Below are 287,805 nucleotides of genomic sequence, written 5' to 3'. Positions count from 1 at the left end.
GGGCTGAAGTAAGTTGTTTTACGAGTTGCAAGATGTGTTTTTTCCAGTTTAGATTATCATCAATGTGGACACCCAAGAATTTTAAAGTTTCCATGAAATTTATTATTCGCTCGCCAACTCTTACACTTACCACTGAGTATGCAGGACTGCATATGTTGTCTTTTTAAAAATGAGGCTAAGACTATTCGCAGAAAAACGATCGGTGGCGGTATTAAGAATAATGTTTACCATTTCTTTTGTTTCTGTATCTATGCCTCGATTGATTACAATACTAATGTCATCTACAAAAAGAAATAATTATGTTTTTCTATATATTTAACTTAAGATCGTTAAATCCATATGTGATTGCTCCCCAGACAGAATAACGTCCCTAGATCACACAAGTTGTATTACTAAGTACAGATGTGTGCATTATCTTGGTTACATATGACATTATCCATTGGTTAGCTGTACCATCAATCCCATAAAACCAAAATTTGTATTTATGAGCGCTGTGATAAACGCAGCCCAGTGCCTTAGATAACGCCTTAGAAAATACTAACTGGCGCTATTTATTATTAAATGTTTGTAAAGTTTGGTGACGCATTCTCAGTAAAACAATCCCTCAGAAATCCAAACCGTGATTTGCCAAAGATATTATTGTTGCTTAGGTGAGATACTAATCTAGAACACATCACCTCAGAAATTTTACAAAATGTCAGTGGTGACACAGGTCGGTAGTTATTCACTTCTTTCTCATAACTTTTGTTAATTAGGGGTTTGACAAGGGGACATTTCAGTACCTCTTGAAAAATGCTTTAAGTTAGTGATACATTGCATATTTAAGATAAGACAGGGTTTATTGTACGGGAACAAATGTTTAGTACCCTAATGAAAACACCACCAAACCCAGATGAGACTTCATTGTTGAGCGTATATACAACGTTCTTAAATGCAGAAGGAGAAGTTGGTGATAGATTCACATTACTGAATTTTGTGAGAGTTGCTTTTACCACCCAGTGATTTTTCTCTTGAACTGTGTTTCCCTATACTTTCTAATATATTTACGAAATGATAATTAGTTACATTTCCTACCTGTGACTCATCATTTATAGCCCTTCCATTCAGTTTGGTAGTGATGTTACACCATTCTGTGGCTGGTTCTCCTGTTAGTCATTTCCTTACATTCCATACAGCCTTAACTCTGTTGTCACATTAATGATTCCTGACATTATGTGTGTATTCCTTGATTTCTTAATGACTTATCTTAGTAATTTTGTTTTGTTTTCGTAGTTTGCAACTACCATAGGATCTCTACCTGTTATTGCCATCACATACATTTCCCGTTTCCTTTCATAAGCTGCTTTAATCGCTTTAATGATCCACAGTTTTTTTATGTGGTTGTATAATGTATTTCCTGATCATCTTATGTGGAAAGCTGATTTCAAACTATACGTAGTTATCATTAAATAGGTGAAATTTTATTATTATTTGGTTAATTATAAAGATAATCTCTTGTAAAGTATTTTCAAGGACATTTGTCCTAGGGTCATTAATTATTCTGATTTCAACTGAGGAGTATCTATACTTCAAGGGACTATCTTACTTATACTAAGTGTGAATCATAATCAGAGAGAGTGTTTATTACTGAATAAACAATAATTTTCTTACTTTGAGCTTTAATGAAGAAAACATAACACTTAAAGCCCTATTGTCTTTATCCATCTGTTGGAAAGTTATTACTGAGATTAATTTTTAGGACGCAAATAAGGTTTCCTTATCACTTTTCCTATGAGGGCCCTTTAGAAGATCTACACTGAAGTCACCACAGACTATTAACTTCTCGCTGTTGTCTGACAGACAGCATAGTAAAGAATCTGTATTCCTCATAAACTGTTTAAAATTTCCCAGTGGGGATCTACATGCAGTTACAATCGAAAGAGAATTATTTTTCAGTATTATTTCACAAGTATACACTTATATGTGCTGATCACCACAAAATCTACTTTTCTCTACATTTCTGAACTTGTGTCCTATGTAAATATGTAACTACTCTCCCTTCTCCCATATTAGTTCTGCGTGAGTACACCGCTACAGTGTAATCTTTTACGTGTAAACCCATGATTGTGTGTTGCTCAGATAGGCATAGGATGTCTATTTTTCAGAGCTCTCTAAATTTTCCTAGTAGACAAAAAGCTCTTCTTACCCAATCTTCTAATATTTTGACGAAATAAGCTAACCTTACTTCTCTGTACATTCTTAAGCATTTTTGGAGCTCTCCTGCTATTTTGAATTCTTTTAAAACATAATGCCTAAATATTGATTCTAACCTAAAAGGTAGCTCTCTGACACCAGTCATTTTAGATTCACGTCGCAAATTAATTCGTAAATATTGCTATTACCTGAAAATTTGAGTTTTTTAATATACAGATTTGAGTTAGTAATAGTCTCCCATATTAAATTTAACGCAACACTAAAGTAGAAAGTCTTTTACAAAATAGCAGTTCTCAAGGAGAAACTTGACTCCAAGTGTACCTTACTATTTAGGCACTGAAACAGTAACTTATGTGTAACATATCGTCATAAGATTGGATTATTTTCATTGATGTCCCGCTTTGTCAGATAGAAAGTCAAATAATTTGAAACTTACTGGATTAAAAGGTTCCATTATTAAACTCAAAAGTAATACAAGTTTCCTTCCAGCAAGTTTAATAGACAGCACATTTTTATTGAACAGGTCTGCTTCTATCTGGTTCGACTAAAAGCTTTTAGAGCACTCAGATATTATGGTGGAGGGGAATAAATTGCTTCTTCTTACACTATTTTGCACTAGAATAAGTTTTAGAAAATTATTTTCGTTATGAATTAATGTCTGTATAGGACTTATTATACATTACTTTTCCCTGTACTACAAAAAAAAGTTAACTTGTTTCCATTCTGCACAAAAACAACTCGAACCTCACTGAGGTTGAAGGACAAGCATCTATGGATCTATTGTTGGCTCTTGGTTGAAATCTGTACATATAAACACATATACAGGGTGATCAAAAAGTCAGTATAAATTTGAAAACTGAATAAATCACAGAATAATGTAGATAGACAGGTATAAATTGACACACATGCTTGGAATGGCATGGGGGTTTTATCAGAACCAAAAAAATACAAAAGTCACAAAATGTCTGACAGATGGCGCTTCATCTGATAAGAATAGCAATAATTAACATAACAAAGTAAGACAAAGCAAAGATGATGTTATATCCTTTCTTTCAGGAGTGCTAGGTCTGCAAGGTTCGCAGGAGAGCGTCTGTAAAGTTTGGAAGGTAGGAGACGAGGTACTGGCAGAAGTAGAGCTGTGAGTACCGGGCGTGAGTCGTGCTTCGGTAGCTCAGTTGGTAGAGCACTTGCCCGCGGAAGGCAAAGGTCCCGAGTTCGAGTCTCAGTCGGGCACACAGTTTTAATCTGCCAGGAAGTTTCGTATCAGCGCACACTCCGCTGCAGAGTGAAAATCTCATTCTGAAAGATGATGTTCTTTACAGGAAATGCTCAATATGTCCACCTTCATTCCTCAACAATAGCTGTAGTCGAGGAATAACGTTGTGAACAGCACTGTAAAGCATGTTCGGATTTATGGTGAGGCATTGGCGTCAGATGTCTTTCAGCATACCTAGAGATGTCGGTCGATAACGTTACACTTACGACTTCAGGTAACCCCTAAGCCAATAATCGCACGGACTGAGGTCTGCGGACCTGGGAGGCCAAGCATGACGAAAGTGGCGGCTGAGCGCACGATCATCGCCACACGATGCGCGCAAGAGATCTTTCACACGTCTAGCAATACTTTTTTTGTTCTAATAAAACCCCATGGCATTCCAAACACGTGTGTAAATTTTTACCTCTCTGTCTACATTATTCCGTGGTTTATTAAGTTTTCAAATGTACACAGACTTTTTGATCACCCAGTATATCCACTGAGGTGACAAAAGTCATGAGACAGCTATTGCACGGATACAGATGGCAGTAGTATCGCGAACACAAGGTATAAAATGGCAGTGCATTGGCGGAGCTGTCATGTGGACTTGGGTGATTCATGTGAAAAGATGTCCCACGTAGTTAAAGGCCACACAGCGGGAATTAACAGACTTTGAATGCTGAATGGTGGTTGGAGCTAGACCCATGGGAATTCTAGTTCGGTAATCGTTAGGGAATTCAGTACCCCAAATTTCAGGCATTACCTCTCACCACGGAAAAGGCAGCGGCCGGCGGCCTTCCCTTAACGACCGAGAGCAGCGCCATTTGCGAAGAGCTGTCAGTGCTAACAGACAAGCAACACTGTGTGAAATAACAGCAGTAATCAATTTGGTTGTTACGACGACGGTATTCGCTAGGACAGTGCGGCGAAATTTCAGTTGGTAACAGCTGATAGGAGGGATCGAGTATCGCGCAGACCTCTCGAATCCATGGGCCCAAGTTTGTCAAGAAGACACTGTGGTCGCTCCGAAATGCTGTGGGTTGCATGGACTGAACAGGAAAGTACTTGGGCTCGAACAAACAGATCTGAATGGATGTTTGGTTACAGGACCATTATGTATCTCTGAATGTGCTGGTGGGTGTCGTTTTTCTGCAAAACTCTGCAGTCATGCTCTAGATATCACTCTAGATGTAATTGTAGACGATATACGCAATGCAGCAATCTTAACTATAAATGTAATTACATGAGTATGTGCCAAGCAAGATCGTAAGAGATGGAAAAGAGCCACCGTGGTACAACAACCGAGTTAGAAAACTGCTGCGGAAGCAAAGGGAACTTCACAGCAAACATAAACATAGCCAAAGCCTTGCAGACAAACAAAAATTACGCGAAGCGAAATGTAGTGTGAGGAGGGCTATACGAGAGGCGTTCAATGAATTGGAAAGTAAAGTTCTATGTACTACAGAAAATCCTAAGAATTTTTGGTCTTATGTCATAGCGGTAGGTGGATCAAAACAAAATGTCCAGACACTCTGTGACCAAAATGGTACTGAAACAGAGGATGACAGACTAAAGGCCGAAATACTAAATGTCTTTTTCCAAAGCTGTTTCACAGAGGAAGACTGCACTGTAGTTCCTCCTCTAGATTGTCGTACAGATGACAAAAAGGTAGATATCGAAATAGACGACAGAGGGATAGAGAAACAATTAAAATCGCTCAAAAGAGGAAAGGCCGCTGGACCTTATGGGATACTAGTTCGATTTTACACAGAGTACGCGAAGGAACTTGCCCTCTTCTTGCAGCGGTGTACCGTAGGTCTATAGAAGAGCGTAGCGTTCCAAAGGATTGGAAAAGGGCACACGTCATCCCCGTTTTCAAGAAGGGACGTCGAACAGATCTGCAGAACTATAGACCTATATCTCTAACGTCGATCAGTTGTAGAATTTTGGAACACGTATTATGTTCGAGTATAATGACTTTTCTGGAGACTAGAAATCTACTCTGTAGAAATCAGCATTGGTATAGAAAAATACGGTCATGTCAAACCCAGCTCGCGCTATTCGTCCACGAGACTCAGAGGGCCATAGACACGAGTTCACAGGTAGATGCCGTGTTTCTTGACTTCCGCAAGCCGTTCGATACAGTTCCTCACAGTCGTTTAATCAAGAAAGTAAGAGCATATGGACTATCAAACCAATTGTGTGATTGGATTGAAGAGTTCCTAGATAACAGAACGCAGCATGTCATACTCAATGGAGACAAGTCTTCAGAAGTAAGAGTGATTTCAGGTGTGCCGCAGGGGAGTGTCGTAGGACCGTTGCTATTCACAATATACATAAATGATCTTGTGGATGACATCGGAAGTTCACTGAGGCTTTTTGCAGATGATGATGCGGTGTACCGAGAGGTTGTAACAATAGAAAATTGTACTGAAATGCAGGAGGATCTACAGCGAATTGACGCATGGTGCAGGGAATGGCAATTGAATCTCAATGTAGACAAGTGTAATGTGCTGCGAATACATAGGAAGATAGATCCCTTATCACTTAGCTACACAATAGCAGGTCAGCAACTGGAAGCAGTTAATTCCATAATTTATCTGGGAGTACGCATTAGGAGTGATTTAAAATGAAATGATCATATAAAGTTGATCGTCGGTAAAGCAGATGCCAGACTGAGATTCATTGGAAGAATCCTAAGGAAATCCAATCCGAAAACATAGGAAGTAGGTTACAGTATGCCTGTTCGCCCACTGCTTGAATACTGCTCAGCAGTGTGGGATCCTTACCAGATAGGGTTGACAGAAGAAATAGAGAAGATCCAACGGAGAGCAGCGCGCTTCGTTACAGGATCATTTAGTAATCGCGAAAGTGTTACGGAGATGATAGATAAACTCCAGTGGAAGACTCTGCAGGAGAGACGCTCAATAGCTCGGTATGGGCTTTTGTTAAAGTGTCGAGAACGTATCTTCACTGAAGAGTCAAGCAGTATATTGCTCCCTCCTACGTATATCTCGCGAAGAGACCATGAGGATAAAATCAGAGAGATCAGAGCCCACACAGAAGCATACCGACAATCCTTCTTTCCACGAACAATACGAGACTGGAATAGAAGGGAGAACCGATAGAGGTACTCAATGTACCCTCCGCCACACACCGTCAGGTGGCTTTCGGAGTATGGATGTAGATGTAGATGTCCATGTAAATGCGGAATGTCAATAAAATGCTCCGAGCAATACGAATGACTGCAAAATGCACAGTGAAGAAATGCAAGTTGATCGCATGGCGTATTTGCACATTCTATAATAGCACGCCACGTCAATGACACTTTCGAAGTTGCTCACTGGTTCACCAATATCGTAGCCAGCGTTCTGCCAAGCGTAACGAGGCATTGGTCTGTATACTCCCGCAGTTAACTCATTGTAAATGACAGAATGCATATTCGTGATAAAAAATCTGTCGTGCAATTTCGGCTGAATATTACTGGAACGTACGTATATTGTGAAGTGGTGTTTTGGAGCGAGTTACGTGATATTGTAACAAAAGTAATAAAAAAAGAAGTGTAACTTAAGTCCGAAGTGCTGATTACTTTTTACATCACCATTGTCCTAACTTGCAAAAGTTTAATCTTCAAGAATGCTTTATGAAACACATCTATAAAACTTTTGAATATCGCAGAATAGCACCTAGGCCTCTTTGCACCCGAGCTTGGAATCATGACTACCTAGATTTTCGACGATTGAGCCATGAGTTCACAACGAGACCAGCGTGGGAAACACGAAAAGATGAGTGCCTAGTTTATCCATTATTTCAGGAAATGACTTTATTAACTGTGCTCTTATGACACCTGCCACATAATATAACTTTGTTGTTGCCCGAAAATGCAATATTTAGCAGCGTGAGCAACACTACAATCATAATTAATTTTTGACCTTAGTTATGGTAGGGTTGTTAGAAGTTGTAACGTAAAGTTAAAGCAATAAACATACCTCGGTCGCAAAATAAAGTCTTTTTAACCTAGGTTTCGGCCACTTCTAAGAATGCCTTCATTAGAAATAAAACATTGAAACTGGCCTGAACCCCACCCTGTGTGATGCCTGTGGCGTACGAATCACTGTACGCCACATTTTAGTTGAGTGTGATTTATATCGTTCTATCAGGGCGGAAGTTAATATTAGTGGGGATCTGCCCTCGATTCTAGCAGATGACGAGGCGAGTGTCAAGAAAGTTTTAAGGTACTGTGATGTTTCTGGGCTTCAGCCAAAAATATTAGGTTGGAATTTTTAGTGGGTTGCCGAGTGGCTTACCACTTCTTTTTATACTTGTAATAAGCCCGTTCCAAACATGTGCTATGTGCTTCATTTTAACAATTTCACCTACGTTCTCTTGCAGTTATCCTCTTTATGTGCTGCATTCCACTTTGCAACTGTTGACGTGCAAACTGCCTTTGTAGCCTTTCAATTTTAATTTTAGTCCTTCTTTAGCACTTGCTGCATTTTAGTGGCACTCGTCCGTTGTTTCCGTTCGGGCGCTAAAGACTACACTGTTGAGCGCCCATATCCACCATATCCTATCCTATCATGTAACATAAGTAAAAAGTTCTAGGGGAAAAAATGTTTTATACAAGTGTAAATACTGACTAGCAGTATAAAAAGAAAAGGCATAGTACTTACATGTCATGTATAACTATCAAGCGATAAAACTTTAGTCACCGAATTTTAAAGTAGAAAACATAAAAGGCAACCAACTGTGCGCTGCTGTCGAGCTGCGGTAGTATCATACTTAGGCGCCCGCCAGGTGAACATTACACCAAAAGTGCCATTAGGAGTCGCAAATACAAACAGGCTATTTAACAGTCAAAATATAGACAGGCGAATATTGTGATGAACATTATCTGATAGATGAAGTAAGAGGCAATAGTTTATCTGTCAGCAGCAGACATGGTAACAATTTGTCTACATAAGAGCTTACAAGTACTGTTCAAAGGCTGAAATCGCCATGACAGAATTACAAAGGGAGCTGAATAACTCAGGGAGTAGAAATAACGATATAATATAAACTATTTAATGAACAAGAAATTATGAATCGACTTAGAAAAAATATTTCGGAAACTGTACGAACGAACACGAAATCAAATATCAAGCAACGGCTTCATACCGTTGAAGAAACTTCTATTACGTAATTGCAGCTGCTCATTAAGAAGGAGGCCATCATTTCGAGACAGATGTTTAAAAATTTTCATTAACTCTCCAAAAGTAAAGTTCTTCAACCGTTTCTCAGCTACAGCCATAGGCATTCTCTCTTATTTCAGGTATGTCGATGATATTTTAGTCATCTACAAAGGAGTTTTTGATGGCATTAACCGTATTTTCAATCTCTTCAAAGAACTTGTACGAGAAAATGTCCTTCACCAGCGAATTCGAAAACGAGGCCCTTCAATTGAATTTTCTTGACTTGACGCTTACGGCAGAAGAAAATAAAATCTCAGTTAATATTTTTCGTAAAGAAACATAAACCGATCGCATCGTACCTTTGTCTTCTGTGCACCCACAATCTCATAAGAACGTTTTCTTTGACTCGGCTATTCACGGAGCTGCTTCTGTTCTATTGTCGAAAGAAAAATTCGAGGAAGAAATTAATTTAATCAAAACGATAGCAGTTAATAACGAATCTGCCATAGTGAATTTCATTCTTAAAAAGAAAACAGTTAAAAGAGTTGCTACACTCGGCACCTCTATCATTGAGTCCAGTCTAAAGAAGAAGTTTTTCTCTATTCCTTTCTTGGGGGTCCATCTTCTGTCAGATACAACGCCTTCTTCGTAATAAATACAACTGTAATGTTGCCTTTTTCAACCAATAATAGGTTGAAAAAAATGTGTTCATAATTTAAAATCGACCTGTTCCCCTTTGAAAGACTTTGGTGTCTATAAAATTCTTTGCGACACCTGCTCTTCTTACTACGTAGGACAAACAAGACGTGCTTTCATAGTCAGATACAAATATCTTTAAAGAAAAAATGGTACTAGCAGTCAGTCTTTTGCCGACCACCTTCTGATTACAGGTCACTCGCCTAAGCTGTTCACGATATCAACATTCTGCACACTGAGAAGAAGACTTTGGTGTCTATAAAATTCTTTGCGACACCTGCTCTTCTTACTACGTAGGACAAACAAGACGTGCTTTCATAGTCAGATACAAATATCTTTAAAGAAAAAATGGTACTAGCAGTCAGTCTTTTGCCGACCACCTTCTGATTACAGGTCACTCGCCTAAGCTGTTCACGATATCAACATTCTGCACACTGAGAAGAAAGGCGTAGATTAAATGTTCTCGAAAATTAGAAAGTTTTTAAACATCTTTCTCGAAATGGCTTCCTTCTTAATGAGCAGCTACAGCTACGTAATAGAAGCTTCTTCAACGGTATAAAGCCGTTGCTTGATATTTGATTTCGTGTCCCTTCGTGCAATTACCGAAATATTTTGTCTTAGTCGATTTATAATTTCTTGTTCATTAAATGGTTTACGTTATCTTCATTCTATATTACATCGTTATTTCTAATCGCTGAGTTGTTCAGCTCCCTTTGTAATTCTTTAATGGCGTTTTCAGCCTTTAAACTGTACTTCTAAGCTCTTATGTAGACAAATTGTTACCATGTCTGCTGCTGACAGATAAAATATTGCCTCTTACTTCATATATTAAATAACGTTCATCTCAATATTCGCCTGTCTATGTTTCGAATGTTAAGAAGCCTGTTTGTATTTGCGACTACTAGATGGCACTTTTGGCGTAAGTTCACCTGGCGGGCGCCTAACAAGGGAACCTCCTCATCGCACCCCCCTCAGATTTAGTTATAAGTTGGCACAGTGGATAGGCTTTGAAAAACTGAACACAGATCAATCGAGAAAACAGGAAGAAGTTATGTGGAACTATGAAAAAAATAATCAAAATATACAAACTGAGTAGTCCATGCGAAAGATAAGCAACATTAAGGAGACTCTAGGCTTAGTAGCGTCGTGGTCCCGTAGTTAGCGTGACCAGCTGCGAAACGAAAAGTTCTCCGTTCAAGTCTGCCCTCGAGTGAAAAGTTTAATTTTTTATTTTCAGACAATTATCAAAGTTCAAACACTCACACATAATCAACTTCGCTCTCCAAAATTCCAGGACATGCTCAGATTTGCTTGGACTTCCAGGATTTGACAAACTAAACACGGAATTATTTGAAAACGTTAAAAACATGTTTTGACAGAGCACAGGGGAAAACTGTGAGACTGTGTAACTGTTTATGTGACAAACTGTTATGTTTTCATCACTTCTTGGGAGTGATTATGACATTCACAAGAAAATCTAAATCGGGCAAGGCAGAAGAATCTTTTTACCCATTCGCGAATTGTACAGTTAGGTTCTTAAAATGGCTCTGAGCACTATGGGACTTGACATCTATGGTCATCAGTCCCCTAGAACTTAGAACTACTTAAACCTATCCAACCTAAGGACATCACACACATCCATGCCCGAGGCAGGATTCGAACCTGCGACCGTAGCAGTACCGCGGCTCCGGACTGAGCGCCTAGAACCGCTAGACCACCGCGGCCGGCATAGGTTAGGTGGGTCGACAACATATTCCTGTCATGTGACTCACATGGCGTCACCAGTATCGTATAGAATATATCAGACGTGTTTTCCTGTGGAGGAAGCGGTTGACTATGACCTTGCGATCAAATGTTTTCGGTTCCCATTGGTGAGGCACGTCCTTTTGTGTACTAACCACACGGTTTTGCGGTGCGTCCGCGAAACAGACAGCAAACTTATTACAGTGAACAGAGACGTCAATGAACGAAAGGACAGATCATAACTTTGCGAAAATAAAGAAAGTAAAAAGTTTCACTCGAGGGAAGACTTGAACGAAGGACCTCTCATTCCGCAGTTGCTCACGCTAACCACGGGACCACGGCGCTCCTGCGTTCATAATAATCTTGAGGTTGCCTATCCTGCGCATGGACTAATCAGTTTGTATAATTGCTTATTTTTTCACAGTTCCACGCAACTTCTTCCTGTTTTCTCAATTGATCTGTGTTCAGTTTCTCAAAGACTATCCACTGTGCAAACTTATAACTAAATCTGAGGGGGGTGCGAAGGGGAGGTTCCCTTGTAAGTATGATGCTACTGCACCACGATAGGTGTGAGTAGCCTACAGTGGTTTGCCTTCTATATTTTCCATTTTAGAATTCTGTGACTAAAGCTTTGTCGCTTAATATTTACTTTATACGTGGCATGTAAGAACTGTGTCTTTTCTTTTTATACCGCTACTCAGTAGTTAAACTTACAAAAACATTTTTCCTCTAAGATTTTGCACTCATGTTATAAGCCAATTTCAGTGTTTTATTTCTGATGAAGGCACTCTTAGAAGTGGCCGGAACCTAGGTCAAATAATTTTGCGACCGAGCGCTGTTTATTGGTTTAATTTTAAGGAGAGGGTTTTTTGGCACCGCCGGCCGGTGTGGCCGTGCGTTTCTAGGCGCTTCAGTCTGGAACCGCGCGACCGCTACGGTCGCAGGTTCGAATCCTGCCTTGGGCATGGATGTGTGTGATGTCATTAGGTTAGTTTGGTTTAAGTAGTTCTAAGTTCTAGGGGACTGATGACCTCAGATGTTAAGGCCCATAGTGCTCAGAGCCATTTGAAACTTTTTTTTTTTTTTGGCACCGTTGATTGTAAAATGTAATGATACGATGACGTCACTGAGTAATGCATTTTCCTCGTCTGGTACTGATATCTTGTTTCTTTGTTTCTCTCTGTTAAGATGTCACCCGTGGCAGAATGCAAACTTTTCTATGGAAGTGTCTTTTTATGATCGAGTGTTATTCTGTGGTTTTTGCGAGCTTCCGTTCTGGCTTGCCTAAAGGACGGTGCGGTCTCTGATCGCGTGAGTCTGCCAGTTATCCGCTCCGCAGTGGAATAAGTCTGCTGACCTCTGCAGCGGGGTGTGTTATCGCCTCGCGAGAGATTACAGGCCTTCCTGCTTGACACGGAGTCACCTCGTCGCAGCTGCGAGTCTCGGGTCACGGTCTGCACCCCCGTTACTACGCAACACCCGTCGCTGAGGTTTTGTTTACTTTCCGACGCACACCACCGGGGGCAGCGTATAAATGGACAGAGCTGCCGTTCCCTGGACTGTCGCCGCAACCACACCGCCAAGATGTTTCTGCCACGGGGTGTTCTCTCTGCGTTCGGTCTCGCCATCTTGTTTCACACACAAGTAAGTACCTCCCAATGTCTTCCTTCGTTCCTTAGCAGAAAATTTGACGATCACTCTAAAAGTGATGAGCGCTTGTTTCTCCATACAATTTTATCAAGACAATGGAAAAAATTTACAAGATACTTGATGCCTAACAAACGGGTCCTCATGGAATCGCATAATCAAATTTACTTCCTATAAAATTAGATTAGTGCCCATACATCTATTTTTTAATGCAGTATGCAGCAGATCTCAAATGAATAAATACACTACTGGCCATTAAAATTTCTACACCAAGAAGAAATGCAGATGATAAATGGGTATTCACTGGACAAAAATATTATACTAGAACTGACATGTGATTACATTTTCACACAATTTGGGTGCGTAGATCCTGAGAAATCAGCACCCAGAACAACCACCTCTGCCCGTAATAACGGCCTTGATACCCTGGGCATTGAGTCAAACACAGCTTGGATGGCGTCTACAGGTACAGCTGCCCATGCAGCTGCAACACGATACCACAGTTCATCAAGAGTAGTGACTGGCGTATTGTGACGAGCCAGTTGCTCGGCCACCGTTGACCAAACGTTTTCAGTTGGTGAGAGATCTGGAGAATGTGCTGGCCAGGGCAGCAGTCGAACATTTTCTGTATCCAGAAAGGCCGGCACAGGACCTTCAACATGAGGTCGTGCATTATCCTGTCGAAATGTAGGGTTTCGCAGGGATCGAATGAAGGGTAGAGCCGTGGGTCGTAACACATCTGAAATCTGACGAACACTGTTCAAAGGGCCGTCACTGTGAACAAGAGGTGACCGAGACGTGTAACCAATGGCACCTCATACCATCACGCCGGGTGTTACGCCAGTATGGCGATGACGAATACACGATTCCAATGTGCGTTCACTGTGATGTCGCCAAACACGGATGCGACCATCGTAAAGCTGTAAACAGAACCTGGATTCATTTAAAAAAATGACGTTTTGCCATTCGTGCACCCTGGTTAACGTTGAGTACACCACCGCAGGCGCTCCTGTCTGTGATGCGGCGTCAAGGGTAACCGTAGCCACTGTCTCCGAGCTGATAGTCGATGGTGCTGCAAACGTTGTGGAACTGTTCGTGCAGATAGCTGTTGTCTTGCAAACGTCCCCATCTGTTGACTCATGGATCGAGACGTGGCTGCACGATCCGTTACAGCCATGTGGATAAGATGCCCATCATCTCGACTGCTAGTGATACGAGGCCGTTGGGATCCAGCACGGCGTTCTGTATTACCCTGCTGAACCCACTGATTCCATATTCTGCTAACAGTCATTGGATCCCGACCAACGCGAGCACCAATATCAGGGTACGATAAACCGCAATCGCGATAGGCTGCAATCCGACCTTTATCAAAGTCGGAAACGTGATGGTACACATTTCTCCTCCTTACCCCAGGCATCACAACAACATTTCACCAGGCAACGCCGGTCAACTGGTGTTTGTGTATGAGAAATCGGTTGGAAACTTTCCTCATGTCAGCACGTTGTAGGTGTCGCCACCGGCTCCAACCTTGTGTGAATGCACTGAAAAGCTAATCATCTGCATATCACAGCATCTTCTTCCTGTCGGTTAAATTTCGCGTCTGCAGCACGTCATCTTCGTGGTGTAGCAACTTTAATGGCCAGTAGTGTAAATAAAATGAAGTAAAATGGAAGTATAGAAAAGTCAGAATTGAAGATTAAAAGATTTCCTATCACTGCTAAGTATCCAGCAACCAAAATTGGCGATTGGATTCTTGATCAGAAATAAAGAAACACGTGTTTTAGCAATTGTGGAAATTTAACTCCTATGGAGGTAAATGGAACCGTCGTGTTGCTAGGGCCTCCCATGGGATAGACAGGTTGCCTAGTGCAAGTCTTTTGAGTTGAGGCCAGTTCGGCGATTTGCGCGTCGATGGGGATTAGATGACGATGATAGAGCCAACACAACACCCAGTCCCTGAGCGGACAAAATCTCCGACCCAGGCAGAATTAGAACCCAGGCCCCTTGGTATGACAGTCCGTTGTGCAGACCACCCAGCCACGAGACGCGTTTCGGGTGGAGGTCTAACAGTGAATGAAAGCTTTCTTGAAAATAAATCATTATTAAAGAAGTACTAGAGCAATTGAAATCATTGAAAATTGGAGTTTGACTTGTAAGTTAGAACTAAAAAATAAGTGTTTCTGTCTCATACCTAATGTCACTATGGCTATGTGCAGGAATATGGTAATCTTATTAGGTGCAGACTTAAACTTGACTATAGACTGGTACAGACAAATGTAGAACTCGTACAGACTGGTACAGACTAATGCAGACTGGTACAGACCAATGCAGACTGACTAATCAGAGGTCTGTACACTCGTTATAATACCTCGCGTGTTAATGTATCACTGCGCGAGTGTGATCCGCGAGGAGAAAAGGTTCTACATTAGCAGCAATCTCAATGGCTGCGTTACATATTAATACGCAGATCGGCGGAAGCAGAATTTGGTCCGTCTCTATGGCAGCGCCATATCTCAGTGCGGGGACGGACGAGCCCTGAGCCTGTGCTGTTGTCCTTAGCGGGGCGCGCTCTAGTGGGAGAGTTGTGTACGCGCTGACTACGTGGAACTATGTACACAAGAGCTACGTTCGCAGGTTCGTATCCTGCTCAGAGCCATTTGAACTATTTTGGAGAGGTTGCTGACACACAATGTTACGGCTCTCTGTGGGGCAGTACCTCGTGTCCTGTGAATTCACATCACTGGAAAGATGAAACAACGATTTGTCGCTGATGAGGTAATGAAATGATATGAGCGTTTGTCCGGGAGGCCCCTTTTGGGTCAGGTCCAGCCGCCTTGGCGCAGGTCTTACTACATTCGACGCCACATTGGGTGACAGGAGAGCAGGATGGGGATGAAATGATGAGAGACAGAACAACACCCAGTCCCTGAGTGGAGAAAATCCCCGATCCAGCCGGGAATCGGGCCCGGACCCATAGGATGGCAATCCGTCACGCTGACCACTCAGCTATCGGAGCAAATACTGATGATGACAAACCATCATTGATGTTGCTCAAAAGCCACGTGCGGTAATCTACACGTTTCTGACTTGTCCTCCCGCAACTGCTGCAGAAGCGTCACAGGAGCTGACTTCAGATTAAGACTTCAGCATCTGCTGGCAAACGATCCTAGTTACATGCGTCAGTTGGGCCAATTTACGTGTCGACTGCTTTGGACTCTGAACAATTCTTCTGCGAGTATCTCCAATAACTTCTGGTGTGAAAACTGAAGGAATTTCTTTGTCGTTTTACATTTTGCACAGATCTGTAGGTGCACCAGTTTTTACACAGACTCTGTATTGCGCTCTTTGCTGGTGGTCCTTCATCCGGATAGCATACCATGAACATTTCGCGAGTTTCCTTAATCGAATTTGTTTTCGCACATGCTTCGACAGTTTCAATTCTTCATTCTATTGAGAAAGTCATTTTGCAGACCGCAAAGAGAAATTTCCATTGTCGTCAATGAAAAAGCTGAAATGCTGACAGAAGAATAGTAACAGTCGATTATTGCATAAAACAGTCCATTGTTGTAGCTCTTCGCTCTTTTTCAGAATTCGAAGTGCTGCATTCGCGTCTCATACTTAATGTCGCTAATGAAAAAGCTGAAACGCTGACAGAAGAATGGTATCAGTTGATTATAGCATAACACTGTCCATTGTTGTAGCTCTTTGCTCTGTTTCAGACGTCGAAATGCTGCATTGACATTCAAACGCGAGGAGGACCGCTTTTAACTGCACTGCCCTGTAAATTGGGTGGCGTGTCTTCGGTGACACACCCGGCATGTAATATCACGAAAAATATAAGCCTCTCATCAACACTCCCTTAAGCTAGGCGCAAATTGAGACGCGTATAGCGCGTGTGGCGCGACACAGCGCAGCGCGTGTTTTTGTAAAATCACAGGTTCAAATAGGACCGCGCAAATTGCGACGCGACGCGACTGGGACGCGACACGCGCCTGCGCCAGGTCGCGCGGCGTTGTGGTTGAGGCACAGTTTCCCGTGCCTCGCTAGCACCGTGGGAAATTTGAGGTGGGGAGCGGAAAAGTAGCCCGGCCATATACTCACATCGTAACGGCGCATATGAGCAGTGGTAATCTTGCCCATACGATAAATTTTGCCTTACTGTGTACTGAATTTTCTTGCCTATGGGTAGTGTTTCGTTTCTGGCCAGCTCCAGCTTTCTTCGATAGCACGTTATACTTTTCTGTTATTTATATCTGCATAGTTTTGTTTTGTTTTTCTTCTGTCAAGAAAAATGTATACTTCAGTAACTGATGAGCCGCTGGAATATCACCATATGCCTCCGCCACGTTTACAGATCGCAAGAAGGGACAGACGGTAGTGAATAAGGAAGCAATAAATATTATAAAATCATGTGATTAAGAATCAAGGCAGGTAAGTAAGGCAAGGTTATATTCTCACTGCCTAGTAAGCTAGCGTATCTGTACGGTCTGTTACAAAAATTTAGAAAGGGATAATCTTCACAGGTGTGATCCCTTTGCGCTTGTGGTAAAAAGCGTCCAAGATCTGAAGTATATGGATGTAATAATGTAATACGACACAGTGTACTACATGCATATGAACAACATATTTCCACTGCAAGCTAGAAACAGTCGAAAAGCAGTCACAAATAACAATGTTTTAATTGGTTTGTCTTGATGAGAAAAAGCATTTCAATTGTTGCATGGACATTATCAGCATTAATAAACTAATTATACAACAACAGGTTACACAAATGAAGAAAATGGTCGGTGTTATTACGAAAGTAGGAATATCCTAAAAGAGTGTTATGAAATGTGCTGCTGACAAATGCAGATCTACTTTCATGACAATGTTTTTCGAACTCCATCTCACAAGGCACACATGGCTAGCTTGTACATTCCTGTCGCGCGCATTATCCTTCGCTGCTGACAATACACTGACCATTGTGTTGTCCGACAGACCAATTGTTTATTTTTCTCAATAACAACTATTTTATTCGCGATCACGCGTCAGTATGGCAAGCCCTAGGTGAGTAAACAGTATCTGGCATGTGCCTATCATTCCGCCTGAAGGAACGCTCGTCATTATTTTAATACTGCTCAGATCAATAGAAGGAATAAAATCCTTTGGTAAATTTCCATTCCAGTCGCTCAGTGTTAAAAATACGATGGGTTACGGGGATTCCACCAAAATTCCAAGAGAATTGCCAATCGGTTTTTGTGTGAGTTGTTAACCTTTTGTCATTCTAAGAAACATCACCATTTATGAGTAAAGGCCACATTTCTCTTGGTGACTGGTTTAATTGTACTTCCTTTGTCACAATGTAATTTGCCCAACTCATCTCACAGCAGCTATTGAGACAAAATTCCGAAACGGAGGGCCTCATTAAACAAGTAATTGGCAAATCACAGAGTTCAATAGCTTACGAAAAATCTCATAGTATCGGTTTGCAGTAACATAAAAGAAGAAATTTCATGTTTATTTTCATACTGGGAAGCTCTTGTTTCGCTAGCTGTCGATAACTCCGGAGTGAAATAAATAAAAAAAGTATAAGTAGTGATATATCACCATAGATAAGAAAGTCCCGTGTGGTTAAGAATTGGCAAAACACTCTCCTTCTTGTGTGCTATCATTCGTCAGACTTTCGTTTCGATGTCTCGAGCGGTTTAGGAGGTATGAGAGATGTTGCGAGTGAGCGCGCTACATGGGATCCATTTTCTCGAGATCGGAGGCAGACAGAGATCTCCTCCCGAGTCTGAACAAAAATTCAGAATGTTAGCTAAATTTCATACGCAGCAACATATGGTGTAATACGCACCAAACGCAAAATCATAGCGACCCCTAATTTTCGTTGCAAACTTTTTGAGTGTTGCGTAGTGTCTTACTAAAACGTGTACATCTCAATAAGAATTGTGATTAGCGATGTGATGGGCACTTCGCCACGAAGCTGACATATAACGCTACAAGTGAGGCAAAAATCATATATTTTCAGAGAATAGTTTCTGTAAAATCGATTGAGAAAGATGAGAGGTTGCGCGCTTCGGTTCAGTCAGCGCAGAGTCGCCAGTCGGCGCGTGCGAAGTACGGTGGGTGTCGTCGCAGTATGCGCTGCACCCGCGCGACCCGTCCGGCACGTGCGTGTCGCGCTCTAGTGTCGTGCCACGTCACACGTGCTATACGCTTCTCAATTTGCGCCTAGCCTTAGTGTGTGCGCTCGCGCGCGCGCGCGCGTGTGTGTGTGTGTGTACTGCGCCGCGCGGTATTAGCCGAGCGGTCTGGGGCGCTGCAGTCATGGACTGTGCGGCTGGTCCTGGCGGAGGTTCGAGTCCTCCCTCGGACATGGGTGTGTGTGTGTGTGTGTGTGTCCTTAGGATAATTTAGGTTAAGTAGTGTGTAAGCTTAGGGACTGATGACCTTAGCAGTTAAGTCCCATAAAAGTTTACAGACATTTGAACATTTATGTGTATTGTGTCTGTTGAACAGGGAACTAGAAACAACAGAGAGGCTCCCTCCCACCGTAACCCACAGTGGTCCACAACCCCACAACAGTCAACCCACCCTACTGCCCCTCCCCCCCCCCCCCCTACACCGAACCGAGGGTTATTGTGTGGTTCCGCCTTCGGCCCCCAGTGGACACCCCACTCCCGGGAACGTTTCATACCGCACGAGTGTAACCCCAAATGTTTGGTTGGTAGTGTACTTATGGTGTGCGCATACGTGGAGACAGCGTTTGCGCAACAATCGCCGACATAGTTTAACTGCGGCGGAATAACGGGAACCAGCCCGCATTCGCTGCGAATGGAAAACCGCCTTAAAAACCATCCACAGGCTGGCCGGCACACCAGACCTCGACACAAATCCGCCGGGCGGATTCGTACCGAGGATCGGCATGCCTTCCCGCTCGGTAAGCAAAGCAATAGACGCTTGGCTAGCCGGGTGGGCTCCCTTAGGGTACTTCCACATCTAATTATTTGCTCCGTTCAGAGAGCCGTGCAAAGTTGTATCCGCTAATAAGTCCTGAATCCATCACAAATCTGGCCGACATTCTTGTTTTGTTCACTAAGCGACTGCCGTACACGGCTTTTACCTACGCCAGGGAATTCACAAGCAGCCCTTTGCCTTTGTCCGTCTTCAGTGCGTTTTATCGTGTAACGCAGCTTCATCATGTATGTGTAGTGCCAGTTGTTACGAAAGATATTATGTTACAGGTATTTGCTGATAACACAGCGACAGTTGGCGTCTACTATGAAACGCTAAGCCCAGGCTGCAGAGAATTCTTCATAAACCAGCTGCTTCCGGCGTATAGAAATGCTCCAGATCGCATCACCGTTATACTGGTGCCATTTGGCAACACTGTGGTAAGTAACACTTTCTCTCTACTTTCTACTGTTTAAGACGATTGAAACACAGTAAACTACACATAAAGCTTTATTTTACACCACTCATCAGTGTTACATTACACACACACACACACACACACACACACACACACACACACACACCTGCTGCAGAGGACAGCACATTCTACTCTATACATCTACATCCACATTTACATCTACATACATAGCCCGCCAACCACCCTACGGTGCATGGCTGAAGGTATCTTCTTCCACCCGCAGACAGAGCGCTAGAAAAACGACTGCCTATATGCCTTATAGTATTCTCAAAATGAAAAAATTCGACACATTTCAGTCTTAGCATCATACAAAGAGCTCATTCCTTATCAAGATCAAGCTTACGCCAGAAACAGACGTCTTAAATAACACTTGCTAGGAAATCAGCAGGAACGTTTTGTATTTCCTTTTCTTTTCTTAAAAAAATGAAGGTAACATATATCTTCAGATCACAGCTTAAAAGGCACTTCCTAAAATACACATCGAACAGCGCCACAAGTAAAAGCAGAAGGAACTGCAAAGCATGAAAATGGGTATTACCCACATAATCAGCCATCTTCCCAATTCCCAAAAAACACCTGACTAGTCAAGAAATAAATTACTGTCCACGACAAAAGTGGACCCAAACCATTTTCCACAGCATAGCGACGCTAAAGGAGGCTCTACAGTGTGACGACCACTAGCCTAGACACATCACACTACAGCCCGGCAAATGCCAAATCCATCTGCCAGGCTGTACGAAGAAGCACTCCCTGTGACTATCCATTCAGCGGCGAATGGCGTTGCCATAGTGGTAACATCGGTTCCCGATGCTTAGCGCTGTCGGACTTGGCTACCACTCGGGTGGGTGACCGTTTGGGGTCTGCCAAACACTGTTGGCAAACTGCGTGCAATCAGCCTGTGAGGCTAGTGTGGTGTGCGTACTGTAAGACCTTCGGTACACACACCATCAGATTATTTGACTCGTCGCTCTAACGAAGTAGGCGAGTGTCAGCAATATGTCTCGTAGTCTTATCGTGGTGTGTTTATCTTCTGCCGTTAGGTCAGACAATAGAAATGCCACTTGCACGCTTAGAGTAGCAGATTGACGGTGACCAACTTTAAACAGAACTTGATTAATTTTCACACACATTTATTAAAATAATAACAAGCATAGACATTACGTAACTTGATTCTGGATGCTGTTTACAATTGGCAATCTGAAGTTCCTTTGGTCTTGGTACGTTAATTTTATTCTCACATATATCTCTGATACAAGTGTCTATTCATTTATCCTCACAGCTATGTACAGGAATATGGTAATCTTATTAGGCGCAGACTGAAACTTGACTGTAGACTGGTACAGACTGGTGCAGATAAATGCAGACTGGTACAGACTGACTAATCGGAGGTCTGTACACTTGTTATAATACCTCGCACATTCGTGTATCACTGCGCGAGTGTGATCTGCGAGGAGAAAAGGTTGTACGTTAGCGGCAATCTCATTGGCTGCGTTACATATTAATACATGGATCGGCGGAAGCAGAATTTGGTCCATCTCTAAGGCAACGCCATCTCGTAGTGCGGAGACGGACGAGCGCTGTGCCTGCGCTGTTGTGCTTAGCGGGGCGCGCTCAAGTGGAAAAGTTGTGTTCGCGCTGACTACACGGAACTATGTGCACAACACCCAGTTTAAGAGCTGCTTGACTGAGAAGTAGCGGCTCTAGTCACGAAAGCTCACAACGGCCGGGAGAGCGGTGTGCTCACCAAATGCCGCTCCACATCTGCTTCCAGTAACGTCTAACGGCTGAGGATGACACGGCGGTCGGTCGGTGCCGCTGTGCCTTGAGAGGCATGTTCGTACGGAGTTAGAGGCTATTCGCACCTGCCACCCATACTCACCATCTTCCTGTACATCAGCAAACAGCTGTTAATTGCTGCTCACCCTGTTCGTCGGGACGTTTTTGTTTGTGGAGAATAAGAGTGGTCCAACTACTCTTCCATGGGGTACTCCTGACCAGACCCTCGTCTCTGACGATTCGATAAGCTGGACGTTCCTTCTGCGATATTTCAGCCACTGTACATAATTACTGACAGCGCTAATCACGAGAATGAACGACCACACTCTGGACAGCACTACCGAGAGGAAAGTCCATCGTGTTTGGAGTATGGCTATGGCGCATTGCATGTGCAGCAGAAATGTGAGCAGCAGTTGGCACAACAGTGGCAAAACTGTTACAGATCGGTTACTCGAAGGACATCTCTGACCCGCACGGGCTGGAGCGTGCTTTCCAATGACCCCGAACCACCACCATTTGCGACTTCAGTGGTGCCAAGTGAGTACTCATTCGAGGGCAGGGTGGAGGTCTGTTGTGTTTTTCGATGAAAGCTGGTTCTCTCTCTCGGTGCTAGCGATGGCCATTCGTTCGTTAGGAGGAGGCCAATGGAAGACTTTCAACCAGATTCTCTGCGAGCTAGCCTTGTCTTACCCCTGAAACTACTCTGAACCATGAACTCAATTTACTGTCAACACTAACTGGTGCCTGACTATCCATGTAAAGACCTTTAATTGCTTGCAAATACTGTATTTCTTTAGTTTTAATTTTTTTCGCCAATGTATCGTCGTGGACAATGGTAGATAAAACTTCAAAATCGGTGGAGGTTTCTTCTGTCTTTAAAGTCAACTTCACCAAAGATATCCGTGCATATTGATATCCGCACAGGCATGAAATCACTTGTTTGTGACCTGGTGTCTGCTGTTAAGCAAATGACATACAGGAAACAGTTACGTAACGGCCTTGCCGCAGTGGATACACCGGTTCCCGTGAGATCACCGAAGTTAAGCGCTGCTGGGAGTGGCCAGCACTTAAATGGGTGACCATCCCGGCCGCCATACGCTGTTGCCATTTTTGGGATGCACTCAGCCTCGTGATGCCAATTGAGGAGCTACTCGGCCGAATAGTAGCGACTCCGGCCAAGAATACCATCATAACGACCCGGAGAGCGGTGTGCTGACCACACGCCCCTCCTATCCGCGTCCTCAGGTGAGGATGACACGGCGGTCAGTTGGTCCCGATGGGCCACTTGTGGCCTGAAGATGTAGTGCTATGCTATAACAGTTACGACAGGCGAAAACTGTTTTTAGTGCATACATTTACCAATTAATCTTATTAACTTTATAATTAATTAAACCGTGGGCCTGTAACTACATAACTAAGATCGTGACTATGTATACAGTAAGAATCTGCGATTTATTTTCTTAAACTCTCTTTCTTTTTCAAGTGTCCCGAGTGGAGAGAAGCTGAGGCCTTTCCACGCGGTTTATACGCATGAGGTATGTCTGCGCTTCACACGCCGACTTCGTTTACTGCATGTAATTCATTACCACATGTGTGGACAAACGCTCTTCCTCTTTTAAAGACAAGAAAGTGGGAAATCAGCTGTCTCAGTCCTCATCCCATCTTTCTGCCCAAAATTACTGACAGATGAATGCATTCTCACTCTTTTAACAAGAACATTGTAAATCATTTAACCCAGTCTCTCTTTGTAGTTAAGCGTTCGTACGAAGCATCTCCCTCAAACTGCCACTATCCACATATGTCTACATTTACATCTACATTTATACTCCGCAAGCCACCCACCGGTGTGTGGCGGAGGGCACTTCAAGTGCCACTGTCATTACCTCCCTTTTCTGTTCAAGTTGCGTATGGTTCGCGGGAAGAACGACTGTCTGAAAGCCTCCGTGCGCGCTCGAATCTCCCTAATTTTACATTCGTGATCTCCTCGGGAGGTATTAGTAGGGGGAAGCAATATATTCGATACCTCTCTTGCAGAGTCTGGCACTTGAGTTTGCTAAACATCTCCGTAACGCTATCACGGTTACCAAATAACCCTGTGACGAAACGCGCCGCTCTTCTTTGGATCTTCTCTATCTCCTCCGTAAACCCGACCTGGTACGGATCCCACACTGATGAGCAATACTCAAGTATAGGTCGAACGAGTGTTGATTTGATCGACTAATTTTCTAAGGAGTACCCCAATGAATTTCAACCTGGCACCCGCCTTACCAACAGTTAATTTTATATGATCATTCCACTTCAAATCGTTCCGCACACATACTCCCAGATATTTTACAGAAGTAACTGCTACCAGTGTTTGTTTCGCTATCATATAATCATAGAATAAAGGATACTTCTTTCTACACTCCTGGAAATTGAAATAAGAACACCGTGAATTCATTGTCCCAGGAAGGGGAAACTTTATTGACACATTCCTGGGGTCAGATACATCACATGATCACACTGACAGAACCACAGGCACATAGACACAGGCAACAGAGCATGCACAATGTCGGCACTAGTACAGTGTATATCTACCTTTCGCAGCAATGCAGGCTGCTATTCTCCCATGGAGACGATCGTAGAGATTCTGGATGTAGTCCTGTGGAACGGCTTGCCATGCCATTTCCACCTGGCGCCTCAGTTGGACCAGCGTTCGTGCTGGACGTGCAGACCGCGTGAGACGACGCTTCATCCAGTCCCAAACATTCTCAATGGGGGACAGATCCGGAGATTTTGTGGCCAGGGTAGTTGACTTACACCTTCTAGAGCACGTTGGGTGGCACGGGATACATGCGGACGTGCATTGTCCTGTTGGAACAGCAAGTTCCCTAGCCGGTCTAGGAATGGTAGAACGATGGGTTCGATGACGGTTTGGATGTACCGTGCACTATTCAGTGTCCCCTCGACGATCACCAGAGGTGTACGGCCAGTGTAGGAAATCGCTCCCCACACCATGATGCCGGGTGTTGGCCCTGTGTGCCTCGGTCGTATGCAGTCCTGATTGTGGCGCTCACCTGCACGGCGCCAATCACGCATACGACCATCATTGGCACCAAGGCAGAAGCGACTCTCATCGCTGAAGACGACACGTCTCCATTCGTCCCTCCATTCACGCCTGTCGCGACACCACTGGAGGCGGGCTGCACGATGTTGGGGCGTGAGCGGAAGACGGCCTAACGGTGTGCGGGACCGTAGCCCAGCTTCATGGAGACGGTTGCGAATGGTCCTCGCCGATACCCCAGGAGCAACAGTGTCCCTAATTTGCTGGGAAGTGGCGGTGCGGTCCCCTACGGCACTGCGTAGGATCCTACGGTCTTGGCGTGCATCCGTGCGTCGCTGCGGTCCGGTCCCAGGTCGACGGGCACGTGCACCTTCCGCCGACCACTGGCGACAACATCGATGTACTGTGGAGACCTCACGCCCCACGTGTTGAGGAATTCGGCGGTACGTCCACCCGGCCTCCCGCATGCCCACTATACGCCCTCGCTCAAAGTCCGTCAACTGCACATACGGTTCACGTCCACGCTGTCGCGGCATGCTACCACTGTTAAAGACTGCGATGGAGCTCCGTATGCCACGGCAAACTGGCTGACACTGACGGCGGCGGTGCACAAATGCTGCGCAGCTAGCGCCATTCGACGGCCAACACCGCGGTTCCTGGTGTGTCCGCTGTGCCGTGCGTGTGATCATTGCTTGTACAGCCCTCTCGCAGTGTCCGGAGCAAGTATGGTGGGTCTGACACACCGGTGTCAATGTGTTCTTTTTTCCATTTCCAGGAGTGTATTTATTCGCAATACATTACATTTGTCTATGTTAAGGGTCAGTTGCCACTCCCTGCACCAAGTGCCTATCCGCTGCAGATCTTACTGCAATTTTCTAATGCTGCAACTTCTCTGTATACTACAGCATCATCCGCGAAAAGCCGCATGGAACTTCCGACACTATCTACTAGGTCATTTATATATATTGTGAAAAGCAATGGTCCCATAACACTCCCCTGTAGCACGCCAGAGGTTACTTTAACGTCTGTAGACGTCTCTCCATTTAGAACAACATGCTGTTTTCTGTTTGCTAAAAACTCTTCAATCCAGCCACACAGCTGGTCTGATATTCCGTAGGCTCTTACTTTGTTTATCAGGTGACAGTGCGGTACTGTATCGAACGCCTTCCGGAAGTCAAGGAAAATGGCATCTACCTGGGAGCCTGTATCTAATATTTTCTGGTTCTCATGAACAAATAAAGCGAGTTGGGTCTCACACGATCGCTGTTTCCGGAATCCATGTTGATTCCTACAGAGTAGATTCTGGGTTTCCAGAAATGACATGATACGCGAGCAAAAAACATGTTCTAAAATTCTACAACAGATCGACGTCAGAGATATAGGTCTATAGTTTTGCGCATCTGCTCGACGACCCTTCTTGAAGACTGGGACTACCTGTGCTCTTTTCCAATCATTTGGAACCTTCCGTTCCTCTAGAGACTTGCGGTACACGGCTGTTAGAAGGGGGCAAGTTCTTTCGCGTACTCTGTGTAGAATCGAATTGGTATCCCGTCAGGTGCAGTGGACTTCCCCTCTATTGAGTGATTTCAGTTGCTATTCTATTCCTTGGACATTTATTTCGATGTGAGCCATTTTTTCGCTTGTGCGAGGATTTAGGGAAGGAACTGCAGTGCGGTCTTCCTCTGTGAAACACCTTTGGAAAAATGTGTTTAGTATTTCAGCTTTACGCGTGTCATCTTCTTTTTCAATGCCATCATCATCCCAGAGTGTCTGGATATGCAGTTTCGAGACACTTACTGATTAAACGTAAGACCAGAACTTCCTAGGATTTTCTGTCAAGTCGGAACACAGAATTTTACTTTCGAATTCACTGAACGCTTCACGCATAGCCCTCCTTACGCTAACTTCGACATCGTTTAGCTTCTGTTTGTCTGAGAGGTTTTGGCTGCTTTTAAACTTGGACTTAAGCTCTCTTTGCTTTCCCAGTAGTTTCCTTTTCCCACTGTCTGCTTTACCTCCCACTGATTTACTGTATATCCCACTATCATTCCTATCTCTCTTCCTCTCCCTCCCTCTTACAATGTCTCCTTCTGTCTTTCTTTCCCACTACGATTGTCTCCACCATATGTTGGTAGCTTAATAATTCTGAGTAGTCCAGCTCCTGCACAAGCATCTTTAAATTTTCGGTCCAAAATGCGCCATCCCTTATTTTGCTGCCCAATTTGCCGGTCCAGACCCCCAAGACTATGTATCATCTCCACCAATCTGTATTTTTAAGTTCCACTGTCTGTTGTCTCTTTCGGTCCCAGTGGTCCGATCTCCATCTATTTCTCGTTCTCTTTCACTGACGTCTTTTTCTCCTCCACCACCACCGTCTCCTCTCCCTTTCTCTCACACTTCCACTGCCTCATCTCCCTGCCGCCGCCACCGTCTCTTTGCTACTGTGTTGTGGGAGGAAGACGGAATGGGACTTTCCTGTCAGACTTTCCGAGAGGAACATATCCGCCATATTTGTGCTCTGACAGGAGTATTTTTCCGCTACTCCCTTTCCTTTCCTTGCTATAGTAGTGTGCGCTGCTTATTTAAAACGAATTATGTACGTCACCATTCTGAGTGTTTGCTTATGTGCTTGAAAATACTGTATACTTTGATACATACAAATAACAAATAAGTTCGCATCGTAAGAGATTAAGACAAAATAGTTTGCTTTATATTCCTTCTGAATACTTTGCTCGCCGATCGCATTTCATCGAAAATTCGCAGTTAATGATTTGTAAAAATGTTATTAGAAATTTTTCACTGAATTTTCAGTCATGCCAATTTTATACAATCTCTGACATTGATTTTAAGTTCAGTTTGGTATGTTAAGACCTTTTTCAGCACATTTTTTTTCCAGCACTACTCTCGGCATATTTGTGAAGGCATGAAGTGTCCACCTTAGAGAAAGCAAGTCACAAGGTTTTATTCGTGAGAAAAAAACTTAGTTTGGTGACGTCCGAACTATTTCGATGAGCCTATAGTCCTTGCCATGTGTTCACTACGTCAGTTAAAATTACATTTACGCCTAAGACCGAATATCAGGCGCATTTTTTATGTGCGTAAAGTTTGTAACATAGAACATCCGGGCCTCGGTAACGGATAATGATTTCGAAAAAAGTTTCAAGGTTCTCAGAACATTGTCTTAAGGATTTATGGTACAAATTTCGACGATCTGCTGTGAATATAAATCATAAAAGTTGCGATTCCCTCAATTGGTACTTTTCGTACTAGAAAATCATGGTTTTTCTAGTGGTTTTCTCACGGACCGCTGATGAACAAATAGCGCCTAAGGTCGGTCTTAGACCGCTCCTAACGCAGAAGAATCAACCGATCTGCCCAATTTCTCTCGACTGGAGGACGTATGTAATGTTTAAATTTTGACACTGTAAATTCAGAACACCTACAGTACGCCCGTATTTCCGATATACATACAATCGGTCGTTAGGTTAAGGGTTCTCTAAAACCGCTTACCTCTGTTATGAATAGGAGCCAAGGTATGAGCCCCTGAAAAGTCGCATCTTCACGCGCAGACCGATATGTACACTAGCGGGAGAAAAAATTAGCACACACTTGCAGAGATTTGCAATTCACTCAAGATTTATTGTTGCAACACTGTATGTGGAGTACACATTTACACATCAATAGCACAGGCGGTTCTGAGGTGTGAGGTATCGAGCCATGCTGAAATACCCATATTAGTACGTGGTGCAGTCTACACAGGCGGCAGTGCAGGTGCTGAATCTGGCATCCAGTCGATCGTACAAAGGGAAACGTTATGCCACGACTGCTCGGCGTGTTCACGTACTTCTGTAATAGTTGTTGGTTGATGAGCCGCACCAGTCACTCATCGTCCCATCTTAGCCCACACGTGCTCGTTTGGAGACAAGTTCGCAGATCGTAGTCGCCAGGGAAGCTGGCACAACACGGGCGGCGTGTGGGCGGGCATTATATTGTTGGAGCAATACATTACATTTCTTTTTCAAAGAAGGCAGAAGAATGGGTATAACAACATACTGCAAGTACCGAGCGCTCATTAACGTCCCCTCCAAAAACACCACATGTGAACAACAGTTATAGCATAGTGCACGCCACACCATAAGGCCTGGTTTGGGTCAGTGTATGTTGGACGAATGCACAGTATGAGACAGCACTGACCAGGTCTACGTCGTACGCGCAAGCGGCCATCGCTTGCGTGCAGGTAGAATCTCTACATCTACGTATATACTCCGCTAGCCACCAAGCGGTGTGTAGCGGAAGGCACTATTGGCGCCAAAGTCATATCCCCCCTCCCTCTGCCACACTCGCAGATCGCGCGAGGGAAAAACGACTGTCTGAACGCCTCAGTACGAGCTCTAGTTTCCCTTATCTTTGAATGGTGATCATTGCGCGATTTGAAAGTTGGTGGATTTCGGAATTTAGTGGGCAGTCCCTTCCGTTTAGCGCGTCTGCTATCTGCAAGTGTGTCCTACTTCACATTTTCTATGAGATTTGTAACGTTCTCGCGATGGATAAATATACCAGTCCCGAATCTTGTCGCTCTTCTTTGGACCCTCTCAATCTCTTGAATCAGATCCCACTGGTAAGGGTCCCATACAAACAAATAATACTCTAAGACTGGACGAACTAACGTATTGTCCTTGTTGAAGGACTTGGTCGCTTCAAGATTTTACCAATACAACGCAATCTAGAGTTCGCCTTACCCATTAATTCTGTAGTCTGATCATTTCATTTGAGATTATTTCGAATAGTCACACCCAGATACTTGACGAATGTTACGGCTCCCAAAGACTGGGCATTTATTTTGTGCCCGTACATTAATGGGGATTTTCACCTTGTTATACGCAGTAGGTTACACGTACTAATATTGAGAGATAACTGCCAGTCATTACACCACACATTTATTTTCTGCAAATCCTCATTGATATGTTCACAACTTTCATTTGATACTAATTTCCTTTAGACTACCGCATCGTCGGCAAACAGTCAATACTATCAACCAGATCGTTTATGTAAATCGCAAAAAGCAGCGAACCTATTACGCTGCCCTGGGGCACACTTGAAGTTACCCTTGTTGAAGTCTCCCCGATCAGGACGATATACTGCTCCCTGTCTGTTATAAAACGTTCTATCCAATCCCATATCTCATCGGATAAACCGTAAGCGAGCACTTTTTGGAGCAAGCGACAGTGCGGAACTGAGTCGAACGCCTTTCGAAAGTCGAGAAATATGGAATCAACCTAGGAGTTGGTATCTAGAGCCTGCTGTATATCATGCACAAAGAGGGCCAGCTGTGTCTAGCATGAGCGCTGTTTCCTAAAACAGTGCTGGTTTCTGCAGATCAGCTTCTCAGAGTCTAGAAAAGTCATTATGTCTGAACACAAAACATGTTCCACGATTCTGCAACAAATCGATGTCAGTGAAAGTGGCCGGTAATTATGTGCATCCGATTTTCTACCCTTTCTTACAGATTGCTATGACTGGGCCTTCTTCCGGGCCCGTGGAACTTTCATTGCTCAAGACCACGGCGCACAATTTCCTTTCCCGAGCGATCTTCTGACGACACCACGCGAATCGTGTACCTGTCCCCACTGCTAATAAACAGTTCGCAACAGTTCTTGTTGACAGGTCTGGGCTCACAAGCTTTCTCATGAGCCACTTGGTAGCTGTACCATTTGCCTCTGCTGCCCTTGCAATACCACGATCCTGGTGGGCATCTGTGCTGCGTCAACGTCCAGAACGTCACCTACGGTTTATGAGAACGTTTACGTGACTGAAACATCCTGGCAGATTAAAACTGTGTGCCCGACCGAGACTCGAAATCGGGACCTTTGCCTTTCGCGGGCAAGTGCTCTACCATCTGAGCTACCGAAGCACGACTCACGCTCCTTACTCACAGCTTTACTTCTGCCAGTATCTCGTCTCCCACCTTCCAAACATTACAAAGCTCTCCTGCGAACCTTGCAAAACTAACACTCCTGAATGAATGGCTACTGCGGAGACATAGCTTAGCCACAGCCTGATTTCCAGAATGAGATTTTCACTCCGCAGCGGAGTGTGCGCTGACATGAAACTTCCTGGTAGATTAAAACTGTGTGCCCGGCCGAGACTCGAACTCGGGACCTTTGCCTTTTGCGGGCAAGTGCTCTACCATCTTTTTTTTATTATTATCAGATTGACTTGGTATATTTCACGAAAATTCAGACAACCATAGTCAAATCATCATTTAATATTAGCTGCAAAAAGAAAATCAACAAATTAGTTGAAACACAAATAAAACATTTCTTCTGAAGGGGAAGACCAACCCGTTATCCCACCCGTATGAATTTTGGGTGTATATATATACATGCAAAAGAGAAGAAAAAAAAATTACGAAAAAATACAACAAGGGAGGGGACTCAGGCTCAGGGAAGAAACAGGAATCACAGGGGAACTTAACCAACACCTTGACGGTTAAACACAAGAAAAAGCATATTCGCAAAAAGCGTTCGGTACTGTGGTAACCGCTGCCATTTCCAATGCGCAGTTGACAAATAATGGTGAAAAACGCGGGGATCTGGGTCATTACCGCCTTCAATGACGTAGTGGACATAGTAACCCAAGAGCCAGACAATCGTGTTCGTTTTCGTCTGAGGAAAATAAGAGATGTCCGGATGTAAGAAGATGTCGTCTGGGAATGCGGTTTCAGGCCCTCTAGTAAGAAAAGCTAATTGACGGCGGACCCAGAGCCAATGATCCCGTCCGCAAGCAGCTAGCCTGTGAAGTAAGGTGTCAGTTTGATGACATTCCTCACACTGATCAGTCGGACGAAGACCAATACGAAAAAGACGATCACCAGTAGGTATCAGACGGTAAATGACCTTATACCACGTTGAAACAATCTCCATCGGCAAAATGGGAAGACTAAGATGAGACCAGACCGTTTTCCATGACGTTGACGGGGAAGCAAGTTCAACAGAAGAAGGGAAACATGCTGTACCCCAACGGATTTGTAGCATGTTGGTAGTAATATGCGTCATAGAAAGTATATCAGCACCCAGAATACCGACAAGTACAAAGTATTCACGAATGTGCCGCAATTTAGGATTAATCCGTCCAACATCAACAGGAGGGGTCAGACTGGCCGGCCGGAGGCGGGAAAGTAAACGAGAGGTGACTGAATGCGGAGCCCGCGTACAGGTTAAAACATTGCGGCGGGCAAATAAGATGGACGTCTTCACTTTGATATCTGAAAGACCCAATCCTCCAAGCTTCCGAGGCCTGGCCACAACTTCATACCGGACACGGAAGACATGGCGGCGCCACAGAAATCGACTAGACAGCTGTTTCAGCCTGCGGGCCATCATCGCGGGAAGCGGGAAGACCTGCGCAACGTAGTATATTTTACTGAAGACATAGGTCTCTAAAACCCGTGCCTTGTGAAGGAGGCTAAGGGAACGGCGGTCATGTTCAAGGATCGCCCCGTGAACACGACTCGTAACCTCACGCCAATTTAGTGCCGCCATTTTGATCGGATTACGATCCACTATGATCCCCAAGGTCTTATGGCGATCGACAACCGTCGCCCAAGGAATGACGACATGATCAAAGCCTCTCAACGGCAGGAACATGCATTTGCGATCATTAATGCGAGCACCAGCAAGACCACAAAATGAATCCAAGGTATCCTTAAGCCGCGGTATGTCCTCGGCATGTCGTACTAAAACCATGACGTCATCGGCGTATGCACGGACTGCAAAAATTTCCCCCAATATATTCCAGCCACGTAATTGCATGGTGAGATGGCGAAGTAAGGTCTCTAAGGATAGGACAAAAAGTGACATGGATAAGGGGCTTCCCTGGGGTAACCCCCGTCTGATCGATATCCGGGGGGTAGGGTGACCGTTCACAATCACCGAGACACTGATACCGGTAAAAAGATTAGTTAAGACTTGTCGAGCATCATTATTAAAGCCGACAGCGGTGAGCACTCTCGATAAAAAATCATGGCTGACGCGATCGAACGATTTTTGGAAATCAAGAAAAAGCAAAGCCCCTGGGATATTAGCGGCAGCCGCCACCGAGATTACATCGCGACATTCGAGAACGGAAGTCAGTATCGTGCGTCCAGGCACACAGCTTTGGTGGGCGGCAATAATGGTATCGAGCAGCTTAGAGAAACGGATATTAATTGCTCGAGCGACAAGTTTATAATCAAAGTTAAGGAGAGTAATAGGACGGAGGGAATCAGTTGCAGGTCGACCTGTGGATTTCCGGAGGAGGACCATTCTGCCTTCCTGAAAAGGAGCAGGAAGTGAGACTCCCCGCATCACTTCATTTACCATTGACGTTAAGGTGTCACCAATGAGCGGCCAAAATTGAACATAGAACTCCTTAGGAATACCATCTAATCCAGGCGACTTGCGGGACTGCGATCCTGCAACAACATCATATATGTCATCCTTCTGAAAGGGACGCAGAAAGGCGTCGTTTAATTTAGGAGTGACGACGCGAGGCAGCAAGGAGGTAAAGTCGTCAAGAGAGGTTTCCGCCGGGACATGAGTATCGTACAGATCAGTAAAATAGGTGTAAACGAAGTCAGAAATGTCACGGTGAGAGGTGAACACGCGGCCGTCAGCGGTTGTGAGGGAGGCAAGGCACCCACGTTTCCGGCGCGACCGTAAACGGACTAGATGGTAGAGTGACGTCAGTTCCTCTTGTAGAAGGGAACGTGGTTGAGACCTCGTCCGCAGGCCCTCCATTTGAATGCGTTTGAGCTGCAGCAATTTGGCTTTGATGCGCTGTATATCAGTAACCCGTAGGGGAGCATGTGTAGCAATATCGTACAGTTGACGTAAGACAGAATAGTAAAATTCTTGCGTTCGTCGATCTTCTGCCACCTTCGCAGCTCCAAAACGCATGAGAGCCCTACGGATGTGTGGTTTTGCATACAGTGTCCACCATGCCACGATAGACGGGTACCGGTCCATAGTACGAGAACAACGAGTCCAAATGTCCTCCAGGACGATACCAAGGGAGGTATCTTGCAAATACGCGATATTGAGCATCCAAGGAGGACGAAACAATTTTACCGGTTGTCGCTCGTAATTAAACGTAACGGCTACAGCGCAATGATCAGTAAAACAGGCTGGTATCACATCAACAGCCAGAAGTTGCCCACACAAGGAATCGGAAAGGTAAAAGCGATCGAGGCGACTGCTAGACGTGGGAGTAAAGTAGGTATGTCGCAGAAGTGTAGGATAGCGAGAAACCCACACGTCACGCAGGTGCAAGGAGCACACAAGGTCGTCGAGTTCTTTACTGAAATTAAAATTAGGAGACTGATCTACCGGCCGTAGAACACAATTGAAGTCCCCACCTAAAATTATCTTTGTCGGGGATTTACGAAGCAGGTAAATGACTTTTTCTTTATAGAAACTCGAACGTGCGGTAGTACAACCCGAACCAGAAGGGGCATAAAGAAGGAGTAAACTGAGATCATAAAACGTGCACCCGATCCCCCTTCCACTGTCGAGTACTTCGAAATTCCTCAACGGAATGCCTTCTCTATAAAACAAGGCAGTGCCCGTAGAAAGTTCGGAAGCGACATTAAAAAACGTCGAGAACCTAGGAATGGAAAACTGGTCGAATAGGACTTCCTGTAAAAAAACAACATCTGCCCCAGACTGATAGATAAACTGTCGCAAAGCGGCGAGCCGAAGCTCAGAACATATTCTGTTAATATTCAGAGTAAGAAATGTATATGCTTGCATGGAACTTCAACCCAGAAAGAAGAACAAAGATCGGTAGAGAGCTGTCAGCTGACGGAGCAACATACAAGTAATCATACCAGAAACAAGCGCTGAACCACAGAGAGAAAAACTACGAAACAGAACCCTCATCTTCCCACTGCTTTTTCTTCGGCCGTGACGCGGCTCTCTGTGGCTGTTTACGGATTCGACTGCGGCTCCGCGGTGCCGACGCAGAAGCGTTCGGCTGCGTGGGAGCATCATGTAGACATTCCGTGTCAGATTGCGGGAGAGAGGCCTCTACATCCCACTCGTCCGCAGACATGGGTTCACGGTGGGACAGTTGGTGAATAACAACGGGATCCACTGGCTCTGGAGAATCAATCAGTTGTTTGATGGGAGGAGGCTGTGACCCAGAGGGGGCGACAGAAATTCCAGAAGGGGGATGCGAAACAGAGTCAATAGGAGAAGTGTCAGAGAGAACCGGAGAAGACACGTGGCAACCAGAAGCAGGTTCCGTCAAGGGCGTCTCCGAAGAGGCTGCCGCGGCAGCAGGAACAACGTCAGATAAGGTGTCAGGGAGATTCTGCAAAGGCGTGATAGCACCTGTGGCGTCCTCATCCACGATTTCCGACTGAGAAAGAGAGTCCTTTACCGGAGGCCCATCGGAAGGGCGAGCCAATAAGGAAGATTCATCAGCCGCATCATCCTGTGTTCGCCGACGCTTGTTGTGAGAAATCAGCGCGGGCACATCGGATTTAAGGGCAGCAACATCCCTACGCAAGGACAACGGGGGAAAATCACGGCCGTTGTCGGGCAACGGATCACTGCGTCCCTCAGTAACAGTGAGCGATTCAGTCCGAGATCCTTGCGGGAGAAGATCAGCTAAAGTCAATTTTTTACGCTGTTCGTATGTAGGTTTTAATACCACCACACGCCGCGGACAATTAGTACGGAAATGACCAGTTTCATTACAATAATAACATGTTCCTTCCTGGCCACTGTACGTGATATGGACCCTATAACCACATACCTGTAGGTGAGAAGGAATAGGTTTTTTGACCACCATTTCCACCGACCGAATACCACTATATACCTGTAAGCGGTGCTGAGCAGACCAGCGTTCCTTTCGAATATGGCGTACGTCCCCATAAGGAAGCAAAACGGACTTCAGAAAACAGTCGTCAACCTCGGTCGGAAGGTTAAATACCCGAACATTCGTATATATCACTTCTGCATTTGCCAAGAGAACCATACTAGTGGAACCATCACGGTGCGTAAAGGGTACCTGAGAACCATGACGAGAAAGTAGCCTATCAACCTGGAGCGGGTCAAGAAACTTAACAAAAAACGCATATAATTCGCTGTCGAAATATGCGGTATGCACCTGATCAGTAGTGACCTTAACTGTATCGACTAACCAGCCATGTATCTCCAAAGAACCGGGCTGGACGTGACGCGTGGATTTGTCAAAGGTAAAACTGACTGTACCTGTACGCGGAACTTTCGTGGGAACCATGGTGGACATCACGGCGAGAGACGACGCCGCGACAGGAAAGGCCGCACGAACACCAAACACCAGCCGACAACCAGCGATGCGACGCGCACGGAGACCAACACGGCACTAAACTGACAGGAGGAAAACACGCTGCGCTACGGTAGAGGCGGAACTAAGAGCACAACCTAGTCGCCCGACGCGCGAAGCGAGAATTACCATCTGAGCTACCGAAGTACAACTCACGCTCCGTACTCACAGCTTTACTTCTGCCAGGATCACTGGAAGAGCAGTTGAACGGAATGGACAGTGTCTTGAAAAGAGGATATAAGATGAACATCAACAAAAACAAAACGAAGATAATGGAATGTAGTCAAATTAAATCTCATGATGCAGAGGGAATTATTTAGGAAATGAGACACTTAGAGTAGTAAAGGAGTTTTGCTATTTAGGAAGTAAAATAACTGACGATGATCGAAGTAGAGAGGATATAAAATGTAGACTGGCAATGGCAAAGAAAGAGTTTCTGAAGAAGAGAAATTTGTTAACATCGAATATAGATTTATGTATCAGGAAGTCGTTTCTGAAAGTATTTGTTTGGAGTGTAGCCATGTATGGAAGTGAAACATGGACGATAACTAGTTTGGACAAGAAGAGAATAGAAGCTTTCGAAATGTGGTGCTACAGAAGAATGCTGAAGATTAGACGGGTAGATCACGTATCTAATGAGGAGGTATTGAATAGGATTGGGGAGAAGAGAAGTTTGTGGCACAACTTGACTAGAAGAAGGGATCGGTTGGTAGGACATGTTTTGAGGCATCAAGGGATCACAAATTTAGCATTGGAGAGCAGCGTGGAGGGTAAAAATTGTAGAGGGAGACCAAGAGATGAATGCACTAAGCAGATTCAGAAGGTTGCAGGTTGCAGTAGGTACTAGGAGATAAAAAGGAGCTTGCACAGGATAGAGTAGCATGGAGAGCTGCATCAAACCAGGACTGAAGACAACAACAACACCAGCAGTATCTCGTCTCCTACTTTCCAAACTTTACAGAAGCTCTCCTGCGAAGGTGCAGAACTTGCACTCCTGAAAGAAAGGATACTGCGGAGACATAGCTTGGCCACAGCCTGATTTCAAGAATGAGATTTTCACTCTGCAGCGGAGTGTGCGCTGACATGAAAGTTCCTGGCAGATTAAAACTGTGTGCCCGGCTGAGATTTGAACTCGAGACCATAACCATTCGCGGGCAAGTGCTCTACCATCTGAGCAACCGGAGCACGACTCACGCTCCTTACTCACAGCTTTACTTCTGCCAGTATCTCGTCTTCTGCCTTCCAAACCTTGCAGAACTTGCACTCCTGAAAGAAAGGATACCGCGGAGAATTAGCTTAGCCACAGCCTAATTTCCAGAATGAGATTTTCACTCTGCAGCGTAGTGTGCACTGACATGAAGCTTCCTGGCAGATTACAACAATGTGCCCGACCGAGACTCGAACTCGGGACCTTTGCCTTTCGCGGGCAAGTGCTCTACCATCTGAGCTACTGAAGCACGACTCACGCTCCTTACTCACAGCTTCTGCCAGTATCTCGTCTCCCACCTTCCAAACCTTGCAGAACTTGCACTTCTGAAAGAAAGGATACTGCAGAGAATTATCTTAGCCACAGCCTAATTTCCAGAATGAGATTTTCACTCTGCAGCGGAGTGTGCGCTGACATGAAACTTCCTGGCAGATTACAACTGTGTGCCCGACCGACACTTGAACTCGGGACCTTGGCCATTCGCGGGCAAGTGCTCTACCATCTGAGCAACCGAAGCACGACTCACGCTCCTTACTCACAGCTTTACTTCTGCCAGTATCTCGTATCCTACCTTACAAACTTTACAGAAGCTCTCTTGCGAACCTTGCAGAACTACCACTCCTGAAAGAAAGGATACTGCGGAGACATGGCCTAGCCACAGCCTGGGGGGATGTTGCCAGAATGAGATTTTCACTCTGCAGCGGAGTGTGCGCTGACATGAACCTTCCTGGCGGATTAAAAGTGTGTGCCCGACCGAGACTCGAACTCGGGACCTTTGCCTTTCGTCGGCAAGTGCTCTACCATCTGAGCTACCGAAGCACGACACACGCTCCTTGCTCACAGCTTTACTTCTGCCAGTATCTCGTCTCCTACCTTCCAAACTTTACAGAAGCTCTCCTGCGAATCTTGCAGAACTAGCACTCCTGAAACAAAGGATACTGCGGAGACATGGCTTAGCCACAGCCTGGGGGGATGTTTCCAGAATGATATTTTCACTCTGCAGCGGAGTGTACGCTGACATGAAACTTCCTGGCAGATTACAACTGTGTGCAAATCCGAGACTTGAACTCGGGACCTTTGCCTTTCCCAGGCAAGTGCTCTACCATATGAGCTACCTAAGCACGACTCACGCTCCTTACTCACAGCTTTACTTCTGCCAGTTTCTCGTCTCCTGCCTTCCAAACTTTATAGTAGCTCTCCCTCGAATCTTGCAGAACTAGCACTCCTGAAAGAAAGGATACTGCGGAGACATGGCTTAGCCACAGCCTGGGGGGATGTTTCCAGAATGAGATTTTCACTCTGCAGCGGAGTGTGCGCTGACATGAAACTTCCTGGCAAATTTAAACTGTGTGCCCGGCCGAGACTCGAACTCGGGACCTTTGCCTTTGCTCTACCATCTGTGCCACCGAAGCACGACACATGCTCCTTACTCACAACATTACTTCTACCAGTATCTCGTCTCCTACCTTCCAAACTTTACAGTATCTCTCCTGCGAACCTTGCAGAACTAGCACTCCTGAAAGAGGGGATACCGCGGAGACATGGCTTAGCCACAGCCAGGGGGGATGTATCCAAAATTAGATTTTCACTCTGCAGCGGAGTGTGCACTGACATGAAGCTTCCTGGCAGATTACAACTGTGTGCCCGACCGAGACTCGAACTCGGGACCTTTGCCTTTCACGGGCAAGTGCTCTACCATCTGAGCTACCGAAGCACGACTCACGCTCCTTACTCACAGCTTTACTTCTGCCAGTATCTCGTCTCACACCTTCCAAACCTTGCAGAAATTGCACTTCTGAAAATAAGGATAGCGCATAGAATTATCTTAGCCACAGCCTAAATTTCCAGAATGAGATTTTCACTCTGCAGCGGAGTGTGCGCTGACATGAAACTTCCTGGCAGATTACAACTGTGTGCCCGACCGACACTTGAACGCGGGACCTTGGCCATTCGCGGGCAAGTGCTCTACCATCTGAACTACCGAAGCACGACTCACGCTCCTTACTCACAGCTTTACTTCTGCCAGTTTCACGTCTCCTACCTTCCAAACTTTACAGAAGCTCTCCTGCGAACCTTGCAGAACTACCACTCCTGAAAGAAAGGATACTGCGGAGACATGGCATAGCCACAGCCTAGGGCTGATGTTTCCAGAGTGAGATTTTCACTCTGCAGCGGAGTGTGCGCTGACATGAAACTTCCTTTCACTTAAAAACTGAGTGTCCGACCGAGACTCGAACTCGGGACCTTTGCCTTTCGCGGGCAAGTGCTCTACCATCTGAGCTACCGAAGCACGACTCACGCTCCTTACTCACAGCTTTACTTCTGCCAGTATCTCGTCTCACACCTTCCAAACCTTGCAGAACTTGCACTTCTGAAAGAAAGGATACCGCATAGAATTATCTTAGCCACAGCCTAATTTCCAGAATGAGATTTTCACTCTGCAGCGGAGTGTGCGCTGATATGAAACTTCCTGGCAGATTTCAACTGAGTGCCCGACAGAGACTCGAGCTCGCGACCTTTGCCTTTCACGGGCAAGTGCTCTACCATCTGAGCTACCGAAGCACGACTCACGCCCGTAGTGAAAATCTTATTATGTTCAAGTGGCTGCTGATCTCAGCATCGTTACACAACTGACGCAGCACGTCCAACGTGTGTGGTAATTCTCCAAAAGAACCATCCCGCCACAATCTGATCCCTGTCACTCACGCTCATTTGGATGTAGGTGGCACGAGTGCCTGTCCGTGGCATGGTTGCCAGCCTGCTTCACACTTTTGCACCATACTGAGTCTTCTGGGTGGGAGCATTCCCGATTGAAGTGTAGACACAGACGGCGGTCTTGTAGCTACGCCACTTGCTGTGGGATAACTTTCAGTGTCAGTACATCTACACTCATGCTCATAAATTAAGGATAACTGAAGAATGTGGTGCCACACAACGGGGCACTACATAAAACTGGCGCTGATAGTATAGACACATAGGGAATACTCACGACACAGTATTGGTGATAAGTTGAGATAACTGTCCAGAAACACATGTGCTACAAAACGCCACTGTTTCCTAAGCGTGTTCCCCGACATCAATATAGGATATGATCACCATGCACACGTACATAGGCCGCACAACGGGTTGGCATATTGTGGATCAGGTGGTCGAGCAGCAGCTGGGGTATAGCCGCCCATTCTTGCACCAGTGCCTGCCGGGACTCCTGAAGTGTCGTACGGGTTTGAAGACGTGCAGCGATACGTCGACCGAGTGCATCCTAGACGTGCTCGATGGGGTTTAGAACAGGCAGGCCACTCCATTCGCCTGATATCTTCTGTTTCAAGGTATTCTTCCACGATGGCAGCTCCGTGGGGCCGTGCGTTATCATCCATCAGGAGGAAGGTGGGACCCACTGCACTCCTGAAAAGGCGGACATACTGGTGCAAAATGACGTCCCCATATACCTGACCTGTCACAGCTCCTCTGTCGAAGACATGCAGGAGTGTACGTGCACCAATCATAATCCCACCCACATTATCAAACCACGACCTCCATAAAGGTCCCTTTCAAGGACATTAAGGAGTTGGTATTTAGTTCCTGGTTCACGCCAGATGAAAAGCCAGCGAGAATCACTGTTCAGACTATACCTGGACTTGTCCGTGGACATAACCTGGGACCACTGTTCCAGTGACCTTGTACTGTGTTCTTGACACCAGGGGTCAGTGGAATGCACCTTGCAAGTCTCTGGGCGAATAAATTATGTCTGTTCAGTCTCCTGTAGACTGTGAGCCTGGAGACAACTGTTCCAGTGGCTGCGGTAAGGTCCAGAGCAAGGCTACCTGCAGTTCTCCGTGGCCGTCTGCGTGCACTGATGCTGAGATATTGGTATTCTTGTACACTGTGGACGTCCCGTACTGTAGCGCCTGGACACGTTTCCTGTCTGCTGGAATCGTTGCCATAATCTTGAGATCACACTTTGTGGCACACGGACGGCCTGTCTACGACCTGCTGTGTTTGACCCCTCGTAACGTCATCAATATGTGCTCTTTGAGCCATTTTCAGCACACAGTCACCATTGGCCCGTCTGAAAACGTCTGCACACTTATTCGCTGCACCGTACTCTGACATGCTTCTGCATATGAGGACTTCTGCCAGCGCTATCGTGCGACGACCGCAGGTCAAATGCACCGCATGGTCTTATCCGGAGGTGATTTAAACCCGCAAAGCGCCCCCCAGAACGTTGTTTCATCATGTATCAGCATTATCTCCAATTTATGAGCATGAGTGTAACCCAGGTCTCATATGCCGTCATGGATGGAAATCAACGTCGTCTTTGCAGGTGTGTGATTTTTTTTTTCCTTTTTGTTTTTTTTTTTTCAGCATTGTGCAAAAACTCATCTACAGATTCGATGACTTGTTACTAATTAATGAAAAGCACCAAGAACTGATGGAAGATTCTCTTAACTTAGTTACTAACTTATGCAGTTTTTAATTGCTTGTGTTTATTACAGAATGTGTGTGTCAATTGCTTTTACTTTCACAGGTCAATAGCACGAATCCTCTCACTTTCATATGCGACCACGGCCAAACTGAGTGTGAAGGACTCAAAATCCACTCGTGTGCCATAGTCCTCGTCCAAGACCAGACCTCGCAGCTAAAGCTGGCTGACTGCACGATCCGCAACCAGACGGACCCAGAAGCGACTCTGACTGAGGTAAGCCAGCCGCGAATTCGCATCGATTACCGTTCAGTCGACTCAGACTAGCTGAGCTCGGGCGGTGAGAAAGATTTAACCAAGCGCTCCCCGCCTTTGTAGCGTGACCGATATTGCTTCTTATTTTTATAGTTTTTTTTTATCTTCTTATTAACCAGCTGTGGGCACGTAATAAATTCAGACGCTCTCCTTTCCTTGTATTCTGTTACTGCAGTACTCCTTCATCTTCTCCCTATGTTGCCCTGAGGAGGCAGGAAAATGAGGTTAGAGTTGGTAGGAAGGGCAGATGTCAGGGCGAAGTTCATCATCGGGGAGGACGGTGGAAGTTGCGTTGGGAAAGGAGACGAAGGGTGTGGAGATGGAGAGAGGGTGGGACACAACGGGAAAGGTGCGGCAACTGGTTGCGGGTGGAGAGGAAGGGAGACACCAGGGGTGAGGGGATCAAGGTGGAGGACAGCATATAGTGTGGGGGAAGGAGAAGGTGGGGGAAAGGAGAAGGTGGGGGAAGGGGATGAGGTCGTAGAGGAGGCGTGTGGGGGACGGAAGGCGGATGCGGAAGGCGAGGCGGAGCGCATGGCGTTCGAGGATTTGGAGGGCTTCATAGAACCGGGGAGGGGCGGAAATCCAAGCGAAGCTGGCATAACAGAGGATGGGGCGGATCAAGGATTTGTAGGTGAGAAGGATGGCGGAAGGATGCAGACCCCACGTCCGGCTGGACAGGAGTTTCAGGAGGTGGAAGCGGTTGTGAGCTTTGTTTTGGATGGTAAGGAGATGGGGAGTCCAGGTGAGGTGACGGTCAAGTGTGAGGCCAAGGTATTTGAGGGTAGGAGTGATGTGGATAGGACGGCCATAAATGGTGAGGTAGAAATCATGGAGGCAGAAGGAGCGGGTGGTGCAGCCTATGATGATCGCCTGGGTCTTGGAGGGATTAAGACGGAGGAACCACTGGTTGCACCAAGTGGTGAATTGGTCAAGGTGGGTTTGGAGGGTACGTTGGGACCGTTGAAGGGTAGGATAAAGGGCTAGGAAGGAGGTGTCAACACCGAACTGGAGAAGATGAACAGGAGGGGGAGGTTTGGGCATATCAGCAGTGTACAGGAGAAAGAGGACAGGGGAAAGGACAGAACCTTGGGGCACGCCGGCAGAGGGAAAGAAAGTACAGGAGTTGGAATTGTGGATAGTCACATAGGAAGGACGATGTTAGAGGAAGGAAGCAACGAGACGGACGAAGTTGATGGGGAGAGCATAGGTCTGGAGTTTGAAGAGGAGCCCGGGATGCCAGACACGGTCATAGGCGTTCTGGAGATCAGGGGAAACAAAGATAGCGGAGCGACGGGAGTTAAGTTGGAGGGAAAGACATGTCGTCGTCAAAATGCAGCCTTTTGACTGTGAGAGATGAGTACGACACTTATTGCATCGTAATATGTTGTTAAATATATACTGAACAGTCGATGATACCATCGTTCTAATAATCTATCACTCATACAAGTTCAGGTACACTGACAACATGTGGAGCTAAGTCAGTTGGCGCGAAAATAAATTTACTAAAGATAACGCCTGTGCACTTAGAAAAGATAGTGCACACATAGGATACAACTTATAAGCTTTATATCGTAAAGTCATCTGTCGACATCATACAGCTTACTAAATAGTGCTATGATTGTAATGGGCAGTAGGATAGGATGGGAATATTTATTTATAACATAATAGAGGATAATACATGTGTTATCTGTTAATACGCTCTCACATTGACTTAAGTGCCCGTAAATGAGATGAAGACAGAGCTCTGATATGTAATACTTTCTATGCGTATACTTTGTAAATCCACGGGGATTTGTACGTAAACGCTTTTATCCCTCAAGGAAATTTATTGTTGTTTATTGTTGGGTTTGTTTTCAGTGTGCCACGAAGCTGGGGATCGAATGGAATCCGATAGCGGACTGCGCCAAGGCGGAAAGGGGCAGCCAGCTGCTTAAACTCAACGGAGACAAAACTAAAGAGCTGGATCCGGGAGTTGAGGTCTTACCCACCATCACGCTGAATGGGGTGAGTGGGTGACCGAACACGACGGAAATTATCCTTTTTATTCGTCTGTTTGAACGAGGTTTTATTTTTTGGTGAAATTGCTTGGTTACGATGATTACAACGATCATGTGTTATGCTAATTAGGCATATCTATCACTGCACAACACAGCGTTCTTTAAGGTTGAAACACCTGTTTGGGGTGATAATGCTGTGGAAAGAGATTTCCGCCGAGAATGGGGCTCTTGTCCCACAAGCGGCTTTTCGCAGATGGCACGTTATTGTCAGGATCTGCAGTCCCAAGAATGATTTGATGCAGTTCTCCAAGCTTCTCCATCCTATGCAAGCATCTTCATTTCCAAATAACTGCTGCAACCTACAACCTTCTGAATCTGCTTACTGCATTCACCTTTTGTCTCCCTCTACGATATTTACGCCCCCACAATCCCCCCCCCCCACCCCACACACACACACACTCCCCTCAAGTACAAAATTCGTAATCGATTAATGTCTCACAATGTTCCCTATCAATTTTTCCCTTCTTCCAGTCAAGCTGTGCCAAAAATTTCTTGACTCCCCAATTCTAGTCAATACCTCCACATTAGTTACATGATGTCCGCCCCGATAGCTGATTGGTCAGCGTGACGGATTGCCGTCCTACGGGCCAGGGCTCGATTCCCGGCTGGGTAGGAGATTTTCTCCGCTCAGGGACTGGGTTTTGTGTTGTCTCATCGTCATTTCATCCCCATGTGAACATGTTTACTGATTCTGCTGCAACACCAAATTCTATTGTGATTTTATCTGTTGTTTCTCTATCTTTGAAATGAAATGCTTTCTAGAAGTTATTAATTATAAAGTCATTTCTCATGCAGTGGCCTAGCCAATTTCTGTTGGTCCTCTAAACTGTTTCCAGTATTTGTCTTTTCTCGTTCAGCTTTTGTAACACAATAACACACTTTGCTACATCTGCCCATTCCACACTGCCCATTCATCTCCACTTCTACATCTCAAAAGCTTCTATGTATTTCTACTCTCTTCACCGTATTGTTCATTTTTCGTCACAATAGACGACAGCACTCCATCTAAACCACATATCTTTTCTTTAAATGTTTATTTAAAGGACCATGGAAAATACACTACTTGTGTAAGACGCAAATCTGTAATAGCAATCCCTAATTTTATTTATTGATTAAACATCATGTTTCTAGCAATTTTGCAACCTATTTACCGAAGTTATCAACTTGTTCCACTTCCTCATCACTAATTTTTACTTTTAATTTTCGTTGATTGCCTTATAAAAATGGTTCAAATGGCTCTGAGCACTATGGGACTCAACTGCTGTGGTCATTAGTCCCCTATAACTTAGAACTACTTAAACCTAACTAACCTAAGGACATCACACACATCCATGCCCGAGGCAGGATTCGAACCTGCGACCGTAGCAGTCGCACGGTTCCGGACTGCGCGCCTAGAACCGCGAGACCACCGCGGCCGGCGGCCTTATAAAAATCATTGCCTTAGTCATCTTCACATTAATCTTCATCCATAGTCCACACAGCTGGTGTCTAGTCTTTTTACTGCTCCAGAGCTGGCGCTGGCTGTTGTGGACACCCTGCACATTAAAAACCGGTCATATTACTGATTTTCATAACTGTCTTAAACTCCTGTTATCTTTCTATCCACCAGCTGTGTAAATAATTAAAGTGGAATGCATTAATTTTCATATATCATCCAGTGGAGCGGTGCCTTCATTGGAAATACGGAAGCGTCCGATCCCGCCCGTCTGCTTTGACCCATAAACCAGGAGTCCAATATGGTGCATATAAAGTAGTTACGTACACATCATGAGGACGAAAATACATCGCAAACCAAACACACACACGTTCCACTAAACGCCTAATGATACTAACGGTACAAGCGCGGGAAATAGGGGGTTTTAGGGTGGGGACATACTAAATATAAACAAACTTAGACACCCACTTCCATGCAAAACGACAAAAGAAAACCGACATCAAAAAACTCCCCAAATACCACTAAACACATCATCATCTGGAATCGGACACTTCCCTTGACCTACATAGGTCAACAGCAGCTCCCGATCCCATAAATTAGGACCTAACACATCCCTTGGCCTATATAGCACAAAAATATCTTCCGATACCAATACCAACATTCGCAGCCACACATTGGCATCGAACACTTCCCTTGACCTGTTATCCTTACGACATCTCCACATACCGTCGCCCCTTGTCCAAGACGCCGGAACTTTAAGTAAGCCCCATTTCTTCACGACATACTGAACACTTCAAGGCTTCACCCAAAAATTCGAATGGTTGAAGAAATTTTATTAAAGACAACGCACTGTCCCCCATCATAGCCGACAACCGAAAACTGTTGACCCTGTCAGTCACATCCATACCTACCAAAAACATAAAAAAATGCAATTTACTAAAATTCACACACAACACCAGATTCGCAAACTAAACCAAAAACATCACCTAACGCACCACCAGAGAGCACCACCGATCATGTCAAAACGACACCTACAAACACGCCACTCTCACAAACTAAATTCCGCGCCGTCGTGACTTCACAGACCACAACAGCCTTACGTTACTGCTCAAAGCCGACGGGTGGGATCGGACGCTTCGGTCGATCCCCTTCATTTTACAGCGTCTTTGAAGAGCGATGTAACATACCTTCTTACATGCATGCATTTCTGGAGGAGCAGCCATATTAAACTATGAAATGCATTCGCCAATGGAGAACACGATTGTACAATTACTAGTAACATATGAAATTTTGTACCAGACAGAGACATGAACCCCGATCTCCCACTACACGCAAGGGGTCACCTTAACCACCTACGCTGTCTGAGGACGTATCCAGGATCGAAATAACTTCCATGTTTCTTGGTGTCTACGTCCCTTGGTGCTCGCAACAAATCGTATGATTCACACACAGGGAGAGAATCTGTTTTTCGTCGGGCTGCTTGCTTTGCCATGAAATACCGTAGGTCAGTTTCTGTATTTTACATTGTCTGTATTTTTTGACGCAATTTTACCAGTTCCATAGTAATATTACGAAATACAAAAATAACTTTGTGTTTTGAAACTTAGTGGCAGATTAAAACTCGAACTCGGGACCTCATTCTGCAAACATCCCCCAGGCTGTGGCTAAGCCATGTCTCCGCAGTATCCTTTGTTTCAGGAGTGGTAGTTCTGCAAGTTTCGCAGGAGAGCTTCTGTAAAGATTGGAAGGTAGGAGACGAGATACTAGCAGAAGTGAAGCTGTGAGTACCGGGCGTGAGTCGTGCTTCGGTAGCTCAGATGGTAGAGCACTTGCCCGCGAAAGGCAAAGGTCCCGAGTTCGAGTCTCGGTCGGGCACACAGTTTTAAACTGCCAGGAAGTTTCATATCAGCGCACACTCCGCTGCAGAGTGATAATCTCATTCTGGAAACTCTGTGTTTTGTTTTCACGACTAAACTGCCGATCCAGTTCGATGAAATTTGATATCGTGGTAGCATACAACAGTCTAATCCTAAGAGAGTGAAGTAGGCAATGGAATATCTTTCTTATATTTGTGAAGGTAAACCATGTTAAAAAGTTATTAAATTTGTTGTATAGTGTAAGCGCTGTGTAGCTACTTCAATAGCGCAATGCATAGACGTGCATTCCTGCCCCTACCCCCGTGCACACACTGCTCGGGAGCGACGACGTACGTGCTACCATTCCACGTGTTAGATCAGTTGAGTGGGTGGTGGTGGGGGTGGGTGAGGGGAGGGCGGAATGCACAGGACAAGCCATGCTCACCTGAGCAGGGATACACTTGAGGACAGCTGACGTCATTGAATGTACAACTGCTCACTTACTCACCATCACTCGCCATAACGAAACTACTAATGTGGGAGTGCAGCTATAGGCGACAGCTGGTTCCAAATTTGTTTCATTGCAGACAGCTTATGGTGTTTTATATGAATAAAACGAAATGCAAATTTCGTTTTAATTACACACACAGAATATAAACGATTTTAGTAAGGTTGTATCCCCCCCCCCCCCCCCCCCATGAACCACAGACCTTGCCGTTGGTGGGGAGGCTTGCGTGCCTCTTCGATACAGATAGTCGCACCGTAGGTGCAACCACAACGGAGGGGTATCTGTTGAGAGGCCAGACAAACGTGTGGTTCCTGAAGAGGGCAGCAGCCTTTACAGTAGTTGCAGGGGCAACAGTCTGGATGATTGACTGATCTGGCCTTGTAACACTAACCAAAACGGTACTGCGAAGGGCTGAAAACAAGGGGAAACTACAGCCGTAATTTTTCCCGAGGGCATGCAGCTTTACTGTATGGTTAAATGATGATAGTGTCCTCTTGGGTAAAATATTCCGGAGGTAAAATAGTCCCCCATTCGGATCTCCGGGCGGTTATCAGGAGGAGGAAAACTGGCATTCTACGGATCGGAGCGTGTAATGTCATATCCCTTAATCGGGCAGGTAGGTTAGAAAATTTAAAAAGGGAAATAGATATGTTCAAGATAAATATAGTGGGAATTAGCAAAGTTCGGTGGCAGGAGGAACAAGACTTTTGGTCAGGTGAGTACAGGGTTACAAATACAAAATCAAATAGGGGCAATGCAGTAGTAGGTTTAATAATGAATAAAAAAACAGGAGCGCGGGAAAGCTACTACAAACAGCATAGTGGACGCATTATTGTGGCCAAGATAGACACGAAGCCCACGCCTACTACAGTAGTACAAGTTTATATGCCAACTAGGTCTACAGATGACGAAGAAGTTATATACGATGAGATAAAAGAAATTATTCGGACGTTGAAGGGAGACGAAAATTTAATAGTCATGGGTGATTGGAATTCGATAGCAGGAAAAGGAAGAGAAGGAAATGTAGTGAGTGAATATGGATTGGGGGTAAGAAACGAAAGAGGAAGCCGCCTGGTAGAACTTTGCACAGAGCATAACTGAATCATAGCCAACACTTGCTTCACGAATCATAAAAGAAGGTTGTATACATGGAAGAAGCTTGGAGATACTGACACGTTTCGGATAGATTACATAATTGTAAGAAAGACAGAGATTTAGGAACCAGGTTTTAAATTGTAAGACATTTCCAGGGGCAGATGTCGACTCTCACCACAATCTATTGGTTATGAACTGTAGATTAAAATTGCAGAAACTGCAAAAAGGTGGGAATTTGAGGAGATTGGACATGGTTAAACGGAAAGAACCAGATGTTGTAGAGAGCTTCAGTGAGAGCATTAAGGAACGATTGACAGGAATGTGGGAAAGAAATACAGTAGAAGAAGAATGGTTAGCTTTAAGAGATGACATAGTGAAGGTAGCAGAGGAACAAGTAGGTAAAAAGACAAGGGCTAACAGCAATCCTTGGGTAACAGAAGAGATGTTGAATTTAACTGACGAAAGGTGAAATATAAAAATGCAGTAAATGAAGCAGGCAAAAAGGAATACAAAAGTCTCAAATATGAGATCGACAGGAAGTGCAAAATAGCTAAACAGGGATGGCTAGAGGACAAATGTAAGGATGTAGAGGCGCAAATCACTAGGGGTAAGATAGATACTGCCTACAGCAAAATTAAACAGAACTTTGGAGAAAAGAGAACCACTTGCATAAATATGAAGAGCTCATATGGAAACCCAGTTCTAAGCAAAGAAGGGATAGTAGAAAGGCGGAAGGAGTGTATAGGGGGTCTATACAAGGGCAATGTGCTTGAGGACAATATTATAGAAGTGGATGAGAATGTAGATGAAGATGAAATAGGAGATATGATACAGCGTGAAGAATTCGACAGAGCACTGAAAGACCTAAGTCAAAACAAGGCCCCGGGAGTAGACAACATTCCATTAGAACTATTGAAAGCCTTGGGAGAGCCAGGCCTAACAAAACTCTGCCATCTAGTGAGCAAGATGTATGAGACAGGCGAAATACCCTCAGACTTCCAGAAGAATATAATAATTCCAATCCCAAAGAAAGCAGGTGTTGACAGATGTGAAAATTACTGAACTATCAGTCTAATAAGACACGGCTGCAAAATACTAACGCGAATTATTTACAGACGAATGGAAAAACTGGTAAAAGCCGACCTCGGGGACGATCAGTTTGGATTCCGTAGAAATACTGAAACACGTGAGGCAATACTGACCTTACGACTTATCTTAGAAGAAAGATTAAGGAAAGGCAAACCTATGTTCCTAGCATTTGTAGACTTATAGAAAGCTTTTTACAATGTTGACTGGAATACTCTCAAATTCTGAAGGTGGCAGGGGTACAATACAGGGAGGGAAAGGCTATTTACAATTTGTACAGAAAGGAGATGGCAGCTATAAGAGTCGAGTGGTACGAAAGGGAAGCAGTGGTTGGGAAAGGAGTGAGGGTTGTTGCCTACCCCCGGTGTTATTCAGTCTGTATATTGAGCAAGCAGTGAAGGAAACAAAAGAAATAAAAACTTTAAGGTTCACCGATTACATTTTAGTTCTGTCAGAGACAGCAAAGGACTTGGAAGAGCAGTTGGACGGAATGGACAGTGTCTTGAAAGGAGGATATAAGATGAACATCAACAAAAGCAAAACAAGGATAACGGAATGTTGACGAATTAAGTCGGTTGATGCTGAGGGAATTAGATTAGGAAATGAGACACTTAAAGCAGTAAAGGAGTTTTGCTATTTGGGGAGCAAAATAACTGATGATGGTCGAAGTATAGAGGATATAAAATGTAGACTGGCAATGGTAAGGAAAGCGTTGCTGAAGAAGAGAAATCTGTTAACATCGAGTATAGATTTAAGTGTAAGGAAGTCGTTTCTGAGAGTATTTGTATGGAGTGTAGCCGTGTATGGAAGTGAAACATGGACGATAAATAGTTTGGACAAGACGAGAATAGAAGCATTCGATATGTAGTGTTACAGAAGAATGCTGAAAATTAGATGGGTAGATCACATAACGAATGAGGAGGTACTGAATAGAATTGGGGAGAAGAGGAATTTGTGGCACAACTTGACTAGAAGAAGTGATCGGTTGATAGGACATGTTTTGAGGCATCAAGGGATTACCAGTTTAGCATTGGAGGGCAGCTTGGAGGGTAAAATCGAAGAGGGGGACCAAGAGATGAATATACTGAGCAGATTGAGAAAGATGTAGGCTGCAGTACGAAGTGGGAGATGAAGTAGCTTGCACAGGATAGAGTAGCATGGAGAGCTGCATCAAACCTGCCTCAGGACTGAAGACCATAACAACAGTAAGGTTGCTCCACACAGCTCATTCTACTGGTCTGTGAAATGTCATTTCTAATATCGTGGTCGGCCGTTGTGGAAGAGCGGTTCTAGGCGTTTCAGTCCGGACGCGCGCTGCTGCTACGGTCGCAGGTTCGAATCCTGTCCCGGGATGTCCTTAGGTTAGTTAGCTTTAAGTAGTTCTTAGTTGTGGGGGACTGATGACCTCAGATATTGTCCCATACTGCTTGGAGCCATTTGAACCATCTAATATCGTATTTGAAGTTTCCCCTTCTTCAGTATTTGTCATTCTTTCGATTTCAGCCCGACACTATACTTTCGTGGCCAAAACCCTGTTTCACTCTTGTGAAAAATATACAGCAGATATTTTCACATTATGAAAATTATTCATTCTTTTTCTTTCAATTTATTCTTTTTTAAATTAGAAATTGCTGATTTTTGACGGTTGTATAAATTTAAATGTACATTATTAGCTCGACACTAGCGGTGTTTGTAATCATCTTCAATTGACTTCCTGTTTATCTGCTTTCAGAGGCAGCAGGAACAAACACAATTACGCACAAACCTCTGGAAAGAGATTTGTAAGGTGTTGGTGAGTACTACATAAGAAACAATATCAGTGAACACTTGTTTCATAATCAAGGTAGATTTCATTTGCTTAAGTTTATATTAGACTTACGTTATATTGCTGAGAATATTTAACTGAAATAGACAAATAACTGTAATAAGTCGATTTTATTGATATTCCCATTATGAAGTGGACTTATTTCGATCAAAATACCCGTACACACACGCACGCACGCACGCACGCACACACACACACACACACACACACTTACACACACACACACACACACATCCTCTTCTTATCCTCTTCTTATCTGCATTAGGGACCAGAAGGCTGTCCTCCAGCGTCAGTGTCAACAAACAGGGAGGACATTCGAATCTGGCTAGTGCAATTGGTGTCATGTAAAGTGGGGTAGGTGGGGGCTGCCACAGAGCTCTGTTCTCGGTAGCGTTTAATGTCAGCACATGGCTTTCGGAGAAAGGATCAAGTCTTAACAGCCACAAAATGCACTGCACACATTTTCTGGCACATAGCTCTTGTATAAGAAAAAAAAAAATTGTTCCAAGGTGACCAAAGTCAGTGAAATCTACCATTTTAAATTCTTAGGACTGTGAATAGATCAAAAAATTACTTGGGAGCTTAGGTTCAAGACCTTGCGCAGGATGTCCAATGATGCAATATCCACTACGTCTCACACTGAAGCACTCGAGCTCCTTTGCTTAATTTTATTACCATACTATTATTTTCTGTGGTATCAAATGTTCGAGCAACTCTGTGCACCCATCAAGACTATTCTTCGGGCAAAAAAATGATATTCAGATGGGTCTAGTGCGTCAGTTCACGAACTTCATGTAAGACATCGTTCGGGTGCCTCTGAATTATAACTCTACCATCTCTGTACACCTATACCATCACGGGGTTTGTTGTTCACAGTACTCACTTAACTGGGTGAAACTGCAACACGCATTCAGTGAACTCTAGGCACTCAGACAACACTTGCATTTAGATACTTCTTTATGTACTGTACAGAATGCTTTCAGTTTCAATAGTCTTGCAACACAACTGAAAAAATTGAAAAATTTAATAATACAACCTAAGCCTTCAGACATAAGCTTTAAAACTTCCTTGTGAATAACTTCTTCTATTCTGTACAGGAGTTCCTTCTGGTACATATGAACTTTCCTTTGTAATGTCTTGTTTATTTCTCTACTCTCACAATTTTTCTCTGTTTTACTAATTCTTTAATTTTATGAATATTGATATTTGTAAATTTTCAAATCAGTATTCTGTCGTATACATACTGTTTCATTCCATAACGGTGTGTCATGGCTCACATTGTCCAAGCCACTTTTAAAAAAAGGTTCACAAAATAAGTACAAAATGTAATATAACTAACAGACCCAGTAACGCAGTTGCTAAAGATGTAGGATAATTCGATACACGTCCTATTCTCCTTCTTCTCCTCTTTCTGTACACCTCCTGCTCCCTGTCTCTCTTTACATTTCCGACTTCCTCCTATTTATGTCCATTTCCTCCCCCTGCCCTCTCTGTCCACCTCCTATTAACACCTCTCCTAGACTCTGAGTCTTGTTTATTGTTATTGAAAGTTCAGATTCCGTAGTAGTATTCTAATTATATGCCGATAAGACATCAATATAAGTTTCCTGTTCCTTGTGAAAACCGAATGTCAGGAGGAAAACAGAACAACAAGTTGTTATGGGCACAATTTTTGCTTCAAATATGTATGACGAGAAAATATATGTACGGGAGAAACATTTTGTTTGATGGTTGAAGCGCCTGCTTTTGTAGTTAAAACTGACTGCTAAAAATAAAACAAAACCACACGTTTTCACAGCAGAGCAGAACTTTGCACAACATTCTCTTTCTTGCAGTCGCTTTTAATAGAGTGCCTGTACACTGTTATTTCAAAAAATGTAGTCTATGTTCGACTGAATGATTATTATAGTATCGTGTCAAAATTTTCAGTAAATCGGTCAAGAACTTCTCGAGAATTTCGGTAGCAACACCTCTGCATAGTTGTATATATTTCATATATATTTTTGTATGCCATATACATTAAAAAATATTTAGCTTATGTCTACCTGAACACTTATTAGACTGTTGCGTTAAAATTTGAAGGAAATCGGTCAAGAACTTTTCGAAATTTTTCAAAAAGCATTTCCCCTTTGTGTAGTGCATTTAACTTTATACACCACATATATTTAAAAATGTGTGAGTTATGTCCGTCCGAACATTTATTAAAATATCATGAAAAATTTGATGTATATCAATCAAGAACTTTTCCAGATACTTTCTAACAACATTAAACAACAACTTGTCTTTACATGGTATTATACATAACAATAATAAGAAACGATTAAAAGTGTTTCATATATTTATCAGATTTCTGCCATTGTTACAGAATTGAAAGGTAGATTAGTCTGTTAACTCATTAGACTGAATGAATATGTTAATTCCATCAGAATCAGGCAAAGAATCTTTATGTATACACCAAATTTCATTATGTATTGTTATTGTTTGAGAGAACTCTAATGCGTGAAGTACGACTAATTGACAATGTGCAAATTGTTCCAGCAACCGAAGCCTTCAACTTGTCCATGACTTGAATCACGCTCCAGCAGCTAACACTAAGGAACAGAAGTCGATGGCAGAGCACGGATTCTGATTGTCAGCCCACATTATATTACTGTATAAAATAAAATTTTATTATGAACATATATAGTCACTGTTTCATTCGTTGCTAAATACAGAATTATTCGTAAGACCCAAAAACATTATGTGACCATTCAAATTTTAAATATGATACTAGTAACTGCTTACAATGATCTTAACCAGGACTGAGGAAATATACCAAACTAAAAAAGAACACACAGAGTATGACAAGTGAGCAGTACACCATACAATCCTTTGAAAATGTTACACTGAAATCATTATTAAGAGACTAGTTCGAGTCAGTGGAGCTAAGCCTGAAGTCTCCCTTCACAATTATTACCATCTCCAGTTGCCCAGTGGCACCCACTACCAAACTATCACATTTTAAAACGCTCCTTCACACCTCAGTATGTGCCCTATCTCTTTGTTCGAGGAGGGTAAAACGGAACGCCGTACTGGATCCCAACAGCCTCGTATCACTACCAGTCGAGATGACAGGCATCTTATCCGCATGGCTTTAACGGATTGTGCAGCCACGTCTCGATCCCTGAGTCTACAGATCGGGACGTTGGCAAGACAACAACCATTTGCACGAACAGTTTGACGACGTTTGCAGCAGCATGGTCTATCAGCTCGGACACCACGGCTGCGGTTACCCGTTACGCTGCATCACAGACAGGAGCGTCTGTGATGGTGTACTCAGCGACGAACCTGGGTGTACAAATGGCAAAACGTCATTTTTTCGGATGAATCCAGGTTCTGTTTACAGTATCATGATGGTCGCGTCCGTGTTTGGCGACATCGCGGGGAACGCACATTGGAAGACTGTATTCGTCAGCGCCATACTGCCATATCACCCGGCGTGATGATATGGGGTGCCATTACACGTTTCGGTCACCTCTTATTCTCATTGACGGCACTTTGAACAGTGGACGTTACATTGCAGATGTGTTACGACCTGTAGCTCTATCCTTCATTCGATCCCTGCGAAACTCTACATTTCAGCAGGATAATGCACGACCGCATGTTGCAGATCCTGTACGGGACTTTCGGGATACAGAAAATGTTCGACTGCTGCCCTGGCCAGCACATTCTCCAGATCTGTCACCAACTGAAAACGTCTGGTCAATGGTGGCCGACCAACTGTCTCGTCACAATACGCCAGTCACAACTCTTGATGAACTGTGGTATCGTGTTGAAGCTGCATGGGCAGCTGTACCTTCACACGCCATCCAAGCTCTGTTTGACTCAATGCTCAGGCGTATCAAGGCCGTTATTACGGCCAGAGGTGGTTGTTCTGGGTACTGATTTCTCAGGATCTATGCACCCAAATTGCTTGAAAATGTAATCACATGTCAGTTCTAGTATAATATATTCGTCCAACGAATACCCGTTTATCGTCTGCATTTCTTCTTATATATATATATATATATATATATATATATATATATATATATATATATATATTTGTGTGTGTGTGTGTGTGTGTGTGTGTGTGTGTGCGAGAGAGAGAGAGAGAGAGAGAGAGAGAAAGAGAGAGTGTGTTCTCTGTGTGATGAATATGATTGGATGTACCTTTTAAAATCTAACATATTTAAATTGTAACATATAATAAATATTTGAGACTGGCTAAATGAATAATGTCTGAAAACAACAATAAACAAAAAATGGGGATGAGTTGTAAGTAGGCTGTTTAGGTTTTCTTATTGGTAACGCCAAATAGCGCTCTGTATGAAAAATCACTGGCTGTGCTGTGCACAGTCTGTGGCTAGTTTGCATTGTTGTCTGCCATTGTAGTGTCGGGCAGCGGCAGCTGGATGCTAACAGCGCGTAGCGTTGTGCAGTTGGAGGTGAGCCGCCAGCAGTGGTGGACGTGGGGAGAGAGATGGCGGAGTTTTGAAATTTGTGAGAATTGGCGTCATGAACTGATATATATATTATGACTATTAAGGTAAATACATTGTTTGTACTCTATTAAAATCTTTCATTCGCTAACTTTGCCTATCAGTAGTTAGTACCTTCAGTAGTTTGAATCTTTTATTTAGCTGGCAGTAGTGGTGCTCGCTGTATTGCAGTAGTTCGAGTAACAAAGATTTTTTTGTGAGGTAAGTGATTTGTGAAAGGTATAGGTTAATGTTAGTTAGGGCCATTCCTTTGTAGGGATTTTTGAAAGTCAGATTGCGTTGCGCTAAAACTATTGTGTGTCAGTTTAAGCACAGTCATGTACAATTTTTCTAAGGGGACGTTTCTTATGGCGACCCTGCCAGGATACCTCACTGGAATCTTCTGATTTTTTCTTGTAGTTTGTGTAATTAATGTAGATTTTGTTTATTGCTAGCGCATAATTGTAGAGAGAATCTCCTTTGTAGTTGTAGTCTTTCATTGTTGTACAGTACAACAGTTGTAGCATGCATGTAGAGTTGCACCAAGTATTTCGCAGCTGCGCTTTTAATTAACTAGATATTATTTTCTATGTTAATGTATTCTCTTATTTTTGCTCTTCAAATTGTTTTTTATCTATGTTGTCGTGTGAAATATTGTGACAATAATGGCGTGTGAAAAACGTAATACTAGGCTCCAAAGTAAACTGAGAAATGACAGTGAAGTGTGTTAGCGCCACCGAGTAATGAATTAACTAATGTTCAAAGTAGTAATTTGGTAATTGTACATAGGGAAATGGAGCGAGCTGCAAACAATGGTGTAGACAGTGAAATAAGTAGTGAATAGGGAACAATTATCGATCGATCAGTCGGCAACAGCTCGCCTCAGGATTCCGAAATGACAGGACACATTCTTGCAAATACTGTAGATTCAGGTTTTGCGTCCTCACCGCTTTCTCAAATAAGTCAAGACATATTTTCCGTTTTTCAAACTGCGAATATTGCCGGTTCAAATGCATTGACGAATAGCACTAAGGGACATGTTTCAGACACCAGTGCATTGTTATTACAATTAATGCAACAAATCAGACAAAAGCTTCAAAAGTTAGACACAATGGAACAAAATCAGAGACAAACACAGCAAAAGTTAGACGCAATGGAGCAAAAGCTTCAAAAGTTAGACTCAGTGGAACACACGCTTGAACAAACACTTGAAGATTTCACTACTGAATTACATAAAATCGAATCGAAATGTCAAAAAGTCTGTAATGACGAAAAAACACAGATTTGTGAGCATTTCTAACCTATTTTTTCGCGGCATGAAAATGCATTACAGAATCACGAAGCAGGCATAAAAGAACTGCAAACAATTGTTCATGAAAATCATGAGACCTTGCAAGCTAAAACTCAGTTGCATCTACCGATTCGGTTACGCAACTTGCAAAAACTCAAGAAAACTTAAAGGACACAGTAAATTGGATTTCAACACAAATAGACACTCTGAAACTTGGTTCAGAAAAGCACACTGAGGAAATGTGTTCACTATTGGAGAAAGTAGCCGAACTTTCGGATCAGTTCATTAATTTATCTACGAATGTAGATGATAATTTGAATGACACAAAACCGGTAGTCTTTAATGACACAGAAGAGTGCGAACAAATTAGGAAATTCAAACAAAGTCTGAATCAAATTAGTACGCAACACCAAAGAGAAATCCGGGAAGTACAAGATCAGCTGACACAGGTAATACAACAATTACGTATTTCAGAGGACACTCGCGCTCCAATACTGGAAGAGGGACATAGAAATACGGAACAGCCACAAAATAATAACACAGGGCACTTCGGAAATTATGAAAGAAATTGGCAAAGTACACCGAATTTTGAGATGGAACTGCCGAAACGACGTAACAATGACCGATATGCGACCCGCCGACACGATGATTTTGACTATAAGCTGTTCATTACTACACGTAAATTTAAAACATTTAAGAATTCTGGCAACGACATTCATCCACAAGCGTGTCTCCATCAATTCTCTCATTGTTTTCCTCCCAACTGGTCACTAGAGCACAGATTAGAATTTATGTATGGCTACTTAGAGAATGAACCAGCTGTAAGAATGCGATCGGTCATTCACGATTGTCACAGTGAAGGAGAATTTTATCATGCTTTCCTCTCAGCATATTGGTCTCAAGCTACACAAGACCGAGTAAAACATAGCATAGTGATGATGAAACACTTTGAACAATCTGAATTTTCCAGTCTTGTCAAATATTTTGAAGACATGTTGCATAAGAATCAATATCTTTCAAACCCATACAGCCCTTCAGAACTCATCCGCATTTGCTTAATGAAATTGCCGGAACATTTAAGGAATATTATTTTGGCAGGGTGTTGCAAAGACGACATTGAAGCTTTTCAGGGACTGTTACAAGAACTGGAAATTCACACTGAGAATCGCGGAACGCGAAAACAGGTACACAACAATTACAGGTCACGTCCGTCACAATTCCGCGGTGAAAGAAATAATAACTGGACACGACAAGGCTATTCTCACAATACAAATCGTGACCAAAACAGACACCACCCGTATGACAACCGTTGGCAGAGTAGTAATAATTACAGGGAAAAGTCACCGCTCCGCGGTAGTAACTATCACAGAGACAATCAGAGAAACAGACAATATGGGAACCAAAATAATTACTATCAAGGGAGACAGAATAACTTAAGACGCAACGGTCCAGCGCGCAGTTACGATTCAGAGAGAAATTCTCCACCACGTGACCGACAAGAAAGAAACTATGGAATCTACCGACATGACGACAGACGATATGATCGTAACGACAGACCTGAATTGCAGCAGAACTGGCGGGAATCAAACAGAACAGGGCCCTTTCGACAAGGTGAATTTGTAGAAGTTAGGTCTCCAAATCCCAATAACGACGCGCGCCAACAAAGAGACAGACAATGACTCTCACCGCAGGCAGCCGCGTGCTCCGGCTGGCGCAGAGAAAAATAACATAAGACGCTAACCTTGAGAAAAATTTTAGCATTCCTCACCGACATACACAACATTATAATTGCTTTGAAGTTAAAACTCTGCGAACTAGAAAGGGTAAATGATGGCACCACATTTCACATGTAAAACCGTTTATTGAAAGACAATCTGCTTTTTAACTTTGTCTTTGCCATAAAATATTTCACTTCACATTTCTAGTATGCTTTGTCACACTGAGAAACTGTTAACATGTAACAATGTTTTGAAGTTAACTATCCAGTCTAGAACCTAGGGAACATTTTTAAACAGAAATTACGAATGCATTGTTATAGTCGTTACAATGTTATTGTGTGTGTACATTCTTGCTTGTTCGTTGCACGATTACGTAACAACTATAAGGCTCACATACTTAGAACATTTACCAGTATTGCTAATGAGATTTTAATGCAACATTTTGGTTTACTTGAAAATACATTCTGGATTTAAAGTACTTTCTGTGAGATACCAGATGACACAGTCGTTAGTTTATGTGACAGCTACACGGTTTTATCACGACGCTACTAATGAGTGACAGTTTACAATGTTGCTTTTGCAGTTTATCTGTTTTATATCTGCACAGCTATGTGATTGAAACTGCGAAATAAATTAGTGTTCTACCAGTGAATGAAGTGTGTAAAATCCCTACTGGTTCATCCGTTACCGGTTTTCCTTCCTGGCTGAATTAAGAGGCCGTAATTATCACCGCTCCAACCCGTTCTTCATCGCCAGTGTCAATTGTCCAAGTTATCTCTTCAAAACAATAGTTAAAGAAAACTATGTACTTTGCCCGATACATTTTGTATTTACGGACAGCTATGAGATTGTTCACCAAATTAAAGGTTTTCATATACCTCCCAACACTACAATGGATCCGTTACGTCTTAAAAATTTATATGTACCAATGAGGCAAACTATCGTGGTAATTAAAAATATCTTATCACAGTATAAAAAAGACAGCATAGGTGAAATTACAGAACTAGTAGAGTTTCTCGAGTTGGCACTTTTCTATATCCTTTTCATGTGTCATGACAGCACATACCAACGAGTTGACAATTTTGCTATTCGTAACTGTTTGTGTTTCACCATTGCTTTGAAATTAACTATTTCCAGAACAAACTGTTAGTTAAAAAGATGGCTCTCTACTACAACAGATACACAGATGAAGCAATAACGGGGTTGAGGAAGACATCATGTTACTCGGTTCACCACGCACCAAAAATGCAGAATACCTGAAAAATTGAAAAAAAAAAGCATCCTCAGTTATCTTGGTTAAACCATTTCAAAATCTAGTGGTATACACAAATTCAGTGCATTCCGGTTACCATCATGAACCGATAGTGCAAAACTAAACTCCTCCCGAACAGGCCATAAAGGCCCAACGATACCGACCGGCCGCCGTGTCATCCTCAGCCCATAGCCGTCACTGGATGCGGATATGAAGGGCACGAGGTCAGCACAGCGTTCTCCCGGCCGTATGTCAGTTTCCGGGACCGGAGCCGCTACTTCTCAAGCCTGTAGCTCCTCATGTTGCCTCACAAGGGCTGAGTGCACCCCGCTTGCCCACACCGCTCGGCAGACCGGATGGTCACCCATCCAAGTGCTAGCCCAGCCCGGCAGCGCTTAACTTCGGTGATCTGACGGGAACCGCTGTTACCACTGCCGCAAAGCAGTTGGCCACAGATAGCGTAATCCACATGCAATCATACCATTGAAAACGGTACAATGAACTAAGTTTCATTTCTAGTCGTCTAGGGTGTTACGTATGCGTTCATCACAGGACGGGATTGGTAACGACATTGAGATCTGGAAGTACAGGATGACCTAAGTGTTCGTTAACTTTTGGAAATGCACTACTTCGCGCGGAATAGCCGCGCGGTCTTAGGCGTCTTGTAACGGTCCGCTCGGCTCGCTCCGTCGGAGGTTCGAGTCCTGCCTCGGGCGTACGTGTGTGTGTCGTCCTTAGCGTAAGTTAGTTTAGGTAGTGTGTGAGCTTAGGGACCGATTATCTCAGCAGTTTCGTCCCATCAGACCTTACAACAAATTTCCAAATTTTGCACTACTTGAAGGAATAATGTAGATAGAGGTAACACCGGACACTCACGCCCTCAGTGATACGGGGTTCTATTGAAACCCAAGACGAGTGCAAAAAATCAGCCAGCAGATGGCGCTGGACAGCGGCACGTCAGTAAGGCCCCATGAGAATCGTGTACGAGATGTGTTCAGAAATTTCATAAATTTTGTCCACAAAATTTTTCTGCTCTTACCTTTTACTTATTGTGCATGATAATACTCTCCCCCACAATTGATACACTGCTGCTAACGCTGTTTCCACTCCCGGAAGCAGTCTTCGTACGCCTATTTCTGCATCGCGCGAAACTCCGTCTGCGAATCTTCTTTTATCTCGTCTGTCGTTGCAAATCTTCGTCCTCTCGACGGGGTTTACAACTTTGGAAACTAAAAAAGAAGTCCGCAGGAACCAGGTCTCGAGAATCCCGATGATAAGGGAGCTTGGTGATTTCGATTTTTGTGCCACAGTCACTCATCAACAGGCATGAATGTGCGCGTTGTGATGCAAGAGCCATGAAGTGACTTGCCATAGTCTGCCTGCTTAGCTGGGCGGTAACGTGCTCGCCTCCCCTGCAAACGGGCCCGGGTTCGAGTCCCACCCGGGTAGGAGGTTTTTCTCCTCTCGCGAACGCTGTGCTGTGTTGTCCTCATCATCATTTCATCCTCATCATCGTCGAGGACAACATACTGTGTTCTGTTGTTTAAGATGTCTTCGATCCACTCACATATCTACGAAACTTACTTCTTATGCTCGTTTCCATGCCCATGTCCACGAGTTCATCCAGAACTCATCATCCCTTGATTGTAGGTAGTGTTTGAAGGGTTTCGCTGGCTTCAAAAATAGTGTAGGCGGTCTCTCTGATACAAATGGTTCAAATGGCTCTGAGCACTATGGGACTTAACGTCAGAGGTCATCAGTCCTCTAGAACTTAGAACTACTTAAACCTAACTAACCTAAGAACATCACACACATCCATGGGGATTAATCGAGCGGTCTAAGGCGATGCAGTCATGGACTGTGCGGCTTGTCCCGGCGGAGGTTCGAGTCCTCCCTCGGGCATGGGTGTCTGTGTTTGTCCTTAGGATAATTTAGGTTAAGCAGTGTGCAAGCTTAGGGACTGATGACCTTAGCAGTTAAGTCCCACAAGATTTCACACACATTTGAACATTTCAACACATCCATGCCCGATGCAGGATTCGAACCTGCGATCGTAGCAGTCGCGAGGTTCCAGACTGTAGCGCCTAGAATCGCTCGGCCACTACGGCCGGCCTCTCTGAAACGTGTTGCCACCATGAAATTACTGCTCTCCGTCAACCTAGGGTGTTCTTCATATCCGTTGCTGAAATTACGTTTAGTCTCATCTATATAAAACCTCTTGCATTCGCTATAGTTAATTTTGTAGATCCAGACCTCGAGAAGGCATTCCCTTCTTTGTTTGTGTGGCGCGTCAACTTACCCAGTGTGTGCTCAGAATGGAAGCAATTGTTTGAATCCACTAATAATACCGAGCGTGGTGGCGCATTGGTTAGCACACTGGACTCTCATTCGGGAGGACGACGGTCAATCCCGCGTCCGGCCATCCTAATTTAGGTTTTACGTGATTTCCCTAAATCTCTCCAGGCGAATGCTGGGATGGTTCCTTTGAAAGGGCACGGCCGACTTTCTTCCCTAATCCGATGAGACCGATTAACTCGCTGTTTGGTTTCTTTCCCCAAACAACCCAACCCAACCACTAATAATAAATGGAATTTACACAGATAAATTTAAAAAAAAGTAGAGCGAGAGCTCATACTGACATTACCTTGGCTGTAGAAGATGCAGTAGTGGAGAAAGCTAAACGTGCCTCGGTACCTTATACTTGTTAACATCCCGGATAGAACCACTCGGGTTTTCAAAAGAAGATCAAAAGTAAATATCAGCTACCGTGCCTCTCATCCAAACTCAATACCACTTGAGTTCCAGCCCGATTAGCGCCAGTGTTGGTGTCACAGGTGCATCCCTGTCTACTGAATTTAGCAAGCTGTACACCCGCAACTCAAATGGAAATTTATTAATGTGTTAATGCGTTTTCCAGGCATGTATTGATTGCAATTTTCCTCCCACCGTTCTTTGTCCATTTCCTTCCCCTTCTCTCTCTGTTCATATCCTCCTCCTTCTCTCCCGTTCATCTCTAGCTCCCGCCTCTCTCCTTTCATATCCTCCTCCTTCTCTCCCTCTCTCTCTGTCCTTCTCCACCTTCCGCCTCTATGTGCCCATCTTCTCTCCCCTCCCACTCTGTCTGTCTGCCTCCTGTTTCTCCTTCTCTCGCCACGCTACCACCCTCACCCCAATAGGAGAGTGGTGGTTCTTACGCCCACAATATTTCCTCCCAGATGGGAAGTAATTTTTGTACTGCATTTGGTTGAAATCGCTTTGAGAATGGGTGACCTTCTAGCCAATGACTTTGCCCGCATACGCACAGATCAAAGACAAACATCAAAAACATTTTTGCGTCACCTCGGTTCCGAGAGTTCCGGAATCTGTATAGAAAGTTGGAATAGAGATCAACATAAACATCATTTCCGCCCTTTCTATTGCTCATGGAAACCACACATTCCATTTGTACCAGCATACAGCGGAACCTTCAGAGGTGGTGGTCCAGATTGCTGTACACATTTTATTGCGTTGATGCATGGCTGTATTCGTCGTGGCGTAGTATCAACAAGTTCATCAAGACACAGTTGGTCCAGATTGTCCCACTCCTCAACGGCGATTTGACCTAGATCCCTAAGAGTGGTTAGTAGGTCACGGCGTACATAAACAGCCCTTTTCAATCTATCCCAGGCATGTTGGATAGGATTCGTGTATTGAGAACATGCTGGCCACTATGGTCGAGCGGCGTCGTTATCCCGAAGGAAGTCATTCACAAGATGTGCACAATGGGGGCGCGAAATGCCGTCCATGAAGACGAATGCCTCGCCAGTATGCTGCCGATATGGTTGCACTATCGGTCGGAGGATGCCATTTATGTATCGTGCAGCCGTTAGGGCGCCTTCCATGACCACCAGCGGCGTACGTCGTCCCCACATTATGCCACCCCAAAACAGCAGGGAACCTCCACCTTACTGAACTATCTGGACAGTGTGTCTAAGGCGGTCAACCTGACCGGGTTGCCTCCAAACACGTCTGCGATGATGGTCTGTTTGAAGGTATATGCGACACTCGTCGGTGATGAGAACGTGTCGCCAATCCTGAGCGGTCCATTCGGCGTATTATTGGGCCCATCTCTACTGCGCTATATGGTGTCGTGGTTGCAAAGATGGACCTCGCCATGGCCGTCGGAAGTGAAGTTGCACATCATGCAGCCTACTGTGCACAGTTTTAGTCGTAACACGACGTCCTGTGGCTGCACGAAAAGCATTATTCAACATGGTGGCGTTGCTGTCAGGGTTCCTCAGAGCCATAATCCGTAGGTAGCCGTCATCCGCTGCAGTAGTAGCCCTTGGGTGGCCTGAGCATGCCATCGACCGTTTCTGTCTCTCTGTATCTCCTCCATGTCCGAACAACATCGCTTTCGTTCATTGCGAGAGCCCTGGAAACTTCCCTTGTTGAGAGCCCTTCCTGGCACAAGGGAACAATGCCGACGCGATCGAACCGCGGTATTGACCGTCTAGTCACGGTTGAACTACAGACAACAGGAGCCGTGTACCTCTTTCCTGGTGGAAAGACTGGAACTGATCGGATGTTGGAGCCTCCTGCGCTCATGCATGGTTGTTTTTATCTTTGGGCGGGTTTAGTAACATATCTGAACTATCAAAGGGACAGTCATTCTCTATCTTCAGGTGTCCTGGAAACCAGGGTGATGCAAAACGTTTCCTAATGTGGGTATATGTCACACATATTAACATATTTTACATGTTTTAGTACACACATATGGAGGGAAAAAATCGCAGTACCAAAAACTAATTACTGTAAAGAGATGAAATTTCGAGAACGCATTTGTCTAGGTACTGCAAGATCACAGGTTAATGTAAGAGAAAAGATAGGCCAGCCGGCCTGTGTGGGCGTGCGGTTCTAGGCGCTTCAGTCTGGAACGGCGTGACCGCTATGGTCGCAGGTTCGAATCCTGCCTCGGGCATGGATGTGTGTGATGTCCTTCGGTAAGTTAGGTTTAAGTAGTTCTAGGGGACTGATGACCACAGATGTTAAGTCCCATAGTGCTCAGAGCCATTTGAACCATTTTTGAGACAGGCCGTCCTGGTACATTAATAACCAGTGTGACCTCCAGAATGTTAAATGCAAGAATGCAAACGTGCATACATTGTGCTGAACAGGTGCAGGATGTCAGTGTGTGCTGTAGAGTTCCGTGCATGTTGCACTTGGTCGGTCAACACAGGGACAGTTAATGCTGTTAGTGGATGAGGCTGAAGTTGTCATCCGACGATGACCCATACGTGCTGGATTGGAGACGGATCTGGTGATCGAGCAGGCCAAGGCAACACGTCGTCACTCTGTAGAGCATGCTGGGTTATAACAGCGGTATGTGGGCGAGCGTTATCCTGTTAGAAAGTGCTGCTAGTAACGCTGTTCTCGAATGGCAACACAACAGGTCGAATCACCAGTTTTGCTGTCAGGGTGCTTAGGATAACCACGAGACTGCTCCCGCTGTCATACGAAATCGAACCCCAGATCCTAAGTCCATATGTACGTCCAATACGCCTAGCATGCATACGGGTTGGTTGCAGGCCTTCAACTGACCTTCTTGTAATAAACTCACGGCAATCACTGGCGCCGAGGCAGAATCAGCTTCCATCGGAAGCTCTCGCTTGACAACTCTGAACGCCCAAATGGCGGTGGTTTCACATCAGTGGAATGCACGCTACAGGGCGCCTGGCTGTCCTTGAAGTAACCGCTTTGTAACAGTTCGTTGTGTCACTGTGGTGCCAACTATTGCTCACATTACTGCTGCTGATGCGCCAGAGTCATACCCCAAACACTATGGTCTTCCATCTAACAAGGGAACCTCCCCGTCGCACACCCCTCAGATTTAGTTATAAGTTGGCCTTGAAAAACTGTACACACATCAACCGAGAAAACAGGAAGAAGTTCTGTGGAACTATGAAAAAAATAAGCAAAATATAGAAATTGAATAGTCCACGTGCAACATACGCAACAACAAGGTTAGTACGAGCTGAGGAGCACCGTTGTCCCCTGGTTAGCGTGAGCAACTGCGGACGGAGAGGTCCTTGGTTCGAGTCATCACTCGAGTGTAAATTTCACTTTCTTTATTTTCGCAAAGGTATGATCTGTCGTTCGTTCATTGACGTCTCTGTTCACTGTAATAAGTTTAGTGTCTGTGTTTTGCGACCGCACCGCAGAACCGTGCGATTAGTAAACGAAAGGGAACCGAAAACATTTGATCGCAAGGTCATAGGTCAACCGAATCCTGCGCAGGAAAACACGTCTGATATATTCTATACGACACTGGTGACGGCATGTGCGTCACATGACAGGAATATGTTGTCGACCCACCTACCTTGTACACTTGGCGGATGGGTAAAAAGTGTAAGTAGGCTGTTTAGGTTTTTTTTATTGGTAACGCCACATAGCGCTCTGTATGAAAAATCACTGGCTGTGCTGTGCGCAGTCTGTGGCTAGATTGCATTGTTGTCTGCCATTGTAGTGTTGGGCAGCGGCAGCTGGATGCTAACAGCGCGTAGCGTTGCGCAGTTGGAGGTGAGCCGCCAGCAGTGGTGGACGTGGGGAGAGAGATGGCGGAGTTTTGTAATTTGTAAGACTGGATGTCATGAACTGATATATATATTATGACTATTAAGGTAAATACATTGTTTGTTCTCTGTTAAAATCTTTCATTTGCTAACTATACCTATCAGTAGTTAGTGCCTTCCGTAGTTTGAATCTTTTATCTAGCTGGCAGTAGTGGCGCTCGCTGTATTGCAGTAGTTCGAGTAACGAAGATTTTTGTGATGTAAGTGATTTGTGTAACGTATAGGTTAATGTTAGTCAGGGCCATTCTTTTGTAGGGATTTTAGGAAGTCAGATTGCGTTGCGCTAAAGATATTATGTGTCAGTTTCAGCACATTCGTGTATAATTGTTCAAAGAGGACGTTTCACATAGACCAGTCTTGTATAATTTTTCTAAGGGGACGTTACATATGTCGACCCTTAGCCAAGGATACCTCACTGGAATCTTCTGATTTTTTCTTGTAGTTTGTGTAGTTAGTGTAGCCTTTGTTTATTGCTAGCGCGTTATCATAGAGAGAATTTCCTATGTAGTTGCAGTCTTTCATTGTTGTACAGTAAAACAGTTGTTCCATGCATGTAGATTTGCACCAAGTATTTCCCAGCTTCGCTTGCAATTAACTAGATATTATTTTCAGTGCTATGTTAATTTGTTCTCTTATTTTTGCTCTTCAAATTGTGCTTTTATGTGTTATCGTGTGAAATATTGTTACAATAATGGCGTGTGAAAAACGTAACACTAGGCTCCAAAGTAAACTGAGAAATAATAGTGACGACGAGCGTCGCTTATCAGCACCACTGTGTAGTGAATTAACAGACATTCGAAGTAGTAATTTGGTAATTGTGCATAGTGAAATGGAGCGGGCGTCAAATAATGGTGTAGACAATGAAACAAGTAGTGAACAGGGAACAATTATCGATCGATCAGTCGGCAACAGCTCGCCTCAGGAATCCGAAATGACAGAACACAATATTGCAAATACTGTAGACTTAGGTTATGGGTCCTCACCGTTTTCTCAAATGAGTCAAGACACATTTTCTGCCTGTCAAAATGTAAATGTTGCCGGTGAAAATGCACTGCCAAAAAGCATAGAAAAACAGATTCCAGACACTAATACACTATTATTGCAATTAATGCAACAAATGGAACAAAATCAGAGACAAACACAGCAAAAGCTTCAAACGTTAGACACAATGGAACAAAATCAGAGACAAACACAGCAAAAGCTTCAAAAGTTAGACACAGTGGAACATATGCTTGAACAAACACTTGAAGATTTAACTACTGAATTACATAAAATCGAATCGAAATGTCAAAAAGTCTGTACTGACGTAAAAACACAAATTTGTGAGCATTTCCAACTTATTTTTTCGTGGCATGAAAATGCATTACAGAATCACGAAGCAGCCATAAAAGAACTGCAAACAATTGTTCATGAAAATCATGAGACCTTGCAAGCTAAAATTGACTCAGTTGCATCTACCGATTCGGTTAAGCAACTTGCAAAAACTCAAGAAAACTTAAAGGAGACAGTAGATACTCTGAAAATTGGTTCAGAAAGACACATGGAGGACATTAGTTCATTATCAGAGAAAGTAGTTGAACTTTCGGATCAGCTAAATAATTTATCTACGAAGGTAGATGATAATCTGAATGACACAAAACCGGTAGTCTTTAATGACACAGAAGAGTTCGAACAAATTAGGAAATTCAAACAAAATCAAAATCAAATTAATGCGCAACACCAAAGAGAAATCCGGGAAGTACAAGATCAGCTGACACAGGTAATACAAGAATTACGTATTTCAGAGGACTCTCGCACACCAATACGGGAAGAGGGACATAAAAATACAGAACCGCCACAAAATAATAACACAGGGCACTTTGGAGATTATGAAAGAAATTGGCAAGGTACACCGAATTTTGAGATGGAACCGCCGAAACGACGTAACAGTGACCGACATGCGACCCGCCGACACGATGATTTTGACTATAAGCTGTTCATTACTACACGCAAATTCAAAACATTTAAGAATTCTGGCAACGACATTCATCCACAAGCGTGGCTCCATCAATTCTCTCATTGTTTTACTCCCAACTGGTCATTAGAACACAGATTAGAATTTATGTGTGGCTACTTGGAGAACGAACCAGCTGTAAGAATGCGATCGGTCATTCATGATTGCCACAGTGAAGGAGAATTTTATCATGCCTTCCTCTCAGCATATTGGTCTCAAGCTACACAAGACCGAGTAAAACATAGCATCATGATGATGAAACACTTTGAACAATCTGAATTTTCCAGTCTTGTCAAATATTTTGAAGACATGTTGCATAAGAATCAATATCTTTCAAACCCATACAGCCCGTCAGAACTCATCCGCATTTGCTTAATCAAATTGCCTGAACATTTACGGCATATTATTTTGGCAGACCGTTGCAAAGACGACATTGAAGCTTTTCAGGCACTCTTACAAGAATTAGAAATTGACACTGACATTCGCGGAACGTGAAAACAGGAACACAACAATTACAGGTCACATCCGTCGCAATTCCGCGATGAAAGAAATAACAACTGGACACGACAATGCTATTCTCAGAACACAAATCGTGACCAAAACAGACACCACCCGTATGACAACCGTTGGCAGAGTAGTAATAATTACAGGGAAAGATCACCTCTCCGCAGTAGTGACTATCACAGAGACAATCAGAGAAACAGACAATATAGGAACCAAAATAATTATTATCAAGGGAGACAGAATAACTTAAGACGCAACGGTCCAGCGCGCAGTTACAATTCAAGGAGAAATTCTCCACCACGTGACCGACAAAAAAGAAACTATGGAATCTACCGACATGACGACAAACGATATGATCGTAACGACAGTCCTGAATTGCAGCAGAACTGGCGGGATTCAAACAGAGCAGGGCCCTCTCGACAAGGTGAATTTGTAGAAGTTAGGTCCCCAAATCCCAATAACGACGCGCGCCAACAAAGAAACAGACAATGACTCGCACCGCAGGCAGCCGCGTGCGCCGGCGTTCTCAGAGAAAAATAACATAAGCTAACCTTGAGCAAAATTCCAGTGTTCCTTACCGACGTAACCACATGATAATTGCTTTTCAGTTGACAGTCTGCGTACTAGGAAGAGTAAAGGTTTACACCACATTTTACATGTAAAACCGTTTATTAAGAGATAATCTGCTTTTTAAGTTTGTCTTTGCCATAAAACATTTCACTTCACATTTGTAGTATGTTTTGTCACACTGAGAAACTGTTAACATGCAACATTGTTTTGAAGTTAACTATCCAGTCTAGAACCTAGGGAACATTTTTAAACAGAAATTACAAATGCATTGTTATAGTGAACAGACGATACATTCTTGTTATTTGTACATTCTTGCTTGTTTTTTGCACGATTACGTAACGACTATAAGGCTTACATACTTAGAACATATACTGTTAATGAGATTTTAATGCAACATTTTGGTGTAGTTGAAAAGACATTCTGGATTTAAAGTACTTTCTGTGAGATACCAGATGACACAGTGGTTAGTTTATGTGGCAACTGCACGATTTTATCACGACGCTACTAATGAGTGACAATTTACAATGTTGCTTTTGCACTGTATCTGTTTTATATCTGCACAGTTTTTCTGAATTCTTCTGGAAAGGAAAACATGTTTTAGTAGTAACTTAGTGGTATAGCTACAATGAGACAGCCTTTATCGTAGCACAACAATACGTTACATTATAGCACTTTCTTGATCACGGTAAGGTACGTAATAACTACGATATCTATACGGAAAGCATTTCACTTTCGTTTATGATGAGGTAAGTACATTGACTTCAGCAGAACTTTGCTTACAGAGGACGATAGCTATGACAGTTCCACAGAATTATCTTACAGCAAAACGCACATTTAGCACTACAGGGCACGCATTTGAGTGATTAATTTGGTAGTTAAACCATTTATTTTTCAAGATTGTTGAATTACAAAGAAAGTTTTTCGTGATACATTTCATTCTATTGCTGTAATCTGTAACACCTGAGGATATAATTACATTAATCCTCAGGGGGGTACACGCTTACTTTGTGTACCATGTGTATGGCAAGCACAAGGAGCCCTAGCTAATATGGTATTTACTTATACAACTTTACACATCGGTACCATATTTCTATAACACATAAATTACACAGCTATCTGATAATTTAACTGAGAGACAAACTTTTTTTTACTACATCAGTGACAGATGTTTACGTAATTACACAGTCGGATAACTTCACACTTATGAAATTGTATTTGTCTGTACTTTGTGAACTGTTCATATTTTTTCAGAACCATTGTGATACTATGAGAGCTATGAATGATGTATTTGGTGTGGGATCACGATTTTTAGAGTATGTTTGAGGCTGATGACACTTTTGACATGAGCAGATAATTTTTTTTTAGGTTTTGAAATTATTGCAGAAAGCTATGACGTTTTTGAGATTTGACGGAGGTGTTATGATGTTATTATTACGACGACGATGTGAATTATGGTGCTGAGGTATGTTTAAGCTGATGCTATATGAGTTATTTGGTTATGCTACGTATCTGTTATGATGAAATATTGAAGACGTGTCGACGAATATGTATATGTGTAATAAGGTAAGGAATAATGAGTAGTGGTTAGGGACTCTGGTTTGTAAAAAAGGATGTTGGAAACCGAGAATCGTACTTTAGGAGTTATGAAATGTGTTTATATACGTGAATGTATAACTATGCTGGTGAAAATTTTTTGGACAGTATTATATTTAAAGGATTTTGTTTCTACAGATTTGTAACGCAAATTCTCAACCTGTGAAAATATATTTATATGAGACTGTCACTGTAGCGGAAACTGCTGTCGTAAATTTTTCAGTAAGAAAGGTAAGTGACCACCTGCACATAATGCGTCGTGGGCACCCAGCTGTGCGACAGTCGCCTGGGAGAAAAGCCATTAGTGTGTGCCTTTCAGAGGCACAGGTAAAAAAAAAAAAAAAGGGAAGCATTATCCTCGCTATTGACATTCCTTTGTAGAAAGCATCATAAATACGACACCCTCAAACTTGAAAACATGATTACACTGTAGAGTTCTTAATTTATGATATTTACTGAAATGAAATGATGAGAAACATTTTATATCTATTGTCTTTCTAGCTGAGAGATTGCTCATTTTGTTTAATATTCAGTTTCTATCTGCACTGCAGCATTGGTTAAAATAAAATTTAATAGATGTACTAATATCACTATGTTCTGTCTACAGACCCAGTAAAGAATCATTTTATGATGTACTTTCTTGGAAAAGAGAGCACAAATAGACATTTCCCTTCACAGGAATTGCAAAAATAATTTTTTTACGATTTGGTAACTTATCTGCTAGCGTATGTTCTCGTGATGCATCACTCTAGTGTTAAGATGTGACATAGGTATTAAACATTTTTACTGTAATATTTTTTCTGCTTGAGCTTTGTCATGTTTAGTTATAAGCTGTTGCATTTGCTTCTACTGTGTGCCAGGCATAGTGCTACTGAATTTCACTTTGTATTACTCTGTTAAGCCAGTTTTACTACGGATTTATTTTTCTTGTTTGCTGTGCATTGCCTTATATTAGTTTTAATATTGCTGCTTCTTTGACAACTTCCATTTTATTTCGTTGTTATTTGTATAAATTGTTTTGCGCTGCTGCATTGCCTCATCCCTTAGTTAAGCATCTGAGCTCAGTAGATTTAAGTTAGCTTAAGAGGGGGTAGACTATATAAAAAACTAACTATGAAGAAATGGAAGAAATGCATTGAGAAGTTATAAGAAAATGGTTTGGCCAAAAAAGTAGGGTACAGTGGAGAAAAACTATTTTTGAAAGAGTATGTGAAGAATACAGAAAGCATGCTTGGATAGGATTTTTTTGGAGGAAACAAATGTTGAGATACTACGAAAGATCTACAGAATGAAGTTTTGGGTTGAACTGCAGTTCCAAATGTTACAGTGAAAACAAACCCTGTCCTTTCCTTTTGTGTTATCCCACTATGTGTTTGTGTACCATTGTGTATTTGCTTTCTTCCTGTCTCTGTGTACTGTTTCATAGAATTTTTTTTCTTCTAATACTAAGCTACATTCACTATGATGTGGAATACTGTTATCCTCAAATATAATTTGCATTAATAACATGTTATTTACTTTGTAAAGATGTTTACACATTATTTATTCTGTTTTGTTCTAATGCTCATGTGTGAAGTTGATGTTTCAAAAGTTATTCTGATCTTTTATGTATGTACTTATGTCGTAATTTTTGTAACACTGATGTATTTGCTATTTCGATTCTTTTGTAAAGCCTGTGCTACTACAAATGTTATCTGTATTGTTATGTTCTTTAATGATATAATTTCTACCTTTGTTATTGTATTCTCATGTTATAAAATTGTAATTGACACCAGTTCATCAAATTAAGTAACTTGTAAATTACATTTCACTGCACACGTTTCTGTTGGTCACAGTATATGGACAATATGTGAGAAGTAGGGACTGATAGTGTTTGCACGTGTGTTAATAATTCAGCAAGGGACTGGATAACAGCCTTGCTGGTTCTAAGGACATTTCAAACAAATTCTTTGTGATTGGACAAGTGGTGGTTTATGGACTTGCTATATTCTCCGCAAGACTCTTCGAGGGTGATTGTGCACCTGCACAGTTGCAACAGATGGCTGTTGGCCATCTCTACAAGGACTACAGTGGGTCTACACCTTTAATGACCCACCAATACCATTATTTCTACAAGGACTGCAGTGGGTCTGCACCTCTGGTGGCCCACCACTAGTAATCTCTACCAGGACTACAGTGGGTCTGCTCTGTGATGACCTATCTACAGATAGTCTTCAATGTTGACTGACTCTGCTGCTATGGCCCATTACCTGTCTGCATGTCAAGAGTCAGCACTGTCTTTTCGTTGGAAGGACAACACTACTTCTTCAAGAATGCTTAGAAATCCACTACTTCCAAGTGCAATTTCTTTTATTGCTCAGAATTTGAGAAAAACACTGCAATTTTACTGTGATGAACGATCAGGACTGTCTTTATGGACTGTGGAAAAATTTTAGCTTTTGACCAACATTGTATCAATAAGTGTGTGCATTTGATATCTTTGTTATTGTAATTATGAAAAATTTTATCAAATCATTATTGGCCAGTGCCCAAAACAATTTGTAAAATTTTTTGTGGGGAGCATGGGGGCTATGTAAGTAGGCTGTTTAGGTTTTTTTATTGGTAACGCCACATAGCGCTCTGTATGAAAAATCACTGGCTGTGCTGTGCCCAGTCTGTGGCTAGTTTTCATTGTTAACTGCCATTGTAGTGTTGAGCAGCGGCAGCTGGATGCTAACAGCGCGTAGCGTTGTGCAGTTGGAGGTGAGCCGCCAGCAGTGGTGGACGTGGGGAGAGAGATGGCGGAGTTTTGAAATTTGTAAGAATTGGTGTCATGAACTGATATATATATTATGACTACTAAGGTAAATACATTGTTTGTTCTCTATTAAAATCTTTCATTTGCTAACTATACCTATCAGTAGTTATTGCCTTCCGTAGTTTGAATCTTTTATCTAGCTGGCAGTAGTGGCGCTCGCTGTATTGTAGTAGCTTGAGTAACGAAGATTTTTGTGAGGTAAGTGATTTGTGTAACGTATAGGTTAATGTTAGTCAGAGCCATTCTTTTGTAGGGATTTTAGGAAGTCAGATTGCGTTGCGCTAAAGATATTATGTGTCAGTTTAAGCACATTCGTGTATAATTGTTCAAAGAGGACGTTTCACATAGACCAGTCTTGTATAATTTTTCTAAGGGGACGTTACAAAAGATTCTTCTACCTTGCCCGATTTAGGTTTCCTTGTGGATGTGATAATCACTCCCAAAAACATAACAGTTTGTCACATAAACTGCAACAAATGAATGCGACAGTTTCACAGTCGCACAGTTTTCTCTGTGCTCTGTCAAAACATGTTTTTAACACTTCGAAATTTTTTAGTGTGTAGACCGTCAAATCCTGCATATGTCCAAGCAAATCTGAACATTTCCTGGAATTTTGGAGAGCGAAGTTGATTATGTGTAAGTGCTTGTCTGAAAATAAAAAAAAATAAACTTTTCACTCGAGGGAAGACTTGAACCACAGATCTCTCGTTGCACAGTTGCTCATCCTTACCAGGGGACTACGGTGCTCCTCAGCTCGAACTAACCTTGATGTTGCCTATGTCGCACGTGTACTACTCAGTTTGTATATTTTGCTTATTTTTTTCATAGTTCCACTCAACTTCTTCCTGTTTTCTCGGTTGATGTGTGTTCAGTTTTTCAAGGCCTATCCACTGTGCCAACTTATAACTAAATATGAGGGGGGTGCGATGGGGAGGTTCCCTTGTAAGCAGTGCCACGTCGCCGTCTGGAGACCGGTGTTCTAGTGACCGTACATTCTCGTGATTACCGCTGCCAGCAGTCATGTACAGTGGCTACATTCCTGCCAAGTCTTTCTGCACTATCGCAGAAGATACATCCAGCTTCTCGTAGCCCCATTACACGGCGTCGTTCAAACTCAGTGATATGTTGATAATGGCCGCACTGTCTCCTTCAAGGCAATCTTCACTAACATCAACTCTTGACGTCCGTTCTCAAACTACCGCTCACGACCGTTATAGCGTGCATTTAAAGCAAACGTCATTTCCATCCTCACAGCGCCACTCTCATGCGACTGACACGAAATTTGAGTAGACATCAGCTTTCAGATCCAGAAACACGCCTACCAACTTTCCTTCATGTCGCGCAACTCGTTTGATACAGTCATTTTTTTCCGTCAGTGTATTTCACCTGTCTCTCTAGCGACTGTAGCCCTCGAGTTTCATTTTTTTTTTTTTGTGTGTGTTAGCAGAAGAGCCAACACCGTGTTACGAGTGGAGGCCGAAATGCACGCGTTTTAGCTCAAGCAGGCTAGTGTGAGGAGGGAAGAACTATACTGGCGTGAGGTCTGGAACATGACAAGGAATAATAATTAACAAAGTGGACGTAATTAGTTTGATCCTTAACTTTAATCCATTAATGATGGGAGTCTCTCTAGACTAGACCTGCCGTGTGGCGGCGCTCGGTCTGCAATCACTGATAGTGGCGACACGCGGGTTCGACGTATACTAACGGACCGCGGCCGATTTAAAGGCTACCACCTAGCAAGTGTAGTGTCTGGAGGTGACACAATAATTTTCATGCAGCTCAATGCCTATGACGTTGTCTGTCCTGAACTATACAAGCACATAATTTTGAAAATATCTCCAGTTATTTATGTACACTATGTGATCAAAAATATCCGGACACCTGCCTGAGAAGGACTTCCAAGTTCGTGGCGACCTGCATCCGTAATGCTGGAATTCAGTATGTTGTTGGCCCATCCTTAGTCTTGACACCTTCCACTCTCGCAGGCATACGTTCAATCAGGTGCTGCAAGGTTCCTTGGGGAATGGCAGCCCATTCTTCACGGAGTGCTCCACTGGGGAGATGTATAGTTGTTGGTAAGTGCGACCCGGCACGAACTCGGCGTTCCAAAACATCCCAAAGGTGTTCTATAGGATTCAGGTCAGGACTCTGTGCAGGACAGTCCATTACAGGGGTGTTATTGTCGTGTAGCCACTTCGCCACAGGCCGTGCATTATGAACAGGTGCTCGATCGCGTTCAAAGATGCAAGCGCCATCCCAGAATTGTTCTACAACAGTGGGAAGCAAGAAGGTGCTTAAAACATCAATGTAGACCTGTGCTATGATAGTGCCAAGCCCCCTCCATGAAAAACACGACCAAACCATAACACCACCGCCTCAGAATTTTACTGTTGGAACTAGGCACGCTGGCAGATGACGTTCACCGGGCATTCGCAATACACACATCATGCCATCGGATCGCCACATTGTGTGCCGTGATTCGCCATTCCACACATCGTTTTTCCATTGTTCAATCGTCCAATGTTTACCCTCCTTACACCAAGCGAGGCGACTTTTGACATTTGCCGGCGTGATGTGTGGCTTATCAGCAGCCGCTCGAACATGAAAGTTTTCCCATCTCGCCCCCCCCCCCCTAACTGTCATCTCACTTGCAGGGGATCCTGATGCAATTTGGAATTCCTGTGTGATGGTCTGGATAGATGTCTGCCTATTACACATTGCGACCCTCTTCAACTGTTGGCGGTCTCTGTTATTGAACAGACGAGGTCGGCTTGTAGGCTTTCGTGCTGTACCTATCCTTTCACGTTTCCACTTCACTATGACATCTGGAACAGTGGACCTAGGGATGTTTCTGAATGTGGAAACCTCGCGTACAGACGTATGACACAAGCGACACCCAATCACCTGACCACATTCGAAGTCCGTGAGTTTCGCGCAGCGCCCGATTCTGCTCTCTCACGATGTCTAATGACTGCTGAGGTCTCTGATATGGAGTGCCTGGCAGTAGGTGGCAGCCCAATGCACCCAATATGAAAAACGTATGTTTTTGGGAGTGTCCGGATACTTTTGATCACGTAATGTAGATACTGTCTGCGAAACGTGTTGTGAATAGTGTTGGTATCGAACAAGTAATAAAATTGAACGTTACGCTTCATGCCGCAGTTCTGATTCATGAACAGCGAAAATGTATCAAGCGATAAACTTTTAATCCATTCATCATTTGTGGGGGTTGTCAGAGAAAAATCGAAAAGTCTTGATATTATGTGTAATGCTTGTCGCAAGTCACAACGTATTCTCGTTCTCAAATACTGGATAAATAAAGTGTGGGTATTTGCGCATAGTGGGCTACACTGTCTTTTCATCCCACTCCCATGTCTTTCATAGGCAGGTGGTTTTTGCCCCTCCAGCAGTTCTTTCGAGATGGTACCTGATATATGTACCAAGTTAGTTAAAAATGGTCATTTAGCTTCGGTGAAGATGTGGAATTTATATACATTTGTACATGCATGCATTCATTATTGTAATATGTGTGTATTCTTCCTAGCTTACGGTGTAGACACAATAACAAAAATTTAATTATTTCCGTTCGTTTCTAGAGTTGCAGTTCGAATGGCCAACAGAGCAGGTAAATCTGAATACTATTCTCTTGTCGCTTGTATTGGAGCTCCTGCACGAGAGGGATTGAACAAGAACAGCAGTGAGTGATGACAAGTCCGTACCAACCTGTCTGTGTACTACCGCTCAGAAGATTGATGCTAATTGGACTGGTTTTCACGTAAGGATAGAGATCAAGCTCAAGAAACCAGTCGCGCCACAGATATGCAAAGACAAAAAAGCGCTTTAGTAGCGCGAGAAGTCTCGATTTTTGTTGTGTGTGTGTGTGCGTGTGTGTGTTTCAGGCTAGTACTATTGTTCAGAACCAAGTCAGTCAAATTCTTTTATATACAAATGAAATTCCGAGCGAACCAAAAATTGTCTGTTACCAACTTCCAACTAAAGTAGGAACGTTTCTCTATTACATCAAAATATAGCAATGTGGTGGTGACTAGGTAGTTGTGGGGGCTTTACCACCGCTTGGGATTGTCTTGCAAATCCTCGAAATGGTTTATGAAGCTTTGTCTTGCTTACATAGACGTGAAAAGCTGAAAAATAAGTTTAGACATGAAAAATATAGAAAATTAGAGGTTTGCAGACAACTATGTGTTATTTTCCACATCTTTACTACAGAAGACAAATACGATAATAAATTAAATTTGGAGCAGTGTTGTAGCTTACGAGTATGCATGTATACTGGAAACACAGTCACATACACATTTTTCACGATGATAGTTCCAGTATTTCCATATCTTAAGTCCAGCTCAAACACACAGCTTGGCACTTCTTCGTCCTGAAAACGTGTGTTGAAGTGGCTCTCAGGATACGATTTCAGTAACTTCCTTATCAACGAAGACATTTGTTTGGTGTCACGGCGTGGAGTGGATGCATCATCACGACTAGATAGCCACTGTGTAGTAACTGCTGTCACAGGAACAATCTGTGTCCTGCGTGAGGCGTCAGGACAGATTGTGTCGTGGTATTACCATCATCCTGACAAGGTACTAGCTACTCCCTTCAGAGAAATTGGGGGGGGGGGGGGGGGGGAGGGAGCGGCGAAGGAGTGGGGATCATGTCAATGTAACACAGCGACGTCATCACATTCACTTCATCCCCAATGATCGCCAAATGTGGTGATGTCTTTAGAGCCACTATTCTGCCTGGGCACCTGCAGAGATGGAGTGCAGATGAGTCCGGACTGGTGAAACTTTTGAAAAGCAACCAAAATTGCCAAGTGGGTGCTTGTCACGGTAATAGCCAGCTGTGTCCATTACGGTGATAGCTTTTTAGCAGAATCACTATCTGTACTGAGCGGTTTTTATTGTGGGGACCAAAAGCAGCTGGAATTTCCATGTCTTTTGAGGAGAGCAGCCACAAGCACTACCTATTTTTAATGAGGCAAGTCTAGCACGGTGATAACTTTTGTATGGAGCTATAGACCTTTCTAGGTGCCAACTATGACACAGCAAGGTAAGTTGAGTGAGCTGATACCTGCAGAGTACAACCACTGTCCTCTGCAGGGGTGTCTGAACCTGGGGACTAGCTTTGCCAAGTGTGGGGATGCTTACTCAACAGAGTCAACGTGTCCAATAGGTGGCTAGTGTAGCTGGCACCTGCTAAGTCCATCCTGGGCTATCCACACTAGACAGCTTCTGTCATGGGGACCATCTGCATCTGAACTGTCAAGTTAATCACCGACCTTAGGCGCCTGCACAGATGGATGTCAGTAAACTGCAACATGATAATTAGAGTGGAGCTTCCGCCCTTACTATGTGTCTGCTATTACTGGGACAAGCTACATAAAGTGTTGTGATATCTTTAATATACAGCCACAATTACAGGCAGCCACTATGATAGTGGCCATGTCTGGTTTGCAATGCCTTCCGAACAGTCATGAACATGCTAGACATAATTTGTGATAGAACACAGCTCAGCCTATTCATAGTGTTCATAGAGTCAAGTAATAATCACGAATGCGTGGCTACCATGACTGACGTTGATTGACTTTGAGGGTGTAATGTCTGTGGAGTAGAGCCACTTTCCCTCACTAGCAAATACAACAATGGAGAAGTTGACAGTCCCAGTCATGAAGATGTACGTAGATGCTGCTTCGTAGGTGTGGTGATACAGGGCAGTTGAGACCACCTAGTGATATGTGGACAAGACCTGTCATCCATGTAGCCAGTTGCCTAATACTAGCATCATTATATTAGTGAAGTGGAGGACCATTCCTTCTATGAAACTACTATGAGAGACGATAGCGAAGACTGGTGTCATGATGCCTTTGTTGTGGTTCTATTATTCCCTCTACGGGACTGTGGTTGCTGATTTTGGGTGAGAGTAACTTATTGAGACAGAAAACCAGTTGGATGCTAATATGGAAGCGTGCAGCTTTGCCCACTTTCAAAACTCATGTAGAGTAGTTTACCACAAACTCTACTGGCCAGTTGCAATGTCTTGATAGGCTAACTGAGTTTTGTCAACGACTTAAAGTCATATGAAGTGGATGGACACCTTTTCTGCTGACTAATTACAATGCCTGAGGTAGGTTCAGTGAACATTGTTGTCATCTCCCCTGTAGTGAGGTCAGATGGTTATCGTGATCTTTTGTGTCAAGTAGAGGTCCTCCAGACAGCTATGGTGGCAGGTAGTCATTTAAGCCCATTATGGAACCATCTTGCGTGTAGAGGCACCATTACCAGTCTATAGCCGTCACGACAGAGGCTAGCTGGACCTGGTGTGGTGTCTTGCGAGGGGCAGAGCTAGGCGGCTACTATGGCGGGCGCATGTCGGGTGTGGCGTGGTGAAGTCCGCGGCGAAGTGGTGGCGTCCCCACTCAGTCGCCGGATGCTCGTGAGTACGATCTTGGGCAGATCGCGACGGTACAGATCCCGTCCCCACGCAGCCATCGCCAGGTTGATCACCAGCAGCGCCATGTCCACCACAACTGAAACAGCAAAGTCATCACCTACACTGATAGAAATGGAAAGCGTTACGCTGTGAACGCCATTACCGAACACTACCAACCGAAACTCCAATATTTATATGCTTTTTGGACATGTTCATTAAGGATTCACGCTTATGTGAACTTCAGTAAAACAGTACAGACAGAAAGGCCATCCTACATCAACATGCATAGTGCAGTGCATGTCAGACGGCATGACATATCATTACTAGTCATTTCATTTCCTGTTGCCTCGCAAATGGAGTTTGGGAAAAGTGACTAAACAACTGTTTGAAGCACCCGCAAGTGCCCTAATTTCTCGCAGCTTATCCTCGTCATCCCTACAGGAAACGTGCGTTGGCGGCACTAGAAACGTTCTGCAGACGGCTTCAAATGCTGTTTATGTCAATTTCCACAGAAGTTCCTTGCGAGAAGAGCGTCATCTTCCCTTGTTCCTTTCTTACCATTTGAGTTCAAGAAGCACCTCTGTAATCTATGTATGTATGTAGAATGAAATTTTCACTCTACAGCGGAATGTGCACTGATATGAAACTTCCTGGCAGATTAAAACTGTGTGCCGGACCGAGACTCGAACTCGGGACCTTTGCCTTTCGCGGGCAAGTGCTCTACCAACTGAGCTACCCAAGCATGACTCACGCCCCGTCCTCACAGGTTTACTTCTGCCAGTACCTCGTCTCCTACCTTCCAAACTTTACAGAAGCTCTCCTGCGAATCTTGCAGAACTAGCACTCCTGAAAGAAAGGATGTCGCGGAGACATGGTTTAGCCACAGCCTAGGAGATGTTTACAGAATGAGATTTTCACTCTACAGCGGAGTGTGCGCTGATATGGAACTTCCTGGCAGATTAAAACTGTGTGCTGGACCGAGACTCGAACTCGGGACCTTTGCCTTTCGCGGGCAAGTGCTCTACCAACTGAGCTACCCAAGGATGACTCATGCCCCGTCCTCACAAGTTTACTTCTTCCAGTACCTCGTCTCCTACCTTCCAAACTTTACAGAAGCTCTCCTGCGAACCTTGCAGAACTCGCTCTCCTGAAGGAAAGGATATTGCGGAGACATGGCTTAGCCACAGCCTGGGGGACGTTTCTAGAATGAAATTTTCACTCTACAGCGTAGTGTGCGCTGATATGGTAGAGCACTTGCCCGCGAAAGGCAAAGGTCCCGAGTTCGAGTCTCGATCCGGCACACAGTTTTAATATGCCAGGAAGTTATGTATGTATGTATTAAACTGGGGACCTAGAAACGATGGAGAGGCTTCGTCCCACCGTAGCCCTCAGTGGTTCACAACCTCACAACAGGCCACAGCAATCTACCTCCCGCCTCCCCCCTCCCTCTCCCCCTCCCCCTTTCCCCCCCCCTCCCCCCCCCCACCACCACCCCACACCGATCCAAGGGTTACTGTGTTGCTTGGCCCCCAGTGGACTCCCTGACGAACGTCCCATACCAGACGAGTGCAACCCCAAATGTTTGCGTGGGAGAGTAAGTGTGGTGTACGCGTATGTGGAAATAGTTTTTGCGCAGCAATCGCCGACACAGTGTAACTGAGGCGGAATAAGGGAAACCAACCCGCATTTGGCGAGGCAGATGGAAAACCGCCTTAAGAACCATCCACACGCTGTCCGGCACACTGGACCTCGACACTAATCCACCGGGTGGTTTCCTGCCGGAGACCAGCACGCCTTTCCACTCGGTGAGCAGCTCGTTAGACTGCACGGTTAGCCAGGAGGGCTATCTCCATGATACTTACGTGCTGGTCGAATCTACTGGCAACGAACCTAGCTGCGCGCTCCTGAATTTTTTCGATGTGTTCCCTAAATTCACCCTGGTGAGATCCCAAACACTCGAGCAGTACTCAACAATTGGTGGCACTAGTATTCCACATGCGGTTTCCTTTGTAGATGAGGTGTACTTTCCCAACAATCTTGAAGTAAACTGAAGTCGAACTTTCACCTTCCGTCCTACAATTTTTACATGCTCTTTCCGTTACATATTCCTCTGCAACGTTACGGCAATGCATCTAATCGGCGTGACTGTGCAAAGCAGCACGCCTCTAATGCTCTATTCGAACACTGCAGGTCTCTTCCTATTCATTCGCATTAACTTTCATTTCTCTACATTTAGAACAAGTAAATCACACCAACTAGAATTTTTTTCTAATTCATCTTGCATATTCCTACAATCCCTCAACGAAGACACATTTCCGTACATCAGAGCGTCTTGAGACACAGCTGCAGATTGCTGTCCACCTTGTCCATCACATCATATATATATATATATATATATATATATATATATATATATATATAGAGAGAGAGAGAGAGAGAGAGAGAGAGAGAGAGAGAGAGAGAGAGAGAGAGAGAGAGAGAGAGGGAGAGGGAGAGAGAGAATTATTATTCTCGTATCAGGAAGGTCATCTCCTGTGCAGGTGGCTGGACACCGTCGATATTGAAACATATGTTGAACAGTCTGTTCTTCCCCACAGTCACATTGGGTTTTGTTTTCTTCAATGTATCCCCATTTTGTCGGGTTAACCCGTATTCTGCCCACTCCTGGCCTCAGACTATTGAAGGACTTCCACATTGGCCAATTCTCACCTTGACCAGGCGGTAAATATCCTGAAAATCTTTTATAACCAGGAGGGCTGAATGTCTCGGTCCTTCACAGTTGCAGCCTGGCTCTTTCATCAGTGGTTGTTGGTTTCTCCGATGCATTGAAGAAACTTTACCTTGATCTTAGTCATTGTGGGTAGTTGCCCATTCATAGGGTGCGTTTTTCCTGCTCCAGTTTTGTCCTTTCTCTATTTGCTGCTGTTTCTCTTTGAACAGGTGGTGCAGTTCCTGCAAGGTGGTAGAGCCATTCGACAGGAGTTGACTTCAAGCAGCCTGTTATAATCCTGCAACTGTCGTTTACTGCGATGTCCACCTGTTTGCCATGTGCTGACTTATAGCAAACAGGACATGCATACTCCGCAGCGGAGTAGCATAATGCCACTGCAGAAGTTCGCATGGTTTCAACTTGACTGCCCCACTGTGATCCGGGCAGTTTTCTCTGTAGGTTGTTCCTGGTGGAGAGTTTTGGTTTGAAATTCATGCAGTGTTTTTGAACGTTAGAGACCTGTGAAGTGTATTCCTTTCTATTCTGAAGTGTCACAGTCTTCCAATTTAAGCCCAGACCATTCTACCTTTAACTTGCAAAAAAAAAAAAAAAAAAAAAAAAAAAATGTATAGAGTGTAAGAGTAGTCTTATCACATTTCCCTAGGTCACTCCAAATGATACCCTTGTTTCTGATGATATTCACCATTGACAACGACGTACTGGGTTCTGTTACTTAAGAAGTCTTCGAGCCACTCACAAACCATATGCTCGGATCTTCGTCAACAGTCTGCAGTGGGATGCCGTCTCAAATGCTTTCCGGAAATCTAGAAATATGGAATCTGCCTGTTGATATCCACTATGGTTTGTAGGTTTGCTTTCTAATTCCGTTCTCATTCGTGGGAAAAAGCTTTTTCCTCTTAAGGTAGTTTAGTATATTCGAACTCAGAATGTGTTTCTTGGACTATGTAGCAAACCAGTGTTAAGGGAATTGATCTGAAAGACACATTGCGCTTTTTCCGGTTGGTACGAACTTTGCGCTGCGAGAGAAATTCGCAGTAAACACACACTCAACAATGGGTCAATGGCGCTGAGTACTCTCTGCAGTATCGAACTGTTGTTTCATCTGGACCTGGAGCCTTATGTAATTTCAACTCTGTCCGCTCACGTGAATGACGTGAGGACATGGCATTGCCTAGTGTTACTGGATCGTTTCATATGGAGATCGCAACGCAGTGTGCCCAGAGGCTGTTGAAATGGTTCAAATGGCTCTGAGCATTATGGGAGTTAACATCTGAGGTCATAAGTCCCCTAGACTTAGAACTGTTGTTGTTGTGGTCTTCCGTCCTGAGACTGGTTTGTTGTAGCTCTCCAAGCTATGAAAGCGTCTTCATCTCCAGTACTTACTGCAGCCTACATCCTTCTGAATCTGCTTAGTGTATTCATCTCTTGGTCTCCCTCTACGATTTTTACCCTCCACGCTGCCCTCCAATGCTAAATTTGTGATCCCTTGATGCCTCAGAACATGTCCTAGCAACCGATCCCTTCTTCTAGTCAAGTTGTGCCACAAGCTCCTCGTCTCCCCAATACTATTCAATACCTCCTCATTAGTTATGTGATCTACCCATCTAATCTTCAGCATTCTTCTGTAGCACCACATTTCGAAAGCTTCTATTCTCTTCTTGTCCAAACTATTTATCGTCCATGTTTCACTTCCATACATGGCTACACTCCATACAAATACTCTCAGAAACGACTTCCTGACACTTAAAACTATACTCTATGTTAACAAATTTCTCTTCTTCAGAAACGCTTTCCTTGTCATTGCCAGCCTACATTATATATCTTCTCTACTTCGTCCATCATCAGTTATTTTGCTCCCCAAATAGCAAAACTCCTTTATTACTTTAAGTGTCTCATTTCCTAATCTAATTCCCTCAGCATCACTCTACTTAATTCAACCACATTCCATTATCCTCATTTTGCTTTTGTTGATGTTCATCTTATATCCTCCTTTCAAGACACTGTCCATTCCGTTCAACTGCTCTTCCAAGTGCTTTGCTGTCTCTGACAGAATTACAATGTCATCGGCGAACCTCAAAGTTTTTATTTCTTCTCCGTGGATTTTAATACCTACCTCCGAACTTTTCTTTTGTTTCCTTTACTGCTTCCTCAATATACAGATTGAATAACATCAGGGAGAGTCTACAACCCTGTCTCACTCCCTTCCCAACCACTGCTTCCCTTTCATGCGCCTCGACTCTTATAACTGTCATCTGGTTTCTGTACAAATTGTAAATAGCCTTTCCTCCCTGTATTTTACCCCTGCCTCCTTTAGAATTTGAAAGAGAGTATTCCAGTGAACATTGTCAAAAGCTTTCTCTAAGTCTACAAATGCTAGAAACGTAGGTTTGTCTTTGCTTCATCTTTCTTCTAGGATAAGTCGTAAGGTCAGTATTGCCTCACGTGTTCCAATATTTTGTACGGAATCCAAACTGATCGTCCCCGAGGTCGGCTTCTACCAGTTTTTCCATTCGTCTGTAAAGAATTCGTGTTAGTATTTTGCAGCTGTGACTTATTAAACTGATTAATTTTCATATCTGTCAACACCTCCTTTCTTTGGGATTGGAATTATTATATTCTTCTTGAAATCTGATGGTAAATCGCCTGTCTCATACATCTTGCTCACCAGATGGTAGAGTTTTGTCAGGACTGGCTCTCCAAAGGCTGTCAGTAATTCTAAACTTAGACTTAGAACTACTGAAACCTAACTAAGCTAAGGACAGCACACACACCCCTGCCCGAGGTAGGATTCGAACCTGCGACCGTAGCAACAGCGCGGTTCCGAACTGATGCGCCTAGAACCGCTCGGCCACATAGGCAGGCCGAAGAGCTGTGCACGCGAGATAATCACCATCTGCGCTAAAGTGAAGAGGTCATTGGATACATCCTGACATCGTGTCGGACCTTCTGTGGCCCGTTGTAGTGCAGCATCTCGCCATATGATGATGGTCTGAACATGTAGTTGGAAGACACCTGCAGAAATACTGAAATATACGATGATTAACTGAAACCTCAGTTGCCGACAGGAGTTGTTGATATACCTCGATGTAGACAGCTGAAAATGTGTGCCCCCACCCGGAACTCGAACCCGAGACCTCCTGCTTACATGGCAGACGCTCTGTCCATCTGAGCCACCGAGGACACAGATGAATAGCGCGACTGCAGGGACTTATCCCTTGCACGCTTCCCGTGGGACTCACATCCCAACTGTCCACAGTTCTGTATATGTACTATACCTTATAGACATTTGCCCATATCCTCATTACTCCCGCACACTTTCGCGATCCCACTAAGAGTTTTGGCAATCTGTGCGCATTCGCACAGACGAAGGTCAATGGCTGGGTAGCCTTTAACTATATATATGAAGACAGTAACTGTTTTCGAAAGAGAACTCTTACGGGAATCGCCAAAGTGACTCAGGGATCGAGACGTGGCTGCACGATCCGTTACAGCCATGCGGAGAAGATGCCTATCATCTCGACTGCTAGTGATACAAGGCCGTTGGGATCCAACACGGCGTTCCGTATTACCCTCCTGAACCCACCGATTCCATATTCTGCTAACAGTCATTCGATCTCGACCAACGCGAGAAGCAATGTCGCGATACGCTAGACTGCAATCGCAATAGGCTACAATCCGACCTTTCTCAAAGTCGGAGATGTGGGGGTACGCATTTCTCCTCCTTACACGAGGCATCACAACAACGTTTCCCCAGGCAACGAAGGTCAACTGCTGCTTGTGTATGAGATATTGGTTGGAAATTTTCCTCATATCAGCACGTTGTAGGTGTCACCACCTGCGCCAATCTTCTGTGAATGCTATGAAAAGCTACTCATTTGTATGTCACAGTATCTTCTTCCTGTCGGTTAAATTTCGCGTCTATAGCACGTTATATTCGTGGTGCAGAAATTTTAATGATCAGTAGTGTACATAACGATAGACAAAAAATATTTTGTCCACTTAACGGATTTGCGGCAACGGCCGTCCCGCAGTGGATACACTGGTTCCCGTAAGATCACCGAAGTTAAGGGCTGTCGGGCGTGGCCGGCACTTGGATGGGTGACCATCCAGCTGCCATGCGCTGTTGCCATTTTTCGGGGTGCACTCAGCCTCGTGATGCCAACTGAGGAGCTACTCGACCGAATAGTAGCGGCTCCGGTCAAAGAAAACCATCATAACGACCGGGAGAGCGGTGTGCTGACTACACGCCCCTCCTATCCGCATCCTCAAATAAGCATGACACGGCGGTTGGATGGTCCCTATGGGCCACTTGTGGCCTGAAGACGGAGTACTACTACCCAACGGATTTGCACACAGTTTCCGACGACTGGGTAATGCGCTCAGTATGGGATGTGACCACCTCTGGGAGGAATACACGAATGACACCGACACGGCATGCTGTGAAAGACGTCTTCAGTCTCATGTTGAGGCAATAACGCCCATTCTTCCCGCAGAGCTGCTCGCATTCTTGAAGAGTGGTCGGTGGACGCTCACGTGATGCAGCCCGTCTCCCTGGTTAATCCCAGACACCCTCTACAGAATTCAAATCGGGAGAGCGAGCAGATCACGCCACGAGTGCAATATCTTCCGTCTCCAAGAAAAGATCAGCCACCCGTGTCGCATGGGGTCAAGCATTATCGTCCATCAGTAAGAAGTCTGGACCCACAGCACCTCAGGACAACTTGACGTGAAGTCTCAAGATCTCATCGCAGTACCTGACGGAAGTTAAATCTTGCTGATTCACTCGTACAATTTCATCAAGAGGAGTTCGAGCGGTCAACATAATCCCTGCCCACACCATTAAGGATCCACCTCGACATCGGTATTTTCCTTCAATGTTTGGGTCGGATTTCGGAATCCACGTTCCCTCCACATGCGAATGCGTCGAAAATTATTCATCACACCAAATCGGGACTCATCTGTGAAAAGAACATTAGCCCACTGTTCGACTGTCCAGTCGGAAAGCTGACAATTCGACTCTGGACCTTCCCTTCTGTGAAGACGTGTCGGAGGTACACATACAGCGGGTCTCCAACAGTAAAGGCCACTCTTCTGAAGCCTTCTGTACACCGCTTACCTCGAAAAACCACGTCCAGTGGATGCTGTGAGGTCAGATGCCAGTTGCCATGCAGTTCAAAGGCAGTACCATCGTACCCTCTTTTTTATGATGTCACAAATGGTCGGCCCTGCCCTGGTCTTCGGTATATAGTTTCGGTCTCTGTCACTATACCCTAGAAACAACGGAACGATTCACATTAAACCATTGGTCCACATCAGTTTGCGGCTGTCCTGCTTCCATTCTTCCTAAGGCCCTCCACCACAGACAGTCTCATAGGTATCTTCTCTGTGCCACACTGCACCGTCTTTGATGGGGCACACAGCGACTGTGGATGTGGGACTACACGGCAAACACTACCCCGTTTGATAGGTGCCCTGACATCATTGCCGTGGTAGTCCATTGAACCGGAATGCCATCTTCCGTGCAAAACACGATCGTACGAACATCTGCTGACAGTTTGTATGATTGTATCGTGAATTAGACACAGGAGGGGGAAATAGCGGTTTGTTGCTTTAATTTTGGACACCAGGGTAGATAGTGTCAATTTTTCAACTTCAAATTAAGTGTCCAGATATTATCACAAGTCAACAGCATGCCATAAAACTGTGTGTATACCAATCAAATTTACCGACTCTTACAAGGGACGTCAAGGATGTTTTATAATTATTTGACATCGCAAGTTTGCTGTGCCCCTCCCGTTTTTAATTTTTTAAAGTAAATGAGGCATTATACTCAACTGCTATGGCAGTTCGTAAAATACTGCCAAACTTGGGATGATGTCATTCTGCAATAAAACCTACATCCACTGACGACAGCAAGAAAACACCGTACAGACCAGGTGGGGTCAAGTATTCCACATACACGTGAGCCACATATTAAAAAAATTGAACTCGTCCCGCATAGGCCATGAAGGCCCAAAGTACCGACTGGCCGCCTTGTTAACCTCAGCCCACAGGCGTCACTAGATGCGGGTATGGAGAGGCATGTGGCCAGCACACCGCTCTCCCAGCCGTACGACGGTTTAGGAGACCGGAGTCCCTATTTCTCGATCAAGCAGCTCCTCAGTTTGCCTCACAAGAGCTGACGCACCCCGCTTGCCAACAGTGCTCAGCAGCCCATATGGTCACCCATCCAAGTGCTAGCCCAGCCCTACAGCGCTTAAGTTTGTGGATCTGAAGGGAACCGGTGTTACCACTGCGGCAAGGCTGTCGGCGAAGCAATTCAAAGTCAGATTGGTTACCAATAGGTTCGAACAACACACAAATTTCACAGAAATGCTTTGGAAACTCAAATGGGAAACCAAGACGACATTCTTTTAGAGGAGCACCATTGAGAAAATTTAGATAACTGGCATTTGGAGCTGAATGTAGAGCGATTCTACTATCACCAACATACGTAAGGCAGAAGAAGGTAAGACAAACTGGGGCTTGTACAGAAGCATATAGACAGTCTGTTTTCGCTCGCTTTGTTTGCGATCGAGGCAGGAGAGGAAATGACTGTTAGTGGCACAGGGTACCCTCCAGTACACAGCTTACTGTGGCTCGGGGAGCATGTAGGCGTAGATGTAGCCGTAAAATGTGAAGAGGTTAGGAAACGTATCAGAGTTGCTCGGTGTGTCCTTACTGTGGCAGTAGAGCGCCGGGGTGAGGGGTGGGTAGCAGGACAGCGCCGCTGCTATTGGCCGGGAGATGGCCTTGAGCATCGCATTCAGGGCTACCACCACCTGCATGGCGACGAACTTGGACCTCACGCGGTGCTCGGCGAGAGCATCCCCGAGCAATGACAGAAACATGTTGGCACCCCACAGCGCCACCATCAGCGAAACCATGGGCACCACCTGCACCCACTGGTACACTGCCTGGTACACCGCCTGTGGAAATATGGTACAGATTATTTCTGACACACACACAGAATGTTGTAAGAAAGCATATGTTTTGGAATTGGTCTTCTTAACCTAGGGTAGACTTTACAGATACTACAGTATTCTGGGGAAGATAATTCAATTAAACCAAAAGTTCCTATTACTGATGACACTATTAGTACAATCTGCATCCACTAGTACATCATCACGTACACTATATAGCCATTTGAGAAGTTTAAAAAGTAATTAACGTAATCCAGAATGAGATTTTCACTCTGCAGCGGAGTGTATGCTGATATGAAACTTCCTGGCAGAGTAAAACTGTGTGCTGGACCGAAACTCGAACTCGGGACTTTCGCCTCTCGTGGGCAAGTGCTCTACCATCTGAGCTACCCAATCACGACTCACGCCCCGTCCTCACAGCTTTACTGTGGCGGAAGTAAAGCTGTGAGGACGGGACTTGAGCCATCCTTGGGTAGCTCAGATGGTAGAGCACTTGCCCGCGAGAGGCAAAAGACCCAAGTTCGAGTCTCGGTCCAGTACACAGTTTTAATCTGCCAGGAAGTTTCATATCAGCGCACACAGTACTATCACAAATTAAGTCCGCCTTGATGCAAAACACCTTGTTATTTGTTTATTTCTTTTGCATCAAGGCAGACTTAATTTGAGATATTACTGTTTTTCTATGCAAACATGGACCAAATGGAAGAGTTCCAAGATAATATTATTGTTATCATCGCACACTCCGCTACAGAGTGAAAATATCATTCTGGAAACATCCCTCAGGCTGTGGTTGAGCCATGTCTCCGCAACATCCTTTCTCCCAGGAGTGCTAGTTCTGGCTGGCCGGAGTGGCCGTGCAGTTCTAGGCGCTACAGTCTGGAGCCGAGCGACTGCTACGGTAGCAGGTTCGAATCCTGCCTTGGACATGGATGTGTGTGCTGTCCTTAGTTAGGTTTCATTAGTTCTAAGTTCTGAGCAACTGATGACCTCACAAGTTAAGTCGCATAGTGCTCAGAGCCATTTGAACCATTTTGCTAGTTCTGCAAGGTTCGCAGGAGAGCGTCTGTGAAGTTTGGAACGTAGGAGACAAGGTACTGACGGAATTAATGTTGTGAGGACGAGGTGTGTGTCTTGCTTGGGTAGCTCAGTTGGTAGAGCACTTGCCCGTGAAAGGCAAAGGTCCCGAGTTCGAGTCTCGGTCCAGCACAGGAGGTTTCATATCAGCGCATACTCCACTGCAGAGTGAAAATATTACTCTGGAAACATTCCTTAGTCTGTGACTAAGCCATGTCTGTGCAATATGCTTTCTTTCAGGAGTGCTAGTACTGCAGGGTTCGCAGAAGAGCTTGTGTAAAGTTTGGAAGGTAGGAGACGAGGTACTGGCGGAAGTAAAGCTGTGAGGATGCGACGTGAGTCATGCTTGGGTAGCTCAATTGGTAGAGCACTTGCCTGTGAAAGGCTAAAGTCCCGAGTTCGATTCTCGGTCCAGTACACCATTTTAATCTGCGAGGAAGTTTAATTAATATAATCTTAGTGAACTCACACAGTTTCAGGACATCATTTATCTTCAGTAACGCAAGATTAAATTTTGTCAACACAAGCGAGGTGAAATGTTTATAAAATGTTTTGAGTGTCAAGATGTACAAATAACTGCACAATCGGATGAAACAATAAAACAGAAGCTAAATGGCTAAAATACGAGGGAACTGAACTGCAAATCTGTATAGACAACTACAGGGTGTTTTTACAGTTATAGGTGCGAGTGAAATGCGTTAGCAGGAGACAACAAAACAATCAAATACTCCTAATAAAGATAGGTCCAGGAATCAGTGGTTTCTTTGACACAACATTTACACCAGTGCAGTCAAGCCAGTATTACCATACTGTTAATCATGTCTGGATGATATTCTTTACAGTGATAACGTGTGTATGGTGTACATGCACGGTGGTGAATCAGCGCACTTTCATGTGGGTGTTTGGCAACCTGCATTCTGAATCTTCGACGATAAGTGTATTGGTGGAGGATCACCAATAACATGTCCTCTGAGGACCCCTGACTTGCACCCACTGGATGTTTGTGGGGGTACATTTAAAATCTACTACTACCCTTTGATCGTGCTGATGAACTGCAGGAACACATTGTGGATGGTTGTCAGGGCATTGGGAACAAGTGTGGGAGTTTTGGCATCGATGAAGAGATGCACTGAAGCCTACCTTCACAAGAACAGTAGCCATGTGGGACAATTGTCATAATGTGTTTGTCCTCACGTGAATGTAGCCAGCATGGATGCTAAGGGCTCAGTTATAATGTGTTCATAGATAAATATTTGCTTGTTTCATTGTCATCTACTGATGTCTTTCATCTGCACGTAAAGTAGTTACAGACCCTGTTTAGATACTCCAATAGATTACTCAGAAACTTGTCAAAGTACACCAGGGGAGGAGATACGCTCACAAAGTAAACATACCCACTGTCTGATTGTTGTAACTGATGTCTATGGCTAACCACATAATAATACAAAGATAATACAAATGGTTCAAATGGCTCTGAGGACTATGCGACTTTTCTGACGTCATCAGTCGCCTAGAACTTAGAACTAATTAAACCTAACTAACCTGAGGACATCATACACTTCCATGCCTGAGGCAGGATTCGAACCTGCGACGATAGTGGTCGCTCGGTTCCAGACGGTAGCGCCTAGAACGGCACGGCCACTCCGGCCGGCAAAGATGATACATCTTAAATCGCAAATATAGAATAAAATATTTACAACATAAAATTTATTTTCAGATATACCGTTCTTGTAGTGAAAATTGGTACAGTATTAGGGCGCACTTATAGAACTTGAAGTTTTTCTAATTAAAACAGCACCCACATTAATTGTTCAGTGAACAAAGTGGTTCCTGTAACAATGCTTCATTTCAGAGTAATTTGTGATCTGTTACGCGACTCTTCCCTCTTTTAAGTAATTCAGTATGTAGTTTGGTTTGCCAAGGTGGTAACTGAAGCTTTATGGTTATTACGTATATGTGTGAAGACGTGATTCATGGAGGATGTTGGAGGAGAGCTATGACCATCAGCAGATGCCAAATGGCTGACGAAGGTGACGGCTATAAGCCAGAGTGTTTATCTTTTTAGACACAGCACACGGCAGTCATGCTCCAGGAATGCGCCAGGAGACCCACCTGGTCCTCAGCCAAGAGGACGAAGAGCACCAGATCGATGAGCCACTGCACCACTGGCAGCTGCAGGATGAGCACCCGGATCCTCGTCAGGCTGCTCCTGGGAACCACAACCACAGCAGACTGTCAGTCGACGTTAGGCAGCTCCCAGACACTGCATCAGCTTACACTCTAGGGTATTGTGAGTAGTGGTTCAAGGGCAGTTATTTATTATTTATTTTATTAACAGTACGGAGTAACCCACCACCTTGAAAGATGGGTCAGATGCTACTAAACCTAACAGCAAAGACTTCTAATTGTTACAATCTTATTGACATGCAATTCTTAATGCTATGTTAATTACTATTCTGAAAGTATTTGTGTGGAGTGTAGCCCTGTATGGAAGTGAAACATGAGCGATAAATAGTTTGGACAAGAAGAGAATAGTAGCTTTCGAAATGTGGTGCTACAGAAGAAAGTTGAAGATTAGGTGGGTAGATCACGTAACTAATGAGGAGGTACTGAATAGGATTGGGAAGAAGAGAAGTTTGTGGCACAACTTAACTAGAAGAAGGGATCGCTTGGTAGGACATGTCCCGAGGCAACAAGGGATCACAAATTTAGCATTGGAGGGCAGCGTGGAGGGTAAAAATCGTAGAGGGAGACCAAGAGGTGAATACACTAAGCAGATTCAGAAGGATGTAGATTGCAGTAGGTACTGGGAGATGAAGCAGCTTGCACAGGATAGATTAGCATGGAGAGATGCATCAAACCAGTCTCAGGAGTGAAGACCACTACAACAACACAATATATAAAAATTTCTCTGAATTACAGAGAATGTAATGGTTCACGATTGCTAATGAAGTTCTATATACACTCCTGGAAATGGAAAAAAGAACACATTGACACCGGTGTGTCAGACCCACCATACTTGCTCCGGACAGTGAGAGAGGGCTGTACAAGCAATGATCACACGCACAGCACAGCGGACACACCAGGAACCGCGGTGTTGGCCGTCGAATGGCGCTAGCTGCGCAGCATTTGTGCACCGCCGCCGTCAGTGTGAGCCAGATTGCCGTGGCATACGGAGCTCCATTGCAGTTTTTAACACTGGTAGCATGCCGCGACAGCGTGGACGTGAACCGTATGTGCAGTTGACGGACTTTGAGCGAGGGCGTATAGTGGGCATGCGGGAGGCCGGGTGGACGTACCGCCGAATTGCTCAATACGTGGGGCGTGAGGTCTCCACAGTACATCGACGTGGTCGCCAGTGGTCGGCGGAAAGTGCACGTGCCCGTCGACCTGGGACCGGACCGCAGCGACGCACAGATGCACGCCAAGACCGTAGGATCCTACGCAGTGCCGTAGGGGACCGCACCGCCACTTCCCAGAGAATTAGGGACACTGTTGCTCCTGGGGTATCGGCGAGGACCATTCGCAACTGTCTCCATGAAGCTGGGCTACGGTCCCGCACACCGTTAGGCCGTCTTCCGCTCACGCCCCAACATCGTGCAGCCCGCCTCCAGTGGTGTCGCGACAGGCGTGAATGGAGGGACGAATGGAGACGTGTCGTCTTCAGCGGTGAGATTCGCTTCTGCCTTGGTGCCAATGATGGTCGTATGCGTGTTTGGCGCCGTGCAGGTGAGCGCCACAATCAGGACTGCATACGACCGAGGCACACAGGGCCAACACCAGGCATCATGGTGTGGGGAGCGATCTCTTACACTGGCCGTACACCTCTGGTGATCGTCGAGGGGACACTGAATAGTGCACGGTACATCCAAACCGTCATCGAACCCATCGTTCTACCATTCTTAGACCGGCAAGGGAACTTGCTGTTCCAACAGGACATTGCACGTCCGCATGTATCCCGTGCCATTCAACGTGCTCTAGAAGGTATAAGTCAACTACCCTGGCCAGCAAGATCTCCGGATCTGTCCCCCATTGAGTATGTTTGGGACTGGATGAAGCGTCGTCTCACGCGGTCTGCACGTCCAGCACGAACGCTGGTCCAACTAAGGCGCCAGGTGGAAATGGCATGGCAAGCCGTTCCACAGGACTACATCCAGCATCTCTACGATCGTCTCCATGGGAGAATAACAGCCTGCATTGCTGCGAAAGGTGGATATACACTGTACTAGTGCCGACATTGTGCATGCTCTGTTGCCTGTGTCTATGTGCCTGTGGTTCTGTCAGTGTGATCATGTGATGTATCTGACCCCAGGAATGTGTCAATAAAGTTTCCCCTTCCTGGGACAATGAATTCACGGTGTTCTTATTTCAATTTCCAGGAGTGTAATTTGTTTCTGCCTAGTTGAGGAGAATGTAATTTATATAATGTATCAAAAGAAGTGTTGAGCTGTGCTGCGGCTCGCACTGGTGCCGTTTGTAGGTTTCCGCCCTCTGTTGGGGGCCACACCGTATCCTTTAGTTGGCATGCTTGCGGTTGTTTGTCTTCTTCTCGTTTCGCAAGTGTCGCCTGTCTGTTACTGGCAACAGCGGCAGTTACCGATATGCAGTATCTGTTGCCCTATCATTGGTGTGACGTCGTGGTTCTTCCGGGTCGTGTGAGTGGGCAGTGCGGGAACACGCCGGGACCGCTGGCGGCACACGTAGACTGCTGGATGGAAGAGCTGTGGTCACGAGGGTGCACGGCCTCGTCGTAAACCGGATCCAGCAAGCCTTAAGATGAGAGCATTTGAATCCAAGTAGGGCAGAGTCAGTCACCTGTGTGTGTCCCGTAATACGTTTGTGATGTTGTGACAGATTACCATTGCCCCATCATGTGCAGTTTTGTGGATCTGCGTACCGCTTAGTACTTGAAGACCCTACTGTGTTAAAAGCAGTAATTAGACGGTGTGGTCACTCAGCTGTGAGTTTATAAAGCAGTGAAGAGATTTGTTTCATTCTGCCAACCTTCGTCAGTGTTGTCACAGTGAGTTCAGTGTGCGTTTGTGTGCCTAATGAATTTGATGTCGCTCATTTGGTACATGGTTTTGGCTCGCTTTGCGAATGTTTGTGCAATGACGTGTGGTTTCTGATTCTGGATGGTAACTTTTCGGGTTTTCTTCGCATTGTGTGCCGAAGAGTGGCTTTAGTTACTGTTAGTTTGTCTGGTGTTCTGTACTGTGACTGGCTTGTTCAGATTTTCGGGTCTGTGGAATCGGACGGAAATCTGGTAGCGGTTCCTTTCTTATTCCAGGCGCTCTAAACACAGTATTCTGGGGACGTAGTGCAGACCGCCAGTTCCGGCTTTGGCGTATTGTTTCATCGTTGTATTTGGTTTGTCGGACGTCAGGTACCTTTAGCAAGTTATCATTAGTTATTTGTTGGACTGCCACTAGTCTGAGTTACCATCTTTTGAAGTGAATGCAACTCTTGGCCAGCCTATCTCATCGTTCGCGAAAGTGTTCGTTGCCTGACCTTCTCACAGGTCGTTCTTGGAGCACCGTTGCTTGTTTTTTTTTTAAATTAACTTTTGCTATTGTATTTGCTGTTTTATAGAAGGTTTCACGTTTGTTTAATATTATTGGCGATCCTGGCGTTTAAGGCTTTCAGCCGTGATTATGGTCATTTGCCTTAAAATTCTAATTTGTACTAGTGTTTTAGCAACAAGCCTTAAAACCTTACTTACTGCCATTCCTGAGTCTGATATCTTCTGCTGTGTTTGTGGCCACTTCCATTTTAATATTTAAATACCAGTAAGTTGTAATTGCAGCGAGTTCTTAAACAATCTTAATTTATTGCCATTTTTGGCGTGTAAGGCCTTCAGCTGTGATTGTGGTCATTTGCATTAAAATGCTAATTTGTATTTGTGTTTTAGCAGTAAGCCTTAAAACGTTACTTACTGCCATTCCTTGCGTCTGATGTCTAATGCTGTGTTTATGGACACTTACCTTTTAATATTTCAATACCTGTAAGTTCCAATTGCAGCGAGTTCTTAAACATTCTTAATTTATTGCCATTCTTGGTGAGTAAGACCAGCTGTGATCACAGTGGCCTGTTTTTTAAACATTATCTGTATCTGTATTTTATAGTGATTTGCAAAAGGGTAACGCAATTAAACCACTATTATTTAAACAGTTGTTTATTTCTTCGTTAATAACGTGTGGTTTTTTATTTATTGTTGAGTCTGGAATTACTGTTTTAAAAATAAACGTGTGTAACTCAAAAAGGCAACCAATAGTAATTGATTATGGCCCCGTCCACAATCGTAACCGAATCCTGCCTTCCTTCATGAACTAAGTCTCAAGTATGATACAATAAGTGTGATAAAAATAAGTTGCAATATGTAGAATAAAGTGATATGCTACCTTTGGATGTGTAATATGGTTTAAGTAGCGTGTTGGTTGATAGCAGCCTAATCCTACCTACTTCATATGAGAAGGTCTCAGTAGAACCTCGAGCTGTTATCTCAAATAATGTGTGCTTATGTAGGTTTGCTATGCTTGTGTGTATTGATTTATTACTTGGAATTATGCATCTTAGTCACTGTGTGATATTCAGTAGTTGTTTGTTTGTCTAGTTGTTGGCAGTTGTGGTATATTCTGTGTGATAAATCAGATACATACACACCTGGTGTTATGCAAATTATATACTGACTGAGCATTTGAAACATGGAATACATAAATTTTAGCTTTACGTGAAGAATTAATTTATGGTTGTAAAATTATTAGCAGAAAGAGAATGTAGTTCATTGCTAATATTTCTTAAACCATACATTACACTTTTAGTTTTATGCCTGGTTTATACAGAAAATAAATTCGATATGTAACGCAAATTGATTGTATCCTTACGTAAAGAAGAGGGTATACTTCTGCCTACACATAATGAGACGAATAATACATTATTGCTTGTGTACAGTATACTATAAATAATACACAATGTGTCATTGGGGAAAAGGAGCCTCGGAGTAAAAGTTCTTCGAGCCTTTTCCTCTCAAGCAATGTTGCCTTAGTAGTACATCTACATCTAAATTTATACTCCGCATTCCACCCAACGGTGTGTGCCGGAGGGCACTTTACGTGCCACTGTCATTACCTCCCTTTTCTGTTCCAGTCGCGTATGGTTCGCGGGTAGAAAGACTGCCGGAAAGCCTCCGTGCGCGCTCGAATGTCTCTAATTTTACATTCGTGATCTCCTCGGGAGGTATAAGTAGGGGGAAGCAATATATTCGATACCTCATCCAGAAACGCGCCCTCTCAAAACCTGGACAGCAAGCTACACCGCAATGCAGAGCGCCTCTCTTGCAGAGTCTGCCACTTGAGTTTGCTAAACATCTCTGTAACGCTATCACGGTTACCAAATAACCCTTGACGAAACGCGCCGCTCTTCTTTGCATCTTCTCTATCTCCTCCGTCAACCCGACCTGGTACGGCTCCCACAATGATGAGCAATACTCAAGTACATGTCGAACGAGTGTTCTGTAAGCCACCTCCTTTGTTGTTGGACTACATTTTCTCCCAATGAATCTCAACCTACCCGCCTTACCAACAATTAATTTTATATGATCATTCCACTTCAAATCGTTCCGCACGCATACTCCCAGATATTTTACAGAAGTAACTGCTACCAGTGTTTGTTCCGGTTTCATATAATCATACAATAAAGGATCCTTCTTTCTATGTATTCGCAATACATTACATTTGTCTATGTTAAGGGTCAGTTGCCACTCCCTGCACCAAGTGCCTACCCGCTGCAGATCTTCCTGCATTTCGCTGCAATTTTCTGATGCTGCAACTTCTCTGTATACTACAGCATCATCCGCAAAAAGGCGCATGGAACTTCCGACACCATCTACTAGGTCACTTTATATATATTGTGAAAAGCAACGGTCCCATAACACTCCCCTGTGGCACGGCAGAGGTTACTTTAACGTCTGTAGTCTCTCCATTGAGAACAACATGCTGTGTTCTGTTTGCTAGAAACTCTTCAAGCCAGCCACACAGTTGCTCTGATATTCCGTAGGCTGTTACTTTATCAGGCGACAGTGCGGAACTGTATCGAATGCCTTCCGAAATTCAAGGAAAATGGCATCTACCTGGGAGCCTGTATCTAATATTCTCTGGGTCTCACGAACAAATAAAGCGAGTTGAGTCTCACACAATCGCTGTTTCCGGAATCCATGTTGATTCCTACAGAGTAGATTCTGGGTTTCCAAAAACGACATGATACTCGAGCAAAAAACATGTTCTAAAATTCTACAATAGATCGACGTCAGAGATATAGGTCTATAGTTTTGCGCATCTGCTCGACGACCCTTCTTGAAGACTGAGACTACCTGTGCTATTTTCCAATCATTTGGAACCTTCCGTTCCTCTAGAGACTTGCGGTACACGGCTGTTAGAAGGGGGGCAAGTTCTTTCGCGTACTCTGTGTAGAAACGAATTGGTATCCCGTCAGGTCCAGTGGACTTTCCTCTGTTGAGTGATTCCAGTTGCTTTTCTATTCCTTGGACACTTATTTCGATGTCAGCCATTTTTTCGTTTGTGCTGTGAAACAGCTTTGGAAAAAGGTGTTTAGTATTTCAGCTTTACGCGTGTCATCCTCTGTTTCAATGCCATCATCATCCTGGAGTGTCTGGATATGCTGTTTCGAGCCACTTACTGATTTAACGTAAGACCAGAACTTCCTAGGACTTTTTTTTAATACTAGGGCGGTATCTGATCGCCTTCTAACAAGTATTTTGAACATCTTTTCTACTTCCCCATCTGATCTCTTCTCTTCAAATTCTCTCAGAACAAATTTGATCTCTCCATTTAAAAAAGGCTTTAATTATTGCTGCCATTCAGGCCCCACCCACAAACGCATTGCATTTATTACATGACTCTACAACCACAGTTTATGTAGTGCCCCTGTTTGTGTCTGCGCTTTTCTTGTTTTATGATTGTTACTGCCTGTTGTATTGTTTGTGGCTGTGTTATGGCGTGCAGTGTCATGTGTTGTTAGTTTAGGTCCCTTACATATTGATCCCAACTGAGTCATGTTCACTTAGTGTGTTAGTTCCTTCCCCAGTGTGCGAATCTTTTATTGTGCTTATGTTGGACAGTGTTAAGAAACCACACCAAATGATGTCAGAGTGTTTTCAAGTTTATTTTGAATTTCTTTAGAGATTAAAACTCCATAATATCCATAACAGTATACACTCCACGGTTCAGGGGAAGATGTGTGTGTGTGTGTGTGTGTGTGTGTGTGTGTGTGTGTGTGTGTGTGTGTGTGTCTGTGTGTGTGTCCGCACGCACATGTCTGTGTAAAGAGGTTACTCACTAAAATAATCAGACAGATGTGGTTAAAACATGTAAAATTTTAATACAATAAAAAATCCGCTTCAGTTGCCGGTAATTTCGTTTTCATTGCACGACCGGTTTCAAAGTCTAAAGCTCCATCATCAGATGCCATCAAAAAATTATTTTATGGCACCTGAAAGTATTCCTTCAGACTTTGAAACTGGTTGCGCAATAAATAATACATTACTGGAAGCTGAAACAGTTTTTTTTTATTTTTTTATTTTATTAATATGTTCCTCAGTTGTGGACGTTTGCTTGATCAAATATTTGGATATAAAACTTGAACAGATGCTAAAATACATTCTTATTTAAAATTGCACTCATTTCCTCCCAGCCTCAATCATGGACAGAAACATGTTTACACTATTTTACAATTTCTAAGATCCTGCAAATCTGATCTTATGCTCCAAAATATTTTTAAACATGGATAACACAAGATAAAATCACCAACAATGAGACAGAGGCACATTGCTTGCAAAATATACGAAAAAGAGATGGATGAACCAGCCACCTTGATTCCAAGTTACATGCCCTCATTTTCAGAGATCAAGTAGAACACTTCAAAGAATCTTAAAACTCGTGCCAAATTCGTCTCACTGTCAGCTAATACAGATAGCAAGTAAATGAGCCCCTGCTCTCTTGTTTGACAATGAGAAATGGTCAACTAAAATGTGAGGAACTGTGCCTGCATGCCACGACCGCCTACTGGAGGGTCCTCTTGTAGGATTAAGAAGACATTCATCAGATGGCTGTGTACTAAACATTGGCGAGTGGAAGGATCTCACCGTATCTGCATGTTTGTGAGGGGATGTGACATTGCTGCATTGCTGAGTTCACTACCCTTAGGTTATTGTCCATCCCTACCATCTATCCTTCTTCCCAGCTATGTATGACCCTGTATCTTAGCACTGAGGTGCCAGAATTTGGGATGGCAGGTAGAGATCAGAAGTGGGATCTATATACTCGCTTTAAACTCGCCAACAGTCCTACAACGTTATCTCTACCGTGTCCATCCCCATCCACTTGGAAACTCATCACACTAGTCTCCGCTGCTGCCCATTTAACTGAAAAATCGTTGCTTGAGTACGTTGTTGGCTACAGGAGGACTATATCAGGGTAGAAATGATAATGAATGCATGACTTCACAAGTATATCCGAGAACTCGCAACATTCCCACCAGATACAGAACTGTTGGGCATGACGATTATTTTACCAATGCATTGACCAACTGGTTAGTAGAAAATATTGTAGAATATTGTTATGTGCGTGTATGTACTTGCTTTTTCCCTGCAGCTTTGCTTGCATAAGTACTTGACACCTATATTTCACACATCTCCTCCCCACTCTCTCTTTCCACATCTTCCTCCCTCCATCCATCTCACTGTGCACCTCATCTTCTTACTTCCAACTTTCCATCTCCTCATCCCTACTCTCCCTATCTCTCCTTCTGCTCCTCCTCCTTCTCCTCCTCCTCCTCTCTTTCACCTCTCTCTCAGACCATATCTTTCTCCACATCCTCCACAGCCTCTCTTCTTCTATATCCTACTCCCCCTCTTTCTTCTCCACCTGCCCATTACCCATATTATCTTCTCCCTCTGGCCATCTCCTCTTCCCCCTCTGTCTATCTCCTCCTAAATCCTCCCACCTCTCTCACTATCCATCACTTCCTACCCAACTCTGTCTGCTTAGCCATGTCCATACACAGGCATGGGTCCTGTCTGACATGCCAATACATCATGTCAAGACACATCATTTCCATCTGTGTAATCAACTACTTCTCATTCTCTATCTGCCAATCTCCTGCCCCATCAGGTCTTCTATCTCATCTTGCCTCCTCTCAGGATACATTCCCTCCTGTTCCTCCCTCCTAATCCATATCTCCCACCTCATCTCTCCTTATTCATCCACATTCCACCTGTAGCTATCCATTTCCTCCTGACACTCACCATACCAATCTCCTCCTCCCCCTCTTCATATCCAAGTCTTCCTACTCTCCCTCTGTGTCCATACCCTCTTCTATTCATGTCAAACTTCTTCATTCGATATCCATATGAAGCGTCTGAAAAACAGGTCAATAAAGCAGCCCACAACATGCATATTGTGCCAGTAAGCCTTATTGGCTCAAAAATCTTCTCTTTTTTTTCTTTTTTGTTGTGGAATATGGCGAGCCATGCACAGCAGTTAGATCAGGTAGGCCAGGACAATACTACTTCAATACAACATACCTATCGTACAGAGAAGCCTACCTATCAGGGTTGCAAAACCACTTCTTGCCCCTGATGTATAAGCTGCCACGCAAATCATATATTCCAACAAAACACAGTTGTCGTGTAGGGCGTCCTACACATTAGTGGCTGGAAAAAAAACGTGTTTGCCGTATGTCCCCTCCTAATTGAGCAAGGAACTTACCAACCACAAAGCGCTGATACTCATAAAGTACACAGTTCACTTGCCAAATTTGTTTTAAATCGATCCAGATGTTTCAGAGGAGATCTTGGATATACATATTTAGATTCTGTTTTATGTACATAGGGTGTAGGGGGGTAATGGTTATATGTGCAGACTGGTGACAAGACAGCATACTCAACAACACTGTATCTGTATTTACAGCATTTACGGACTAATAATTATAGCTATTAAGAGTAGTAAGTTGTTAAGTCCGTTAGTACATCACAGAACATGTGGAGAGAGCAGGAATAGTTCATTGCGCCCACATCAGCTGCTGATGTGATTTTCCTGTGACACTCCTTTTGCCGAATGATGAGTGATTTAACCTGTTGTGTTCATGTTTCAAGACTGAAGTCAGAACCTTTGGCGTGTGTGGGTGAAGTTTGTTAAAATATCTGTAAGCAGGACATTGTGCTGTCCGTTGCTTCAAAGAGGCTCTCCTGAGGGTGTACCTGGACTTTGGTGTGTGTCCTCAGCGCTAGCTCGCTATGGCGAACAGCTCTAGTACCTGTATTTACGGTTGTTCATTTGATTACTCATAATAAAGTGCCAGCTTTCGGGTTCTTTAGATTAAAGTGGCGGAGCCACACTCAAATATGTTGAGCTCCATACTTCTAAAAATTGGTTCAAATGGCTCTGAGCACTATGGAACTTCTGAGGTCATCAGTCCCCTAGAACTTAGAACTACTGAAACCTAACTAACCTAAGGATATCACATACATCCATGCCCGAGGCAGGATTGGAACCTGCGACCATAGCCCATGATCACCAATTACGGGATTACATTTTCCGCCTTAGGCAAGTCTGATACTACCTGTTTATTATTAATACCGAGGCTAGTTATAAAAATCTAGGGCTGCCTAGTACTAAGTTATTCATTACGCTTACTATCAAGTAGTACTTTTTTTTCCTTTATCTGATTTCGATTCCCCCCGAAGGTGGCGGGCTGGCAGCAGCTGATTACACTGCTCTACAGCCTACAGACTTTTTAAAACATAAGAAGATAAGAAACAATAAAAGAAGGCGTGAAACGGTGACGTAAACTGTAAAAAGGCGGAAAATTGTCAAAAGTTAAAACATAAAGCAAAGGGTGGGCGATGCTAATAAAATACACAGGAAACAGATAGGTAAAATAGTACACAGACAATTAAAAAACACGGCGACAGTCTGGTTTGTGTAAGGAAGAGATATGAAAATCACACCCAGCGACAGTATGATGTCCGTTCGCAGCAGTTCGGAAAAGACGCTCAATGCTTAACAATCACTGGAAACACTCCACTAAAAAGTCTCGCGTGAAGATGACACACCACAGCTAAGGGCAGATGGGGACGGGGGGGGGGGGGGGGAGGGACCTGGACAGATGAGGGGAAAACAAAAGGGGGGATGAAGAGGAATAACGAAAGTGGGGGTGGGAACCGTCAGAGGGAGAGGACTCATAAGGGCGGCTGGCAGGGCAGACGCGAAAGGGAATGGGAAAAGGCAGAGGAGGGAAACGCAAAAGGACTAGAGGAGGCAAAGAAAAAACAGGATGGAAGGGGGAGAGAGGGAGCCCAGGAAAAGGACAGAGGAAGGGTGGGGAAGGTGAGAATCAGAGTTGATAGGAGGGATAAATTGAGGGAGAGAGGGCATCATCTGGGAGGGGCAGTTGACAGAAGCCACCTTGGGAAAGGAGATGAAGTGTGCAGAGATGGAGGGTAGAGGGGACATAACAGTGAAGGCGTGGCAGGGGGCGGGGTTTGGAGAGGAGAGGAGCAGCCAGGGGGTGAGCGACATCAAGGCGGCGGGAGGTGTAGAGTATGCGGATATGTTCGAGGAACAGGAGCAGATGGGGGAAAGGAATGAGGTCGTGGGGGACGGGAAGGCGAGGCGGAGTCCATGGCGCTCGAGGATCTGGAGATAATTACAGAATTTGGGGGGGAGGGGGATATCCAGGTGGGACTGGCATAACAGAGGGTATAAGTAGTGCTTCTACAATGTGGTTAAGTATAAAAGCGGGCCAAACTGATAAATGTATTAGCGAGGCACTGGTTGTCGTTGAGTGGCTGATATAATCGCTGCTCTCCCCATCCACAATCAAGTCTGTTTCAAGTCATGGTCGTTTTTGGTTTGTGGTTTTGTGGCCATTGTTGATCAGTAATATGAACATTAACGAAACCGACAAACTGCAGGGACGAATTCCAGACTGGAAATGGAGGACAGAAGGTGCTACGAACACGAGTCCGGGAATAGATGGCATGTGCGCAACGACAACAAATCGTTCCAGAGCGTAGGACAACGGTGCATCGCATCGACGTCGCAACTGACGTTCAGTGTGGCCTCAATTTGATTTCAATCGGTAGGGATAGCAGCGGTTGTCATGCAAGATACTGCGATGATACCTAACGGCTATTACTGAGTAGTTGCTTCACCAAACAGCAGTGCATACGAGCAAACCAGTTCCGTCGTTACCTGCGGTTACTCGTACATTAGGTACTAGGGTTACGCACGGCTCCGTTCAAAAAGCTTGATGCAGTCATAGGGCCGACCCACATACGTCTGCTTTCATTCACCTCAGCTAATTCGCTGCAAATAATAACCTGTAGCTGTGATCCTGCAGACAGATAGTCTATTCATTGCCTAACACACAGAAAAATAAAATAGAACATAATCGTATACTGTAATAAAAAAAGGTTCTGTTCTAACGCCTGTAATTGATGAAGACGGCGGAGGATTAAGCTGAATAATGCTTATTCATGACGGGACATCTCAGATAAATGGGAAGCCCTCCTATGATATTCAGTTAAAATAACAGACAGGTAGTACCGTTATCGAAGGCAGTAGTGTTAAGTTGAGAGCATTACGAGAATGGTAGAAAAATTCCCAAACCAAATATTCATCAAAGACTGTCGAAAACTAAGTCCTTCTCGTGATCGAAGATGTGGAAGATTCATCAGCTGAAAATAGTTCTGAGTTCAACACGAAAATTCATAAATTAAACACACGCGACACGAAGAATAGTATCTCATATTCTGTCTACTCCCAGTTCCGTAAGTCATGCGGCAACAGTTAGTGTCCTACGCTGGAGCACATTCAGACCTATCGAAGTATAACGGCCCTTGAGAAGTTAAAGTACGGTAGCGGCCCTTCACCGCCCAGAATCTATCAGCCACACTGTTTCACAGGCAGAACTGCTTTCTTCAATACTCGACATAAAGTGTGCAGAATCGCTCCGTTGAGCTCTTCGCTCGAAATGTCTTGGTCTCCACTCGACTCCAGCAGTGTTCCGCCTCTGTCCAGATCTCTTTGACTTAAGACCATACCCACCCAAAATACATCGTTCTCAAGCTCCATGCACATGATTTGACTCAACATAGCCACTTTCCTGTAACAATGTGATGCATTATAACAACATTTACGCACAGGAAACGTTATAAACATTCGGTTATATTCACAGAGCTTACGAATATAAGTAACAGTTCGTTCCTAAATAAATAAACCAGTATTCTTGCAATATTATTTAAAGAATTATATATGCGTTCTTGACAGAGGGGTGTTTTCAGGTCTCTTTGCAGCTGCAATATACTCGAGCGGCTGCTTATAAGCCACACATCACGCTGGGAAATGCCGAACGACGCCTCGCTTGGTGCAAGGAGCGTAAACATTGGACGATTGGACAGTGGAAAAACGTTGTGTGGAGTGCCGAATCACGGTACACAATACGGCTATCCGATGGCAGGCTGTGGGTATGGTGAATGCCCGGTGAACGTGATCTGCCAGCATGTCTAGTGCCAACAGTAAAATTCGGAAGCGGTGGCGTTATGCTTTGGTCGTGTTTTTCATGGACGGGGCTTGCACGCCTTGTTGTTTTGCCTGGCACTATCACAGCATAGGCCTAGACTGATGTTTTAAGCAATTTCTTGCTTCGCACTGTTGAAGAGCAATTCGGGGATGGCGACTGCATCTTTCAACACGATCGAGCACCTGTTCATAATGCACGGCCTGTGGCGGAATGGTTACGCGAGAATCACATCCCCGTAATGGACTGGCTTGCACAGAGTCCTGACTTGAATCCTATAGTACACCTCTGGGATGTTTTGGAACGCCGACTTTCTGCCAGGCCTCACCGACCGACATCCATACCTCTCCTCAGTGCAGCGCTCCGTGAAGAAAGAGCTGCCATTCCCAAAGAAACCTTCCAGCAACTGATTGAACGTATGCCTCTGAGAGTGGAAGCTGTCATCAAGACTAAGTGTGGGCCAATACTTTATTGAATTCCAGCATTACAGATGGTGTGCACCACGAACTTGTAAGTCATTGTCAGCCAGGTGTCCGGATACTTTTGAACACATAGTGCATGCCAACAAGGGAAACTCCGCGTCGCAACCCCTTCAGATTTAGTGATGAGATAGCCCATTGGTTAGCCCTTCAAGAACTGAATACAGATCAAGTGTGAAAACAGGAAGAAGGTGTACTGAACTGTGAAAAAGAAGCAAACCCGAAACAGGGAACGGTCCAAGCCCGAGATGTTCAGCACTGAGCGAATTTTGTTAGCTGTGACGTCGTGCTTATGTGGTCACGGACTCCGAAGGAAGAGATTCCTGTTCAAATTTACCTCGTGCCCAATTTTTTTCACAAAATTATGAACGGTCCGACCGTCACTGACATGTCTGCACGCAGTATTCAGATTTGCGTGTATGTCGTGGTGTAACGTCTTGATATAACACCGAGGGACTTCCACACGTACGTACGTACCTCCTATTTGTTCATATACCACATATTATCCCTCTCGCGATCCGTTTTGGATGTTTTGACTGTTGAATTCCTCCGTCGTAACACAGTTCAAACGCGTTTATTTGTAGTCGACATCTATGTAAGAGGTCTTTGCAGCGCCTCTCCTGCTCTCACTATTCATCATATTTACCTGCGAGGGTAATTTAATCTTACCACGACTCATATTCTGTAACCAATGTGTAGTATGACAATTGCCAAGATTACAGAAGGTGAACAGACGCGCCAATGACTGAACGAAAAGTTCATAATTTTGTGAAAAAAATGGGATTTATTTATTTACTCGTGTCCAGAACACAACATACATACAGGGTGTTTCAAAAATGACCGGTATATTTGAAAAGGCAATAAAAACTAAACGAGCAGCGATAGAAATACACCGTTTGTTGCAATATGCTTGGGACAACAGTACATTTGCAGGCGGACAAACTTTCGAAATTACAGTAGTTACAATTTTCAACAACAGATGGCGCTGCAAGTGATGTGAAAGATATAGAAGACAACGCAGCCTGTGGGAGCGCCATTCTGTACATCGTCTTTCTGCTGTAAGCGTGTGCTGTTCACAACGTGCAAGTGTGCTGTGGACAACATGGTTTATTCCTTAGAACAGAGGATTTTTCTGGTGTTGGAATTCCACCGCCTACAACACAGTGTTGTTGCAACAAGACGAAGTTTTCAACGGAGGTTTAATGTAACCAAAGGACCGAAAAGCGATACAATAAAGGATCTGTTTGAAAAATTTCAACGGACTGGGAACGTGACGGATGAACGTGCTGGAAAGGTAGGGCAACCACGTACGGCAACCACAGAGGGCAACACGCAGCTAGTGCAGCAGGTGATCCAACAGCGGCCTCGGGTTTCCGTTCGCCGCGTTGAAGCTGCGGTCCAAATGACGCCAACGTCCACATATCGTCTCATGCGCCAGAGTTTACACCTCTGTCCATACAAAATTCAAACGCGGCAACCCCTCAGCGCCGCTACCATTGCTGCACGACAGACTGCTGGTTTACTGACGAAGCTTATTTTTACCTGGACGGCTTCGTCAATAAACAGAACTGGCGCATATGGGGAACCGAAAAGCCCATGTTGCAGTCCCATCGTCCCTGCATCCTCAAAAAGTACTGGTCTGGGCCGCCATTTCTTCCAAAGGAATCATTGGCCCATTTTTCAGATCCGAAACGATTACTGCATCACGCTATCTGGACATTCTTCGTGAATTTGTGGCGGTACAAACTGCCTTAGACGACACTGCGAAGACCTCGTGGTTTATGCAAGATGGTGCCCGGCCACATCGCACGGCCGACGTCTCTAATTTCCTGAATGAATATTTCGATGATCGTGTGATTGCTTTGGGCTATCCGAAACATACAGGAGGCGGCGTGGATTGGCCTCCCTATTCGCCAGACATGAACCCCTGTGACTTCTTTTTGTGGGGACACTTGAAAGACCAGGTATACCGCCAGAATCCAGAAACAATTGAACAGCTGAAGCAGTACATCTCATCTGCATGTGAAGCCATTCCGCCAGTCACGTTGTCACAGGTTTCGGGTAATTTCATTCAGAGACTACGCCATATTATTGATACGCATGGTGGATATGTGGAAAATATCGTACTATAGAGTTTCCCAGACCGCAGCGCCATCTGTTGTTGACAATTGTAACTACTGCAATTTCGAAAGTTTGTCTGCCTGAAAATGTACAGTTGTCCGAAGCATACTGCAACAAACGGTGTATTTCTATCGCTGCTCGTTTAGTTTGTATTGCCGTTTCAAATATACCGGTCATTTTTGAAACACCCTGTATATAGACGATAGCAAGAAATTTACAAAGAATATAAGTGCATGATTAAATTCCATATGACATCCAAAATTCCGCTGCTTGTACTGCTGTATCATTGGCGATAACCAGATCGTCTATCGGGCATGGTGCTGGGAGGTTTCTACAGATGAGCAGGTGCTGATGATCTTGCTGTCCGCCACATTCGCATAGTTCATCTCCTGGAGAGAAACCACATTTCCTCAAATTGATGTTGCATCGGGATACACCAGTTCTCAGCCTGTTGAGGACTTTCCATATTTTATATGGGAGGTGAGGGCCTTTAGCAAACTCTTCTTTAGGGTTGTTCCAGTACCTCTCTGACGGTGAGTTACGCCAAAGCTGGATTCGACGATTTGCAGGTGACGTTCAGAGTGCTTCTGTTGAACAGAGGAAACTCTTTCTTGATCCTAATCTTGGATGTTGGCATTCACATTCGGACAAGGGGTGTCTTGGATCTGTCTCCTGTTTCCGCTTCTCTTTTTCTGCTGCTGTTCTTCTTCTAATATGTGGAAGTGCTGTGCCCATGAGATGATATACAGTATTTTATTAATAGTAGTTGCCCGCAAGCAGCCACTGACAATGCGTCGTGTTTCATTGAGGGCGATGTCCACTTGTCTGGCATGGTTGGAGTTCTGCCACACGGGTGCTGCATACTCAGCAGCGGAGAAGCGTAAGGACAGTGCAGACGTGCGAAGAATATCTGGTTGTGCGCCCCAATTGTTACTTGTCAGTTCCCTAATGATGTTATTCCTAGCAGATACTTTCATTTTTGTGTCCTTGCAGTGGACTTTGTTTAAACCTCCGTCGTATCCCTTTTTTGAAAAAAATGGGATACGAGGGAGATTTAAACACGGATCAGCCACTTCACAGTTCAACGCCAATACCACAGAACCACGACGCTGCGACTCCTACGAATAGCTCGATGCTGCAGATCTTGAGTTTGGATCGTTCACTGTTTCTATTTTGCTTCTTTTTTCACAGTTCAGTACACCTTCTTCCTTTTCGCATGTTTGATCTGTGTTCAGTTTTTGATCGGCTGTCCACTGGGTCCTCTTACCCACTAAATCTGAAGGTGATGCGTTGTGGAGTTTCCCTCGTAAGAGCAAACGCATCAGGTGTCCACAGGCCAGGGAAGTACTATCCCCAACATATTTTGAATAATGCTTCCACATTCCTCACATTATTTTGTTAAGATGTAATGTGTCGGGTGTTACCAGCCCTCTATATATACCCTGATGTTGTACGCAAAGACGACACAACCCATCGACCTCAGTGTTTATCCACTAGGCTAATCAAAAATCCAGGCTGTCAGATTGCTGTTATCACAGCACATGCTACACAGTAGCACAGACCGAAGCTCTGTTAGTCCTAAAATATCGTATTTCTTCCATTCATTACGACATACGTAGCGTTGGTGCGCCCACTGCAGTTCGCCAGCAGCTTTCGCCACTGCTCTGTCGACATCGTCATGTCCACAAGAACTGTAGCACTCCAGCGCCGAGACAGAACAGTACAGAAATGTGCTCTCTGCTATACATAGGCAGATAACATGGCGAAAGCCCCACGCTCTGGACTACTAGCTCGTAACTGTGAGCGATTCTTTCCACGCATGCATCAAAGTTGCAGCTACATGCTCGTATGAGCAGGCAGACCTGTGTGCTTCAGACTTATCATTCTGTTTTGTTCGAACTCACTCGTGTCATAATATTACGTCCTTTAACGTCGGCGATATTTCCCATGTGTTCAGCACAACTCACTCTGAAGGCATAGTGACTTAGTATTGTACCTGTGCCTTATGAAGCATTATTATTCTCGTGTGAGAAACGCACATAAAACACAGTTTATACAGTTGTTGACAGATCTACACAGTTCATATAGTCTTTGACCAAAATTTGGCCACTTCCAGGGTGGTTTCCATCGCCTGGTGGAGGTCATCTTCTGTGCAGGTGGCTGGACACAGTTGACACTGAAGCATAAGTTGAACACACTGTTCTTCCCCACAGTGACATTGGGTTTTGTTTTCTTCAATGTACCCCCATTTTGGCACGGTAACCAGTGATCTGCCCACTCCTGACCTCAACCTATTCAAGGACTTCCACATTGGCCAATTCTCGTGATGACCAGGGGTAAAGATTCTGGAAATCTTTCTCAACCAGGACCGTGGGATATCTCAGCCCTCCATACTTCCAGCCTGCTTTCGTCATCAGTAGTTAGTTGGTTGCGTGTTCCATTGATCAATCGCACGGTACGGTGGCTGTTATGATGTGGTACGTGTCAAGTGCACAAGCAGTGCACATATGAAACGAGATTTTTTAATATATAAATATAAATATATATATATATATATATATATATATATATATATATATATATATATATATATAACGATAAAGAGTTAAAGGTTGATATTTATATTATTTTACCCCATTCCCTTAAATCTTAATGGCACAAAATGTATATACTATATTTATAGATTTATTTATTCTTATTCAAGAATTCATATATGGTATAAAAGGAGTTGTCAAAGAGATATGATTTCAATTTATTTTTGAAGCTATTACTATGGTCTGTCAGACATTTTATTTCATCTGGTAATTTGTAGAAAAATTTTATAACTCCATATTTTACCTCTTTCTGTGCCAAACATAGGTTGAGTAAACGCTAGTGTACGTCTTTCTTTTTTTCTGGTATTATAATCATGAAGGTCACTGTTGTTTTTAAACTGGTCCATGTTGTTGAGAACAAATTTCATTACTGAGGAAATGTTCTGTGAGGCTGTTGTAAGAATTCCCAATCTTTTAAAAAGATGCCTACAAGATGTGCGATCATGAACCCCACACATTATTCTAACCAGTTTCTTTTGAGTAGTGAATGCTTTTTGTCTAAATGTTGAGGTAGCCCAAAATATTATTCTGTATGACATCAGAGAATGAAAGTATGCAAAGTATGTTAGCTTACTAATTTCTATATCCTCAAAATTGGCAGTTATTCTAATTGCAAAAGTTTCTGAACCTAGTCGCCTTGGAAGACCCAAAATATGAATTTTCCAATTAAGATTCTCACCTATATATACACCCAAAAACTTAGTATGCTCTAACCTGTCTACTGACTTCTGTGATTTAATATATTTATTGAACGAACTGCACTTTTTGCAGCAGAAAATTGAATGTACTGTGTTTTTTCAAAGTTCAGAGCAAGCCCATTTGCAGAAAACCAATTAATGACTTTTTCAAAGACCTTATTTCTATCATTTTCAATTGGAGTTTCTTTTGCTGGATTAATAATGATGCTTGTATCATCAGCAAGCAGTATCAGTTCAGCTTCCTGTTTCAGATATGAGGGGAGGTCGTTCACATATATTAAGAACAAAGAGGACCCATGATTGAACCCTGTGGAACACCTAATGTAATTTCACCCCAGTTAGATTAAGTGGTAAACTTATTTAAATCACTTGACACATTTTAAGGAAACTTTTTGCTGCATGTACTGTAGGTATGACTTAAACCACGCATTCACTATTCCATTTATGATATAGAATTGTAATTTCTGTAACATAATGTCATGGTTCACACAATGAAATGCTTTGGACAAGTCACAGAAAATTCCTATTTAAAGACTCTATTATGTGGAAAGCGAAATTGTATATTGCTGTCTCAGTGGAACAGCATTTTTGAAATCCAAACTGTGATTTACTAAGTATGCCATTACTGTTGAGATGGCCAGTCACTCTTGAGTACATTACTTTCTCGAAGAGTTTTGAAAATGCTCTAAGCAAGGATACTGGACGATAATTATTGACATCTGCAGTATCCCCCTTTTTGTAGAGATACCTGACAATGGCATATTTTAACCTGCCAGGGAAAATACCTTGAGTTAGTGATGTATTACATATGTGACTCAGAACATCAGCTGTAATTGCTCCACATTGTTTTAATATCTTATTAGAGATGTCATCTACTCCAACAGAACGTTTATTTTACATAGATTTAACAATTTTACTTATTTCACAACAGGTTGGTAGGTGAAAGTTAATCTGACTAAATTTTTCAAAACAGTGCCTTCCATGTACTGCCTGGTTTTTTTCTTTTGAACTGTTCTCACCAATTTTTCTCCTACACTTAAGAAATGGTTGTTAAATACATTAGCTACTTGTGTACTGTTGGTTAGGATGGTCTCGTTCTCTTTAATAGCAATACTACATACCTCAGTGGTTACTTTCCCTATCTCCTTCCTAACAACATTCCAGTAATTTTATTTTATTGACAGAGTTGTTAATTTCTTCTCTAACATACATTGATTTCCTTAAAACTTTTCGCAGTATGTTACAATAATTTTATAGTGTAAAACTACTTCTAGATATTTACTAGTTCTTGCTGTCTCATACAGTTTTCTTTTCCTTTCTGAAGACACTTTAATACCTGTAGTAATCCAAGGTTTCCTAGAAAAGTGTGCGGTGTTACATTTAGTAATTTTCTTTGGGAAGCAATGTTCAAAAAGGGATGCTCTACAGATACCTGGTTGAGCGACCACACACTTTTACTTAATGGTTTCCGACCAGTACAGCCTGTTAGGTTTTGTAAATTAATCAGTTGTGTGTCATGTTCTGGCAATCCATTTACCACCAGAAAGCATGTGTTCTGTACAAATCTATTAGCGTGCTATTGTCCTCAGCTATACATGTAGGGATACTGATCACTGATTCTAAGATATATGCTGTTAACAACACTTCTAGTTCACTTTTCCTTTCAGAATTACTTAGAAATTTTACACTGAAATCACCACAGATTAATAACTTCTTCATTTTGTCTGACAGACAGCATAATAGGGGTCAAACTTTTTATGAACAGCTCCCAGTCTGCTGATGGGGACCTGTACGCTGTTGCTAATATCAGTACTACATTATCTAGCTGAAGTTCACATGCACAAAGCTCAATGTTCTGATGAAGACAAATTTTGCTTACTTCTACAGTTTTGCATTCATACCCTTGTTTTATGAAAATGGCAACTCCTCCATTATCCGTCCTAGATCTGACACTATCCATGCCCACAGTTACGTAGTGTTTAGACAGAGTATATCAATCTCATTCTTATTTTTTTAGATCATCTAAACACAGTAATAACTCATCAACTTTCTTTTTTATTCCCCTGATATTTTGATGAAGTAAGTTTATACTGCCCTTAGCTTTTCCCCTATTTACTGTACATGAAGTTTCTTTTGTTCTATTTATCTTGATTGTCATATGTCTGTACTTTGACTTTAACCTAAAAAAACCTGTCTGCCTAGACCCATTAACCACAGGGATCACCTCTTGTATGGCTGTGGACCCCCTTACAGTTTCTGCTAATAGAGAAGCTAACTTATTTTTGCCCATCCTATTCAGGTGCAGGCCATGTGTAAGGTATACCCACCTACCAATAGCATTTACTGGGACAACACTGAATGTGAGACCTTGCCGGTGTCAGGAGCATCCTGTTCAGCTCAGTGTTAACATGCCTTACAGGAATGTTTACCCAGGGCTGATCATGGCGCTGAAAGACCTCGACAAACCCCACATTTGTGAGCTCAGTTTCTGCTTCTATTTTATCCAGGTCACACCTAATACTGTATCTTGCATTCATAGCCAGACTGTGTCCTGCTCCCCAAACTATAATTACCCGATCTGGACTTTTTTCAAGTGTTTCCCTTTTCTCTCTTTGCTGCATAGCTGACCTAAGATTTCTGTCACCTGGCTAAGGCTAGCACTTTGTTTCACAAAACTAGTGACCTGGTACCCTGCACTTAATTTCTCCTGAAGCTGCTAGCCCACACCCCTCCCATGACTGCTGCCTATAAATAGAATTTTCCTATTCTTTTCTTATCCTGGTTTGATCCCTACCTGTCTCTTTTCTTTAAGCTAATATTCTGCTTCACCCTACTTTCAACTACATCTGGATGAGGCCCCTCTCCAAATTGATTTACTAATTGAATTTCTAGAGTTTTTTTCACATGTTTCCCTTTGTCACCTTTTTCTTGCCACCTTTTCCCAGTTCCCAGTCTCTTTTTCCACCTTTAACCTCCATAATTCCAAGGTCGTTTTCTAATTCAGCCTTAACGACACAATTTTTTGCCTCCTGTACAGCGATTTTTCTGTCCTTTCTACGTAACCTACACCGCCATGGAAGAGCCTCATTTTCTACCCTCGTTTCCTCGCCGCTACATTCGCCCCCAGTGAAACCATAACTTACAGCCTACACAGAACACCCCGTCTTTCAAATTTCTACGGCAGCCACCACTTTTTTTCAGACATAGTTTGATAGACAAACTTAACACAAAACCATCGAATAAGTATCCTGTAGCCTGCTAATCCGTAAATAAACACTAATGTAAACAAACTTTTAAACTTACTTCCGAAATTTTTAACTACCTAAGCTGTGTATGACCGACACGATTTAATTTGACTTTGAAGAGATAACTCTAGCCAAAAACGAAAATCTACACTCACGCGAAATTTAAGCCTAAAAAAACGTAAACAGAACTAACGACTACCGGCCTTTTCGAAATACTTCCTTTTCAATCTAAATACGGTCATAAAAGTGAAACCAGCAATAGATAGCCTAGAGAGGAAGAATATACACTAGTCTAAAATGTAATATTAACTAAAGTAGCTCCTCTTATTTCAATATTAAACACTTAACTTAGCGAGAGCTTCGTATACGCGCGTCTGCCTAGCTCCAGAGATAATATTGTAGGTTGTTAGTTTCCCCCATGCTCAAAGGAAACTTTTCCTTGATTTTAGTCGTTGTGGGTAGGGTTGTTGTCCATGGATGGGGTGAATTTCTCATGCTCCAGTTTCGTTCTTTCTCTGTTTTCTGCTGTTTCTTTTCGAACAGGAGATGGTACGTTTCTTGCAAGGTGGTAGAGCCATTCAACTGGAGTATAATTCTGCATGTGTCGTTTACGGCAATATCCACTTGTCTGGCATGTGTTGACTTATACAAGACAGGAGAGACGTACCCTGCAGCGGAGTAGCATATTGCCATTGCAGAAGTTCGGATGGTTTCAGCTTGATTGCCCCACTGTGATCCGACCAGTTTTCTCAGTAGGTTGTTCCTGGTGGAGACTTTTGATTTGAAATTCATGGAGTGTTTTTTGAACGTTAGAGATCTGTCAAGTGTTATTGCAAGGTATTTTGGAGTCTCACACTGTTCCAATTTCACACCTGACCATTCTGTCTTGTAGGTGGTTTCACTATTTCCCAGATGGAAAGCACAGACTTGTGTGTCTGGTGGGCTTGGTTAAAGTCGGTTTATTCTGTAGTATTTTCACAGCTCTTCAAGAGGACTCTTTACAAATAAAAATGTAAATGTCATATGACTAGGATCTCCCATCGGGTAGACCGTTCGTCATGTGCAAGTCTTTCTAACTGACGCCACTTCGGCGACTTGCACGTCGATGGGGATGAAATGATGATCATTAGGACAACACAATACCCAGTCCCTGAATTGAGAAAATCACCAAACCAGCCGAGAATCGAACCCTGGCCCTTAGGATTGGCATTCTGTAGCGCTGACCACTTTTTTTTTTTTTTTACTGGGATTAGCCACACAGTCCATGCCTGCAGCGTCTTAGAGCGCTTTCCTTTTTTTTTTTTTTTTTTTTTTTTTTTTTTTTTTTTTTTTTTTTTTGCTGTTCACATAATCACTTAGCTACTGGAGGCGGACTCTTTACTAATGACTGTGGGGTATTGAGGACGAAAAAAGGACATAAAAATTGATGAGCGTACTGTGTATTCCTCTAGAGATGCTCCTGGTGGAGCACTCTCTGCTTGAGGACCACATTTGACAGAGAAATGGCCTCGCACTATGATAGCCGGTTTGAAGGCTTGGGATATAAGATAGAAGGCGTGTTCGATCAGGAAAGGGGCATCAATTTATCTCTGTCCTACGTGGACCAAATTTCATAGATTATATTATTCCCAGCACTAACTGGACGCTTCAAGATTCAACGCGACACTAGAAACACCTGTTACGGTCTGAGGCAAGGTATGAGTCCTACGTTGAGATTGAGGTGGTACTCACTTGGAGACCTCTAGCGGCGAGCAGCAGAGACGGCAGCACGGACAGCAGCAGCAGGGCCCCGTGATTGGCTGGAAGGCGGCTGGACGCAGCTTGAGGGTCAGCTCCTCCTCACCGCCGCCGTACGCCACCAGCAAGCAGAAGAACTTGTACAGGCACACCACGAAGGTGCCCTGCAGCACCACCTCCACCAGGAAGTCGGCGCGCGGAACCAGCAGCGACAGGAACACGATCACTGCGCCCACCTGCGGCATCATGACACGTCTTGTTCACTGACTGGACATCAGACATCATGGACACTATGTGCTTCGTCTTCTCCAGGAAGTTCACGAGCGACATCAAGTCCTGGCAGTAATACGGCCGGATGTCCTACCATAGGCTCCAGGCACCAAGTTTGGAGACTGTACATTTCGAACAGATTCACTTACACCAACAAGTTGGCTTGTGGCATTAGCAACGAGAACCATTCCTCCCCACCGGCTCTGCAAACCATGCTTGGCTCTGAGCACTATGGGACTTAATATCTATGGTCATCAGTCCCCTAGAACTTAGAACTACTTCAACCTAACTAAGCTAAGGACAGCACAGAGCACCCAGCCATCACGAGGCAGAGAAAATCCCTGACCCCGCTGAGAATCGAACCCGGGAACCCGGGTGTGGGAAGCTAGAACGCTACCGCACGACCACGAGATGCGGGCAAACCATGCTTAATACTGTTTGTACAGAAAACAAACTAGAGCATTTTCAGCACAATATCATCCTACAAGAAGTTGGCATGAGCCCTCAACACTGATAGCAACACGAACGGTACGCCTATCTTTGGGGTAGCAATCCACATTTGGTGACTTTATAGTAAAAAATTGCGCGTAATCAAGACTATTACATCTCACCCAGATGTTGCCAATTGGCACAAGGACTGAGATGAGTTTATTCAGGACTGCTGGCTATGGTTCCAAACACCATGTTTAGTAACTGAACAGTAAACAGTATGGGCATTACCAGTAGCATTACGTCCTCCAAGAACTCGAGTAGCATACGATCAGTATTCCTATATCCTTGGAACCATGCACCACGAGCCGGCCGCGGTGGCCGAGTGGTTCTAGGCGCTTCAGTCTGGAACTGCGCGACCGCTACGGTCGCAGGTTCGAATCCTGCCTCGGGCATGGATGTGTGTGATGTCCTTAGGTTAGTTAGGTTTAAGTAGTTCTAAGTTCTAGGGGACTGATGACCTCAGATGTTAAGTCCCATAGTGTTCAGAGCCATTTTTTGCGGCACGTTTGCTGAATGGACACTGAACATCGTGGTGATTACAGCCAGTATTATCAGGAAATCGGTGCAAAGTACGACTACACTCCTGTCTCCAGTTCCACACATGGTGTCTGTTGACTAAACACAACAAATCACTGACATTACCCAACAAAGCAGCCTGATTAGCAGTTTGGCCCACAGCACCAACACCAACAAGAAGATAATCACCAAATCCACCCGCAGCATTGAGCACCTTATCTGATAGGCATTTGGACAGTACACTCAGTGACCATTGCTTGCATCACAATGCCCACTAACAGGTTCTGTGGTGGTAGACACAAGATTGAACCTGTCAGGCGACAGTACCAAATCCATGTATTGCTTAAACTTCACCTTTTGGTCATGCAAATGGGCATCCAAATGTATAAGGACATGATAAACAATGCTTCACAAAAGTGTCACCAAAGATATCATCCAAAATTATACCACATAATTCTTTGACAATCTGTTGTACATTGCTGTAACACGAGGAAGAATAGAAAGCTATGAAATATTACTTGTTCTGTCACCAAAGATATCATCCAAAATTATACCACATAATTCTTAGACAATCTGTTGTACATTGCTGTAACACGAGGAAGAATAGAAAGCTATGAAATATTACTTGTTCTGCGTGTACAGTGTAGTAGAAGTGGAGGTGATTTGTGGCGCACAGGGTGCGAAATTTAAATATGAAAAACTGCCATATGTGACAGTAACAACAGAGGATGGCGGTTTATATCCCCGTCCTACCAGACAGATTTAGATTTTCCGTTATTTCCCAAGTTTTCTCCACGCAAATCCTGTGATGTTTCTTTTGAAAATGTCAAGGCCGATTTCCTTCCCCATCCTTTCATAACCAGAGCTTGTGCTCCGTCCCTAATGATCGCAGTGTCGAAAGGATTCTAAATTCTTACATCTTTCTTCCTTTCTTGTAGTAGCAACGGATCTCACCCAGTACTGCACAGACTCACACTGAGTCTGTACAACAGAGAGACATGTGTCGTCGTGCGCTGCTGCAGTTCAGTGCCAGAGTTCGTCAATCAAAAGTAGCTCGTGAGTCGTGACATGCCAGTCTCTTGGTGGCACACTGTCACGGCTGTCAAAGTCTATTAATGACATGTATCAAGTTTTTATTGTAAGAGGTGACATGGGTGCCAAATTTTATAAATGTAAGAAGTTTCTTGGACACTATGGAAAGAAGGGCAATGCGATTAAGTAATAGCGTTTAGCACCAATCACAGGCATAGTGTCGGGTGAGATCCGGTCAAAAAGTAGGGCAAACGTAGCTGTTACAACACGGTATTCAAAAAGTCTCTCCGCAGTGCCGTAAGATTGTTAGCCGCGCGTGACGTATGCCGCAGTGAGTATACCGAAATGAAACTCAGTGAAATACAAGTTATTAATTTATTGAATATTCAGTTTTACTTACAAATCTTTACATTAAATGTTGAAAGTGTCTACCCTGTTGTTGAATACACAATTCAATTCGTCTAATCATGTTTTCAAACACAAGCTGTAACATTTCTACTGTAACAGAAGCAGCGAAAGTGGATATTGCACTTTTCAATTCATCGATGGATTTTGGACGGTTTTTATGGACAGTTGCTTTCGCTGCACCCCAGAAGAAAAAGTCAGGTGGCGTTAGGTCAGGCGATCGTGGAGGGCAAAGTCCTGTGAAATTATGCGATCACCAAAAACGTCAGCAAACAGTGACACTGAAACGCAACCTGTATGCGCGGTTGCACCATTTTGTTGAAAATAACCAGTATTTCACTTAACACAAGTTCTCCTTTGAATGGGTACAGAATATCACTGCAGTATCGGTGTGCGTTTACTGTTTCGTTGAAAAATATGGGACCCACAATCCGACGTCTAGAAATTGCAATCCAAACTCCTATTGTCACAGAATGAAGTGGTTCCTCATGAATACACAATGGATTTGCAGTACTCTACATACGAGAATTTTGAGAGTTCGTGCACCCGGATAAATGAAACCACGCCTCATCGGTGAAACACCTTTCATTAAGAATACCCTTTCCATTTTGTTGAACGAAATTTTTGCACCATTGACAATGATGCAGTCTCTTGCCATGAGCAGTTATTTTTCAATTCTTGCACGACTGTCACTTTGTGTGGGAAAAGTTCTAATTTTTTCCTTGCAGCTGTGTGGGCCGTTCCGACACTAACATCGATTTCCTGGGCGAGTTTTTTTACTGACTTGTTCGGACTATCGGAAATATCGAGTAGCTTATCATCAGACAAAACGCTTCTCGGTGCATCTTTCACTGAACCCGTACTTCGAAATTTGTTAGTCAGATCTCGCACAGTATCACGATGTGGGAGGGTTGTCTCCGGGAAAACTGAATTAAATGTCTGACGAACTGAAACTGTGTATTTTATCGCCAGCTTTAAACAATTGTCCGACTAAAAACACACGTCCTTCAATGGTTAGCATTCATAAACGAAACAAACGAATAAGGTAACTAAACTTAAGCGTTCACGTCAACACGTAACGACACACACCAACGATACTACTAACTCTGGCTGAGATAAACGGACCAGTGGAATATTGCGAGAGTCCACTTGAAGAGAAGTAATCCAGGCAGGGGAACAATCATACGGCACTGCGGGGAGACTCTTTAAAGAGAGTGTGGGACGGCCACTAGCAATGTCCCGGCGTAACAGACCCATACGTAACAGCAGCCAAAACAAGGAAGTGCTAGCCCATATGGGGCGTTTCCAGACTATTCGAGGAGGTTCGAGCAACTTCTAGAAAGTTTTAGACCATTAAACACACTTTCAGTAACAGCTTGGGAAAGCAACACAGCTAGACAAAAAAAACCCAAGAACCTGAAAAAACGGTTTGTAAATGTTCAGTCGGAGACAGTTACAGAAGTCACAGTAAGGGTCACTGGGAGCTGCGAGATATTGGTAGCCATCACTATAGAGCTACGGTGCGATGGTGCTGCATCCAAATACAAGAAGACTGTAAACACAGACATAGAAATAAGCCTACCCGGAGTAGAGAAACAACTGAAAGATTTCAAAACAAGTAGATCACCTGGTCCGCATGGAACCCCATTCCGTTTTTAGAAAGAGTACTCTACTTCATTGGCCCCATACTTCCCTTGCACTTATCGTGAATCTTTCGCCCAGTAAAAAGTCCCAAGCGACTATAAAAAGGCGCAGGTGACTGCAGTACATAAGAAAGGAAAACAACGGACCCGCAAAATTTTAGACCGACATCTCTGACTTCTATTTGCTGCAGAATCCTTGAACGTATTCTCAGTTCGAATACAATATACTTTCTTGAGACTAAGAAGCTTGTGTTCACGAAACAGCATGGTTCTAGAAAGCATCGCTCTTGTTAAACTCAGCTTGACCTTTTCTCACATGACATACTGAGAACTATGGATGAAGGGCAAAAGGGAGATTCCATGTATCCACATTTCCGGAAAGCATTTGACACGGTGCCCCACTGCAGGCTGTTAACGAAACTACGACCATATGCCATACGTCCACAGATATATACGACCCAGTGTGTTGTCCTCGACGGCAAGTGTTCATCAGAGAGACCAGTTCAAATGGTTCAGATGGCTCTGAGCAGTCCCCTATAACTTAGAAAGACTAACTAAGGACATCACACACACCCATGCCTGAGGCAGGATTCGAACCTGTGACCGTAGCAGTCTCGCGGTCCCGGACTGAAGCGCCTAGAAACGCTCGGTCGCAGCGGCCTGCCAGAGACAAGGGCATCGTCGTTAGTGCCCCAGGGAAGTGTGACAGTACCGCTGTTTTTCTGTATATACGTAAATGATTTGGGGGACAGGGTGAAGAACAATCTGCCGTTGTTTGTTTATGATGCCGCGGTTTACGGTAAAGTATCGAAGTTGAGTGACTGAGACAGAATTTCCAATTGGTGTGAAGATGGCAACTGGACCAAATATGGAAACGTGTAACTTAATGCCGATGAGTAGCAAAACGAAACCCGTAATATTCGGATACAGCATTAGCAGTGTCCTGCTTGACAATCAAGTCGTTTAAATATCTGTGCATAACGTTCAAAAATGGTTTAAATGGCTCTAAGCACTATGGCACTTAACATCTTAGGTCATCAGTCCCCTAGACTTAGACCTACTTAAACCTAACTAACCTAAGGACATCACACACATCCATGCCCGAGGCAGGATTCGAACCTGCGACCGTAGCGGTCGCGCGGTTCCAGACTGTAGCGCCTAGAACCGCTCGTCCACTCAGGCCGGCGAAGGCGGGCGATCGACTTCTGTTTACTGGGAGACTTTTAGGAAAGAGTGGTTCATTTGTAAAGGGCACCGCATATAGGACGCTGGTGCGACCTATTCTTGAGTACTGCTCGAGTGTTTGGGACCCGTACGAGATCGGATTGAAGGAATACATTGAACCATTTCAGAGGCGGACTGCTAGATTTGTTACCGGTAGGTTCGAACATCAAGTAGGCGTTACAGATGTGGTTCAGGAATTAAAATGGGAATCCCTGGAAGAGATGATGATGATGAGGTCCCATACTCCGTGGAGTGTAGGGAACGATGCGGGAGACGCGCACCGCCGACTAGGCAAGGTCGTAGCGAAGGTGGCTTGCCATTGTCTTCCTCCGACCGTAATGGGGGTGAATCATGATGATGAAAACAACACAACACCCAGTCATCTCGAGGCAGAGAAAATCCCGAACCCCGCCGGGAATTTAACCAGCGACCCCGTGCGCGGGAGGCAAGACCACGAGCTGCGGACCCTGGAAGGAAGGCGACGTACTTTTCGAGGAAGACTATTGAGAAAATTTAGAGACGCGGCGTTTGAAGCTGACTGCCGAACGATTGTACGGCCGCCAACATACATCGCGCGTAAGAACCACGAAGATATGATACGAGAGATTAGGGGTCACACAGAGGCACATAGACAGTCGTTTTTCTCTCTTTCTATTTGTTTGGGGAACAGGAGGGGAAACGATAAGTAGTGGTACAGGGTACTCTTCGCCACGCACCGGGCGGTGGCTTGAGGAGTATCTGTGTAGATGTAATGTAAACATTCGAGGGAGGCAACTGATCTCCCGATAAGTGGCCAGCCACAGTCATTACCTTGAATCTTCTGCCTGTTCGTAAGAATAAACACAATATAGTTCGTCATTAGAAGTAGCAACGAGTAATAGAATGTCTGTGCGTTAGAATATACAGGGGAACGAGAGACGTCTTACATTAGTATTCTAATGCAATTAAGGTGTCTAGCTGCATAAAGTGCAACGAGGGATAATGAGTATTTTTTGTGCATCAGGAAGCAATGAGCGTTGTCTCGCACTTGTCTCTTATCTTGATCCGAGTCTTTGGTTGTGCATCATCAGAACGAGTCACAGCCAGAGCGCTCGTCTCTGACTTTGAAAGATAACACTGAGGAAACTGGAGTTGCTCGAAAGGAATAATGAACAGAATGGTAGAATTGAATCAATGGCATGTACAAGGTAACAATTATTGAACCATCTACTTCTTGTGCTTACGCCTTGTCCCGCAATTAGCGCAGGCTCGGCATGGCTACAACCGGATTCGGCGCCGTTAATTTGAAGGGGTCGCTGGATGCCCTTCTTGCCGCCACCCCCTACCCCCCAGGACAGAATCAGTGTATCCCAGCTGTCTAGTGAAAATCATGAAATAGTGCGAACGTGTTTCAAAAGTCTGCGAGTCGTGTAACTGAGGCGGGACGTGGGGACCAGCCCGGTATTCACCAATAGGGATGTGGACAACTGCCTAAAAACCACATCCAGGTTGGCCGGCACACCGGCCCTCGCCATTAATCGGTCAGGAGGTTTCGATGTGGGGCCAGCGCGCCTACCCGAGTCCAGGAAACAGCGCATTAGCGCTCTCGGCTAGCCTGGCGGCTACAATTATTGAACTATATGGAAATGGAAGAGGATGTAGATGAAGATCAAATGGGAGATACGATACTGCGTGAAGAGTTTGACAGAGCACTGAAAGACCTGAGTCGAAACAAGGCCCTCGGAGTGGACAACATTCCATTGGAACTACTGACGGCCTCGGGAGAACCAGTCCTGACAAAACTCTACCATCTAGTGAGCAAGATGTATGAAACAGGCGAAATACCCTCAGACTTCAAGAAGAATATAATAATTCCAATCCCATAGAACGCAGGTGTTGACAGATGTGAAAATTACCGAACAATCAATTTAATAAGCCATAGCTGCAAAATACTAACACGAATTCTTTACACACGAATGGAAAACCTAGTAGAAGTCGACCTCGGGGAAGGTCAGTTTGGATTCCGTAGAAATAGTGGAACACGTAAGGCAATACTGACCTTACGACTTATCTTAGAAGAAAGATTAAGGAAAGGCAAATCTACGTTTCTAGCATTTGTAGACTTAGAGAAAGCTTTTGACAATGTTGACTAGAATATTCTCTTTCAAATTCTAAAGGTGGCAGGGGTAAAAGACAGGGAGCGAAAGGCTATTTACAATTTGTACAGAAACCAGATGGCAGTTATAGGAGTCGAGAAACATGAAAGGGAAGCAGTGGGCGGGAAGGGAGTGAGACAGGCTTGTAGCCTCTCCCCGATGTTGTTCAATCTGTATATTGAGCAAGCAGTAAAGGAAACAAAAGAAAAATTCAGAGTAGGTATTAAAATCCATGGAGAAGAAATAAAAACTTTGAGGTTCGCCGATGACATTGTAATTCTGTCAGAGACAGAAAGGGACTTGGAAGAGCAGTTGAGTGGAATGGACAGTGTCTTGAGAGGAGTATATAAGATGAACATCAACAAAATCAAAACGAGGATAATGGAATGTAGTCGAAATAAGTCGGGTGATGCTGAGGGAATTAGATTAAGAAATGAGACACTTAAAGTAGTAAAGGAGTTTTGCTATTTGGGGAGCAAAATGACTGATAATGGTCGAAGTAGAGAGGATGTAAAATATAGACTGGCAATGGCAAGGAAAGCGTTTCTGAAGAAGAGAAATTTGTTAACATCGAGTATAGATTTAAGTGTCAGGAAGTCTTTTCTGAAAGTATTTGTATGGAGTGTAGCCATGTATGGAAGTGAAACATGGACGATAAATACACTCCTGGAAATTGAAATAAGAACACCGTGAATTCATTGTCCCAGGAAGAGGAAACTTTATTGACACATTCCTGGGGTCACATACATCACATGATCACACTGACAGAACCACAGACACATAGACACAGGCAACAGAGCATGCACAATGTCGGCACTAGTACAGTGTATATCCACCTTCGCAGCAATGCAGGCTGCTATTCTCCCATGGAGACGATCGTAGAGATGCTGGATGTAGTCCTGTGGAACGGCTCGCCATGCCATTTCCACCTGGCGCCTCAGTTGGACCAGCGTTCGTGCTGGACGTGCAGACCGCGTGAGACGACGCTTCATCCAGTCCCAAACATGCTCAATGGGGGACAGATCCGGAGATCTTGCTGGCTAGGGTAGTTGACTTACACCTTCTAGAGCACGTTGGGTGGCACGAGATACATGCGGACGTGCATTGTCCTGTTGGAACAGCAAGTTCCCTTGTCGGTCTAGGAATGGTAGAACGATGGGTTCGATGACGGTTTGGATGTACCGTGCACTATTCAGTGTTCCCTCGATGATCACCAGAGCTGTACGGCCAGTGTAGGTGATCGCTCCCCACACCATGATGCCGGGTGTTGGCCCTGTGTGCCTCGGTCGTATGCAGTCCTGATTGTGGCGCTGACCTGCACGGCGCCAAACACGCATACGACCATCATTGGCACCAAGGTAGAAGCGACTCTCATCGCTGAAGACGACACGTCTCCATTCGTCCCTCCATTCACGCCTGTCGCGACACCACTGGAGAAGGGCTGCACGATGTTGGGGCATGAGCGGAAGACGGCCTAACGGTGTGCGGGACCGTAGCCCAGTTTCATGGAGACGGTTGCGAATGGTCCTCGCCGATACCCCAGGAGCAACAGTGTCCCTAATTTGCTGGGAAGTGGCGGTGCGGTCCCCTACGGCACTGCGTAGGATCCTACGGTCTTGGCGTGCATCCGTGAGTCGCTGCGGTCCGGTCCCAGGTCGACGGCACGTGCACCTTCCGCCGACCACTGGCGACAACATCGATGTACTGTGGAGACCTCACGCCCCACGTGTTGAGCAATTCGGCGGTACGTCCACCCGGCCTCCCGCATGCCCACTATACGCCCTCGCTCAAAGTCCGTCAACTGCACATACGGTTCACGTCCACGCTGTCGCGGCATGCTGCTAGTGTTAAAGACTGCAATGGAGCTCCGTATGCCACGGCAAACTGGCTGACACTGACGGCAGCGGTGCACAAATTCTGCGCAACTAGCGCCATTCGACGGCCAACACCGCGGTTCCTGGTGTGTCCGCTGTGCCGTGCGTGTGATCATTGCTTGTACAGCCCTCTCGCAGTGTCCGGAGCAAGTATGGTGGGTCTGACACACCGGTGTCAATGTGTTCTTTTTTCCATTTCCAGGAGTGTAGTTTGGACAAGAAGAGAATAGAAGCTTTCGAAATGTGGTGCTACAGAAGAATGCTGAAGATTATATGGGTAGATCACATAACTAATGAGGAAGTATTGAATAGGATTGGGGAGAAGAGAAGTTTGTGGCACAACTTGACCAGAAGAAGGGATCGGTTGGTAGGACATGTTCTGAGGCATCAAGGTATCACCAATTTAGTATTGGAGGGTAAAAATCGTAGAGGGAGACCAAGAGATGAATACACTAAGCAGATTCAGAAGGATGTAGGTTACAGTAGGTACTGGGAGATGAAGAAGCTTGCACAGGTTAGAGTAGCATGGAGTGCTGCATCAAACCAGTCTCGGGACTGAAGACCACAACAACAACAACATGGAATAAAATCGTATTAACTTTTGACCGAGTTGCATTAGGACGTTCAAACTGCACGGTTGACCGCGGGGCATGATGGGAATTAGTATGTGCAAGCGCATGGTTTAGCGACGAAGCCCACTTTCGCTTGGATGGGTTCGTCAATAAGCAATGCTGGCGCATTTAGGGGACTCAGGGTCAGCATTTCGCGATAGAGAAGTTTCTTCACCCTCGACGGGTGATTGTGTGCTATGTCCAGTCACAGAACAATCGGTGTGATATTCCTTGATGGCACGTTGACTACCGAACGGTAGGTGAAAAAGGTTTTGGAAGATGATTCGATCCCCCTTGCCCAAAGTGACCCTGATTTTGGCAAGATGTGGTTTATACAAAGCGGAACTCGACCTCATCGAAGCAGGAGAGTGTTTGATGTCCTGGAGGAGCAATTTTGGGACCGCATTTTGGCTCTGGGGTACCCAGAGGCCACTGGCATGGGCCTCAGTTGTTGGCCGCCATAATCTCAGTGGGTCTATATTGAAGACATGGTGTACAGCAATAACCCCAAAACCATTGCTGAGCTGAAAACAGCCGTTCAGGAGGACATCGGCAGCATCGTTGTTCCGACACTTCAGCGGATCGAGCAGAATTACACTATTCGTCTACGCCACATCATCGGAAATGATGGCGAGCATATTGAACATGTCATAACGTAAATCCGAATATCTGTAGTGACGTTTACATGCAGAATAAAGTCTGTGCACGCCGTAGTTTGTGACTAATTTACGTAAGAACTGTCTGATTATGAATGAGATACTGAAAAAATAGTCTTGTTATACTGCAACAGGAAGGTTTTTCACCCTTATTCACTTCCTAAAAAGCCAACGAACTTCTCCTCTCCCTTCCAACATCACCTCTGGCAAGTATCCTGGGAGACTTCCTCTTTCTCACTCTGTTAAAGGTAAATTATCAGATTTCAGTCCACAGTGTTGTCAACGTACTGACTGCGCCACACGGAACACACCTTCATCCAAAGCTAGAGACAGGACGTGTCTTGGGGTGTGACATCTAATGACCGAGTGTTTCCAGCATGTGAGGGACGTGACGTGGAGAACGTGCTCGCCTGGACAACAGCCGGCTCTCATGACAAATTATTGAAATAGTTTGCTCAGCTTATTTCGTTTCTTAACTCACTAACTAGGTTTTTTACACTTTTCTTACCAAAGCAGAATGTGGTACTTTCATAAAAAGGGCAAGATAGCAGATATTTAATATATTTCCATGATTTGCTATAAAAGTTCAAATATCCAATTAACTTCGTTTCGTGGGCGATACAAGAAACTTACTTATGGAAAACATATATTCTATTTTCAACTGGCGAAATATTCGTTCGATGTGGGAAGTGTGTAACAGCTGAACTCCAGTACCTTTGGCAGAAAGTTGTTATTCGTTTCTCATCTTTTTCCACTTGAATTATTTTCCACAAAGAATTTATTTTGGGATTGGCAAAAATATTTCCTGCCACTTACAAAAATTTGAAATTCCTGATTTAACTTTAAGAGGCAGCCGTAATTTTTTTTCAGATGTACTGAGAAAGCCAAACCTACTTTGACTACTTACTTAGAAGCTGAGAGAGTGAAACTACATTATTGAGACGGTTGCATATAGCAGTGAAATCTCTTGTACGATCTTTTCGGTTAAAGATAACTGTTACATTTCTACAAATAAGAACTGGTGCAGGTCTAACGAAGACAAAGAGCTGAGTACCACTGTGTTGTACTTATCCTGATCGAACATTCTCCACCCAAGAAAGTGCGAGGATTATTAGTGAGTGCAGTGCAAGGAAAATTTACTACGACTTGGCACATCTTTGCCGTACAGAAGTCTTTCAGACTGTGTTCGAGTGCCAATTATAACTATTCTGAAAGAATGCACGCCCTGAAGGTGATGTCCATATTGCAAATTTCGCAAACAGTCCCATGTAAGCCACGAAAACAGGAGGCCTCAGAAGAAGACACGAAGACGACTTTGCTTTTACCGTTTTGTGGCTCAGTAACAGGGAAGATTAGTCGGATCCTCTAGGGACCTGCAAAGATCCGTCAACTGATGAAGCCTGTGGAAGGCTACGTAGTCCTCAGAACACCTGGAATATACAAAATACCGCGTGGGTGTGGGCAGTTTTATTTCGGTCAGACTGTCTACGGTATTCAACATACGACGTGGAAGGTGCTTCCGCCTAAGGTATATCGCAAAGTCAACTGCAGGGCTATCTAAACTGGAAAATGGACACCGAATTACGTCCGGCGAGACATCTCTTACTAAACGGACCAACGGCTTCTGTGATAGCATACTAAATAAAGAAATAGAGATAAAAATACCCTCTCAACCAAGACTGTGGATTCCAGCTGAGGACGACCCGGGATCCTATGACTGGGGAGTTGAAGCGGGCGCCATATATGGTGCGGGGCGAGGCATCAGTAACGCCACTGGAGGTGCCGTGGTTATACGGGCTCATTTTTTCCACCATGCACAAACTCTAGGTATCCACATCTACATACATACATCGCAAACCACCATACGGTGCGTGGTGGAGGGTACCTCGTACCACAACTAGCATCTTCTCTCCCTGTTCCACTCCCAAACAGAACGAGGGAAAAATGACTGCCTATATGCCTCTGTACGAGCCCTAATCTCTCTTATCTTTGTGGTCTTTCCGCTTAATGCAAGTTGGCGGCAGTAAAATTGTACTTAGTCAGCCTCAAATGCTGGTTCTCTAAATTTCGTCAGTAGCGATTCACGAAAAGAACACCTCCTATCCTCTACAGACTCTCACCCGAGTTCCTGAAGCATTTCCGTACCACTCACGTGATGATCAAACCTACCAGTCACAAATCTAGCAGTCCGCCTCTGAATTGCTTTTATGTCCTCTCTCAATCCGACCTGATAGGGATCCCAAACGCTCGAGCAGTACTCAAGAATAGATCGCACCAGCGTTCTATAAGCGTCTCCTTTACAGATGAATCACATCTTCCCAAAATTCTACCAATGAACCGCCTTCCCCACAACTGCCAGTACATGCTTGTCCCACTTCATATCGCTCTGCAGTGTTACGCCCAAATATTTAATCGACGTGACTCTGTAAAGCGCTACACTACTAATGGAGTATTCAAACATTACGGGATTTTTTTTCCTATTCATGTGCATTAATTTACATTTATCTATATTTAAAGTTAGCTGTCATTCTTTACACTAATCACAAATCCTGTCCAAGTCATCTTGTATCCTCCTACAGTCACCCATCCACGACACCTTCCCGTACCGTACACCACAACATCATCTGCAAACCGCAGCACATTGCTATCCACCCTATCCAAAAGATGATTTATGTAGATAGAAAAGAACAGCGGACCTACCACACTTCCCTGCGGTACTCCAGATGTTATCCTCACCTCCGATGAACACTCACCATCGAGGACAACGTAAAGGGTTCTATTACTTAAGAAGTCTTCGAGCCACTAACATACTTGGGAAAAAAGGGCGAGTTACGTTTCGCAAGAGCGATGCTTTCTAAAGCCGTACTGATGCATGGACAGCAACTTCTCTGTGTCAAGCAAATCATTATATTCGAACTGAGAATATGTTCGTAAATCCTCCAACAAACCGATGTTAAGGATGTTGTTGATTTTATGGTCTTCAGTCCTGAGACTGGTTTGATGAAGCTCTACATGCTACTCTAACCTGTGCAAGCTTCTTCATCTCCCAGTACCTAATGCAACTTACATCCTTCTGAATCTGCTTGGTGTATTCATCTCTTGGTCTCCCTCTACGATTTTTACCCTCTACGCTGCCCTCCAATACTAAATTGGTGATCCCTTGATGCCTCAGAACATGTCCTACCAACCGGTCCCTTCTTCTGGTCAAGTTGTGCCACAAACTTCTCTTCTCCCCAATCCTCTTCTGTCTCACCACATTTCGCAAGGCTTCTATTGTCTTCTTGTCCAAACTATTTATCGTCCATGTTTCACTTCCATACATGGCTACACTCCATACAAATACTTTCAGAAAAGGCTTCCTGACACTTAAATCTATACTCGATGTTAACAAATTTCTCTTCTTCAGAAACGCTTTCCTTCCCATTGCCAGTCCACATTTTATATCCTCTCTACTTCGACCATCATCAGTTATTTTGCTCCCCAAATAGCAAAACTCCTTTATTACTTTAAGTGTCTCATTTCCTAATCTAATTCCCTCAGCATCACCCGACTTAATTTGACTACATTCCATTGTCCTCGTTTTGCTTTTGTTGATGTTCATCATCTATCCTCCTTTCAAGACACTCCATTCCGTTCAACTGCTCTTCCAAGTCCTTTGCTGTCTCTGACAGAATTACAATGTCATCGGCGAACCTCAAAGTTTTTATTTCTTCCCCATGGATTTTAATACCTACTCTGAATTTTTCTTTTGTTTCCTTTACTGCTTGCTCAATATACAGATTGAATAACATCGGGGAGAGGCTACAACCCTGTCTCACTCCTTTCCCAACCACTGCTTCCCTTTCATGCCCCTCGACTCTTATGACTGCCATCTGGTTTCTGTACAAATTGTAAATAGCCTTTCGCTCCCTGTATTTTACCCCTGCCACCTTTAGAATTTGAAAGAGAGTATTCTAGTCAACATTGTCAAAAGCTTTCTCTAAGTCTACAAATCTTTCTTCTAAGATAAGTCGTAAGGTCAGTATTGCCTCACGTGTTCCAGTGTTTCTACCGAATCCAAACTGATCTTCCCCGAAGTCGGCTTCTACTAGTTTTTCTATTCGTCTGTAAAGAATTCGTGTTAGTATTTTGCAGCTGTGGCTTATTAAACTGATTGTTCGGTAATTTTCACATCTGTCAACACCTGCTTTCTTTGGGTTTGGAATTATTACATTCTTCTTGAAGTCTGAGGGTATTTCGCCTGTTTCATACATCTTGCTCACCAGATGGTAGAGTTTTGTCAGGACTGGCTCTCCCAAGGCCGTCAGTAGTTCCAATGGAATGTTTTCTACTCCGGGGGCCTTGTTTCGACTCAGGTCTTTCAGTGCTCTGCCAAACTCTTCACACAGTATCGTATCTCCCATTTCGTCTTCATCTACATCCTCTTCCATTTTCATAATATTGTCCTCAAGTACATCACCCTTGTATAAACCTTCCATATACTCCTTCCACCTTTCTGCCTTCCCTTCTTTGCTTAGAACTGGGTTTCCATCTGAGCTCTTGATGTCATATAAGTGGTTCTCTTATCTCCAAAGGTCTCTTTAATTTTCCTGTAGGCAGTATCTGTCTTACCACTAGTGAGATAAGCCTCTACATCCTTACATTTGTCCTCTAGCCATCCCTGCTTAGCCATTTTGCACTTCCTGTCGATCTCATTTTTGAGACATTTGTATTCCTTTTTGCCTGCTTCATTTACTGCATTTTTATATTTTCCCCTTTCATCAATTAAATTTAATATTTCTTCTGTTACCCAAGGATTTCTACTAGCCCTCGTCTTTTTACCTACTTGATCCTCTGCTACCTTCACTACTTCATCCCTCAAAGCTACCCATTCTTCTTCTACTGTACTTCTTTTTCCCTTTCCTTTCAATTGTTCCCTTATGCTCTCCCTGAAACTCTGTTCAACCTCTGGTTCTTTCAGTTTATCCAGGTCCCATCTCCTTAAATTCCCACCTTTTTGCAGTTTCTTCAGTTTTAATCTACAGTTCATAACCAATAGATTGTGGTCAGAGTCCACATCTGCCCCTGGAAATGTCTTACAATTTAAAACCTGGTTTCTAAATCTCTGTCTTACCGTTATATAATCTATCTGATACCTTTTAGTATCTCCAGGGTTCTTCCATGTATACAACCTTCTTTCATGATTCTTAAACCAAGTGTTAGCTATGATTAAGTTGTGCTCTGTGCAAAATTCTACCAGGCGGCTTCCTCTTTCATTTCTTAGCCCCAATCCATATTCAGCGCCCACGTTTCCTTCTCTCCCTTTACCTACACTCGAATTCCAGTCACCCATGACTATTAAATTTTCGTTTCCCTTCACTATCTGAATAATTTCTTTTATTTGATCATACATTTCTTCAATTTCTTCGTCATCTGCAGAGCTAGTCGGCATATAAACTTGTACTACTGTAGTAGGTGTGGGCTTCGTATCTATCGTGGCCACAATAATGCGTTCACTATGCTGTTTGTAGTAGCTTACCCGCATTCCTATTTTCCTATTCATTATTAAACTTACTACTGCATTACCCCCATTTGCTTTTGTATTTATAACCCTGTATTCGCCTGACCAAAAGTCTTGTTCCTCCTGCCACCGAACTTCACTAACTCCCTCTATATCTAACTTTAACCTATCTATTTCTCTTTTTAAATTTTCTATCTTACCTGCCCGATTAAGAGATCTGACATTCCACGCTCCGATCCGTAGAACGCCAGTTTTCTTTCTCATGTTAAGGTTATTGGTCTGTAATTTTGAGGATCCGACCTTCCTCCCTTCTTATATACATGCGTCACCTGTGCTTTTTTCCAGTAACTCGGGACTTTACGTTGGGCAAGAGATTCGCGATAAATGCGAGCTACGTAAGGAGCCAATGCAGTAGAGTACTCTCTGTAAAACCGAATTGGAATCCCATCAGGACCTGGCGATTTATTTATTTTCAACCCATTCAGCTTCTTCACAACCCCAGGGGTGTCTATGTCCTCCATACGAGAAATTGTACGAGACTCAAACAGCGGTATGCTTGTACGATCCTCCTGTGTGACAGATTTCTCAAATGCTAAATTTTAAATTTTTGCTTTGGTTTTGCTGTCTTCCGTTGCCAGGCCAGACTGATCAGTGACTGACCGCAGTGGACTGAGAGGATACAGAACAGAAAAGGTCTAATGAACTTATGTCCGGAAATGGTTTCCATTGTAGAGACCATTCATTCAGTTATACTTTGTTACAGAGATTGCGGTGTAATAAGCGCTGTACCATGCAACTACAGTTGCAGTATGCATGGTTTCCTCCTGCAGCGTCGTACTGTTCCTCATTCGCCATACCCTACAGCCCTGTCCTGCCATAGCAATTGGAGCTGTTGCCTCCGATTCACTTCTCTTGCTGATTCTCCTTGTATTCGGTGTGATACAGCGTTGCACACAATGGTTCAGTATTCGAGTCGAGACCTTGGCGGGCCGGCCCTTGTGGCCGTGCGGTTCTAGGCGCTACAGTCTGGAACCGCGCGACCACTGCAGTCGTAAGTTCGAATCCTGCCTCGGGCACGGATGTGTGTGATGTTATTAGCTCAGTTAGGTTTAAGTTGTTCGAAGTTCTAGGGGACTGATATTAACTCACATAGTGCTCAGAGCCATTTGAACCATTTAGAGCTTGCTGACATGGTGATGAATCCCAGCGACTCCTGACGATACCTTTGTCTCTGATTAACACTCACCATCGAGGACAACATATTGTATCCTATTACGTAAGAAGCCTTCGAGTCACTGATATATATATGAACTTATTCGTACGTTCGTTAACACCCTTCAATGGGGCACCGTGTCAAATGCTTTTCGGAAATGTAGATATTTGAAATCTCCCTGTTGCCCTTCATCCATAGTTTTAAGTATATCATGTGAGAAAAGGGCAAGCTGAGTTTCGCAAGACCGATGCTTTCACCGAGCGAGGTGGCGCAGTGGTTAGCACACTGGACTCGCATACGGGAGGACGACGGTTCAATCCCGTCTCCGGCCATCCTAATTTAGGTTTTCCGTGATTTCCCTAAATCGTTTCAGGCAAATGCCGGGATGGTTCCTTTGAAAGGGCACGGCCGATTTCCTTCCCAATCCTTCCCTAACCCGAGCTTGTGCTCCGTCTCTAATGACCTCGTTGTCAACGGGACGTTAAACACTAACCACCACCACCACCGATACTTTCTAGAACCTTGTTGATTCGTAAAGATAAGCTTCTTAATCTCAAGAAGGTGTATTGCGTTCGAACTGAGAATATGTTCAAGGATTCCTCACCAAACAGAGGTTAGCGATAATGGTCTGTAATTTTGCGGATCCGTTATTTTTCCTTTATTATGTACTGGAGTCACCTGAGCTTTTTTTCAGTCGCTTGGAACTTTTTGCTGGACGAGATATTCACGAAAAAAGCAAGCTACGAAAGGAGCCAATGCCTGGAGTACTCTTTGTAAAATCGAACTGGGATTTCATCCGGACCTGGTGATTTATTTGTTTTCAACTCTCTCAGTTGTTTCTCTGCTCCAGATATGCTTATTTCTATGTCTATGTTTACAGTCTGCAACACCATCGTACCGTAGCTCCATAGTGATGAATCCCAGCGACTCAGTATCTCCCTGGTAACAGTGACTCTTACTGTGACTGCTGTGACTGACTCCGACTGGCCACTTAACAAATCGGTTTTTCTGGGTCTTGGGGGAGTTTCTCTAGCTGTGTTGCTTTCCCCAGATATTACTGAAAGTATGTTTAATCGTCGAAATCTTTCCAGAAGTTACTCGAAGCTTGTCGAAGAGTCTGAAAACGCCCCACCTGGGCTAGCCCTTCCTTGCTTTGGCTGCTATTACGTACGGGTCTGCTATCCTAGGGCACTTCTTTCTCTTATGCATGTAGTAGCAGCTATGTGTGCCATACTTTTTGGTCTCACTCATTCTTTCTTCCCAGCACTGTGTCTATATTTCTTATAAAACCTTATTACTTAATCACATTTCCTTTCTTTTCATAGTGTCCAAGACACTTCTTACATTAACAAAATTTAGCAGCCGTATCACCTCTTACAATAAAAACTTGATCTCTTATATTAATAAAGTCCGACAGCCGTGCCAATGCGCCACCAAGAGACTGGCGTGTCAGGACTCACAAGCCACTTACGGTTGATGAACTCTGGCACTGAAATGAGACAGCGCAGGACGACTTATTTGTATCAGTTGTACAGACTCAGTTTGAGTCTATGCAAAACTAGGTGAGATCCGTTATTGCTACAAGGAAAGAAGGAATATGTAAGAGTTTAAAATCCTGTTGACACCACGTTCATTAAGGACTGAGCACAAGCTCGGATTATGAAAGAATGTGGAAGGAAATCGGCCTTGGCATTTTCAAAGGAACCGTCCCGGGATTTGTATGGAGAAAACTTGGTAAAAAACGGAAAACCTAAATCTGGGTGATTTTTTTTTTTTGTGTGTGTGAAATATTATGGGACTTAACTGCTAAGGTCATTAGTCCCTAAGCTTTCACACTACTTAGCCTAAATTATCCTAAGGACAAACACACCCACCCATGACCGAGGGAGGACTCGAACCTCCTCTGGTACCAGCCACACAGTACATGACTGCAGCGCCTTAGACAGCTCGGCTAATCGCGCTCTATTTACTAACAGAAAGGCAAATAACAACGGGTGGCGGCCAGAAAGGTTGTATCAGCAGACAAGTCCCCACCGTTTGTCAGGGTCGTTTCAGCAAGCAGGACATCATGAAGGACGTATCCGCAATGTTCCGACACCATGCGGCGTTTCGGTTCTTTCCGTCCCTTTACGACGAACCCGCGCCTACCTGTGAACATTGTCTCAGCAGATCATCAGTAGGGAAGCCGAGTGAAACCTACTGTACTTCGACGTGAACCAGCCTGCAATTAAAGTCACTAATCTACGTTTCGGGAGAAACACTAAATGAGAGATTGGAAATTTTGTCCTCAATTAATATATTCTGAAACTTAGGTGAAGAAGTATCAGTGCCAAGCCCGTACTAGTCTTAACACAGTCACTCACAATCCCTTTCACTCACGTTAGCAGGTTTATGGTGTTGCATTTTCCGAAAACGTAATAGCTACAAAAATACTGATTGTTTTTGATTGAGAATGCTCGCCAAATATTAAGTCTGTCGGTACCTAATGCAGTCACAGTTTTTAGCCACCGAACTGCTCAATACGCCACGCGGAATGTATGTCTTTTCTCGTCACAAAATTCACTTAAATATTCCGAAATTTCTACACTCCCATCGGAATAATTATGTCGTCACTTTATCAAACTTTCGATACATGAAACACTGCTAGATCGGGCAACTTATCGTTTCCATAGGAACTGCTACTGCACATGTCCGAACTGTTTCATGGCTGGGCTCCCACTCTTCTCTAGAATACTCTAAGTCTTCTCTAGCAGCAGAAGAAGGCGAGCGAAGCATATTGCTTTACCATTTGTCAGTTTACTCAGCAGCCAATTGAAAAATAACATTCTACCGCGCCTGTCCGCGCTTTTCATCAATAACCAATGGAAAAATAGTAAACCTAACGACTGCACTTTTACCGACGTAATTTTCTAATATGCTGAAGTTTTGTTTATGCATAAAGTTATTTGTTGTTGTTGTTGTTGTCTTCAGTCCTGAGACTGGTTTGATGCAGCTCTCCATGCTACTCTATCCTGTGCAAGCTGCTTCATTTCCCAGTACCTACTGCAACCTACATCCTTCTGAATCTGCTTAGTGTATTCATCTCTCGGTCTCCCTCTACGATTTTTACCCTCCACGCTGCCCTCCAACGCTAAATTTGTGATCCCTTGATGCCTCAAAACATGTCCTACCAACCGATCCCTTCTCGTAGTCAAGTTGTGCCACAAACTTCTCTTCTTCCTAATCCTATTCAATACCTCCTCATTAGCTACGTGATCTATCCACCTTATCTTCAGTATTCTTCTGTAGCACCACATTTCGAAACCTTCTATTCTCTTTTTGTCCAAACTAGTTATCGTCCATGTCTCACTTCCATACATGGCTACACTCCAAACAAATGCTTTCAGAAAAGACTTCCTGATACATAAATCTATATTCGATGTTAACAAATTTCTCTTCTTCAGAAACGCTTTCCTTCCCATTGCCAGTCTACATTTTATATCCTCTCTACTTCGACCATCATCAGTTATTTTACTTCCTAAATAGCAAAACAACCTTTACTACTTTAAGTGTCTCATTTCCTAATCTAATTCCCTCAGCATCACCCGATTTAATTTGACTACATTCCATTATCCTCGTTTTGCTTTTGTTGATGTTCATCTTATATCCTCCTTTCAAGACACTGTCCATTCCGTTCAACTGCTCTTCCAAGTCCTTTGCCGTCTCTGACAGAATTACAATGTCATCGGCGAACCTCAAAGTTTTTACTTCGTCTCCATGAATTTTAATACCTACTCCAAATTTTTCTTTTGTTTCCTTTACTGCTTGCTCAATATACAGATTGAATAACACCGGAGAGAAGCTACAACCCTGTCACACTCCTTTCCCAACCACTGCTTCCCTTTCATGCCCCTCGACTCTTATGACTGCCATCTGGTTTCTGTACAAATTGTAAATAGCCTTTCGCTCCCTGTATTTTACCCCTTCCACCTTTAGAATTTGAAAGAGAGCATTCCAGTCAACATTGTCAAAAGCTTCCTCTAAGTCTACAAATGCTAGAAACGTAGGTTTGCCTTTCCTTAATCTTTCTTCTAAGATAAGTCGTAAGGTCAGTATTGCCTCACGTGTTCCAACAATTCGACGGAATCCAAACTGATCCTCCCCGAGGTCCGCATCTACCAGTTTTTCCATTCGTCTGTAAAGAATACGCGTTAGTATTTTGCAGCTGTGACTTATTAAACTGATAGTTCGGTAATTTTCACATCTGTCAGCACCTGCCTTCTTTGGGATTGGAATTATTATATTCTTCTTGAAGTCTGAGGGTATTTCGCCTGTCTCATACATCTTGCTCACCAGCTGGTAGAGTTTTGTCAGGACTGGCTCTCCCAAGGCCGTCAGTAGTTCTAATGGAATGTTGTCTACTCCGGGGGCCTTGTTTCGACTCAGGTCTTTCAGTGCTCTGCCAAACTCTTCACGCAGTATCGTATCTCCCATTTCGTCTTCATCTACATCCTCTTCCATTTCCATAATATTGTCCTCAAGTACATCACCCTTGTATAAACCTTCCATATACTCCTTCCACCTTTCTGCCTTCCCTTCTTTGCTTAGAACTGGGTTTCCATCTGAGCTCTTGATATTCATACACGTGGTTCTCTTCTCTCCAAAGGTCTCTTTAATTTTCCTGTAGGCAGTATCTATCTTACCCCTAGTGAGATAAGCTTCTACATCCTTACATTTGTCCTCTAGCCATCCCTGTTTAGCCACTTTGCACTTCCTGTCGTTCTCATTTTTGAGACGTTTGTATTCTTTTTTGCCTGCTTCATTTACTGCATTTTTATATTTTCTCCTTTCATCAATTAAATTCAATATTTCTTCTGTTACCCAAGGATTTCTAGCAGCCCTCATCTTTTTACCTACTTTATCCTCTGCTGCCTTCACTACTTCATCCCTCAGAGCTACCCATTCTTCTTCTACTGTATTTCTTTCCCCTATTCCTGTCAATTGTTCCCTTATGCTCTCCCTGAAACTCTGTACAACCTCTGGTTCTTTCAGTTTATACAGGTCCCATCTCCTTAATTTCCCACATTTTTGCAGTTTCTTCAGTTTTAATCTACAGGTCATAACCAATAGATTGTGGTCCGAGTCCACATCTGCCCCTGGAAATGTCTTACAGCTTAAAACCTGGTTCCTAAATCTCTGTCTTACAATTATATAATCTATTTGATACCTTTTAGTATCTCCAGGGTTCTTCCACGTATACAACCTTCTTTCATGATTCTTAAACCAAGTGTTAGCTATGATTAAGTTGTGCTCTGTGCAAAATTCTATCAGACGGCTTCCTCTTTCATTTCTTAGCCCAAATCGATATTCACCTACTACGTTTCCTTTTCTCCGTTTCCCTACAACCGAATTCCAATCACCCATGACTATTAAATTTTCGTCTCCCTTCACTATCTGAATAATTTCTTTTATTTCATCTACATTTCTTCAGTTTCTTCATCATCTGCAGAGATAGTTGGCATATAAACTTGTACTACTGTAGTAGGTGTGGGCTTCGTATCTATCTTGGCCACAATAATGCGTTCACTATGCTGTTTATAGTAGCTTACTCGCATTCCTATTTTCCTATTCATTATTAAACCTACTCCTGCATTACCCCTCTTTGATTTTGTGTTTATAACCCTGTAGTCACCTGACCAGAAGTCTTGTTCCTCCTGCCACCGAACTTCACTAATTCCCACTATATCTAACTTTAACCTATCCATTTCCCTTTTTAAATTTTCTAACCTACCTGCCCGGTTAAGGGATCTGACATTCCACGCTCCGATCCGTAGAACGCCAGTTTTCTTCCTCCTGATAACGACATCCTCCTGAGTAGTCCCCGCCCGGAGATCCGAATGGGGGACTATTTTACCTCCGGAATATTTTACCCAAGAGGATGCCATCATCATTTAATCATGTCCTCGGGAAAAATTACGGCTGTTGTTTCCCCTTGCTTTCAGCCGTTCGCAGTACCAGCACAGCAAGGCCGTTTTGGTTAATGTTGCAAGGCCAGATCAGTCAATCATCCAGACTGTTGCCCCTGCAACTACTGAAAAGGCTGCTGCCCCTCTTCAGGAACCACATGTTTGTCTGGCCTCTCAACAGATACCCCTCCGTTGTGGTTGCACCTACGGTACGGCCATCTGTATCGCTGAGGCACGCAAGCCTCCCCACCAACGGCAAGGTCCATGGTTCATGGGGGGGAAAGTTATTTACTATTGTTATTTATACCTGAATTAACTTTCCCTTTACCATAAACTTACTTTACAAATCTATTCTACAAAAATCCCCTTTGTTTATATCCACACTTCTTCGAAATGTTCTCACACTAAATCCTACTACATAACTCGTTAAACAATTATCTTAATATTGACCTTAAACCACACTCACCCATCATTCATACTGCTAAAACACATTTATAACATTTTACCTACACAAAAAAAACATAATAACACTTTATGAAAATACTAGAACAGCTTATCAAAAACATTCTATTACTTTAGTGCACTCCAGTGGACAAAATCGACACTAAAATCAAATTCCCCCTATCCAATACTGTCCTCTATCGGCTGATACATAAACTACGTGCGCGCCCAGTCTCGCGTCACCATCTGTCACTATCCAGCTCTGAGACACATCTCCCACTTAACCGCCTCCAAGACAGGATCGTTACACGGCGCTACGCCTCAACCAGACTTGGAGGAAAATGTGATGACCATTGCGGAAGGCGGCCGTCATGTCAGTACCAGGCAGTCGGTCCACCCGTACAGGGTAAGCCACATGACCGTGTGGAACGTTCTCCATGACAATAGTTACTAGCCTTATCACTTAAAACGTGTGTAGGACCTACTAGCGATAGACTTTCCACAGAGGGAGCAGTTTTGTCACTGGTTTCTTCACCAAGCAGCCACGATTCTGGGATTTTTCACCTATGAGGCCACTTTTATGCAGAGTGATATCGTCATCTTTCATGACAGTCATCTGTGGGGCAGTATGCTCAACTCCCATGGTATGGTGACAGCGAATCATCATGCAGCCAGAATGTGGGACGGCTTTTTTGTGGTTTTAGGGCGCACAACTACAATGGTCATTAGCGCCCAGACTAAATTATGAATGCACTGCGAGGCAAAGGGCAACACTATAAAAGCCACATTAACAGGAGAGGGGTTAAAAGAAAACAGCATAATCAAATGTCCTTAGACAGGTTTGTCAAGTGGATAAAACGACGAACGCGAGCAGCTGTTCCTGGGTCATCCGCTATAATGGCATCCAGAGTACATGACAGGCCAAGATCAACACGCAGTGCATTAAAATTCGGACAGGACGGTAAAATGTGGCGTACCGTCAGCAATTGCCCACATGGGCAGAACGGCGCCGGCGCAGCCGTCAGCAGATGGCGGTGGCTGAACCGGCAGTGTCCAATCCGTAACCGGGCCAAAAGGACCTCCTCCCGCCAAGAAGGGCGTGAAGAGGTCGTCCAAACCGCGGGGAGAGGTTTCAAGGCCCGAAGCTTGTTTTTAGTAAGTGTAGACCAATCGGCATGCCACAGGGGAACCGACATGGCCAGGAACCCACAGAAAGGTAACCAGAGAACAGTCGTCCGCCAGCTGCTGAAGAGAGCGTTCGATCCGGTGCACGAAAGGGTGAACCGGATACCGATCACTGAGGCTCTGGATGGCGCTCAGGGAATCAGAGCAGATGACTTTAACAGAATGTCGGTGTGGCGGATATAAAGAACAGCCTGATAGAGGGCAAAGAGCTCAGCTGTGAAGACCAAACAATGGCCATGAAGCCGGTATGTGAAACTGTGTGCCCCAACAATAAAAGAGCACCTGTCATTTATCTTAGAGCCATCTGTATAAATGTGGGAGAGAATAATTGGCGACCACATTTTGGAATGTCGCCTAACAGGCCGGAATTTTCGACCTTTCTTGCAGGTGACTTTGCCTTCCCTGTTGGGAGAATTGCCATTGATGATTCGAAGGGTTGTGTGGCTGCTACATGATGGTGCTGCAGCCCACTTCACCGTTAACGTCCAGACGCATCTGAATCATGTCTTCCCTGGTCGATGTATCAGACAATGCGGTCCAGTTGCATGACCTGCTCATTCATCGGATCTCAACCCGTGCAATAACTGGTTATGGAGCTATCTCAGAAGTAACATGTATGCAGAGCGCATTCTAGATGTGGAGACAGTGGAGCACCATATTCATGCTGCCTTTGACACTGTTTGGATGCAGCCTGGTTGATGTAAACGTCTGAAACATGATATGCTATGGCACATACACTCATGCATTGAGGCACATAGAAACCATTTTCATCACATACTGTAACGGTGGCTGCATGGTACAGCACGTATTAGACCGCAGTGTCTGAACAATGTATAGTTGAATAAATGGTCTCTATCAGGGAAATTAGGCATTTCCAGACATAAGTTCATTATATCTTTCTTGATCCATATCGTCTCATCCATTAGTCCCTAGAGTCTGTACTCAGTGAAAAAATCACCCTGTATAAGAACTGTAGCGACGTCCATGCAACATCCAACCACTTGAAAATATGTTCAAACGTGTGTGAAATCTTATGGGACTTAACTGATAAGGTCATCAGTCCCTAAGCTTACACACTACTTATCGTAAATTATCCTAAGAACAAACACACACACCCATGCCCGAGGAAGGACTCAAACCGCCGGGACCAGCCGCACAGTCCATGACTGAAGCGCCCCAGACCGCTCGGCTAATCCCGCGCGGCCCATCCACTTCAAAATGGCAGAGGAAAGCTAGTGGGGAGTTAATCACTTGATGCGGCGTGAAACCTGAGATTATTTTATTGTTCTGAAAAAGTTATGCTTTAACTGGTAGTCAGTGCACACCGTATGTGAAGCTGATAAATAACGCTTAGTACTAATGGCACACTTTAAACTCACTTCCCTGGAAGCAGCAGCCAGTGCACTATGACCCAATCATAAACTTTCGCTCCTAGCGTCCACCACATCGGGGCTAAGTTAAAATAGCAATTAGGTGAGCACAGGATTGTACGAGGGTTGATCCAGAAGTAAGGTTTCCAGAGAGCTCCAGCCACACTGGAAGGTGTTATGTGAAATCTGTCAACACCGCTCTGCGCGGCTGTTCCCCCACTCTTGATTCCGTCCAGCCGCGCTTCACTGCACCTGCTCAGTGTTGGCTCAGCAGCAAGCCATGATGGAGGTGCCCATTGTTGATCTCGCCAAGTGCGAGATTCGTTCTGTATTTCGGTATTGCACGCCACTTGAGGACATTCATCATCAAGTGTACGTCCGCTCGACACGTCCGAAAATGTCGCAGGAGTTTGGTGTCAGTCGGAAGAAGGTCCACGATGAAGAGTGGAGTGGAAGACCATCAGTTTCGGAGGCGGTTATCGAGAAGGCCCAACGCAAATTGCTTCAGAACAGGAGGATCACCGTCTGTGAACGTGTTGCTCAGATCATTAGGAGATCTTACAGTACAGCTGAAAGAGCTCTGACAGAAAAATTGGGGAGTCACAAGTGTCGCACTCGATGGGAACTGGGTATGCTGACAGCAGAACACAAGGAGAAATGCGTTCACTATGCTCGTCAGGTTCTTGAAAAGTGTCAAGAAGATAAGGAAGGATTATTGGACTCCATTGTTACAGGAGACGAAAGAAAAATCCCAATAATGGCGTAAGTCAAAAATGGTTCCAATGGCTCTAAGCCAACATCTGAGGTCATCAGTCCCATAGACTTAGAACTACTTAAACCTAACTAACCTAACGGCATCACACACATCCATGTCCGAGGAGGATTCGAGCCTGCCACCGTAGCAGCAGCTCGTTTCTGGACTGAAGCCCCTAGAACCGCTCGGCCACAGCGGCCGGCTATGGCATCAGTCAGTGTCACCACTGGCAAAGGAATTAAAACAAACTCCTGCTGGCAAAACCATGGCCACTGTGTTTTGGGGGCGTGAAGGGATACTGGTGATGTATTTCAGGGAACATGGAACAATAATCAACTCAGGCAGTTGGTGTGAAACACTACAGAAACTCAGGCAGGCAAGCTGTCCAGAAAGGTCAGAGAGGATGACTGACAAAAGGTGCAACGCGGCTTGCCGATAACGCCCGACCTCACATCTTCCCCAAACCTAGAAACTTTTGACAAACTTTGGTTGGACTGCCATGTCCCACCCACCTTACAGTCCACACCCCACTTGCTCCCCAAGTTAACCCTTTCGTGGGCAAAATTATTGAGTTGGTTTTTTTAGTGAATGGAGAGCAGATAGTAGTTAACAGATAGGTATATTTATCATACAGAATATCAAATTTGCTCCAACTCTTACACAACAAGGTGGGAAGTATTCTTCCCACTGCCCTTCCTTGGAGTTAAATGACAAAAACAACTTTTTCAATATATATTTATTTGATAAATTTACTTCTCTTGTTACAATGATTGTTCACAATTACTTGTCATGAAATTTTCTGAAACATGGGTCTTTGCAAAGTGGTATTTGATAATATGTACAAACACAGCGAGTGCTCTTTTCTGCGGCTTTGGTACTACAATGACGGCACCTCCTGTAGGTTTCTCCTAAAATGGGTTGATGCTCCCCTACAGCCACATGACGGAAATCTTCAGGTACTTTACTCATTTTTGCCAGAAAGACAGGTTTTTGTCCATGCCTCTTTTGGGATGGGAAGCCATCGATCAATTGTCTGGATAGATGGATCCTGTATGTGAGCTGATCATGCTGTCCACTTTCACTTTTGCTTATTTTCCACAGGATAAAACTGTTCACTGCAGCAACGTCCACCAGAAAATAAAATAGTCTGTGCCACCATTACAAAGAATGTCTGCCAATAGCATACCTTTCTCGTAATTATCGACACCACCCATTATTTTGTTGTATTCTGCCACAGCTTCAGGACAAGAAGTCTCTGTACTAGTATCATCCCTGATTTTACTTTTCACTCTGGCTGTTTCTCATGGGTCATGAATTGAGGACAGGAAGGTGACTGCACGGTTATCCATCCATTTTACTGCAGAAATGGCTCGTTTTGTTTCAGACTGGAATTCTACTCGTTCCAATTTTACGTTTTCCTTCATAAATTAGGGTAAATCAAAAGTATTTACCTTATACTATAGCTTTGAGAAAAAAAAATCACAAAATGTCACGCTAACAGCACTGAAAGGCTCCTCTACAGAGCTATACAATGCCTCTGCGCGAAGGTACAGCAAAAACGGCGGGAACTCCCGATTGGAAACAGTACCCTATACTGTTCACTAGGTGGTAGCACCTTACAGAGGTGGGAACTGTGAATCCCACAGGACTAGGAGCGAGTTCATTGTAGTGGGAAGCATGTTCCCCACGGCTCACGAAAGGGTTAAAGGAACACATGGATGGCCAACACTCCTGGAACGACGATGAAGACGAAGAAGAGGTGAAATACTTCCTTAACAGGTTGGCTGTGAAATTCTACATGGAGGTACAGAAATTGGAGACACATCTATAAAAATGCATAGAAAAAGATGGGGATAATGTATACAAATAGAGCTAAATTTATTCTTTCTAACTATGAGAATAAAGGATGCTGTGTATTTGCCAAAATGAAGGGAACCTTACGTCTAGATTTCTTTTTTCAGCATGTTGATGCGTGCCATATGTACCAGGTGATCAAAAAGACAGAATAAATTTGAAAACTGAATAAATCACGGAATAATGTAGATAGGGAGTTACAAATTGACACACATGCTTGGAATGACATGGGGTTTTATTAGAACCAAAAAACTACAACCGTTCAAAAAATGTCAGACAGATGGCGCTTCATTTGATCAGAATAGCAATAATTAGCATAACAAAGTAAAGATGATGTTCTTTACAGGAACTGCTCAATATGTCCACCATCATTCCTCAACAATAGCTGTAGTCGAGGAATAATGTTGTGAACAGTACTGTGAAGCATGTCTGGAGTTATGGTGAGGTATTGGCGTCGGATGTTCTCTTTCAGCATCCCTAGAGATGTCGATCACGATACACTTGCTACTTCAGGTAGCCCCAAACCCAATAATCGCACGGACTGAGGTCTGGGGACCTGGGAGACCTAGCACGACGAAAGTGGAGGCTGAGCACACGATCACCGCCAAACGGCGCGTGCATGAGATCTTCAACGCGTCTAGCAATATGGGGTGGAGCCCATCCTGCATAAACGTCGTACGTTCCAGCAGGTGTTTATCAGCCAGGCTAGGAATGATGCGATTCTGTAACATACCGCCGTAGCTCTCACCCGTCACGGTAGCAGTTCTGCTGTCCAGCGCCATCTGTCGGTCATTTTGTGAACTTTGTTTTTCTTTGGTTCTAATAAAACCCCATGTCATTCTAAGCATGGGTGTCAATTTTTACCTCTCAATCTGCATTATTCCGTGGTTTAATAAGTTTTCAAATTTATACTGACTTTCTGATCACCCTGTACTTTTGGGTTCAGAGTTTTTTTTCTAAGTTCATTAGGCCTCGGATAGACAGAATTAATGTCCTAACAGCTATCATCGCAGAGTGTGGCTGCCGGAGTGGAGTTTCACTACTCACCGGGTGTATGGCGAGCACGGCGGCGGTGTCGCCCTTGACCTGGCGGGGCGCCCGCTGGACGATGTCCCTCATGGTGGTGGCGTACAGGGCTATGGTGATGGCCACCACAGCCAGGGCGGTGCACACCAGCACGATGATGAGCGGGTCCACAGCTGCGGGCACACACACCACATGCCGCAGTTTGAGTCTCGTACAGATCCCAGTATGGAGGACATAGTGACAGACATCCCTGGGGTTGTGAAGCAGCTGAGTGGGTTGAAAATAAATAAATCGCCAGGCCCTTATGGGATTCCAATTTGGTTTTACAGAGATTACTCTACTGCATTGGCTCCTTACTTAGCTTGCATGTATCGCGAATCTCTTGCCCAACATAAAGTCCCGAGAGACTGGAAAAAAGCGCAGGTGACGCCTGTATACAAGGTCTTACAAAAAGGTACGGCCAAACTTTCAGGAAGCATTCCTCACACACGAATAAAGGAAAGATGTTATGTGGAGATGTGTCCGGAAACGCTTAATTTCCATGTTAGAGCTCATTTTAGTTTCGTCAGTATGTACTGTACTTCCTCGATTCACCGCCAGTAGGCCCCATTGAAGAGAGGTAATGTTGACTTCGGTGCTTGTGTTGACATGCGACTCATTGCTCTACAGTACTAGCATCAAGCACATCAGTACGTAGCATCAACAGGTTAGTGTTCATCACGAACGTGGTTTTGCAGTCTGTGTAATGTTTACAAATGCGGAGTTGGCAGATGCCCATTTGATGTATCGATTAACACGGGCAATAGCCGTGGCGCGGTACGTTTGTATCGAGACAGATTCCCAGAACGAAGGTGTCCGGACAGGAAGACGTTCGAAGCAATTGATCGGAGTCTTAGGGAGCACGGAATATTCCAGCCCATGACTCGGGACTAAGGAACACCTAGAATGACGAGGACACCTGCAATGGACGAGGCAGTTCTTCGTGCAATTGACGTTAACCCCAACGTCAGCGTCAGAGACGTTCCTGCTGTACAAGGTAACGTTGACCACGTCACTGTAGGGAGAGTGCTACGGGAGAATCAGTTGTTTCCGTACCATGAACAGCGTTGCAGGCGCTATCAGCAGGTGATTGGCCTCCACGGGTACACTTCTGCGAATGGTTCATCTAACAATGTGTCAATCCTCATTTCAGTGCAAATATTCTCTTTGCGGATGAGTCTTCATTCCAATGTGATCAAATTGTAAATTTTTACAATCGACAAGTGTGGGCTGACGAGAATCCGCACGCAATTGTGCAATCACGTCATCAACACAGATTTTCTGTGAACGTTTGGGCAGGCATTGTTGGTGATGTCTTGATTGGGCCCCATGTTGTTCCACCTACGCCAAATGATTTCATACAGGATACTCTACCTGTGCTGCTAGAACATGTGACTTTACAAGTACGACACAACATGTGGTTCTTACACGATGGAGCTCCTGCACATTGCAGTCGAAGTGTTCGTACGCTTCTCAAGAACATATTCGGTGACCGATGGATTGGTAGAGGCGGACCAATTCCATGGCCTCCACGCTCTCCTGACCTCAACCATCTTGACTTTCATTTATGGGGGCATTTGAAAGCTCTTGTATGCGCAACCCCGGTGCCAAATGTAGAGACTCTTCGTGCTCGTATTGTGGACGGTTGTGATACAATACGCTAGTCTCCAGGGCTGCATCAGCGCATCAGGGATTCCATGCGACGGAGGGAGGATGCATGTATCCTCGCTAACGGAGGACATTTTGAACATTTCCTGTAATAAAGTGTTTGAAGTCACGCTGGGACGTTCTGTTGCTGTGTGTTTCCATTCCATGATTAATGTGATTTGAAGAGAAGTAATAAAATGAGTTCTAACATGGAAAGTAAGCGTTTCCGGACACATGTCCACGTAACATATTTTCTTTCTTTGTGTGTGTGAGGAATGTTTCCCTGTATAAGAAGGGTAGAAGAACGGATCCTCAAAATTACAGACCAATATCCTTAACATGGACTAGTTGCAGGATTCTCGAACATATTCTCAGTTCGAATATAATGAATTTCCTTGAGACAGAGAAGTTGCTGTCCATGCATCAGCACAGCTTTAGAAAACATCGCTCCTGCGAAACGCAACTCGCCCTTTTTCCACATGATATCTTGCGAACCATGGATGAAGGGTATCAGACGGATGCCATATTCCTTGACTTCCGGAAAGCGTTTGACTCGGTGCCCCACTGCAGACTCCTAACTAAGGCACCAGCATATGGGATTGGTTCCCAAGTATGTGAGTGGCTTGAAGACTTCTTAAGTAACAGAACCCAGTACGTTGTCCTCGATGGTGAGTGTTCATCGGAGGTGAGGGTATCATCTGGAGTGCTCCAGGGAAGTGTGGTAGGTCCGCTGCTGTTTTCTATCTACATAAATGATCTTCTGGATAGGGTGGATAGCAATGTGCGGCTGTTTGCTGAAGATGCTGTGGTGTACGGGAAGGTGTCGTCGTTGAGTGACTGTAGGAGGATACAAGCTGACTTGCAGAGAATTTGTGATTGGTGTAAAGAATGGCAGCTAACTCTAAATATAGACAAATGTAAATTAATGCAGATGAATAGGAAAAAGACTCCTGTAATGTTTGAATACTCCATTAGTAGTGTAGCGCTTGACACAGTCACGTCGATTAAATATTTGGGCATAACATTGCAGAGTGATATGAAGTGGAACAAGCATGTAATGGGAGTTGTGGGGAAGGCAGATGGTCGTCTTCGAGTCTATGGTAGAATTTTGGGAAGATGTGGTCGCTGGTGCGACCTATCCCTCAGTACTGCTCGAGCGTTTGGGTACCCTATGAGGTCGGATTTGGGGAGGACATAGAAGCAATTCAGAGGCTGGTTGCTAGATTTGTGACTGGTAGGTTTGATCATAACGTGAGTGGTACGGAAATGCTTCAGTAACTCGGGTGCGAGTGTCTGGAGGAAAGGAGGCGTTCTTTCCGTGAATCGCTACTGACGAAATTTAGAGAACCAGCGTTTGAGGCTGACTGCGGTACAATTTTACTACCGCCAACTTACATTTCGCGGAAAGACCACAAAGATAAGAGAGATTAGGGCTCGTACAGAGGCATATAGGTGGTCATTTTTCTCTCGTTCTGTTTGGGAGTGGAACAGGGAGAGAAGATGCTAGTTGTGGTACGAGGTACCCTCCGCCACGCACCGTATGGTGGATTGTGGAGTATGTATGTAGATGTAGATGTAGATGAAGCTGAGAATACTGGAGCCAAATATTTGAGTAGTCTGGTGCGGAACTGATCCACGGTCTTCACTTATTTGTTAAACGTGGTAATTCATTCTTATAACTTTCAATGAACTACTTATAATAATGCAGATGTGATGCGATGCTGTGTGACGCGTTGAGGATGAAGATGGAGATGAGGATAGAGATGGAGTTGAAGATGGAAAAGATGGAAATGCTTAGCAGTGTAATGTGGTGAGAAGGAATGAGGTGCGATGAGACACAGTGAGATGTGGTGCTATGAGATAGCGATGGCGGCTATCATTGAAACAACCGTTTTTTACTTATACCAGTTTTTCGTCTGCAAGGTGAGTGATAAAATGGCTGAAAATAACTAGTTCCTGTATAAAGCGATCTTCTGTTTTTCACTGTTGTTAGTTCCAGTATTAAACGTAGAATTCGAATGAAAACTGAAAAACTTAATGAATGTGAAGGAGTAGGAGATTTTGATCGATGTGGGGTTGAGACTGTGGCAGGAATCGATTTTAGTGTCTCTGTTTTTAGTGTCCCCGCCTACGTACCAGTTTCTGTTGATCTATCGGTAAGTGGTTTACAGTTTATCATTGAGAAACATGTTTCAAATAGGCAGCTTTAGTGGCGTAACTGTATAGGGAACTGACACACACACTGGTTACGGTTACTACAAGCCACGCCACAAGTTGGGAAACGGGACCAAAGTTTTAGTAGTTTGCTGTCGAGTTGAGATTTTCACACACCAATGTTTTATTCATATCTTACAGAAACTAGCAGTACGGCAATATGCAGCCTTTTAAACACGTCGCTAACGGCAATCAAGTAATTTATAGCAATACAACAATTTAAAAAAAAATTCTTTAAAAAAAAAAGTAGTAACCGTACGGCAATAAGCAACCTTTCCAAACACGCCGCTAACGGCAATCAAGTAATTTATAGCAAGACCACAATTTAAAAAAAAATATTTTTCAAAAAACACAGAAGCTAGCAGTGCGGCAAATAACAGCCTTTCAAAACACGCCGCTAACAGCAATCAAGTAATTTACAGCAATGCAACAGTTTAAAATTTCTTTTAAAAACGGCAATCAAGTCAATTATAGCAATACAACAGTTTAGAATTAAAAAAAAAAACAACTCACAGAAGCTAACAGTACGGCATTAACAGCCTTTCAAAACACGTCGCTAACGGCAATCAAATAATTTATAGCAATACAACAGTTTTCAAAAATTTGAAGAACATTAATAAACAGGCTACTAAAGTAAATACAGAACTTTGCTAATAATGTACGGTGAGGTAGTGAAGCTACCAACATCGCCATTAAAAAAAAATCAAAGGTCTCAGCAAACACACGATTACTGGCAATAAAGGAATGGAGGAATTTAAAAACAAATTTTAAACAAAAGTGTTCTGGAATATCATTAGAACACAGCAGATATGACGGACCCGTGTAAGGCGGCCACAAATAATCCACTCAGGGATGCTCAGGCTAGACAGAATACTGACCAATTTAAATACGCCCGTAAACACAATTGCCACTCTCAGGTTGCTCACTGCACCGACTTTTAGCCAGCGAAAACTTGCTATAAGATGGCTTAACTTGCTGACAGAATTAGAGCTGATCTCGTGCTAGGAAACATTACACCACACAGTCCTGAATGAGCGACCACATGATCAACTAACAAGAAGCATGAGTTTACTCAAAACACACGACAGAATAGCGAAACAATTAAACTGCCAAAACTACACCTCCCATCGGGCAGTAACAAGAGTGTCTTCAATTACACCGGTGCCGGGGACAGGAAACCCTATCGCCGGAGGCCACAAGGCAGAAGAGACACTGGTTTTGCAAACTTATTACTTAATGATTGAACCTTTCACTAACTTAACTTGCAATTATGCTCGAACAGGCAGTACACCACCTCCGATGGAAAGTATCCACACATCCGACAGCGCACGCGTCGCCAGTGTACCCAACACGCCACGGTCACGCGACAACACGCTCTGTCACCGGAGTTCACGTCTCCTCTGCAACGTTTACGGGTAGTGACCGCTCCTTCATGAGAGGTGTCTCCTTTTTAAACTCCAGTGTTGAAACGGAGAAAGAGGCTTGTTAATGTCCCACCAAGGTGAAATGAACAGCAACTACTCGTGGGGCGATTCTGTATACAACCAACCCGCGGGGAGCTCTTCCGTCAACTCCACCAGCTCGTTACACACATCCGACATACATCACGTGGCGACTCGATACAACCGATCACGCCTGGTCCGCGCTGGCGAGCCACACTGCCCTCCCGTGTCCACCACACTCTCTCAGCGCACCCCCTTACTTCCGCGCCACTAGACGAAGTTGCCTCCGGTCGAAGATCTCACTTCCTCCATAGCAGTTTCCCGACACCAAATCGCAGATATCGATGTCAGAGAGAAAAGACAACCGAACAGCCACTTAATGACAGAAAACATATCAAACAAACATGTCAGGGGAAGAAAAGGAAAACCAACGCAATCTAAACACAAGGTGTTTACATTGCACGAGTCGATACACGGCTCAGGAACATATCAACTATACGAGGCGTTTTCAGAAAGTAAGTGTACTGTGGCCAAAACAGGGCGGTGTTAGCGGCGGATCCTGTGACCACAGCAAGCATCGCAGGGACACGGTAGTTCTTAACCAATGTTGTGGCACTCAGCTGCGTGAAAGATGTCGGTAAGAAATCCAGCCAAGTGCGAGCCACATGCTGTGGTTCGCTTTATATTCGCGGAAAGAATAGCAGAACGAGTGTGTTTAAATGGTATGGGCAGTTAAATGAGGCAGAAATAATGTTCATGACAAACAGGGGAGTGAGAGACCCTACAGTTTGACTTTTGAGGTGATGAAAAAATAGAGCAAACTGTTCGTGAAAACCGCCCCTTGACAGTGGATGAAATTTCTGCCAAGTTTCCGCAACTCTCCAGAACTGTCTTATACGAGACAACGAAGCGCTGATTTATCGAAAACTATGCACAATATGTGTCCCAAAACACTCGACAGAGCAGCACAAGAAAAATCGGGTCAGTAGCGCCCGCGAGGCTCTTGAACTACTTGAATTGGAAGCTGAGGAAATTCTGAGCTCTGTTGTGACTGGAGATAACACGTAAGTGGCTCACTGCACTCCTGAGACAAAAAGACAGCGGCACAATGGCGTCACAACAACTCCCCATCTGCCAAAGAATTCAAAACCACAATTTCTGGCACAAAAATCGTAGCCACTGTTTTGGGACCGGAAAGGCATCATTTACGTCGAATTTCTGTCTCGGGGAGAAATCATCAACGATATTGTGAGACCCGAAAAATCTGAAAAGCAGCATTGAAAACAAAAGGAGGGGGATGTTGACGAGAAGAGTGTCCTTGTCGCACGACAACGGCAGTCTTCACACTGCCTTTGCAGCCAAAGCGCTCTTGGATTCATTCTGTTGGGCACTTTTCGACCCCTCCCACCTTCACGTATTCTCCTGACTTGGCGCCTTCAGATTATCATGTATCCACCTCCCTGAAGGCGCGCGTGAGTGGAATTTATCGACCTACGAGCATTTGCGAAAAGAGGTTGTGAAGTGCTCGAAGGAGCTAGCGGGAGAGTTCTTCGAGGAGGGTTTAAAGAAGCTTTCAAGGGGATGCTGATTATGTGGAAAAATAGTTAACAATAGAGTCAACAATATCCTGTAATTTTTTTTAAATACTCTTCTCCTAAACTATAAAAATGTAGAACACTTTGATATACCGGAGACAAAGTAGCGCCTGAGGGCCGGCAACCCACATAACACCACAGAGCACGAGGTTGCCTATACCCAAAGGCGTACCCAAAAGCAGCATGGTAAACATCGGCTATTTACACAAAGATAATGTAAATAGGCATTTCGAGCACTACTTTCTGCAGGGGGAGCCCGAGCCACGGCCTGCAGGAAGTATCACTACGCCGAAATCTAATTGGCTGGAGAGAGCTATTTAGGGGCTAGAACCAGGCCCGAAGTTCAGTTCACGCCGGATGCCGACCTCGTGTACTGCAACCGTCGAAAATTAGGTCTTCGTCTCGGAATTGGACTGTTACTAGTGTGTGAGTGTGTTACAACGAAGGTTTGTGGAAAATAAGAAGTGAACTTTTGTTTTCCTCGATTAGGAGACTTTTCTCGTTATTGTTACTTTTCGTTTGTATATTAAGTTATCTACCTTCTGAACTTCCATCAATAAAAGTTGTGTTGTGAAAAACTGCGAATTGTCAGTCACAACACTTTCTGAACATGTCTCGTATATTGTAAACGCCGACGAAAGAGACCATCCAAAGCTTCCAGTGTCTTGCACATTTTCCTGAAAAAAGACCTAGGGCTCGTTCATTTCTGCGAAAGCGACAACTATCTGTGTCACGTACTTGGATAAGTTGGAGACCTGGCTTTTCACAACTGGTTGCAAGGCCATTACAACGTTTCCCGCACGTAAGAACATTTCTTAACAGTGAGCTGCCTCAGCGATGGATCCAAAGGAGTGTGCGAGTCTAGCTTTGCACCACTGGCCCCCTTAGGCCGCTTCCTCACACGATCTGATCTTTCTCTTTTCTTTTCTGACTCTTAAAGAATCTCTGTGTGTGGTTTTCCTTCCAGCAACTTTCAGTGAAGTACTACGCCACAGAGCGACATCGATGCGACGTGCTCACCAAAGTATGGGATGAGTTTGACCATCTCTGGATGTTTGTCTCACCTGGTAGAAGGCACTTTGGACATTGCAACGACTGAGTTACATTCGATCCTTTATATCCTCATCAAATATTAACTCCAAACATAGGACACGACAGTGAATTGCAAGCGTTTTCTGAGTGATTTGAGCAAAATATTTTTATCGAATTTTGTGAAAATATGTTTCATATTCTCTTCAACTAACAGCTTCAGAATCGCAACCGGCTTCGAGGTCTAGGAAAAGAAGAACCTCGACGAAGGAACGAAACCGTTGGAAGTGTCGAACAGTCGCCTAACGGCACGGAGATTACAGCTGGCTGTTGCCGTGCCCAGGAAATGGAAAAATTAATTGTATTCCTGCAGACAAAAGTATAGAAATCTAAAAAGACATGACTATCGGGATGACTGATTCAGCATAGCGAAAATGCAGTGAACTTTGCTATAACGCATTTTACAAGCTTTAATAATTTGTATAGTAATTGCGAGTTCATTCTTCTGGAATTGGATTACATCAGAATTCAAGAAGTTTATAACTCAGGCTTCAACTTGCAGAGTTGTTACGTAACCTCTATGCAATTGATTTCAGTTTTGAAACCTTCTTTTCCTGAGTTACAGTCAGTGTGTACAGCTTGTAAATTGAGCTTGATTTCATGTGCATTGCCGTCAAACTCTTAAGCGGTTATTCTTATAGCTTAGTGTCACTAGAAACTGTAAATTGAGGTAAGGGTATGTGACGTGCAACTGTGCAGGAAAACGAAGTTTTGAGCTTTAATATTAAAATTTGATCTTTTGTAGTTTTTTTTATTTGCAAAATGTGTAAAGTAATTTCATCGCAGCACCTTACCACTTCCTCCCTGCTCCTACCACTACACGGGGTACGTGAAAACTGTGGTGTACGAGACACCCGTGCAGTCACTGCCAAGATCCTGTGAGAGGAATGCCAGAATCCGGAGCTGCCCGTGACATGCGTGGAATCTTACCAAGGGGTCGCAAGAGACCATCAGGCGATACACAAAATGTACCAAAATTGGTGGCTGTCATATCGAGTTCCTTCTGTAAGTGAATTAAAGTGTTTACTGACAGTAGTGTATAATGTCGACTTTAGTCCTTGCCTAGCTTGTGTGGTCCCAATTTCCAGCACCCTCCTCCGCATTCCAGAGACGCTAGCACGCAAACAATGCGTTTTCGAACGTAAGTTTATTGGCATAATGTGCTCACGTAGTTCGCATCTACCAACTGTCACTATCTCCAGCTCACGTGGCGCGTTCAATAAGTAATGGATCACATTTTACTTTCTGAGATCAAATTAATTTTAGTCTGGATTCCCGTACAATACCTAATTTCTCACTCCTTCGACTGGAAAGCCAATTTTTCAGTATAACCTCCCATCAATGCGATGGCCTTACGCCACTTCATTGCGAGAGCCTGCATGCCAGCGTAGTATGACTCCACTGGTCGACATCGGAACCAAAGTCTCGCAGGATCAGTAACCTTCCCATCATCCAAGTAGTGCTTCCCATGGAGCGCATCCTTCATTGGGGGCCAAAGAGATGAAAGTCGGAGTGCGAGATCCGGGCTGTAGTGTGGATGCGGAAGAACAGTCCAATGAACTATTGTGAGCTCCTCTTGGGTTCTTTTATGAGGGCTTGTGCTGGCACGGTGAAGGAGAAGTTCGTTTGTATTCTTGCGGTGACGAACACGCCATTTCTTCAGTTTCCTAAGGGTACCCCATTCGGTTCTCCGGGCGGGGACTGCTCAGGAGGATGTCGTTATCAGGAGAAAGAAAACTGGCATTCTACGGATCGGAGCGTGGAATGTCAGATCCCTTAATCGGGCAGGTAGGTTAGAAAATTTAAAAAGGGAAATGGATAGGTTAAAGTTAGATATAGTGGGAATTAGTGAGGTTCGGTGGCAGGAGGAACAAGACTTCTGGTCAGGTGACTACAGGGTTATAAACACAAAATCAAATAGGGGTAATGCAGGAGTAGGTTTAATAATGAATAGGAAAATAGGAATGCGGGTAAGCTACTACAAACAGCACAGTGAACGCATTATTGTGGCCAAGATAGATACGAAGCCCACACCTACTACAGTAGTACAAGCTTATATGCCAACTAGCTCTGCAGATGATGAATAAATTGAAGAAATGTACGATGAAATAAAAGAAATTATTCAGATAGTGAAGGGAGACGAAAATTTAATAGTAATGGGTGACTGGAATTCGAGTGTAGGAAAAGGGAGAGAAGGAAACATAGTAGGTGAATATGGATTGGGGCTAAGAAATGAAAGAGGAAGCCGCCTAGTAGAATTTTGCACAGAGCACAACTTAATCATAGCTAACACTTGGTTTAAGAATCATGAAAGAAGGTTGTATACGTGGAAGAACCCTGGAGATACTAAGAGGTATCAGATAGATTATATAATGGTAAGACAGAGATTTAGGAACCAGGTTTTAAGTTGTAAGACATTTCCAGGGGCAGATGTGGACTCTGACCACAATCTATTGGTTATGACCTGTAGACTAAAACTGAAGAAACTGCAAAAATGTGAGAAATTAAGGAGATGGGACCTGGATAAACTGAAAGAACCAGAGGTTGTACAGAGTTTCAGAGAGAGCATAAGGGACCAATTGACAGGAATAGGGGAAAGAAATACAGTAGAAGAAGAATGGGTAGCTCTGAGGGATGTGGTAGTGAAGGCAGCAGAGGATAAAGTAGGTACAAAGACGAGGGCTGCTAGAAATCCTTGGGTAACAGAAGAAATATTGAATTTAATTGATGAAAGGAGAAAATATAAAAATGCAGTAAATGAAGCAGGCAAAAAGGAATACAAACGTCTCAAAAATGAGATCGACAGGAAGTGCAAAATGGCTAAACAGGGATGGCTAGAGGACAAATGTAAGGATGTAGAAGCTTATCTCACTAGGGGTAAGATAGATACTGCCTACAGGAAAATTAAAGAGACCTTTGGAGAGAAGAGAACCACGTGTATGAATATCAAGAGCTCAGATGGCAGCCCAGTTCTAAGCAAAGAAGGGAAGGCAGAAAGGTGGAAGGAGTATATAGAAGGCTTATACAAGGGCGATGTACTTGAGGACAATATTATGGAAATAGAAGAGGATGTAGATGAAGACGAAATGGGAGATACGATACTGCGTGAAGAGTTTGACAGAGCACTGAAAGACCTGAGTCGAAACAAGGCCCCCGGAGTAGACAACATTCCGTTAGAACTACTGACGGCCTTGGGAGAGCCAGTCATGACAAAACTCTACCAGCTGGTGAGCAAGATGTATGAGACAGGCGAAATACCCTCAGACTTCAAGAAGAATATAATAATTCCAATCCCAAAGAAAGCAGGTGCTGACAGATGTGAAAATTACCGAACTATCAGTTTAATAAGCCACGGCTGCAAGATACTAACGCGAATTCTTTACAGAAGAATGGAAAAACTGGTAGATGCAGACCTCGGGGAGGATCAGTTTGGATTCCGTCGAAATGTTGGAACACGTGAGGCAATACTGACCTTACGACTTATCTTAGAAGAAAGATTAAGAAAAGGCAAACCTACGTTTCTAGCATTTGTAGACTTAGAGAAAGCTTTTGACAATGTTGACTGGAATACTCTTTTTCAAATTCTAAAGGTGGCAGGGGTAAAATACAGGGAGCGAAAGGCTATTTATAATTTGTACAGAAACCAGATGGCAGTAATAAGAGTCGAGGGGCATGAAAGGGAAGCCGTGGTTGGGAAAGGAGTGAGACAGGGTTGTAGCCTCTCCCCGATGATATTCAATCTGTATATTGAGCAAGCAGTAAAGGAAACAAAAGAAAAATTTGGAGTAGGTATTAAAATTCATGGAGACGAAGTAAAAACTTTGAGGTTCGCCGATGACATCGTAATTCTGTCAGAGACGGCAAAGGACTTGGAAGAGCAGTTGAAGGGAATGGACAGTGTCTTGAAAGGAGGATATAAGATGAACATTAACAAAAGCAAAACGAGGATAATGGAATGTAGTCAAATTAAATCGGGTGATGCTGAGGGAATTAGATTAGGAAATGAGACACTTAAAGTAGTAAAGGAGTTTTGCTATTTAGGAAGTAAAATAACTGATGATGGTCGAAGTAGAGAGGATATAAAATGTAGACTGGCAATGGCAAGGAAAGCGTTTCTGAAGAAGAGAAATTTGTTAACATCGAATATAGATTTATGTATCAGGAAGTCGTTTCTGAAAGTATTTGTTTGGAGTGTAGCCATGTATGGAAGTGAAACATGGACGATAACTAGTTTGGACAAGAAGAGAATAGAAGCTTTCGAAATGTGGTGCTACAGAAGAATACTGAAGATAAGGTGGATAGATCACGTAGCTAATGAGGAGGTATTGAATAGGATTGGGGAGAAGAGAAGTTTGTGGCACAACTTGACTAGAAGAAGGGATCGGTTGGTAGGACATGTTTTGAGGCATCAAGGAATCACAAATTTAGCATTGGAGGGCAGCGTGGAGGGTAAAAATCGTAGAGGGAGACCGAGAGATGAGTACACTAAGCAGATTCAGAAGGATGTAGGTTGCAGTAGGTACTGGGAGATGAAGCAGCTTGCACAGGATAGAGTAGCATGGAGAGCTGCATCAAACCAGTCTCAGGACTGAAGACAACAACAAACAACACCACAGTTCACTTCAGAATTGACAGGTGCATTGCGAGGGAGGACATCAAACAGAACAGCCCCCTCACAGACCAAGATGCCTGTTGCCATGACTCTACTGGTCTCAGACTGTGGCTTTGAGCTTTTTCGGGGGAAGGGAGGTGCGGCGTGTGAGTTAACGAGCATTGCGCTCTCATTTAAATATTGTGAAACGAACGCTGTCGTCCAGCACCGCGTGCCACAAAGGGCGCAGACTCACCACGACGTGAGGAAACTCCGAGGCGTCTATTGTCTATTGAGGCCTAAGCGCTGTAGTGTGCGAGTGAGACAGGCGAGAACCTACGTCACAGATTGTGGCCAAGGAGACGTTTTTTTTTTTGGTCATCAGTCTACTGACTGGTTTGATGCGGCCCGCCACGAATTCCTCCCCTGTGCTAACCTCTTTACCCGTGCCACCTTAAGAATTTGAAAGAGAGTATTCTAGTCAACATTGTCAAAAGCTTTCTCTAAGTCTACAAATGCTAGAAACATAGGTTTGCCTTTTCTTAATCTAGCTTCTACGATAAGTCGTAGGGCCAGTATTGCCTCACATGTTCCAATATTTTGTACGGAATCCAAACTGATCGTCCCCGAGGTCGGCTTTTACCAGTTTTTCCATTCGTCTGTAAATAATTCGCGTTAGTATTTTGTAGCTGTGACTTATTAAACTGATAGTTCGGTAATTTTCACATCTGTCAACACCTGCTTACATTGGGATGGGAATTATTATATTCTTCTTGAAGTCTGAGGGTATTTCGTCTGTCTCATACATCTTGATCACCAGATGGTAGAGTTTTGTCAGGACTGGCTCTCCCACGGCTGTCAGTAGTTCTAATGGAATGTTGTCTACTCCCGGGGCCTTGTTTTGACTCAGGTCTTTCAGTGCTCTGTCAAACTCTTCACGCACTGTCATATCTCCCGTTTCATCTTCATCTACATCCTCTTCCATTTCCATAATATTGTCCTCTAGTGCATAACCCTTGTATTGACCCATTATATATTCCTTCCACCTTTCTGCTTTCCCTTCTTTGCGTGGAACTGGGTTTCCATGTGAGCTCTTGATATTCATACAAGTGGCTCTTTTTTCTTCAAAGGTCTCTTTAATTTTCCTGTAGGCAGCATCTATCTTACCCCTAGTGAGGTAAGCCTCTACATCTTTACATTTGTCCTCTAGCCATCCCTGCTTAGCCATTTTGCACTTCCTGTCGATCTCATTTTTGAGACGTTTGTATTCCTTTTTGCCTGCTTCATTTACTGAATTTTTATATTTTCTCCTTTCATCAATTAGATTCAATATTTCTTCTGTTACCCAAGGATTTCTACTAGCCCTCGTCTTTTTACCTACTTGATCCTCTGCTGCCTTCACTACTTCATCTCTCAAAGCTACCCATTCTTCTTCTACTGAATTTCTTTCCCTGATTCCTGTCAATTGTTCTCTTATGCTCTCCCTGAAACTCTGTACAACCTCTGGTTTAGTCAGTTTAGCCAGGTCCTATCTCCTTAAATTTCCACCTTTTTTTTGCAGTTTCTTCAGTGTTAATCTACAGTTCATAACCGATATATTGTGGTCAGAGTCCACATCTGCCCCTGGAAATGTCTTACAATTTAAAACCTGGTTCCTAAATCTCTGTCTTACCATTACATAATCTATCTGAAACCTGTCAGTATCTCTAGGCTTCTTACATATATACAACCTTCTTTTCTGATTCCTGAACCAAGTGTTAGCTATGATTAAGTTAGCCCCAATCGATATTCACCTACTACGTTTCCTTCTCTCCGTTTCCCTACAACCGAATTCCAATCCCCCATGACTATTAAATTTTCGTCTCCCTTCACCGTCCGAATAATTTCTTTTATCTCACCGTGTGTGTTCACTATGCTGTTTGTAGTAGATTACCCGCACACCTATTTTTTTTTCGTTATTAAATCGACTCCTGCATTACCCCTATTTGATTTTGTATTTATAACCCTGTATTCGCCTGACCAAAAGTCTTGTTCCTCCTGCCAGCGAACTTCACTAATTCCTACTATATCTAACTTTAACCTATCCATTTCCCTTTTTAAATTTTCTAACCTACCTGCTCCATTAAGAGATCTGACATTCCACGCTCCGGTCCGTAGAACGCCAGTTCTCTTTCTCCTGATAACGACATCCTCCTGAGTAGTCCCCCCCCCCCCCCCCCCCCGTGATCCGAATGGGGAACTATTTTACCTCCGCAACATTTTACCCAAGAGGATGCAATCATCATTTAACCATACAGTAAAGCTGCATGCTTCACCCGGTTTCAAAATATCTCAGATGATAGCATTGCACTATAGCTGCCATCCTTGAAAGCTACCAATTGTAGCTATGTTATATATCGATTTACGACGTCTTTCATATCTTTTTCATTATGCAAATGATTGTCAAACACCGAATTCTCCAGATTTACGCAAAAAGTGAATGAAGCACGAATACCTCACATTTTGTGATACCTGCGTTTTTATTTCACGAATAGTTTACTACTTTGCCGGTAACTTTATTTCAATATTGATCGCAAGTGCTGAAAGAAATTTAAAAGTGATCCATCGCATGTGTCACGGGACAGCACCTTTGTAAAAGAATGCCAAAAGACAATTCTCACAAGCAGCTATAATAATTGTTTAAATTACACTATGTGATCAAACACCCCACCAAAAACATACGTTTTGCATGTTACATGCAGTGTGCTGCCATCTACTGCTAGGTACTCCATGTAAGCGACCTCAGTTGTCATTATACACTCCTGGAAATGGAAAAAAGAACACATTGACACCGGTGTGTCAGACCCACCATACTTGCTCCGGACACTGCGAGAGGGCTGTACAAGCAATGATCACACGCACGGCACAGCGGACACACCAGGAACCGCGGTGTTGGCCGTCGAATGGCGCTAGCTGCGCAGCATTTGTGCACCGCCGCCGTCTGTGTCAGCCAGTTTGCCGTGGCACACGGAGCTCCATCGCAGTCTTTAACACTGGTAGCATGCCGCGACAGCGTGGACGTGAACCGTATGCGCAGTTGACGGACTTTGAGCGAGGGCGTATAGTGGGCATGCGGGAGGCAGGGTGGACGTACCGTCGAATTGCTCAACACGTGGGGCGTGAGGTCTCCACAGTACATCGATGTTGTCGCCAGTGGTCGGCGGAAGGTGCACGTGCCCGTCGACCTGGGACCGGACCGCAGCGACGCACGGATGCACGCCAAGACCGTAGGATCCTACGCAGTGCCGTACGGGACCGCACCGCCACTTCCCAGCAAATTAGGGACACTGTTGCTCCTGGGGTATCGGCGAGGACCATTCGCAACCGTCTCCATGAAGCTGGGCTACGGTCCCGCACACCGTTAGGCCGTCTTCCGCTCACGCCCCAACATCGTGCAGCCCGCCTCCAGTGGTGTCGCGACAGGCGTGAATGGAGGGACGAATGGAGACGTGTCGTCTTCAGCCATGAGAGTCGCTTCTGCCTTGGTGCCAATGATGGTCGTATGCATGTTTGGCGCCGTGCAGGTGAGCGCCACAATCAGGACTGCATACGACCGAGGCACACAGGGCCAACACCCGGCATCATGGTGTGGGGAGCGATCTCCTACACTGGCCATACACCTCTGGTGATCGTCGAGGGGACACTGAATAGTGCACGGTACATCCAAACCGTCATCGAACCCATCGTTCTACCATTCCTAGACCGGCAAGGGAACTTGCTGTTCCAACAGGACAATGCACGTCCGCATGTATCCCGTGCCACCCAACGTGCTCTAGAAGGTGTAAGTCAACTACCCTGGCCAGCAAGATCTCCGGATCTGTCCCCCATTGAGCATGTTTGGGACTGGATGAAGCGTCGTCTCACGCGGTCTGCGCGTCCAGCACGAACGCTGGTCCAACTGAGGCGCCAGGTGGAAATGGCATGGCAAGTCGTTCCACAGGACTACATCCAGCATCTCTACGATCGTCTCCATGGGAGAATAGCAGCCTGCATTGCTGCGAAAGGTGGATATACACTGTACTAGTGCCGACATTGTGCATGCTCTGTTGCCTGTGTCTATGTGCCTGTGGTTCTGTCAGTGTGATCATGTGATGTATCTGACCCCAGGAATGTGTCAATAAAGTTTCCCCTTCCTGGGACAATGAATTCACGGTGTTCTTATTTCAATTTCCAGGAGTGTACATAATGAGGGAGCAGAATGGGGCGCTCCGCGCTACTCACGGACTTCGAACGTGGTCAGGTGATTCGGTGTCACTTGTGTCATACGTCTGTAAGGAAGATTTTCACACTCCTAAACATCCCTAAGCCTACTATTCCCGATGTGATGGTGAAGTGGAAATGTGAAGGGACACGTACAGCACAAAAGTGTACAGGCCCACCTCGTCTGTGGACTGATAGAGACCGCCGACAGTTGAAGAGGGTCGTAATGTATAATAGGCAGATATCTATCCAGGCCATCATGCAGGAATTCCAAATTGCAAGAACTATAACAGTTAGGCAGAAGGTGAGAAAACTTGGATTTCATGCTTGAGCGGCTGATCATAAATCAAACATCACGCCGGTAAATGCCAAACGACGCTTCGCTTGGTGCAGGGAGCGTAAACATTTGACGATCGAACAGTGGAAAAACGTTGTGTGGAGTGACAAATCACGGTACACAATGTGGCGATCCAATGGCAAGGAGTGGGTCTGGAGAATTCCCAGTGTACATCAACTGCCAGCGTGTGTTGTGCCAATAGTAAAATTCTGAGGTGATAGTGTTATAGTGTGGTCGTGTTTTTCATGGAGGGGGCTTGCACTCCTTGTTGCTTTGCGTGGCACTATCACAGCATAGGTCTACAATGATGTTTTAAAGACCGAGCACCTGTTCATAATGCACGGCCTGTGGCGGAGTGGTTACACGACAATAACATCCCTGTAATAGACTGGTCTGCACAGATTCCCGACCTGAATCCTATAGAACACATCTGGGATGTTTTGGAACGTCTACTTCCTTCCAGGCCTCACCGACCGACATCGATACCTCTCCTCAGTACAGCACTCCGTAAAGAATGGGCTGCCATTCGCCAAGAAACATTCCCGCACCTCATTGAACGTATGCCTGCTAGAGTGGAAGCTGTCACCAAGGCTAAGGGTGAGCCAACACCATATTGAATTCCATCATTGCCGATGGAGGACGCCACGAACTTTTAAGTCATTGTCAGCCATGTGTCCGGATACTTTTGATCACATACTGTACATTTAACGAGAATTCGCTGTTATTTAACGTGAGAAAACTTGCGTAAGAATGCTGGATTATTTATTTATGAACGAGCTATTATTTACATACACTGAAGAGCCAAAGAAAATCTTACACCTGCCTACACCTCAGAAATTAAGTCGCATAGTGCTCAGAGTCATTTGAACCAAGCCTATCGCATCGCCTTTTCTGCCTGTTTAGATATCTCTGTATTTGAATACGCATGCCTATACAAGTATATTGTTAATGGTCTGAATGCGACAGAATGCTTATAACATTTCTTTATTTAACAATTATTGTAACATTTTGGTCCGGGAAGTGGCCAAGCGAGTCAAATCATGTCTACAGAGCTTGAGAACGATTACCTTCAGTCAATGAGAGCTGGACAGAGGCGGAACGCTACCGGAGTGGAGATCGGGACTTCTCGAGTGAAGGACTCAAGGCAGCGATTCTGGACACTTTATGTCGAGTTTTGCAGAATGCAGGCTTGCCGAGTTTTACTCGATCGCGTGGCTGATAGATGCTGGGCGCTGAAGGGCCGCTACCATAGTTTAACTTCCGAAGGCACTTCGTACATCGAAAAGTCCGAATGTGCTACAGAATAGGACTCTTAATTATTTCCGCTTGATTTACGGGTCTGAGAATAGAGACAGTATGAGTTACTGTTCGTTGTATCGCGTGTGTTAATCTATGAATCGCTGAACTGAGTTCTTAACAGTTTTGAGCTGGTGAATATATAGTGTGCTGCGATCACGAAATGGACTGAGTTTTCACGAGTCTTTGATGAATATTTGGTCTGGGGATTTTGCTACCGTTCTCGTAACGGTCTCAACAAAGCTTTTCTGCATTCGATAAGGGTATTTTCTGTCTGCACTTTAACTGAATATCGTAGGACCACTTCCCAATTATTTGAGAAGTCTTTCCTGAATAAACATTATTCAACATAATTGTCTGTCATCTGCATCAATTACAGTCGTTAGAACAGAACCCTTGTTATACAGTTATTCATTTTACTTTTATGTCGTATCTCTGTATTTTATTAACTAGCATTTCTAGCCAATGTATAGACTATTTTACTGCAGGATCACAGACTTAGGTTATTATTTGCAGCAAATAGCTGCAGGTAATGAAAGCAGACATGCGCGGCATGACATTACGACTACATAGAGCTATTCTATTTAAACAGACTAGTTCATAGCCCCAGTATCCAAAGTGCGAGTAACCACACGTTAAAAAAGAAAGAGAAAGACGCAACACTTTTTCTCGTATAGACTGCTGTTTAGAAAGAGCAACTACACTAGCAGTACCCGTTAGGTACCCTCGCAGTCTTTTATGAAACACTCTAAATGTAGTGTTGGCAGAAGAGCCAACACCGTGTTGCTAGAGGAGGCCGAAATGCACTCGTTTTAGCTCACGCAGGCTTGCGTGAGGAGGGAAGAACTATATTGACGTGAGTGTGGAACATGACAATTAAAGAGAATTCAGAAAGCGGGCATAATTAGTTTCATACTTAACTTTAATCCATTAATGATGAACGTCGCTCTTGAAGGTACATGATTCACAATATTATCTATTCCGAAGACATATAGTAACTGAATATGGCACATTGGTAGGTCGTAACAAATGACGTAGCTAAAGGCTATGCTAAACTGTCGTCTCTGCAAATGAGAGCGTATGTAGTCAGGGTCAGGGATTTTCTCTGCCTCGTGATGACTGGGTGTTGTATGATGTCCTTAGGTTAGTTAGGTTTAAGTAGTTCTAAGTACTAGGGGACTGCTGACCATAGATGTTAAGTCCCATAGTGCTCAGAGCCATTTGAAACATTTTTGTATTTAGTCAGTGAACCACCGCTAGCAAAGTCGGCTGTACAACTGGGGCGAGTGCTAGGGAGACTCTCTAGAATAGACCTGCCGTGTGGCGGCGCTAGGTCGGCAATCACTGATAGTGGCGACACGAGGGTCCGACGTATACTACCGGACCGCGGCCGATTTAAAGGCTACCACCTAGCAAAAGTGTGGTGTCTGGCGGTGACACCACACTCAAGTTGAAGATGTCGGTGGCGACTCATCCATCTCCTTCTCATTGGAAGACGCACACACACACACACACACACACACACACACACACACACACACACACACACACACACATACTGACCTCCATAGTATTCACGTAGTGAAGGCAGAGAGTCGGGGTTGCAGTATGTACTATTCCCGACACTCCACGACTCCGCCGCCATGTCTGAAGCTATTACGGAGTCCGCTTACACGCCGAGGGGTGGCCGACTGCGATGCATCTCCTCCACACTCCGGCCTGGGAAAGGTAAACAAATTTTACACGCATACACTACTGGCCCTTAAAACAGAAGAACAATGAAAGTTGCACGTAGCAAGCGTTAAGCTGGCATGGCGAGTACTGCATGCTTCGCTGTATAAGTGATTATCATTTCAGAGCAAAATTTGGAAATTTGTGGTAAGGTCGTATGGGACCAAACTGCTGAGGTCCTCGGTCCCTGGCCGGCCGCGGTGACCGAGTAGTTCTAGGCGCTTCAGTTCGGAACCGCGCCATTGCTACGGTCGCAGGTTCGAATCCTGCCTCGGTCATGTGTGCGTGTGATGTCCTTAGGTTAGTTAGGTTTAAGGGGGTAGGATGTCAAATGGGCCGATTTGGAGCAGGAGAGGCACCACAGGACATTTTAATTTCTACTGTCTATACTTTTACGAAGCTCAAAAACTTGACAAAACACATTTTTTTACATGTGAAATTTCATAATTTTTTCACTTAATACTGGCAATGCTGACCCTACGACTTATCTTAGAAGCTAGGTTAAGGAAAGGCAAACCTACGTTTCTAGCATTTGTAGACTTAGAGAAAGCTTTTGACAATGTTGACTGGAATACTTTCTTTCAAATTCTGCAGGCGGCAGCGGTAAAATACAGGGAGCGAAAGGCTATTTACAATTTGTATATAAAACCAAATTGCAGTTATAAGAGTTGTGGGGCATGAAAGGGAAGCAGTGGTTGCGAAGGGAGTGAGACAAGGTTGTAGCCTCTCTACGATGATATTCAATCTGTATATTGAGCAAGGAGTAAAGGAAACAAAAGAAAAATTCGGAGTAGGTATTAAAATCCAGGGAGAAGAAATAAAAACTTTGAGGTTCGCCGATGACATTATAATACTGTCAGCGACAGCAAATGACTTGGAAGAGCAGTTGAACTGAATGGAGTGTCTTGAAAGGAGGATATAAGATGAACATCAACGAAATCAAAACGAGGATAATGGAATGTAGTCGAATTAAATCGGGTGATGCTGAGGCAATTAGATTAGGAAATGAAACACTTAAAGCAGTAAAGGAGTTTTGCTATTTGGGGAGCAAAATAACAGATTATGGTCGAAGTAGAGAGGATATAAAATGTAGACTGGCAATGGGAAGGAAAGCGTTTCTGAAGAAGAGAAAATTGTTAACATCGATTTAAGTGTCAGGAAGTCGTTACTGAAAGTATTTGTATAGAGTGTAGCCATGTATGGAAGTGAAACATGGACGATAAATAGTTTGGACGAGAAGAAATAGAAGCTTTCGAAATGTGGTGCTACAGGAGAATGCTGAAGATTAGATGGGTAGATCACATAACTAATGAGGAGGTGTTGAATAGGATAGGGGAGAAGAGAAGTTTGTGGCACAACTTGACTAGAAGAAGGGATTGGTTGGTACGACAGGTTCTGAGGCATCAAGGGATCGCCAGTTTAGCATTGGAGGGCAGCGTAGAGGTACAAATAGTATAGGGAGTCCAAGAGATGAATACACCAAGCAGATTCAGAAGGATGTAGGTTGCAGTAGGTACTGGAAGATGAAGAAGCTTGCACAGGATAGAGTAGCATGGAAAGCTGCATCAAACCAGTCTCAGGACTGAAGACAACAACAACAACAACTGACTGCTATTGTTGCTATAGGTACACTTTTCTTCCTAAGTTAGAGAGATCCTTCGATGACTTTTCCACAGCATACAAAACATATTTAAAGGTGTATGAAATCTAGAAGTTATTTAATTTATGAAACAGTGACAAGACGCCTGAGACGGCGCTGCTACCCCGACCCGGTATTTCACCGCAATCTCACAAAATAGTTAAGAGTGGGGCTATTAACGGGAGTTGAACAAAAAAGTAGGACCACAAACACAACAAACACAACGTATTACCATGCCCAATATTGTAAAGGAAACAAGTTGGCGTTCAAAATAGACTCCACTCGTCTCGGAATGGGTAAATACAGGCCTTCTACAGTTTTCAAGGGGACCTTATACCATTTTCCTGAAAAATAGTGGCAAGCTCAGATAACGATGACGGTGGTGCATTGCAATGGCGCACCTTTGTCTTCTAAGTAGACCACAAGGCTCAATAATACTGAGATCTGGTGACTGCAGCGGCAAGGGGAGATGCGAAAGCTCACTTTTGTGCTCACAAAACCAGTCCTGCACGATGCTACCTGTGTGTCGTCGTAGAGCACAGCGTCAGCATTAGGGAACAAACATTGTACCACGGGATGGACCTGGCAACAAAAACCGTCACATAATGCTTGGCAGTAACTTATGCGACTTTGGGGAACAAACATGGGTCAGATGGAACACTACAGTGCTGCCCAAATCATCACAGAACTCCTCTGTCGAAACGTAACCTCGGACAGAAGTCCGAAATGGCTAGGAAAAATTGGATATTTGTGGTAAGTTGCTATGGGACCAAACTGCTGAGGTCATCGGTTCCTAGTCTTACACATTACTTAATCTAACTTAAACTACGAGGTCAGTTTGAAAAGTTCTCGGAGCTTTTTTTTATTTCTCAATGTAGTCTCCTTGCAGATTAATGCACTTGGTCCAACGATGTTCCAGTGCCTTGATCCCATCTCGAAAACGAGTTTCCTCCAAGCCTGCAAAATAATTGTCAACTCCGGCTATCAATTCTTAGTTTGAAGTGAATCTTCGTCCACCAAGAAAAATTTTCAATTTGGGGAAGAGATGGAAGTCTCACGGAGTCATATCATGTGACTATGACGCGTGTAGCAACAATTCATATCTTAGTTCGTGTAATTTTGCCATGGCGACGGCACATGAGTGCGGGAGCGTGTCAAGAGTCGCAACACCCACCTTGCAGATAATTTTTTCATTTCTAATTCTTCAGTTAAATGTGATATTGAAACGTCCCCTTAGAAAAATTTATGAATTACTGTGCTGATAAACCTCTTACATCAATTGATTTTCAAACAGCTGAGCAAAACTAAACGTACTCAGACATTTCTCTCTTTATTTATTCTGATCATTACTAAACTGACACACAATATTTTTAGCGCAATGCAATCTTTCAAAAATCCCTACAAAAGAATGGCTCTGATTAACAATAACCTATACCTTTCATAAATCACTTACCTCACGAAAAACTTCATTACTCGAACTACTGCAATACAACGAGCGCCATACTGCCAGCTAAATAAAAGATTCTAACTACTGAAGGCACAAACTACTGAAAGGCATAGTTAGCACATGAAAGATTTTTGATAGAGAACTAACAGCCGGCCGCGGTGGTCTCGCGGTTCTAGGCGCGCAGTCCGGAACCGTGGGACTGATACAGTCGCAGGTTCGAATCCTGCCTCGGGCATGGATGTGTGTGATGTCGTTAGGTTAGTTAGGTTTAAGTAGTTCTAAGTTCTAGGGGACTGATGACCACAGCAGTTGAGTCCCATAGTGCTCAGAGCCATTTGAACCATAGAGAACAAACAATGTATTTACCTTAATAGTGTTCAAAAGTCATAATTTATATATATAACTTCATGACAAGCAGTCTTACAAATTTACTATCTTTGATGGACACACGTCCAGATAATGCCCTCAAAATTCTGCCATTTCTCTCCCCACATCCACCACTGCTGGCGGCTCACCTCCAACTGCGTGACGCTACGCGCTGTTCACATCCAACTGCCCAACACTACAATAGCGAATATTCCAACAATGCAAACCAGCCACAGACTGCACACAGCACAGCCAGTGATTTTCATAGAGAGCGCTAGGTGACGTTACCAACATAAAAAACCTAAACAGCCTACTCACAACATCTCCTTTCAGACGACATCTGGCAAGCATGAGCAGTTTCACCACTTTTCAATTGGCAATCCTCCGTAACCATTTTGTGCACTTTTGCAATGTTTCTGGAGTAGTGACATATCTTGACCGACCACTGCGCGGATCATCATCAAAGCCCTCTCGTACAAATTTAAATTCATTTGTGCACTTGGCAACAGTTGAATATGAAGCATTAGAGTCCCCCCCCCCCCCCCCCTGTACCCTGGAGATCGGTATGAATGTCCTTTGTTTTCATACCTTTCTTTACGAAGTACTTAATCACCGATCGAATGCCCATTTTTTTCCATCATCACAAATCACTACCCGGGAAAAACAAGAACCACGTCACCTCCACAGCGCTCTTCCAAGAGCACTTACGTGGCACGTATTTACAGTCAACAGTCCAATGAACATCACGTGAAAAACTCGTTGCGATAGCGCTGACCTCTTGCGGTGATTCCGAGAACTTTTCAGACCACCCTCGTAACTTCCGCTAAGGACAACACTCACACCCATGCCCAAGGGAGGACTCTTAACTTCCGACCGGGGGAACCGCACGAGACCGCTGCGTGGTCTTGGGTGCCTTACCACGGTTAGCGCGAAACAAGACCTGCCCGACTACATGGGTTTCTTCCATTACTCGAAGTTTTATGGCTTTGGCACCACGTTTTCCTGTTACATGCATTTGCATCACTGATGTGCTGTTTTGGAATTCCAGTTCCCCATCAATTCCTTGCTCATGGTGCTCCCTCCGCGTTCTTTTGGTGCCGGGCGGGATTAGCCGAGCGGTCTGGACGCTGCAGTCATGGACTGTGTGGCTGGTCCCGGCGGAGGCTCGAGTCCTCCCTCGGGCATGGGTGTGTGTGTTTGTCCTTAGGACTACTTAGGTTAAGTAGTGTGTAAGCTTAGGAACTGATGACCTTGGCAGTTAAGTCCCATAAGATTCCTCACACATTTTAACATTTTTGACACCTTTCGCGACATTCAGTTCTGCGGCGACTTTCGCTGCTGCCGCCCCTTTATTTTTCATCACAATCGTCTTCAATGACCGCCTATCATGATCACTCAACACATACTTCCGTCCGCATTATGTTTTTCCGCTTTCCCTAACTGCCGTATAAATCTTCTACACAGTGTCTCTCGAAACATCTCGTGTCCGTTGGTTATGGAAGCACCCACCATACGTGCAGAGGCTGACAATTTTCCCAGGTTCGAATTCACCTAGGTCCGGCATAATGCACCCACAACTACCCACAGCACAGCCCGTCCGGCTAGCCGCGCGTTCTCCCGGGTTCGATTCCCGGCGGGGTCAGGGATTTTCTCTGCCTCGTGATGACTGGGTGTTGTGAGATGTCCTTAGGTTAGTTAGGTTTAAGTAGTTCTAACTTCTAGGGGACTGATGACCATACATGTTAAGTCCCATAGTGCTCAGAGCCAGTTTAACCATTTTTTAGCCGCGGGTTCTAACGCACTGTTTCCTGAGCGGGAAGGCGTGCTGATCCCGGCACGAAACTGCCCGGAGGATGAGCGTCGAGGCCCGGTGTGCCAGGCAGCCTGTGGATGGTTTTTAGGCGGTTTTCCATCTGCCTCGGCGAATGCGGGCTGGTTCCCCTTATTCCGCCTCAGTTACACTATGTCGACGAATGCTGCGCAAAGACTGTCTCCATGTATGGGTACACCGTAATTACTTTACCGCTCAAAATTTGGGTTTACATATCATTGACGTCGGTTTGCAGTAGGGTTTTGGAGCATATACTGTATTCAAACAATATGAATCACCTCGAAGAGAACGATACGTAATCAGCATGGTTTCAGAAAACATCGTTCTTGTGCAACGCAGCTAGCTCTTTATTCGCCCGAAGTAATGGCCGCTATCGACAGGGGGTCTCAAGTCGATACCGTATTTCTAGATTTCCGGAAAGCTTTTGACACCGTTCCTCACAAGCGACTTCTAATCAAGCTGCGGGCCTGTGGGGTATCGTCTCAGTTGTGCGACTGGATTCGTGATTTCCTGTCAGGAATGTTGCAGTTCGTAGTAATAGACGGCAAATCATCGAGTAAAACTGAAGTGATATCAGGTGTTGTCCAGGGAAGCGTCCTGGGACCTCTGCTGTTCCTGATCTATATAAATGACCTGAGTGACAATCTGAGCAGTTCTCTTACGTTGTTCGCAGATGATGCTGTAATTTACCGTCTAGTAAGGTCATCCGAAGACCAGTATCAGTTGCGAAGCGATTTAGAAAAGATTGCTGTATGGTGTGGCAGGTGGCAGTTGACGCTAAATAACGAAAAGTGTGAGGTGATCCACATGAGTTCCAAAAGAAAGCCGTTGGAATTCGTTTACTCGATAAATAGTACAATTCTCAAGACTGTCAATTCAACTAACAAGGGAACCTCCCCATCGCACCCCCCTCATTTTTAATTATAACTTGGCACAGTGGACAGGCCTTGAAAAACTGAACGCACATCAATCGAGAAAACAGGAAGTAGTTATGTGAAACTATGAAAAAAATAAGCAAAATATACAAAATGAGTAGTCCACGCGAAAAATAGGCAACATCAAGTATACTGTGAACTCAGGATCGCCGTGGTCCTGTGGTTCGCGTGAGCAACTGCGGAACGAGAAGTCCTTGGATCAAGTCTTCCCTCGAGTGAGAAGTTTACTTTCTTTTATTTTCGCAAAGTTATGATCCGTCCGTTAGTTCATTGACGCCTCTGTTCACTGTAATAAGTTTAGTGTCTGTGTTTTGCAACCAAACCGCAAAACCGTGCGATTAGTAGACGAAAGGACGTGCCTCTCCAATGGGAACCGAAAACATTTGATCGCAAGGTCCTAGGTCAACCGATTCCTCCACAGGAAAACACGTCTGATATATTCTATACGACACTGGTGACGGCATGTGCGTCACATGACAGTAATATGTTGTCGACGCACCTAACTTGTACACTTGGCGAATGGATAAAAAGGTTCTTCTACCTTGCCCGATTAAGGTTTTCTTGTGGATGTGATAATCACTCCCAAAAAGTGATGAAAACATACGAGTTTGTCACATAAACTACAACAAATGAATGCAACTGTTTCATAGTCACACAGTTTCCCCTGTGCTCTGTCAAAACATCTGTTTTTAAAGTTTTCAAATTTTTGCGTGTGTAGACCGTCAAATCCTGCGTATGTTCAAGCAAATCTGAACATGTCCTGGAATTTTGGAGAGCGAAGTTGATTATGTGTGAGTGCCTGAACTTTGACAATTGTCTGAAAATAAAAAATTAATCTTTTCACTCGAGGGAGACGTGACCCAAGGACCTCAAGTTCCGCAGCTGTTCACGCTAACCACGTTACCACGGCGCTCCTGAGCTCTAAGTATCCTTTATATTGCCTATCTTGCGCATGGACTACTCAGTTTGTATATTTTGCTTATTTTTTTCATAGTTCCACACAACTTCTTCCTGTTTTCTCGATTGATCTGTGATTAGTTTTTCAAGGCCTATCCACTGTGCCAACTTATAACTAAATCTGAGGGGGGTGCGATGGGGAGGTTCCCTTGTAAGTTCCTGGGTGTTAAAATTACAAACAACTTCAATTGGAAAGACCACATAGATAATATTGTGGGGAAGGCGAGTCAAAGGTTGCGTTTCATTGGCAGGACACTTAGAAGATGCAAGAAGTCCACTAAAGAGACAGCTTACACTACACTCGTTCGTCCTCTGTTAGAATATTGTTGCGCGGTGTGGGATCCTCACCAGGTGGGATTGACGGAGAACATGGAAAGGGTGCAAAAAAGGGCAGCTCGTTTTGTATTTTCATGTAATAGGGGAGAGAGTGTGGCAGATATGATACGCGAGTTGGGATGGAAGTCATTAAAGCAAAGACGTTTTTCGTCGCGGCGAGATCTATTTACGAAATTTCAGTCACTAACTTTCTCTTCCGAATGCGAAAATATTTTTTTCTCGTAATTCAGATCTCAGACAAATGTTTTCCAGTATTAGTGGATAGGCCAGCAGTGCAATAAGCTGTGCCACTCACGAACAGATAGACAGCGTCATCAGGCGCCTTGTAAAATGACTTTTTTTAATAAAATCAATATTTATGTGTTTGGAGAGAGAGAGATTGATTTCTGATTGAGATTTTTACAGATTTTTACTTTAAGTCGTAACTGGTACCTGAATTTTTAGTTGCTGCCTCCATGAATGATCAGCTTCTGCACCAGTTGTTGACGTATTGCAATTTGGAGGAAGTTATTGTTCTTTAAGGTTTAAAATACGACTCTGTTAGTTACTTGGCCGTATTGCGGATAGCTTTGAGCCCAAGTTTTTGTAGCTTTTCATACCTAAGGGACCACTGTTGTAAGTAAGTAAAATCAAACAGCAATCTGCTTTTCGTGAGAAAAGTAGATTGCTTGAAACACAAACTTCCTTCCAACTACACGTCCTGCTACATCAAAATTAGTCAGTCAGCACCATACTATTGTACAAGAACATAATCCAATTACTGTACTTAAGAAATTATGAGAGGTTGTTATTTATTGAATGAAAACTATAGAGAATGCATTTCTTTCCGGTATTTTGGTGAACTTTGTACACTTACAATTTTGTCAATTAATAGACGGCGACAACAATGAAGTTCACCTCCTTTTCCAAAAACATTTCTATTCTTCGCTTCCAGAAAATTTGTATACATAAATGTTTGGCAACTCTTACACATACTTCACTCGGATTTATCACTAAATTATCAATTTTCATTAAATGTAACAATACGTTCTGAGCAACGTCCTAGAAACACATTCTCTTTCGACAATATACAGATTAACAGTATTTTTTTAAATAAAATCAATTGTCTTTTGTTTTTAGAGTCTATACTCAAAGATTCTATAATACTATCGTTGTGGGGATTGCGCGCTAAAGAGTTTGTTGCTGTCCAGCTGCGCTTCACTTCACTTCAAGTACTTTTTGAATCACATTTACATTTTCGGTATTTACATACATCACTGAGCTTCTCAGAATGAAATCAGCACAAATTAGTTAAAGAAAAAAAAGAGCAGTGTGGCACACACGGCATTACAGACTCCATCGCGAGGTAAGACATTTTCAGTTTATTCACATTGATTTCACAGGGCCATGGCGTAGCGCTGCTTACGTCAAAATTTATCAGTTTTCGTGGGTTGAGATATTATCGAAAAAAATTATCATTTTTATTTGTATATCGGAAGCTTACAAGTGAACAACGCGCACGTAAGCCGTGCAGTAATAAACGGCGACGCACATGATACTGTACGATATGTTCCACTATTCCAATGTTTGCACAAGAGCCGACGAGGACGCAAATCTGTACTGCAGTGCCACAAGGATCTACATCTACATCCATATTCCGCAAGTCACCTGACGGTGTGAGGCGGAGGGTACCTAGAGTACCTCTATTGGGTCTCCCTTCTATTCCAATCCCGTATTGTTTATGGAAAGAAGGATTGGCGGTATGCCTCTGTGTGGGCTCTAATCTCTCTGATTTTATCCTCATGGTCTCTTAGCGAGATATACGTAGGAGGGAGCAATATACTGTTTGACTCCTCGGTGAAAGTATGTTCTCGAAACTACCGAGCTACTAAGCGTCTCTCCTGCAGAGTCTTCCACTGCAGTTTATCTATAATCTCCCTAACGCTTTCGCGATTACCAAATTATCCTGTAACGAAGCGCGCTGCTCTCCGTTGGATCTTCTCTATCTCTTCTATCAACCCTGTCTGGTACGGATCCCACGCTGCTGAGCAGTATTCAAGCAGTGGGCGAACAAGCGTACTGTAACCTACTTCCTTTGTTTTCGGATTGCATTTCCTTAGGATTCTTCCAATGAATATCAGTCTGGCATCTGCTTTACCGACGATCAACTTTATATGATCATTCCATTTTTAATCACTCCTAATGCGTACTCCCAGATAATTTATGGAATTAACTGCTTCCAGTTGCTGACCTGCTATATTGTAGCTACATGATAAGGGATCTTTCTTTCCATGTATTCGCAGTACATTACACTTGTCTACATTGAGATTCAATTGCCATTCCCTGCACCATACGTCAAATCGTTGCAGATCCTCCTGCATTTCAGTACAATTTTCTATTGTTACAACCTCTCGGTACACCACAGCATCATCCGCAAAAAGCCTCAGTGAACTTCCGATGTCATCCACCAGATCATTTATGTATATTGTGAATAGCAACGGTCCCACGACACTCCCCTGCGGCACACCTGAAATCACTCTTACTTCGGGAGACTTCTCTCCATTGAGAATGACACGCTGCGTTCTGTTATCTAGGAACTCTTCAATCCAATCACATAATTGGCCTGATAGTCTATATGCTCTTACTTTGTTCGTTAAACGACTGTGGGGAACTGTATCGAACGGCTTGCGGAAGTCAAGAAACACGGCATCTACTTGGGAACCAGTGTCTATGGCCCTCTGAGTCTCGTGGACGAATAGCGCGAGCTGGGTTTCACACGACCGTCTTTTTCGAAAGCCATGCTGATTCCTACAAAGTAGATTTCTAGGCTCCAGAAAAGTCTCCAGATGAGGTGTCAGTCTTCTCGGAGGGAGGTCTGGCTGATGTTCTGGCACATCTCGTCGTATTCTACGACCTTCCGTGAACCATTCTGCACACAGCCGTTGCACTGTCGAAACACTTGGTGCCTCACGAGCAGCAATTTCCTGGATGGATGCATCACATTCTCTCGTGCCAATAACGCGCCATTTTTAAAACTCAGTGATTTGGCGGTACTGTCCGCGCATAACCCTGCGAGGCATCCATTACCTTCGGTTTATAGCGACAACCAGGGTCGCAGGCACATTTAACCGGTAAATTCTGTTGCACCGCGGTGTTGAGCTTGAACCCGCCGACAAACATGGTTCAGATACTAATCATTTCTGCAGAACATACTATTGTACCTGTCCATTGAACATCAACGATCTATCTCTAGTCGTTCAAAGCGTTTTGTTTTTTCTGAACATGAGTGTAAAATGTATCACAACAAACGATTGAATTCTGACGCTGCGTGTTTTTCCTTCAATTGTGCATATTTAGCCATTTGATAGTGCATGGATGCATGGTTGTTTGAAGATTTAATTGTACACGAACTTGCAGGCTACCGTTAGGGTACTATTAGATCGTAAATAGATTTTGGACACAAGGGGAAGGAAGGATCCAGAGCGCAGTTGGCTCGAACGAATACAAGCAGCCCGCTGAAAAAAGTCTTTCAGAAACAAACGGACCATAGAATGCGCTGCCATCACATACCTCTTCTGCTCTCCACAAATCCCTCTCCAGTCATCCGTATGGTAATTGGTCGTAAGCTGGGGTTGGTCTGAGATTCTGTTATTCTTCGCATTGGATTAATATAAGATGTACCCTTTGCCCTGTGGCTCCTGCAAGATGCAATTTCCACCCCCACACTACTACAGAAGTCATACAGACGCTCCTGGCGTTCTAAAGAGAAATGCCTGAAAAAACTTTCAGCAATAAATATCTTCTGGAGTCGTCCGCTGTAAGGAAATGACACAAAAATTCACAAAATTTCTTACGTAACTAGTGGGATAGTTGGGTACTGGAGTAGTGCTAGTTAGTATAAGAAAAACGTGAAACTAGCGAAAGTTATTATTATTTTGCAAAAATTCTGAGAAATCACAATGGCACTTTTAGTTATGAATTGAAAAAGTTATATCCTGGTTCTTTTCGGAATGTGAAGTTACCTCTCAGGAACTGGATTCGCTAATGAAATGTCTATACTAAGTTTAAGATTGTTATTGACTTGGCAGAATGGCTGAAAGGCACGACTACTCAACTTGAATAATTATGCTTTAGAATGTTGCTAGGTACGGTCGAGGTTGTCAAGTGTGAAATGCAGTTAAGTGTAGTGTTGTGGAGGAAATATGGGGCTCGCAATAGCTGTAGCTCACAGTACCGTAAGCTGCGATGACTGCTGTCTGCGCTGCTCGCTGCTGACAAATAGGATAATAACTCTCGTGCTATCTGGATTGACCTTCGCCAATCAAACTCTCCCTACGCCTTGATGAAGTCAAGGATTCGTATTCGCCCCTAGTCTAACTATTGGCGTGGTACACCGGTCAGATAACCAGTCCACCGCGATGCCACTCAAAAATTCGCTCTCAGGCGTTTAACTATAACTCTGTCCGTTCACACTGCCCAATAAGTGTGTCGCCCAACACTGTGAACAACACTTAATCGCAAGGACTCAATATAGAGAGTGGCACTTCGATTCGCTCTCGACAGAGGTGCTCTGCCAGTGAAGTACTGAGGAGAGACTTCTTCCTCGCTCCAAGAGCGACAACAGAAGGGCGCCTCTCCACGCCAGACGTGAAGGGGTATATCTTTCGGTCTCTTCCATTACTCCTTCAGCTCAAGGCGTCAGAAATATCGTCTGCCAATCAGCATTGCTCTTATAAAACGGGAGAATGACGTTTCGTTTAAGGCGACCAATCCGGAAATCTGTAGTGTCGGCGTTTGCTGTCTCCCTGTGAAAATCTCTGAAACTGCGTGCTACGTGTAAAGAATGCGTAGGCTGGCCACTCCCACACAATGTAGCGGAATTCGCTTTTAAGCCGAACACGGGGTCGTTCCTCCTTTCCCTCGGGCGAACGCTGTCTGTTCCACAGGCGGCCACCGGTCGACATGGGCTGGGTCGTCATCAGAAGGACCGGCGTCCCGTTGTGCGGTTTCTCTCCCGAACTAAAAGCTCCTGTGACCGTCGTGTCTGGAATGTATGTGTGTACGGCAGCCTCGAGTATTTCAACCCCGGTGTGCTTACTTGTTATTTGCATATCGTTTATATGAATTCATACAACACTGACTTTATCTTATCGAGTTTCGGTTCGAATGAAGCGTCTTGATGTGCGGAATATGATTCTGAGGGCGGAATATGTAAGCAATGAAGGTCAGGAGACCATGACGTCTTACACTGCTTTTCATTACCAAGTACAACCCGGGTAGCCAGACTCGACGATATTTTGCAAAAGAAATGCAACTCTCTCCGTTAAAAGATATTTTTGTTACCAACGCAAGTTTTGGGTAATACAGACAAATCGGAGCGTGGAATGTCAGATCCCTTAATCGGGCAGGTAGGTTAGAAAATTTAAAAAGGGAAATGGATAGGTTAGATATTTTGGGAATTAGTGAAGTACGGTGGCAGGAGGAACAAGACTTCTGGTCAGGTGACTACAGGGTTATAAACACAAAATCAAATAGGGGTAATACAGGAGTAGGTTTAATAATGAATAAAAAAATAGGAGTGCGGGTAAGCTACTACAAACAGCATAGCGAACGCAATATTGTGGCCACGGTAGACACGAAGCCCATGCCTACTACAGTAGTACAAGTTTATATGCCAACTAGCTCTGCAGATGACGAAGAAATTGAAGAAATGTATGATGAAATAAAAGACATTATTCAGATAGTGAAGGGAGACGAAAATTTAATAGTGATGGGTGACTGGAATTCGAGAGTAGGAAAAGGGAGAGAAGGGAACATAGTAGGTGAATATGGATTGGGGCTAAGAAATGAAAGAGGAAGCCGCCTGGTAGAATTTTGCACAGAGCACACAACTTAATCATAGCTAACATTTGGCTTACGAATCATGAAAGAAGGTTGTATACACGGAAGAACCCTGGAGATACTAAAAGGTATCATATAGATTATATAATGGTAAGACAGAGATTTAGGAACCAGGTTTTAAATTGTAAGACATTTCCAGGGGCAGATGTAGACTCTGACCACAATCTATTGGTTATGACTTGTAGATTAAAACTGAAGAAACTGCAAAAAAGGTGGGAATTTAAGTAGATGGGACCTGGATAAACTGAAAGAACCAGGGATTGTACAGAGTTTCAGGGAAAGCATAAGGGAACAATTGACAGGAATGGGGGAAAGAAATACAGTAGAAAAAGAATGGATAGCTTTCAGAGATGAAGTAGTGAAGGCAGCAGAGGATCAAGTAGGTAAAAAGACGAGGGCTAGTAGAAATCCTTGGGTAACAGAAGAAATACTGAATTTAATTGATGAAAGGCAAAAATGAATACAAACGTCTCAAAACTGAGATCGACAGGAAGTGCAAAATGGTTAAGCAGGGATGGTTGGACGACAAATGTAAGGATGTAGAGGCTTACCTCACTAGGGGTAAGATAGATACTGCCTACAGGAAAATTAAAGAGATCTTTGGAGAACAGAGAACCACTTGTATGAATATCAAGAGTTCAGATGGAAACCCAGTTCTAGGCAAAGAAGGGAAAGCAGAAAGGTGGAGGGGGTATATAGAGAGTCTATACAAGGGCAATGTACTTGACGACAATATTATGGAAATGGAAGAGGATGTAGATGAAGATGAAATGGGAGATACGATACTGCGTGATGAGTTTGACAGAGCACTGAAAGATCTGAGTCGAAACAAGGCCCCGAGAGTAGACAACATTCCATTAGAACTACTGACGGCCTTGTGAGAGCCAGTCCTGACAAAACTCTACCATCTGGTGAGCAAGATGTATGAGACAGGCGAAATACCCTCAGACTTCAAGAAGAATATAATAATACCGATCCCAAAGAAAGCAGGTGCTGACAGATGTGAAAATTACCGAACAATCAGTTTAATAAGTCACGGATGCAAAATACTAACGCGTTTTCTCTACAGACGAATTGAAAAACTGGTAGAAGCCGACCTCGGGCAAGTTCAGTTTGGATTCCGTAGAAATATTGGAACACGTGAGGCAATACTGACCCTACGACTTAACTTAGAAGCTATATTAAGGGAAGGTAAACCTACGTTTCTAGCATTTGTAGACTTAGAGAAGGCTTTTGACCATACTGGAATACTCTCTTTCAAATTCTGAAGGTGGCAGGTGTAAAATACAGGGAGCGAAAGGCTATTTACAATTTGTACAGAAACCAGATGACAGTTATAAGAGTTGAGGGGCATGAAAGGGAAGCAGTGGTTGGGGAGGGAGTCTAGCCTTTCCCCGATGTTATCCAAGCAGTAAAGGAAACAAAAGAAAAAATCGGAGTAGGTATCAAAATCCAGGGAGAAGAAATAAAAACTTTGAGGTTCGCCGATGACATTGTAATTCTGTCAGAGACAGCAAAGGACTTGGAAGAGCAGTTGAACGGAATGGACAGTGTCTTGAAAGGAGGATATAAGATGAACATCAACAAAAGCAAAACGAGGATAATGGAATGTGGACGAATTAAGTCGGGTGATGCTGAGGGAATTAGATTAGGAAATGAGACACTTAAAGTAGTAAAGGAGTTTTGCTATTTGGGGAGCAAAATAACTGATGATGGTCGAAGTAGAGAGGATATAAAATGTAGACTGGCAATGGGAAGGAAAGCGTTTCTGAAGAAGAGAAATCTGTTAACATCGAGTATAGATTTAAGTGTCAGGAAGTCGTTTCTGAAAGTATTTGTATGGAGCGTAGCCATGTATGGAAGTGAAACATGGACGATAAATAGTTTGGACAAGAAGAGATTAGAAGCTTTCGAAATGTGGTGCTACAGAAGAATGCTGAAGATTAGATGGGTAAATCATATAACTAATGAGGAGGTATTGTATAGGATTGGGGAGAAGAGGAGCTTGTGGCACAACTTAACTAGTAGAAGGGATCGGTTGGTAGGTCATGTTCTGAGGTATCAAGGGATCATCAATTTAGTATTGGAGGGCAGCGTGGAGGGTAAAAATCGTAAAGGGAGACCAAGAGATGAATACGCTAAACAGATTCAGAAGGATCTAGGTTGCACTAGGTACTGGGAGATGAAGAAGCTTGCACAGGATAGAGTAGCATGGAGAGCTGCATCAAACCAGTCTCAGGACTGAAGACCACCACAACAACACAGACAAATCCTTTTTTATCCTCTGATTTTGATTTAAAGTAGTTTGTAATGATATTTAGCGCTCCTCTGTGTTGTGAAATATTGAAATGTTGCAACCCCAAAGTTCCAATAGTCAACAATTAACGACTCTAATAGTAACATTAAACCACTATTGATAGGTAATTAGGCTATTACAGTAGTGTGTACATATTTTTAACTTACCGTAATGCTAGTGCACGAATCGAAGTGCTTTCGGAGCCGAAGGCCCATTCGTGTACCCTTAATTGCATGACACCAAGTTTTACGCGTCGCCTGGGCCTCCTCTTTCTTAGTACCAAGTTACGCATAAACTATCACAACAGCACAAGGTACAAAAACAGTAAACGGTAGCACTTACATTACATTCAAATGCAAATAAGAACTGAAGTAATTAACGATACAGCAACAGAACTCAAGCAACTGGTCTTGGCTAAAACAGTGATGGGTAATATTCGATAGTGCTATGAGTGTATAGATAATTTAAATCTATCGTTGTCCTTACTTACACCCGACAGTACGTATCCCTTTTTCATCGTATGACTGAAAGCAAAATGTCTGTCAGTTTCACTATACGCTTATTACACTGAAGCGCCAAATAAACTGGTATAGGTATACATATACTAACACAGAGATATGTAAACAGGCAGAATACAGCGCTACAGTCGGCAACGCCTATATAAGAGAACAAGTGTCTGGCGCACTTGTTACTTCGGTTACTGCAGCTACAATGGTAGGTTATCAAGATTTAAGTGAACCAGTACACAAGTGTACCGTGAACATCATAAATCCGGTAAAACAACAAATCTCCGACATCGCTGCCTCCGGAAAAAGCTCCTGCAAGAATGGGACTAAATACGACTGAAGAGAAACTGTCAAGGTTACGGAAGTTCAACCCTTCCGCAAACTGCTGCAGACTTTAATGCTGGGCCGTCAACAAGTGCCAGCGTGCGAACCATTCAGCAAAACATCATCGATATGGGCTTTCGGAGCCGAAAGCCCATTCGTGTATCCTTGATTGCATGACACAAAGTTTTACGCCTCGCCTGGGCCTGTGAACACCGACATTGGACTATTGATGACTGGAAACATGTCGCCTGGTCGGAAGAGTCTCGTTTCAAATTGTATCGGGCAGACAGACCTGTACGGGTATGGAAACAACCTCGTGAATCCATGGACACTGCATGTCAGGAGGGAGCGTTTAGCGGGAGGCGTGATAAGGGACCCCAGATACGTCTAGACATGACTCTGACAGGTGACACGTACGTAAGCATCCTGCATCCGTTCATGTCCATTGTGCATTCCGTCGGACATAGGAGATTCCAGCAGGACAATGCGTCCAGAATTGCTACAGAGTGACTCCAGGATCACTCTTCTAAGTTTAAGCGCTTCCGCTGGCCACCAAACTCCCGAGACATGAACATTATTGAGCATATCTGGGAAAGCAATAACCCCCTACTGATGAAACTGAAACACACAATTGGGGACTCAAATATATACCAAAAATCAGGCGTTCACAAAATAATATGTAATGACTGTGAGAAACAGTACATTGGCCAAACTGGCCGTAACTTTCTAACACGTTTCAAAGTACACACTACTGGTAGTGCACGTACCAAATCAATATTTGGTCAACATCTTGGTGGATACAATCATTCTGAGGGTTGCATTTCTAACAATTTGAAAATATTACATACTGTGCCAAAAGGACTACTGCTAAATACTTTAGAAGAAATTGAAATCTTTTCACTTCACAAAAGTAACCCATTATCTGTTTTAAACGAGCAACTTAAATTCAAAGACAAACCTGTCTTCGAACTTTTCGATTAACTACTTTAGAAGTTCACTCTTCTGTCATTTGTTTTTTAAAATTATTAAGACTTCTAGGAAATATTTTATCATTACGTTGTAATTTTACTTCACCTAACATTATTTTATGACTGACTATCTGTTTTAGAATTTTAGCTTACATTCTTTTAGACTGCATAATTGCTAATTCACACCCCTTTTTTGACACTATAGCTCGTAATATTATAATTTTAAATTCCTTTCATTTTCATTATTTTTATTTGTTTATAAGACTGGCATACAACTTAAGGAATAGCAATGCCTTTTTTAAAAAAAATCATTTCTAATTTACATACGAACTTCATAGATCATATTTCATAAATATGGACAACTACTTCGTATCGTATTTGTGCAGCATGTAGTATACATGTCGGCTAAAGATTATTGCAGCCTACTCATTGAAAAACGTTTCAATTAAGACATTTTGCTGCTCAATAATGCATCGTCTGACGTGACAGTCTTCGACATTCCAATTTCGCAATACCTTCGTTGGAAAGAAGCCTGCTGCCACATCTTTGGAACGGCGTCCAACTTCACCATGGCAATCAGTAGTTCAAAATGGTTCACGAACAGGCCTTGAGAGGTCAACCCATGTACTGCCAAACCGAAGTTAATTTATCATATATATATAAATATTTTTAACGCTTCTTAATTGACAATAGTTGTTTAATAAGCCAAGCTTACTGTGTATTTATTTTTAATTCTTGACAATGATCTTTTAACTAAGAAATTTTATATTGTTATTCGACTTATAACTCATTGGTTAGTAATGACAACATGCCGTCAGAAGTGGGCGGAGCCTCCATTATACAGGTTGTTACAGAAAGGTACGGCCAAACTTTCAGGAAACATTCCTCACACACAAATAAAGAAAAGATGTTATGTGGACATGTGTCCGGAAACGCTCAATTTCCATGTTAGAGCTCATTTTAGTTTCGTCAGTTTGTTTGTACTTCCTCGATTCACCGCCAGTTGGCCCAATTGAAGGAAGGTAATGTTGACTTCGGTGCTTGTGTTAACATGCGACTCATTGCTCTACAGTACTTCCTGAAAGTTTGGGCGTACCTTTTTGTAACACCCTGTATATAGTAAGACGTGCACTGATTTCTTCAGTAGTGATTCTCCAACAGAAAGAGGTTATTACTCAATGGTAATTCGTCGTTTTATTGCTTTATAGCTTTATGAATTTTCTTTAATGTATGTAGCACTCTAATTACAGCTTTGTATACAACTTGTAGGTCAGAAGATGACCACAGCAGTGGTCGAAACCGGTCACCTCGATAAATAAATCGTGATCGAGACTGTTTTTTAAATATCTGGGATGCCTTGCAACGTGCTGTTCAGAAGAGATCTCCACCCCTCGTCCTCTTACGGATTTATGGACAGCCCTGCCGGATTCATGGTGTCACTTCCGTTCAGCGCTACTCCAGACATTAGTCAAGTCTATGCCACCTCGTGTTACCGCACTTGGCTCTTCAGTATAGGTTTTGTGAATTTCAGTTAGGTGTGTGTGTGGGGGGGGGGGGGGGGGTCTGGAGCCCCTGGACCCGTTCCCCACCCCCTTTGGCTACTTCCTTGGGTCTATCATTTTCTGCCACATCGTGAAAGCGAGGAAAGGTATGATCCACAGCAGATCAGAGTCATCTCGTTTACATGGGGCTGCCAAAACCGGGATTCGTAAACCGATTTTCCAAAACCTCAGCGGACTTTCTGCTTCTGTGTACGATATAGTCTCTTCCTGCAAGACGGTCTTCAGCTCCGAAACTGAACTGAAAACTACTACTCTTGTCAGGCCCACTGCGTCTCACGTATTTATTCACTCCTGTTCGCTGGAGGTGAAAGACTTCACGGTCATTGCCTCTATTCTGCTACTCGAAGAATATTCTTAACGTCGGTAATTGGCTCTTGGAGTGTAGGCGAGAGCCTATGATCACATGCGACAACTGAGAAACACGTGACGCGGTCGGGCGATGCCCTGACGGCTGAATCGACAGCGTCCGCTTATGTGGGGAGGCCGATGGCTTCTTCTCAATGTACTGACTTCATGGTCATTGGCTCTTCTGTCACTGCTGCTCTGTCCGCTGTTTGCCAGTGTGTAATTCTTCTAAAGTAAACTAAGTTATTAATTTATTTTCTAATTTCTACTTCACATTGATTTCACTAATTTACTTACCTATCTTAAGTAGCACTCAACAGAATAGATAAACAGAAAGTGAACTGGGGCGTGAAGAGTGTTTAGCATCGCAGCGTTCTAGAACTGCATCGTCTCGATCTCAAGAGACTTCTTGTGAACGCGGATCACGTTTGAACATTGACAGACGCCTAACGCTGCGTCGCTATCTGTAGAACGTGAAAGTCTCTCAGGCCGACCTAGCCACGCTGCGGCCCGAAGAGCAGAAACTCAGGAAGAACGTGAGATTCGATTATCCTCTAATTGTAGATGCCACGAGATGTCCAGATCTGTAGGTATGAATTCTGGGCGGGAACTGCCTTTGGCCGAGGTTGTATTTCCCGAATCGCACGCGTTAATCATTATGCCAGAGACCCTTCGCCTAATTGTTCCTTTAGTGCAGCAATTATTCGTTTCGTTTATGAACATATGTCGCAAATAACACGTCACGAGAATTCTTCGCTCTGCAAATGAGCAATGCTGACGCCTAAAATGATCATTTGGCTGCTACAAACTAGAGCATTCTGGGAAATGTTGATGCAAACGAGGTGGCATATCGGGCCATAAATACAGTTCTGGATCGCCGGACAGTGTCACCATTTATCCGGTAGAGTTTCGTAACTCCCCTTCTGCATAAAGTCGCTCTGAAAACAGCATGCCAAATTTATACGGACGCACAATCTGTAAGATTGGCAATCTTTTACAGAATCTCGAAATTTAAAGTGGGCTTTAGGGCGAGAAGCTTATAATTGTTCTCATATCAAAACTTTGTCTCGAAACCTGACAGAAAATCGATTCTTGTCATATGTGAAATATGCTAGCAGAAAGACACAATCAACGCCTTCTCTGCGTGATATCAATGGAAATACTATAGACGTCATCTATTATCCTGAAATCTCATTCACATTCACTAGCCCACTCCCATACTACACATTTTTTAACGTCTCGCAGAGACTACTAGAGTTAAGGATTTTGCGTAGGGACCTGCGTAAGCCCATGAATGACTTAAACTGCTTTCATGTAGAGGTTATCTGCATTCTATTATTGCTCTAAAATTCTCGTCATTGTCAGTATTCTATTCTGCGTTAAGTTTGTGCCCGAGGAACGGATTCTTGGCCATTATGAATTCAAACTTCTCCAACTTCAACATCAGTACACCCTTCTTAAAGCTGAATTCCTCCAGCAACTAACAATGTTCTTCCCATGAAGCTGTGGTTATCAAAATGTAATTAACGTTAACTGGAAAGTTTTCACATTAGATTAGCTCCTAAGATATTGCCCAGCGTCCTAATATAGCTACTGAAAAAAATAGACTTACTAAACACAGCCTTCCGAAATTCCCTCAGCAAGGGAGACGATGTAAATGGTCCAGATTTCTAATCAAGAACAGCTGTCAACATGAGTAACGTAGAAGTAGATAACCTTGGAGTAGTGAAGAAACTTAAATCATTAACAAAAGCAAGTCTTCCGATCCATGGCGTACAGCACTTAGGTTCCTTTCAGAGTATGCTGATACAGTAGCTCCATACTTAACAATCGCATACAACCGTTCGCTCGACGAAAGATCCGTATCCAAGGACTGGAAACTTGCACGGTTCACACAAATATTCAAGAAAGGTAGTAGGAGTCACCCACTAAATTACAGGCCCATATCGTTATCGACGATATGCAGCACGATTTTGGAACATATATTGTGTTCGAACATCATGATATGCCCGAAGAAGGGAAATCAGAGCTAACACGGAAAGACATAGGTGTTAGTTTTCTCCGCGCGCTGTTCGAGATAGATAATTAACGTGAAGGTGGTTCGATGAACTCTCTGCCAGGCACTTAAATGTGATTTGCGAAGTATCCATGTTGATTTAGATGTAGATGTAAAGTTGGCATTCCGATTACGCTTCTTCGTAACTGTATTGTCTCCTAAAAATGCCGAAAGTGATAAATAAATAATTTCTTGCGTGTAAAAAAAACGCGATTTGACAAAACCACGAAATCCAATAAACCTAGATGATGGTCGTGTCTGCGATGCAACAAAATCAAAGAAAGTACAACGTTCAGTGTTAACACTATTTGTGTAAAGCCCGTGATACGATAAAAAATTCTTCGGTAAGAGTGCTTGGAAGAATAAGAGGCAAATATGTAGGCTCACATTTTGTCGCGTGGGTGGAAAGGTCTGTGATGTGATAAAAGTTGTTTGTTAGATCAGAATATAATGACTCTTCGTTCACATAAAATAACGGATTTTATGTACTGTTCATATGTGCATAAAGCTCCTTTCCTCCGTGTTACTGCCATTTTCAGTGTATCAGATGTACGTTAATTATCGGCCGCCATTGCTGCAATATTCTATAAATTCGCAAAAAACTGGCTTCATTAATCAAGCAAAGTAAAATGCGCATGCAGTGCAACGGATATAATTCTGTTAACAGTGTTTTACATATGCATCCAGCTTCTCAGAACCACGTATGAAACGTATATTTTTCATCAAGTTTATGGATGTTAAAGTACAACATTTTTCCCCCTTATTCATGAAATACATTCACCTCTTTTTTATAAGGTAGAATATGTTACAGAACGTAACCCCTCCGGAGCTGTGTAATGGAACTCGCCTGAAAGTGGTGTCGCTTCGTAATACTATTACAGAAGCTGAAATTCTCAGGCGCTGTCGAGCTGGTGAAATAGTTTTCGTACCACACATACCTATCATTCCTAGCAATCTACCTTACCAATTCAAACGCTTGCGCCAGAAAAATTTCTTATAGGAGCAGATATATACGCGTTATCCGGCGACCTAATTAAGGTAAGATTTTTCAGTTTATTCAGAATGATGTATCAGGGCCATGACGCAGCACTGCTGACGTCCAAAATTTACCAGGTTAAATTGACAGTCAATTATTGAAAGGTTATAAGTGAGTTGAGTTGCAATTTTATTGAGAGATTAGTCGCATTGTATTATTGATAGGTCACGGAATTTATCTGTGGGAGGTTACGTTGAATGCTATAAATAATTATATTTCTTAGTGTGGGGAGGTTACAAGTTATCTTTTATAACTCGGTTTGCAATTTATTTTGATCTTCTGATGACTTTACTAAACGATAAACAACAATCATCTACAAACAATCTAATACAGCTGCTCAAATTGTTTCCTAAATCGTTTATATATATAAAGAACAGCAGAAGGCCTATAACACTACCTCCGGTAACCTCACAAATGACGTCTGCTCTACTAGATGACTTCCCGTTAGTTACTGCGAATTGTGATAAGAAATCACGAATATAGTCACTTAACTGAAACAACATTCCATAAGGACGCAATTTCACCACAAGCCGCTTGTGTGGTGCAGTGTCAAAAGTCCTCTAGAAATCTAGAAATACGGAAATAATTTGAAACTCCTCGTCAATAACACTCAACACGTTGTGTGTAAAGAGCTATTTGTGTTTCACAAGAACGATGTTTTCTAAATCCATGTTGACTGTGTGCCAAGAGATCGTTTTCTTCGAGGTAATTGATAATGTACGAACAAAATATATGTTCGATGTTAATGATAAGGGCCTGTAATTTATTGGGTTACTCCTACTCCCTTTCTTGAATGTTTGTGTGACCTGTGCAACTTTCCAGTGTTTGGGTACGGATCTTTCGTCGAGGGAACTATTGTATATCACTGTTAAGTATGGAGCTATTGTATCAGCATACTCTGAAAGGAACGTAACTGGTATACGGTCTGGACAGGACGACTTGCTTTTGTTAAGTGATTTAAGTTGCTTCACTACTCCGAGGATTATCTACTTCCAGGTTATTCGTGTTGGCAGCTGTTATTGGTTCGAATTCTGTAATATTTACAGCGTCTTCTTTGGTGAAGGAATTTCGGAAAGCTGTGTTTAGTAGCTCTGCTTTGTCAACACTTTCGTCGAAATTATTTCCATTGCTGTCGCGCAGAGAAGGTGTTGATTATGTCTTGCCGATAGTACACTTCACATACGACCAGAATCTTTTTGGATTTTCTGCCAGGTTTCGACACAAAGTTTCGTTGTGGAAACTATTACTAGCATCTAGGATTAATGTCCGGGCTAAATTTCGAGCTTCAGTAAAAGATCCCCAATCTTGGAGATTTTGCATTCGTTTAAATTTGGCATGCTTTTTTCGTTGTTTCTGTAACAGTGTTCTGACCCGTTTTGCATACCAAGGATGGCCCGCTTCGTCGTTTGTTAATTTATTTGGTATAAACGTCACAAGTGCTGTCGATATTATTTCTTTTAACGCAAGCCACATCTGGCCTGCACTTACACATTTGAGAGGAGTGGAGATTGTCTCTCAGAAAGGCGTCAAGTGAATTTTCATCTGCTTTTTTGAATAGGTATATTTTTCGTTTATTTTTGGAGGATTTTTCTATAATCTTCCAGTTGTAATAATTTTTCCGTCCCTTTCGCACTCCCACTGTATCCTTCACCTTTAGCATAAAAAAGCACTAATATTGATGAACGTAGATTGAGACACTTCTGATTACAGTCAGAGTCTTTTAAATAAACAAGAATATATTCGCATTTTTTGTGGTCCAATAGGAGCATGTTTCCATTGGTTTCCCTCTCTTACCTGCTGCACCAGGGCATGTGTCCCGCACGACAGGAAATGTACTGGTCAGTAAAATTTACTTAGGTGAAATTGAAAAAACGCAAAACTGATTTTACATCACTGGCCGGGTTTTCGAGCAAAAAAAAAAAAATTTTGCATCTGCTTCACTATTTCGGATCAATACCATAATTCCAAGTGTTGTAGGCGATGGCATCTCGATGGGTGAAATATTCAAGTCCAGGAAGCGAGGCGTTTTCACAACGAACGATGGCTAAGGTAAACCACCCACTACCAGAGTTGCCAGTAGCGAAGTCCAGAGTAAAATTAATCTTAGAGCCACGGAAGAATATAAGTCCATTTAATATAACTGCTTGGGCTGTTCCGTTTCCTCCAAGTTAATTCTCGAGGCTAATTACAGGTTTGTACACAGGCATACGGTGGCGGCGTTGACGATACGCACGTCGACGAGGCATAGTGCTTCAGTGCTGTTGCAGATAGAGCTCACAGCGGAATAGTACCGCTGGCGTGCACTGCCCGCTTATATAGGAGACGAGTGACCTTGATTACGTAACACGCTGATAACAGACTTAGAATCTGCAGGCACCAGCAAGCGGGAGTTATCCCGTGCGCGTGCTATAGTCGCTTTAGCAACAGGCGTACCCTGGTGCGCCGAGCCAAGTCGCGCGGGTTGCGTCACCGACTGACTAGGCGCTCCGCGGGCAGTGAGCCAGTATGTTTCGAATTTTTTCAAACTGTTGCATCCTTGAGCACCCGGTTTGCGATGAACGCTCCCCGGTTACTGAAGCCAGGGACCACAATTTATTAATAATTATAGTACAAAGTAATATCTCCAGTTACAGTTACATTTTCAGCATGTACACCAAGTCCTTTCATCCATACATGAATTCTTTCATCATTACTAACTTTTCTACAGGAGCGTATATACAATGTAAATGGCATATTACTATAAACATAGCTGGGACTACTTTGGGTCTTCAGATCAATACCACAATGCAACTCTATCTGCAACAGCACTGAAGCACTATGCCTCGTCGACGTGTGTATCGTCAACACCGACACCACATGCCTATCTTCAAACGGTTCAAATGGCTCTGAGCAGTATCGGACTCACCATCTGAGGTCATCAGTCCCCTAGAACTTAGAACTACTTAAACCTAACTAACCTAAGGACATCACACACATCCATCCGGAGACAGGATTCGCGCGGTCCCGGACTGAAGCGCCTAGAACCGCTCGGCCACAGCGGGTGGCTAATGCCTGTCTACAAACATACAACTGGACCTCACGGGATACCAATTCGATTCTACACAGAGTACGCGAAAGAACTTGCTCCCCTTCTAACAGCCGTGTACCGCATGTCTCTAGAGGAACGGGAGGTTCCAAATGATTGGAAAAGAGCACAGGAAGTCCCAGTCTTCAAAAAGGGTCGTCGAGCAGATGCGCAAAACTATAATCCCTGACAGCGATCTGTTGTACAATTTTAGAACATGTTTTTTGCTCGCGTATCATGTCGTTTATGGAAACCCAGAATCTACTCTGTAGGATCAACATGGATTCCGGAAAAAGCGATCGTGTGAGACCCAACTCGCTTTATTTGTTCATGAGACTCAGAAAATATCAGATACAGGCTCCCAGGTAGATGCCATTTTCCTTGAATTTCGGAGGGCATTCGATACAGTTCCGCACTGTCGCCTGATAAACAAAGTAACAGCCTACGGAATATGAGAGCAACGGTGTGGCTGGCTTGAAGATTTAGCAAACAGAACACAGCATGTTGTTCTCAATGGAGAGACGTCTACAGACGTTAAAGTAACCTCTGCCGTGCCACAGGGGAGTGTTATGGGACCGTTGCTTTTCACAATATATATAAATGACCTAGTAGATGGTGTCGGAAGTTCCATGCGCCTTTTTGCGGATGATGCTGTAGTATACAGAGAAGTTGCAGCACCAGAAAATTGCAGCTAAATGCAGGAACATCTGCAGCGGATAGGCACTTGGTGCAGGGAGTGGCAGCTGATCCTTAACATAGACAAATGTAATGTATTGCGAATACATAGAAAGAAGGATCCTTTATTGTATGATTATATGATAGCGGAACAAACACAGGTAGCAGTTACTTCTGTAAAATATGTGGGAGTATGCGTGAGGAACGATTTGAAGTGGACTGATCATATAAAATTAATTGTTGGTAAGGCGGATCCAAAGAAGAGCGGCACGTTTCGTCACAGGGTTATTTGGTAAGCGTGATAACGTCACGGAGATGTTTAGCAAACTCAAGTGGCAGACTCTGCAAGAGAGTCACTGTGCATCGCGGTGTAGCTTGCTGTCCAGGTTTCGAGACGGTGCATTTCCGGATGAGGTATCGAATATATTGCTTCCCCCTACTTCTACCTCCCGAGGAGATCACGAATGTAAAGCTAGAGAGATTCGAGTGCGCACGCAGGCTTTCCGGCAGTCATTCTACCAGCGAACCATACGCGACTGGAACAGGAAAGGGAGGTAATGACAGTGGCACGTAAAGTGCCCTCCGCCACACGCCGTTGGGTGGCTTGCGGAGTATAAATGTAGATGCAGATGTAGATGTAGATAATTAGCCTCGAGAATAAACTCGGAGGAAATGGAACAGCCCAAGCAGTTATATTAAATGGACCTATATTCCTCCGTGGCTGCAGGGTTAATTTTACTCTGGATGTCACTACTGGCAATTCTGGTAATGGTTGGTTTACCTTGGCCATCGTTCGTTGTGAAAACGCCTCCCTTCCTGGACCTCAATCTTTAACCGATCGAGATGCCATCGCCTACAAGATGTGGCATTGTGGTATTGATCCGAAGACCCAAAGTAGACCCAGCTATGTTTATAGTAATATGCCATTTACATTGTATACACGCTACTGTAGAAAATATTGAAAAAATTCTTGTATGGATGAAAGGACTTGGTGCACTTGCTGAAAATTTAACTGTAACTGGAGATATTACTTTGTACTATAATTATTAATAAAGTATGATCCCTGGCTTCAGTAACTGGGGAACGTACGTCGCGAACCGGGTGCTCAAGGATGCAACACTTTGAAAAAATTCGAAAACCAGATGATAACTGAGACACTTTACAGCATATTTCACCATGCTAAGCCATTTTATAAACTATGTTCTCGCCTCACCCCAAATTTTACGTGCGTTTTGTGTGTTTACAAGTAGGGTAAATTTGAACCTCTGTACCTCGGAAACGGATAAAGATATTAAGAAAGTTTTCCAGGATGTTCGAGTCCGGCACTCTTTACGGATGGGGCTTCATTCCAACGTGATCAAATTGTAAATTTTCACAATCAACATGTATGGGCTGACGAGAATCCGCACGCAATTGTGCAATCACGTCAGCAACACAGATTTTCTATGAATGTTTGGGCAAGCATTGTTGGTGATGTCTTGATTGGGCCCCATGGTCTTCCACCTACGCTCAATGGAGCACGTTATCATGATTTCATACGGGATACTTTACCTGTGCTGCTAGAACATGTGCCTTCAGAAGTACGACACAACGTGTGGTTCAAGCACGATGATGCTCCTGCACATTTCAGTCGAACTGTTCATACGTATCTCAACAACAGATTGGGTGACCGGTAGATTGGTAGAGGCGGGCCAATTCCATGGCCTTCACGCTCTCCTGGCCTCAACCCTCTTGACTTTCATTTATGGGGGCATTTGAAAGCTCTTGTCTACGCAACTCCGGTACCAAATGTAGAGACTTTTCGTTCTCGTATTGTGGACGGCTGTGATACAATACGCCATTCTCCAGGGCTGCATCAGCGCATCAGGGATTCCATGCGACGGAGGGTGGATGCATGTATCCTCGCTAACGGAGGCCATTTCGAACGTTTCCTTTAACGAAGTGTTTGAAGTCACGCTGGTACGTTCTATTGCTGTGTGGTTCCATTCCATGATTAATGTGATTTGAAGAGAAGTAATAAAATGAGCTCTAACATGGAAAGTAAGCGTTTCCGGACACACGTCCACATAACATATTTTCTTTCTTTGTGGGTGAGGAATGTTTCCTGAATGTTTGGCCGTACCTTTTTGTAACTCCCTGTATATACACTCCTGGAAATGGAAAAAAGAACACATTGACACCGGTGTGTCAGACCCACCATACTTGCTCCGGACACTGCGAGAGGGCTGTACAAGCAATGATCACACGCACGGCACAGCGGACACACCAGGAACCGCGGTGTTGGCCGTCGAATGGCGCTAGCTGCGCAGCATTTGTGCACCGCCGCCGTCAGTGTCAGCCAGTTTGCCGTGGCATACGGAGCTCCATCGCAGTCTTTAACACTGATAGCATGCCGCGACAGCGTGGACGTCAACCATATGTGCAGTTGACGGACTTTGAGCGAGGGCGTATAGTGGGCATGCGGGAGGCCGGGTGGACGTACCGCCGAATTGCTCAACACGTGGGGCGTGAGGTCTCCACAGTACATCGATGTTGTCGCCAGTGGTCGGCGGAAGGTGCACGTGCCCGTCGACCTGGGACCGGACCGCAGCGACGCACGGATGCACGCCAAGACCGTAGCATCCTACGCAGTGCCGTAGGGGACCGCACCGCCACTTCCCAGCAAATTAGGGACACTGTTGCTCCTGGGGTATCGGCGAGGATCATTCGCAACCGTCTCAATGAAGCTGGGCTACGGTCCCGCACACCGTTAGGCCGTCTTCCGCTCACGCCCCAACATCGTGCAGCCCGCCTCCAGTGGTGTCGCGACAGGCGTGAATGGAGGGACGAATGGAGACGTGTCGTCTTCAGCGATGAGAGTCGCTTCTGCCTTGGTGCCAATGATGGTCGTATGCGTGTTTGGCGCCGTGCAGGTGAGCGCCACAATCAGGACTGCATACGACCGAGGCACACAGGGCCAACACCCGGCATCATGGTGTGGGGAGCGATCTCCTACACTGGCCGTACACCTCTGGTGATCGTCGAGGGGACACTGAATAGTGCACGGTACATCCAAACCGTCATCGAACCCATCGTGCTACCATTCCTAGACCGGCAAGGGAACTTGCTGTTCCAACAGGACAATGCACGTCCGCATGTATCCCGTGCTCTAGTAGGTGTAAGTCAACTACCCTGGCCAGCAAGATCTCCGGATCTGTCCCCCATTGAGCATGTTTGGGACTGGATTAAGCGTCGTCTAACGCGGTCTGCACGTCCAGCACGAACGCTGGTCCAACTGAGGCGCCAGGTGGAAATGGCATGGCAAGCCGTTCCACAGGACTACATCCAGCATCTCTACGATCGTCTCCATGGGAGAATAGCAGCCTGCATTGCTGCGAAACGTGGATATACACTGTACTAGTGCCGACATTGTGCATGCTCTGCTGCCTGTGTCTATGTGCCTGTGGTTCTGTCAGTGTGATCATGTGATGTATCTGACCCCAGGAATGTGTCAATAAAGTTTCCCCTTCCTGGGACAATGAATTCACGGTGTTCTTATTTCAGTTTCCAGGAGTGTATATCAGCCTTAGAACATGGTCTCGTAAATGTAATGGCACGGGATTAGAAATAAGATATGGAGTTTACCTACATCATTTATTATTTGTTGATAATCAAGTAGTCGTATCACAAGATGGGGAGGATGCTAACTGCAAGTGCAATCAACTAGCAGTAGCATACAAATCTTTGGGTTTGAAGATTAATTACCAAAAAGCAGAATACTTGACTAATGATTCAGATGAGCTGTACATTGAAGGAAAGAAAATCGAAGAGCTAAACACTTTATTTGGGATCCATCTTAGAAATCGAGGGAAAATCAGAGTCAGAAATCAATAAAAGAATTAGTAGCGGACGGAAGGTCATTGGGATGGTTAACTCAGTCTTATGGTTCAAATGGTTCAAATGGTTCTGAGCACTATGGGACTCTATTGCTGTGGTCATTAGTCCCCTATAACTTAGAACTACTTAAACCTAACTAACCTAAGGACATCACACACATCCATGCCCGAGGCAGGATTCGAACCTGCGACCGTAGCAGTCGCACGGTTCCAGACTGCGCGCCTAGAACCGCGAGACCACCGCGGCCGGCAGACTTATGGAGCAGGAATGTAATGAGCAGAACTAAAAAATTAATATACAATTCTATATTAGAGAGTGTGGTTCTGCATGGAACGGAGACCTGGACTACTGACCTGAAACACATTAAAAATTACAAGCGCTAGAGATGGACTTCTGGAGAAGTTCGGCAGTCTCTCCAGGAAATAGAAGATAAGGAACACCAAAATAATAAGGAGAATGGAAATAATAGAAAGAATATACGACGTAATGGATAGGAAGAAATTACAGTGGTAAGACGAATGGAGGAAGCCAGAATACCAAAATAGATACTGGAGTGGAACCGGAGGGGAGAAGAAGAAGAGGACCACCTGGCTCCAAAATGTGCAGCACACAATGAGGAGAATGGGCGCAGAGGAAGAGGAGACACAAGATCGAAACACCTGGAGGAATATTTTGAAAATGTAGTTAAAGAACGTTTATTCTTTAGATAGTAATTTCCGAGTAAATTATTATGTTAGAGATAAGCCTTTGTAATGAGGAAAAGCTCAAAATTATAAAAAAAATAAAAACTGGAGCACGTCTGCACCACAGTCACGGGACAAAGTCAGGTCGAGTAATATACTCCGTTCGCCATAAGAATAAACCTCATGTAAATATTACACTATGTATTCTTCCGCGTCTGCTGGAACCTCATTGGATTTCGGTTTACGTGGAGTAGGACCCAAGCTGTGCCGAGCACAGCCAAGTACTGTAGTGAGGATACGCTTTACGCTGTGCGTTACGCGTACATCGACTCAGAAATGTCGGCAGCTCGTGGTCGTGCGGTAGCGTTCTAGCTTCCCGCGCCCGGGTGCCCGGGTTCCCGGGTTCGATTCCCGACGGGGTCAGGGATTTTCTCTGCCTCGTTATGACTGGGTGTTGTGTGATGTCCTTAGGTTAGTTAAGTTTAAGTAGTTCTAAGTTCTAGGGGACTGATGACCATAGCTGTTACGTCCCATAGTGCTCAGAGCCATTTGAACCATTTGACTCAGCAATAATACGGGACAACAGCCTTACCGGCGCATTTAACTTGGAAAGCTCTAGCCAGCCACCTGGCCCAGCTAACCTGCAGTGACATGAACAGTTGTGACAAAGACTGAAACACTCCCTTGTTAGAACTCACCGTTACTGACTAGTAAATAATAACCTAACAGTTTAGAATAGTCTGACCGTGTGCAACTGATAAAGGCTGATCGGTTATTTGCACAGGAGTTGTTTCGTATCGAATCGAACAACGCTAATGAGGATGTCAGGTAACAATAATCGGTACGTATTTTGTTGTTAATGTTCTTTATCTTTTGTTTAAACAGCTCGAATGAGGAAGTTACTCCCTTCGTCGGACAAAGTAATAACGTTTCACTCATTACAAGTCGCCTATTAATGTCGTCACACACCAATGTTCTTCACGTGGCACTGAATGCAAAACCCTCACTGCAGTCCAAATCGTGGGTGTCCGGCGCGGTTGTCGCTCAATCACGGTGCATAAATGAACACTTAAACACATCAACAAATCAGTCAACCAATGCCATTTCCGAATTTGCTGGAAATCAGGCCCTCGGCGTTGGCTGACACAAGCAGCCGTTAAACACTAGCAAGCGCGGTCGGCCGTCCTGACGAAATCCGTCCTGCTCGTTTAGCAGTCAACAACTTACTCGGAGTCTCAACACTGACTATCGATAGTACGTACTGCGACCTGCGTGAGGCAATATGTAAGGTGCTGTTGACCCCTTACAAGACGCAAAAAGAGACGATCAGAGAACAATGTAGCCTTGAATATCACTTAATATTTGAACAGAAGCAAATAATGGTAAAACTCAGGCGATACTCTTCTTAGGTGATCTGCTGGTAAACATAACATGCCCTCGACCTTAACTAGCATAGTACTGTAATTAAAAAGGAGAGTGATAAAAATTCCCGAGTTTAAGACGGGTATTTTTTTATGTGCGTCGTAAAAGCGAACTGCTGGGATTTCACCATGTAGTTAAATATGGAAGCCACTGAAGGTATTAGCCGTCTGGTAACCTCCGAACTCCGTCCATATAGAACTCCGAGGAGTAGGGTACATTTCAGTACTGCTATATTGGTGACGAAGCGATCAGCAATAGAAATTCAAGCCACCAAAACATCTACCTTTGCTCCTCCTTTTTCATGGCGTGCTGTTCTGCATTTCGCCATCGCTCGCCAGTGACGTGTCACAAAGCTTCGTGAATTATTCCAGTAAGTTTGCCAGCTTAAATTCCTTGTTATTTCTATCTATCCCTTAACTCGGCTCCAGGTCAATTGGTTCAAATGGCTCTGAGCACTATGGGACTTAACTGCTGTGGTCATCAGTCCCCTAGAACTTAGAACTACTTAAACCAAACTAACTTAAGGACATCACACACATCCATGCCCGAGGCAGGATTCGAACCTGCGACCGTAGGAGTCGCGCGGTTCCGGACTGAGCACCTTAACCGCGAGTCCACCGCGGCCGGCTCCAGGTCAATTCTGTTGAGTTCAGATACCAGTGTTACGGTGACAACTGAAAAATACAGCACTTGTACAGTTTGCTTGACTCCGTGAAAACTATTGTTTTCCATGTTTCTACGACTCGTGTCAGACCACATCTTTTCTATAAAACAATGGGCTTATTCAGACAAAGAATATTTGATTTTTCATTTTTCTCCAAGAAATTTGTGTAATGTTTTCTTAACTTCAAAATCTTTAACAATCTTTTATAATACATCGATGATTAAGAATGTGTATTTGCAATGAAAACCGAAATCCTACATGTGCTATGTAATTAGAAACTAGAAGACGTCCATTTTTATGCAAAAATAATGGTTAAGTATGAGTTAATTACCACATACACACAGCAAAAAAAGTTTTGCATCACTCTGGTTCCCTGAACTCCTGAAGATAGACGTTGACTGAGCCATGCCGCACCTCGCGTTGGTGCTGTTTGTAGGTTTCCGCCTTCTGTTGGAGGCCACACGGTATTGTTTAGTTGTCATGGTTGCGGTTGTTTGCCTTCTTCTCGTGTTGACTGGTTGCACTCGGTTTCGCAATCGTTGCCTGTCCACTAGTGGCAGCAGCGGCGGTTATCGATATGTAGTGTGGCCCTATCTTTGGGGCTCCGTCGTTTTTCCGGGTCGTGTGAGTGGGCCAGTTTCGTTGGGAACTCGGGAGGAGCCAGGTCCGTGCAGTGCCAGAACACGCCGGGACTGCTGGCGACACGCATGGACTGCCGGATGGAAGGGCTGTGGTCACGTGAGTGCACGACCTCGTCGTAAACCGGATCCAGCAAGCTTTAAGAAGAGTTCATTTCAATCCAAGTAGAAACCTCCACCCCTGTGACATCTCGCGATTCTCCAGTGACTTGGGTTCGTGTTGCTGCTCGTAGTGTCGCCGAGGTGAAGAGCAGCGAGTGGAGTGCTTCAGGAAGGCGGATCTGATAAGCTTTCCTCAACTTATTACTATTTACTGCATTCAGCTTGTTACAATTTGTCAAGTTCAACCAGCGGTATTTTTCCTGCCTGGCGGCCATTAACGCCCCAGTTACCTGACCTGGGGGTTATTGTATGTAACGGCAACGTACGTTTCCTCGCCTTGCCGCTGCTGTTCGGTAAGGCGTGTAGTTTTGACAGCTTTCTTGACTCTAGGCCGTTTGTGATTGTTCTATTCTGGTGGTAGTGATTCCTTTCTCGTACTGGACGCTCGAAGCACATTATTCTGGGGGCGTAGTGCAGTCAGCCGGTTCCGGATTGGGCGTATTGTTCCATTCTTGCATTTGGTTTATCGAACGTCAGATAGCTTCAGCAAGATTATCATTAGTCATTGGTTAGACAGCCACTAGTCTGAGTTACCATCTTGTGAAGTGAATGCAACTCTTGGCTGCCTATCTCATCGCTCGAGGAAGTGTTTGTTGCTGGACCTTCTCAGAAGTCAATTCCTGGAGTACCGTCTGGATCAGTTGCTTCTTTTTTTTAATTAACTTATGCTATTGTATTTGCTGTTTTACAGCAGGTTTCAAATTTTTTGTGTTATTGCCGTTCCTGGCGTGTAAGGTCTTCAGCCGTGATTGTGGTCATTTGCTTTAAAAATTCTAATTTGGTATTTGTATTTTAGCAGTGAGACTTAAAACCTTATTTGTTCCGATTCCTGGCGTCTGATGCCTTCTGCTGTGTTTGTGGCGACTTACCTTAATATTTCGATACCAGTAAGTTGTAAGTTGCAGCGAGTTTTAAGCAATTCTTAATTTTTTTCCCATTCCTGGCGTGTAAGGCCTTCTGCCCAGATCACAGTCGCTTGCTTTTAAAACATTATCTGTTGTATCTATATTTAATGGCGATTTGATAAATTTTAACTCACTGAAAACGCTATTATTTACACTGTTGTTTATTCCTTCATTAATAACGTGTGGAATTTTCTATTTATTCTTGAGTCTGGAATTACTGAATTAAAATAAATTGTGTGTAACTGTAAAAGGCAACCAATAGTAACTGATTATGGCCCCGTCCACAATCGTAAATGAATCTGGACTTCCCTTGACTAACCAGGTTTCATTGACTGGATGTTCTATCACAGACACAGCCCCTCTGACTGTTCAGAGATGTCACTAAACCGGCTCATAGGTGTAAACAATCATGCACGATCAGGGAATATTAGACGAAAGGGGTCCGACAGCCGATCAGTTCCAGTCAATCCACTAGGAACGAGGTAGACGGCTCGTGTTGTCTGTAGTTCAACCATACCTAGACGGTCAATATCGCGGTTCGATCGCGTCCGCATTGTTCGTTTGTGCCCCAAAGGGCTACTACTGCTGTACATGACCGCTATCTGTGGATTATGGCTCGGAGGAGCCCTGACAGCAACGGCACCATGTTGAATAACGCTTTTCGTGCAACTACAAGACGTCGTGTTGCGACTCAAACTGTGCGCAATAGGCTGCATGATACACGACTTCACTCCCGACGCCCATGGCAAGTTCCATCTTTGCAACCTCGACACCATGCAGCGCGGTACAGATGAGGCCAACAACATGCCGAATGGACCGCTCAGGACTGCCATCACGTTCTCTTGGCTAATGAGTGTCGCATATGCCTTCAACCAGATAACCGTCGGAGATGTGTTTGGAGCCAAACTGGTCAGGCTGAACGCCTTAGACACACTGTCCAGCGAATGCAGTAAGGTGGAGGTCCCCTGCTGATTTGGGGTGGCATTATGTGGGGCCGACGTACGCCGCTGGTGATCATGGAAGGTGCCGTAACAGCTATACGATACGTGAATGCCATCCTCCGACGATAGTGCAACCGTACCGGCAGCATATTGGCGAGGCATTCGTCTTCATGGACGACAATTCGCGCCCTCATCATGCACATCTTGTGAATGACTTCCTACAGCACAACGACATCGCTCGACCAGACAGGCCAGCGAGTTCTCCAGACATGAAGCCTATCGAACGTGCCTGGGATAGACTGAAAAGGGCTGTTTATGGACGACGTCACCCACCAACCACTGTGAGGGATCTACGCCGCAGAGGAGTTGGACAATCTGGACCAACAGTGACTTGATGAATTTTTGGATAGTATGCCACGACGAATACAGGCACGCATCAACAAAAGAGGACGTGCTACTGGGTACAGCAATGTGGACCACCATCTCTGAAGGTCTCGCTGTATGGTGGTACAACATGCAATGTGTGGTTTTCTTGAGCAACAAAAAGGGCGGAAATGACGTTTATGTCGATGTTTATGCCAATTTTCTGTGCAGTTTCCGGAACTCTCGGAACCGAGGTGATGCAAAACTTTTTTTGATTTGTGTATTTGATAAGATAAATTTCATACTTAAATGATTTAGGTATTCAAACCCAACAAAAAAGGTATAGATCATAACACGTTTCGCAACTGCTGCTCACCTGTCCATTCGGTTGTGAATCAACGACACTACCCATTACGCTACGAGTGTGCGTCAGATACTGTCCCGTATTTTTAGTATATCGTGTCTCTCGAAAAACATCGAAGTTGATTTTTCTTTGTAATGTTGTGAAAAACATTAAGGACAACTTGTTTCTAGCCATTAACGGTGTTTCGCGTTCGTGTTTCGCTACGAAGCAGGAAGCAGCGTCATCCATTTTCGTTGTACTTAATGAACAGTGCTGCAATCAGAGCACCAGTAGCGCTTACAGAGGCGGTGACTGTATACAGTTTTTGAAGTAGGAATTACGCAGCTAAAGAATGATTGAGAAACACGTTGTCGGCTGTGATGCCTTAAAGTTTCATTTACAGTAATAAAACATCTAATCAATAAGTTGGCTCTACTTCCAAGAGCGGAACAACACTAGTGTACGAGAGTTATGGCTTCTGACCAATCATAGCGCTGCTGTTTGTTTACATCTGATTTATTCTTATGGTGAACGGAGTATAGTGTGGGACACCTGTCATTTCATGTACCCCAGCTCCTACTCTGAAGGAAGACTAGACACGTGGATGACATCATAGCACCACGGCTCAAAAGCAATTTTGCGCAACTCGGGTGTGCGCCATACGTGTCCTCTTTTCTGCACCTGTGACACTGCAAGTGGATTCCTAGAAGTCGTTACGCAGCTGTGTACCGAGCCTACGGTAGGCAAATCTTCAGACGTGACATCACACTGCGAGCTGCTCAGCGCGTCACCAGATAACGGCCTGCGTCTCTGCCTTCCGCTCATACGGAACGGAGCGAAATTTTCTTTTTCTGTACCGTTTTGAGGACTTATATCTTACAGCATTTAGCGTCTCCTCCACAGCAAATACGGCTACAAAGTATCATTTTCTACTAATAATAGCCTGAAAAATATTCCTAACGTGAAACAAGTATTCTCCCTTACAAAACTCAGTTGTCTATAAAATTAGATAGTGTCGGAAGTTGCATGCGGCTTTTCGCGGATGATGCTGTAGTATACAGAGAAGTTGCAGCATTAGAAAATTGTAGTGAAATGCACGAAGATCTGCAGCGGATAGGCTCTTGGTGCAGGGAGTGTCAACTGACCCTTAACTTAGGCTAACGTATTGCGAATACGTAGAAAGAAGGATCCTTTATTGTATGATTATATGATAGCGGAACAAACACTGGTAGCAGTTACTTCTGTAGAATATCTGGGAGTATGCGTGCGGAACGATTTGAAGTGGAATGATCCTATAAAATTAATTGTTGGTAAGGCGGATCACAGGTTGAGATTCATTGGGAGAGTCCTTAGAAAATGTAGTCCATCAACAAAGGAGGTGACTTACGAAACACTCGTTCGACCTATACATGAGTATTGCTCTTCAGTATGGGATCCGTACCAGGTGGGGTTGACGGAGGAGATAGAGAAGATCCAAAGAAGAGCGGCGCGTTTCGTCACAGGGTTATTTGGTAAGCGTGATAGCGTTACGGAGATGTTTAGCAAACTCAAGTGGTAGACTCTGCAAGAGAGGCGCTCTGCATCGCGGTGTAGCTTGCTGTCCAGGTTTCGAGACGGTGCGTTTCTGGATGAGGTATCGAATATATTGCTTCCCCCTACTTACACCTCCGGAGGAGATCATAAATGTAAAATTAGAGAAATTCGAGCGCGCACGGAGGCTTTCCGGCAGTCGTTCTTCCCGCGAACCATACGCGACTGAAACCGGAAAGGGAGGTAATGGCAGTGGCACGTCAAGTGCCCTCCACCACACACTGTTGGGTGGCTTGCGGAGTATAAATGTAGATGTAGATGTAGCTGTGACAAATATCCAGTCTATTATGTAAGACACACAGGATGAGCAAGTGCTGTTAGATATAAAGAATTTCGCCGCGCGATATTAGCCGAGCGATCTCAAGCGCTGCAGTAATGGCATGTGTCGCTGGTCCCGGCGGAGGTTCGTGTCCACTCTCGGGCATGGGTGTGTGTGTTTGTCCTTAGGATAAGTTAGGCTAAGTAGTGTGTAAGGTTAGGGACTGATAACCTTAGCAGTTAAGTCCCACAAGATTTCACACACATAAAGAACTTCTCAACTCGTACTTTGCTGATCATATATTAATTACAGGTCACAAGCCTAAAGGAGTTCAAAACGTCAAACAGAGAAGAAAGACTTCAGACTTCATGCCCTTGAAGAATTAGAGATTTTCGAACACCCTTCTCTTAATGGCGGTCTCATTCTGAGTGAACACTTGCCGCTACATAACAAAAACTCCTTCGGTGGTGTACGTAAAGATCTTATTTCGAAGCGCCTAAAATCGGCTCCTCTTTTTTGTCAGAGCAGACTCTAAAACATCGCCTTCCTCTCTCTTCTTTTCATTCATTACATTGTAATCATTTTCATTCAAAATGTAGACAATAACTGCTCTTGCAATGTCTGTATAAATTTCACTTTGCATCATATGGGCTGTTGGCTTGTGAGATGGTATTTAAAATATTTTTGTTAATGTAAGCAGCTGTTTGCTTTGATCCTCAGTAGATGGCGCCACTCGTTCCGTGTCCATGTTGTGGCAACTTCCGCTTGTGGGCCACTTAGTCCGATGCCACCACCAGTTCCTGTTTCCTCCCTTCGCGGCGTACAGTGTGCTAAGTCACATAGCTATACGTTTTACTGACAGGCACCACTGTTGGGTCAATTGCAATGTCTACAATTTTTATACGGTTTAAATATTTTCTTCTTATAGAGTATTTTATATGACAAGAGCATTTTGCTCGTTATCTATTCATTTGTTACTACACTACTGGCCTTTAAAATTGCTACACCCAGGAAGAAATGTAGATGATAAACGGGTATTCATTGGGGAAAAATATTATGCTAGAACTGACATGTGCTTGCATTTTCACGCAATTTGGGTGCATAGATCATGAGAAATCGGTACCCAGAACAACCACTTCTGATCGTAATAACGGCCTTGATACGCCTGGGCATTGAGTCAAACAGAGCTTGGATGGCGTGTACAGGTACAGCTGCCCGTGCAGTCGTGCATTATCCTGCTGAAATGTAGGATTTCGCAGGCATCGAATGAAGGGCAGAGCCACGGGCCGTAACACATCTGAAATGTAACGTTCACTGTTCAAAGTGCCGTCAAAACAAAGAAGAGGTGACCGAGACGTAAACTAATGGCACCCCATACCATCACGCCAGGTTATACGCCAGTATGGCGATGACGAATACACGCTTCCAATGTTCGCTCACCGTGATGTCGCCAAACACGGATGCGCCCATCATGATGCTGTAAAAAGAACCTGGATTCATCCGAAAAAATGACGTTTCGTGCACTTCAATTGGAAGACTGCAGGAAGCGAAAAAGATTTACACATCTGGGCAGCTCGCAAAAGCAAGATAAATGTGACAAATATTCAACATAGGTAACTGAGCATAAAAGATGCATAGCCAAAGGAGGTAAATGCGTGCTGCTCGCAAGATGGACTGAGCTGCTGTCTAATCTAAACTTACATTCGTGAAGTACAGGCAGTGTGCGATTTGCAGGGGGGGGGGGGGGATGAGTGGGATTTGCCCCCCCCCCCCTCCTCTGCATCAGACCATCACCTCCTCTGGTTTTAGTTTATGCATCCCAACCTGGGATGTTTATTTCCCACGCATTGGAGTAAAACTTTACATATAATTTAAATTTGTGGAGCCGAACTCTGAAAGTTATTAATACAGTCTTACTATTAATACTATTAATGTGTTTCCAGAATGAGATTTTCACTCTGCAGCGGAGTGTGTGCTGATATGAAACTTCCTGGCAGATTAAAACTGGGTGCCCGACCGAGACTCGAACTCGGGACCTTTGCCTTTCGCGGGCAAGTGCTCTACCAACTGAGCTACCGAAGCACGACTCACGCCGGGCACTCACAGCTTTACTTCGGCCAGTATCCGTCTCCTACCTTCCAAACTTTACTGAAGCTCTTCTACGAACCATGCAGAACTAGCACTCCTGAAAGAAACGATACTGCAGAGACATGGCTTAGCCACAGCCTGGGGGATGTTTCCAGAATGAGATTTTCACTCTGCAGCGGAGTGTGCGCTGATATGAAACTTCCTGGCAGATTAAAACTGGGTGCCCGACCGAGACTCGAACTCGGGACCTTTGCCTTTCGCGGGCAAGTGCTCTACCAACTGAGCTACCGAAGCACGACTCACGCCGGGCACTCACAGCTTTACTTCGGCCAGTATCCGTCTCCTACCTTCCAAACTTTACTGAAGCTCTTCTGCGAACCATGCAGAACTAGCACTCCTGAAAGAAACGATACTGCAGAGACATGGCTTAGCCACAGCCTGGGGGATGTTTCCAGAATGAGATTTTCACTCTGCAGCGGAGTGTGCGCTGATATGAAACTTCCTGGCAGATTAAAACTGGGTGCCCGACCGAGACTCGAACTCGGGACCTTTGCCTTTCGCGGGCAAGTGCTCTACCAACTGAGCTACCGAAGCACGACTCACGCCGGGCACTCACAGCTTTACTTCGGCCAGTATCCGTCTCCTACCTTCCAAACTTTACTGAAGCTCTTCTGCGAACCATGCAGAACTAGCACTCCTGAAAGAAACGATACTGCAGAGACATGGCTTAGCCACAGCCTGGGGGATGTTTCCAGAATGAGATTTTCACTCTGCAGCGGAGTGTGCGCTGATATGAAACTTCCTGGCAGATTAAAACTGGGTGCCCGACCGAGACTCGAACTCGGGACCTTTGCCTTTCGCGGGCAAGTGCTCTACCAACTGAGCTACCGAAGCACGACTCACGCCGGGCACTCACAGCTTTACTTCGGCCAGTATCCGTCTCCTACCTTCCAAACTTTACTGAAGCTCTTCTGCGAACCATGCAGAACTAGCACTCCTGAAAGAAAGGATACTGCATTCTGGAAACATCCCCCAGGCTGTGGCTAAGCCATGTCTCTGCAGTATCCTTTCTTTCAGGAGTGCTAGTTCTGCATGGTTCGCAGAAGAGCTTCAGTAAAGTTTGGAAGGTAGGAGACGGATACTGGCCGAAGTAAAGCTGTGAGTGCCCGGCGTGAGTCGTGCTTCGGTAGCTCAGTTGGTAGAGCACTTGCCCGCGAAAGGCAAAGGTCTCGAGTTCGAGTCTCGGTCGGGCACCCAGTTTTAATCTGCCAGGAAGTTTCATTAATGTGTTTGCTTATTAATTTTGAAAAAGTGTTATGTAGTAGTTAAGCATTTCAAAACATTTAGAACTAAATCATCATTCTCATGTTGTCATTGTTGCTTTCGTCTACGGTGCGTCATCCGTTTACTTGCGAGCTTGCGACGGAAGTAGTGTGGCAGTCATCCCAGCGCAGTCGTACCGCAGAGTTGGGTGAGCTGGGGGCTGAGAGTCCCACCCCGGGCCCTGACACAGGGTGGTGACCGGCCCGGTACCTGTGCCAACATTTACCGCTAGGCCACCTTTTGGCAACCGTATGGCGCGGAATAACGCGCCTGGGTCGAAAGCACACATTACTAAATAACGCATCATTCTGCTTCTAGTTACTAGGATACTACTTCGTGGACCTTCTTTAAATACTCTTCTCTTCTACCATCGTTTTCTTTTCCTTTGGTTTTCATTTCAGTTGTTAACTGCATGTGCAAGTACCAAGTAGGCCGCCGCTGAGATACTTTATCATCCTTTATACTGCAAGACCGACACACGTGTGGCACAAATTCTGTTGCTTTGGTGTAAATTAACCTGCCGCATGCAACATACGCCGCAAGATGCATGTTGTAGCATGCTACAAGGCGACGCACTCCACATTTCCGTAGCATGCCACAATGCTGCAAGACGTCGCCCCAGCGTAAACGTGGCTTTAGAGCCAGGTCTGTATTGTATGGTGGATGTGATGTGTTGCACACGAAACTAAAACCTGCCATCAGGTCCAAACGTCGTGGAAAACTGTGAAGAGGTGTCATCCTGCAACAAGATAACGCTCGCCCACATTCTGCCAAACGGACAGCCGACGCAATGAAGCAGTTGAGATTCGAGGTGCTGGCTCCAAGCGATTTTCACATGTTTGGACCTTTAACGGAAGCACTATAGGGAAGACGATTTGAATGTGATGAAGGCATCATTGTTGCGGTGCAAAATTGGTTACAGATTCAACCGAAAAACGTATTTTCTGATGAAATAAAAAAAACCTCGTAAAACGTCGGGAAAACTGCATTGAAGTCCAGGGAGGTTACGTAGAAAAATAACGCACGTTTCAGTTTCCTATCATCAGAATAAGTACAGCTTTCCACATATGTGCCTTCACTTTTTGAATTCCCGTCGTATACCTGTACGTAGATGATTTTGTACATAAGCTTTACCTATAATGCACTTTTAAAGATATAACAAGGAACGGCTTTTCTGATAGTGCATACGCGTGAATAGTGAGTTTCGGCATTAACATCTATTTATAAATAACTGTTTAACTATGGGTAACGCCACGGTCCAAGCTAGTAACATATGTAATTATACTAACCTCCTAAGACATTCCCCCTCCACTGGTAAAAGCACAAATCGCACATGGAGTACAGCGAAGTGGCATTCGCGAACACAGGAGAGCAGGGAACCGGATATAATCTTAACAGACATGCTGCCTCCAGAACACCCACAATGCCTCAGCTCCATTTGGTGGAGGGGGGGGGGGGGGGGGGGGACTGAATGCTGCAGCCTGTGCGAAGAACGAATATTTCCTCTTTTCTATGCAGAAACAGAGAAAAGCCCAGAAACTCCGCTCTCAGACCTTGCAAAAAGCATCTTTATGTTTCATGAGGTCGGTACTGGTTTCGAACAGTCACTTTCCATTTTCATTTTTGGTGTCATTGTCAACATTGAAGATAAGTGATCTGTCGTAATTTTTACATTAAGAGTTGAAAATCCGACAAGTCACTATCGCAAATAAATTTTTATTTTGATTACTAATTTAGCTACATACAAGCCATCTGCATATCATAAAAGCATTCTTGATTAGTACAATTACCATGACGGCTCAACACGTCGCTAAAATCTTTTTTATTTTTAAACTGATAGCATCCTTACTGAACTTATACGTAAAATGACCTTCCTTCGTTCATATCCAATCAAGTACAACGAAGGTCATAAAACTGAGGCGCTAAAACTTAGTAATGACTCAAGTTAATGAGTATTGTTTTATCTCGTAGCAGAGTTCATCATGAGTACGTTATTACAAAGTCGTATATAAGAAACATATTCCAGTAATAGTCATCATTTGCAATATCATTCTCAGATAACACGTTTTAATAATGTACTCATGATGAACTCTGCTACGATATAAAAAAATACTCATTAATTTGAGTCATTACCAAGTTTTAACTGCATACTGTCTCAGATTTATGACCTTCGTCTGCTTGACTGGTTATCAACGATGGAAAGTTATTTTACCCATACATTCTGTAAGGACGTTCAGTTTAAAAATAAAAAAAGAAGATTTTAGCGACGTGTTGAGCCGTCATGGTAATTGCACTAATCAAGAATGCTTTTATTAATTTCAGATGGCTGGTGTGTAGCTAAATCATTTATTAAATGTGTTATTGTATGAGTAAATGAGAATTAGTGATAGTGGGTATGTGGGACACACGAAAAAATTCAGTATTATCTAATGTTGGACATTACATAACTATGTCATGGGAAAGTCTTCAGCAAGCAAGTTGCAATGAAGAATATAATTTCCCCACCATGCTGATGACGTAAGCATCTGTAAGAAGGCAGCCAGAATAGCCATTTGCAGAGGAATGATTTTCTAAAGTCATTTCAAGATTAGGTTTCTTTTCGTTTCGTTTTATTAAACGTTTTATTAATATTCGCATGATGAAGTGACGTAAATGCCTCTGTGAATGTTGATTGGGTTAAGACAGTTTTAGTGCGAAAAGGATTTTTTTGATTGGCTGGTCATTCTGAACAACCAATCACAGTTAGCATTTCCCGAGCATTGCAAGTAGTTATAGACCCTGGAAGGAACGGCAGTGCGTGGGTCGCTGGCTAGCTAGGCCGTGTAGGTCTTATTGGACGTGACCGTCTACATTATGAATAAAATGAAGAAATTATTGGTTTCTCGCGTCCGGATTGTATTTCCGTCCAAACAATTCCATTTACGGACAGATTGTGAAAATTTGAGCTTGGTGAAGTGATTTGTTAGAGAGCTAAAGGCGTGTGTACTTGCGGCCTTTGTAAAATTCCGTGTAGCATGTTTCATATGCGTCTATGGAATATTTGGCAAGCAATTTATGTATTACGAACCACTGAAAAAGGACCGAAAGTGAAACTCGTTCATTGTAGCAGAGTAAGGACTGTAAATCGCGTACGGTAATAATTCGGGTAGAACCTAACAACATTCCTTCTGCCTTGTGTGTGTACGGGGTTGTATGAACTGTGAGCTGAGGACAGTGATAGTATTCGTTAATTGAATACGAGCTGATGGCAACTGTTTAATTTTGTTACTTAAGAAATAAAAGAACTCGTTGCAGTATTTTGCATTTTTCTAATGAGATGAAGCAATCGCCCTCCACCCGAAGATGTTACAGGATAGCTTGCTACCAGAGTTTACGCAGACTTTGCAAACGTAAATATTGACGGTGTTTTTCTTCAACGCTGCTTTTAACATCGTCTACGTATATAGAGAAACAAGCTGGTGATCAGACGCCGTACTGAGGTAGGTGTAACTTTTGTAGTGCACAGTACGACGAGAGACAGTGGTCAGACATTTATGCCACAATTCTAACCTGCCCCACCGCACACTTCCTCGAATTTGGAGGACTATAGAGATAGCATGGCTCAATAGTCCTGCAGGCGACCTCCAACGATTTGTTGAGTCCATGCAACATGGGGTTGCTGCAATATGCCTGGAAAAAGGTAGTTCCATACCAAGGTATTAGGAGGTATCCCATCACGTATGTACGTGTGTGTTCCACACTCCTGCTAAACCACTGCAACGATTTCAACCAAACTGGGTACATGTGTCACCCACTTCAGGCAACAATCGCTGTGGGGATAAGGACCACCTACTTATCCCCGACCTCGGGGAAGATCAGTTTGGATTCCGAACAAATGTTGGAACACGTGAGGCAGTACTGACCCTGAAACTTCCTAACAGATTAAAACGGTGTGCCGGACCGAAACTCGAACTCGGGAGCTTTGTCTTTCGCAGGCAAGTGCTCTACCAGCTGAGCTAACCAAGCACGACTCACACCCCGTCCTCACACCTTTAATTCCGCCAGTACCACGTCTCCTACATTCCAAACTTCACAGTAGCTCTCCTGTGAACCTTGCAGAAGGAGCACTCCTGGAAGAAAGGATATTGCGGAGACATGGCTTAGCCACAGCCTGGGGGATGTTTCTAGAATGAAATTTTCACTCTGCAGCGGAGTGTGCGCTGATGTGCCTGTGGCTAAGCCATGTCTCCGCAATATCCTTTCTTCCAGTAGTGCTAGTTATGCAAGTTTCGCAGGAGAGCTTCTGTGAATTTTTTAAGGTAGGAGACGAGGTACTGGCGGAATTAAAGCTATGAGGACGGGGTGTGAGTCTTGCTTGGGTAGCTCAGTTGGTAGAGCACTTACCCGTGAAAGGCAAAGGTCCCGAGGAAGTTTCACATCAGCTCACACTCCGCTGGGGAGTGAAAATTTTATTCTAGAATACTGACCCTACGATTAAGAAAAGACAAACCTACGTTTCTCACATTTGTAGACTTAGAGAAACCTTTTGACAATGTGGACTGGAATACTCTCTTTCGAATTATGAAGGTGGCAGGGGTAAAATACAGGGAGCGAAAGCCTATTTACAATTTGCACAAGAACCAGATGGCAGTTATAAGAGTCGAGGGAAATGAAAGGGAAGCAGTGGTTGGGAAGGGAGTCTAGCCTCTCCCCGATGTTATTCAATCTGTATATTGAGCAAGCAGTAAAGGAAGCAAAAGAAAAATTTGGAGTAGGTATTAAAATCCATGGAGAAGAAATAAAAACTTTGAGGTTCGCCGATGACATTGTAATTCTGTCATAGACAGCAATGGGCCTGGAAGAGCAGTTGAACGGAATGGGCAGTGTCTTGAAAGGAGGATATAAGATAAACAACAACAAAAGCAAAACAAGGATAATGGTATGTAGTCAAGTCGGGTGATGCTGGGGGAATTAGATTAGGAAATGAGACAGTTAAAGTGGTAAATGGGGCTTGCCATTTGGGGAGCAAAATAACTGGTGATGGTCGAAGTAGAGAGGATATAAAATGTAGACTGGCAATGGCAAGGAAAGCGTTTCTGAAGAAGAGAAATTTGTTAACATCGAGTACAGATTTAAGTGTCAAGAAGTCGTTTCTGAAAGTATATGTATGGAGTGTAGCCGTGTATGGAAGTGAAACATGGACGATAAATACTTTAGACAAGAAGAGAATAGAAGCTTTCGAAACGTGCTGCTACAGAAGAATGCTGAAGATTCTATGGGTGGATCACATAACTAATGAGGAGGTATTGAATAGAATCGGGGAAAAGAGAAATTTGTGGCACAACTTGACTAGAAGAAGGGATCGGTTAGCAGGACATGTTCTGAGGCATCAATGGATCACAAATATAGCATTGGAGGGCAGCGTGGAGGGTAAAAATCGTAGAGGGAGACCAAGAGATGAATATACTAAGCAGATTCAGAAGGATTTCGGTTGCAGTAGGTACAGGGAGATGAAAAAGCTTGCACGGGATAGGGTAGAATGGAGAGCTGCATCAAAGCAGTGTCTGGACTGAAGAACACAATAACAACAACTCATCATAGTTCAGGAGAATGACGCCATAAACAATGCATGAGAAGCTGCCACATCATGCACGACGTTTAAATTTATTACTTCTTTGCTACTTACTGTATTCGCAACATGTTTTGATGCAAGTATCCACATATGACGCTGAATGTACCTGCACAAGTTTATCATTGTACGCCACATATTTCAATAAATATGGTGTCATGAACACAGCGATAGTGAAAAAAATACTGCTTCATATGCGAACTTCTTATACACTTATTCTATACTACTACGACACACCTACAGTCGAGTGAACTTAAAATCCTTGCTCCCTGGCAGCGCTTTTGCCAACTTTTAACTGAGAAGCGCCAACGGCTGTAGTCGAAAACAATAGACGTCTAGAGACGTTCACAAATCACGTTGTAGATACGCGAAGCAGCTGTACCAAGCGTGTACAGAAACTGTACGGGATCACGTTTCTTAATTTGGATATTGTACTTGTACATTTCAAAATTATGCGTATTTCTTCGTGCGACTGATCCATAACTTTAAAGATATTTTCACGAATACATGGAAATGAATCTTTTTATACTTCGCTATAAATACAGTCCATATTTTGTTTTCGTTTCTAATAAAAAAATTGGTGAAGTAAATATCCGAGCAACGCCGAGTAGGTCAGCTAGTCTTTAATGAAAGAAACTTGCTTTTGTTGGGCTGGAGTGAGAGCACTAACTGGGTTGTGTACCCAATACCGCCCACTAACGTGTGTCGAACATAGACCATACGTCGGACGCCCGCGCCTAATTTTCTTTCAGCTTTTCGAATTGTTTTACAGAGCGTAAGGTTTCTAAGACGCTGCCTAATGAGAAAAATGGTTCAAATGACTCTGAGCTATATGGGACTTACCTTCCGAGGTCATCAGTCCCCTAGAACTTCGAACTACTTAAACCTAGCTAACCTACGGACAATACACACATCCATGCCTTAGGCAGGATCGGAACCTGCGACCGTAGCAGTCGCGCGGTTCCGGACTGAAGCGCCTAGAACCGTTTGGCCACAGCGGCTGGCGCCTAATGAGAAGAAAATTTCTTGTGACGTACGTGGACCCGACCGATTTCTTTTTTTTTTTTTCGTCGTATTTGGAAACGTATGGGAACGACTTACGAATGAATATCCTGAAACTCATTTTTTTTTCCTACTTGGTATGTATCTTCGCGGTTTTGGATGTCGGTTACTAGATGACAAATTCGCGCTCTGTCAGAAATGAGAAGAAACTGCCCAAGCGAGAAATTATCATTAGAGTTGTGCGCTACCAAAACTATTGTCCGATAGTTCTGGTACACTACATAAAAGACGTAGTACATGGTAAGAATACCGGCAGTACTGGTACCATTAGTAGGGAAAGAAACATAAACAATTTTTTTGCACTTAATTAGAACCGCTCATCATTCATTGTGCATTTTATATCCTTATAGAATATAAACTGCATTTCATAAGTAATAAAAATTATTGAATTGCTTAACTTCTGCCTCTTACGTAAACAAAGCAGTTATTTTTTTGTGCAGATATAGAATTACTGTTATTTTGTACGTTCTTCACCATTATCAGAGGCAAGAGTTACCTGTTCGTATTGATAAATATGAAAGTTGTTTTGCGAATAGCAGAAATGTGTTTTATATTAGTTCAGCGAAGCATTTACGCGCGTTTGATATATTTTTGTTTTACTTTTTTCTTTTTGTCTTTATCGCAAGAAAATTGCGTTCTGTAGCGTTAAATGCTTTGCTTTTACTACAACATCCCTCTGTCTCATATTAGAAATCAAGAATTTTAGAATAAAACCTCAATTAAACATTGACAATTTCAATTCTGTTACAAGTACTGTTCACTTTTAAGTAACGGGCACGATTACAAGTATGAGGAATTGATTGAAATGTTCTTTAGGTGACCTGGCCCTTTGTATAGCCTCATTCAGTCCCTAGAGGGTTCACTACTTCTTCTTCTTAGGGGGATCTAGAAAGACACGGATAGAATACGTGAAGAAAGTAATCAATATGAGGTGACGCCCAACAGGTATGTAATACGCATAATGTAGTGGTGATGCAGGTGTGACTTTAACTGGCCGGCCGTTTTGGCCGAGCGGTTCTAGGTGTTTCAGTTCGGAACCACGCGCCTGCTACGGTCTCAAGTTCGAATCCTTCCTCGGACATCGATGTGTGTGATGTTCTTAGGTAAGTTAGGTTTACGTAGTTATAAGTCTAGGGAACTGATGACCTCAGATGTTAAGTCCCAGAGTGCTTAGAGCCATTTGAACCATTTTGACTTTAACTGACCAAGGCTAGAAGGAAGGATACCGTAGCGAACGCCTACTTATGATAGGCTACGGTCGCCTACGATTGTTTTACAACTCTATTCATAACTGCCAGCATAGAGCAGCAGTGGAACAGGGAAACAAATCTGGATAGCTGAATTTTACGTAAAACAATCAAGGCTCTACGAATTTCTGCAAAAGGAGAAGGTGTTTTTTTTTTGTTCTACGACAGAATGACGCTTTTACAAACATAAGTATTGTAAAAAGACTGAAAAAACGTGGAATGGGAACAAGGAGATAACGAGGAATGTCTTGTGAAATGTGAAAATTGTTTTCTAGACTAATTTTATTTTCTTGTAAGCAAAAGTTTTCAAAGCGTTATATTTCTCTCTAGTAATAAATGTCAAACGATATGCAGTCGTTTTCGTTTTTGTACTGATCTATCAAATAAACTGAAAGTTTATACTTTTTTATGCCTGGGTACTTTGAAGCATTTCTCGAACCAACACAATTTGAGTCCGATGAGTAGTGGCACGAAATATGACGTCACCCTGACAGTACAGGTGAGCTATGAGTAAGGTACGACCACAGCGCACCCTAGTGACGGAAAGTTGCAGCTGTTGTTTCATAAATATCACGCGCATTTCCAGCGATAGACCAGGGCCCACAGAAGCTTGATAATAGTGTTGCTCTCTAGGTATGAAGGTCCCACTTCGTAACAGCTAGAACTGTTACAAATTTTATCGTGTTTTCAACAGAGACTTGACAATGTCGCGCGGTTCAGAATAAAGAAACAGGAATGCTGAATGTTGAGGAAGCGTTTGGTCTACCAAAGTCAACAATTACAGACCAACAAAAGCAGAGTATATGAAAAAGAAGTAACTGCATCAGAAAAAAGGAAGGTTGGGAGAAAACTTGTGCTGACAGTAAAGGTGATTCGCTCAAACTTCCCTGATTCAAGGACCCAAGAGAGGAAAACCACAGTAGATACGAAAATGAAAAATGCACGACATAGTAGAGCATCTCAAAGAATTTATATTCCCGCGTCAGATGTGCCAAGTATCGTCGCCAGAGTGCAGCATGGTCGCATGAACTGAAAATGGCGACTCCACACAAGCAGTAGTGTGGTTTGCAGAAACAAAGTCGCCGATTACTGTGCAAAGAAATAATCGTCGTGTTATGAATGTGATCCACCAGATGTGAAAACAAATAAGGAATGGTATAGGAAGTTTCTGGCAACAGGAAGTGTTCTGAAACAGACTGGCGGTGGACGTTACGGAGTTTCAGAAAAGGACAGTGGAGGACATCAGACAAATATTTCTCAGAAGCCATCGTAAGTCAACTCGTCAAGCATCTAGTCAACTTGATGTACCTCGATCAACACTGCATCGTGTAGTTCACCCGCGTCTTCGTATGTGTGCTTACAAAGTGCAAATTCTGCAACATCTGACGCCGAACGACAAACCGCGTCAACAACAATTTGCTGCAGATATGCTGCAGCGTATTGATATGGATGCCAGCTTCCAGGAAAGACGTTTACTCTCAGATGAGGCAACCTTTCATCTAGCAGGAAGGGTCATTAGGCACAATGTTAGGATTTGGCGTTGTCATGTCATTGAACATGTTCGTGACAGCCCTAAACTAAACGTCTGGTGTGGCCTAATGCACGACATGATCGTTGGAGCGTTCTTCCTTGCAATGATGTCAGTGTATCTGGGCACGTTGGAGCAGTTTCTGTACCCTCAGATGCAAGTCTTGCAACCGAACATAATTTTTCAACAAGAAGGCGCTCCGACGCTTTGGTCAACGGCCGTTCCCCAGTCCCTGTATAGGAAATTTCCCATTCGTTGGATCGGATGTGGAGGACCCATTGCCTGGCCACCACGTTCACCTTACATTATGCCGCATTTCTTCATGTGGGGATTTGTGAAGGACCGCGTGTATGCGACCAAAGTGGACGATATTCCTACGTTGTGACGTCGTATCACTAATACGATTGCAACAATAACAGAGGAAGTGTTACAAAGAACTTGGCAAGAAATTTAATATAGACTCGATATTCTTCGTGCTACAAATGGTTCACATGTAGAGGTGTATTGATGATAAATAAATTCTTTCAGATGCTCTACAATGTGGTGCATTTCTCATTGTCGTATGTATTGTGTTTCTTTTTCTTCCCTGGGTCTTTGAAATCTGGGAGGTTTGAGTGGGACACCGTGTAGATTCAGAAATGGGAGAATGTCATTTACTGTACTGAAAGGGCAAATAATTTTTTTCATGACTTGGAATGACAAAAACAGGATGGGTTTTCCAACTACACTTTTTTAAATTAAGAAAAATCCTAGTGGAAACTAATTGTTTTTATGTTCATACAGGGACACAGTAACTAATACAATGAATACAACTGATGCAAGAATTTCAGCTCCGGTACATGTGGTTCAAATGGTTCAAATGGCTCTGAGCACTATGGGACTTAACTTCTGAGGTCATCAGTCCCGTAGAACTTAGAACTACTTAAACCTAACTAACCTAAAGACATCACACACATCCATTGCCCGAGGCAGGATTCGAACCTGCGACCATAGCGGTCGCGCGGTTCCAGACTGCAGCGCCCAGAACCGCTCGGCCACCCCGGCCGGCACGGTACATGTGAATCAGGGTGTCACACGAAGGTCCAGTTTATGATCGACATTATTCCATATACGGGGTGATTCAGATGCCCCTAACGATGTAGTTCTATGGAACCCGCAATATCGCATCCGGCAATCAAAAACCACAGGCGAGATTTTCATATTCTCCCGCTCGCTACACGCAAACTATTACTATCACAGAAAAAATGAACAGGGCCTTTCTGTATGAAATTTAACGCAGTAAAATTTCGTACTGGGATACGTTTTCGTTAGAAAAATGTACAAAGGTGGCCTTCAAACGCACCGCACTCCCACACTCAGCGACTGCCGGTTATGATTTCTAGTATGTTGTTCATGGCACTCTCTCATACCACTGAACAAGAATGTACGACTGCCCGAGTTATTTCCCACATTCCACCTTTTCTGGTCTTCGCTGACCGGCCTTATTAAGCTCCAAACTTATCGAGCACTTACAAATTTTAAAACTGATGTTTGTGTAAATTTTACCTAACAGTTTTGTGTATTTTAACAGCATAAAATAAATAGTTACGTCGTTGAACTCTCCAGGTGTTCTGACTACGAAACTGCTGTACTCGTAAGGGTTCAGTCTGGATCGAACTCTCAATGTAACTACGAGTAGTTTTAGCGTAACGTTCGCAAAAGTCGTTTTTATTTCGTTACTCTCACGACCCCGTTGAAATCGTAATATTAACGAAATAGCAGACTATGCTTGTTGTGTAATAGCCCAATTACTAGACACCAAAAAATATCGAACATCAGGAATAGTTCGTGTAGTCGGAAATATTTGTAGAGTGGAAGGAGTGAGCGCAACGAACAAAGTACTACAAGTGCTGACTGATGAGGGATGAGTATGAGATTGGAGATGCATTTGAAGATCACTTTAGTACGTTTTTCTTGAATAACTCGGAACCTGTGGCTTCCAGCGAAAACGTATCCCAATTACAAAACTTAACTACATTAAATTTCATACAAAAAGGTCCTGCTCATTTTTACTGTAGGAGTATTAGTTTGCGAGTAGCGAGTGAGGGAATGTGAAAATTTCGCTCGTGGTTTCCAAAGCCCAGATACTATATTGCGGGTTGCATAAAACTATATTGGCAGGGGCATCTGAATAACCCTTTATATATAGACAATATCTTAAGAAGTTGGAGACAAGACGTACAACCTGGATTACGTATATCAGAATACGGAACCACAAACAACTGCTATTTTCCAGACGAACAGTTATTGTATTTGACCATGAAAATAAATTACAATACACCATTCATAAATTGCACCTGCTGGGCGAAGAACGCAATATCAAAGTCTCAATTAATAAAACGTAGGTACCGATAATGACATTTAAAGCATCTGAGGCAATCATATGTAAAACTGTTTTCAATAACAGAAAAACTGAACAATTTAAGAGTTTTAATTATTTAGGAAACCAAATAAGTAACTACCATAATCGAGATATAGTGAACAAGCTTCACCAGTCTCAGTGTATAACTGGTACTATTACCAGAACCTTAAATGACGACGACGATTCGACATAATCGATTACAGCTATTTGGCGACTTTGGAGTGCTACAACCTTGTAGTTAACTGAACAAAATGTAATTTTTTTCGTATTTCTTCTGGGTTCAATTAATCTTTGGTTAAAAGGACATGTTCGTGGATAAATCTTGAAATACTTGTCAGTTTTATAACTAGTGTAGCTCAAAGAATTAGGGTTGTAAGCCCATGTAATGGTTATCATCTTCTAAGAGATCTTTTAGGAACATTTTGATGTATGAACCACAGCTTCCGGTCCTAAATTGTCTTTTGTGTTGCAACTGAAATAAAGCATGTTAATTATTTATGTATAGCACAGGTACACATATTCCGAAATAAAAACAAAATAGGAGTTTGACTTTTTTCTGGAAGTTATTTCCTCGAAGTAAAATTTCTCTTGATCAGAAAACTACGGAGAATTTTTCAATACAACAATATAAAAAATCGGTGTTTTGACACTTATACATGTAATAGTTCTAGAAACATTCCTTACTCCTAATTTCTCGTATCTTACAGTATCTTCGTGGTCCCTACGCGAAATTTATGTTGCTGGCAGTTGGATCGTTCTGCAATCGGCTTCAAATGCCGGTTCTCTACACTTTCTCTGTAGTGTTCTCCGAAATGAATGTCTTCTTCCCTCCAGAGATTCACACTTGAGCTCTCGAAGCATATCCATAACACTTACATCCTGATCGATCGTACCGGTAACAAATCTAGCAGCTCACTCCTGAATTGGTTAACACGCAGTTACGTTGTGCCTTCATCCACTAAACACGTAAGAAAACGACACTAATTTTATAAAAGACAGTGACCGTAACACTTTCTTCATTTCACGATTGCAATTTCGACCTTAGGCCATTATCAAGTGCAGACTTTTGTGGCTTTAAGCCATGTCAACTTAAAATGAGCTGACACATTTAGATGTCGTTGTCATTGCTATTAAATACATTCATCTTTCTACGTATCGGTATCATCCCATACAGTACAGACGTAATTACCGATGATGCACGCGTTTCAGCGCTACCCCCCGTACATGTGGTCTTTCCATAACTGCTGGGGCTCCAACTGACTTGACTCGACCCTCAGTCCAAAGCATTGCTAGCTCTAGACTCGCAGGGGAGCAGGTTTCTAACAAAGGCGAATCTTACTGAACGATCATTTTGACAAGTCATAGTCATAAGCAAGGAACTGACATGAATTACGAGGGGCGTTAAATAAGTATTGCCAAATGTTCAAATGTGTGTGAAATCTTATTGGACTTAATTGCTAAGGTCATCAGTCCCTAATATTACACACTACTTAACCTAAATTATCCTAAGGAGAAACACACACACCCAAGCCCGAGGGAGGACTCGAACCTCCTTCAAGACCAGGTGCACAGTCCAGACTGCAGCGCCTTAGACCGTTCGGCTACTCCCACTCGGCTAAGTATTGCAACAGATTTGTTCTCTCAAAGGAGGTTAGTTTCATTCTTCCAACATACCATACTACTCCGCATTCTTTTGCCTACAAAACTCTATTTTCCAGAAATCTTTCTCCAATGCGACGGCCTTCCGCCACCTTACCGGCAGGGCCCAAATAGCCGCATCGCATCACTCTACTGGTCGATGTCGGAACCAACGTCTTTCTGCATCGGAAACCTCTCCATCATCCACGTACTGCTTCTCATGGTGTGCATCCTCCATTGCGCCAAAGGGATGGAGCTCGGGAGGTGTGAGATCCAGACCGTAGGGTGAATGTGGAAGAATAGTCCAATAAAGTTTTGTGGGCACCCCTTGGCTGTGCATACGCGCCTGAGGCCTTCAATTTACGTGAAGAATGATAAATCCGTTAGCATTTTTGTGGCGACGAACACGCTGAAGTCGTCTCTTCAGTTTCCTTAGGATAGCTCAATACGCGCCGTGAGGAAGGATCCACCTGGCGGATTAACGACAAAGGCCGGTGTGCCGGCCAGCCTGGATGTGGTTTTTAGGCGGTTTTCACATCCCGCTAGGTGAATACCGGGCTGGTCCCCACCATCGCCATGATTTTCCCAGCTGCAGGTGCGGCTCTGAACTTTTTCTTCAGAGTAGAGGTGGCGTGACGCCACTGCATGGATTGTCGTATTATTCCGGTTCGAAGAAATGATCACATGTTTCATCGCCGTGATGATGTTCGACAAAAAATAGTCACGATTAGTCTCGTAACACGCAAGCAATTCAGATGGTCCTTCGGCTTCCGTTAGGTGGCGAAGAACGCAGCGAGCACACACCTTTGAGTACTCCACGAGTATGTCAACACTACCAGCAGAGACGTCGAGTAGTGCAGGGCGGTGTTTATGATCCGTCCATCACCTCGAGTGAGAGTGTCCGCACGTTCCAACACTGCAGGAGCCTGGCAGTTGTGGCCGAGCGGTTCTAGGCGCTTCAGTCTGGAACCGTGTGAGCGCAACGGTCGCAAGTTCGAATCCTGCCTCGGGCATGGATGTGTGTGATGTCTTTAGGTTAGTTAGGTTTAAATAGTTCTAGGGGACTGATGACCTCAGATGTTAAGTCCCATGGTGCTCAGAATCATTTGAATCTTTTTTTTTTTTCGACCTGCGCGATGGAAATCCGACAGGTTTGCGTGACCTTGTTGCGATGATGACACAGGCCTCGCCCGCCGTGCTTTTGTTGACTGCCAGGTCTCCGTAGACATTCTGCAAGCGCCTATGACTACCTGCTGCGGTCCGGTTTTGTGCCAAAAGACACTCAATGACAGCTCTCTCCTTGAAAGGCACCACCGTTACAGACACAGACTTCCTATTGCGCCGACACCTGTCGGAACTTCATTAATCTGTGTTGGCTAAAGCGGGAGCATTCCACGCTGCCATGCAACAAATTCCGATTTTTTTCTATCGAAATTGACCGCGAAAAAAAAATGTGTTGCATCACTGACTGAACGCCCTCGCACTTACAGTAGTATAAAATACGCCAGGCTCACGTGGGATCTGTTTGGGTTCTGGAGAAATCTAGGGGCACACCAGCCAATGGTAACCTTACGACTTGTCTCAGAAGACAGGGAAATCTATATTCATAGCGAAATTACGATGAAATGAAGACCCCTAGCTGCATACAGACGTTGATATTAGTCAACGGGGACAATTGAAAATGTGTGCCCCGACTGGAATCCGGGACCTCCTGCTTACATAGCAGAAGCTCCATTTGAGCCACAGAGGACACAGACGATGGTGCGACAGCAGGGACTTATCTCTGACACGCCTCCCATGAGACTCACATTCCCAACTTATCGTCCCGCACTATATTCATAGTGCCCCTACCCATGTAAGCAAGAGATCCCGGTTTCGAGTCCCGGTCGGGGCAAACAACTGTCCACCTTGCCTTATATCAACGACTGTATGCAGCTAGGGGTATTCATTTGATTGTAATTTCATTCTAACGAGCTGCATAGTCACCGATGGTATCTGTCCGAAAGAAAAGATACCACCTTCATATACCCGGTAGTAAATTGATAGGTGACTGGGCCTAATATCTCTCGAAATAAGCATCAAACGACAAAACAACAAAACAACAAAGAACGAAACTCGTCTAGCTTGAAGGGGGAACTAGATGGCGCTATGGTTGGCCCGCTAGATGGCGCTGCCATAGGTCAAACGGATATAAGCCCCCATCTTTTATTACATATTCGTGTAGTACGTAAAGAAATATGATTTTCTTAGTTGGACCACATTTTTCACTTTGTGACAGATGGCGCTGTAATAGTCACAAAGGTGTAAGTGCGTGGTATCACGTAACATTCCGCCAGTGCGGACGGTATTTGCTTCGTGATACATTACTCGTGATAAAATTAACCGTTTACCAATTGCGAAAAAGGTCGATATCGTGTTGATGTATGGCTATCGTGATCATAATACCCAACGGGCGTGTGCTATGTATACTGCTCGGTATCCTGGACGACATCATCCAAGCGTCCGGACCGTTCGCCGGATAGTTAAGTTATTTAAGAAAACAGGATGTGTTCAGCCCCATGTGAAACGCCAACCACGACCTGCAACAAATGATGATGCCCAAGTAGGTGTTTTAGCTGTTGTCGTGGCTAATCCGCACATCAGTAGCAGACAAACTGCGCGAGAATCGGGAATCTCAAAAACGTGAAAGTTAAGAATTCTATATCAACATCGATTGCACCCGTACCATATTTCTATGCACCAGAAATTGCATGGCGACTACTGTGAACGACGTGTACAGTTCTGCCACTGGGTACAAGAGAAATTACGGGACGATGACAGATCTTTTGCACGCGTTCTATTTAGCGACGAAGCGTCATTCACCAACAGCGGTAACTTAAACCGGCATAATATGCACTATTGGGCAACGGAAAATCCACGATGGCTGCGACAAATGGAACATCAGTGAGTGACCTTGGCGCATTAATGTATGGTGCGGCATTATGGGAGGAAGGATAATTGGCTCCCATTTTATCGATGGCAATCTAAATGGTGCAGTGTATGCTGATTTCCTACGTAATGTTCTACCGATATGACTACAAGATATTTCACTGCATGTACTTCCAACATGATGGATGTCATCGGATTTTCTTCTGTGGGGAAACGTGAAGGATATTCGCTATCGTGATCCACCGACAACGCCAGACAAAATGCGTCAGCGCATTGTCAATGCATGTGCGAACATTACGGAAGGCGAACTACTCGCTGTTGAGAGGAATGTCGTTACACGTATTGCCAAATGGAGTGAGGTTGACGGACATCATTTTGAGCAATTATTGGATGTAACAGCATGCGTTCTCAGAAATGGTAAGTTCACCACGGTACATGTGTCACATTGGAACAACCGAAATAAAATGTTCAAACGTACCTATGTTCTGTATTTTCAATTTTAAAAAACCTACCTGTTGCCAACTGTTCGTCTAAAATTGTGAGCCATACGTTTGTGACTATTACAGCGCCATCTATCACACAGCGAAAAATGTGGTCCAACTAAAACATTCATATTTGTGTACGTACTACACGAACATGTAATAAAAAATGGGGGTTCCTATTTTTAAAAAATGCAGTTGATGTCCGTTTGACCTATGGCAGCGCCATCTAGCGGACCAACCATAGCGCCATTTGGTTTCCCCCTTCAAGCTAGACAAGTTTCGTTCTTTGTAGTTTTTTCGTTTCACGCTTATTTCGTGAGATATTTGGCCCAGTCACGATCAATGGACCACCCTATATATATTCCAAAAAAAAAAAAACTCCCAACCTAACCTCAAGTGGGCTACGCTTCAGATCAATTGGTCTTGTAGATCAATTTATTTATGAAAATACAAAGTACAGTCACCAACAAATTTAACACACTCACATACACCTCTACCCTTAATCCAAATAAACACAGATTCATTTACAGACACTTTCCTCTTATTACGAGTATACAACACAAGTGCAGAGGGCGACATATATGCGGATTTACCAAAATCTTTATTAGCAAGTTCAGCCATATGATAAGTACGATAGGCAATTATGTCTCTGTCCACAAAACTTTCTAGTCCTGGTACAGATGGAGTACCAGACCCACCTCGTACAATAGCTACTGTAAGCCAACCATTACCATGATCGAAAGTGTCGTTAATATCAACGCTAAATTTGTTGGATGTAGAATTAATTTTAGCGTTGATATTAACGACACTTTCGATCATGGTAATGGTTGGCTTACAGTAGCTATTGTACGAGGTGGGTCTGGTACTCCATCTGTACCAGGACTAGAACGTTTTGTGGACAGAGACATAATTGCCTGTCGTACTTATCATGTGGCTGAACTTGCTAATAAAGATTTTGGTAAATCCCCGACTTTTAACCACAACACCCATGTATACAATAGCTTCATGAAGTATGTTCAATGTTTTCGAATCGTAAGCGGCCGCTGCCGCGGCCGCATCCCAAAAAAAAAAAAAAAAAACATCCCTAACAAACCTCGTTCAGTGATGACGCAGCAGTTTCAATTAAGGCGCCAAAGTTAAAATCCGACTACAGAACTCCGTATGGGACTTAGTCTTTCAAAATAAGATTAGGTGACACATTGATTAGCAATAGAATTAATCATATTAATATATACATATTCGTAATCAGCGAGTCAAATAGAATAAGATAGATTAGTAAGTTTATGGTTTTTCAATATTTTCATCGGAACATGTTATGCCGTACGTGTGCTAAAGAATATATATATTCGTTTGACGCTTATTTCGTGAGATATTTGGCCTGATCACGATCAATGGACCACCCTATATATTTGTAGCATTTGTAGATTTAGAGGAAGTTGTTGACTCTGTTGTTTTCAACAGGCAATTATGTTGTGTGTCTGGGGTTGGGGGGGGGGGGGGGGGGGGGGGAAGGGGCTAAGAGCCGTTGAGGTAAACCGAGGTTTGATTTTCAGTAAGCTGCTTCTAATGGACGTAGGTTGCAGTAATTATGCGGAGATGAAGAGGCTTCCACAGGGTACGTTAGCGTGGAGGATTGCATCAAACCAGTCTTCAGAGTGATGAGATGAAGAGGCTTCCACAGGGTACGTTAGCGTGGAGGATTGCATCAAACCAGTCTTCAGAGTGATGACCACAAAACCACCTGTAGGGAGTTAACTGCTGGCTACTGCATCCTATCGCAGCATTGTAAACCAAAGTAGGGTAGTTACTTGTAATGGTTATCTATTTCTCAACTGCGTCCGTCGTCACAGTAGAGAGAAATACCTTACCATACTCGATATTTGGGACACTCACGTTACTAACCGTACGAGAGAGAGTACTGACAAGTGAAAGAGATAGTAAGCTTTGGGTTCTGAAGTCGATGCGTTCACTTACCGAGAACCGTGAAAATAATGAAGTCCGGAGTTCTAATTCCAGCAATTGCAAAAGAAGTTCACTCTTGAGCCACAGACTGAAACTGAGGTGGAAGGCAGGAACCGCGCAGGCAGCGGTTGTGGGTACAAAGGTGGCGGTTTTACTGCACGCTAGTTACCGCTGCGATGGCCCGCCAGATAGAAGCCCAAGGCTTTGTTCGCGTCATCCCCAAGTAAGGCTCACGAGTCGGCGCTTACGTAACACATTGTTGGAGATAGTTCGCGGAAAAACCTGCACTGTACGTCTCTGCGGCAAAATTACACGTCGTATGGAAACTTCAAACGTAACAACTTCCCAGAATAGAATGACCTCATACGAGACAACATGGGAAGGTGTTATTGAACTTCTCGTCCTGTCAACTTCAGCAGTAGATTTTATCTCCTAGTCTTCTCATCTTCCGGAAACAAATAAATCGACCATCTTATACAGGGTGATACAAAAAGGTACGGCCAAACTTTCAGGAAACATTCCTCACACACAAAGAAAGAAAAAATGTTATGTGGACATGTGTCCGGAAACGCTTACTTTCCATGTTAGAGCTCACTTTATTAATTCTCTTCAAATCACATTAATCGTGGAATGGAAACTCACAGCAACAGAACGTACCAGCGTGACTTCAAACACTTTGTTACAGGAAATGTTCAAAACGTCTTCCGTTAGCGAGTAAACATGCATCCACCCTCCGTCGCACGGAACCCCTGATGCACTGATGCAGCCCTGGAGAATGGCGTATTGTATCACAGCCGTCCACAATACGAGCACGAAGAGTCTCTACATTTGGTACCGTGGTAGCGTAGACAAGAGCTTTCAAATGCCCCCATAAATGAAAGTCAAGACGATTGAGGTCAGGAGAGCGTGGAGGCCATGGAATTGGTCCGCCTCTACCAATCCATCGGTCACCGAATCTGTTGTTGAGAAGCGTACGAACACTTCGACTGAAATGTGCACGAGCTCTATCGTGCATGAACCACATGTTGTGTCGTACTTGTAAAGGCACATGTTCTAGCACCACAGGTAGAGTATCCCGTATGAAATCATGATAACGTGCTACATTGAGCGTAGTTGGAAGAACATACTGACGAAACGAAAATGAGCTCTAACATCGAAATTAAGCGTTTACGGACACATGTCCACATAACATATTTTCTTTATTTGTGTGTGAGGAACGTTTCCTGAAAGTTTGGTCGTACCTTTTTGTAACACCCTGTATATTGCAATGATATTATTCTTATGTGTATTCTTTCTTCTGTCACCATGATCTTTGACGTACTTGTAACAATGATTTTTGGGCGCGTAAGCGGTTATTAGACAGTCAAGCTTTGGTCGCCATGTTAAAAAGACGCAAATTATAGTCAGTTTATGAAATGTGAACTTTAACAGTGAGGAAGATATTTTCAAGTATGTTTTATATTGTGATGTTTTGGAACGAGTTACGTGATATTGCAACAAAAGCAATAAAAAAGAAGTGTAACTTAAATTCGGAGCGCTGATTACTTTTTTTTACATCACCATTGTCCTAACTTGCAAAAGTTTAATTTTCTAGAATGGTTTATGAAACATCTATAAAACTTTTGAACATCGCAGAATAACACCTACGCCCCTTTGCATCCGATTTTGGAATCATCACTACCTAGATTTTCGACGATTTAGCCATTAGTTCACACCGAGACCAGCTTGGGAAACATGAAAAAAGTGAGTGCCTAGTTTATCCATTATTTCAAGAAATGACTTTATTAACTGTCTTCTAATGACACCTGCCACATAATATAACTTTGTTGTTGCCCGAAAATGCAATATTTAGCAGCGTGAGCAACGCTACAATCATGATTAATTTTTGACCTTTGTTGTGGTAAGGTTGTTAGAACGGGTTACGTTATGCAGATGATACTGCTGTAGTCACAGGGACAAAACATCCAGAGGAAGTTCTCAGAACAATGGAAAGGATTCTATGGAATCAGTATGGAATGAGAATAAACAAGAAAAAGACTAAAGTGATGGTACGCAGTGCAGAGGCAGAATATTAACATCTGGGAATGAGAATTGGAAGAAAGGAGCTGTAAATGATGGAGGAATTTACCTACCTGGGAAGCAAAATCACAAGGGATGGTAAAGTCGGAAAGAAATTGTGAGCAGAATACAAGAGGTCAAAACTGCGTTTAATCAAGGAGAAACTTACTCACCAGCAATAACATCGGTCTGAAAATAAGGAAAAGTATAATGAAAACTTTCGTTTGGAGTGTGGACCTATACGGATGTGAAACTTGGTCAATAGGAAGAGAAGAGAGAAGACGGCTAGAGGCCCTGGAGATTTCTTGCTATAGAAGGATGATCAATTGGGGAGGCAAAGTAACAAATGAATAGAAGCTTAGAAGAGTGCAGGAAACGAGATCTCTGTGGAGGCACATCCAAACAAAAAGGGACAAACTTGTAGGGCACATCCTAAGACGCAACAACATCAGTAGAACAACCAATGAAATTCAGTTCAAGAGAAGCCTAAAGGATTTATTGGTGGCCAACTCCTTCTACTCCATTGATGAATTTCTCAGTAGAACCAAATGATTTGTGTATACGTATAACTTTTGCACAATTTCAGTGCAGTAATGTGTTCATTGTAAATAAGTGTGTGTGTGTGTGTGTGTGTGTGTGTGTGTGTGCAATCTAACTTCTGCACCATTTCAGTGCAGTAATGTGTTCATTGTAAATAAGTATTATAGTAGTTCTTTTACATGTTTATTACCTTATAAATAAAAAAACTTTTTTATTTTAAATTCAGTGCATTAGTGTTTGGAAAACGATTCTTCCATATAGTGTTCATTAAAAAAAATGACAATCATTCCACTTGGGACCTGTGGACTGGTACATTAGCTTATTTGTTTTAGTTGTAAATATTAGTCATGTATTGTTGTTTTTCTGACATGTTCTACATCCTGGAGGAACTCCTCACTACTGATCAATTGGAATGAAAGTAAATCTAATATAATCTAATCTAGCGGGAGGAGCTACTGAGGGAAGGAATCGGACGGGCCGACCAAGGATATCATACATGCAACAGGACATGAATGATCACATACGTGGAAATGAAGAGGAAAGCAGACAGAAGAGAGGAATGGCGCTCTGTTGCAAACCATCCTCAGGACTGAACACTGAAAGAGGAAGAAGAACAAGAAGAAGAAAATTACTGTACCACCGGATAGCGCAGGTGAACAATGACACGCAAGAGAAACAACCATACAAAATTCGTGTTAAATGTTGCGTCCTGAATGGTACAAACAATGAGTGAGAACCCTCATGAAATTAAAACTTTTGCCCATTATGGATGAGGAACACTGAGACTGTGATGAATGAAGATTTATGGGAATTAATGCAGGTAGTCGCCTTTCGTTTTTATTATTCAATTTGCGGTTTCGAAGTATGTTTAAAAAATTTAAGTAAATCTAGTTTTGTAGCCCACTTAGCACAAAACAATCAGTCAGTTACAAACATCAAGACAAACCTCCATATCCAACAATATGCATCTAATGAAATAAAACTAGATCTTGTGGAAAAATTAGAAATTTTCGCTCGTAAAAATAAGTCTCCCCTGACCATCTTAAATGAACAAACAGATTTAGTAAATAACCCATTCTTCCAAAATTTCAAAGAATCATTACACTCGAAAAACTAAATAACTCAAACAAAAACCTTCCCCCCCCCCCCCCCGCCCCCCCCCCTCTCTCTCTCTCGCTCTCTCGCTCTCTCTCTCTCTCTCTCTCTCTCTCTCTCTCTCTCTCTCTCTCTCTCTCTCTCTCTCCCACATTGGCACACCTACTCAACATTCTCTTTCTCCTTCTCATCCTCCCACATACCACCCAGCTTAACAGGTCATCAATTTTGTAAAAAAAAAAAGTAATGCTGTGATCTTTATTGTTAATTTCATAAGTGTTGATCAATGTCAGTTAAATAAGACAGCCGGCCTCTGTGGCCGAGCGATTCTACGTGCTTCAGTCCGGAACCACGCAGCTGCTACAGTCGCAGGTTCGAATCCTGCCTCAGGCATGGATGTGTGTGATGTCCTTAGGGTAGTTAGATTTAATTAGTTCTAAGTTTAGGGGACTGATGACCTCCGATGTTAAGTCCAATAGTTCTTAGAGCTGTTTGAACCATTTTTTAAACAAAAAACAAATGAAATGTCAATCGAAATTTCACTGCTGAAATTGTAGTTGTATTATTTTCTTTAATAGATTTTATGCATAGCACCTGTCAATTTTGCCGTATTACTGTTTTACAGTAGAGAAACAGATTCATATTCACTGTCGCCTGTGTGTATTACAGGAGCTGAAGAAAGAGACACTCTGCCCTAACACAAACTCTTTGACATAACTTTAGTCATACTCTTTGATTTATTGACGTCTTGCATAGCATGCGGAACGTGTTACCTGTGGCTAAGTATATGAAGTGCAATGCAGTTAACGTCACTGGGAAGCATTCATTGTGTTTTGCACAATACTGTGTACACCAACATCCAACGAACGCCTACTAAGCACTGTATACAAAGCAACAAAATCTATTTCACAATGCGAATGATTCTCGCCGCACTCAGTGCTTACATGCTTAGTTTATACATCTTGCCCACAGTGCTGCAGGCAATTAATAACTATGTACTACCTGATGCTGAATCGCTAAGCGGTTCGAAACCGATAATGAAATAATAAGAAAGTTGAAGAACAAAACAAAATGCGAGTGGTTGCAGTGATCTCAAGAAACCTTCATGAAATTAACAGATCTTAAATCTCCCAATGTTCGACGAGCTGGAAAACCTACAGTGCATACAAGGAGTAAGATCAAGAACCATTTAGTTAGCCGAGCGAATCTTACATAAACACATTTAAGCAAATGTAAGGATGTAGGGGCTTATCTCACGAGGGGTAAGATAGATACTGCCTACAGGAAAATTAAAGAGACCTCTGCAGAAAAGAGAACCACTTGCATGAATATCAAGAGCTCAGATGGAAACCCAGTTCTAAGCCAAGAAGGGAAAGCAGAAAGGTGGAAGGAGTATATAGCGGGTCTATATAGGGACGATGTTCTTGAGGACAATATTATGGAAATGGAAGAGGGTGTACATGAAGATAAATGAGAGATACGATACTACGTGAAGAGTTGGACAGAGCACTGAAAGACATAAGTCGAAACAAGCCCCCGGGAGTAGACAACATTCCATTAGAACTACTGACGGCCTTGGGAGAGCCAGTCCTGACAAAACTCTGCCATCTGGTGAGCAATATGTATGAGACAGGCGAAATACCCTCATTCTTCAAGAAGAATGTAATAATTCCAATCCCAAAGAAAGCAGGTGTTGACAGATGTGAAAATTATCAAACTATCAGTTTAATAAGTCACAGCTGCAAAATACTAACACGAATTCCTTACAGACGAATGGAAAAACTGGTAGAAGCCGACCTCGGGGAAGATCAGTTTGGATTCCGTAGAAATATTGGAACACGTAAGGCAATACTGACCTCAAGACTTATCTTAGAAGAAAGATTAAGGATAGGCAAACCTACGTTTCTGGCATTTGTAGACTTAGAGAAAGCTTTTGACAATGTTGATTGGAATACTCTCTCAAATTCTGAAGGTGGAAGGGGTAAAATACAGGAAGCGAAAGGCTATTTACAATTTGTACAGAAAGCAGATGGCAGTTCTGAGTCGAGGTACATGAAATGGAAGCAATGGTTGGGAAGGGAGTGAGACAGGGTTGTAACCTCTCCCCGATGATATTCAATCTGTACATTGAGCAAGCAGTGAAGGAAACAAATGAAAAATTCGGAGTAGGTATTAAAATCCATGGAGAAGAAATTAAGACTTTGAGGTTCGCCGATGACATTGTCATTCTGTCAGAGACAGCAAGGGACGTGGAAGAGCAATTAAATGAAATGGACAGTATCTTGAGAGGAGTATATAAGATGAACATCAACAAAAGCAAAACGAGGATAATGGATTGTAGTCGAATTAAGTCGGGTGATGCTGAGAGAATTAGATTACGAAATGAGACACTTAAAGTAGTAAAGGAGTTTTGCTATTTGGGGAGCAAAATAACTGATGATGGTCGAAATAGAGAGGATATAAAATGTAGACTGGCAATGGCAAGGAAAGCGTTTCTGAAGAAGAGAAATTTGTTAACGTCGGGTATAGATTTAAGTGTCAGGAAGTCGTATTTGTATGGAGTGTAGCCATGTATGGAAGTGAAACGTGGACGATAAATAGTTGGGACAAGAAGAGAAAAGAAGCTTTCGAAATGTGGTGTTACAGAAGAATGCTGAAGATTAGATGGGTGGATCACATAACTAATGAGGAGATATTGAATATTGTGGAGAAGAGGAGTTGGTGGCACAACTTGAGAAGGAGGGGGGCCCGCTTGGTAGGACACGTTCTGAGGCATCAGGGGATCACAAATTTAGCATTGGAGGGCAGCGTGAAGGGTAAAAATCGTAGAGGGAGACCAAGAGCTGAATACACTAAGCAGATTCAGAAGGATTTAGGTTGCAGTAAGTACTAGGAGATGAAGAACCTTGCATAGGATAGAGTAGCATGGAGAGCTGCATCAAACCAGTCTCAGGACTGAAGACCGCAACAACAACCATCACAGAGCGAAGCGGCAGATGACCCCTAAAGTATACACGCAACAACGTGGTTTTCAAGTTGGAAAATTCTAGCCACCCTCCGGTGGAGTTTCACTGTATTTGGTTATTTGAACTGAATTGCACCAGAGTAATTTTCTGCCTTGTGGCCGTTAACGTTCCGGTTACCTGCGCTGGCCGTTGACGTAAATTTCAGCAGTGTAGTTTCCTCATCATGTTTTTGCTGTCAAGCACTGTGTGTAGTTTGACAGCTCTATGTATTATTGGTTGTAGGCGCCAATATCTTTTACGTTGTTCTGTTGAATATCCTGTTGTGCCCTGGTCGGGTTCAAAAATGGTTCAAATGGCTCTGAGCACTATGGGACTTAACTGCTAGGGTCATCAGTCCCCTAGAACTTAGTACTACTTAAACGTAACTAACCTAAGGACATCACTCACATCCATGCCCGATGCAGGATTCGGACCTGAGACCGTAGCGGTCCCGCGGTTCCAGATTGTAGTGCCTAGAACCGCTGGGGTATTCCGGGCGGTCCTAGTCGGGTGAAGTGGAAGTTATCCTGTCGGTAGTTCCGTTCACTTTCGGTCAGTTGGGTTGTTGTCACATCGTGAATGGTTGGCCCGACTGCCTGTCACAACTAACTGAGCGTTAGTGTTTGGATTACAGGTCGGCCCTCGTACATCAGAGCGCCCTTTGATGTCCTGCCCTTTTATTTTTTTTTATTTTTTCTTGTGTTTTGTACGTATGGCTTCTAACTGTTTTTTTTTTAAATTAGAGTTGTTTAGCTCTTAATGCCTTCAGCCTAGTTTAAACTACTGTTTCACGTAAGCCCGTTAGCATTTTAAAACGTTTAATGTTATTGAATTTTAAGTCTTGGGCCTTCAGCCGATTTTGAGTTTGAGTTCCTTTGCGCTTAAGGCCTTCAGCCTAAATTAAAGAACTGTTTCACGTTAGGCCTTTGGCATTTAAAAAAATTAATGTTAGAGAGTTTTAAGGGTTAGGCCTCCAGCAGATTTGAATTTAATTTGTTTACTTCAGCCTAATTCAAAATGGCTCAAAAATGGTTCAAATGGCTCTGAGCACTATGGTACCATACTACAGGCAAATGAGCGTGAGCGAAAGGGATCAGATTGTGGCGGGATGGTTCTTTTGGAGAATTACCACACACGTTGGACGTGCTGCGTCAGTTGTGTAACGATGCTGTGATCAGCAGCCACGTGAACATAATAAGATTTTCACTACGGGCGTGAGTCGTGCTTCGGTAGCTAGATGGTTGAGCACTTGCCCGCGAAAGGCAAAGGCCCCGAATTCGAGTCTCGGTCGGGCACTCAGTTTTGATCTTCCAGCAAGGTTTCATGTCAGCGCACACTCCGCTGCAGAGTGGAAATCTCATTCTGGAAACATCCCCCCAGCCTGTGGCTAAGCTATGTCTCCGCAGTATCCTTTCTTTCAGGAGTGCTAGTTCTGCAAGGTTCTCAGTAGAGGTACTGTAAAATCGTGGAAGAATACCTTGAAACAGAAGATATCAGGCGAATGGAGTGGCCTGCCTGTTCTAAACCCCATCGAGCACGTCTAGGATGCATTCGGTCAACGTATCGCTGCACGTCTTCAAACCCGTACGACACTTCAGGAGTCCCGGCAGGCACTGGTGCAAGAATGGGCGGCTATACCCCAGCAGCTGCTCGACCACCTGATCCACAATATGCCAACCCGTTGTGCGGCCTATGTACGTGTGCATGGTGATCATATCCTATATTGATGTCGGGGTACACGCTTAGGAAACAGTGGCGTTTTGTAGCACATGTGTTTCTGGACAGTTATCTCAACTTATCACCAATACTGTGTCGTGAGTATTCCCTATGAGTCTATACTATCAGCGCCAGTTTTATGTAGTGCCCCGTTGTGTGCACCACATTCTTCAGTTATCCTTAATTTATGAGCATGAGTGTAGATGTACAGACACTGAAAGTTATCCCACAGCAAGTGGCGTAGCTACAAGACCGCCGTCTGTGTCTACACTTCAATCGGGAATGCTCCCACCCTGAAGACTCAGTATGGTGCAAAAGTGTGAAGCAGGCTGGCAACCATGCCACGCACAGGCACTCGTGCCACCTACATCCAAATGAGCGTGAGTGACAGGGATCAGATTGTGGAGGGATGGTTCTTTTGGAGAATTACCACACACGTTGGACGTGCTGCGTCAGTTGTGTAACGTTGCTGAGATCAGCAGCCACGTGAACAAAATGAGATTTTCACTACGCGCGTCAGTTGTGCTTCGGTGGCTCAGATGGTAGAGCACTTGCCCGCGAACGGCAAAGGTCCCGAGTTCGAGTCTCGGTCGGGCATACAGTTTTAATCTGCCAGGAAGTTTCATATCAGCGCACACTCCGCTGCAGAGTGAAAATCTCATTCTGGGAATACCTTAGTTCATCTGTATGGGACCCTTACGATTGAGAGAGATTGATAAGGTCAAAAGAAGAGCAGCAAGATTCGTGACTGGTACATTTAGCCATTGCGAGAGCGTTACAAATCGCGTAGAAAGTTTGAAGTGGGACACACCTGCAGACAGACGACGCGGTAACGGAAAGGACTGCTCACTAAATTCTGAAATCCGATCTACGTCGAGGATGTAGAGCATATATTATTACCATCAACTTTCAGATCGCGCAATGATCACCATTTAAAGATAAGGGAAATCAGAGCTCGTACTGAGGCGTTCAGACAGGCGCTTTTCCCTCGTGCGATCCGCGAATGGAACGGGGGGAAATATGACTTTGGCGCGATTTGTGCACTCCGCCACACACCGCTTGGTGGATAGTGGAGTATATATGGAGAAATGCAGATGTAAATGTAGATTTCAATGCTGAATGAAGCACCAGTGTCTCAGAGGCCACACACAATATCACAATCACTGCAGTTTGGAGGAATTTCTAAATCAACATTTGACTGATGGGATGAAAAAAAAAAAACAGAGTACTAGCCCCTGGATGGTGCAAATCGTCATCTTGTCCAACAAATTTGTGGATGGTTCAAAGAAGTATCAGTTTTCTGCGATTACTGTCATTTTGAATAGTAAGACTACGATAGATGCCTGCCCAATTCTGAACATCACAGAGGCAATATATAATCTAGGGTACAGCTGGTACTTCTCAACAATGGAGTTAAGAAGTGGATACCATTCACTGGACGTTACTTTGAAGGATTGGCAAAAAACGTAGCTTTCAGCACTAGCAACATTCCAGTGGCCACCGGACAGAGAGCTGAAAGGATTAAAAGTTACTTGTTGGTCTACCTTGATGGCATAATCGTCCTTCCAAGGAATATGCAGAGGCATAGTCAATGGCTGAGGGAAGTGTTCAAGAGGTTATGAGCAGCTCATTTGACTCTAAGCACTGAGAAATGACACTTCGAACTGGAAGTAGTCAACTATTTACAGCAGTGATTAGTAGCGCAAGCAGTGCAGATTTTCCTGTACCAGGAACTACCAAGGGCTTACAATCTTTGCTGGGTCTCACAAATTATCAGAGGGAGTTCATAAGCCGGCCGGAGTGGCCAAGCGGTTCTAGGCGCTACAGTCTTGGAGCCGCGCGACCGCTACGGTCGCAGGTTCGAATCCTGCCTCGGGCATGGATGTGTGTGATGTCCTTAGGTTAGTTATGTTTAAGTAATTCTAAGTTGTAGGGGACTGATGATCTCAGATGTTAAGTCCCATAGAGTTCAGAGCCATTAAAACGTCGTCATTTCCAAGGCAAGAAGTCATTCCACCCCATTGTCTTCATACGAGCGTTCAAGAACACCTTACCACGATGTTGGACGGAATATCAGAAGATACAGTTCGTTATGTCGCACATCACAGGTGATGCAGCTTTGTGGGCGGGCGAAAATTCAGAAGTAAGTGACACATTAGCAGATTTTGAAAGAGCGTTTCTTTCTAAATACTGGTCCGCGGGTATCAGGAGCGATTGCGCAAAGAAGTGTTTTCGCCCCAATTGTACAACCCGCGTAAGGGAAGCCCGCGGAAATACTTCGAAAGATATATTGCGAAGACGAGGTATTGGTCGGAGCCAATCTCTCACAAAGAAGTGCTCCGCATACTGAAGGTAAAACTTCCGATCCACCTAAGAGAAAAGTTGATTAACGTACCGGATGAGGACTTTGAACAGTTTCTGTCCGTGATCCTCACTCAATCTCACCCAAGAAGACGCTAAGTGGTATCAGGATTATTCCAACAACTGCAATAGCTCTCACAATAGTGATAAAATTAACGTCAGTGACGGTGACAAACAACACCACAGTGGAAAGGACCAGTACGCGAAAGTGAACGCAGCTGCTTATAGTCAAAATAACCACTCACCAAATGAACCAAATACGAATTACGGTATTAATAAGTGGAATCATAACAACGGTAATCCGGTAAATGGTTCCAACAGAAAACGGAAGGATTGGCAGGTCGTTCCAAGGCGTGGCAGCGAGTGAAAGACGTCCCCGGAGGCTGTCAGACACACCTGGGAGGCTTTCTGATCAAACAGGTTTCAGGCACTGTTTCTGGCTGAGCCAGATGCAGCTGCCTGCCCTGTTTCACAGGATGATTCTCAGCCTTCAATGTCCGGGAAATCGCAGAGGGTGAGCTTATTGGTAGTTGGCAGCTCCAATGTTAGGCGCGTAATGGGGCCCCTTAGGGATATAGCGGCTAAGGAGGGGAAGAAATCCAGTGTGCACTCCGTGTGCATTCCTGGTGGAGTCATTCGTGATGTGGAAAGGGTCCTTCCGGATGCCATGAAGAGCACAGGGTGCAGCCAGCTGCAGGCGGTGGCACATGTCGGCACTAATGACGTGTGTCGCTTTGGATCTGAGGAAACTCTCTCTGGATTCCAGCGGCTATCTGATTTGGTGAAGGCTGCTTACGAGATGAAGGCAGAGCTCACCATCTGCAGCATGGTTGACAGAACCGACTGCGGACCTTTGGTGCAGAGCCGGGTGGAGGGTCTGAATCAGAGGCTCAGACGGTTTTGCGACCGTGTTGGCTGCCGATTCCTTGACTTGCGCCATAGCGTCGTGGGGTTTCGGGTTCCACTGAATAGGTCAGGAGTTCACTACACTCAGCTGGCGGCTACACTGGTAGCAGAGGCTGTGTGGCGTGGACTGGGCGGTTTTTAAGGTTAGAAGGCCTCGGGAAAGTACGGGGTGGGCTGCAATCTCAAAGGATGCATGGCAAATACAGGACGTGCTTGGATCAAGGAACAGCCAGAATTGTAGATGTAAATTGTTGTAGTTGTACTGGCAAAGTCCCTGAGCTACAAGCGCTAATAGAAAGCACAGAAGCTGAAGTCGTTATAGGTACAGAAAGCTGGCTAAAGCCTGAAATAAGTTCTGCAGAAATTTTTACGAAGTCTCAGACGGTGTTCAGGAACTACAGATTAGGCAGAATTGGTGGTGGAGTGTTTGTGTCTATCAGGAGTGGTTTATCTTGTAGTGAAGTCGAAGTAGATACTCCGTGCGAATTGGTATGGGTGGAGGTTATACTTAACAGCCGAACCAAGTTAATAATTGGCTCCATCTGCCGACCCTCAGACTCCGATGATATAGTTGCTGAACGGATCAGAGAAAATTTGAGTCTGGTAACAAATAAATACCCTACTCATACGGCTATAGTTGATTGGGACTTCAACCTTCCCTCGATATGTTGGCAAAAATACTTGTTCAAAACCGGTGGAAGGCAGAGAACCTCTTCTGAGATTGTCCTAAATGCTTTCTCCGAAAATTATTTCGAGCAGTTAGTCCACGAACCCACGGGAATTGTAAATGGTTGCGAAAACACACTTGACCTCTTAGCCACAAACAATCCAGAGCTAATAGAGAGCATCATGACTGATACAGGGATTAGTGATCATAAGGTCGTTGTAGCTAGGCTCAATACCGTTTCTTCCAAATTCACCAGAAACAAACGCAAAATAATTTTATTTAAAAAAGTGGATAAAGTGTCACTAGAAGCCTTCCTAAGAGACAATCTCCATTCCTGCTGAACTGACTATGCAAATGTAGACGAGATGTGGCTCAAATTCAAAGATATAGTAGCAACGGCAATTGAGAGATTCATACCTCAGAAATTGGTAAGAGATGGAACTGATCCCCCATGGTACACAAAGTAGGTCCGAACGCTGTTGCAGAGGCAACGAAAAAAGCATGCGAATTTCAGAAGAACGCGAAATCCCAAAGATTGGCTGAAGTTTACAGACACGCGAAATTTGGCACGAACTTCAATGAGATGCCTTTAATAGGTTCCACAACGAAACATTGTCTCGAGATTTGGTAGAAATTCCGAAGAAATTCTGCTCGTATATAAAGTACACAATCGGCAAGACGCAGTCAATACCTTCACTGCGCAGTGCCGATGGTACTGTTACCAACGACTGTGCCGCTAAAGCGGAGTTATTGAACGCAGTTTTCCGAAATTCCTTCACCCGGGAAGACGAATGGAATATTCCAGAATTTGAAACACGAACATCTGCTAGCATGAGTCTCTTAGAAGTAGATACCTTAGGGGTTGCGAAGCAACTCAAATCGCAAGCCTTCAGGTCCAGATTGTATACCTATTAGCTTCCTTTCAGATTACGCTGATACAATAGCTCCCTACGTAGCAATCATATACAACCGCTCGCTCACCGACAGATCTGTACCTACAGATTGGAAAATTGCGCAGGTCGCACCAGTGTTTAAGAAGGGTAGTAGAAGTAATCCATCGAACTACAGATCTATATCATTGACGTCGGTTTGCAGTAGGGTTTTGGAGCATATACTGTATTCAAACATTATGAATCACCTCGAAGGGAATGATCTATTGATACGTAATCAGCATGGTTTCAGAAAACATCGTTCTTGTGCAATGCAGCTAGCTCTTTATACGCACGAAGTAATGGCCGCTATCGACAGGGGATCTCAGGTTGATTCTGTATTTCTGGATTTCCGGAAATCTTTTGACACGGTTCCTCACAAGCGGCTTCTAATCAAGCTGCGGGCCTATGGAGTATCGTCTCAGTTGTGCCACTCTATTCGTGATTTACTGTCAGGAAGGTCGCAGTTCGTAGTAATAGACGGCAAATCATCGAGTAAAACTGAAGTGATATCAGGTGTTGTCCAGGGGGACCTCTGCTGTTCCTGATCTACATAAATGACCTGTGCCAATCTGAGCAGTTCTCTTAGGTTGTTCGCAGATGATGCTGTAACTTACCGTCTAGTAAGGTAATCCGAAGACCAGTATCAGTTGCAAAGCGATTTAGAAAAGATTGCTGTATGGTGTGGCAGGTGGCAGTAAATAACGAAAAGTGTGAGGTGATCCACATGAATTCCAAAAGAAATCTGTTGGAATTCGATTACTCGATAAATAGTACAATTCTCAAGGCTGTCAATTCAACTAAGTAACTGGGTGTTAAAATTACGCACACATTCAGTTGGAAAGACCACATAGATAATATTGTGGGGAAGGCGAGCCAAAAGTTGCGTTTCATTGGCAGGACACTTAGAAGATGCAACAAGTCCACTAAAGAGACAGCTTACACTACACTCGTTCGTCCTGTGTTAGAATATTGCTGCGCCGTGTGGGATCCTTGCCAGGTGGGATTGACGGAGGACATCGAAAGGGTGTAAAAAAGGGCAGCTCGTTTTGTATCATCATGTAATAGGGGAGACAGTGTGGCAGATATGATACGCGAATTGGCATGGAAGTCATTACAGCAAAGACGTTTTTCGTCGAGGCGAGATCTTTTTACGAAATTTCAGTCACCAACTTTCTCTTCCGAATGCGAAAATATTTTGTTGAGCCCAACCTACATAGGTAGGAATGATCATCAAACTAAAATAAGAGAAATCAGAGCTCGAACAGAAAGGTTTAGGTGTTCGTTTTTCCCGCGCGCTGTTCGGGAGTGGAATGGTAGAGAGATAGTATGATTGTGGTTCGATGAAAAGTCTGCCAAGCACTTAAACGTGAATTGCAGAGCAGTCATGCAGATGTAGATGTAACGGAAATGGTTTCAGTGATTCCAACCACGAAAGGAAAGCATACTTGACCTTTTAACAACAAATAATCCTGACTAAATGGTGTGTATTGTGACGAATACATGGATTAGCGGCCACTAGGCAGTTGCTGCAAAGCTTAACACCTTAACACCTACAAACATCAGAAAGAAACGCAAAGTACATTTAAAAAAGCTGATAAAAATGCTCTTAACGCCTTTTTAAGAGACAGTATTCTCTCCTTCCGATCAGATCATGTAAGTGTAGAAACGTTGTGGGATGTTTTCAAAGAGATAGTATCGACAGCAATTGAGAGATATATACCACATAAATAAATAAATGATGGTACTGATCCCCCATGGTACACAAAACGGGTCAGATCATTGTTGCAGGAGCAACGAAAAAAAGTATGACAAATTAGAAGAATGCAAAATCCCCAAGATTGGCAAAGTTTTACAGAAGTTCGAAATATGGCGCATACGTCAGTGAGAGATTCTTTTAATAATTTCTACAACGAAATTCTGTCTCGAAATCTGGCAGAAAATCCAAAGAGATTCTGGTCATATATAAAGCACACCAGTCGCAAGACGCAATCAATACCTTCACTGCGCGATAACAACGGTTAAGTCACTGATGACAGTGCCACTAAAGCAGAGTTATTAAACACGGTTTTCTGAAACTCCTTCACCAAAGAGGACGAAGTAAATATTCCTGAATTACAATCAAGAACAACTGCCAAGATGAGAAACAGAGAAGTAGATATCCTCGGAGTAAAGAAGCAGCTGAAATCACTTAATACAGGCAAGGCCTCCGGTCCAGATTGTATACCAGTCAGGTTCCTCTCAGAGTATGTTGATAAAATAGCTCCACATTTAGCAATTATATACAACCACTCGCTCACAGAAAGATCCCAGCCACAAACGGCAATTACGTTCAATGTTTAATATGCGGGAGTTGCGAAACAAAATTGGGAGACTGGAGGAGATGTTTCAGGAATACGACAGTTTGCAGTGAAAAGAGGGAGGCTGAGTGGGGTTTCGAAGGAACAGAGGAATTTGCCGAGAGATATTCACGATTAAAGGAACAGATGAAGGATGCGATAGGAGTGGTACTGCAGAAGTCTAGGAGAGCAGAATACTGAAAACCATTTTCAGGGCAGGGTATGCAAGTGATGTGAGAGTGTTAAACGAGATACAGGAGGTCGGAAGGGGTCAGAGGAGGCAAATAAAAGGTGTACAACTTTGCTTCCACCGTTTGCCGATAGGTGGCGAAAACGGTAAGTAGCGGTCGAAAGAAACAGATCGCAGACGTCGGGCAGTTAGCTTGGACCTCGGTCAACACAACGTCATTCAAGAATTAGTAGATTTCTATCTGCATCATTAAGTTGTTCTTGATTGAAAATGTCAGTTTACGAGCGTAATTCTTGTCATTTGCGGGAGGTGTTACTGTTTTGTTTCAGTATGAAGAAAACAGCGGCTGAGTCTCATCGAATGCTCTCAAGTACGTATGATAAGGACGCTATTAGTGAAAGAACGTCTCGTGAGTGGTTTCAACGCTTCAAGGGCGGTAATTTTAACATCGTAGGCCGGCACCGGCATAGTGGTGGAAGGGAAAATGTTTTCCAAGATGCAGAACTGGAGACATTGTTGAGTGAAGACTCGCATCCAGCTCAAGAAGAATTGGGAATGACACAGCGAACCATTTCAAAACGTCTCAAGGCTATGGGCATGATTCAGGAAGAAGGAACGATGGTCCCGTGTGAGCTGAAACCAAGCAACGTTGGACGGCCTTTGTGTGTTGATGAAAAGTTGCTTCAGAGGCAAAAACGGAAGGAATTTCTGCATCGCACTGTGACCGGAGACGAAAAATGGGTTCATTAGGATAATCCTAAACGCAAAATATCATGGGGATATCCCGGCCATGCTTCCACGTCGACGGCCAAACCGAATGTTCACGGCTCCAAGATCATGCTCTAAATTTGGTGGGACCAGCTCGGTGTCGTGTACTATCAGGTGTTAAAACCAAGTGAAACAATCACAGGTGCTCGTTATCGAACGCAATGCGTTTCAGCAGAGCATTAAATGACAAAAGGCCGTAATACAGCGAGAGGCATGGTAAAGTGATTTTGCAGCACGACAATGCTCGACCCCACGTTGCAAAAGAGGTCAAAAGGTACTTGGAAAAGCTAAAATCGAATGTCCTACCCCACCCGCCGTATTCTCCAGACACTGCTCCCTCTGACTATCACCTGTTTAGATCAATGGCGCATGGCCTGGCTGACCAACACTTCCGATCTCACGAAGAAGTCACAAATTGGATCGATTCGTGGATCGCTTCAAAAGATGAGCAATTTTTTCGACGCTGGATTCGTACACTGCCGGAAAGATGGGAGAGAGTAGTGGCCAGCGATGGAAAATACTTCGAATGATACATGTGTAACCAATTTGCTTCATTAAAGCCTCAAATGTTGGGGGGAAAAATGTGGGAGCACAGTTGTAAACCTTGTAAAATAACTATTGAATGGTTTTGCATACACATTGTGAATCTCGTAAGTGGCTTGTTAAATAACACACGTAAGCTTCGACAGGTTACTAAGGAGGTCATCGATTATGGCAGAGCCTGTGCTACCACTGTAAGTTGGGATCTGTAACCAGTACAAGCACGAACGCACACCAGAGTATAGTAAACGGATTGCAGGAAGCCGTCCATCAAGTGCTGCATGGGCAGTTACACCACTGGCCATTAAAATTGCAACACCAAGAAGAAATGCAGATGATAAACGGGTATTCATTGGACAAATATATAATACTAGAACTGACATGTGATTAAATTTCACGCAATTTGGGTCCATAGATTCTCAGAAATCAGTACCCGGAACAACCACCTCTGGCCGTAATAACAGCCTTGATACGCCTGGGCATTGAGTCAAACAGATCTTGGATGGCGTGTACAGGTACAGCTGCCCATGCAGCTTCAACACGATACCACAGTCCATCAAGAATAGTGACTTGCGTATAGTGACGAGCCAGTTGCTCGGCTACCATTGACCAAACGTTTTAAATTGGTCAGAGATCTAGGCAATGTCCTGGCCAGGCCGCAGAAAGGCCCGTACAGGGCCTGCAACATGCGGTCGTGCATTATCCTGCTGAAATGTAGGGTTTCGCAGGGATCGAATGAGGGTAGAGCCACGGGTCGTAGAAACATCTGAAATGTAACGTCCACTGTTCAAAGGGCCGTCAATGCGAACAAGAGGTGACCGAGACGTGTAACCAATGGCAGCCCATACCATCACGCCGGGTGATACGCCAGCATGGCGATGACGAATACACGTTTCCAATGTGCCTTCACCGCGATGTCGCCAAACACGGATGCGACCACCATGATGCTGTAAACTGAACCTGGATTCGTCCGAAAACATGACGTTTTGCCATTCGTGCACCCAGGTTCGTCGTTGAGTACACCATCGCAGGTGCTCCTGTCTGTAAAGCAGCGTCAATGATAACCGCAACCGTGGTCTCCGAGCTGATAGTCCATGCTGCTGCAAACGTCGGCGAACTGTTCGTGCAAATGGTTGTTGTTTTGGAAACGTCCCCATCTGTTGACTCAGGGATCGAGACGTGGCTGCACGATCCGTTACAGCCATGCGGATAACATGCCTGTCATCTCGCCTGCTAGTGATACGGGGCCGTTGGGATCCAGCACGGCGTTCCATATTAACCTCCATATTCTGCTAACAGTCATTGGATTTCGACCAACGCGAGTAGCAATGCCGCGATACGATTAATCGCAATCGCGATAGGCTACAATCCCACCTTTATCAAAGTTGGAAACGTGATGGTACGCATTTCTCCTTACATCAGGCAACAACGTTTTACCAGGCAACGCCGGCCAACTGCTGTTTGTGTATGAGAAATCGGTTGGAAACTTTTTCATGTCAGCACGTGAATGTGTGAATGCTCTGAAAATATAATTATTTGCGTATCACAGCACCTTCTTCCTGTCGGTTAAATTTCGCGTCTGTTGCACTTCATCTTCGTGGTGTAGTAATTTTAATGGCCAGTAGTTTAAGTTCAGCCTTGCTGTCACCTGAGCAGTATCTAAAAGGGATGCAGTTAGTAGCGGAGCCAAGGAGCCAGAACATGCCGTTCGACTACCATGGTGCTCTACAGTTGGTGTAACGACAGATAATGCGTGGTTGTACGTACCAGTAAAGTTAGGTAACATGCAAACATGAGATTTTCAACTGTTACGTGGTACACATATATCCGATGCATTTACCAGAAGTTGGAAAATTAGTGAAAGCGGGAGAGGAAGATAAAGATCGACATGCGGCGCTGACTGAAGATGAGTTGCAACAATGTCAGAGGGGGGCAGTCACCATACGCCAAACCTGATGTGAACGCCTCCCGAGACTCGCTGTAAATAATTAATCATTTATGTCAAAGGAAAAATATATTTTGCGTTAACTGCAGCGATCATGTAACGCTGATTCTCTGAGTGTTAATACCAAGCTTACTGTGATCGGCGCGCCATTAACATCTCTGTTACTACTATAAATTACGATGCGTTACCGATTTTGCGCTCTCTATTGTTCTAGCGCTTTTCTGTGAGCCTCTCGAACTATCAGATTCTATCATGTCACACATTTTAGCTCTAGTGACCTCTGTTTCTTAATATTGTAATTAAAATTTTTGTCTTATGACGAATTATTCATCGCAATCACCGCGATATTATTATTTCCCACAATGATTTGCTCTGCTGATCAGCATTCTAATTTCCAAACAGGAAATATTAAACTTAATTAACGATAACTAATTTTCGCCGTAAGTTGGCAATTCCATTTTCTTTGTCTGGCATGAAACTCGTCAATGCACAAAACAATTTTTCTAAATAATAACCTGAATTGTTGTCACTTCTTCCAGTTCCATCCTAAATACTATCAAAAATTCTCCTCAACAGAGTGGTAGATACTTTAGACAAACAACTAGGAGAATATCAGGGTGGTTTTCGAAAGGGAAGATCTTCTGCAGAACAAATTTTTAACTTAGAGTCAATAATTCGCCATAGAATGTTAACCAGCAAACCAATACTAATGTCATTTATAGATTTCAAGAAATCATTTGACTGTATAGACAGGGAAACGATAGATAAGGTCATTACAGAATTTGGTGTTAAATCAAAACTAGCAAACATAATTCGTGAAACACTATCAGGTTCAGTATCTAAAGTCAAATTTATGGGAGAAGTATCGCAGCCTTTTGAAATAAAAACGTGTTACACAAGGTCACGGTTTATCACCTTTACTGTTTAACTATGTTCTAGAAAAAATTTTAAGGAGCTAAAAAAATCACAACATTGTACCAATAATTCTGCGAAGGAAAACAAATGGAATTAAGGTAAACTGCTTGGATTTTGCGGATGATTTCGCAATACTTTCAGCAAACCTGACAGAGGCAGTTACTCAAATAAACATTCTGGAAAAATTAGCAAACAGAACTGGTCTCAAAATTTCAGCTGATAAAACAAAATTCATGACAAATATAAAAAATTCACCAGAAAACATAGAAACACAAATAGGTAAAATAGAGCGAGTAAATAAAGAAACAACATCAAAGAATCAGAAATAGCAGGAAGAAACCGTTTTAAAAACGAAATACTAAATTTGGAAGGCTTTCAAAGCAGAAGAAATAAAAAAAAATCCGGAACAACATGAACAGAAGAAAGGAAGAGACTTCATGGGCAGAAAATGAGGGAATACTGGAAAAATAAGAAACAACAACAAAGGAAGAAGAGGAACTGAAGTTGTTAACGTGATCCTAGTTGGTCAATACGATTGTACAAAAATCCTGAATTGTTGTAAAAACGTGGTTTTCACAAAATTATTTAGTAGTTAGATTTCCAGGGACTCAGATATTCTATATTTCATCATTAGTCGACCCCACTTCTGGACACTCATAAGAAAAAATACTTTTCTTTGCAAAGTTTTACCCTAATCTTTAAAAGCTAGCCGTCATACAAACGAAAAACGATATACTTACTGGTGAATGACTTCTTCCCGAAATTTGCTACAGAAACTACAAAAGTGAAATCTTATGTTGCTAACATAATGTATAAAAGTTACTACTCACTGTCAATAGAAATCATCTCAATTATAAAATATTCTCCCTATTTAACAAGTTTTAACATTCTTTCAAGTAATATAAATAGAAGGTTATATTTTAATGGAGCCCAGCGTCGGACTATGATTTATAGTATATCTTGCAATTTTGTGAAACCCAAATTTCTCTATATCTAATATGAAAACTTTATACTTTTTCATACTACAATCTGATGTACTCCATTAAAACCTGTTGTAATCATCAATCCCATGTATTCTAAGCCAAAAAGCAACGAATAAGGTAAAATTACACAAATGAATTTTTATTTTTGCCCTTTCAAGTTCGTAGTTCCTTTTTCAAAAAAATTTCTTATGATGCTCAGTAGAAGTCAAATCGTAGTTAGAAGTAGTATTAATGAGTGAATTTTGGAAGGGAGTGCTACGGAAAAATCAAAATTTTGAAAAGCGATGCAAGATTGTTTTCTCGTGTGCAAAAGGGAACACGAAATGGCCGACTTGGCAGAGCACTGATAAATGACCGTCGCATCGATGAAAATTAATTTATTCATTCTTGTGCATTATTATTGCTTCGATTATTTTGTATTAATTTTAAGAGCAAATATCCGTGCGCAGATTTTTCTGACTTTGAATAATTTTTGGTTATGGTAAAAGTAGGAAAGAAAGATAATTTTCCCACTGAAGTAGTGGCTTCACCAGCTAATATTGATAGTGAGGCAGAAAATAATGATTCTTTAATGGCTCTGAACTTTGACCCATTAGAAAACCCACTACTTGATCCGAACATGACAGCGAATTTAGAAAACGCACAGCCAAATGCTGACGCTAATATAGGAGCCGAGCAGAGCAAACGAGAGACGCAATCTCAGCAGTAACAGATGCATTTCGCTCGACCCGCTTACCGCTTTCTTACAAAAATTTGAAGTACGTGATCGCGAGCGCGATCGCAAGCAGGAAAAACGCGATCGCGAAATTAAAGATGAACTAGGCACAATTAAATCCGAGTTAATCACAATGAAGAGAGCTTACGCTCCAATTTTACATCAAGTCACGAAACTTGAAATTGATGTGAGCGAGTTGAAAACCTATCACGATGAAGTAAAGACGAATGTGGAAACTTTAACGTCTGCATTCGCCAACATTAAGTTCAACAACTAGAAAATCCTGGACGAACAATTAGAATGTCACATAAAACAATTATATAAAGGCATATCCAACTGGATATCGGACAAGGAATCTGAAATTGATTCAAATATAGATGTAGGAGTCAACAATGCTGTGCAGCGCATACGCGCAGAGATGTGTTCCGGCGCGGCAGCAAATTACGACGAAGTAAGTAATGTACATTCCGACAGAAAAGACACCGACGAAGAAAGTCCTATGCGGAAGCTATAGATAAACACCCGCATATGGAACCTGGAAAGGGTTATGTCAAGTGATACCAGGTCGTAAAATAACTTTCCATCACATGATGAAAATCCTACCATTGACATTAAACCCACTTACGGGAATGAGAAAATATTTCAACCCCCCCCCCCCCCATATAACGCCCGTCCAAGCTAAACACGAAAATGAACCGTGTGCCAGCACCACTAAGATAGAACAAAGTTTGTTGAAACATCATTATTTCCAACCTTTTTCCGAAGACAAGAAGTCAGTCCACCCGACTGTCTTCATACGAGCATTCAAGAACATCTTACCACGAAGTTGGACGGAGTATCAGAAGATACAGTTCGTTATGTCTCACATCATAGATGATGCAGCTTTGTGTGCGAGCGAAACATCAGAAGTATGTGACACATTTGCAGATTTTGAAACAGCGTTTCTTTCTAAATACTGGTCCACGGGTATTCAGGAGCGATAGCGCAAAGAAGTGTATTCGCCCGCGTAAGGGAAGCTTGCGGAAATACTTTGAAAGATATATTGCGAAGACGAGGTATTGGTCGGAGCAAGTCTCTCACAAAGAAGTGCTCCGCATACTGAAGCCAAAACTTCCTATCCACCTAAGAGAAAAGTTGATTAATATACCGGATGAGGACTTGGAACAGTTTCTGTTCGTGATCGGCTCATTCGATCTCACCCAAGAAGACGTGTAACTTAATAAAATTAAAATAGTTGTGAGTCTTTTTCTTTACTATTAGTGTAATGTATTAGAATGACTATGAGCCGTGACTTATATAAAAAAGACACACACATTAATGCAATGGCTCAGCATAAAAGAGAAATAACTAATATTATTAACAGTGTAATATGTTGTTTAATTTAGCCCGACGCGTATAAGCACTCAGTAAACTGGCTCAGTTCTCAGGGGTTACGGTACTGTAAATACTCATTTGTTTAACTATTAAAGCACCACAGATATTCCTCAATATATGCCTAGTCGACGTCAAGCTAAATGTCGTGTGCTTATGGCACCAGAGAAAATTGCACCAATCCGTTCACTGTACAAGAATAAATTCCGTAACTCAGAATCGTGGTTTCGTCTTGATTACTAATATAAGCTTTTGCAAATGAAATCTTATACCAGAACTAGAATCCTGTGACCAGGCCTTCCTGCCTGGGATGTTATTTCGCAACTTTGAGAAAATCTGAAAGTGAATGTTATTAAATTATTTGCAGCGGCCGCCAGGCTCGCAGAATCTGAAAGAAAGGTTTAGTTTTCTAACGGGCGCCATGTCTGTACGATGAGCTAAAAGAAAGTTCTTAATTTTTTTTAAGATGGCGCCTAACAATGAAGAATTTTTATTAAGGCCCATGCCTACTATAGACAAGTAAGGTTTAGGATTACAAATGATTTCAACATGGACACAATTTTTAAGTCACAAACAACTCTATTTTCAGTTTTGTTAATAACTTACATTGGCTGATACAGCAAGATGAACCCTCGTTAAACGCTCCTTACGGTTCGAGTCTAGTTCATAAGCCAAGAAGAAGAATAATAACATAAGAGGTCAGAGTTCAAACACAGAATCTCAATTCCATGGAATAGGCATACATTGTAGCATAAGATATTGTTCCTTGGTAAAACTCGCACGTTACTCATAGAATACTTGTCATAAAAACATGTAATCTATATATTTCACATTCAAGTCCACCCAGGAGAAACAGTGCAAACGCTAAGTCGTATCAGGCTTATTCCAACAACTGCAATAGCTCTCACAATAGTGGTAACATTAACGTCAGTGACGGTGACAAACAACACCACAGTTGGAAGGACCAGTAAGCAAAAGTGAACGCGGCTACCTATAGGCAAGATAACCACACAGCATATGAACCAAACACGAATTACGGAAATAATAAGTGGAATCATAACAACTGTAATCCGGCAGATGGTTCCCATAGAAAACGGTAAGGGAAATGGTTTCAGTGATTCCAACCACGAAAGGAAAACGTCGTGGATAAAACAATCGGGAGATTCCTGGAATAATAGCAGTAATGTACCGATCCAGCAAGGTGCAAATGACAAGAACAAAAGTAGTCAGTGATATCCTAATCATGGGGATTGTTTGCCTAACCGTTAGCCAATTTTATGCTTTTGGAATCCTAAGCAAAACATGATGCAAGCCATGCCTGTTATTCCGAACCCGAACAATTACAATAACAGTGACAACAGCTGCCCTACAACGAATCGCTTGTGCGAAGTCGTAGAGCAGGATACCAATCCGCAACAGTTACACTAGAACATATCGTTCTAAACAGCTTACCTAGTGCGGTCGTATTCCAAAGTGGAGGCAACTTCAAATGTGGCCTGAACACATTGAGGCACAACGACGGTGTGTATATCAGGGAAGAACTTCTACAAGAGCCGAACACATGCAAACATACAGAAGATTATGTTGTGCAAGCTGCAACAAAAGTTTCGATAAATGGTACCAGTGTGGAAGCTACACTCCTGGAAATGGAAAAAAGAACACATTGACACCGGTGTGTCAGACCCACCATACTTGCTCCGGACACTGCGAGAGGGCTGTACAAGCAATGATCACACGCACGGCACAGCGGACACACCAGGAACCGCGGTGTTGGCCGTCGAATGGCCCTAGCTGCGCAGCATTTGTGCACCGCCGCCGTCAGTGTCAGCCAGTTTACCGTGGCATACGGAGCTCCATCGCAGTCTTTAACACTGGTAGCATGCCGCGACAGCGTGGACGTGAACCGTATGTGCAGTTGACGGACTTTGAGCGAGGGCGTATAGTGGGCATGCGGGAGGCCGGGTGGACGTACCGCCGGATTGCTCAACACGAGGGGCGTGAGGTCTCCACAGTACATCGATGTTGTCGCCAGTGGTCGGCAGAAGGTGCACGTGCCCGTCGACCTGGGACCGGACCGCAGCGACGCACGGATGCACGCCAAGACCGTAGGATCCTACGCAGTGCCGTAGGGGACCGCACCGCCACTTCCCAGCAAATTAGGGACACTGTTGCTCCTGGAGTATCGGCGAGGACCATTCGCAACCGTCTCCATCAAGCTGGGCTACGGTCCCGCACACCGTTAGGCCGTCTTCCGCTCACACCCCAACATCGTGCAGCCCGCCTCCAGTGGTGTCGCGACAGGCGTGAATGGAGGGACGAATGGAGACGTGTCGTCTTCAGCCATGAGAGTCGCTTCTGCCTTGGTGCCAATGATGGTCGTATGCATGTTTGGCGCCGTGCAGGTGAGCGCCACAATCAGGACTGCATACGACCGAGGCACACAGGGCCAACACCCGGCATCATGGTGTGGGGAGCGATCTCCTACACTGGCCGTACACCTCTGTTGATCGTCGAGGGGACACTGAATAGTGCACGGTACATCCAAACCGTCATTGAACCCATCGTTCTACCATTCCTAGACCGGCAAGGGAACTTGCAGTTCCAACAGGACAATGCACGTCCGCATGTATCCCGTGCCACCCAACGTGCTCTAGAAGGTGTAAGTCAACTACCCTGGCCAGCAAGATCTCCGGATCTGTCCCCCATTGAGCATGTTTGGCACTGGATGAAGCGTCGTCTCACGCGGTCTGCATGTGCAGCACGAACGCTGGTCCAACTGAGGCGCCAGGTGGAAATGGCATGGCAAGCCGTTCCACAGGACTACATCCAGCATCTCTACGATCGTCTCCATGGGAGAATATCAGCCTGCATTGCTGCGAAAGGTGGATATACACTGTACTAGTGCCGACATTGTGCATGCTCTGTTGCCTGTGTCTATGTGCCTGTGGTTCTGTCAGTGTGATCATGTGATGTATGTGACCCCAGGAATGTGTGAATAAAGTTTCCCCTTCCTGGGACAATGAATTCACGGTGTTCTTATTTCAGTTTCCAGGAGTGTATAATAGACACAGGAGAAACAACCAATGTCGTGAATTACGCATTATACAACGAAGTAAATCGCATAAGAAGACTTCCTGTTCTGTCTGTGCAAAACTGCCGCGTTTGTGATGCATTAGGCGCATCTACACAGTGAGTGAGACAACAGGTGCAGGCCGATTTTATAGTAGAAGACGATCGCAAACAATGCCACTTCTCACTCATAAACATTTTTTTGTCGGTTTCCTGGGATTTGGCTGGGATTTTCTGCGCAGTAGGGACGCAATGATCGACCTACAGGCGGGAAAATATGTAGTTACAAATGATGGTAAAAGAATTGCACGGTAGCTCATTAAAAATCCTACTGTGCACGACAGATACGGTCGTAATGTTCTTGTAAAATTAGTAGGTCCACGCTTACTACATATTGCGGAACAATTTAAGATGACAGAATTCCTGCACTCAAATAATTCATAAGCAGGCACACACAGTAATCTTGCCACTATTAAAGGTAAAGTATCATAATCATCCTATCTGGAAAACATACAGAAGGAAGGGCTGGCGAATCTCATTCAGCAGTACGCTAATGTTGTTGCAGATAAACCCGGCGTAATAAAAAACTTTGAGTGTGACATGAAAGTTGCCCCACATGAGACATTTTGCAGAATATCGTACGCCGTACCATGGACTAAAAAGGAGGCTGCAAAGGCGGAAATTCGTCAAATGCTACAGTCAAATTGCTGAGTAGGTATTAGTAAAAAACCACGGTAGATCATCACCTCTTAAAAGACTGAATAAAAAGTGGACCTTTATATAATAAGTGAGAAGCCTCACGAGGATAGCTATTTGCTTAAAGTGCCATTTACAAATAAAGTTAAACTGTCATATAACCACATGGACCTGAGAAAGTACTATGAATGATAAGGTGCACATAGGAAAACAAACACTTCCTACACGTCGTGAAGTGAACTTTATTACTGAAATGTGCTTCATTTTTATAATTTTTGTATAGTGTACATAGCTAACGACCTGTATGTTACTAATGCATTCTGTTTTTCAGTTCTTAGATTTTAAGTTTGTGTTTTTGAATAGAGTGAAGTATTTACTACTTAGAGAAGTGATTAATCATTTAACAAGCCAAGTAATTTTATTCAACTTCTTAACGAGATTTGCATAGGTATTACTTGTCTGTTTTTCATAAAGATAAACGTAGAATTTAAAGAAAGAAATACATAGATCTTTTGCTTTTCCTTTAAGATCAGTTATTAGTACTTAAAGAGTTTGGACGGTTCTGATCAACGTTTTCATTTTCTATAGTCATTTAAAAATAGGTTCTCAATTTATGTTGATGTATAGTTCTAAGTATGTTTTATATTTGTCTTATCGTAGGAAAGTCACTATGGAGAATCAAAGGAATTGACTTCCTGTTTACTTATCAGGATATACATGCTTCACGCATGTACGTGACAGGCAACTGGCTTTTCCTTTCTTTATTTTTGCTTTCCACCAGGAGGTATAAAGCCGCGAGATTTTTTCCTCTTTTGGCTGAGTAATAGAAACTTCATTTGTGTGAGTAAAGTTATGCTTTCTCGTGTAAGTATGTAAATGAGTAGAATCCTCAAATGAAAGAAGTTTGTAAACCTGTTGTGTGAAATTCATGTTATATATATGAAGATGGTCCATTGCTCGTGACCGGGCCAAATATCTCACGAAATAAGCGTCAAACGAAAAAACTACAAAGAATGAAACTTGTCTAACTTGAAGGGGGAAACCAGAGGGCGCTATCGTTGGCCCGCTAGATGGCACTGCCATAGGTCAAACGGATATCAGCTGCGTTTTTTAAAATAGGAACCCCCATTTTGCGAACATTACGGAAGGCGAACTACTCGCTGTTGAGAGTAATGTCGTTACACGGTTTGCCAAATGCATTGAGATTGACGGACATCATTTTAGGCATTTATTGCATTAATGTTATATTTACTGGTAATCCCGCTGTAACAGCATGCGTTCTCAGAAATGATAAGTTCACAAAGGTACATGTATCATATTGTAACAACCGAAATAAAATGTTCAAACGTACCTACGTTCTGTATTTTAATTTAAAAAAACCTACCTGTTACCAACTGTTCGTCTAAAACTGTGAGCCATATGTTTGTGACTATTATAGCGCCATCTATTACAAAGCGAAAAATGTGGTCCAACTAAAACATTCATGTTTCTTTATGTACTACACGAATATGTAATAATAAATGGGGGTTCCCATTTTTTAAAAAAACGCAGTTGATATCCGTTTGACCTATGGCAGCGCTATCTAGGTGGCCAACCATAGCGCCATCTGGCTTCCCCCTTCGAGTTAGACAAGTTTCGTTCTTTGCAGTTTATTTGGTGAGGTATTTGGCCCGGTCACTAATAATGGACCAGCCTGTACATAGTTAAGTCTCACCATCCATTTGACCATCTTCCTCTGTACTGATGCACAAACCGTGCCCGAATTTAGTGCGGGGAAATAAGCTGCGAATGTGGGTCTCACAGGAGGCGTGCCAGGGATAACTCCTTGCAGCCACACTGTGTCATCGGTGGCTCATATGGATAGAGCGTCTGCCCTGTAAGCAGGAGATCCCTGGTTGACTTATGTCAACGCCTGTATGGAGCTAAGGGTATTCATTTCATTGTAAATTCATGTTAATTCTGGACAGTAATGATAGTTTAATGATCAGCATTTGTTGCTGTGAAACTTAACCATGAGACCTTCATCGTGTGTGCACATTATGTGCACTGCAGGGAACTTTCACGTGGCCTGTGTTAACTAAACTTTCAGTGGAACTTATATGGGACAATTCAAGGTGAATGTGTCATTAGAGACTTCCACCATAAAGCATGTTGGCGTATTTTCCTACGGACAAAAGTTGTGACTCTCTGAGAACTTTACAACGGGGCAAAGTTTACCACAACTAACATTATATTGTATTATAAGAGTTTTAGACTTGTGAACAGTGTAATCACGCTTGATTTTGTGTGGTGACATTTCTCCATAGATTGCTACGTGTAAATTGTGTGAAGTCCTTGTTTCAGTGAGCAAAGACTGTGAAAACCAGATTTGATCCCTGAACCATGTACGTTAGTGTGACGAACAGAAGACACGTATGATCATACGACAGAGTCCGTACCGGAACTGCAATTTCGATCTACTTGTGAAAGACTGTGTTTCGTAAGTGCGTCGGAACATTGAGTCGACGTTTTTGCTTCGGCATGAACATTCACATATCAGCCGCAGTCTGCGTAAAGAGCAATTATTGACAAATTACCGCAGCGGCGGGCGGAGCAAACCAATATTCGCCGAACTGCTTGTAGTGCACGCCTGTTCGCACCGTGTACCTGCCACTCCCCGCATAAGTTAAATAGCACCGCAAGGATGACAAAGTTCAGGTCTCTGGATTTGTTTAACCACCTGACTTACAGGACGCTAACATCTGAAAATACAGTTTATATAATACACTACTGGTCATTAAAATTGCTACACCACGAAGATGAATTGATACAGACGCGAAATTTAACTGACAGGAAGAAAATGCTGTGATATGCAAATTATTAGCTTTTCAGAGCATTCACACAAGTAAGGCGCCGGTGACGACGCCTGCAACATTGTGACATGAGGAAAGTTTCCAACCGAGTTCTCATACACAAACAGCAGTTGACCGGCGTTGCCTGGTGAAACGTTGTTGTGATGCCTCGTGTAAGGAGGAGAAATGCGTATCATCACGTTTACGACTTTGATAAAGGTCGGACTGTAGCCTATCGCGATTGCGGTTTATCGTATCGCGACATTGCTGCTCGCGTTGGTCGAGATCCAATGATTGTTAGCATAATATGGAATCGGTGGGTTCAGGAGGGTAATACGGATCGCCGTGCTGGATCCCAACGACCTCGTATCACTAGCAGTCGAGATGACAGGCGTCTTATGGGAATGGTTGTAACGGATCATGCAGCCACGTCTCAATCCCTGAGTCAACAGGTTGGGACGTTTCCAAGACAACAACCATCTGCACGAACTGTTCGACGACGTTTGCAGCAGCATGGACTATCAGCTCAGAGACCAAGGATGCGGTTACCCCTGACGCTGCATCACAGACAGGAGCGCCTGCGATGGTGTACTCAATGACGATTCTGTGTGCGCGAATGGCAAAACGTTAGTTTTTCGGATAAATCCAGGTTCTGTTTACAGCATCGTGATGGTCGCATCCGTGTTTGGCGACATCGCGGTGAACGCTCATTGGAAGCGTGTATTCGTCATCGCCATACTGGCGTATCACCCAGCGTGATGGTATGGGGTGCCATTGGTTACACGTCTCTGTCACCTCTTGTTCGCATTGACGGCACTTTTAACAATGGACCTTACATTTCCGATGTGTTACAGCTCGTGGCTCTACCCTTCATTTGACCCCTGCGAAACCCTACATTTCAGCAGGATAATGCACGATCGCATGTTGCAGGTCCTGTACGGGCCTTTCTGGATACATAAAATGTTCGGCTGCTGCCCTGGCCAGAACATTGTCCAGATCTCTCACCAATTGAAAACGTCTGCCCAATGATGGCCTAGCAACTGGCTCGTCACAATACATCAGTCACTACTCTTGATGAACTGTGGTATCGTGTTGATGTTGCATGGGTAGCTGTACCTGTACACGCCATCCAAGCTCTGTGTGACTCAATGCCCAGACGTATGAAGGCCGTAATTACGGCCAGAGGTGGTTGTTCTGGGTACTGATTTCTCAGGATCTATGCACCCAAATTGCGTGAAAATGTAATCAAATGTCAGTTCTAATATAATATATTTGTCCAATGAATACCTGTTTGTCATCTGCATTTCTTCTTGGCGTAGCAATTTTAATGGCCAGTAGTGTATGTACCCGACCTACTTCATGCACATCGCCACCGAGCTACCATCCGTCCTTACTGGGCCGCGATGCAGAGAAGTGCAAGAGTTCCGGTCAATTCCGAAGGAAGTAAGCATCCAGGGGGCAAATCCATCTTTAGTATCTTTATATGTTGTCCCCCGGACGACTATTCTAAGTTTCAGAACCTTTGCATCAGCACTGCAACCAACATCCTACAATCAACCAACGGCATGAAGAAGTCGAGTATGCTTTGCATTATATAGAATCCAGGTACGTACCTACAGCTTTTGCATGGGGGAAGGGGCTCGGGGTCCAACACTATCATTTAGGAAGGTAAACCTGTCTTCGCCCACCACATACAAAGGTTTTGCTGTTAATGCAAATAGAGTCAATCAATCACAATTTTTTTTAAAAAAAACACAAATACGTTAGAATCCAAATTACATGCGGGTAAAACTGTAGAGAAACACTGATCCAAGCGAAAACATATGTATTGTAGCTGTTGAGATATTTATTTATGGAAAGCAACTAATTGTAAGCTAACATTGGAGGTAATTATATACTGGGTGTTAAAAAAGTCAGTATAAATTTGAAAATTGAATAAATCACGGAATAATGTAGATAGAATAGTACAAATTGGCACACATGCTTGGAATGACATGGGGTTTTATTGCAACAACAAAAATACAAAAGTTCAAAAAAATATCCGACAGATGGCGCTTCATCTGATCAGAATAGCAATAATTAGCATAACAAATTAAGACAAAGCAAACATGATGTTCTTTACATGAAATGCTCAATATGTTCACCATCATGCCTCAACAATATCTGTATTCGAGGAATAATGTTGTGAACAGCACTGTAAAGCATGTCCAGAGTTATGGTGAGGCATTGGCGTCGGATGTTGTCTTTCAGCATCTCTAGAGATGTCGGTCGATCACGATACACTTGCGACTTCAGGTAACCCCAAGTCAATAATCGCACGGACTGAGGTCTGGGGACCTGGGAGGCCAAGCATGACGAAAGTGGCGGCTGAGCACACGATCATCACCAGACGACGAGCGCAAAAGATCTTTCACGTGCCATCTGTCTGACATTTTTTAACTTTTTTTTTATTCTAATAAAACCCCATGTCATTCCAAGCATGTGTGTCAGTTTTTACCTCTCTATCAACATTATTCCGCGATTTATTAAGTTTACAAATTTACACTGACTTTTTGATCACCCTGTATGTTTGAATATCATTATTAATCATTTATATTAAGCAATAATATTATTATATTAGTCTTTGTATTTAAATTGTGACACTTTGGCATTTTGCTGTAACTTCAGGTCGTAAGTTAATTTTAAAAAAAGTTTAATTATTTTAATTTAAAGTATTATATTTAGCCTTTTACATCTTGCTGCTAACTTACTAATAATTTTTTCACAATCTAGTTGCACCGCCAGATCACGATGAACACTCATTATAGCAAGACCAGTAAGTCTTTCACGTCCCATTTCATTCCTTATGTAAGTTTTTAGCCTCTTCAAAGTCGAGAAACATCTTTCAGGGGTCGCCGTTGACACTGGGAGTGTAATTAATATGATAAGAAGCTTTTTTATCGAAGGGGAAAAACAGTTCATCACACTGATCAATAATTTCTATTGCAGTGACAAGTTTCTCCTCTACAGATTTTCAGTGATTGTGCCATATCTCGTATTCACTCAGAATTGTTGTGCCTATCTTCTCTCCAAGAAATATTTTCTTTCGTCCTGGAGTCATTATTGGTTTTCTCAGGTAGAAGCATCTGAATTCCTTCGATCGATTCTTCATGTGGTTTAAAACGAGCATCAAGTTCTATGATCACATTTTCATTCAAAGGGTAAAATACATTTCGACGATAATATATTCCAGCAGTTTCTCCCGGTAAATTGCTGCCCTGGGTTTGCCTTCCAGTCGTTACTGGAACAGTTATGTCACTTGAGCTCATCTGCTCTGCCTACTTGAAAATGACTGAGAACTCGCTTTCATTCCGAATATTTTGTACAGTAGTTTTAACTGTATTCGCATAACTGTAAGTGCCGGCCGCGGTGGCCGTGCGGTTCTAGAAGCTGCTGTCCGGAACCGCGGGTCTGCTACAGTCGCAGGTTCAAATCCTGCCTCGGGCATGGATGTGCGTGATGTTCTTAGGTTCGTTAGGTTTAAGTAGTTCTAAGCTCTAGGGATGTAGCCATGGTCTAGGGGCGCCGGCACGGTAGCTCAGCGTGTTCGGTCAGAGGGCCGCGTGCTCTCTGTAATAAAGAAACTGAGTCAAAGAATCAACGATCAACTTGAACGGATGTCTTGCGACGTCCGCCCAGACCATATACACCGAACAATATCGAACAAAATGAGTAAAATGAGTAAAAAAAATGTGGGTGTAGCGTCTTTGATTCATAATCAAAACGTCTTCGGACCCGGGTTCGATCCCCGCCACTGCCTAAATTTTGATAAATAATCAGCATTGGCGGCCGAAGACTTCCGGCATAAGAAGTCAGCCTCGTTCTGCCAACGGCCTTGTCAAAGAGGGCGGAGGAGCGAATAGAGGTTCAGGGCACTCTCTTGTCCTAGGGGTGGGAAATTGCCCCTAAAGGCGGAAGAATCAGCAATGATCAACGACATGAGGATGCAGAAGGAAATTATCACCACTGCATTAAAGACACGTAACGTGTATCCACATGACATGTGGCCTGTAGTTGAAGAAGTGTCATGATGACCTCTCCATTGACAAAAGATTCCAGAATAGTCTACCATTCGGATCTCTGGGAGGGGACTGCCAAGGGGGAGGTTACCATGAGAAAAAGATTGAATAATCAACGAAAGGCTAATGTTCTACGAGTCGGGGCGTAGAATGTCAGAAGCTTGAACGTGGTAGGGAAACTAGAAAATCTGAAAAGGAAATGCAAAGGCTCAATCTAGATATAGTAGGGGTCAGTGAAGTGAAGTGGAAGGAAGACAAGGATTTCTGGTCTGGTGAGTATCGGGTAATATCAACAGCAGCACAAAATGGTATAACAGGTGTAGGATTCGTTATGAATAGGACGGTAGGGCAGAGGGTGTGTTACTGTGAACAGTTCAGTGACCGGATTATTCTAATCAGAATCGACAGCAGACCAACACCGACAACGATAGTTCAGGTATACATGCCGACGTCGCAAGCTGAATATTAACAGATAGAGAAAGTGTATGAGGATATTGAAAGGGTAATGCAGTATGTAAAGGGGGACGAAAATCTAATAGTCATGGGCGACTGGAATGCAGTTGTAGGGCAAGGAGAAGAAGAAAACGTTACAGGACAATATGGGCTTGGGACAAGGAATGAAAGAGGAGAAAGACTAATTGAGTTCTGTAACAAGTTTCAGCTAGTAATAGCGAATACCCTGTTCAAGAATCACAAGAGGAGGAGGTATACTTGGAAAAGGCCGGGAGATACGGGAAGATTTCAATTAGATAACACTATGGTCAGACAGAGATTCCGAAATCAGATACTGTATTGTAAGGTGTACCCAGGAGCAGATATAGACTCAGATCACAATATAGTAGTGATGAAGAGTAGGCTGAAGTTCAAGACATTAGTCAGGAAGGATCAATACGCAAAGAAGTGTTATACGGAAGTTCTAAGGAATGACGAGATACGTTTCAAGTTCTCTAACGCTATAGATACAGGAATAAGGAATAGCGCAGTAGGCAGCACAGTTGAAGAGGAATGGGCATCTCTAAAAAGGGCCATCACAGAAGTTGGGATGGAAAACATAGGTACAAAGAAGGTAGCTGCGAAGAAACCATGGGTAACAGAAGAAATACTTCAGTTGATTGATGAAAGGAGGAAGTACAAACATGTCCCGGGAAAATCAGGAATACAGAAATACAAGTCGCTGAGGAATGAAATAAATAGGAAGTGCAGGGAAGCTAAGACGGAATGGCTGCAGGAAAAATGTGAAGACATCGGAAAAGATATGATTGTCGGAAGGACAGACTCAGCATACAGGAAAGTCAAAACAACCTTTGGCGATATTAAAAGCAACGGTGGTAACATTAAGAGTGCAACGGGAATTCCACTGTTAAATGCAGAGCAGAGAGCAGATAGGTGGAAAGAATACATTGGAAGCCTCTATGAGGGTGAAGATTTGTCTGATGCGATAGAAGAAGAAACAGGAGTCGATTTAGAAGAAAAGGGGATCCAGTATTAGAATCGGAATTTAAAAGACCTTTGGAGGACTTACGGTCAAATAAGGAGGTAGGGATAGATAACATTCCATCAGAATTTCTAAAATCATTACGGGAAGTGGCAACAAAACGACTATTCACGTTGGTGTGTAGAATACATGAGACTGGCGACATACCATCTAACATTCGGAAAAGCATCATCCACACAATTCCGAAGACGGCAAGAGCTGACAAGTGCGAGAATTATCGCACAATCAGCTTAGCAGCTCATGCATCGAAGCTGCTTACAAGAATAATACACAGAAGAATGGAAAAGAAAATTGAGAATGCGCTAGATAACGATCAGTTTGGCTTTATGAAAAGTAAAGGCACGAGAGAGGCAATTCTGACGTTACGGCTAATAATGGAAGCAAGGCTAAAGAAAAATCAAGACACGTTCATAGGATTTCTCGACCTGAAAAAAGCGTTCGACAATATAAAATGGTGCAAGCTGTTCGAGATTGTGAAAAAAGTAGGGGAAAGCTATAGGGAGAGATGGATCATATACAATATGTACAACAACCAAGAGGGAATAATAAGAGTGGACGATCAAGAAAGAAGTGCTCGTATTAAGAAGGGAGTAAGACAAGGCTGTAGCCTTTCGACCCTACTCTTCAATCTGCACATCGAGGAAGCAATGATGGAAATAAAAGAAAGGTTCAGGAGTGGAATTAAAATACAAGGTGAAAGGATATCAATGATACGATTTGCTGATGACATTGCTATCCTGAGTGAAAGTGAAGAAGAATTTAATGATCTGCTGAACGGAATAAACAGTCTAATGAGTACACAGTATGGTTTGAGAGTAAATCGGAGAGAGTCGAAGGTAATGAGAAGTAGTAGAAATGAGAACAGCGAGAAACTTAACATCAGGATTGATGGTCACGAAATCAGTGAAGTTAAGTTATTCTGCTACCTAGGCAGTAAAATACCCAATGACGGTCGGAGCAAGGAGGACATCAAAAGCAGACTCGCTATGGCAAAAAAGTGTTTCTGGCCAAGATAAGTCTACTAATATCAAATACCGGCCTTAATTTGAGGAAGAAATTTCTGAGGATCTACGTCTGGAGTACAACATTGTATGGTAGTGAAACATGGACTGTGGGAAAACCGGAACAGAAGAGAATGTTGAAAATTAGGTGGACTGATAAGGTAAGGAATGAGGAGATTCTACGCAGAATAGGAGAGGAAAGGAATATGTGGAAAACACTGATAAGGAGAAGGGACAGGATGATAGGACATTTGCTAAGACATGAGGGAATCACTTCCATGGTACTAGAGGGAGCTGCAGAAGGCAAAAACTGTAGAGGAAGACCGAGATTGGAATACATCCAGCAAATAATTGTGGACGTAGGTTGCAAGTGCTACTCTGAGATGAAGAGGTTAGCACAGGAAAGGAATTCGTGACGGGCCGCATAAAAAAATAAAAAGTTCTAGGGGTGATGACCTCAGATGTTAAGTCCCATAGCGCTCAGAGCCATAACTGCAAGTGTTTATCAGGTCAACTTTGACCTTCTGCATTGCTTTATTCAAGTTTACTGTGTATGAAAAAACTTTTCGTAATATAACAAGCGACATGATAAACTGGCTATTTTCCATGGCAGTCTGCAGTTGGTATGCTTCAGTGGCGACACATTCGTCATGAAGGGCCAGAACTGTTGCGCGTGCTACAGGAAGCGTTGCTGCAAATCTCTCAACAGCCACATGCTTTTCGGTCCACCGCGTCTCACAAAGGCAGATCAGCGTTGAATGAGATGAATCAGTTTGATCTGAAATTTTCTTCAAAAGGTTTTCCTCAAGTGGAGATTGTCGAAAAAAGTTTACTATACTTTTTATTGTTCCAATACAGTTCCGTATCATAGGTATTTCACACAAATGCCCAAGAACTAAATTAATAACATGTGCCACACAGTGTACAAATTGCACTCTCGGATATTGTTCTGTAATTATCTATAAGTCTATTAGACTCATTCTAAAAATCAAACCACATCTAACTAAAAAGCTGTCTATAAAATAAACTAACACCTAACGCAAATTATGCCGTGCACACGCAGCAGAATTCACGAACGCATTTATTTGACAAAAAAGATTTTCTGCAACAAATATCTTGTATAACAGTAACACCGATTCTAATGATGTTTTTACATTGTATAAAATAACTGAAACATTTAAATTTTCTTTTCTAAGCCGTAATATACTGTTACATGTTCACTATTTAACAGTTCTAAGTTGAAATACTTAAGAAATTTACTTAAGTCATCTTCAAATTTAACTGAGATATTAGCGAGTACAAAAATGTAACAAACATATTTTACAGTTTTATCGCAATGAAATATTTACCATAAAGATTTTATCTTTTGGAATAACAATGCGCTATCCAAATGTGAAGTGTATATGATTCGTCTATAAGATATAAAATACTTGAATTATTTAACTCACTCACATTTACAGTTTTAACCAAACTAAGAAAGTTGTACAGAAGTAGCAAAATATTTAGATTTGTTGAGAAAGCATAACATTGTATATGACACGTATGCTTCCGAAATAGTGTCTAACATTTTAAATACCGTAATAGAGAAACGGTTAATTTTTTTAAATAACTAAGTAAATTATTGGATTATATAATTTAACCAAAATTAAATCCATAATGAAAAATGTAAACGATCTTTGTGAGATGTTGTTTCCCGGCTCACGCGGACTTTTTTTTTTTCTCACACACATCCCGTTTTGTTTTTCCTGGTTTCCTTTGTGCCAAATGGGTGAGTCCATCACGATAACAAAACCGTCAACTTAATATGAGGACACACTTAGTAGGAATGAGCAGCCAATGAAGGCTCATATGTACATGTGACTAAAGACATGCAAACTCGAAAAAGATTTGTAATCGTCTATACTAGGACATGTTATTTTAAAATTTCAGTTAGAAGTATAATTTTAAAATAACAGCCAGGAGGGGGGGGGGAGGGGCGGGGGGGGGGGGCGGGGGCGATGTGAAACAACGCCTCCAGTGACTTGGTAAAAATATTTAATGATTTATGTCAAAGGAGAAACATATTTTGCGTTAACTGCAGCGATCATGGTGGAAATGGCTCTAAGCACTATGGCCGGCCGGAGTGGCCGTGCGGTTCTAGGCGCTACAGTTTGGAACCGCGTGACCGCTACGGTAGCAGGTTCGAATCCTGCCTCGGGCATGTATGTGCTTGATGTCCTTAGGTTAGTTAGGTTTAAGTAGTTCTAAGTTCTAGGGGACTGATGACCACAGCAGTTAAGTCCCATAGTGCTCAGAGCCATTTAGACCATTTGGATTTAAGCACTATGGGACTTAACATCTGGGGTCATCAGTCCCCTAGATTCAGACCTACTGAAACCTAACTAACCTCAGGACAGCACACACATCCATGCCCTAGACAGGATTCGAACCTGCGACCATAGCAGGAGCGCGGTTCCGGGCTGAAGCGCCTAGAACCGCTCGGTCACAACAGCGATCATGTAACGCTGATTTTCTGACTGTTAATACCAGGCGTACTGTGATTGGTGCGGCATTAACATACCTGTTACTACTATAAATTACGATGCGTTACCGATTTTGCGCTCTCTATTGTTCTAGCGCTTTTCTGTTAGCCTCTCGAACTATCAGATTCTATCATGTCAGACATTTTAGCTCTAGTGAGCTCTATTTCTTAATATTGTAATTGTTATTTTTGTCTTATGACGTATTATTCAGCGTAATTACCGCGATATTATTATTTCCCACAATGATTTGCTCTGCTGATGAGCATTCTAATTCCTAAACAGGAAATATTAAACTTTATGAACGATAACTGATTATCGTCGAAAGTTGGCAAATTCCATTTTTTTTTCTTTGTAGAAGATGTCTGCCATGAAACTTGTCAATGTACGAAACAGTTTTTCTATATTATAACCTGAATTATTGTAAAAAATAGGGTTTCCAAAAAATTATTTAGTACCTAGTTAGATTTCCAGAGTCTCGGATATTCTATATTTCATCATTAGTCGACCCCATTTCTGGACACTAATAAGAAAAAATATTTTTCTTTGCAAAGTTTTACCCTGATCTTTAAAAGCTAGCTGTCATACAAACCAAAAACGATATAATTACTAGTGAATGACTTCTTCCCGAACTTTGCTACAGAAACTACAAAAGTTAAATCTTATGTTGCTAACTTAACGTATAAAATTTACTATTTACTGTCAATAGAACTCATCTCAATTATAAAATATTCTCTCTATTTAACAAGGTTTAACAGTCTTTCAAGTAATATAACTATAAAGTTATATTTTATTGCGAGATTGCGACATGTGGCAGCAGATGCATCATGCAACAATTCAGGAGTAAAACAGAGCGATATCCTTGGCTAAAAGATGTGACTGGACCACAACCGTAGTTTGAGAGAGTGGGTTCATGTAGGATATACAACGACATAGTGGTGGTTGTTAGTTGCTATGAGCAAGAGAAACTTAAGGGGACCGCAGAGTTAGAATTGCGAGGTATTGGACAATTAACAACTGGACTGTGTTTGGTATTACAGGAACCAGATTTTACTTAGCAGGTACTATGATGGGAGTTACTGTGTTGAATGTGACACACCTGCAGCTGTATTGGCCAGACAAACCTCTAGAGATGTTGGCCAAAGAAAACCTTACCTTCCTTATCGACACCTAAGACTGAGCCTCGACTGCTCATAAAGTCAAATGATAACCACAGAGGAGGGGCAGATCACTGCAGAACAGTTGTTGCAGCATGTGGAACTATGTCAGAATGGCAGATGGCAGCTAACCATGGCCATGAGTGTCTCGGTTCCTATGGCTATGGTGACTCTGATTTTGGCCTGCCTAGCTCTTATGAATTGGAAATGACGAGCCATGCAATAACTTGATCCAAGGGTAAGTCAGGTTCCCATAGACTGGATGATCTGAGCAAGGATTGAAGGATAGATTTATGGAGATATCAATATAGTATTGGCATAATAGTTGAGAGTAGCCGATTTAGTATTAAGAGCCTGTTTTACAGATTAAGGTAAAGGTGATTACAGTAGAGAACTGGGACAGAGCAAGATCCAAGCTACCAGGCCTTCTCTGTGGATGGGACTGTGTGACGTCGTTAGAACAATGTTGCAGAAACAACGAAATAAACAAGCCAAATTGAAACAGACGTAAACTCCCCAAGATGGGCGACCTTTTATAGAAGCTCTAAATTTAGCGCGGACTTCAATGCGAGATGATTTTAACAGTTTCCACAACGAAACTTTGTCTCGAAACCTGGCACAAAATCCAAAGAGATTCTGGTCGTATGTGAAGTATGATAGCGGCAACAAACAATCAATGCCTTCTCTGCGCGATAGCAATGAAGATACTATCGAAGACAGTGCTGCCAAAGAAGAGTTACTATACACAGCCTTCCGAAGCGCCTTCACAAAAGAAGACGAAGTAAATATTCCAGAATTCGAATCGAGAACAGCTGCCAAGCTGCCAACATGACGATCTGAGTAGCCGTATTCGGTTGTTTGCAGATGACGCTGTCGTTTATCGACTAATAAAGTCATCAGAAGATCAAAACAAATGGCAAAACGATTTAGAAAAGATATATGAACGGTGCGAAAAGTGGCAGTTGACCCAAAATAAGGCAAAGAGTGAGGTCGTCCACATCAGTGCTAAAAGGAATTCGTTAAACTTCGGTTACACGATAAATCAGTCTAATCTAAAAGCCGTAAATTCAAATAAATACCTAGGTATTACAATTGCAAACAAGGTAAATTGGAAGGAACGCATAGAAAATGTTGTGGGGAAGGCTAACCAAAGACTGCGTTTTATTGGCAGGACACTTAGAAAATATAACAGATCTACTAAGGAGACTGCCTACACTACACTTGTCCGTCCTCTTTTAGAATGCTGCTGCGCGGTGTGGGATCCTTACCAGATAGAACTGACGAAGCACATCGAAAAAGTTCAAAGAAGGGCAGCACGTTTTGTATTATCGTGAAATATGGGAGAGTGTGTCACAGAAATGATACAGGATTTGGGCTGGGCATCATTACAAGAAAGGCGTTTTTCGTTGCGACGGAATCTTCTCACGAAATCCCAATCACTAACTTTCTCCTCCGAATGCGAAAATATTTTGTTGACTCCGACCTTCATAGGGAGGAACGATCCCCACGACAAAATAAGGGAAATCAGAGCACGTACGGAAAGAAATAGGTGTTCATTCTTTCCGCGCGCTATACGAGATTGGAATAATAGAGAATTGTGAAGGTGGTTGGATGAACCCTCTGCCAGGAACTTAAATGTGATTTGTAGGGTATCCATGTAGATGTAGATGTAGAAGTGAGAAAGACGCCATGGAGCATTGTGTTAGCAGCTATGAGCAGTTGGCCGCCAGCGTCGCGACATGTGGCCGATAATAACAGACACACAAAAGGATTGAGAGACAAGGATAGCTGAGCACAACAGTTAACTGCGCCACACAGTGGAAATCGTACAGAAACGAAGGAAAGTCTCTTGTTATGGACGATGACGTGACTACCTACAGGGTTTTAGTGAAACAAACGGCCACCAGAGGCAATTTTTCCGCCATGTACAAACGGTGACATTGATCGATGGGAGGATATGGAACAAAAAAAGGTCTAATCAACTTATGTCCGGAAACGCTTGGTTTTTATACTAGAGATCCTTTATTTACTTACCTTGTCTCAGATTGCAATCTAATACGCACTGTACCACGCAGCCACGATTACAGTATACATGGTCTCCTCCTAGAGCGTGGTACTGTTCCTCGTACGTCATTCCCTATCGCCCTCCTAATCTTCAGCATTCTTCTGTAGCACCACATTTCAAAAGCTTCTATTCTCTTCTTGTCCAAACTATTTATCGTCCACGTTTCACTTCCATACATAGCTACACTCCACACAAATACTTTCAGAAACGACTTCCTGACATTTAAATCTATACTCAATGTTAACAGATTTCTCTTCTTCAGAAACGCGTTCCTTGCCATTGCCAGTCTACATTTTATATCCTCTCTACTTCGACCATCATCAGTTATTTTGCTCCCCAAATAGCAAAACTTCCTAATCTAATTCCCTCAGCATCACCTGACAGGAGTGCAAAACAGCTAAGCAGGGATGGCTAGATGACTAATGTAAGGATGCAGAGGCTTATCTCACTAGAGATAAGATAGATACTGCCTACAGTACATTCGACTACATTCCATTATCCTCGTTTTGCTTTTGTTGATGTTCATCTTATACCCTCCTTTCAAGACACTGTCCATTCCATTCAACTGCTCTTCCAAGTGCTTTGCTGTATCTGACAGAATTACAATGTCATCGTCGAACCTCAAAGAATTTATTTCTTCTCCTTAGATTTTAATACCTACTCCGACTTTTCTTTTGTTTCCTTTACTGCTTGCTCAATATACAGATTGAATACCATCGGGGAAAGACTACAACCCTGTCTCACTCCCTTCCCAGCGACTGCTTCCCTTTCACGTCCCTCGACTCTTATAACTGCCATCTGGTTTCTGTACAAATTGTAAATAGCCTTTATCTCCCTGTAATTTACCCCTGCCACCTTCAGTATTTGAAAGAGAGTATTCCAATCAACATGTCAAAAGCTTTCTCTAACTCTACAAATGCTAGAAACGTAGGTTTGCCTTTCCTTAATCTTTCTTCTAAGATAAGTAGCAGGGTCAGTATTGAATCACGTGTTCCAACATTTCTACGGAATCCAAACTGATCTGCCCGAGGTCGGCTTCTACCAGTTTTTCCATTCGTCTGTAAAGAATTCGCGTTAATATTTTGCAGTTGTGACTTGCTAAACTGATAGTTCGGTAATTTTCACGTCTGTCAACACCTGCTTTCTTTGGTATTGGAATAATTATATTCTTCTTGAAGCCTGAGGGAATTTCGCCTGTTTCATACATCTTGCTCACCAGATGGTAGAGTTTTGTCAGGACTGGCTCTCCCAAGGCCGTCAGTAGTTCTAATGGAATGTTGTCTACTCCTGGGGCCTTGTTTCGACTCAGGTCTTTCAGTGCTCTGTCAAACTCTTCATGCAGTATCGTATCTCCCATTTCGTCTTCATCTACATCCTCTTCCATTTCCATAATATTGCCCTCAAGTACATCGCCCTTGTATAGACCCTCTATATACTTCTTCCACCTTTCTGCTTTCCCTTCTTTGATTAGAACTAGGTCTCCATCTGAGCTCTTGATATTCGCGCAAGTAGTTCTCCTTTCTCCAAATGTCTCTTTAATTTTGCTGTAGGCAGTATCTATCTTACCCCTCGTGAGATAAGCCTCTACATCCTTACATTTGTCCTCTAGCCATCCCTGCTTAGCCGTTTTGCACTTTCTGTCGATCTCATTTTTGAGACGCTTGTATTCCTTTTTGCCAGCTTCTTTTACTGCATTTTTGTATTTTCTCCTTACATCAATTCAGTATCTCTTCTGTTACCCAAGAATTTCTACTAGCCCTTGTCTTTTTATCTACTTGATCCTCTGCTGCCTTGACTACTTCATCCCTCAAAGCTACTCATTCTTCTTCTACTGTATTTCTTTTTCCCATTCCTTTCAATTGTTCCCTTATGCTCTCCCTGAAACACTGTACAACCACTGGTTCTTTCAGTTTATCCAGGTCCCATCAACTTAAATTACCACCTTTTATTTGTTTCTTCAGTTTTAATCTACAGTTCATAGCCAATAGATTGTGGTCAGAGTCCACATCTGCCCCTGGAAATGTCTTACAATTTAAAACCTGGTTCTTATGTTTCTGTCTTACAATTATGTAATCTACCTGAAACCTTCTTGTAGAATCATGAAACATATTTCGTGTTCGGACATAATGACCTTGCTAGACTCTGAGAACCTCATCTACAGAAACCAGCCCGGTTTCAGGAAACAGTGGTCACACGAGACACAGCTGGCCCTCTTTGTTCATGATATACAACAGGCTCTGGATACCGGCTCCCAGGTTGATGCCATATTTCTCGACTTTCGAAAGGCGTTCGACTCAGTTCCGCACTGTCGCTTGCTCCAAAAAGCGCGCGCTTACGGTCTATCGAATGACATATGCGGTTGGACAAAAAGTTTTCTAACAGACAGAGAGCAGTACGTCGTCGCGAATGGGGTGACTTGAACAGAAACAAGCGTAACTTCAGGTGTGCCCACGGGCAGCGTAATAGGTCCGCTGCTATTTACGATTTACATAAACCACCTGGTTGATGGTATTGACAGCGGCATTGGCTTGTTTGCCGATGATGCTGTAGTCTACAGAAAAGTAGTATAAGACGAAAGTTGTGAACAAATCAGTGAGGGTTTGCAGAAAATAAATGCGTGGTGTAATGACTGGCAGTTGTCTCTCAATATTAGTAAGTGTAACCTACTGCATATAACAATTCGCCGAGTATAGAGAGCATATATTATTACCACCAACTTTCAAATCGCGCAATGATCACCATTCAAAGATGAGGGAAATTAGAGCTCGTACTGAGGCGCTCAGACAGTCGTTTTTCCCTTGTGCGATCCGCGAGTAGAAGAGAGGGGAGGGGAGGGGGGAATATGCCTATGGCGCGAACTGTAACCCCCGCCACACACCGCTTGGTGGCTAGCTGAGTATATATGTAGATGTAGAAAGGCAAATGGCAATGTGCGGCGGACAGCAATGCTGTATCAGAAGGCCTATCCCTGCTGACAACAACCACAGCATTCAATGTTTGCAACTGTGTTTCGCTGTTTGTCTGAGAGAGCATTGTTTCAGGAAGCAGGAAATCATGGAGGATGTACCCGAAATGTTCGGACTTGGAGGAAAATGTGATTAATATTGTGGAAGGCGACAGCTGTGTCAGTATCAGGCAGCTGGCCCGCCAGTACAGGGCAAGCCAGACGACCGTGCGGAACATTCTCCACGACAATTGTTAATACCGTTATCACTTACAGCGTGTGTAGAGCTGACGAGCGACACACTTTCCACATCAGGAGCAGTTTTATCACTGGTTTCTTCACCAGATAACCACGATTCTGGTATTTGTGTCATCCATCCAATTCACAGATGAGGCTGCCTTTACACGGAGTGGTAACTTCAGCTTTCATTAACAACCATCGGTTAGATAGTGTGCTGAACCCGCATGGTATGGTGACAGCGAATCATTAGCATCGGTACAGGTGGAATCTGTGGGCTGGGACAGTTGGAGACCTTATCTTGGGACCAGTCTTCCTTCCACATCACCTAACAGTCTGGAATTATTGGCTTTTGTTGCGAGTGACTCTGCCTCCCCTAATGGAAAGAGTGTCACTGATAATTCGAAAGGTTTTGTGGCTGCTACGTGACGGTGCTCTAGCCCACTTTGCCGTTAATGTCCAGGCACATCTCAATCGTGTGTTCCCTGGTCGATGAATCGGACATGGGGGTCCAGTTGCATGATCTGCTGGTTCATCAAGTCTTCAACCCCACGCGATATCTGGTTACAGGGCCGTTTAAAAAAAATGGTTCAGATGGCTCTGAGCACTATGCGACTTAACTTCTGAGGTCATCAGTCCCCTAAGACGTAGAACTACTTAAACCTAACTAACCTAGGGACATCACACACATCCATGCCCGAGGCAGGATTCGAACCTGTGACAACAGCGATCGCGCGGTTCCAGACTGTAGCGCCTAGAACCGCTCAGCCACTCCGGCCGGCAGGGCCATTTCAAAAGTATCATGCATGCAGAGCCCATACCACATCTGGAGACACTGGAGCAGCGTGTTAATGCTGCATTTGACACTGTTCGGATGCAGCCTGGCGATGTGAACGTGTGAGACAGAACGTGCTACAGCCCGTAATATGCATGCGTTGAGGCACTCGGAAACGATTTTCACCTCATACTGTAACTGTGGCTGCATGGTACAGCACACATCAGACTGCAGTCTCTGTAACAATGTATGACTGAATAAATGATCTCTAGCATGGAGACCATGCATTTCCGATTAGACCTGTTTTGTTCTGTAACCTTTCATCGAGCAATTCTTAGTGTTTGTACACGTTGGAAGAAATGACCCTGTGTAAGTAAGTCTGGATTGTGAGGCAAGGTGTCACTTTCCACCACTGGAAACCAGCAACCGCTAGCAGCAGCCACAGGCTAAAGACTGGAATGCGCCTGTCGCCAGCACTAAGTCCTTCATGGGACTCAGTGCCACAGGCCCTTACCAGGTGCCCCCGATGCTGAGTTTTTAGTGGGACTTGGTGCCACAGCGCCAGCCACTGTCCGACTCCAGCCAGAGGGCAGCGGATCATATCCCGCACACTGCTATCGTCATACCACTAAGTCCTTCATGGGACTCAGTGCCACAGGCCCTTACCAGGTGCCCCCGATGCTGAGTTTTTAGTGGGACTTGGTGCCACAGCGCCAGCCACTGTCCGACTCCAGCCAGAGGGCAGCGGATCAAATCCCGCACACTGCTATCGTCATGCCACTAAGTCCTTCATGGGACTCAGTGCCACAGGCCCTTACCAGGTGCCCCCGATGCTGAGTTTTTAGTGGGACTTGGTGCCACAGCGCCAGCCACTGTCCGACTCCAGCCAGAGAGCAGCGGATCATATCCCGCACACTTCTATCGTCATGCCACTAAGTCCTTCATGGGACTCAGTGCCACAGGCCCTTACCAGGTGCCCCCGATGCTGAGTTTTTAGTGGGAATTGGTGCCACAGCGCCAGCCACTCTCCGACTCCAGCCAGAGGGCAGCAGATCATATCCCGCACACTGCTATCTTCATGCCACTAAGTTCTTCATGGGACTCAGTGCCACAGGCCCTTACCAGGTGCCCCCGATGCTGAGTTTTTAGTGGGACTTGGTGCCACAGCGCCAGCCACTCTCCAACTCCAGCCAGAGGGCAGTGGATCATATCCCGCACACTGCTGTCTTCAGGCACCACGAAGGTGATACAAGTGGAATGAGGTGTATCAAGGGATCCTGATGTTGAGGAAAGCAGCGTGGCGCTTACGTCAATGGCCGTGATTCCCAAGGGCTGCCGACCTACCGTGGATCTTCCGTCAGCATCGCAGGGCGCCGGCTCAACAGCTAGGATGGAAACTGCAGCTCTGATGTCAGCATCAGCCAAGTTCAAATGGATCCAAGCACTATGGGACTTAACATCTGAGGTCATCAGTCCCCTAGAACTTAGAACTGCTTAAACCTAACTAACCTAACGACATCACACACATCCATGCCCGAAGCGGGATTCGAACCTGCGACGGCAGCGGCCGCGCGGTTCCAGACTGTAGCGCCTAGCACTGCTCGACCACAGCGGCCAGCCATCAGCCAGGAACTACACAGAATTTGGGAGTAGAAAGCTACTGCGACCACAAAATAAAATATACAGGGTGTTTCAGTTAGAGTGTGCAAAAATTTAACAGGACGTAGAGGATGCTCCACTGAACAATTTGAGGTAGGGAACCTGCGGTCAGTTTAAGGAGATAACAGGGATAAAATCGCCCTTATGGTGTACCTTTTTTCATTGACAGTTAATTGCAAATACCCTCTGTGCACAATGAACGTACCATTTGTACTGAATCTTACAAAATGTACTGATACTGACGGCCACCAACCTCAATGTAAGCATGACATCGGCAAACAAGATTCTGACGCACCCTGGCAAATATCTCTGGTGTGTTTCGTGTCACACCACAGACAGCTGCAATTCTAGCAACTAATTCTATCTCTGTATCCACTGGGACCTCATACACAAGTGATTCAAATATGCCCACAGGAAATAATTCAGAAGATTCAGGTCAAGTGACATTACAGGCGATGGAATAGGACCTCCATTTCCAATCCAACGACCACGAAATACTGTACCGGCGATGCATCGTATTTTATTGTACGCCTCTGAGTAGCACTGAGTAATCAATGGGTCTGTCGTTGATTCATAGCACGTTCTGTCATGCTACAATGTAAATACGATACAACAGAGCCACATTATGGACAAGAAAAGTAAACAAAGCCTGCACCATGACCTCCTGGTAATCAGGCTCGTCCTCTGTTTTCTTGTAGGAAATAAAGAATGTACATGTAAACAAACAACACACTACATGTAAACTTGTAAGCATGTTAGTTATAAATAACCTGGAAAACTTAAAGCAGTAGACAAGTTTACTTGCATATCTGGTTAAGCTGGCTTCTCTGACCCCTGGTGCCCTACCTCAAATTGTTCGGTGGAGCATTCTCTATTGACAAAAAAATATAAAATTTTTGCAGTGAAGAGGTACATAGTTAAATGTAAGATAAAACACTCACGGGAGGAAAAATCACAACACCAAAGAGTTGTACAACATAAACGAATCTGATAGGTATGTTTTACACTCATGCTCATAAATAAAGGATATTGCTGACACATGGTGACACAACGCTGTGGTGGGCTGTTTGCGGGTTTAAATCACCTCGGGGTATGACCATGCAGTGCATTTCACCTGCGGTCGTCGCTCGGTGGCGCTGGCAGCAGTCTACATACACAGAGGTGTGTTGGTGCTTGTCAGAGTACGGTGCAGACGTTTTCAGACGTGCTAATGGTGACTGTGTATTGGAAATGGCTCAAAGAACCCATATTGATGACATTATGAGAGGTAGAATACCAGGGCGACTGGAGGCTGGTCAAACACAGCAGGTCGTAGCACGGGCCCTCCGTGTGCCACAAAGTGTGATCTCAAGATTATGGCAACGATTTCAGCATACAGGAAACGTGTCCAGGCAACTACAGTACGGTACATTCACAGTGTACAACACCACAAGAAGACCGATATCTCACCATCAGTGTCCGGAGACGGCCTCGCAGTACTGCAGATAGCCTTGCTCGGGGTCTAACTGCAGCCACTGGAACAGTTGTCTATAGACACACAGTCTACAGACGACTGAAGAGACATGTTTTATTCGCCCAGACACCTGCAAGGTGTATTCCACTGAGCCCCGGTCACAGGAGAGCCCGTAAAGCCTGGTACGTCGGCCAGAGTGGCCGAGCGGTTCTAGGCGCTACAGTCTGGAACCACGCGACCGCTACGATCGTAGATTCGAATCCTGCCTCGGGCATGGATGTGTGTGATGTCCGTAGGATAGTTAGGTTTAAGTAGTTCTAAGTTTTAGGGGACTGATGACCTCAGAACTTAAGTCCCATAGTGCTCAGAGCCAAAGCCTGATACCAAGAACACAGTACATGGTCATTGGAACAGTGGTCCCAGGTTATGTTCACGGACGAGTCCAGGTATAGGTCTGAACAGTGATTCTCGCCGGGTTTTCATCTGGCGTGAACCAGGAACCAGATATCAACCTCTTAATGTCCTTGAAAGGGACCTGTATGGAGGTCGTGGTTTGATAGTGTGGGGTGGGATTGTGATTGCTGCACATACACCCCTGCATGTCTTTGACAGAGGAACTGTAACAGGTCAGGTCTATCGAGACGTCATTTTGCACCAGTATGTCCGCCTTTTCAACGGTGCAGTGAGTCCCACCTTACTCCTGATGGATGATAACGCACAGCCCCACCGAGCTGCCATCGTGGAGGAGTACTTACAAGGAAACCTCCCCATCGCACCCCCCTCAGATTTAGTTATAAGTTGGCACAGTGGATAGGCCTTGAAAAACTGAACACAGATCAATCGAGAAAATAGGAAGAAGTTGTGTGGAGCTATGAAAAAAATAAGCAAAATATACAAACTGAGTAGTCCATGCGCAAGATAGGCAACATTAAGGACAATGTGCGTTCAAGAACGCAGTGGTCCCGTGGTTAGCGTGAGCAGCTGCGGAACGGAAAGTCCTTGGTTCAAGTCTTCCCTCGAGTGAGAAGTTTAGTTATTTATTGTCAGACAAATATTATCTGTCCGCTCGCTCATTGACGTCTCTGTTCACTGTAATAAGTTTAGTGTCTGTGTTTAGCGACCGCACCACAAAACAGTGCGATTAGTAGACGGAAGGACGTGCCTCTCCAATGGGAACCAAAAACATTTGATCGCAAGGTCATAGGTAAACCGATTCCTCCACAGGAAAACACGTCTGATATATTCTATACGACACCGGTGACGACATATGTTGTCGACCTGCGTCACTTGTACACTTGGCGAATAGGTAAAAAGATTCTTCTACCTTGTCCGATTTAGGTTTCCGGACACTTGTCCATATAACATATTTTCTTTCTTTGTGTATGAGGAATGTTTCCTCAACGTTTGGCCGTATCTTTTTGTAACACCCTGTATAATCTACACTAAAAACTTAAATATCCATGAACATGTTTTAAATCGAAAAGGGAAGTACCATGTCCAATAAGTAAGGACACATGCTTATAAAAGTTCTATCACAAACAGTGCGATACAAATTTGCAATCGTTCTCCGCATAAGATAAGCGTTATTTCACCATTCACACATTTTATTAAAATCCTAAGGTCATTCTTACTTGATTACTGTTTCTACCCAGTAGCAGAATTTTTGCAACTTGTGAATTACTAAACGTAAAAAAAGGAGCAAAATATCATTATACAAGTCCTGTAGATTAAGCTAATCGAACAAACTCACTTCTAAAAAAACTGGTTAATTTATATTTACGTAACATCAAAAATTATAGTATATACTTATATTAAACTAATAATAATGCATCAGAAGCTATTCCGCAAATGTTAGGAAAAACAAGAAAGTTAGACGCGGCAAGAAGCAAACCATCATGCATTACGGTGGGAATCGATGTCGCTACTCACAACGCTTTTTTTCCTTTTTTTAAAAATCTCATTTTGTTCGTGATTGTTGTTTGCATTTGTTCAGGGCACATGTCCCCTGACATCCGTTAAAGTTAATTGTTGATCGATTGAGACATTTTATTCTATTACAGAGGGCAGCTAACGCTCTGACCGAACATGCTGAGCTACCATGCCGGCACACTAAAATAATGACAAGCATCGCTGACCCAATCCCACCATGTTGACACTTGCTAAATGCATTTTTGGTGGATCCTCAGCGTGTAGTTGCCTTCAAATGGCCTACTCTCACAACACGCAAGCTATAATAATAGTCCAGCCTCGAATTTTCTTGCAACGAATCACACAGTTAAAAGAGTTCTCGAGTGATTCTCAATTTGATGGTGCTCATGCTGCCCGTAATCGCGCAGCAGACCATATTATTCGTTTCGGACCTCTTGATAAGTATGGAAGTGTGATTACGCATTTCGATCACATCGCGATGACGGGCAGCATGGGGTTCACGCCTGAGTCTCAGGACGTGCGCTAGCAGCGCATGTCGGGTGTTTCAAGCGTCAACTTCGCGTCTCAATATCTCGGGATGTAATGGGAATATTGCGATGCAATCAACGCCATTGTGTATGTGCTTTGTCATGATATGGATTGCTGAAGAAAAAATATAGGAGGTCCATTTAAAAAAAACAAGTTTGTGTTAAAAAACACACATGCTTTGGTTTTAGAATGTTTCCAAATATGTACATTCATGGGCCCCAGCCCTACATGATACCGGTGAAAGTCGTTTTCCAATAGCTGTTATTGTTCCAGAGATATTTTGGGTGGACAAGATAGCTGGGACACCCTGTATATGTATAGACTTAAAATGAACGGTGCCTCAGAACTCTGTGCTGAAGGGAGACGGCGTGCGTGTGACGTAGGTGCAGTTGTGCCATCTCATTGGTCAACGCTCAGACGCACGCTCAGAATATCTGACCTGCTAGATATTGCCCTGCACGTTAAGCCGTCGGCACACGGGCCGTGCATCCGAACGTTGAGCGTTGAGCGTGCCGAGTTTCTGACGTCATAGCATGGAACAGCACGCTCGGGAGTCTTTCCGAACGTGCAGAACAATATCTGCCATGTCAGATATTCTGAACGTGCGTCTGAGCGTTGACCAATGTGATGTCACAACGCCACCTACGTCTCACACACGACGTCTCCCTTCAGCAGAGTTTATATATATATATATATATATATGCGCCGTTTCTAAGCACCAGCAAATTGAGAATCAGTGGAAAACTCGTTACTTGTGTGATTCGTTCCAATAAAATAATGAGAAACATCATATTCGTTGCAAAAGAATTATTGTAACTTGCGTATTATGAGAGTAGGCTATTTGAAGGCAGCGACACACTGAAGATCTACCCGAAATGCATTGTTCTTGGTACAATTTGTTATAATTAAATTTCAATTAGTAACATAATTATCTAAGATTAACGTTTTTAGCAAAGGGTAACACGATATGTTTAGATGCAAGGAGCCTAATGTTGGTTTAGCGTAATGAGTAGCGTCGCGGTCTGGTAAGGAGTCTTCATTTGAGCGATTGTTCGCGTCTTAACACTTCCAATGATTTTTTTCCCTAACATTTTCGTATTTATTAGGGTTATGATACTTTACTATTAGTTTAATATAAGTATATGCTATAATATTTGATGTTATGGAAATATAACTTCACCTTTTTTTCACTTTGTTCGATTGGCTTGATGTACAGGACAACTTGCGCTACTGGGATAAAGATATTTTGCTCCTTTTCTTTTACGCTTCCTAATTCACATATTACAATAATTCTGCTACTGGTTAGGAACAGTGATCAAGTAAGACTGACCTTGGGGTTTTACTAAAATGTGGGGAGTGATGGAATAATGTTTATCTTATGCGGAGAAGTATTCCAAATTTGTACCTCACTGTTTATAATGGAACTTTTATAAGCCTGTGTCCTTATTGATTGGACATGGAACTTTCCTTTTCGTGGACGATGGAGGAAATGTGCGTTTTAACAGAGCTAACGTCGGAATTTTATGCGCGCCCGTTGAGTAAGCAATGTGGTTTACGGACTAGAAACATCCCTCAACTGTCGCTGGAGTGCGTTGCGATCGCGTATAGCACGTGGGGGCCCACGTACCGTGTGCACAAGTCGCATCGTTCCTGAGCGTTCAGCAGCACGTAGAACTTGGCACGCTCAACGTTAACGTTCGACAGCACGGTCCGTGTGCCGGCGGCCTTAGGAAAGACTCCCGAACGTGCTATTCCACGCTATGACTTTAGAAACTCGGCACGCTCAACGTTCGGATACACAACGGTCTGTGTGCCAACTGCTTTATGGGCTGGGGTCTGATTTCTTATGACAGAAGGAGTAGTCTCATGGTTATCCCACGGCCCCTGCTGCAAATTTATACTTCAGTCTGGTGATTCGACCTTTTGTGCTGCCTTCCATGTACAGCATTTCAGAGGGTGTTTTCCAACATGACAACGCTCGCCGATATAACGATGTTGGAACCCAACATTCTCTACAGAGTGTCGTTATGTTGCCTTCCCATGCTCGATCACCAGATCTGTCTCCCATCGAGCAAATATTGGACATCATCGGACGACAACTCCAGAATCACCCACAAACAGCATTAACCGTTTCTATATTAAGCGACCAAGTGCAGCAGGCATGGAACTCCATTCCACAAAATGACATCCGCGACCTTACAACACAATGCATGCGCGGTTGCATGTTTGCATTCGCTATTCTGGCGGTTACACCGGTTATTAATCTACCAGAATTTCGTATTTGCAATGAGTAATCTCGCGCTTACATGAACCTGTGATCTTGAAATGTTAATCACTTACATATTTCACCAAGACAAATGTATTCAAGAAATTTCATTGCTCAACATTAATTATTACTAATTAATTAGTTTTTGGTGTTGCGATTCTTTTTTCATCAGTGTAATTAACAATAACAAAGGTTCCGCACTTTGAATGGCCAAAATGAAATTATCCAATAATTGACATGCTAAGGAGTTGCCAGAGAACTGTCATTCACCCTATTACATTGCTCATCACGTCAGCTGACAATACGTATCAACTGCACCAACGGCTTAAGGCCCAGTGATAAATGTGATTCACGGCGAAGCTAAACCAAAATGTAATATTTTATGTAGCTGCAGTACAAGTGTCTAATAAGAGTTACAGGTCAAAACCAGTAGAACGTTACTCTTAGCAACTGCATACCATATGTCTCAATGGCAAGTATCTACCATGGCGCAGCTGTTTCCAACAATACAAGTTTATATATAATTTTCATTTAGGAACATGTTTCCTTAAGCTGAGATACCAGGCCTAACATACTAAAGCCTTCCTCAAGATGGTGCCACTCCTCTGTTATGCCAGCATTGCCTGGATCTCCACCCCCCCCCCCCCACCCCCTCGCTTTTACAAGGCCCTCCAAATCCTCGAATGCCATGCACTCCACGTTGCCTTCCGTATCCGCCTTCCTTCCTCCACACAACTCCTGTATGACCTCCTTTTCCTCCAGTATCTCTGCATTCTTGACAGTGTCCACTGTCCACCACAGCTTTGATCCCCCCACGCCCTGGGTTCCTCCTTCCTCTCCACCCCCACCCCCCGCCCATTGCCACGCCTCTGTCGCTGTATCCCTCCTCTCCACCTCCACATCCTGCATCTCCTTCATCAGGGCAATTTCCAGATCCTTCCCATTCCAGATATTGAATTACGCTGTGACATCTACCCTTCCTTCCAACTGTAACCTGATCTTGTCCCCACCCCCACCCCCTCCCCAGGACCACCCTTTTCCTCTCCTCTCCTTCTCCCAGAGCGGATTTTCCTCCTTTCCCCCCTGAGACCCTCCACCCCTTCATCAACTGTGTCTCCCACATCCATCCCTCCTTAGCCCTCTTCGATGGGCCCCTGCCTATCTGCCCACTCTCCACTCCTCCCTCCCTTCTTCCCTTCGCCCCCATCTCCTCCCCTCCCTCCCTTTTTCCATCCTCCCTCATCTGTATGCCCCTGGCAGTTCCTCTCCTGTTTGCTCATCATCCTCAGTGTAGTATGTCAATGTTGTGTTTCGTGCTGTTCTGCTATGTTCCAAGTGCTGTGATTTTAATTCTGAGCTGGACTTGTACCTAGTGTTGTTGTCAGTGATGGTTACGTGCTACGCCTTCCGTCGATACTTTTATGATTTCGTGTGTGGTTCAGTTTTGTGTGCGCTAACTTTTTATGATTTCTATCTCCGTTTTACAGCCCTCCCTCCCCCCTTTTTCTCTGTTCTCTTTCGTAGGGTTCCCAATTTTTTTATATCAATGTACGCCATATTTTCTCCATTCTGTTATTTTAAATAACTTATTTCCACAATTACTTTCTTTCGGCTGAAGAGGAGTTCATATACTGCTGCCAGTCCACCCCAGTTGGGTAATTGAAACACAGTAAACGAAAAAAAAGCGGTACCACTCAGGTTTTCTGAAACGGAATTTAGGGGAAACCAAGTGCAGTAAATCATGTACAGATGGCGGTGTTGTTGTTGTGGTCTTCAGTCCTGAGACTGGTTTGATGCAGCTCTCCATGCTACTCTATCCTGTACAAGCTTCTTCATCTCCCAGTACTTACTGCAACCAACATCCTTCTGAATCTGCTTAGTCTATTCATCTCATGGTCTCCGTCTACGATTTTTACCCTCCACGCTGCCCTCCAATAAATTTGTGATCTCCTGATGCCTCAGAACATGTCCTACCAAGCGGTCCCTACTTCTTGTCAAGTTGTGCCACAAACTTCTCTTCTCCCCAGTTCTATTCAATACCTCCTCATTAGTTGTGTTATGTACCGATCTAATCTTCTCCACGGGTGGCCGAACCGCACACTAACCCTGGGTTTGGTGTTGGGCAGCGGAGGGATGAAATGGACTACGGTAGTCCTCGTAGGGTTATGGACCACTGTGGCTGCGGTGGGGATGGAGCCTCTTCGTCGTTTCTAGGTCCCCAGTTAACATAACATAACGACTGATCGATGATGGAATCCCAATTGTCCCGTGTTCACAGCAACAGTAATGTCGTTAGGTCAACATGTGAACACGTAGGAGCAGTCTGCTGTGGAGCTCCACGTTCAACAATGTACGATGATCGGTGTGGTCCGAAACACTTGTGCGTGCATCAGCATTGTTCTCTTTTTCTGCAGAGATGCCACATATCACCATCTTTCCTACTTTACAGTGAAGATAAGCCTCCAAACCCCACGCTCTGTGAAGAGTCGTGGACGTCCAACGATTTAGCAGATTGTGGTAGTTTCAGTTCTACCTCTTTCCGTAGACGCTCAAGACAGTAGCACGCGAACATTCGACCAGCTTCGCCGTTTTCGACATACTCGTTTAGAGGCTCTGCGTAATAATAATCTGCAAATTGTCAAAGTCACTTATCTCAATGGCTTTCCCCATTTGCGGCCCATACCTACGCTATATGTTGCCATATCGCGCGAGCCTGCTTCGCTTACATACTTCTGTTACCTCATCAAGTGCCCGCAACGCCACCAGGCAGCATCCAGCGTCGCGGTGGGCTGTCATAATGTATAAGCAGAATTAAACACTGTTCCGGTCAAATATAAAACCAATGCACAAAATAAATTTCACTAGCACTTAAAGCGTCAAACAGTATTCTGATAAAACACAGGAGGCCAATGAATGTAGCCTATTTGGCAAGGACGAATGGCTAAGCAGTATTCTAATGAAATGCCAAAACTGTCAGTGTGCTAAGGCTTGGGGAGCACTGAACAAATACTATTTTCGTAGAAGCAGAACACAGGTCACTAGATAACATGAGAGACAGGTAGCTTACAGCTAACTTTAAACAGCAAATACCTTGAAAACCAATTGAATAAAATGTGATACACTCTAAGGAAGTCAAATAAAGCTATATTGTTCCAGAGACCTTTTCAAGTATGAAACATCTATCATGTATATATGCTGACTTCAGTGACGAATGAAAATTTGTGCTGAGACGAAGATTCGAGTCGGGCACTGTGGCCGAGCGGTTCTAGGCGCTTCAGTCGGTTCGAATCCTGCCTCGGGCATGGATGTGTGTAAAGTCCTTAGGTTAGTAACGTTTAAGTAGTTCTAACTGTAGGAGACTGACGACCTCAGATGTTAAGTCCCATAGTGCTCTGAGCCATTTGAACCATTTATGGACCAAGATTCGAGCATGGGCCTCCTGTTCATTAGGCACATGGGCTAACCACTATTGCAGGCAGCCTGGTACAGTGGCTCTGCATAACTGCGCGGACTTCCCTACGAAGCCCCCTTCCGCCTATATTCAAACAGTAGTGCAGAAGCTCTTTTGCTGTTGTGGGATAGCACGTCACCATGTAATGAAACTGTATGACGCTAAATTCTCTAACTCACTTCTCTAACGTGAAACTCTCTAATAACTGAGTTCACACCAGGGGCGCCTGACACAGAGACAGGCCCACAGCTGCTCGCTTCTCGCCTTTCGGCAAACCCAGTGTGTCTTTTTGTTCTTAATTGTTTGTAATTATCGTCTTTTTCCCCTGGTTGGTAATCATTGTCTCTCCAACGTAATTTATTGTCAGTCTGTGTGTCCAATGCTGTTGCCTCAATCAGTGTGCACCTCTGGAATCCCAGAGATGAAAAAATTCAAGATTTTAAACATGGCTGAAACAGCAACTGCTTAAATTCTTCACGATAAATGACGACATCCAAAACAGTTTCAGGATAAAGATTTATTAAAATTCTTGAGCAAGGTTGCGGTATATATAAATATACCTTCATCAGAAGTAAAAAAATCTAAAATTACATCTGCGGTAGCCGCAGTAGCCGCGGTACTCTTAGTAGTATGGCATTCTGCCTTCTTGTCATGGGTTAAGCCTCTTCCTCTTTTGTCTGTCCATAGCCAGTCTTTTCATTTCTGAATATTTGTCTCCTTTGATATTCTCCAACATTTGATATCTTCTTTTTCCTCTTCCCCTCCACCATTGCTTCCTTCAATAAACAGTCCCTCCTCAAACAATGTACAATCCAGTTCCATTTTCTCTTTATGATGACTTTCAGCATGTTTCTTTCTTCTCCAGCTCTCCTTAATACTTCCTCATTCCTTACTCGGTCTTCCCATTTCACTTTTTCCATTCTTCTCGATATTCACATCTCTAGTGCCTCTATTCTTCTTTCATCTTCCTTCCTCAATGTCCAGGTCTCCACACCATACTGTGCAATGTTCCATATTTAACGTTTGGCAAGTCTTTTCCTCAGATGTTTGTTTAGTTGTCCACAAAGTAATTTCTGTTTCATCTTGAATCCTTCTTTTGCCGTTGCAATTCTTTTCCTAATTTCTGTTGAGCAATACATATTATCCATTATTACAAATCACAAGTAATTGAAGTTATTCACTTGCTCTATTTCCTCTCCCCCTATTTTCGTACGGCATTTTCTCCTCTTTCCTCCAGTTGCCTTTCTTGTCGTTAATCTTCATTCCATATTCTTCTAATTTTGTGTTTAGATCATCTAACATTTGTTCTATCTCTCTTGC

General features: G+C 43.7%; 2 protein-coding genes and 1 non-coding gene across 4 annotated transcripts; 2 read left to right on the top strand and 1 right to left on the bottom strand.

Moving 5' to 3' along the window:
• The first annotated feature begins 12,432 nt into the window (after positions 1–12,432).
• LOC126291948 (gamma-interferon-inducible lysosomal thiol reductase-like) lies at positions 12,433–54,775 on the top strand. Its single transcript, XM_049985697.1, has 6 exons — positions 12,433–12,702; positions 19,932–20,081; positions 42,020–42,190; positions 44,090–44,236; positions 52,002–52,061; positions 54,633–54,775. The coding sequence occupies exons 1-6, from the start codon at positions 12,643–12,645 to the stop codon at positions 54,657–54,659; spliced, it is 615 nt and encodes a 204-aa protein (XP_049841654.1). The 5' UTR covers positions 12,433–12,642; the 3' UTR covers positions 54,660–54,775.
• Positions 54,776–79,103: 24,328 nt separating this feature from the next.
• Positions 79,104–229,466, bottom strand: LOC126291947 (organic solute transporter alpha-like protein). Of its 2 annotated transcripts, none has more exons than XM_049985695.1 (7): positions 229,322–229,466; positions 168,806–168,961; positions 148,775–148,926; positions 118,602–118,843; positions 94,249–94,345; positions 90,822–91,068; positions 79,104–81,466 (listed from the first exon to the last, which is right to left on the bottom strand). In XM_049985695.1, exons 2-7 carry the CDS (start codon positions 168,885–168,887, stop codon positions 81,282–81,284), a joined length of 1,005 nt encoding a protein of 334 aa, XP_049841652.1. In that variant the 5' UTR covers positions 168,888–168,961; positions 229,322–229,466; the 3' UTR covers positions 79,104–81,281. The 2 variants fall into 2 exon arrangements, with proteins under 2 accessions (XP_049841652.1, XP_049841653.1); XM_049985696.1 differs by lacking the exon at positions 229,322–229,466 and adding an exon at positions 211,743–211,846 and having other exon boundaries at positions 79,111–81,466.
• Positions 92,195–92,269, top strand: Trnas-uga (transfer RNA serine (anticodon UGA)). The gene has a single exon. It is a non-coding gene; the product is annotated as a tRNA-Ser (tRNA).
• Positions 229,467–287,805: the final 58,339 nt, after the last annotated feature.

Source organism: Schistocerca gregaria, chromosome 9 (assembly GCF_023897955.1).
Source record: "Schistocerca gregaria isolate iqSchGreg1 chromosome 9, iqSchGreg1.2, whole genome shotgun sequence".
NCBI classification, from domain to species: domain Eukaryota; kingdom Metazoa; phylum Arthropoda; class Insecta; order Orthoptera; family Acrididae; genus Schistocerca; species Schistocerca gregaria.
The sequence above is the reverse complement of the archived record's forward strand: the minus strand, read 5'-3'. Positions and strand labels throughout refer to the sequence as shown.

Excerpts from the sequence above, each read along its gene's own strand:
- LOC126291948 (XM_049985697.1), top strand. The coding sequence starts at position 12,643 with ATGTTTCTGCCACGGGGTGTTCTCTCTGCGTTCGGTCTCGCCATCTTG. Across the intron at positions 20,082-42,019 it reads TGCCATTTGGCAACACTGTG|GTCAATAGCACGAATCCTCT; the intron begins GTAAGTAACACT and ends TTACTTTCACAG. Across the intron at positions 42,191-44,089 it reads CAGAAGCGACTCTGACTGAG|TGTGCCACGAAGCTGGGGAT; the intron begins GTAAGCCAGCCG and ends GTTTGTTTTCAG.
- LOC126291947 (XM_049985695.1), bottom strand. The coding sequence starts at position 168,887 with ATGGCGGCGGAGTCGTGGAGTGTCGGGAATAGTACATACTGCAACCCC. Across the intron at positions 148,927-168,805 it reads ACTACGTGAATACTATGGAG|CTGTGGACCCGCTCATCATC; the intron begins GTCAGTATGTGT and ends GTGTGCCCGCAG. Across the intron at positions 118,844-148,774 it reads CCGTGCTCGCCATACACCCG|GTGGGCGCAGTGATCGTGTT; the intron begins GTGAGTAGTGAA and ends ATGATGCCGCAG.